The sequence below is a fragment of the Sphaerodactylus townsendi genome, linkage group LG02 (genome assembly GCF_021028975.2).
Source record: "Sphaerodactylus townsendi isolate TG3544 linkage group LG02, MPM_Stown_v2.3, whole genome shotgun sequence".
Lineage (NCBI taxonomy): Eukaryota > Metazoa > Chordata > Lepidosauria > Squamata > Sphaerodactylidae > Sphaerodactylus > Sphaerodactylus townsendi.
Window position 1 is genome coordinate 80,531,647 of NC_059426.1, and position 241,488 is coordinate 80,773,134.

Here is a 241,488-nt window from a genome sequence, read left to right on the forward strand (position 1 = left end):
GAGTCTTGGTCACAGGGTTGGCAGAGTTCACTTGCAAGGGTTTTTTTTAAAGCAAGGCTGGGTTGCTGTTTTTTTTTAAAGCAAGGATTTTGGCACATAGTAATTTCCTGGTGGCACTGGCTATTTCAAGTAGAATGGAAAAGAGCATGTGTTTGATCCATAGGAAATGAATGCACAGAAGTATGAATTTATTGTTAACAGAGGATCCCGAGATCTTTCCCCACACCAGCATTTTCATTGCAGCTTTATCAGGTTGCTTCAGTATTCTCAAGCTGCATCATTTTATCAATAAACAAACAAGATCTTCTTTGCTAGCACTTCTTATTATGATTGTGACTGCGTTATGGAATGCGCTTTCCAGTGTTGTGAGCACCTACAGGGTGGCTATGAGACCCCCTTTGCACTGCATCTGCTAATGTGTTATGACCTCTTGATCTCCTACCGAGGCTGTCACCTTCTCTTTTCCCCCCTTCTGCCCTTCATTTCCCTTTCCCTAAATACAGACCTTCAAAGACCAGAACCGACACCAGCTGTTAAAACATCTATTAGGAATTTATTACAACACATTGTTCCCAAATACAAAAGAAAGGAAAAGAAAGAGAGGGTAAAAAAGCACTGCTGTTTACAGCCTCCAGTAATAAATAAAGTAGAAGCAAGGACAGAGTGCTCCACTCTGTCCTGCCAGGCAACATCCAATGTCAGCACTCCTTTAGCAGGCAGAAGGAGGTGCATTTTGGTTATCATGACTCATGAGAGAGGGAACAGACCCACAGACCAGATGCAAAATGTCTTTCCCCCACCCACCCAACCCTGGACAGTACTCAGAATTCATTTTAGGAACATACAGGTGTTCATACACAGTCCCCTTCCTAATGGCGCTGCTTGCGAAGGAACTGCCCAGTCTCAGATCATCTTGTTGTGTGAGGTCTCTTGACAAAACAGGACATTCAGTTCTACTTCTGCCCCAAATAAATCTTTGTCCATGAGCATTTGCTAAATAGGAGAAGTGGATTAAAAATGTGGATTGGTGGACAAGGGACCATGAAGAATTCAATGCACGCCTCCTGAGAAGATGGGTTTTTCTACTCCTTCCAAAAGAATTCTGAGCAATAATAAATAAACACTGTGTCCTGCAACATAAAGACCTTCTTCCGCATTTCCTCTTCCCACCTTTTTTAAAAAATTGCAAACATACACATTCTATTTGATGGCTGTTCTGTAGTACCTCATCTTAAACTGATTCCTGTCCTGGTTGACAAGCTAGTACTGTGGCAGGAAGGTGATATATATGTCTTGCTAAGAAGCCTGTTTGGGCATCTTGATGGAACACTTACAGGTTGCAGGTGGGACCAAGTCAAATATGTTTTGTTCACTTAATTTATTCAGTAACACCAATGTTTGTTTCTAATGCTGGGAAGGGAAAGCATTTGCTTCCACAATCAGTAATACAGTAATGTTAGATGCCATTAATCAGATCATACCTCAAGATACCTATGGCAGCTTCTACTAACCCAGTTTCCATGAACAACATAGGATGCAAGATGGAAACTTGAAGAACCTACTCCTACAGCAGCATCATGTGATTCAACAGCATCATGTCTTAGTTCTTACAGGTGATCAAAAATGCTCCAGAACTAAGAGATTTATCTATAACCTGCAACAGGCTCTTAAAAAATACCTAAAGCTAATAGTTTTATAATTAGGGTTGCAATCCAATGCAAACTGACCTGGAAATAATTGTACAAAAATGAGTAAGACTGTCAGCTTACTTGTCAGCTTTGAATCTCTCTTTTGCTTACATACATTTTTGATAATTCACAACATGGAACAGAAAGAGAGGCACTTGCAATGCAAGTGAAAATCTGGTCCAATGGAGATTTTACATTTGCATTAACTATCAACTGAAATAAAACCTGCTTTATACTTCATGTGTGATAATCCGACTACTAAACAAGCAAGTTCCCCCAGACAGCAAGTAGCTGCAGATTTTAGACTAATTAAGAAATATGGATTGTGTACATTTCTTACCCTCCTTAGAAAGACAGCCTGCCATTTCTTGGGTTTCTTGTGGAATATTTTTTTTTGCATCAGAACTGGTTAACATTATAGACATGCTCTAGGAAAGAGAAACCTGGAATCTGCTGTTTCAGTATCTCCTAAAGTCATTCATAAGTATTTATAAACTGTACCCAACATATATCCATGGAGTTGAGAAGACTTCTGTGTGTGGTAGGACACTGAAGACTCTTCATCTCCCTGTCTGCCATAGTAATAGGCTTTCCCACTTCATCCTGACCAAGACACTTGAAGACCAAGCCTGCCACAGTACAGACCAGCCATCATAACCTATGATTGGAATCAGGAGAGGCAAACGGGCACATAGAGATGGGGAAAAGTCTGCACGCACTCACAACAATGAAACAAATATCAACATACACAGAAGCAAAATTACATAATAATAATAATAATATAATAAATACTTAAATCTATAATTCATACATTGCAAATACAACATTGATAGCTTATTATCATTAGCATTAAGGAGCAGGAGGAAGGCAGAAACGATCTTCTTTTAAGGGATTGGCATTCAACAGAGGAGAGGACAAGAGCACATGGCTACAGGGAGGAACACAGGGAAATGAAATAATAAATAAAACTAGAAATAACAGTAAAAAGAACACATTGGGGGGATCAGCTTAGATTAAAAAAAAACTTTCAACCTTATTTTGACAAGAAAAAAGGTGCTGCAAGCCAGAAATTCACCTCGCAAGACCTGGGTGGTGTTGTGTTAGAGGATTTTGTCACAGAAGTAAAATGTTGAAATGGCATACCACCCTCAAGTCATTAAAAAAGCAACAATCAGCATACAGACATGGAGGCTAGAAGCAGGAAAATAACACTTATCTGAAGGCATGTTTCAGGTGGGTAGACATGTTGGTCTGAAATAGAAGAGCCAGACTGGAGTACAGGAGTACTTAAAGACCAACAAGAGTTCCAGGGTATAAACTTTTGAGATTCCCACTTATGTCTGACAAAGGGAGCTTTGACTCTCAAAAATCTTTACCATAGAAATTGTGCTGGTCATTAAAGGTGCTACTGGAGTAGAATCTTGCTCAAACATGTCTCTAGAACTTCTACCCAGAGCAAACTGCTGCCTGTTGCTTTATTGTAAGATCGGCTCTGGACCTGGGTTTTGAGATCAGTGTTGTCAACTCCAGTTTGCTCCAACTCACAGACATGCAGCCTTATATAGAGCTTGTTCCTACATGGAGTTGTTTTAAAGCTATTGTAAGCAGTATCATTGGTATTCTACTCAAGACCAGGTTGAGGATTTGTTGTTGTTCCTTCCTTAAAGCACAAACTCCTCACTTGCATTCTGGCAGACTGGCCACACAGCAATTCATGAATCAAATCTTCTTAAATTATTCTGATTGTCCAAAGACATAACCTATTTGAAATCCTTTGAGTCTGTCCTGCTGCTGCAGCTATTCATACTGCTATTAAGAGAGAAAACAATTCTACTGTGGGCCAGAGGTTAGAACTTAGGAGTAAATGTGCTGGTTGAAAGAACTAGGGAGCTAAACTGTAACAAAAAAATTCCCAGGAAGAACGCAGTGTAATCTAAGCCTTAACTTGAATGTCACTGAAGACAATGTGGAGGTCTAAGTTCAGTTAGACAACGATACTGGGCTATTCTTATGTTTTTCACTTGAAACCAATGGGAGATTAATCCCTGCTATGTAGTTACCTAAAGGTAAGATAACTAAAACAGGATGAGGTAAAACTGTCCATTCCTTTTCAAGCACAGAGGCTAGAGAAAAGGCAAACTTGATCTTACACTGGCTCAAAGGAGCTACTTTCCCCAAATGGCAGAAAGTAGTCACTGCTTAAGCAACCATTGATCATCCCCATCTACACTGATATTCCCACTTGTATTTGCGTTTTTAAAGATAACAGTATTTAACATCTATCTTTAGAGAAATGTCTATATTCAAATATATTCTCTCCCCTAATGGTAGCTAAATATGTAATGCAGAAGAGGTTCGTAAGGTTGCCAACGTTTTAGTAGGGCCTATGTAGGAGTGCAAATCTGGGATTCAAAAGAGGATTTTAAAAGTTGTAAATTAAGAATATAGACATAGGCCGATGATGAAAACTGGGATAGTACAAATCAGGCTGGCATTGAAGTAATATCACAATAGCATCAGAGGCAGAGGTTTAGGATCAAGGCAATAGTGCTCAGTGTCACAGCCAAAGAGGTTGTGGCTGCTGAAATGAGGTAGGATTTCCCAGGTCATTTCTATAAGCATTTCCCAAGGGCAAAGCATTGCTCTACCAAGCACCTGTCCTGATAGTTTCACAGAAAAAGAGGCACAGAACAGATACAAACAGTAATTTTTAATGGACCAACATGGCCATTATGGACCTGTTTAAAGTTGAACATGGAATTTCCTAGGGTTATGCAAGCAAGCTGAGGTTTGGGTGTTTAACGTGGCAGGCCTCAGGCTTGACTGCAAGGGCAGTCATTGGGTTTCTGACCATGTCCAAATCCTACATACAGTAAAATTTGATGTATGAGGGACTCTTAGCAAAACTGTTGTGATGATTGACTGGAGTCACCCCATATACACTGCCCTGAGCTCCTTAGAGGAAGTGTGAGTTCCACCTGTAACAACTGCAATAATGTAAGTTATGAAGGGAGAAAATAAAGGTACTGTGACTACCAGCTGAAAATCTACTGAAGGGTGAATTGTGCTTTTTAAAAATAGAGTTGAATAGACAATTTTCTCATTTATATGGAGAACAATTAGAACTAGAGAAACATACTCAAGATAATGAGGTGCCCCTCAACACAACTGAACTATCCTTTCATAAAATTTAGGTGGCATTAGGGATGTAATTGGATTCTGATCTATTAGTCACTGTATGGGACCACTGTGCACTTCATACTTCAAATGCACTTCTCTGGGTCCAAAAGACATGCTCTTGTCTCTGAACACTAAGTGAGATCCAACAGAAAGCAATAAAAACTTGGATTCAAATCTCAACATAGGTGGCTAACTGGCCCCCCAGTCCTTTGCCACACCAATCCCAAAACATTATATAGGTCCAAGCGGATCACTTCTGAGCTTGCAGCGTCTAATTTGAACATATCTTGACAAAGCAACTATTACGAAAAGTCTAACAGGACTCTTGTTTCTCTCTAGTGTACAGACAGTAGTTACTAGTCAGAAAACAGACAATTTGAGGCAACAACATATTATTGCTGCTCCCTGTGGTTTGTGTTTGTTTTTGAACCTGAGATTTTAAAAATCTTGTGTAGGACTATTTTAAAACCAAGACTAAAATTAAACAGGAAAGAAAATGGGAAAACAAATGAATTGAATTTTTTTTTCTGTTTAAAAGTTACACACAAAACCCTGAGGTATTGGCTCAAAAACCAGCATACGATACGAAAGAAGAAAACGCAAAATCAGCAACACAAAGAGAAAAAAATGTGCTTCAGCTTTTTTGAGAGACAGCATATGGTGCCTGCATCCCAAATGTGGGGCAGGGTTGCAGAGTCTGGGTAATGTAGGCTTTGAACTAATGCCTCTGCTACTGCTCAGAAGGGATGAAAAAGTTCAGTGTGGCCAGCAGTGAAAACATAAATCATCCACTCCCACTTTTGTGTCCTGGTTGAGACGTTCCTTGGCAGTGAGTGAATTACCAACATTTGTGTGATTTGCTTATCTGAAGCTCTTGCTTTCGAACCATATCTTGTACCATTGATAGCCAGTTGAAACAAAATGATCCCCAAATGGAGATATTTGAAAAAATGTTTCATATGGTAGCCTTATGTGGGGCTGTAGTATTTGTTTACTATGCATCACGAATAGCTCAAGTCATGTGGCACTGCTCATGTTAGTGGCCATCAAGAATATGAGCAGCTGTGATATAGGCTTTCCATGTGATTGGGCCTATTTGCATAGGAGTACATAAAGGTCTCTGCTCTAAGGGAGGCTGCCAATTTCTAGTGACTTCTGTATTAGGGCCAAAATGCTTGATTTGCTCTTTTGTGCACAGTGGCATACCTAGGGGGGTACAGAGGGGGCCAATGCCCCAGGCACCATTTCTGAGTGCCACCTGGGGGGGGCATTTGGCCACCCTTCCCCATGAGAGCTGCTTTGCACAGTCTGCCAGTCCGCCACCTGCCTGCCGGATAAGTAGGCAAGAGGTTGAGGGCAACCTTCCCCTCCATCCCATTCTGGGAGTGCAATTTTGGGGGAGGGGGAGCAATTTCAGTACTTGCTCTGGGCACCATTTTCTGCAGGTACACCACTGTGCAACCAATGGAAAGCAATTCAAAGTCTTTCCTCAGTCAAGGTCAACCTTATTACAGTGTAGAATGAGGCAGCCCTGTAGGTGGCAGGATTCTATTTAAGAGTGATGAATGATCCATTTTAAAATGTATTATATTTTTCATTCTCAGGGGGAGTTCAGTTCTTTACTTCACATGCCAAAATATCTCAGGCCAATCCTGCTACGATTTCAGCCTACTGGTGCCCATCTTTAAAAACTGCTAGATGAATGTCTCCTTCATTTCACCCGTACATTAAGATATCTGCCATCTAAGCATTCCCCCATGCGGTAATCATGTGGAAATTACAGAACTAGATTTCCTTTGTGGATAAAAGCCTAGTCAAGTAATGTCAATTCTCAAAAAGAAGACAAGCAAGATATGTCTCCATGCTCCTCTTTGAAGAAACACATCTAAGGGCTGGGAAGATGGTTGCTGGGCAGGTGGTGGGATGAAATGGAGAATGAACTACTACTTGTCCTTCCTAGAACCTCCTATCTCAAAAGGCTGTTTCGCTCAGTCTTCTGCTAGTTCAGCTTTGCCTTTGGGCTTCTTTCTCACGGCTGATTGGGGAACCCCCTATGAAAGATCCATGGAGAACCAGAGCATTAATTCATGTTTTACCTCCATTCTTGCAGCAAGCAGACACTGCCCTTCAGCAGCCCCAAGGAACTTAAAGCAGCCCTAAGGAACTTAAAGAAGAACATAATTTAATGTTATTGTGGGACCTGAATAACACAATGCAATCAGTTGGCTGACGCCACCCTTTTCTGCAGATTTTGGGTACCCTCACAGCTCTCCCCCTTCCTCAAAGGCTGCTTGAGGATGGATTTAACACTGTACAAATAACAGCAGCATCTGAACGGCCGTGACAAAGCCACCATCACCACCACCAGCCTTCATAAGGGCAAGGAATAGCCGATATATTGTCACTATAATTCATCTAGGAGATAGCCTGAGCTACTTGAAAGGGACTGATCCCCTGGGAATCCAACTCCACCCCACCCACCCCGATCTTTATATGCTCAAGAGAGCAATTCAGAACACTTCATAAACACAACTCTACCAATGCAGCCTGCTGCCTCCTCCCCTCCCTTTTACAGCAAAGCAAATGCCTGCCCTTGCAAGCACAACCCTGCTGCCCCCGTCAACCTAGGAAAGGGGAACATTTTATGGCTTTGATTGCAGATGCAATAGAAATAGGAAGTAAGAAAGAAGAATTAAGAAGGATTCCTGGCTCAGTTTATGTTGAAGATTTTCTTGCTTTTCTTTTTAAATAAAAGAGCGCACACACACAAGCGTGCACACACACACACACACACAAGATTTCTCATCCCACTTTTTGGGGTGTCTGCATCACTGATGTAAGCTACAGAAGGAGCCGCAGGCCGAGGATATTGCTTTGAAACTTGTGTTTCAGATTTAAATACCACACACAGTAAAAAGAGAGCTGAAAGTACCTCCCCTACATTGTCTGAAAATCATTGCCAGAATGAACAGCTTCAAATAAATTAAAAGAAAAAGTTGAAATATCATTTGTTTCAATAAAAACTGTAGTAAAATCATTTAAACTTTTTTCTTTGTGTTCTCTCTCTCTCTTATATTATATATAATATATATTTATATATGTATAGGGCTGCTGTAAGGCAGCATTAAAGAACACTAGCCAGAGAAACACAAAGGAGCATGCTCAGTATGACAGTGATGGGCTGGGGAAAGGAGAGCTGTTAAAAAACAGCTCCTCCAGGTTTCTGCATCCCAGTCTAGGAGGTAACCACCAGTATAAAATGTCTGACCAAGATGGAATGGAAGGGGAACTCCCTTTCTGTAACGGGAGTAGTGTATGGGCAAAATATCAGTCATTTCCTATAGGTAAGATAGGAATGTATTAATAACAATGGGTAATGCCCTCTTACAAGAAAATAACCTGTTTCCCTTTAACTTCCCCACAATGCAAATTTGTAGCTCCAACAATAACCTACCACCAGACGAGTATAGATTGAGAGTATAGATTGGTGAAAGAGTTTAGCTCTGCCCGAGCTTCTCTTCCACCACATCTTTGAAATCAAACCTCAGCTTTTCCATTTTCCCTTGAGGGAAATAAAACAGTGCCTGCATGCAAAAGAATAATGGATTTAGAGAGTTAATACCGCCTCCCCCCACCCCCTCCAATCAGGTAATGTGGCTGTGGTTCATTTTGGTGGTGGAGGTAGGAGCAAAAGGGGGCACTAAGCATACGCCATTATGTTTCTTGACTTTGGATTCATTTAGCTTTGCCTTCGTTTTAGCATGTGTGCACTTTGGAAATGCATACAGGCATATAAATAATACTTCCACCCCATGCCTTGCTTCTCCCCAGTTAAATATCTTGCCAGTATTCCCACCCACCCCATCCCACTGACCGACACACACACACTTATTCTCAGAGCTCCCACGGCGAATGTCAGGACACCTCTATGATTTCCATGCTGCCTGAAAAGCTAGACTGTTTGCTGATTTTGCCCAGGTCTTCTCGAGACCTGCTCTCTGACAAGGTCTCTTCAAACTCCATCTGGCAGCTCCTTCTCTTGAACTGCTTCTCGGCTGCGCTGTCCTCGTGCCAGCTGTGCCGCACATCCCGCTGCTCCCCCCGCTGCTTGTCCCTCAGTCTGATCTCACAACTTGTCTGGATTGTGCTGCAGCTGAATGAGGAATAGGTGGAAGCACTGGCAAACAAATTCCCGCTCCCACTGCCCTTGCTGCCTGCTGCTGAGTCGGTGCTGAAGTACCAGGGATTCTCAGATGAAGGGGTGCTGGGGGATTCCAAGTGCATCCCCCAAGTTCCGGCAGAGGTTGGGGTGGTAACCGGCTGTGCCAGCGGCTGTCCCACACTGGGAAGGCTCAGTCGAAGCGTCTGCTTGAGACTGTCCTCCATGCTGGTGCTTTTATGCATAGCACACATTCCACTGAAATTAAGGCTCAGCCCGTGGGCAGGGGAGCCTGCCTGGTGCCGGAGCTTCCGCCTCTGTCGTACTTTGGCCTCTAGAAGGAAGTCAGGACTGCTAGGCCAGTCTGGACTATCTGGAACAGGAGAGAATTGACATGTACTATTAGGGCCTGACGGGCTGTCAAGCTTACAAAGCTTGGGGGTTTCTCCTGCCTCTGTTGGTTCTTGGGCATCTTGCCTTTGGCTAGGAGAGTAGGCTGACTTGATATCCAGGGAGAAGGACCGCTTTAGCCTATTGGTGTCTTGGATACGCTCAGAAGACAAGTGCAGCCCCTTGAGTCCTTGCTGTAGCATTGTAGGCGAGACAACCTTGGGAACTCCTGGTGGCCTCTCAGTGTCAACTGAGGAGAATTCCACGCTTGTGCTTTTTAATGCCTCCTCAGCCTTTTCTGAGGTAGAGAGGTGTTTGTTGCCTTCCTGTGCTTCATATTGGTCTTGCTGGAATTCCCCTTCTGTCTTCTCCCCTTGGGCCTTCAAAGCCTTGAGCAGCTTTAGACTTCTCTCATACTCTAGAAGTTGACCCAGGAAGTTGAAGTTGGGTGATATGGAAGGACGTCGGTCTTTGACAAACCTGCCCATACAAATGAAACAGCCATGGTTATTACTTGATTGATATTCAATGGGATTCTCCAGTTCTTTGAAACTCTAGTTCTAGGAGTATTCAGCTAGCTGAATATGGCAGAAGATGTTAGAAGAGACCTACAACTCAAAGCAGTGTTAGGAATTTAGTGGATTTGTCCTTTCCATGCTTTTAAAGGAACAGAGGTGTAAGGTGATGCTTTAAGGCTTTCTGCCTGTTTGTGTTGGTTCCTTATATGTACACAAGCACTTCTATAACATTAAGTTGTTTTGCATGCAACTGTATTTTTTTTGGCAAGTCACATCTGACTTATGATAAGAGACATTCAGAGGTGGTTTGCCATCGTCTGCCTTCACATCACTACCCTGGTATTCCTTGGAGGTCTCCCATCCAAATACTTGCCAAGATCAAGCCTGCTCTAGCCTCTGAGATCTGATGAGATCAGTCTGGGCTGTCCAGGTCAACGTTTGTTTGCCGCTAGCTGCAGAACAATCTTGTACCTGATGGCACATGGGTGTGACCAGCTAGCCTACAGGCAAGGAACCAAACTCCTTACAAAATTCAGGTGGCTACGAGGAATCTCAGAGCTATGCAAATCAGTGTCCTAGATTTACAGCAAGAATCTGGTTTCTTAAAGAGGCCAAAAAGTGACTGTACACTTATCCAACACCACCAAGCACTTCTTGCCTATTAGTGGAAGGCATGTGTAACCAACTGTGCCTATGGCTCTTTTTTAGTGAAGTGTCTTATGCACAGATATGTACTTTCTGGCAAAATGCGATGTTTGAAAAAACATTTCCAGGAGTTTCTTTTTAAAAAGTTGACCATACCAAAATCCCCAAGAGAGAGACCCCATTGGTTGGGCAAAACCCCATATTGGTATCTTCTTTCTCTAAAAAGCAACCTACCTGTAGGCATCATCTGAAGACATGCCCATCGTCTTCATGATGTAGGCAATGGCAATGGTGGCTGATCGGGAGATCCCTGCTAAGCAGTGCACTATCACCTGACAGCTGGACACCTTGGCTTTATCTGCAGCATGAGAAGACAGCTCTCATTATTCCAGACCAAAACCAAAATAGTTTTCTTTCAAAATGGAAAGCGACAGTTTCAACATGCCATACAAGAAATTTTAATAAGCTACTGGGAAAGGGCCATAGGTCAGTGGCACAAAATCTATTTTGCATGCAGAATTCCCAGCACCTCAGGGGTCATAGGCCATTTCCCCACTGAGAAATTGAAGCTGGATATAACCAGGTTTCAAAAGAAACAGCACCTTTTCATCGTGGTTTCTCCCTCCCCACTACAGCGTGTGTCTAGTGAAAACCTCAATGTCTATCGTGTTTTTGAGCAATGCAACACTGCCCACTCAGCGGCAATGTTCTTCCTCTTCCTGATTGGCTGTTGTGCTGTGTTGGGGTGGGAATTTTTAAAACTTTTTTTTTGCGCACCTATGTCACTACGTGCATGCGTAGATAGAATTTCCCCGCCTATGCGGAGAGCAGCTTTCTTCTGATTGGCTACTGTGTTGGAGCAGGAACGGTAGCTGTTTTTCGCACTAAGCTATGTTTATGTGCGACTTCGACTTTTTCGGCACTCTTTACCCATGCAGCTGCACTGACACGAAAGTCTAATTTTTGTTTACAGTTGGCACAGAAATCACATTCCACACAGCCACATTTCAACGTAGCCGCCACCTACACGAAACAAACAAAAAAAGGGCTGTGCACACTTCACGCACAACCCGCTGTGCTCTGATTGACTGGAAGGCTCTACGTCACTCCCTAAATAATAAATAAACCTAGATTCTGTCCCCTGATCCTCCCCATTGATCTGGCTTCGGCGCGTGTTTTTTTAAAAAGGTGCACTTCCATGCAGGTTCTTAAAAAACACGTGATAAGGGGGAGAAGGAGTGCCAGAACCGGGATGAATCTGTGTTCGGCAGTTAAGCAATGGGGAGTTCTTGCTGAAACCTTGATATTTCGTGTGAGTATCATGTGATTAATTGACCGTGGGGAATCGACCATATAGCAAGAAATCAAGGATCTTTGGAGTAAGCATGTGTGCGTGTGTCCTTGAAAAAGAAGAGCACACAGATAAATCAAAATATACTTTGTGAAATGCTGTTGTCCCAAATGGTAGTAGTTGTCCCTCTGTGGATAATGTCTTGAGAATTTAGCTGTCTGGAGACTTCAGTGTCAGAAAGGTTGTTTTGTACAAAGTAGGCTTCCCAAGGGCAGACTGGATGATACCCACACATCAGAGTTCAAAATGGTGTCAGTAAAAAAACAGAAGTGTGTGTGTGAACAATGTCACTATCATTTGGGAGCCTTTCACAGCAGAACCACAAAAAACTGGAGCCCATATGTTTTTAAAAAGCCCCGAGTGACTGGCAAGCAATCTTACCTATGAACTCAATGGACTTGTCTAGCCAGGGAAGGAGCTTTTCACAGTAATTGTCATTGACAGGAATGCGCATGAAGTGACTGTCACAAATGAAATCTGGCTTGGGACAAGAATTGCTGGCATTGAGGACATAGCTGATCCCATTCTGAGTCATCAGGTCCTGGGCAAGGAAAAGATAAGCAACACGAATTTGTCAGTCGGCTGCAGGATCCTTTCATTCATTTTTCAGGGGCCCCTGCCTTTGCTTCCCTGTTTTCTTTCTCCTTCCGTGACTCTACTGTTCACCCTGGTTATGCCATCTGTGAACAGGATGTGCTAGCTGGCTGTTTGGCACGCTTGTCTGAGGCTAGGAAAGTTAAACAGGATCCCCTGGCCATTGACACAAGGGCAAGAACATGACTTCCATCAGCAAGAAACCTCAGATTCACAACAAAGGAATAAGCATAAGACATGTGTTTTGAAGTACACATCGAGAGATGCAGCTTGACTGAGTCTTCTTAGTACCAGCCCATATTTCATCTCTCCACCACTTAACAATTATTGATTTATTTTATTTTTTATATTATTCAATTTATAGGCTGACCTATATAATGTATAGATTTTTATATTATTCGATTTATAGGCCAACCTATATAATTCCAAATATCTCAGCACCATGTCCTCAGAGGCATAGACAAAAAAAAAAGTTTGTATCCCCCGTAAAACCACATCCATACATTGAACAAAATGGAAAACAAGGCAAAAAGGAAGGGAAGGGAAAGGGAGGCCAGCTGGATAGACAGGTACCATTGCTGCCTCAACCACAGGCCGGGCAGAATAACTCAATCTTGCAGGCCCTGTGAAACTGTATTAAGGTCTTGCAGGGCCTGGGTCTCACTGAACACAGAATTCCACCAGGCTGGGGCCAAAGTTGAAAAAACTGGTTGAGGCCAGCTGGTTAGCTTTCAGGCCAGGGACCACCTGCAAGGTGTCACTATGGCCTCTCTTTGACTTTTCATGGCTTCATTATATTTCTGAGCGGCATCACTGTAATAAGTAACGATCCTAACCTCGGTCCACAGCAGCCACTCAAGCTCCCAAGTGGACATTCCTGGCATTTATTCCCCTGAATTCTTTCTACTCCCTGTATAAAATGTTTTCTTTTCTCCTTTTTTTGTTTCTGCTTTGGACACTTCCATCTTTCCCTTCCCAAACCAAGAATGCCCAGCTGGCTCCTTCCTTCCGACAATGAACGTCTGCTGTTAGTTTAACAACAACTATGATTTCTTTAAACAAAATTCTCCTTCCTGATGGGGTATCATAGCCCAGAGACTTTTTGAAAGGACAGTGATTGCACCCTCTCCTTGGACATTTGTAACATAAATCTTTGTCTATTTTGTGGGCTTTTCAAAAAGGTTCTTTGTTTGCAGATGTGGCCGGCAGTGCCTACACTCTCCCTCACCTCACTCATCATTAGTCAGAATTGAAGGCCAAGCTTAATACCTCATCCTCTGGCACTGAAGCTGGACATGGAAGAGCTGAGCTCAGTGTTATTCTTTAGCCTGGCTAGCAGTGGACCTTGACAAAAAACAGCTGGTGCCCGTAATAAAATCTCTTATGGTCAATTCTGCAGTCTTGATGATCCCACTGCTAACGTCTTTCCAAAGGAAATTCACAAAAGGATATCCCTGCTTTTCTATATAACAGTCCATGATGACATTATTGTCCCCAATTAGACAATGTATGAATTCATTCACATGTGACATGCATATTTTGTCAAGCCAAGTTAATAACTTTTAAAGAATGGGAGGAGAAGGAGAAGGCAATTTGGAAAAGAGAAGATTCTTTCTTTCTTTCACTAAACTGTACCTTATTTAAGACATCTTTCTGGGAGCCCAGATAGAGATGAGGCAGGATGCGCGTTGGGCCAATGTTGGCCACTGGCAAGCATGGCTGGGAGATGCTCATTGGCAGGATGGCAGTGGGTTTACCTTCGCAGAGTCCTGGGAAGCAAGATGAGAAGGTGGCAAACCCTCCTGGGGAAAGACAGAGAAAGATACAGAAACTGAGAAAAACTGCTTAGTAATGCTTCATCTGTTGCTTTTACAAGTCATATTTTACAGACAGGGAACAAAAACAGTGGCCTGTCCAAAGTCTCACAGTGAGTCTGCAGCAAAGGTGCAACTTAAACCTGGATCATCTGCAACAGGTAAACTGAAGGGATGGCCTAAGGGAATTTAGGTTGAGATATTTTAAATTTAAATAATACTTTAATAGTATTTATATGATTTTATGTATTAGTGTACTCAATGATGAAAACTGGCCTCAGCCTTTTAGGGAAGGGCAGTGAATAAATCCAATAATAAACAATAAATAAATGAACAAATAAAACAAAGCAAACATTTCTGTCCACGGGAACAATTCAATTAAAAAAAAAGTTATGGCTTGGTTGCACTGGACTTCTGGTGCCATGTAGCCTTCTTGGCCTCTAGAGGGCATATGCACCCTACTGCTTTGCATTCTGCCATAGAAGTGAACGAGCGTTATTTACTTTTATGGCAAAGTACAATTCATGTGAATGAGGTGTGGTGGTGGTAGCAAAACAAACTCCTGACACTGGACCTCTGCTGACAGGAGAACTCATATCTGCATATATGTGCCACCACGACGACTGGCGTTTCAGTAGCTCATAAAATATGCCAAACCTTTAAAGGCCTCTTGACTTTGTTCCCTTCCACCCAAAGCCTTCTCTTTCCTTCATGACAACGTTCCTGTATCTCTTGCTGCAGCAACGTCTTTTATGGACTGTCAACCAACTACTGAATTAGTTCATTAACTCACTTAAGTAAATAGGCAAGTATTCATGGGAGCATGCTATTGTGTGGGTATTTAAATGAAGGCAAACAAATATTTGGTCAGAGTGATACAAGTCAAGACATTTATACTTTGGGAAACAAATACATTGTCTGAATCCAGAGACATACGATGCTTACAGAAATGCTGTCATCAGCACTGAATACCTATTCAAGTACATATTCTCCAGTAACCAACCACAGTTTAAATCTGAGAGTAATGTATCAGCTTCATTCTTTCAACTCATATGATAATAGCAAACAGAGGCCAGATTTACCATTTGCTAGTTCTCTTGCTATTATGGCGCATACAGTGGAAGATTAGCTTCGTGTCACCAGCCAATTCCAATATGGTAAGAGCCTGTTCTGCCTAACATAAATCCCTCGGCTCTTTCCAGTAGGATAAATTATTTTTCACATTATTCTTTAATGTTACTTCATGAGTGAGCAGCATGGGTCTAGTCTGCAGATTTTTAAGCCATTGCAAGGCAGCTGAGTCTCTCAGTGACAGGTAACAGTAGATAAACACACAATACGGAATTTAAAAATTGAAATTGAAAGGGGTGGGGTAGGAAGCAAGAGTGTGAATGTAATTCTAGGAAGGCAGGAAATGAATTACCTGCACTGGAATCTGGCCAGGGCTCCAAGGACTAATTTTACTCCTCTTTTTATAAATAGCCCCCACAGGAGCTTTAGCTGACACATGTGAGCAAGCCTTGCCATTTGAGAAACAGCAGCCCCAACTGGTTCCAGTATGTTGTTATTTTGGGCTTGTATAGAAAGGGCTTGATTTCCTTTCAAACTTTCTACCCTTAGGATATAATTTGTCCACTGATAAACCCTGACAGGGCTGCTGTGAAACCCCAGTGCATTGCAGAAAATTGAGTAACACATTCTGGGGTGCACGCTGAGACTTGTGCACCCCATGAAAAGCCATGAGCCTTTTCAGAGCTTGGTAAAAGAAAGGGAACCTTCCTCCCAGCTGTACTTCTTTCCTGTTTGAATGAGAGCAGATTCAAAGCTGGAACCTGCCACCTGCAGTGTGAAGTGCTGCTATCCATTCTACTTCCTCAAGGTTCTGCCAGCTCATTCTTGTTTAAGTGTGAACCAGGCCTCCACTCTGCAGGAAAGCACTGGCCACTCCTCTTGGATTGTCCTGGATGAATGAAGACAGTGACCTAGAAAACATTTCCTTCAGCTACTCATTGCAAGTGAAGACTGGCAGAGGACAGATAATCTGGTTTACAGGCAAGCCCCTCTGTCCTACTGATTTACTCACTGAGGCACCCCGATAAACTTCCACAAATGTCAAGGTAAATGGGAACACAGCTTGAAAGCCTCTGGCCTGGGGAATCAATCCCAGGGTTCTTGAAATCACAGATCAGTTGCTGGCGGATCTTATCCCTGCCTCATCTATAGAATCTGGCAAAATCTTAGTAAACAGAGCTGCAGGCCTTTGTACTTGAAGCAGATCAACATCGGAGTCATGCAGTATTTCAGCAGCAGCAGCAGCTCCTCTCTCTCTCTCTCTCTCTCTCTCTCTCTCTCTCGCTCGCTCGCTCCCACGCAGGGACACAGAGCCCTTCTCTATTTCATGCCTGAGTGGCTGGGCAATTAAGTAACCCTGTGTACAATGATAATTAGCAAAGCAAGCCTCTGCATTGGGTAGGCGGTAGAAATATTTGGACAGAGATGGCAGGATTTCATGAATGACTTTCATGATCAGATGCCTCAGAACGTGATACGAGTGAGCAACATGCAAATCATGCTGATTCCAGGCTGGGGTCTAGCTTTGATCAAATTAAAATAATCAGGATGAATGAGAACAAATCTGAAATGTTAATATTTTTTAGGATGAATCTGCAAAATGTACTGATTCAATTTAGACTGAATTTATGTAACTGACGTGGAAACAGCATCTTTACAAGGGATAAAGATCTTGGGTGTCCTAATGTCAAATCCAGCCACCACCACCAAGGCCTGCATTTTGATCCAGTCTAAGTATAAAATAATTGCTTAAAAAAATTGTTTTTTGTTAGCACCTATATCTGAGAGAACTGCCCCTACATTAAAATTGTCCTGTGGGAAAAATTATATGCACTTAAGTTTGATGATTAATTACAGTTTGCCTTGCAATCTATCGAATAGTGTGCTTGGCTACTTGGATGGATTAATTAGACAAGAGCATTTTGAGTTAGCACAGAGTCTGTAAACTACAGTGAAAGAATTAGATGACAGTAAATAACCCAATCGTATCCTTCTGGCATGAAAAGCCAAGAGACTTGTCAGAGCTTGGGACTCCTCTTTATTGACTTGAGGAAAGCAAAATATAGTTTAGACACAATCAGAACAACCACACCATTTTAGGTCCACTGAAATCAATGGGCTGAGAAGGATGTAATTGCTTAAGGTTGCACTTGAGGTACAGAAAGATTTAATATCTTTTTTTGTAGTTAGAAAATTGTTTAGAGCCAGAACAAGGAGATACACTATCCCAAACAAGTCTATCCAAAAACCAATATTGTTTTGTAAAAATTTCATTTGAAAGTATCACTGAGCCAATGCATATGATGAGGTTCTGAAGGAGAACTAGCTGTAGGAAATAATTTTTTGAAAAATTGTAATTTTCATTATAAATACATTTCTAATCTTTATGACTACGAAGATATGCTTGACAGAGTGTGTACAATGGCTGCTGAAAGCTCAAGGTGAATAATGCTTTCATTGGTTGGAATGGGGCTTCAGCGCCCTGCATCATTCATTGCCTTTCTCAATACATGCAAAGCTAGAATTATAGATTCACTCACTTTTCATATTTTATACATCACAGAAACCACCTTTTCTTCAGTTTATATTGCCTGAATATAGTGGTGGGGGGTGGGGGGGGGGAAGGATCAATAGATTTCGACAGCTCTTTGTACACAGCCAGATGTTCTGCTTATCATGAACCTTGCCTGATATTTCTGACATACTGATCACTGAAGCCTAGCTCAACTGCAGGGATTAACCAGGTTATTGGAAGTATACACATGGATATGGGCTGTTGGCCAATATGGTATATTATACGGTAAGGGAAAACCTCTGATGTCTACAATCGACCAAATAACATCAGTATTACACCAATTCTCATGTTAATTCTGGCAGTATTTAATTATCACTAATCATTTGCTCTTTGAAAACACAAATGTACTAAGAATGTACTAAGAATGCCCACACCTACTTTTTTAATGCAGCAAAAGAAAGGAGACTTGAAAAGAGAAGAAATGGACCTACTACCTTTAGGAAACATGCAGCTGAGGTGAATTAGAAAAGTCAGAAATACCATCACAACATTATGCAAGTAGTGTTCATGACTGCACAACAGGAAGAGTAAAGGGCAACTTTGGATTTAATTTCTAGAGGTCTAACAAACAACAAGCAATGAAGCAGCATTGCCCCCTCGTCCTTGATAGCAATTGATTAGACATATGAAGGCAGATTTTGCAAATCTATCTTTTCTCAAGTAACCTCATTCAAACACACAGATATAATAGAACCATAAGAGGTGATGGGTACTAGGAACAGTTCAAAGGTCACATTTTACATGAAACTCTATTGCAAGCATACCTCAGTAGAAGGGTAAGCCTGGCAGAAATCTCACATAAGTATCTCTCTTCAGACAACTCCCAGGGAGGTTCAAGTCTCCCTCTATCAGGGTCTTCTGCCAGTGGGAAAATACATTTTTGCTTTGTTTGGCATACCCCATTAACCGCTATTGCCCATCCTCCCTGGTTCTGGTATATTAGTTTGTCTTTTTATTGAGCTATTTTGTATTTTTAAATGTTGTTTTTCATTGTTCAAATGCTTTAATATGTTTATGTGCCCCACCTTAAGGGCCATGGTGGAGTGGAATGGCAGCATAATTTTTGAAAAAAAATGAATAAATGATTTTTTAAAGGGTAATTTAGTCTAACCCTTTACAGAGGTTCATGATTGTTCTCTCTACAGAAATGGTCAAACTATGTTTAGTAAGACAGTATTATCCCTGGGGTTGAATAAACCCATTAAGAAATACTGAAACATATTACAAGGCCTCATCAATCTCGCATGCAAAGTGTTAAAGTGCCTTGCAATAGGGCTTTGAAGCTCTGTGGTTCATTCTGGCATGACATCACTCCTTCAACCAGGATATTAAATCAGAATGAATGAAACAAGGTTAGCACAGGTGCACATAAGCTCTGGTTACTCCGATCTGCCCCCTTCCTCCTTCTGCATCAACTTCACAAGGAAGCATAAATCACCGGGTTGAGTGAGCGTATGTCAGCAAGCAGTATTTCCCCTTTCTTCTTCTTTCGGACTTGGAAGAGGAAAAATAATCAAAAGTATAGGCATCTGGAAGTACTAGAAGAGTCCATCTTATACCCAGCTTGGCAACTGTCCTACCAATGAACTATGGCTGCACCCTTACTTAGATAAATAAATTAAATGCCTTTATGTTAATTATGTCTTGAATAAAAACTGCTAGTGAATAAGTGCTGCATGAGAGGATGGTGCCCGTTATGACATATACACGTATTCCCTAAAACCAAAAGAAGTACTCTCTTTTCTTTAAATGTTGTATTCCTATACAAATGCATGCAGATCGAATTGCTCACAATTTAACTTCTTAACAGGATGATAGCCCTAATCTGAACATATGAAATTATTTTATAGCAAATCAGGCCATTGGTTCATTCAGCTCAGTGTCTGCTTTGGTAGCAGCTCTTTTAGGTCTCAGGCAAGAGTCTTCTCAAGACCTGCCACCAAAGGACCAAATTTGATACAGCAGATCTGTATGCTGCATTTGCCACAGTTACTTAGAAAAGGGGGTACATGTTACTAAACAGTAAACAAAACCCAAGCAACCACCAGCAGAATTCCTCCTCCTCCTGTTGCTTTCTTTCCCAGATCCCATTTTTCTTATCTCCAGTAAACTTCAGTCTCAGAACTGGAATTTAGCTGAGGAGAAAGCTGCAGAGGTTGCTTGGCCCCTAAAAAAATGAACATGCACCCTGCAGAGGACAATCAGTGCCTTCCAACTTAAACTAGAAATGCATTTTGTAAACAATTCATTGTGAAATGGTCTGGGGAGAAACCTTGTAAACTTTTGTAAACCCTCAAATGGAATAAAGGTCTGTGTCTTTTCTAAACTCTTATGTTAAAAAGAAGCGCTTGATCACCTTGATGGAAACCCAAACCACACATTCACTATGGTCCTTTGGTTCAGAAAGAAATATGGATAGGAAAATGTCCTGCTTTAATAGTTTAAAGGTAAAGCGAGAAGGCTGCTATCAGTTGGAAAGACTTAGTTATAATGTTAGACAAAACTAATGACAGGCTCCCCTGGGGAACTGCAGAAGAAATGGGGAAACGTACTGGAGAGACTTCAAAAGATCTTGGTCATATTGAACAAGCACTGATTTCCCAGTGATGTGTATGTGAAAGGCTGCTATAGTTGTGAGATGAACTCTTACTAGGCTTAAAGATAACCCCCCATGAACCAGATGGAGCAAGCAAAAAACTGGCCCAAGGGAACTAGTGATGGGCCTAGGACCGTGGTGGCAAACCTTTGGCACTCCAGATGTTATGAACTACAATTCCCATCAGCCCCTTTCAGCATGGCCAATTGGCCATGTTGGAAGGGGCTGATGGGAATTGTAGTCCATAACATCTGGAGTGCCAAAGGTTCGCCACCACTGGCCTAGGACCTAGGTTATTGCTTACAGCCCATGAGAGAAATGGTTTCCTATTTACATGGCAGAATTTTTGAGCAGGTTTATTGGAATTAAGCAAAACTTTTACTTAACAAGGTCAGAGAAAACATGGGGTAACCTTAAAAAAAGTCAGGCTGTTAAGTATTGAGATGGCAGACTGGCCCTTGGGAAAGTAGAGAAACATCCAGGGAAAACTGGAGATGTGGAGAAGGAATGCATCCATGATCAGTGTTCACCCTGGGAGGGATATCTCAAAAAAATGTGTTCACTATCCTACAAGTTGAGGGAAAAGATGATGTTTCTGGGCATGTACATCTTCCAGGAGCAGCAGTGGCGTAGGAGGTTAAGAGCTTGTGTATCTAATCTGGAGGAACCGGGTTTGATTCCCAGCTCTGCCTCCTGAGCTGTGGAGGCTTATCTGGGGAATTCAGATTAGCCTGTACACTCCCACACACGCCAGCTGGGTGACCTTGGGCTAGTCACAGCTTTTCGGAGCTCTCTCAGCCCCACCTACCTCACAGATGTTTGTTGTGAGGGGGGAAGGGCAAGGAGATTTGAGTCTCCTACAGGAGAGAAAAGGGGGATATAAATCCAAACTCTTCTTCCTCTTCTTCCTGCTTTGGTTGCTCAGGAAGGGGTTGAATGTCGTAATGTGTCAAAGCTGATAAGGTCTCATGTGCAACCTCGTGCGGGGGATTACAATTATGGTAAAGCCATGAGGCTTAATATTCTTTGAACTAACACATGAATGGCCTGAACTCTGTTCTGAGGGAGAAAAACTCTGGCTTTGCAATAGTAATACCCCTATGAGAAGGTCATATAAAGATGGTTCTCTTCTAGGGAACCAGTACTGGTTCTACAGATCCCTTTTGAAGGAGGCAGCTACTGATTATCATAATTGGGGGGAGGGGAAGGGTTTGAAGGGAGAGAAATAGGGGCCAAATTGTGTGAGTGGGCCCTGGATCCAGGTTTTAGCCTTCTGAAACAATAGCTAGGATCCAATAGTTGGAAGTGAGACTTTCCCAAGAAAAGGATATGGGTTGAATTCCATTGAGTGAGAGTGATACAGTTGAGGTTGGCTGTTTGGTTGTGAAAAACCCTGCTTTGCAGGGAAGACAACTTTAAGGGACTGTGGTCTAACTCTATTGCTTTGAAAACTGAAATGCTTTCTTGGGGGAGGAGGTAACTGAATGTAAGGCACATAAGTGAAGCAGCAGATAGGCTGAAGTTCCTCCTCAGTGAAACAGCTATTCCCAGGTTGTGAACTGAACAGTCAACCATATGCTTGGGCAAAGTAATTTGCTGTTCTGAGAGCAAATTTGCTGTTGTGATTGAATGATCTTTGCCTATCTGTTTTTCCTCTGGGATAAAAGATAAGGGGAGATTTGCTTCCAAAGGGAAAATTGGGAAGGGTTCATGATTGCTTGATAGTTTGCAATTCTGAAGGCCAAGGCAAAAGACACAAAAACATTCCTGTAAACTTTCTTGGCAACTATATCTAGTTTGTGTCAACAGGACTCAAGTGGTTAGCACCTTTATACTTGCCGAGGATATCAAAGATGATGAAATTAGATAATGGATTGTTGAAGAGGAAAGGACAACTTCTTTTTAGACACGTTTTCAATTTTCTCCAAAGGTGGAAAGATTGATGCAGGTTTTAACCAGGTGCTATAGCAACATCCAGAAGACCTTCCATGGTCCTGTAGATCCTGTGTAGAGAACTCAGAAAACAGGATCCATTGCCAGAGGTGCACAGCAAGAAATTCCTATCTGTAAGGAATGCACCATAAACAGGAGCTGCTCGCCATACAGGTAGAAATCTTCTCTAGCAGAAATAACAGTATTAGTCCATGTGTCCTCTGAAGACCCTCTTGGAGCTGGAGAAATAAACAAGGACAGGATCTAGATCTGATTCTAGAAACAAGGATGCATATATCACCCTAGCTGCAAGGAGAGTGGAGTCATGACCAAGAGCCACAGAGGGTGCAGGCCACTTGCTTCCAGGCCAGCTAGGTCTTTAGCAGTCACCATAGTGTAGTTGCTGGGGAGCATTATGGTCCCAGAGGGTCATAAGTTAGATAAGGTAAATTACAGAGGTAAATTGGATATTGTCAGGGCTTCCAGCCAAAGGATGGTAGTCCCAGACGAGGAGATTGAGGTAAGCTATGAATAGCTGATGCCATCAAAGGAGCAGTGGATGCTTCAGAACTGTTAATCTCTCCTCACATAAAAATCACAGATTGTAGTTTGTTGGGAGAATTTAGCTCAAGAGGGAGGGTCTCAGGAACCAGCACAACATTTGCAGAACAGAGGTTGCAACAGAATGTTTTGATAATTCAACTCAGGGCCAAGATTCCTCAAGGTGCTCAGTGTTTTCTTTGATGAAGGTTCAGAGATACTATGAAATGATGCATTCTCTTTCCAGTACATGTAATCGGCACCAGGGCAGGGGATGATACAGTAGAGAGCTTTGGAATTTACTTCAGCACTAAGGCTAAATGAGGTTGCTGGAGAGATGGAATTTCTGACTGGGCTTGGTTGCCTTCAAATGATACACAGTGTCATGACAAGACTCTGGAATAAATAGGTGGCAAATGATGTAACCAGAGACGCTGTTCTCCTCCCCAAGGCAAAACAAATGTAAGGAGTAGTTGTCTGCCTGTGTGACCTTTCCCACCATAATTTGTACATTTTGAAGCTAGAATAGATAAAGGGAAAAACCTAAAATTTGTAAAGTTACTCAATGGAAAGATGGATGAAAATGACAGACCTCAGGAAGAAAGGACTTTGCTCCACTGGAAGCGGAGGGAACACTCAGGGAAGGGTGTTCCTCTTCCACCCTTTATTGCCTAAAATTTGCAGGAAAACAGTGTAGGGAGGACAGCCTCACACATAACTTCAAATAATGTTAGAACTCTCCATGGCAGGTTTGCACAGTGCCCACAATGATGAACATATGCTCTACCACTGAACTACTGTCCTACCATAGCCCCCTTCTCGTCCCCATAGTCCCTTAAAAAGTGATGTCTGGCTACCTTGGGGCATAGGAGCAATCAGTGTTGATCATATCTAGCCTGAAGAAAGGCAAAGAGAACACTTTTAGTTTTCCAGTGAATGTAAGAGTACATAAGAAGAGTCCTGTCAGGTCAGACCAGTGGCCCATCTAGTTCAGAATCCTGTCTCACACAGTGGCCAACCAGTTTCTCTGATGGGTCAACAACCGGATATAGAGGCAAGAGAAAGGAAAGTAAGCTTTTGCAATTATGGGTTGATTTGACATTTGATGTGCATGGAGCATACAGTTTACTAATAGTTTTCACAGTGCTATGGGTTGCTTTTTCATCAGCTTTGCATCACTGTTCATCTAAATCATTGCAGAGAGCAAAGTCCACTGAGAAGTGTCATATTCCTACACAGTGTTCCCAGTGAACTTCTTGACAAGTTGTACCTTTACCTTCACTGACAGGGTGACTTCACCAGCAAGTTGCTCCAATTGCTGGAAGTGTTCCATGATTCAGAAATTTTTCTAGCTAGGTTTCCCAATCTTACCCATTCTCTATCATTCCACAATACAGGCTGAGGGAATATACTTCCTACTTTGATTGTTTTTGTCCCTCTGCCTCTCCAAAATCTATTAAGAGTTTTACCACAGCTAAGACTGTTGAGAGGGGGGGGAGGGGGATGACATCAGAGCTAAAGCAGGATGGGACCTGCTGCCATTCTCCTAGCAACTCTATCTTCCCTTCCAAGATTTGTCTGTCAGCAGATCCATTGCCACCTTTGTTAGGGAACATGCAGCCAACGTACCAAGGCATGTAAAAATGCCAAGCAGGATTCACTGAGTGAAGCAGCATCAAGAATCTTATGTTATTCACAGTCTATATCCTCCATTTCCAACTAGCCTTTGCTTAGGAAATACATAGCGTTGTTATAAATATGACTTGGCAAAAGATGTTTGCATATAGTTAGGGACAGAATAAAGTATAGAGAGGCTATACACAGAAAAATAGGACTATTTGCCACAAGAATACGTAGGATTTAGACAGGAAACTGTTAGACTCTATTAAACTAGATAGAGCTTAGGAATCCTTCCACAGGAACAAGAGTTGGGGTGGGGGGAGATGGGTTGGAAGAAAGAGAGCAAATAAGGAATGGAACCAGAGCTTCTAGGCAAGGAAGAGTGGAAGAAGCACAAGAAGCACAGAAAAGAAGAAGTCTGGGCCTGGTGGACAGCCCAGGAAGAGCAGCAGGGGGAAACGGTCCATTGGTAGACTTACCCTGAAGGGGCCTTCTCCTGGACGGCGATGAGGGCATCCTGGATGGGTGATTTCCAACCTATACTCAGGGAGGCAGGACTTAATTGATGTCACTTCCTGTGTTGGGTTGGATCCTCCCCTTGATCCCCAGTCTCCGACTGACGTAGCAGTATAGCAGAACTTAGGATCTCAAAGGGTTTTAACAGGAAGAATGACAACAAGGTAAGGTAACACGTAGAACATAACACAGTATATATATACTCCTGGAGGCGATCTCGGGCATCCTGGATGGGACCTCCCCGAGCAGTGTCCCTTTACCGGGTGGGCAGTTAGTCTCCGAATATATGTTCCAAAACTCGGGTGCCAAAGGCTGTCTCATTGGCTGAAATGGTGTGTAATTTATAGTGTCTAATGAAAGATGTGACTGATGACCACGTGGCCGCTCTACAAATATCCTCTAGTGGGATGAGGCGTCTAAACGCTGTGTTAGCTGCGGCGGACCTCGTGGAATGTGCTGTGATACCCGGAGGGACCGGGAGATCGGAGGCTTTGTATGCCTCCGCGATGCAGGCCTTTAGCGTGTAACTCAGAGATGCTTTGGACATTTGAGCCCCTAAGTTAGGGGCCGTAACATTAATGAAAAGGGACTCAGTGTTCCTGATGGCTTCAGTACGAATAATGAAGGCTTTGAGTGCTCTTCTGACGTCAAGGTGATGGCAGAGTCTCTCCTTTGGGTGGGACGGTGAGGGACAGAATGCTGGAATGATGATTTCTTGCTTGAGGTGAAAGGCAGATGCTACTTTCGGGATGAAGGTAGGGTCGGGGCGCATGACTACTCTGTCCCTATGGAATACGCACAGTTGGGAGTTGACTGACAGGGCTTGTATCTCTGATATCCTCCTGGCAGTAGTGATGGCAATGAGGAATAGTAGCTTCATACGGAGCCACTTAAGGCTTATGTCCTGGATAGGTTCAAAAGGAGGTTTGGTAAGAGCAGATAAGACCGTGTTGAGCCTCCAAGTGGGGAATCTATGAATCACCGGAGGTTGTTTTTGGGAGACTCCTTTGAGGAACCTTAAAATGTCTGGGTGTCTGGTGACGGGTAGGCCTTGTATTTTTTGCCATACAGTGGAAAGGCCGGCTAGCTGTCTACGCAGGGTTGAACTCCTGAGGCCTTTGTCAAATCCATGCTGCAGGTACTGGAGGACCTGTGGAATTGAGGGGCGGAGTGGATCTGTTTGATTTCCCTGAGCCCAAGAGACAAAGTCCTTCCAGGAGGAATTGTAAATACGCGTGGTGGAGGCCCTTCTGGAAGCGATGATGGTGGCGATGACTTGGTTGGAATAGCCCTTCCGTGCTAGGGCTTGGCGTTCAAGCGCCAGGCGGTCAGACAGAACCACCCGGGATTGGGGTGGCGTACAGGGCCTTGTGATAACATGTCGCTGGGTGTGGGCAAATGAAGAGGAGGAGAAGTTGCCAGTTGTAGAATTGACGAAAACCATGGACGTCTGGGCCACCATGGTGCCACTAGGATGACCTCGGCTTCCTCCATCCAGATTTTCCTGAGGAGCTTTGGCAACACCGGGGTTGGAGGGAATGCGTAGAGCAGTTCCTTTGGCCATGGGCTGGTTAGCGCATCTGTTCCCTGCGCCTGCGGGTGGAAGTACCTGGTGAAGAAGCGAGGTAGTTGGGCGTTGTGGGCTGAGGCGAAAAGGTCCATGGTGGGTTGACCCAATGACTGGGCAATCTGCAGGAAGATTCGGGGGTGGAGTCTCCACTCTGCCTCGATTATTGACTGACGACTCAGCCAGTCTGCTTGGGTGTTGAGGTTTCCCTGTATGTGTTCTGCCATAAGGGACTGCAAGTGTATCTCTGCCCAAGAGAGGATGGCTGTCGCCTCCTGATGAAGACGCCGGGATCGAGAACCCCCCTGATTGTTGATGTGGGCCTTGGCAGAGATGTTGTCTGTTCTGACTAGGAGGTGGCAGTTCTGGAGTCGCGGTTGAAAGTGATGAAGCGCCAGGAGGATGGCCCTCATCTCTAAGACATTGATCGGAAGGTGGGTTTGGGATGCTGGCCACACACCCTGTGCAATGTCCTCTTGGAGAGAGGCTCCCCATCCATGGAGGCTGGCATCCGTGAACAGCTGTGGTCTGTGAGGGTAAAGATAGACTTTGCCCCGGGATAGGTTTGTGCGCTTGGACCACCACCACAGGCTGTCGCGTAGTTGCTTGTTGATCTGTAGGGATCTGTCTCTTTTCTGCATTATCTGGAACTGGTAGGGGCGAAGAAACAGCTGTAATGTTCGTGCGTGGAATCTGCCCCATTGCAACATGTCTATGACCGAGATAAACAATCCCATCAGCTTGGCCAGTTGAAGGAGAGAGGCCCTGTTGGCCGGAAGGAAGGTGTTTACCAACTTCTGAATTTTGCTTATCTTGGAGGGGGGGATGAAGAGACGATTGTGAAGGGTATCCACTATAGCCCCCAGGTGCTCCATCCGAGTTGATGGGTTCAAGGAACTCTTCTGTAGATTGACTAGGAACCCATGTTGGCGGAGGGTGAGCATAACTATCTGTAGGTCCTTGAGTGCCTGTTCTCGGGACCGGGACCGGACTAAGATGTCGTCTAAATAGGGGTGTATATGAATGCCCCGTTCCCGAAGGTCCATGATGGGTGCTAGAAGGACCTTCGAGAAAACCCGGGGGGCAGTAGCGAGTCCGAATGGGAGAGATCTGTACTGGAAGTGGTCTGGTCCCACTGCGAAACGAAGAAATCTTCTGTGTAGAGGGTTGATGGGAACGTGCAGGTAGGCCTCCGTGAGGTCCAGGGATGTTAGGTAGTCGCCTGGCCGGAGTGCCTCCACGATGGACCGGAGGGTCTCCATCTTGAACCTGCGCAGACGGATAAATCTGTTCACATAGTGGAGGTTTAGAATGGCACGCCAGTCGCCGTTCCTCTTGGGAACGGTGAAGAAGTGTGAATAGACACCGCATGAACGTTCGGAGATGGGTACAGGTTCGATTGCTTGAATTCGCAGCAGGTGCTGGATTGCCTCTTGTGTTCTCTTTAGTTTGTCTGGATTGCATTGAAGGGGGTAAGTTCGGAACCTGGGCCTTGGAAGGATGGAGAATTCTAGAAGATATCCGGAGGAGACGACCTCCTTGGTCCACTTGTCTACGTGGTCGCCTATCCACTGGTGGTGAAAATGTTGAAGGCGGCCTCCTACCGGGATCTGAAGATAGTCAGGTTCTGGAGGTTCGATCGTTCTGGAATTGTCTCGCCCCTCTGCCCTGTTGTCGGTTGTAGGGGTGAAAGGAACTATTGAAGGTGTTACGTCTGCGAAATGTTTGTTGTTGTTGTTGCTGTGGTTGCTGTTGCGAAAACCAACGTTTACCGTCCCTGGGTGGCCTGGCAAGGGTATGTTGCGTTCGGAAGGTGGTGTAAGGTCTGAAGGACGAAGAAGACTGATCAGACCTGACATATCTAGGCATGGACTTCTTGTTGCCCTTGGTTTCTACTAGGACGGCGTCAAGTTCTTTTCCGAAGAGGCGGGAACCGAAGTAATCGTATGTTGAGACCACCTGTTTGGAGTGGAGGTCGGCTGACCATGCTTTTAGCCAGGCTTGTCTTCTGACCACCGTGCTGAGCGCTAGGGCTCGTGAGGTTAGCATTAGGGCGTCAAAGGTGGAGTCTGCCCAGTAGGAGACAGCCTTAAGGATTCTTTCCGCACCCTCTCTTAGGCCCTGGGCTTCTGGAGGAAGCATGAGAAGAAGGCGACGTAACCACACGATGGTGGCTCTGGCCATGGTGGAAGATGGGGCGAGAGCTCTGATGGATAGGGCAAGCCTATCATGGATCCGTTTGAGGAAGACGTCAGCTCTGCGATCTGTGGCGTCCCTCAGGTTGCCTTCCCCATCCTTGGTGACGAGACCGCCATACTGGAGAGCCACGACTGGGGCGTCGACAAGGGGCGTTTTGATGATGTTGTGAATATGCTCGGGGAGCACGTAAAGGCTTTTGAGGAAGGAAGGGCAACTCTTACTAGCCTCTAAGTTGAGCCACTCTCTCTTTATTCTTCTTTCGAAGAATTCTGGCAGGGGGAATGCAGGAGGAGCCTCCTCGGACTGAGGGAGGATTCCCTTCTTCCCCTTGGGGATGCCCTTAACTGTCTTTTTGGAGGTGGAGGGGCCCTCGGGGTCCTCTGCGTCTGCGGGATCCTGCAACTCCAAGGCTGAGATAGCCTTGGCCATAAGGGGGGCAAGGTCCTCTTTTTTAAAGAGTCTAACGCACTGCTCACTGGGTTCCTCACGGGACTCTTCGGGTTCAGAAAAATGTTCAGATGAGTCTCCTATTTCCCCTTCACTGGTACCCTCCTCCTCAGGTAGATTAAGGGGATCCCTGTAGGCTGGAGTGGCAGGAGGGGTGGGGTGGGAGAGGGAGGAGGAACTAGAGTGGTGCCTAGGTCTGTGAGCCTTCTTGGGGTGAGAGTGCTTTTTCCCCTTTCGTTTGGCTTTTTTATTCTTATCATGCTGTCTGATCTCCTCCCTCATGGCTGTTCTAAAAAATCCCATTAGTGCCTCTGGGGAGGTATTGATCCAAGAAGAAGGATCAGCAAGGTTGGGGACTACTGAAGAACAGGAGGGCCCTCCCCTCCCCGTTTCCCCTGGATCTTGCCTGGAAGGAGAAGAGGCGGGAGAATCCTCGGAGACGCAGGTGTCGGTGCCTTGCTGGCTGGCGCGCGATCCGGCCACGCCCCCCTCCATTTTGCGACATTCTAAGGCGTCCGAGGCTGAGGCACAAAACGGCTCCGTTAACTCTCCTGGGGTGCCGGACCGAGCTTCGCCATCCACGTCCCTGAGTGGGACGCTGGTGCTCTGACTTTTCCTCTGGGCTGCGGGAGGCTCCCGGCGCGCTTTCTTGTCGGCCGGGGCTTTCGCGCCCTTTTTTCCTCCCTTGGTAGTCGCGGCTGCGGACTTGGAAGGAACTGCACGCGCCTCCTCCGAGGCTTCTGGCTGGCTGGGCTCTTGCAATCCCCGACGGGTTGCTGCCCTCATGCTCTCGGCTGCTGACTTGCCGAATGAGTCTGGGCAGGGGGGGGAGAAGGAGCGCGCATAGGTGCGCTGCTCGGCCATTGCCCTAGCCGCCTGCTGGCAATTAAGAGCTATGCTGGAATTAAGAGCTAGCCTGAGAGGGAGAGGGATGGAGACAAACAGGGTAGACAACTTACAGTAGACAAAGGAACAGGTAGGAAAGAAGAAAGAAGTAGTTTGGGCTGGAGCTCCAAACAAGCGCTGCACTCCCTGCTGTAGGCAGGAAGAAGACTGGGGATCAAGGGGAGGATCCAACCCAACACAGGAAGTGACATCAATTAAGTCCTGCCTCCCTGAGTATAGGTTGGAAATCACCCATCCAGGATGCCCGAGATCGCCTCCAGGAGAAGTGGAAGAGAGTGGCGAAGGAGAAGCGGAAAAGTTGATATGTGTGTGTGTGTGTGTGAGAGAGAGAGAGTGTGAGAGAGAGAGAGAGAGTGTGTGTGTGTGTGTGTGAGAGAGAGAGAGAGAGACAGAGAGAGAGAGAGAGAGAGAGAGAATTTTTAGCTACAGTAGTAGCCTTATACCCTGTTTTTTTAAATTTTAAGAAGTCAAATGTAGCTTTACACAGCAATCACCAGGGCAACAAACTCAGTTCTTGACATGATAGATGCTTCTGTTAATAGATGCTGGCTACTTTTTCTAGATTCATTTGAAGCCAGAAAACTATTTTTTTTAAAAAAATCATTTTTAATTGTCAAGCTGTAGCCCAGGAGTATTCTCTTGGCATGAGTGGAATTAAGACAAGGGAGTGATTCTGTGTGTGGCGCAGTGTGGGTAGAAAGAGGTCTCAGATTTCTTATAGCGATTCTCTTCATCAAGACATCTGACTGAGGCTTTGGAATAAGAGTAAATTCCTTGCTTTGTTCAGAACTCTGAGACTGGCCAAAACTATAGCATTCTCAACCACGTCCAAATGGTCTACCCAGCTTGTAGAGTTTCAAACACCATGCCAACATGAACATAAGTAGATCTGGGTGCTAATAAAAGAAAAATGATGCTATCTCTTCAACAATCTACAACAAGAAAATTACAAGTGATCATGACCTTGCAGGAGTTTCAAAAAGAGTTACAGAAAGTAATGCTCCTTGGTACAGGAGTCCATTTTTGGCAACCACCCCAATTTGCTGAGCAACCCCCTTTCTTAAGCGAAGAAATTAGGGTATGCAACTGCACAAATTATAGATAATTCTTCATGAATCCAAACAACCCACATTCTTAATGTGTTAGTCTAGTATTATGAATGTCTCTTTAGAGATCCTATTCAGTATCTTAACCACAGTACTGAAACCTCGACAGCCTTGAAGATATACCTATCACCATTTCTGTGAAGTGAAGATGCATATAAGATGGGCTTATTAAAGGTCTTTCATGAAATCTGTGACAGATAGGTCAATACCCTGTTTCTCCTAAAATAAGACATCCCCTGAGAATAAGACGTAGTAGAGGTTTTGCTGAAGTGCTAAATATAAAACATCCCCCCAAAATAAGACGTAGCAAAGTTTTTGTTTGGAAGCATGCCCGTCGAACAGAAACCAGAGCATGCAACTGTGGAGCGGAAAAATAAGACACCCCCAGAAAATAAGACATAGCGCATCTTTTTGAGCAAAAATTAATATAAGACACTGTCTTATTTTCGGAGAAACACGGTAGCTATGTAGCCAAGGAACATGTGGAAAAAATTCATATGCACATTCTGAGCTTTCTACAGTTTTTGCCAGTAGCCCCTCCCAACTGAGTCATTCAGGGTTTATCAGTTTCTCATCTGATGAGCATGAGCCAGATGGTAGCAGCTGCTTGGGAAAACTCTAAAGAAAGTCCCAAGAGCTTAGACAGATGCCTTCTGTGCAGCTCTTGAGGCAGAGGACAATAAGCTGGGCTTGCAAGTCCTATGCTTGTAGCTAAACACCAAGAAACACTTCTCTAATTAATTTGAGAACAGAATCGAGGAGAGGAGGGGACTTAAAGGGACAAAACTGTTAGGGCCCTTGCCATGTGATTTCTTGTCACCAGGTGGTATACCTATTGACTGAGAAAATTCACATGCCACCTCTTCAGACACTTTTGGAACATGTTGATTCGTGCTGTATCCTTTGTGTTTCTGTCCTCTTTGCAGGGAAGGCAAGAACCATCACAAACTTCTCACTCAAAGATTCCTCCCCACATATCACTCGGCCCCGACCCAAGATCCCTTGCTTGGACCGTCCACGACTTTGTATAAAAGAGTAACGGAACTATTTCTCAGTCAGGCAGAATGTAAATGCTCACACTATTTAGTCACTAGAGTCATAAATACAGCTAGGTACCATGCAAGACTGCCAACTCCTGAACCAGTCTCTGATGACTCTTTGAATGCAGTTGAATCCACAATGACAAACAGGTCTTGTAAGTTCCTTTCATGATATTTTCACCTTTTATATAGAAAAGCAGCCTTTAACTCTTTGTGATGATGGTCATGATTTAATTTTAGAGATTATAAACATGTCTGCATTAACTGCAGATTTCATTTTAAATGCAGCTATTTTTAAAAAGAGAATGTTAACAATAATTGTTTTTAATTAAATTTACGTTATGTTTTAAATTACTGATTTTTTTTTCATCCTGTTTTGCGGCACCTTATTCACTTCTTTTTTTAAAGCCCTAATTGCTCTTTTAAATGAGCAATTATTGGAGTCACTGACTGAGATCACCCAATTTCCATCTCTTTGGTGCCACTGCTTGTCCCAGTTAAATGTTTCTGCCTAGAGTTTATGGTACTGCTGGAAACCAGCCAAAACAATTGCAGGTTTTGTCTATTTCCCCTACCCAACCCCTTCCAAATGGCAGGTCTAACTTTATCAACCAGTGATTTTTAACTCTACTGGTTTTTCTGTTAATATCTTTATTGATTTTAACTGTATAGGTATATGAGTGTGTACAACTGTGAGACTCACTGAACAACGAACAATATCTGTTGAAAATCAGGGCTAAAAATGTTCAGCAATCATAACATCTAAGGTAACTCCACTGATGTTTTGGAATTCATTAGTAAAATTATGGCGGTTTTTATACTGTGCTTATACTGGTCTAATATTAACCCTGGGTACACAAACAACCGGCCTTCACAATCTTAATAGTGACAAAAATTGTTTATACTTATGTGAAATCCTGTCATGGATTTCTGACCCCATGTAGATTGGTGATGAATCTACAGATGGCATTGCAACCCTTTGGTTTCTTGTCATATCAGAACAATGGCAGGGAACAGACTAGTAGTAGTGGTGTGGGGATTAAGAGCGATGGACTCTAATCAGGAGAATGGGTTTGATTCCCCACTCTTCCACATGAACAGTGGACCCTCATCTGGTGAACCAGGTTAGTTTTCCCCATTCTGCCACAAGAAGCTTGCTGCGTGACCTTGGGCTAGTTACAGTTCTTTCAGAGCTCCTTCAGCCTCATTTACCTGACAAGATGTCTGTTGTGGGAAGGGGAAGGGAATTGTAAATTGCTTTGAGACTCCTTAAAGGGAGAGAAAACTGGGGTATAAAAACCAACTCTTCTTCTTCGAGATGCAGCATTAGTTTTCTCTGCAGGACATTACGTTTTCCACTTTTCTGCTTTATGAAGAGGCTAATTTCATCTACGTGCTACAACCAGGGCATACCTGCCTAAGGACATGGTGATACCAATGTCCCTGGACACACGCCTTTTGGTAATGTGAGGGGGCACCAGATGCCCCCCACGTGACAAAGCGCTGTGTGCCCCCCCACCATGGCACCCCGCTCCCCTCTCAGCCAGCTTCTGCCGTCCCCTGAGCCCCACCCCTTGCCTCCATGCTTTTAAAAGCATGTCCCTGGAGGCTGGCTCAGCTCCTGCTCTCCCTGGGCTCTGGGGAGGGCAGAAGCTGGACTGTAGGGAGCCTGGGGGCAGGGCCCAGGGCGGCGCCACACCACCAAGCCCCACCCCTGGATGGGGGGCACCTGGAGAAGGAATTCTTTCTGGGTGACATTCCCCCCCCCCCATACACCTCTGTCTGCAACTATACAGAACCATGAAGAACAAGCGAGAAATGTGATTGTTTGCTTTGGACTAGAGAACTAATAAATTCAGCTTACTTTTCCTTTGGATCAAAAATCCCTATTTAATATAATGAAAAGCCATTTTTTTAAATCTGTATTTATTCAGTTACTGGGCCTTTTACTTATATTCTATTGCAGTTGGTAGTGACACACCTTTCTTAATGTCTGTTTTAAAGTAATGGGATTTCCTCACACCCTGCAATCAGCTGCTGACCCACCAGACAAAGTCTGAGGGTCAAATACAAACTACCAAACAGCACTTGCCTCCGAGTAAGATTTCATCTGCAATGCACCTGACAGAAAACCAAGGCTGAGCTGACTTTCTTATGTGCTGATACATGATGATCCTTGTCAGCTTCCTAAACGATGACTGAGGTGGAAGGGGGAATATATAACTGGGTATAGACACAGAATATGTACAGAAACACACTTATCAATTTCTCTCCATTCTGAAACTGTTTCTTAGTTTATAGAAGCAAGTTTCTCTTACCAGTATGAAACACCTTCATGCCTTCCTGACTTCTTTGTAATAATTCCATTCAGTTTCTTCCTGATTTGCTGACAGCATCAGAAATATGCCTGAAGTCTGTAGAGAAATCTGATATGGAACTTCTTCAGGAGCAATACTATCAAGCAGCTTCTTTTAAATGGAAAGAAAACTAATTTTGTTGGAGGATGCCCACAGTGCTACACTCTTTCTCTCTGAAAGTTGACAGGAGATTTGTGAATTAATTTACCATCCTGAACCTTCTTTGTTCTAGAATGCTCCACAGAACTAGGTAAGCACTAGGACCCAAGCGGAGCATTCTAGAACAATGAAGATTCAGGAAATGGCAGATTAATTCACAAATCTCCTGCTGCTCTCTTAAGCTGCTCTATCCCCCTTTCAGCTATATACCCTCTCATGCAAAGAAAGATTGCTACGCAAGATAATTTAACTTAGATCACATACCCCTTCGCATCCTTTCTACACTCCCACAGTTGTACTCAAGCTTATGAAAAGGTGCACTTTCTGTCATTTTTTCCAGTATTCGAGAAGCAAGAATTCCAATCCATCTTCTGTAATTCTGAGGCGGAGTCCGCATGGGTTAATAAACAGCACCACTGGAATGGTAAAAACATTGAGGCAGTGCCATGCTTCCCCCACCCCACTGGGGCGGAAACAGCATTTCCCTGCCAGCGCCATGGGAATTTCCCCCCACCTTCTCCCCCTAAGGAGCCCCACAGGGACAGGGAGGTACACCCACACTGCCTTTGACCCCTGGGGGTTGGAGGGCAGCGTGGGTGTGCCTCCCTATCCCTACAGAGTTCCACAGGGAGAGAAGGTAAGTGTGGGGAAAGAAAATCTAGTTCTACCACTGCTGGTCTGTCAAATGAGAAAAAAAACTTCTTGATCTTAGAGGGAATCTTATTAACACCAGTTAAACTATAGTGATAGAAATCATCTAAAATTCACAAACAGATGAGTGAAGGCTACAATTTAAAAGTTATAGCCTTCAAATCTATGAATAAACTTTTGTTGTACATACAATGGAGATGAAACTGCATACTACATGTAGTTCTGTGATTATATTTCCCAACAATGATACAGAATAATGCTATATGGGCAGTGACGGAGGGAGCTGCCCAGGCGCCCCCTCCCACACCTGACACATGACAGCAATGGCGGCGCCTGGGACAAGCTTTCCCGGATGTCTCCATTGCTGCTATGCGTCTGTATATGGGCTATAAGCAGTGATGGGATTCAGCAGGTTCACACCACTTCGGCAGAATCAGTTGCCAAAACAGTGATTGTAAACAACCAGTTGTTCAATTATTTGAATCCCACCACTGGAACCGGTTGTTAAATTATTTGAATCCCACCACTGGCTATAAGTTAAAGGAGAAGACCAGTGTGAAGGCAGAGGGGCTACTAAATTCTCTCCCCGAGAAAACAGCCAAACTAATTTTGCCTTTGTTGGAAGAATTTGAACATTGAATGCTTGTAATACCTAAGCCTCAGTTTCTTGATAAATTGAAGCCCATACTCTGTATTTGTTGCAAAGGCAAATTTCTCACTTATTCCATGGGAACATGGGTGGTTGAGGTATTCAGTCAAAAGTACAACATTTGGCCTCTTTTATTAAGTCACCTTGTCCCCCAGAAATTTCAAAATCATAGTAACGGAGCCCTCTCCTCAATCTGGTGTCAATTCAGTACTTTTATCCTGTAAAAAATGAACAGGGGGGGAAAGCCATATAAGGCGATGTATGTTCAAAAACCAAAGCATTGTAAATTTCTGGGAAAATCCTAGGTTCTGTCAGCAAATTCCCTCTAGCTTCGATCTCCCAGTTTGACAGAAAGGGGAATTTTTTGCTGAAGAGAAGCCAGAACATTCCATTATTAGCTGAAACAATGATGAAACTGCAGCCCCTGAAAACTTGCTCAGTTCTGCCTTAGTAAATTCCTTGGCATTCTCAGCTGTACTTCCTTTTTGCTGTGGGAAGGGGGGGGGGGAGGTTTGTTGTCTGCCACCCAGTCCTTGAAGTGTGAGACAACAACAACCCAGATTTAGCACTTTTGTCTCTACACAAAGCAGCAGAGAGTTCTTGAACATGAGCTGTATGCTTTGGTTGCCATGCAAAAACCTGGCTTATATTTTACCTAAGAGAACTGTTGGTCTCTTAGTATATCAGCACAACATTACAAGCAGTGATGAAGGCTTTGGGGCTTGGTTGAACATTTTTTGCTGCAGAAAGAACATTTTCAAAGAGAAAAAAAATTATGAATGTGAAAAATGTAAAAGAATACACTGTCTTGCTATGTGTACTCAGACGAGAAGCCTTTGTACAGGTCAGGATGATTAAGGGACTCAGAAGCGGGGCTTGCATCAGACTTGGAACAGCAAAATATCTTTCTGGTGATGCTGAATTTTATTACTGAAGTCAATTGGGCAGAGACACTTGGCACCTTATTTCCCCCCTTCCAGGATTAGCGGGGGTGGGGGGTGGGGTGGGCAGGCAGAATCAAGCCTGCTTTCCTTTCTCAAGAAACAAATGGTGTTCTACTGTTCACATCAGCTTAATCAGCTCACCCGTTGCTGGACAATGACCAGTTCTACATAATATCCTTTTCATTTTATCAAAGGGACCAGAACATACAGCACGTTTCTGATGCAGTCTCATTGGCCCCTTATGCAAGGACAACGTATGCTGCTTTGCCAGAGCCAAAAACTGACCTTTTCGTGGCTCTTGAAAGTGTTCTGAAAAATTGGCACCTTCTCTTCGTCTCCTCTCTCTCTTCTGCGCCATCATTTTAATTGGCTTTAGAATCTTACTTCATCTAGTTCCTACTGGAGCTGTATTACTGCAGTGTAAAGGCAGTCAGGATGATACCTGATGAAAATGCCAGACTTTGCTGGCAAGAATGTTGAAGAGACAATCATTTCATAGAGGGCAGGAAAACAGTGAGAATCAATGGAATCAACACAACCCCTTGGTTCTATTTACTCTCACTATCTTCTCTCACTTCCTGACTGCTACGACATGATTGTCTTTGCAACAAAATTTGGCATCTTCATCAGATATCATCCTTTCACTTGAGACTTCAGGCAAATCAATTTCTGTTCCCCCTATCAGAACACTTTAAAAGCAACTCTAGCTTCTTATAATCATCATATATGGTGTCCCTCAGTCTCTTCAACATATTAGATGACTACTTCAATTATTTGCATTTTACACATCAGGAATTACTATATCCAACTTAACTCAGAACATACCTGAAATGGCAGTAGATGAACCTAGTTTCTCCCCAATCCAAGAATCAACACTCAAACCTCCACTGTAGGCAATCCTTCCCATGCTGGTTTCCAAAATATACTTGATTATGATACAGACGAAAGCCAGTGTGGTGTAGTGGTTAAGGTGTTGGGCTAGGATCTGGGAAACCCAAGTTCAAATCCCCACTGTGCCATGGAAACTTGCTGGGTCACCTTGGGTCAGTTCATACCCTCTTAGACTTGAACCTGGCAAGTATTTGGACCAGGGTCATGATGAAGGCTATACAGTTTTGAAGTACATGCCAGGACAGTATAGGAGCCAACATAGAGCACTTGTTAAAAGCAGTTGAACTCTAATCTGGAGAACCAGGTTTGATTCCCCATTCCTCCACATGAGTGGTGGACTCTTATCCGATGAACTGGATTTGTTTCCCCACTCCAACACATGAAGCCTGCTGGGTGGCCTTGGGCTAGTCACAGTTCTCTCAGAACTCTCTAATTATTCATTTATTACATTACATTTAAACCCCGTCTTTTTCTGGAAGACTCAAGGCAGTTTAGCCCACCTACCTCCACGTTCACTGTCAGTCACCTTTTATTTTTTGAGCCTTTCAAGATCCCTTAAAAAAAAAACTGAGCAAGAACAACCTTGAACAATCAGCCTGCCCAGGTTGCTGGTCCAGATTTTCCTGGGGAGAAACTGTCTCACCAAGACCAGCTTTATTGATTCAAAGGAAAGGAAAATGTGTCATTTCCATAAGTCACTTATTACTAATGACACCATCTCTGGGCTATGCAGCTCATGACACAAAAAAGCACCTTCTAAGTCTTGCAAGAAAATTCCCATTTTGCAAACAATGTGGGAAAGACAGGAAAGTTTTATGGTTCCACTGTTCGTTAAAGTAGGTCATTCTAGTTTTTAATTGCTTTTCTCATCTTTCAGCCTAGCCCTTGCAAGCCCCTGCAAGGATCAAACCACTTTTTCGAAACAGAAATCATTCTCCATGCAAAAGTGCCGTCATTTCAATATGGTGAGTGGCAAAGCAAACAGAAAGAGGCACAGCAACATTTTGTTTCCTATGGATTCAGTTGTTCCAATTCTAGCAGACTGGTTCCCCATTCTCCTTTCTTTCCATTGGCACACTGGCTTCATACAAATGACAGTGACTTCTAAAGAAGGCAGTGGAGAATATTTGATGCTTCCTCTTGTATGGAGACATTCCCAGGAAATTTCCATTTCTTCCTACCTTTCTGCCTTCGAGAAGTGAACATGTGGTAGGTTACATAAGAAAGGAAGCGTCTGCCTTTCTCTTCAGAGCGCTCTGGTTTTAATGCTTTCCAACTAGCAGTGAAATTAAGCAGCTCTCAGTTCCAGCCTACTAAAACCTGATCAAAGGGACAACACTCCTGGTTTCTGAATGGCAGCTGCAACAATGCACATGTTAAACTAGAGGGATCCAGACCCCTAAACTTCCATTTGCACACATATTCCCCTTGCAGCAGAGAGTAAAGGGGTCTCGAATCAGCACCATGTCATCTGATTGTTTTGGGGGAAGAAAGGGAAGAGGGATTTGTTTGTCAAATTCTGACCACCCTATCTTGAGCACATTGAGCAAGCCCACTGATTTTAACAAGATTTCATTCCCAGCAGGCATGCTTTGGATTGCAAATGATATGCTGTATTCCCAAACAGTGGGAAATGATGGATCTTCTGCCTTTACCAGCACTCAAATATTAAATGTGCATTTGTTCTCTATCCCAACAGATGCAACCAAGCAGTTGTCAGCCCTTTCTAGACACTCCCATTGAGGCAGAGGAACCTACTCCACCCAGAACCCACCGTCCACTTTTCAATTCACTTCTCAAGCACATCACCATACAAAAGAAACAAAATCCAAGGGACCAACCTCGTATGTCCCTGCTCTCCTTCATCCGTCTCACCCTGATTTTCAGCTTCATCTGCTCCTTGTGCATGTCTGGCCAAAACTGGTCCTCAGAGGGAGCGATCATAACATCCAAAGGCATCCAGGCAGCTGGGCTGTGTCTCCTAAAGCTACCTCCTACCCGCACAAAACAACAGCTGGCAGAGGTGGAGGGGGGAGCGTCCTCTTTCCAAAAAAAGGGGATGAGGGAGCCTGAACCCCCTCCCCCAATCCAGCTTCAGCAGAAAAATAAAAAAGAGAAGGGGACAGAGGTAATAGGACAGAAATACCCGTGTCCCCTCTTCAAAGGATTATTTTCCTCCTCTGGTTGTGTATGTGCAGCGCCAACTCCAGTGAGGCTGAATGAGCTCAGCACATGAGCAACAGCCGTGCTGATCCACCAAGAAGCAGTCATAGCTAACGGGTCAGGCATGCAACCGCATTCCTTACTCAGCACACAGACATGCAGTTTAACTCAAGGGCTGCGCTACTGGCATATGGTTTGCTCAACTGCTTAAAGAGACAACGTCCTATTTTTCTGCAGCCAATCTGATACGGCAAGCAGCCGGCGAGGACAACAGAATGACTGCAGAAATGGAAGAGAAGAAACTCAGGTGCATTTTGTTTTGACAACTTAATATAGCCATGTGGTAATCTGAAACTCTGAGAATAGTGTAAAGCCCAGACAATCAATTTCCTACACGTTCTTCATCACAGTATGCCAAGACATCAGTGCAAAGGAGAAAGATATGTGGTACCAGTGGAATAACTAGTATAGCTTTATCCAAGCTGGCATTTTTTTGCATAGTTTACTCATGATCTCTGAGAAAGAAGGGGGTGTCACATTCCTATATTCTAACAGTTCTCTAACAGTTTGAACTTCATTGGAAAAAAAACTGGAACATCATTAAAGATTAGGCTGCTGATCCTCTTTCCAGTCAACATTCTATCAATGTGGTATAGATTCTGGGAGACTCGAGTTCAAATCCCCAGTCTGCCATGGAAGCTTGCTGGGTAACAGTAGGTCAGTCGCACATTATCAGCCTAATCTATGGGCCTTTCCCCACTTACCTTAAGCCCCACACTACTTGAGGAGAGTAGCACGGGGTCCCCCAGCACTCCCCACGACAGGGGTGGCGACAGCGCAGCCGCCCCGAACGCTACCGCTGTCGCGCCCCCTCAGCGCGCGGCATCCCAGGCGCTCTTCTTAACGGCGCCTTTTGATGACCCCGCGCAGAGCGCAGGGTCGTGGGGACGCCCGGGCGTGCGCCTGGGATGCCACGCGCTGAGAGCATAGGGGGCATCGAGGAGAGTGGGGAAAGGCCCTATATCAAAGGGTTGTTGTAACCATTACATGGAAGAGGGGAGAATGCTGCAATCCACTTTGTAATCCATAGGGGAAGAAGGAGAAAGTGAGTTTCAACTGACTCATGGCAACCCCATCCATAAGGTGTTTAAAGCAAGAGACAAGTAGAGGTGTTTCACCATTGCCTTGTTCCACAAAGCAACCTCAGTCTCCCTTGGCAGTCTCCCACCAAGTATTGGCCATGACTGACCCTGCTTAGCTCCCAATCTCTGCTGAGCCTGGGTTAAGTTGGGCTAATTGGGCTGCTGGCTAGGGAGAAAAGTGAGGCATAAATGAATGAAGTAAATAAACAGATATGCCAGGAGCCTTTTTAAACAACCAATTTGAACTGAATCACATCTTCAACTAGAACCAGTTGAAGGCAACTTGCGAGTAAAAATCAGTAGTTCCAAATAGAACTGTGAACTTCTATGTATATCACGAGACATTTCCGTTTGTTCTGGACAGCCAATGTGATGCAGCTGAGGATGCTTATCCAGATGTTCATGCTCTCTGTTTGTGAAGTCTGCTTTTGTATGTAGATGTCTCTTGATAGATGAGAACATCATTCTTTAAGCCAGAACTAAACCTGGATATTCTGTAATCGCAGAGCCCAGTTAATTCACAATCCTCTCTCCATGCACCTGTAGTCAAGAATTTAGGTTTTATATTCCTTAGTAAAAAATAAACAGAGAGAAATAATTCTGTAATATGATTTTTTGGGCTGTGATGTTATAGATAGTGATTTATTGTTTTTTGTAATTGATTCTGTATTTTTACTATAAAATCACTTCAAATGTAGGAAAGATGGAATATAAATGTTTAAACAAACAAGAAAAAAACACAAAACGTAAGAAGTGATATGCTTTCACAGGGGTGTGTGGATCTGAATCAGGGTCTTAGGGATCCTAGACCAACCACTATGGTTTCCAAATTTACTAACTGCATGAAGGGGTAGTTTTGAACAATGAAACCATGTGGGAGGGAGAGATTCAATCCATTCATGCCATGACAATTATCCTGTCAATTTGCCTTTAAAAACTCTGGAATCAGGGCTCTCCCAACACTGTATCTAGCTTGGCTCTAAGAAGGAATATAATAGAGAGTTACAGTATTGTGCTATGCACAGTAGAAGTGAACTGAAATATTTCTCCTTTTTCATACTACAAAAATCTGAGGGTGACCCAAAAAATAGACTGGGAACAAATTCTGGATAGACTAAGGAACATGTTTTCACACAGCACAGAAATAATGAAATTTGCTGACACAGGATGTGTCATTGGCCACTGGGATAGGTGGCCTGACAGGAGGATTAGGTACATTCATGAAAGATATATGTCTGCAGCTATTTTCCATGTTAGTTAAATGAAATGTCCATGCCGGGGGGGGGGAGGGGGGGAGGACAACTGCCGCCATACCTCGGTATGTGCAGTTCCTCAAAGCCACTATGTTCCTTCCAGTCCTGTCCACATGTAGATCTGCATCACCCTTGTCTCCTGCTCCCTTGGCCACAAGCCACCAACACAGTTTCTAAAGCCAAAGTCCTTGGCTGCAAATTCTATACCCTGCTGTACTGCAGTGCATCACATCACACTCCTATAAGCTTTACGCTCTTTGACGCCTGTGCTATTAAGTTAGAGAACAGTGAGTGATGCTACCGCTGATGTGCGCAACATCAGTTAGTGCTGAATCAGTCCCTTGCATAGCTCAAGACCTCAGCTTTCTAGTCCTGAATGGGGTGTGCTGGGGACCCCAGAGATTTCAGGAAGTCCCTAGGCCTCTTGTAAAGACAACCCTGGTTCATAGTGCTAATCCTGCCTTTCTCCTCTCTCTAGCTATACTTTAACGCACCTCTGCACAGTGCTTTGATACTGTCTTGGGTCAATGGAAAACTGTAAGGACCAGATGACTGTATAGGATGCTTTGCGTCTTTAAATCACAAAGCTCTACAAGACCAAGAAATCCAAGGCTGTTTCACTGGAGTTCTGTGTTTTTTTTCTTAGCAGTGACATCACTCCAGATGAGGTCACCAGCATTAAATAAACCCTCCCACCTTCCCACTCAATGACTGGAGCCAGCGTTCTAATGAGACTTTGTTACTATATGGAGTTGATTATTGTCAGATGTGAACCAGAGTTTACAGAAGCACAATGAATACAGTGGAACAGTGTCTGTTTAAATGATACAGTGTACAGAAACCTCAATTCCTATAGCTCGCTCAATGTGACATGCCACTATGTTATAATGGATATTGGATACAAGAATATAGGTTTAAAGCACCATTATATTTTCTCTTCCAGGATTTCAAATAACTGCATGAAATGGGATACCGTAGTATTTTTACTAGACATAGTAAGTTTCAAACAAAGCAAGAATTTTCCAGAAAAAAAATATATAAATGCTTTCTGAAACCAAACCATTCCTGAAAAGCAACATCTGAAACTGTTTCATCTTGGCATTACACCTAAGTTTACATTAAAAGTATTCCTTCATTGTAAAAAATTTACAGCGTTGATGACAGTTTTGAACTTACAAGTCAATGAATCTGCCTGTTTCAAAAAGACACTGAGCTATTAAAAAACACGATCACAATAAAACCAGAGAGACAACAGTCAGACAAATGGCTGGTACTGTTGAAAAGGACTGGGTTTAGAGATTAATAACTAGAATGAACATAAATAACGTAAGCATAAAGAGGTAACTACACTGGATTGAACAAACGTCAGGTTCCCATTCCTTTCAATTGGAATACTGAATTTCTTTTACCCCCACTCCACCCCCACCCCCGAAGTCACCAGAGCTTCCTTCACTCTTCCTTCAGTACTTGAGCATCAGTTCTGAAACCATGTGGATATCTCAAGAAGAATAAAGGGGTTTGTCATGTTAGTTCTTATGTCATACAACCAGCAGGGCCTGTGTATCTACACAACTGCTACTGCTGACTGACAACATGGACTGGCAAGCATGGAACATATTACTGTTAAACTGCAAAGGAGCTTGTGATCTTTTACCCACAGCCACAGAAGAAAGCAATCCAAGGCATATGCCATACTGAACAGCTGGCTGACCAAATTTTCACCAATGCCAGTTTTACACTTTTCCTATGCCAGGATTATTTGGATCAGGCTTTATGAAAAAGGAGGCCAGCATTTCTCAAAAGAATAGAAACATCAACTGGGATCAGGTTCTTATGTTTTTCTCACTTCCCCCTCTTACCCGCCTCCTTCCTGTGGGAAACAAAATATGAAATGACATAGTGCTTTTGCAGTTTTAGTATCCAGAGGTCTGTTCTTCTTGAAATGCCGCCCCCCCCCCCCCAGCTTTTTTAGTTTCTTGTTCTTGGTCCAATTGTTACAAAAGCTGGTTTGACACAGTGGGGGAATAAAGTGGGTGGGATAACATTCCAAAGAATAATTATAGAATCAGGAAAACAAGTCTTCTGATGATAGTGTTACTAAACAGGGAGTTATAGAACACAGGCCTGGAATACAATTAGTTCAATTGCGTAATCTGGCTCCATTTTCTTGAATGAAGCACTTGGAAATATCTAAGGTTCTGGGTTGACAACTGCATTTCCTGGTGACCAGCCATTTTGAATGGGATTGAAGTACAAAGCCCTGCCAGCAAGCACACGGCTAGTATGAATGTGGTTTGTGTTCCTTAAAATGCAAGGAAAGTAAGGGCAGTAACTGTAGCAAGAAGACTGACATGCTTTCTTTTTTCCTTTCTGGTAACTCTCCCTATCTGGCTTACCTGAAGGGAAGCAAAGGATGGACTGAGATGTTTGGCTCACAGACTCTGTCTCACACCTTCTTTAGTAAGTGCAGATGAAAGGGAGGAGGGAAGAGGTTGGCAGCCAGGCACAACACTTCATGGAGGACCAGATGCAGAAGATGCTGACTTCTCAGCCAAAAATTCAACACCAGATACTGAGCATGGCAGGAAAACACAGCAGCTTTCCAGGACCCCACACTTTGGAGAGGCAAATGATTTCTAGTGTAACAAAATTTTGTGCCTTTTTCTTTTTCATCCTGTTTCTGGCTTCACTTCATTCTCTTTGCTTTAGTTTGACAAGATGCTATCTTGCTTCATATATGCACACATGGGTATATTCCTAGCTATTTCCTAGTGTGTAAATGTGTATCTAGTTATTTCCCAGGGCTTCCACAGAAGTATATCCCATATCCTCAGGTAAGAGGATTATTCCTGGAAACCTGAATTTGTCCTAGGGATGAATGGGTGAGAACTGCAGGTCGTATTCTTGTGTCTGAAATTCTTCATCTACCATAAACTGAATTAAGTGGGGGAAATTACTTGCCTATAGTTGTAGGTGCCATAACTTTCAGCCTATGGGTGAGAGTTCAGATACACCCATTTTATGAGAAAATACCCCATTAGTATTTTTCAGTTATGTTTGGTCTTCCAAATATTTCCGGGATTTTTCAAGAACCAAAAAAATGGTTTCCAAAAATCCCAGAAATATTTGAGTGTAAAGGGAAGATCAGGAACCACTGTTTTCAGGCTCCCAGGAAATGCCCCCCTTATTTTCCCTTTGTTTTTCCATCTTGGGAGAGCTCTATGGGCCTGCCAGACTGCTTCTGTCAATTTCAAGTTTCTTGGTCAATTTTGGGGGAGGGGTTCTTTGCAAGAGTTGCTTTGTGTTCCCTTGGTGGTTCTTACAGTTTTGCTCACTGCTTGGATTAATTGTTCTCTGGTACCATAGTGGTACTGGGCTCTGCTAGGTATTGTGTACATTACCATTATTCTGTTTATTCCTAGCTGGGATTTGTTCGACTGTGATTCTCTGGTTTGACATTAGCCCTGCTAAGCTTGAGTTGCCAGTGTGCTTCAAGGCTCTGTTTGGCATTCTTTATGTTGTCATTCATTCTGTTAGGTTTGCAAAATTGCCCTCCCCCACACACATCCAGTTTCCAGTGCAGAGATTCTCTGGTTTGACATTACTTTTGTTGAGCTTGCACTGTCAGAGGGCAATGCATTCTACTGGGTATCAGGACACTGTCATTGGTTCTGTGGGCTTGCAAAGTGCCCCCACTTGAGTTTCCACTGTAGAGATTATCTGGTTTGACACTGGTTCTGTTGGGCTTGCACTGCCACAGTGATTCCACTTTCTGCTTCTGTATGTTGAGTTTTCTTGAGTTTAACCTTGAGTTTTCACTTTGAATTACCACCTTGAATTTCTACTGCAAACATTCCTTAGGTTGATTCTAGTTCTGTTTGGTAGGGCACATTGTGGTTCAGCTGGGATTACTGGGTTTTGCAATGACTCTGTTGGGCTTGTTTATCCATGGTGGGGTAATGATCTGACCAGTGATTGCTGCTTGCAGACATGGCATTTGCCTGGAAGCAGCAGGGGGGGGGGTCCTCACCACAGACAATGAGGATGATTGGGCCAATGGAATTACACCTCTGGGTCCAATCTACTTGAAATTTGGGAGCTACTTAAAGAACAGGCATCAACAGCAATACTACAATTTTATTCCTGAGATGTAAGCAAAAGAGGCAAAAGTGGGATCAAAAGAGGAAACTGGTAGAATTTAGGGGTGATCACAATTTTTTTAATTGGGTAAATGTCAGGTTTGGGTTTTTTAAAAACTGGAAATTTTCAGTAAACTGAATAAAGTTGATAACCATTTGGTTTTACTGAATCACCACCCCTAGTGGAAATCACCACTATCTCACAAAAAGCTTGTGTCATTGGAATGCAGAACTTTTATCTTGCAAAATCAAGGATGGTTTTGTGTATGCTTAGCTAAACACCATGAACTTGTAGAATACTGCCAACAACCTCTCACAGCATCCTTTGGAACTTAAGCTGTTTCTTCTGCTTCTCTGACAGCATCTTCATCAATTACCCTCCTCACCCTTCTCCAAGATCATGTAGATCAGAGATGCACAAAATGGTACCCATAGACACCATAATGTGTCTCCTGGCACCAACTCACTTCTTCAAATCATTTCTTTCTGAAAGCAAAGCCTAGCTTATTCCCATCTCACTGCAGCAGAAAGTGCTCCAAAAGAGCCCAGGAAGTATTGCCGTTGTGTCTTCAGGGAGAACCCACACAGAAACAACTGTCTCCACCATAAGACAATGCCTGGCTTCAAACATCACATCTTGTGACTGGCCCCAATTCCTATGGCAGCCATTTTACAGCACAATCCTATGCAGAGCTACTCCAGTTTAGGCCCATTAAAATAAATCAGAGTAAGTCTCTTTAAGACTGCAGCGTGAGTGTGGTGCCTTCTAGCTGTTCTCCACATTCCAAAAGATCCCACAGCCTCAAGAGGACTGGGGACTCTGGAAACTGTAGAGCATCCAATTGACCTGAAAGAACAGCTTTGCATCCAAACATGTTAGGGTCACCTTTCCCATTATCATCTAATGCTAGGCCACACTGAATACAAGCAACAGACATTGACTTTGATGTTAGTGTCATGTAATTTACTAAGCTTTCCACTTTAGCTGGTACTTTGGGGATAAAATTACTCCTATCCAAATTACACATTCTCCAGCCCAAGCAGCTGTTCAAGAATCCAAAGCAAATGGTCTGCAGGAACAAGCCCTAAGGGTAGCTCCTTGCAGTGTGGATTCTGTACAACTGTTTCCCCATTTGATGGACAAGAGTTCACATAAGGCAAATGCTAGCATAGGAACTAGTGTGAGACCTCAAATCCCCAGAATCACCCTGCTTTCCCTTAGGCACAGACTGGTCTACTGTCACAAACCTGCATAAGGATTGTGTTAAGGGTTATAACATGCTGAATGGAGTGAACAGATGGCTTTAGTTATAACTAATTATGAAAAAAGCATTAGGAAATAACAAAAGGTCTTTGCAGCAGCTTCAGAGGTATAGGCAAGCTTTCAGCTTGCTCAGCAAAGTGTGCAGGCAGATCCCAACACAATTAGAAACCTGAAGCACATATTGGAAGATGGATGTCCCAAAGACATATTAAATTAAATCTGCTTGTTAAAAGCTCTAGTAATAGAACTCTCAGACTGGTTCTCTGTGAGTTAGCAAGTCTACAGAAATGCAGTCAACGTTCTTTTACACATACCTATATTCCTACACAACTCAGCTTTATCTGTCCTCAGTGAAAGGAGAATAGTACAATAGTCTTACATGATCCATTTTCCTGTGTAGTTTTGCTCCACAACAATCTTTTATTCCAAAGTTGTTTTTAAAAGTTATAGCCTACTTTTCAAAGTCCTTAATAACATAAAACAATTCTAAACAAAACAAACAGAACTTTTTAAATAAAAAATACAAGTTCAAATCAATTTGACCATGTTGAATAGACACCAACATTTCAAACAGCAACTTTCAATTACCTACAGTTTATTAAGAAAAAGGTTTATTAAGAAAAAGGTTTTCAAAAGGCTTCCCCAAAAGACTGCCTAAGTGAATCTAGTGGAATTCCAAAAGATGAATGTGAAAACTGCAGATCTGCTACCAGAGTAATTTCACCTTTTAAATTACTTCACGTTGGTGCCTGTCTACTTCATCCATGTTTAACAGTGGAAGTAGCTATATCTTGCAGTGGTTAAGAGTGACTCTAATCTGGAGGACCAAATTTGATACCCCACTAGTCACAGTTTCTCAGAACTTTCTCAGCCCCATTTAACTCAGAAGGTGTCTGTTGGGGGTGGAGAAGTAATTGTAAGCTGCTATGAGACTCCTTACAGTACAGAAAAGCAGGGTAAAAAACCCCAACTCTTTTTCTTCCTGAGTTCTATCTTGAGTAATATTGCTTCTAATAGGTTTAACATTTGATCTTCCAGTAGGCAAGAAGAAAATCTCCTCAGAAATCAAAGATAAGTAGTAGTCCATCAATATAAGATATAAAGATATAAATAATGTATATGCCAATATAAGATATAAAGATATAAATAATGTATATGCCAAAAGGAATGGGGTTATTACAATTTGTAGTCAATTTATAAAGAGAGGAAGTAAATCTAAATCTTGCTTAAAAGTTTATGTATGTATGTGGCTTCCATTTGCAAGAAAAATGAACCGCATTAATGTTTAGAGACACGATCCTATTAGTTATTGCTCACCACGTTTTCGGACTTAACCCTGACACTGAAAATAGATCTCTGGGTTTTGCTGGAGGGCGGGATCAGAACACAAATAAATTCTTCAATCTAGCCTAATCCATTACCAGTTTACACACTGCAACAGAAATGTGGAGTATGTGCCTTATGCTACCAGGTGGAGAGAATTTGTGAAGAGACGTGCTCTGAAGACATTAGCAGAAGCCATGTTTACACATTACAGTGAACTCACGTTCAGCTTACACGTATGGATGTACACCTGTTTGTAAGGATCAACATGTACATGTTAAAAATGAAACTAGGGGCTAGTACCTGGGAAATGTGGGGTTTAAAATTACACACTGAGCGGTACATACATTGAACATAACTTGAGAATTAATCAACATACTAGGCTTTCCATTTTCCCACTGGGGTGAGAGATTTTAGGCTCCTTTCTAACAGCAGGCGGGGGGGTGGGGGGTGTCAAAGTTGTCAAGTGACATAACACATGCCTAGGAATCACCAGAAGAGACATGTCGTCACTCCCAGGTTTTCCCCAAAAGTGATGTAACACAGATTCCTGAAGTCAACCCCAGGGGGATGCCGGCTGCTGACAATTCTACAACACACATATGAAAAAAATCAATGGTACATTGTCCATGGATAGTCCATGCATTCACTGTAACTTGTGAACAGAGCTACAGTGGCTGCATACATTGGAAGCATGAAGGCTTGTGTAGGAGTAGTCATGACAGAGCCAGCGTGTGTGAAGACCGTTATGGAGAGAGTGGCCCTATATTGTGACTTTCCTGGTTGGAAATTGTTTGTTTGTTTTCAGGAATCATTGCCATCTCTGGGGGGGAGGGGGAATCAATGTGGTTGAGGTTCTGAAACAGTCCACAAGACAACATTATGATACCATGTATTCTTGAACTGGAAAAGAGTCAGTTTGTTTTATTTTTTTGTTAGACTAGAAATACAGGACATGCATAAGAACGCTTCCATCAGTAAGCATTCTCTGCTTCAAGTTGAGAATTATTTCTCTTATTGTTTAATGGGAGTCTTGTGACATCTTAAAAGACTAGCCTTGGGCCCTGAGATACCTGGAACAAAGGCAGGTATGATGATGTTATCCATTCAGTCGTTCTCGATCCTTGGTGACCCAATATGCAAGCTCTTTCCACATTTTTCGATTAAGTACTGCTTCCTTCAGCTGGTTGATGTTCATGCCTGTATCAGCTTTTATGGTATCTAGCCATCGTATTCTTTGGTGTCCAGGTCTTCTCCTGCCACTGACAAGTCCGAGCATCATAGATTTTTCTAGTGAATTTGATCACATCACATGACCAAAGTATGTAAGTCTGAGCCTGGTTATTTTCCCTTCTAGTGATGTGTCTGGTTTTATGCAGCTCAAGACTTCTGCGTTTGTCACCCTAGCTGTCCATGGTATGCATAGTAGCTTTCGCCAACACCACAACTCGAACGCGTCTATTCTTCTTCTGTCGGCTTTCTTTGTAGTCCAGCTTTCACACCCATACATGGCTATGGGGAAGATGATGGCTTGGACTAGCCTGTGCTTGGTTTTGTTCCAAATTTTATCCATGCTCAGCATTGTGCTTCGTCCTAATGCTATTCTCTGCTTTATCTCAGGGGTTAACTCTCCATTACAGTCAATTTTTGAGCCCGGGAAGAGGAAGTCTTGGACGCACTCAATGACCTCATTGTTAATGCTAATTTGGGTCCATCTATGCTTGTTGTCGTCATGATATACAAACATTCTAAGTACATTTTTATTCCAGTATAAACTTTTGTGGAGTATAATCCACTCAGTCAGATTCTCTTGGATTATTTCCTTTACTGTTCTCTTTGTTAGACAGGTCTGTGTTAACTCAGAAACTCGCATTACCTGTGCAGCTTTACTCGATTACGCTTTGATACAAAGTATAATTTATTTTGTGATTACGAAGTCTGCCTCCATTGCATGAAAGCACCCTCTGCTTTCAATGGTTCATAATCTTGGCCCCACTATATTTAATGCCACCACATCCACCTTAGGCTCTCTTATGAACACCACTGCACCACTGGTCTAACTGCCATTTGGCAATGGATTGGTCCATAAGAAGAGACACACTGGCGGTTTGCTGAGAAATGGCTTTGTAAAACATTTCATTACCATTTGTAGCTACTGCTTCCTTTGCAGCAGCCTCCCCAAATGCTTGGTAACTGTGGTGTTAATGAGGTGCTAACAAACTGTTTGCCAGGAGGAAACCAAAGGAGCTATTTAAGCTACATTTGTGCCAATAAGTTAAAGGAGTTGAATACAGTCAAGTCTTGTTAACACTTTACAATATATATAATTGTTCATCTAAACCAGGGGTAGGGAACCTGCGGCTCTCCAGATGTTCAGGAACTACAATTCCCATCAGCCCCTACCAGCATGGCCAATTGGCCATGCTGACAGAGGCTGATGGGAATTGTAGTTCCTGAACATCTGGAGAGCCGCAGGTTCCCTACCCCTGATCTAAACGATAGACATAAGCAAGGGAATAGGCCTTATAAAAGCTTTTACTCCAAACCCAAGTTGAAACTGGGTTTTTGTGCAAGTATGGATGCAGAAATTCTTGCATTAGTTATAGAACGTGCTTCCAGAAACACAGCCTGGGGCAAGAGGTTCAGTTGTGCTTTCCTTTTGTCCAGGCTATCTGCTCAGGATTCCTCCACATGCTACCCTTCCCCCCAAATTATCTGCCCCATGCCTACCTCTGACATCAGGGTTGCCAGCTCTGTGTTCAGAAATTCCGGAAGATTTGGGGATGGAGCCTGGTAAGGGCTGTGTCTAGAGAAAGGAAGGTCCTTTCCTTATATGGGGCCTTAATGCCACAGAGTCCACCCTTCCAAGCAGTCATTTTATCCACAGTAACTGATTTCTGTAGTCCAAATTCAGCAACTTCTCCAGCACTGCCCCCCCCCCCCAAATACTGGCAACTCTGGCCACTGCAGACACGCCTACCCCAGGAGTCTGTTTGGAGCCTTGAGTGATAACACAAATGAAACACAGGAGTGTGCAGATCAAGTGATAAAATGAAAATGCTTCTACATTCATGTGAATGCAGAATGTAGATCTATGGTTGAAGTCCTTCATACTTTACGCTGGGAAATAGATGGAGAAACCAGGTTAAAAAACACACACATCAGAATAAGGTCAGTACCCCCACTCACCAAATAGGTCAATTAAACAATACAGGTGGAACCAAAACCAGAGTCTCAAGCTACTACATCCAATGACTTTTCCTGCTGAAGCAACAGTTCATCTAGTTTTTTGGAAGATCTAATTAAAATACCTCTGATTTAGTTTGGCTTAACTGAAGTACATTTTTAAAAAAGCTGTCCACCCCTGTTCCACTACAATAGCTCTGCATATTTAAAATACTTTTTTTAAAACAAAAATGCTTTTTTAACAAAAATGCTGAATGAGACTCACAATCTCACGTATCGCATGCCATAACAATCTGAAATAAAACATGAAAATAATACAGCTCACTAATAAAACAAGAGCACACAAAACTTAAGGGCATAAAGCAAGGGAGGAAAACTTCAACACAATGCATGGACAAATAACAAGAGTTTTCACTTGGTGCCTAAGAGTGAAATCAAAAGGAGGAGGGGGCGCAAATGGAGCCTTGGAAGAGGCACAGGATTGTGCCAATGTAGATGTCCACTCCACTGGTATAAGAGGCAAATAAGCCAGCAGAGGAGCTTTCATGCAAGCGGCAGGGGTGCTGTACAAGTGTGTGGTACCCAAACCTGGAAGCTGCTATGCAAGCTGGCACCCCTTCACCACAGGAGCCTACACTAGCATGGGTGGTACAATCTAGGGGAATTTCTGGGGATGCTGCCATTTCTCAGTGCAGTTTCAGCCTAGGAATGCCCCTTTTTTGCGGCTCAGATGTATGCCACCAAAAGGGGTGCATGAGTCATTCCCAGCAATGGGCTTCCCTGGGAGGGAAGAGCTTTTTCTCCTTCTCCAACACGCATGCTGTAAATTTCCTCTGTGGAGGAGATGGTGTGGTACCCTGGCTGTCCCCCCACCTCTGGATTGGGCTGTCTGCCTGCAAATCAGATGCCAGGTGAACTACTCTAGGGAGGTGCCAAACAACACATAGCAACACATAGAAGGCCTGTGTTGGGTTGCCCCACTTCTTATACTACATACAGAGCAGATTCTCAAATGATGATCTGAGAAACATGGCCCTTCAAGTGACCCAGGATCTTGAAGGATAAAAAACAGCATTTTGAATGGCGCCATGAAATGAATTTGATGCAGACCCATCTTTAAAAACCTGCACCAGAACAGTGGACCTTCCTCATTGTCACTGGGGAAGCCTAGCCCCTTTCCCCTCTGTTTGCTTCTTCGTATTTAGCCAGTGACATAACTTTTGCCTTTGATCTTCATGGCTACTTCATTTCCTTTATAGACAAAGGAGAATATCATCTATGGGCCCATTTTGAAAAGTCAGACAAGCTGGATCTTCTAATGCTACTGGTGCATCCATTTCCTTTTACATATACTTGTTAAAATTGAGACCGCTTTGCTCCATTTACCAGCCACCATTAAATAACCCTGTATAAACAGATGGAAAAATTAAATGGTGCGACACAAATGCTGGCTCCCAGCTTGTCTAATGAATACAGCTATTTCCCCACAGCAGTCCATGTGAGTGCAGCACTTCCTATATATTAGAAATATATACATTTTGCTTGCAGGAGACAAAAAAAATAAACAAACAGGTTGACTGAGTTTTGGGAAGCAGGAGTGGAGGAAAATCAGGTATACGAGATATGCCCATGAAACATACAGGCTCTCTGCAGCACTGCAGGGCTGCAAGTGGTCTGGGAGCACAGCCAGATCTGTCAGGGGCAATGTGTTTGCTGACGAGCTGGGAAGCAAGGGAAGAGGGAGAGAGCTGAAATTTATCATCAATTACTGTGCTGCATTCTTTCCAAATCATGAGTGAAAATGGATGCTCCAAATTTAGAAAGGAGGAGGCTGGAAAAATCTAAACATTCTTCTCAGAACTGGTAGAAGCTCAAGACGAGGGGAGGACAAGGAGCACATACATTTACAGCTGAGCCTTCGGACTTCAGAAAGAGAATGAGAAACCATCAAAACCAGGAAAGCAAAACATTCAGAGGCTGTGTGCCTCAGAAGAAGGCCCTGCAGTCTCAGGATATGGGACTTTCTCTAACCCATTCACTGCCCTGGTCATTAAAAACTGTTTGCTTGTCTGCCACTTATTTGATGCTCAAGACAGGCTGCATTTATGCTCTTTTTTGTTATCAAGCCTACTATTCTCCTTGTATACAACACTTAGAGCTAGCTATTTCCTTTCTGTAGTACACATGCACACAATGTATATTACAGTTCCACTGAGAACTCGCTTGTGTGAGCTTTAGGCTCAGAAAAATGTGGCTTTCCCACATTTCTGAGTAATGTCTGTGGAAGCAGGGAGGATGCTGCTTTTGGAAAGGCACACTAGTCAAATGTTTGTGTCTGAAAGAGCAGAAGTTCTAAGCCCCAGAACCATCTGCACTGTCCCTTTTCTTTAATTTATTCTTGTTATTTAAAGTTCGCACTGCACAATGTAAGTCAAATCATTGCAATCGATAGGACGAGACATCCAATAAGCAATGGGACCAGGACAGCAGAAATCTGATACAGGCATAGGTCTGAAAACAAAACGTGAGTTAAAACATGAAGTATTAAACAATGCAGAAAATGGTATCACATACAATGAGGTAAGAGCAAGAGAAGGCATACCATAATACATACTATCAGTTAATATAGGTCACAGTCCCATTTTCAGGCATTCAGGCATTTCTATTACAAAACAGCACTATTGCATTTCTGTTACAAAACAGCACTACTGCCTTTATAAAAATGCCCTCCTGAACAATTTTGTTCTGCGTATTTTGAGGAATGACAGAATGGGGCCTTCCTGACCCCATCAGGCAGGCCATTTCACAAAGTGGGGGCCATTATAGGGAACACATGTGTATCAGCAGTTGTTGATCCTGCAGCTTTGCAGGTGGAACCTGCAGAAGGCACTGCTCAGATAAGAACATGAGAGAACATAAGAAGAGTCCTGCTGGACCACACTTATGGAATGATTTTCCATTACCTTTCCCAGTCATCTACACTTTACCCTTAGCAAGCTAGGTACACATCTTTCCTACCTCAGAATTAACCTTGCTATAATATGATTAAGGTAGGAATTTTAAAATTATTTTAGCATTTTTCTTTACAGTAATTGTAGGGTTAATTTTTTTCATGCCTGTACTTTTTTGTATCTTGCGCAATAAAAAAATATTTTTAATCACAATAGACAATAAAACATTTCTGCAGGTGTTCTGTCTGGTTTGCTGGTAATAGTTCAGAGAGCTTCCTTGCTCTTTTGTATCATCAGAATTAAAGGCTGTAAATCACCTTTAATTGATAAATCCTGGAGAACTGTGCTGCTAAATAGTTTTGCACAGGCAAAGCCTTGTTTAGTTCAGATCCTTGAATCAAATGCAGGAGGGAATCTCTTGTTACAAGATGATGACTAAAACTGCACACTGTATCCCAAATGAGGCTGCACCACGGATCTATACAAAATATTGGCCATTTTATTTTTCAATCCCTTACTATTAATCCCTAATATGGAGTTTGCCTAAAATCGAACAGAGCATTCTGAAATTCAGTAGGATCTAGGAGTTGAGTCTCTGCAGGCAGACCATTTTAACCAGTCTTCCTCCCCTGCAAAATGTCAGAACTACAGATGCTCTGAATTATGGCAGGGTCCTACTACAGTAATACTGGCCTCTATGAGGAATTCACAAACACTATAGGACTATTTACTATGTTAGGAGCAAAGCAGATGTTATGCTTGGGGATGTCTGCACAGATCTTCCCAGTATATTTTAAAGTGGAATAACAGCTTGTGCTGTATACCCATTTGAATGGGAGGTGTTGTGTGGTAAGAACAGTGGATCAACTGCGCCCGCCCCCCCGATGGTTTTGCTCACCGAAAGCACCATTCCACACCCATGCCATTATGAGTCTCGAGGATGGCTGTTTTTTAATTTCCAAGACAACCTGCAGGGGGGGGGGGGAAGGCTCACTTCTATCCCCCTACACAGTGATCAAGATTTGAATAGGTGTCCCACACAGTCAGTGGCATAACGCCCATGGGAAGGGGGGGCGCAATGCTCCAAACAGAGTCGTGGCAGAGGTGTGGCCGGGCCGTGGAGGGGGTGTGGCGGAGGCGTTCTGGGACGGGGCAGGCAATGCTGCAGCAGGGGCTTAGGGTGCACGCGCGCCCTGGTCGCAGTTTCCCCTTGCTCTGCACACAGTTGTTATTAGCACTCCCAGCAACATGGTTAGGTTGGTTGTTAATTTCATTAGCAATCAGGTTAAATACTACTCACAGTTTCCAATTACATACACACTCACATTACAGATCACTCTCTGTGAATGATTAAGAATAAATGTATGTTTGGCTGATATACATTATTAGCAGAGTTCAGCAGATACCAATAAAGACCCAGATACTAGTGAGTTGCTTTGTACGAAGGTTTACTAGCTAAAAGGGAAAGGGAAATATGGAGAAAAACAAGAAATACTATAGTGTACTGTTGCTTATTTACAGTACTCTCAGTCCATGGTAAGGACAAGGAAAACAAGTTAACTTTATAACTTCAGGTATATGTGCTCACAAACACATAAGAATTGGCTAAAAAACTGCCCAATACTGAATCAATAGGTCAGCTCATTAGAATGTGACCTCAACATCATGTTTACATACAAACAGATAATTAACTCTTTCATGACTGGCTGTGATAGGGACTTGCAAATACCAACAATGTGGTATAGTAATTAAAGTGTTGCATTAGGACAGCGGTTCTCAACCTGTGGGTCGAGACCCCTTTGGGGGTCGAATGACCCTTTCACAGAGGTCGCCTAAGACAATTGGAAAACGGTCTTTATATATTTTATATATACCATTTTTATGGTTGGGGGTCACTACAACATGAGGAACTGTATTAAGGATCGTGGCATTAGGAAGGTTGAGAGCCACTGCATTAGGTTAAGGAAGACTAGGGTTCAAATCACTCACTGGGTAACAACTGGGCCACCCATTCTCTCTTAGCATAATCTACTGCACAAGGCTGTTGCAAAAAGAAAATAGGAGATGGAAGAGCCCTGAGTTTCTGGGAATAACACAGGGATAAAAATAGATAGATGCATGCAGTTAAAGATAATGTTCATTTGCTTTGTAATCAATGTTCCTTTTTCAACCTTTTTTCCACATGTCTAATTAAAAGCAGTGGACACTACCATAAGGAAAAACAGCCTTCTTGGCTCCAGAAGTACCCATTTTTGCTTCGGAGAAAGCAAAAAAGAGCACTGTGGCCACTGGGAGAAAGCAAAAAAGAGCACTGTGGCCAAGGAATTTTTATCTCAGTCTTAAATAACTGATTGTATGAATTATTTCAAGCCACTGTTTAGTAAGTGCTGTCTTGCTCAACTGGATGCCAAAGCACAGTCTTGTTCCTGGATTGCATTCTGACCCACTGTCCAAGCAGTGTGTCCTTGCTCTCCCAGACCAATGTGTGCCTTCTCTCCACAGACCAATGTGTCTTGCTCTCCCAGACCAATGTGTGCCTTCTCTCCACAGTGGAGCAAGTGTGGAGCACTGCACAGTGGGCAGGAAGCATTTGCACAGAAGCACTAAAGGCAGTTGCTATGTCAGCATTTGGTTCTGGTCTGCCAACCCTTCAACACTCCTACAACCCAACACAAATGGAAAATAGACTGATGAGGGCTTCTTTGCACCAGCCTGACAGCACCAGTGCTGGCCGCATGAACTCAAGAGGACTTCTGACAACCCGCTCGATAAGCCAATTACAATAAAAGCAAGGAGGTGTTGAAGGAGGGGCTGCAGATGTTGCTCTGGCATCGGCAGAGGTTATAGAACAGTCAGGCTCCTGCAGGAATAGCAATGCTGTGAGGAAGGGAGAGAGGGAGAGAAAATATATTGTAATGCAGGAAAAATGTTGGCTCTGTTCACTTTTTCAGAGCTCTATGTGACATAAGGAAATCCATCTAAATCAACAGGCTCTCTCTTCCTGCAAATGGCAAGCAGCAAGCAGGACAGTTTTATACATACTTCCAAAAAAAAGAGAGAGTATCTTTAGCTTCATAAGAAAGCAAGAAAAAACAGCAGATTTGAAAGTGCAGATGTACTTTATTGTCCCTCTTTCGTTTCATCTTCCTTCCTCACCAGAAAAAAACTTCAAACTGTTGGGACTTCAAGAGCTTGCTCTGTGTCAATCCTTGTGTGTCCCTCTGATGCTCTCTTTGCTATATGAAACCCCCCACAGGTGAGACCAGCACCAAGTTACTACATGAAGAAGCACATGACATGATAACTAGCATTATTACAGACAGTTAAGCAGGCCCATAAGGCAGGTAGGTGCATGTGTGTGCCCAAGGCATTGCAGGTAGAAATGAACTGAATCCAGACTGACAGGCAGGAGCCCAAGCCTCTTCAAGAGGCTTCCAGCAGTGACTCAACTCTTTACAACTAGGGGATTTTTACTCCAGTGGGCTGGCTGGGTTTCATACACCAAAAGATGTTATCAGCTATCAGCTGTGGGGAAATTCCAGCCAGGGTTTCTGATTGAAATGGGACGGCTTTGTAAACCTAGCATAAAGAATCAATGCATGATATGTCTGCAACTCAGGAGGTACAGGGAATACATCCCTACATGGAATATATCCCTAACACCAGTGGCTTAACTATGGACCCAGTTGCTTGAGCTCTTTGCCCACAGAAACACAATCACATTCAAGCACGTTCATCTGCCATATCTTAGCTAGAACATTTGTAAAATTAGATTTTGCTTGTTTTATCAGAATTCTCCACCTACTACCAGGGTAAAAAAACAGATAATGACTCCCCGAGCCCTTGGCTCAAGTCGTAAATATAGACATCTCCATGAATATCTTGTTGCATTCCTCCTTAAAATAAATGTGAGCAGAAACTGAGCCTTAATTACACCGTTCTGGTGTGCATCTTATATGGGAACAAACAGGGGGGAAAAACCATACAGACAGTCTGGTTTTTTTGAGATATGAATGTACTCTGCACTTGGGTCTGTAACTTTTGGAATGAAGCAGCTTCTTTCAGGTGGAATTTCTAGTGTAGGAAATTCTCATAAAAATAATGTATGAATTACAGCTCTCACAATCAAGAACGCTGCAATGTACACACTGTGGCCAAGAAGCCTAGAACTCCCCATAAATACTGACACAGTTAATTTTGCCATGGGAAACTTAGGAGGCAGAACTTCAGAGCGGGGGGGGGGGGGGGGCGGCAGTATAAGGCTGGCCAAAGCCTGCAGTTCAAGGTTGGGCTCAATCTGGCTGGACAAGCCCTAGGTGAAATTGGAAGGGGAGGTGCAGCTGAAGCTGGACAAGCCCTAGGTGAAATTGGAAGGGGAGGTGCAGCTTATTGCTGGGCAATGCTTGTCCTGGGCACCATCTTTAGCAGATACGCCCTGAGATTTCTGAAGACAGGATGGATTATCATATGTAGAGAATTACTTCCATTTATTTCTCCTGCTCTAGCCCAAAAATGCCTCTGAAAATGCAGGTTGTGAGAGAAACTGGTCAAAATTGCCCCCTTCCTTTTACAGAAATCCTCAAGGGGATTTACATCATAAGGCACACAACCAAGGGTTGCTAGGCGATATTTTGTATTGCTTCAGTGTGTTGTAAATTGCCTAGAGGACAATTTGGTTAAAGATAGGACATGAACCTTTACAAATAAATAGATAATTCAAAGTAATTTCTGAAATGAAATATCCACAATGCATTCTCCGGAGTTGCATGAACAAGAAAGGTACTCAGGTGAGTTTGCAGCTTTAAAATACAGAGTTCGTCACCAGCAAGCTGTTCAAATGCAAACAGCTATAATGACTTTCCAATAATAAGATTTTGGGATGAAGGAGATGAAGGGAAAGTCATCAAAGTTAGGGACCTTAGAGACTTCCAACAATCCTTCTGCTTTCTTCAGACCCAGAATGTAGCTACTCAAGGTACTCCTGAGGTCAGGAGTCGTGCCTAAAATGATGCTAAAAATCTGAAATTTCAACTCATATAAACACTTGAAAAGGGAAGCCCAAGGCCACGAAACACTAGTTGACAATTGTAAGTTTTAGTTTTTTCACTTTGATATCAAAATCCCCCAAATGCATCTTTCTTTTAGGATCACCAGCTGTCCCTGTGGGAATCCACATACCAGGTAAGACAGGGTTAGCAGCATTGCTTGCTACTGCATCGGTCCAGTAAATGAGGGCTGCAGCAAGGAGCGTCACTCTTGTAGTGGTTGAGCTTTGGAAGCATTTACTTAGGAAACTGACATCTTTATTAGGATTCCAGAAAGGATGTAAAGTACTTTAGCAAACATGTCAGTTATTTGATCTTTTGGGGAGAAGCAAGTTAATTTTACTTTTAATTATTGCATCTTGATTTTAATACCTTTATTACCATGTTTATTGTTTTATGTTATCCACTTTGACCTTAGAGGAAAATGTTTAGGTGCAGAGAAAATACTTTCCAAATGATAAAAATCCTTTCAGATGCATCTGAGTAGCCTCTGTGTAAGACCAGATTGCTTTTGTGCTGTACAATTTTTTTAAATAAACATATGCATGTGATTGAAAATGCTGGAAAGCAAGAGTATCACTTTTGCTAGGGAAAAGTAGTATGAAGCAACCTTCAAAAAGGGAAACAAGTCTGCAGGCAGTGCTATCAATGGGCTTAGCAAAATGTAACTCTATTTAGGACTGTGCTGTGATGGTCTTTCTAATCGTTATGGTTCTCACACTATATCAAGACATTACCTTAAGTATAACTTCAGCAAGTAGCACATAAGTGGCTTTCAGACCTCCCAAGAAGTAAACCTTTTAGTCCAAATTAATGGGCTGCAGCCTACATTAGACGAAAGAGGAAATTCTGTGCATGTGTGCATTACAAATCTGCTCTGCCTGCCTCTTTTCAAGTTTTCAGCAGTCTCCCCACTTTGATTTGAGTCATGCTTTCCACATAAAATTCAGCAGCCATGACCCAGTGTTCTACATTTCAGTTCCTTCCCCCCACCCAGCACATTAGTGGTCTGTGTTTGACATTAGTGAATTGGCGGGCTCAAGGGCATATAGCTCATGACGCCACAGCAAAAACACACATAAGAATTCTTGCCAAAACCTCAGGAAGGAAATTATCAGCAACTTCTGGGAACAGGCTCCCTCCCCTCCTTGAATGAAATGGTTCGTGTGTGTGTGTGTGTTCTGAGAAATCTGAGCTTGTGAGTTTGTGATAGTTTGAAAAATTTATATAGAGCCTGAAGGTCCACTTTTTCCACTGGAACAAATTCTACTGAATTTACAGGGATTGCATTGGTGGCAGGTTTGTTTACCACACTTCTACCACTTTCTTCTTTCAAGGGGTTCAGAGTTTTAGCATAAGCTCACTGTGAGGTAAAGATAAAGGCAATGAACCAAGGGAGGACTTGGCAAAAACTACCATAGGTCCCCAACAAAGTTTCCCAGATCGAACCTGAACTTCACAGGAAAATAAAGAATGTGACTTTTTGTTAACTTTAAAAACAATGGTAGCCTTTCCATCTTTGCATGCAGAAAAACTAATATTCAAAAACATACATTGTGTCTTCATAGGTTGATTCTCCATGGGCAAATTATCCCGTGATACTCACAGCAAAAATCCTAGTTTGGGCAAGGACTCCCCATGGCTTCAATGCCCAACTCGGTTCTATCTTTCCCCCTTATCCCGCATTTTTCAAAAACCGGCAGGGAAGTGCAACTTTTTGAAAAACATGGGCTGAAGCCGGCTAAGTGGGGAGACACAGGGGACAGAGTGGGTTTATTTTTCCCACCCTAGGGAGTGACGTGGAATGTTCCAGCCAATCAGAGCACAGTGGGCTATGCACAGAGCGCAAACAGCCTTTTTTTGTGGGCTGGTAATGGCTATGAAGAAAAGCTTCTGTGAAGAGGGGAAGAGCAAATGTACACACGTGTGTAGCTACGACTGGTTTAATATGTTAACCACCGGCAAATGAGGTTGCTTGCAGGATGCACCCAATCTCAGATTAGCCTTCTGTGTCAACGAATCTGTGCAAGTAGAGAGTTAGAATGATGAAACTGTGCATTTATGTAGCTGCACCCCAAAAACAAACAGAGGGCAGAGTATTGTTTCTGCTCCAACACAATAGGCAATCAGAAGAAAGCTGCTCAAACGCAGAGCTGGAGAAATTCTACTACGCATCTGCGTAGCTGCACACGAAAAAAATATTTTAAAAAAGATCCCACCCCAACAGCCAATCAGGATGAAGAACAAAAGACCCACTGAGCAGATCTTTGAGGTCCTCATTAGACTCATTAGGCTGCAGTAGGAAGGGAGAAACCCAGTGGTGGGGTTCAAATAATTTAACAACCGGTTCCTAAAGGACTCAGTGGTGGGATTACAACCAGTTCTCCAAACTAGACAAAAAATTAGCTATTGGTTCTACCGAACTGGTGCGAATAGGCTGAATCCCACCACTGGAGAAACCATGATAAAAAGGTGCTGTATCTTTTGGAACCGGGGTGTACCTGTCTTAATTTCTAAAAGTAACATCTTGGAAATGCTTTAGGAAGTGGAAAGAAGTCGAGAATAGATATGATTAAAAGCAGGCTTGCTTTATCCATGCCTTTTGAAAATGTACAGAGTAAGGTTTAAGGATGCAACACCACAAATAAAAGGTCTAAGCAGGAGACCCACAAGAACCTGAGGGGGCATCTCATTTCTCCTCCCCCACTATTTCCTGAAAGGCTCCATAGACTCTGCACTTTTCCTTCTTCCTATTTCCCTTACTCTTCCCCACCCACCAACCAACTCACCTTTGCCTGCCCTCTTCACCTTCCCCACCTTACCTCTCCTGGGCAGCCTCTCCCCCAAGTTGCACAGTGCCAGTCACCAAGCTGAGCCCAACTGCATGGTGCCAGTCACCATCCAGGCTGGACTCCAGGTGAACAGTGGGGAATCTGTGAGGAGCATTTCACTTTCCCCTGTATTCCCCTACTCACACTATTTTCTCCTGGCACCCTGCATCCCCTTGCATTTCTTTTCTTCCTTCACTCCATCAACCATCTGCCCCCCACTTCTACAGCTATATTATTTACTTCATTTATAATCCCACCTCTCTTCACAAATCTTTCTTCAAAACAGCTTACATCATTTTCCTCTCCTACATTTTATCCTCACAACAAGCCTGTGGGAAAGATTAGGCTGAGAGCACGCAAACACACCCAGTGAGCTTCCACAGCACAGCAGGGAGTCAACACTGGATCATCCAAACTGTGTCACACTACAGTGGCTACCATGGGATGGTTGCTGTTGAACAGTAGCAAGGAAATGGGCCCGGGTGAGCCAGGTAAGTTATGTGGAATCAAATTACTGGTAGTTGTAGCCAGGCCAAACACTGATTAATCCTCCCTCAAAGATAAAAATGGCCCTGGAAAGGCCCTAACCCTGCCTTTTACTGACAGAAACCAACACTTGGAAGATGGCAATACTGTTGGCAAAGACTAGTGGTGGTTGCCTAGTAATAGCCACAGATAACATTAATTCCATGCAGCTACAAGTATTGCATCTATCGGGTGGGTGGGGGGGGATAACCCCTATGTATTTCTTTTTTAGATTTTTCTGCAGAAATATCTATTCTGCTTGCCCAAGACTTCAATTTCTGGTCTTAATATCCATGTTGAGAATTAGAGATAATCTTAACAGTCTTGATGTGAATTGATCTGCATTTCTTAAGGCTCATCAGTAGGTACAAATTTTTTAGCTGTTAAAATGTCCTTCCTTCAGTCTCAGTTCATGCAATAAACTAGATTGCATGTTCAACAAGATTGCATGTTCAACTAGATTATTACCACACTAGCATTCTTACAGTAAAGTGTGTTCTTTCATCACAGTCGTATTTCAGGAAAATGAAGGGAACAAAAGAGGCAGAGGCATGAAAACAGAATATAATAGGGAGGAACAATGGACAAGTTGAGAAAGGCATAAATTCACAGTCAACTGTTTGGCTGCAAGCCTCCAGGTCAGAAGACTGCTCTTCACTTAACAGATATGAAATGATACTAAATATTTCCTGAACACCCCTGGAAAAAGCAGTCAAAATTCTATGAGTGAGGTTGAGCTTGTCTGCACTAATTGAACAGGGTGGCAGTTCAATTGTGAATTCCACAGTTGTGAAATTTATGCTGGTCCCCTTGTCCTTTATTCAAGCAAGGTTGGCACATGCTCCACTGACCATAAGGCCAGTCTGCATCATTTCTGCTGTGGGAGGGGAAGGAACTGCAATCACTTGCAAATTATTGAGCGGACAGTAATAGATGCAGTTAAATCACCAACTTCCTAGTCTTCCTTTTTATTTTGCATTCTGAAATGATCAAACCTGAAGCATTGCATGATAGCAGCAGCAAGTTTTAAGGTTATTTTGTACGTATGATCTTATGGTTATTTTATGCCTTTAAAGGATCTTACTGTTGTTGCTGTATAATCAACACTAGCACCAGGGACCTACTGTGTGAAGTAGTGTTGCTAAGTAACTGTCTCCACCCAGAAGGACTTCAGAATTCATAGATAAGACATTGACATTTGCATTCTCCTTTTTAGCAGACAGGATAAAAGATTAATTAACTTGTCAATAGCACACAGCAAGTTCAAGGCAAATCATTCTCCAGAGATCAAGTCTATTGTACAGTGACCTCAAGTTCTGCAGTACAGAGATTTTGGATATGTTTTGTTAAATTTTGGTTCACAAAGATACAGAAGATTTGTCTTGCATCAGCTGTCTGCACTCACATATCCAATGAAATACTATCTCTACCCGAATCTGTGCTTCTTAGTATTCACCTGTCTTCCAATTCAATAAAATATGCCCACAATGCTATTTGACACACAACAACCATGATGCCATAAGTGTCCTGTATTAAAATTTCTGGTTGCACACATTTGCCAGCCGTACAAAGAACGAAATTATTGCAGAACACCCCTGACGGGGATCATGTTATATAGGGTACTACAAGGGCTATTCTTTCAGCCACAATCTTTCCAAAAGCAGAGTTATGGTAAAGATACTCTCTATCAATTAAATAATGATCTTCATAGTATCTGCAGCAAATTTTGGTGATTTTTTAAAAAAAATTCCAATTGATTTTAATAAAACTGTACAGATTGGTCACAACAATTGTTAACAAAATGTCAATAATTCTGTAGAAGATGGAAAAATATACTGAAAAAAACATTTATTTATTTATTTTATTTATTTATTTTTTGGACTTCTAAACCGCCCCATCTTCTAAAACTTCTAAACCGCCCCATCTTCTAAAACTTCTAAACCGCCCCATCCCCGAAGGGCTCTGGGCGGTTATTATTTAATGGTTACCTCAAACATCCTAACACTAAAAAGAAAGGAAGGTGAACTAAGGCATAATTCACATGGAAGAGGTAAACTTGAATCTGGGCTATACCACTTCACATTGAAAGTGGGGCTCACATGATCAAATTCTTTCCCAGAGAAAGGTTTTTTCTTCTTCTGAGAATACTAGATGCCAAGAACTGTTTCATATTATCCTTATCACTAACATACCTGAAAGTGACTGTGGTGATAGACCATGGTGAGGGTCTACTTCACCTCACTTAAATATTCCTTCCAGTACCAAAATTTGATCCCCACCAACCCATCCCACTTTGTACATGAATGGGATGGGTAGATACTTGAACTAACAAATGTGCCTGCCTGTTACATTTTGTTTGGTTGTAAAGATAACTGTTTTCTGGCTGAGTACAACTGCTTCACATATAGCACTTTCCCTACGCAAGAATAATTTGGAGGAAAAAATATTAACCTATGTATCAAATCATGCTTGTTTATTTTAGAGTGAAGGGTCCTAGGCCCGTGGTGGCGAACTTTTGGCACTCCAGTTTGGAGTGCCAAAGGTTCGCCACTACGGGCCTAGGCCTTTGAGAGAGTGGCCACTGCACCTGTAAAGGGGAAGGCATAGAAGTACCTTAGAAGTATTGTAACTTTTAATCTGAGCATCCATGCAGTGTCAAACTGGATACTGAATGAACAATACACTTTCCTGCTATAAGATGCAACCGATTGTTTTGTATGTTAGCAAGCAATGTGAAATAATTGTGACATCATAGGATTGCTACTGAATTGATAACTCTTGTTTGTTTTTAAAAGACTGAACCAATTAGTGGATGTTGAATACTTCAACAGTTCTTGAATACAATGGCCAGAAGCATGCTGAGGATCAGCCCATTCTTAAGATAGAAATGGGCAATAGGCAGCAGAGGACTTTATTCCCATTATACACTTCTTTGACAGAACCCTGCAGTGTTCATTAAAAACACTGAAAAAAATCTGGAGGAACCGCTACTTTAATACATTGAGCAGTTCCTAAGGGTTCAGGAGCACAGTCCTAAACAGACTTACTCTGCTTCAAGGCCACTGACTTGAATGGTCTTAGTGGAACAACTACATAGGATTGCGCATGAGTTGCCACACATGCTAAGTGTGCAGCCTTAAGTCTTGTTTGAAAGAGAAGCAGAAGGCCAACTTTCCAATCCTGTGGGATAACAAACAAATACAACAAATACAAAACCTTTAATGGCATATAAAGAGTGGTAAAATACAGATTATGTTAAAACCAATTGACTAAAATTTACACAAAGGTTTCACTCTTGATCCAAGTGCCTTTGTTAAAAACCTGGCAACTGATTCAGTAGTGTGGGGATGATGGTCACTAAGCAGGTGTGAAACTATTTCCTTGTCTGATCTCACTGAAAATTTCTTCAAGATGGCCTCGAGAAAAAGCAACCGATAGACTGCCAAATCTTTGCAATGAAGGAGCACGTGTTCAGTTGTTTCGGGTAGGCCCGCTGCACAGGAACAAGTCCTGTTCTCCTGTGGGATGCCATGATATCTGCCTCTTGTTTGGGCAGTCGGTAACACATTTAGCCGAGCAAGCATAAAATATCTGCGGAGATGTGGATTGATTAAATTACTCATATATTTAGCCATAAAACCCGGCAATGGTGGTGAAATGCCATAAAATGTGGGAGAACAAGTTCTGCAGGCTCCAGCTGTGAGAAGCTGCCCTTCAATGTCAAGAGTACGTTGTTTCAAAACTCCGAAATCCTGTGGGATAAATGAGAGGGTTAACTTCCCTCCTCTTTGTCCACTTCCAGGATTTCATTCATTTATGTTTCTCCCTTGACTCTTGTAGCACTGTAGCTGCACTCGCTCTGCAGAAAGGCTATAATTAGAATATCATGCTTACTTAGTCACTTTACCACATGGGCTGTGATCAGGGATAAGAGTCCCTCAGGGACTCTTATTCATTGCAATTAAATCCCCCACCTTTTCCTCTTTCCGAATGAATTCATTGATTAATTTTTAAGAGTTCTGGAAATGATTCTACTCACTCATTTACCCAGCAAACATTAACCATGATGGAAATATGGGCTGAACCATGCTTGGGAAAGATTTTACTAATACCTGGATTTTCCCAAAGAAATTCCCTTGCTCCCTGCAGATCTCCCAATCTTCTTAATGTCCAGTTCTACAAAGATAATGCTGCTGGCAATTTGTTTCATAGAACTGGCTCCAAACAAGGGACTGGCACAGGATCCCTGGTAAAAATTATGCTATTTGAGGAAAATCCACAGGATGCAGGGAGTTCACTGTATTGTGACTGGGCACAGCCATTCAGCTTGTAATGTTGGGCTCACTTGCATAGATGGGGCTGTGTTGATTCTTGTGGGTGAGCAACACTACCCTCTACTGGTCAGAACAGACTAGGCTTCATATTGACTTTGGGGGACCTATCCCATTTTATTTTTTATAAAACTGATCTATATCACAAATCCTTCCCTTCCCACACACAAAAGACAGTAATACTATAAAGTGAGGGGTGAGAGGCTGTATAGCGACTTCTGCTTTATTCAGGGTAATTAATTTAGCCACTCCATGTCTTAAATGATGCAGGTGTTCCAATACTGTATCATGAAACATCTGATTACAGACATAACAAACTGGCTCAGAGCATTTCTGGTTTGTCTTAGAAGTTTGTAATATCTGAAACACTGTTGATTTAAAATGGATGAACACAGAAGCAAAGAGGATACCTGCCACAATGTGTTTAAGGAACTCCATTAATTTACTGAGATCCAGTTATGAATAGTCATTAGATACGGTAAGAACCAGTGGCCTTCTACCACCAGTCTTTAACTGGACATCATCCTCAGAAATGCTTCTTCCCATATCCTCATTCAGGAAGAGCTTTTCACTACACTTCGACCAGTTCCTACCTGTAAGGATGGAGACATTGTGGAAACAGCTGTCCAGTTTTCCAAGGAGAACGGAGAGGAAACTGTCGGCTGCCAGTCCATTTGCATCTCGTGTGCTCTGGTCATAGACTACCACATCTTGGTGCTCTTCTGCCTCGACCTGTGAGACAAGCACCACACCAAAGCCTTAGAATGGATATACATGCCTCAAAGTCTTAATTCATTATTTTCCAACCTCAACAGAGCAATGGAGCCAGAATGCAATGAAAGGATCAGAATGGGTATAAGAAAACTGATATGTTAGCGATTGTAGAAGATTTAGCAGAACTTACTGTTCTGGTTTCTGTAAAAGGAATTAGTGTGGAGAGTCAGTGCCCCATTGCCTAAATAAAGGGTTGCATGGTTAGGCCAGTTTTACATTTCAAGGACACAATGGAAATACATAGCTTACAAAGATACACAACTGGGAACCCCAAATGTGATATACAGTACAATGCCCACTTAGGTGGGGGAAGAGGTCTTATAGATACCACTACGGTACAAATAATATTCAATGATGAAACTACAAATTGATGTTGAGACTGAAAATATTCAGATCACATTCTTTCAACCATTCCAGAGGACCTTATGATAGCACCATGAAAATTGAGTAAGTGGATTCCTCAATGCATTTTTATGGAGAACTTAGACCTCCTTTTATATTAACCACTGAAATATTTTTATATAGCATAAGAGTTCACAATGCTTTAGATAATAACAAAAACATGTAACTACTTCAAGAATCATATGCTCTAAAAGTTGATACAAGGGAAATAACAGAGAGACGGGAAGGAGGAGAAAGACAGGATAAAAATCAAATGTTTGAGACCCATAAAAAGGCAGCGCCTATTCCAGGGCATCCAATGTATTCTTCAGAATGACTGGACCTAGGTTTAATATATAAGCACAGCCAATGCCTTTTGTTTTGAACTGCAAGAACCACACAGGTACTCCCACCCTCAGTATGCAGTAGTTATCCTTTGTTACCATTGCTTTCTTAGATTTTTTCAGAGGATCTGTACTATGCCTGTATATGCATGTATGAGAGTATACTGTATACCAGAAGGAGCAGAGAAGATTATGGGAGGAATTTTTCAGTTCCGTTTTCTCTCTATTCCAAAATTAGTGCAAATAAAGCCTTGGAAGCCTCATGCACCTCTGCAGGAAAGAAACCATGGGGCACACTAGGACTGCATGGGTCCATGAAGAGACAAAAGGGGTTTTCCTGTGACAAGGCCAGCATACCTAGGCAATGGCATGAATACAGAAGGAGAGTGCAAGGCATAGTCAGAGGCTGCCATGTCTAATGAAAGGTTAATGCATTAAAGGCTGATAAAATCCTCACAATGCCATGGCTCAGTGCATTTGCTGAATAGCCTGATAGGTGGCATACGCTGGCCTTCCGAGCTGGCGGCCTTCTGCCCTCTGGCGCAAAGCACATCTATCATTCTGCTGTCAGGGGAAGGCAGCTGTGGTGAAGCAAAGCCAGAGAGAGCAGCCAGTTGGGGATGGGGAAAGGACTAAATAGCTATTTCCATTATATTCCAGATAGCCTCTTAGTGTGTTGGAGTCAGCTTTGAAAGGCGTTTAAATCAAGTCAGTTTTTAGTACAGGCCATCTACTTTTAATGTGTCTGGTGTACTGTAGGAACAGGGAAACTAACTGAGAGCAGCATTCAGAGACTGCATGTCCTAGTAATGAGCTTAATACATATCTATACTACAAGTGTATCTGTCATAGCTTCTTCAAAAGCCTGAGAGTAGTAATTTGGGGAATACCAAGAACTTTGGTGGATTCTGCATGGGACAAAAACAGCGATGTGAAGACGGCGTGAAAATGGTTTAAAACTGTATCGAAGGGTTTACACCGTTTTCACACCACTGTTTTTGGCCCATGAGGAATCCACCTCTGTCAGAATGCTCTGTCAATTCACAGAGCTGCCATTCTCAGCTTTTTTGCAGTGAGAGAATGACTATAGAAACCATTTATGTCTGGTGCAGATATGCCCACCTGAGGACCTCACTTAGTTACACTGTCTGTGGGTCTGCCTCATGTCCTGCCAAGATGACATATGGTGGGAGTTCACTGTTGAAATTTAAAGTCTTGGGCATGTTGGCGTCAGCTCTGGATCAACACTGTGTTGGGGGGAAGTTTAAGCGTGATCTAAATTGGCTCCCATGAGGCACTTCTTTCCTTGCTGGGAAAACATATTTGAATTCGGTTTCAACGCGACAAGGTGAAACTCCCAGAGTATGTCTACTCGACTGGAACCAGGGCAGACCTGTAAACACTTGGGCCCTGAGTAATTGATTTTTTTGCAGTATCCAATCAACTACCTACTTCTCCACATACACAAACCTAATGGAGAAGATGGGTAAAATATATGTTCATAGAATGAGGATAAGCAAATGTTAATTCTAGGTACAGAAGTTTCCACAACTTCTTTCTTTGCATCAGAACCATACTGAGCCTCTCAGCCTAGCCCCATTGATGCTCAACATATCTGGCCTTTCAAATATGTCATCAACACCAATTCCATAAACACCAATTGTCACCAAATATTGTCAGCCAGGAGTCCTAGAAATCTGCATTGCTATATGCTTTTATTTCTTCCTATTAATAAATAGTGTGATCTTAATACTCTTGTACCATATATCAAATCAGTATCAGTATTTCAGATTTTCCCCCCCATACATAATCCTAAAGAGAGAGAATGCTCCAGCAGCCTAGGAATCCTGGAGGAAAATCTGACAGCTCATCTGAGGTTGATTGCATGTGCTCTCACAAAGTTTTCTTGGGGAAAGGGAAAACTGCACTTCCAAGAAAGACTTCTGGGAAGCTTGGCAAGAGGCATATACAATTCAGCAGAGCTTGTCTCCCAAAAGAGAGGTTCACAGTGGAGTTTGTACAGATTCATCTTACATTTTAATAGTGAAGTCGGACAAATTTATTGGATACTAAGATCTGGTGACTGGAGCTATAAATGGGCAAGGCAGATCTTTCTACAAATGTGAAAAGGGCCCCAGGTTTGCAGAAAAATATCAAATTTTTAAAAAAGGGGGGGGGGGTTAAAAGCCCAAAAAAATGATAAAAGGGGTGTCTGTAGCTTTAAGCAATGACTTTTCTCAGTGGCTGTTGCTTGACAACCAGATTTCAGGTTTCAGGTTTCTGTGAGTAAAAAGCAGGGGGAGAGGGCAGGATCCCTTCCAGGCCTATTTTGGCCATTGAGGAAGGATTCACAAGGACCAGGCCTTGTTAGGATTGCCAAATCCATGTTGGGAAATTCCTGGGAATTTTGAGGCACAGTCTGAGGGCAGGTGTTGGGGAGGTAAAAGGCCTCAAGTGGATATAATGCCATTCAGTCCACCCTCCAGGGCAGCCAGGGACCTGGAAGCTGGCAACCCTAGACCTTGCAGCAGCCTCTGAGTAACCTGATATCACTCAACTTGTATGACTCAGCTAGGCCAACTGCTTGCTACTGTTCAGCAGTAGACAACCTATGAAAGCCAGTGTGATATAGAGTGGTTAGAGCTTCACAGTAACGTCAGGGAGACCCGGGTTTAAATGCCTTGGAAGCTCACTAAGAGATGTTGTACTAGTCACGTACTTTCAGCTTAGTCTGCTTCATAGGGTTGATGATAGAATTAAAAAGAAGAGAGAAGAATACTGTAAGTTACTTTTTTTCCTCACTGCAGAGAAAGGCAGTGTATTCATGAAGTATATAAATAGGTGAAGATGGGAGGCAGAAAAAATGAGTGAGTAGGACAGAATGACTGAGAAGGACAGAAACCCAGGGAAATGGGAAAGGATATGGTGTTTGGCAGGAGGAAAGAAAGAGAGAATAGTGTAGGAAGGATGACACAGGGGAAAGTGAGGTGCCCCTACATATCCTATGACACCATACAACTGGGCCATAGTGTGTTCTAGTAGTGGATGGTGGTGGTGGTGGGAATAGGAAAGCTGATGGCAGAGGTAGGCAGGCTGCTGGATAGAAAGGAGAGAAGGAAGTGGGAAACAGGGAGAGGCTGTGGGGGCTTTCAAGAAAGGGAAAGAGGAAATAGTGGGGGTGGGGAACAAGATACTTCCCACAAGTTCCTGCAGGTTCTCAATTGTAACATTCTATAGGCTCCACTTGAATGCAAGGGTTAATCTAAGGCTGCATCCTCATGTCATTAGATAGCGCCCTATTATAATGCTACAGCTATGAACTGCAAATAGATTTTCCTGTGTGAACAAGATAAACCTGTTGTGAATTGCTGCTGTAGTGCAATGACAAATATCCAGTGGTAAGTGGGTGTAGTTCAAGTACATGCTTTCCTCTGGCTAGCATATTTATAAAAGTGCTTGCTTCTGTCTCACAACAGTGCTAGTAGAGTAGGGTTAAGACTGCACCTCTTTATCTAAGCATTGCCATGAAGATTTGGCATTTCCGTCTCCACAAAATGCTCACCCTACAGGAAAATTTTACACAAATGATCACAGAGTCACTAGAATATAGACAGGAAATCAAATGTTTACTATTAAATGTTCCAAGAAAACAGAATAAGTCAGCTATGAGTGTGTCTCCCCACACCTTGCACATTCTCTGCACATGTTATTTCCCACCACCTGTAGTGATATCCAAAATATACAAATATATGGCCAATTCCAAATAATTAGAATTCTAAATGTTCAGAAGATCTGAATCAAAAGTTCTGAATAACAGCCGTCAAGAAGCAGCTGCAGTCAGAACCAGGGGTGTACCTAGGCAAACTGGTGCCCGGGGACAAAACCTGAGTTTGGCGCCCCCCCCACCCCGGCCCGGCGTATCGGTGGCCACCCTCCCCCACCATGACCAAACAATGATTTTTTGTACCAGCTCACAAAACACCTCCCACTCCCAGCAAAACATACATGGCTCTCTCCCCACCAACTCTTTTCCTAATTTCCTAATCACAACAACCCTATGAGGTAGGTTGTTAGCCTGAGAAAGAACTCCAAGCCAGTGCAAGTGGGCATTAAGCATGTAAATCTCTCACAAATCACCCCCAGCAAAACATTTACCAAACAAATGTCAGCATTGTCTCTCACAAAACACCTCCAGTGGAATCCACCCCCAAACAGCATCACTTTCAATGGTGTTTAAACTAGAGAGCTCAGATTCTTCTTTTAAATCTACCTTAAAGGGAGAATCTGGGGTCCCCGGTTAAAACAAAATTGAAAGTGATGCTGTTTGGGGGCGGATTCTCCCCCACCCTGAAACAGCATCACTTTTGAGGGTTGGAGATTCAGATGAAACAAATAGCAGATTCGGCTGGAATCTGGGCAAATTTGGGAACATTCGGACAAAAATTGTCTGATTATGACCTGCCCAAATATGAACAAATGCGAATGCAAGGTATTTGGGCTTTTGGGGGGTATTTTTGGCCTGCAGGGAGCACATTTTAAAGCTAGCGGCACCATGATTTCAGGGCATCATCAAGAGACTGCCCTGATGATACCACCCAAGTTTGGCGATGTTTGGTTCAGGGGAAGCAAAGTTATGGACGCCCAAATGGAATGCCCCCATCCCCATTGTTTTCAATGGGAGCTAACCTGAGATGGGGGCTACCCATTTGAGGGACCATAACTTTGGTCCTCCTGAACCTAACTTCACCAAACTTGGGTGGCATCATGAGAATAGTTAACAGATGATACCCTGGAATTTTGGTGTCACTAGCTTTAAAAATACACCCCTTCCAGGCACCCCAAGAAATTTGCCCAAGATTCTATGTTTTGCAGCGACTTTGCTCCATTGTAGCTAATGGGGAATTTCTGAGGCAGGCTGCACATTTTTGAAGATAGAGGCACCAGACTTTCAAGGTGGCTCCAGGAAGCCCTCCTGGTAATAGCATCCAGGCTTAGAGACCTTTGCTTCTGAGGGTCCAATTTTATGGGCCCCTAAAAGGCTTATTTTGTTTCTCTGCTCCTGCACGTGAAGCCTGCTGGCTGAGTTCTCTCAGAACTTCTCAGCACCCACCCCCAAAAGCAAAGCTCACCAAGCTTGGATGCTATTACTCAAGGCCTCTTGGAGCCACCTTGAAAGTCTGGTGCCTCTATCTTCAAAAATGTGTGGTCACTGCTTACACACTCAGAAATTCCCCAGAATCTGCCAGGCTTTTCAGCAAGTTCTGTGGTGGGAAAAAATATTTTTCCCACCATAAACTTCAATGGGGCTTTCTGTTATGCCCAGATCTGTGGTAGAGGTTTCAACAGGAGGCACTGTGGTAGTGGTCTTTCTCTGGGCGGGGACACTTATTTCCTGCAGGGCTGCTGGTGTAAGTCTCCTGAAAGGAACCAGCCAACTTTGCTAAAGTTTGCCTGTGATGGCCGAATGCTGTGGGCATCAGAGTCACCTTCAACTAGGTGCCCACAGCATTTTCCTCTTCCACACACATTTTAGCAAATTTGGCTGGTTCCTTTCAGGAGACTCACACCAGCAGCTACAGGAAATGCCCCCACCCAGAGCAAGATCCCTACCATAGTGCCTCCTGTTGAAACCTCTACCACAGAGCCATCTGGGCATAACAGAAAGCCCCATTGAAGTCTATGGTGGGAAAAGTAATTTTTCCCACCACAGAACTTGCTGAAGAGCCTGGCAGATTCTGGGGAATGTCTGAGTGTGTAAGCGCTGGCTGCACATTTTTGAAGATAGAGGTGCCAGACTTTCAAGGTGGCTCCAAGAGGCCTTGAGTAATAGCATCCAAGCTTGGTGAGCTTTGCTTTCTGGAGTTGGGGGGGAGTTGAGAGAGTTCTGAGAGAACTCAGCCCACAGGCTTTCATGTGCAGGAGCGGGGAAACAAAATAAGCCTTTTAGAGGCCCATAAAATTGAACCCCCAGAAGCAAAGGTCTCCAAACCTGGATGCTATTACCAGGAGGTCCTCCTGGAGCCACACTGAAAGTCTGGTGCCTCTATCTTCAAAAATGTGCAGCCTGCCTACACACTCAGAAATTCCCCATTGGCTACAATGGAGCAAAGTCACTGCAAAAAAAAAGAATCTTGGGCAAATTTCTTGGGGTGCCTGGAAGGGGTGTATTTTTAAAGCTAGTGACACCAAAATTCCAGGGTATCATCTGTTAACTATTCTTATGATGCCACCCAAGTTTGGTGAAGTTAGGTTCAGGGGGACCAAAGTTATGGTCCCTCAAAGGGGTAGCCCCCATCTCAGGTTAGCTCCCATTGAAAACAATGGGGATGGGGGCATTCCATTTCAGGCGATCCATTAACTTGCTTCCCCTGAACCAAACATCGCCAAACTTGGGTGGTATCATCAGGGCAGTCTCTTGATGATGCCCTGAAATCATGGTGCTGCTAGCTTTAAAAATGCGCCCCCTGCAGGCTTGAACATGAAAAAACACTTTAAAACTTTAAAAACACACAAACGACCCTGAAATGTTGGCGCCCCCCCACCTGACCAAATGGGGGGCGCCCGGGGACAGAGGGTACCCCCTGTCCCTAGGCAGGAACGCCACTGGTCAGAACCAGAAGTAATCTGCCAATCTTATCTTGCAACTCCTGACAGCTACTTCACTTGTGCAAATGGCACAGATGTTGGTGAGATCTCTGTTGAAAATACACTCTCACACCATTTCATTTGAAATGTTGTCACACCTGGTATATCATCGCCATTCTGGATTGATGAGTTCTGTTAAGGAATAAGGTATAATTATTGAAAATGGGCACTGACACAGTTCATCCTGGGGAAGTACAAAGTCAAGTTCACCCATTATAGAATAAGAGACAATGTCTCAAATTACCACTTGAATCAGTGGCAGCAATAATAACAACAACAACAATAATAGCAACAACACCAACACTACATTTTAATGAAAAATGCCAGGAGGAATCTCATAAAACCGAAGCTGTTTTCTCATTTGTAGCATGATAATCCATCTATTGAAATAAATGTGGCATTAAGATATAGGGAAGGCATACAACACCTAAGCACCACAGCATATATTTACACACTTGAAGACTTAGAAGGCCACATTTTTGTATTATTGGAGAGGCCTCAGATCCATGAAAACCTAGAAAACAAACAAAAGCCTCCCTGCCACAAGTCTTCCTCTGGACCCAGAGGAGTATGCAACTCCAAATTGCAAATCCATAGAGAAAACAGATTCTATTCTAACTTGTTTTGAGTTCACTGGCCCTATTTAACCAAGGGTAGTTGCTTGGCAACTTTCAACACATCCCTTGCTGACAGACTCATGTCTGGTTGCCAGCAAGAAACATGAGGGATGCTACTGATGCTAAATTTAGCCCTCAATTATGATTGTCAAAACAAACCAATACAGGAGAAATAAATGCCAGCATGTCATGCCTTAATCAATATTTCTAGTGGAAATGGCTATTTGATTGTGTGTGTAGATTCTGAAACTCTAGAGCACTAAGAATTGAGGAGGAGAAAGATTAGGGAGAAGGATGACTTTGGAAGGGAAGGATGCAAGCTTACATTAATTGCCCTAAAATGTTCCTTAACAATCCCAAATGGCCATTCACATTTTGCTTCTTCCAGCATGGGAATTATCACTCATTCCAGAGTGACAGGATTAACAATCCTGCTAAGTAATGGATGTATAATGTAATATTAAAATGGTCATTTTTAATTTGTACCCAAGAGGACCAATAAGAAACTGAGCTTTGCTGTTGAAGGAATAAACTTGCATGAACAGTCTGATATTATGTTTCATAATGCTTTTTCTAACATGAGATTTAACAGTGCAATCTTATGCAGTAATTACAGTCTAATTCCATTTCAATGGATTTAGACTGGGGTAATTTAGGATTGTATTCTAAAACTACTGCTGGAAATTTTTTTAATAAGAAATATGAATATCAGTGGCCTCAGATGAAACTAGGCATTTCTCCTTGCCACGCTGCTAAATCTAAACATCCCTGAAGTTCCCCACAAAAGCTACTGTATATACCCTCAACACAATCCTTGCATTGATAGCCACAAAGGTGGTAGAACAGCCCCCCCCCCATTTCCACCCCATGCTCAGTATGCATCACTTCCACAGGTATAAGGACTTACTATCAGGCCTGGGTTGTTAGAAGGGAAGGAAACAACAGCTTTGGGAACAGAATTATCCCACAGTAGGATTTAGTGTTCCTTCCACACAGGGAGCTTTGTTTGGGCATTACTGCAGGGTTGCTGAGCAACAGCAGATGGATGCGACACGGTTTATATCTTATTAAAGTTATAAGGTTTCAAGCAACAGAAATGCCAGACAAGCACTGGCAGCTCACAAGCAGGTTGCATCGCATAAACACTGCATTGCCTGGACAGAATTCAGAAGGGGAATAGTAGGAAGGGGTGAAAACGTTTCATACACTTTTAAGCTAAACAGGATTGCCTTTCCTTTAATTATAAAACTGATGAAATACTGCTTGCCTCAATTCCTTAAATACAATCCACACCAAATAGGTTTCCCTATTCACCAAGGTCCCCATAGCAGACACCATGGCACTCATCAACCGGAAATTCCCAAAAGACATCACAGCCCTGTTTCAACATTGCCTCACTACTAGCTACTTCCAGTGGTTAAATGAATTCTATGAATAGAAAGATGGGGTAGCCATGGGTAGCCCTCTTAGCCCTGTAGTAGCAAATTTTTATATGCAATACTTTGAGGAGCAAGCCTTGGAAACAGCACCAAAAAAGCCCACCATATGGTTCCGTTATGTGGATGACACATTCACCATTTAGAGCCACGGAGAAGAAGAACTAAACAAGTTCCTGGACCATATCAACAAGATCCACCCAAACATCCAATTTACTATGGAAAAAGAAAATGAAGGAAAACTGCCATTTCTAGATGTCCTAGTCAGCCACAAACCAAAACCACATACAAGCACTGGGCCACACGAGTATGCAGAAAACCTACACACACTGATAGATATCTACACACCAAAACTCCAATCATCATCCAGGACAAAAGGAGCACCATAAAAGAACTTTTGGTAGATCGTGCCAAAGCAGAATCTGTAGAACCCCACCTCCTTCAAGATGAATTGAACCACCTAAAACCCGGGCTCTACAGGCTAGTGGTTACTCTTTCTACAGACATCAGAAGAGCTGCAAGACCAAGGAACAAGCCACATGAACAAAGAGATAAAAGAAAGGAGCCATCTAGAGGGAAAGTGTTCTTACCATACATCAAGGGAACCACTGACCCAGATAAGAAAACTGAGTGATGAAGAAGCACAACCTACAAACAATCCTACAGAGACCCACCACTGAAAATTGAACAAATGCTTTCACGTTCAGCAAAGGATAAAGAGGGATCCTCTCTAGCTACTGCAGGAATCTACACGCGATACCATGCGTAGCTGTTGACAAGTCTACATTAAAGGACCACCAAACGAAATGGCGGCTCAGGACCACGAACTGCAAAGAGTTAACGAAAGGCACTGCAGACTATTTCAGCCAGAAAAATCAGCAATAGCAGAACACATAATAAACCAACCTGGACACAGAATATTATTTGAAAACACAGAAATTCTGGACCACTCCGACAAACACTATGTCAGACTACACAGAGAAGCTATTGAAATCCACAAGCACATGGACAATTTCAACACAAAGGAAGAAACCATGAAAATGAACAGAATTTGGCTGCCAGTTTTGAAAAACACTAGAGTCAAGACAGTGACTAATCAGCTCCACACAGGCACAGGATGTCTACAGATAATCAAAGGGAACAAAGGCCAGACTACTTCTATTCAGATGCCTTACCTATTGACCTTGCTATCTCTTTTGTTACTCACATGCTTCACTTCATTGTTACTCACTTGCCAAGCCACTCCTATTCAGATGCCCTCGCCTACTGACCTTTACTCACAGGTATATATACTCCACTTGCTTTCCTTTCCAACTATCAGATCCTCTGAAGATGCCAGCCACAGATGCAGGCGAAATGTCAGGAGAGAATGCTGCTAGAACATGGCCATACAGCCCGGAAACCACACAGCACCCCAATCCACACCATTTTTTAAATGGCTCCCAGCAAATTGTTTGTTCTTACCTCCCTAACCTGCCTGTTCTCTGCAGTTCCCCCATTTTACCACCTAAATTTTTTTTGCCTTGGCTCTTTCTGCACAAACCTTTCAAAACATTTTCAAGCAGGACATAAAACGTTTCCTCCATGGAGTTCCCCAATGTTTCCCTCCGCCCTTTAGTTCAAAATCATTTTATTTCCAATGTGGAAACATTTAATCTGAATCCCCTTTTAAAACAATTCTTTGGTTTGAAATGTTTTCAAGACATCTTCCCTTGCTGTGCGAGCATATTTAAAATGTTTTAACTTTCCCACTGCCATTTTTCCATGCCTCTGTGCCATCCCCAAACTTCCTCCTTGGTGCCATTTTATTGCATCCCTGAGCTCACTCTGTTTCCTTTCACCTCTATTTTTGTCATTTCTGTAGGGGTTTTGTCTTTATTGGGGTTAAATCTTCAAATTGTCGAATATGCATAGCTACAGAGAAAGCAGCTAGGAAGCACTGAAACAATGAAGCATCAATTCAACAACAACAACGACCTTTGTTGCCATGAAACTTTAAAATTACAGTATTCAACATTTAGAGTCATGGATCCTCATAGCAAAATAGGAACTTGACCATTTCCACCATCATTTGGGGATACTGTACATCAAGGAGGTAGCACACCGTTGCCCTATTAGTAGACAGAGTGCCTTCCTTAAGCAATGGTCTTATAAGTGTTCCACTCAAGGCTGAATAAAACTTGCAGTGGAACAACACATGCTCGATAATTTCAGGTTGTCTCAATGGACAAAGACAAAGTATTTCACTGTGAGGAATGCGTAAGAACCTACCACGCTGGGTGCGGGGGCAGAACATTTAGGTGGGCCAACATAAAGACTTGGTAGAGCTTAGGAGAGGTAAGATTAGTAAAATAAGAAGGAAGTGACCCATAAGATTATATTATTTCAAAACTAAGAAGTGAGCAAATTCTGTGCATATAAGAGTACAGGATTTGCCTTTCAAAAAGCATCAATTGTACAAATAATCCAAAAAAGGAAGGTAAATAACCTCACAGTAGCCGTGACTCAAGGGGGTGAGTGTGAACAAACATTGTGGTGGTGGAGGGATCAAAAAAGTATTGCAAACGTTTTAGGTGATGTGCAGAAAGGGCCTGTTTCCAGCAGAACTTTATTGCACTTGTCCCTAATAGAGATGTGAAAGTCTGAATCAGGGGTATCTACTCTCCTGTTTTCCTATGGGAAATCTGAGATGGCAGCAATGAAATAATGCCCCCCCCCCCCCGAAAGAACAGAAACATTTTCTTTTACAGTGAATAAAATGCTTTTCAGGTTAGGTTTTAAAAAACTGTTATAGCTGATCTTTACTCCTTTTTATGAGTTATGTCAAACAATCTAAAGTATTAGGTAACTGCAATTCCTGTCTAATATAGGCAACTATCAAACCCCTCCATCTTCTGCAGCATGCAAAAGAAAATCTTCTACAGTTTTAAAAATTCACATCCAATCAAGAAAGATGTGAAAATATCAGAGAAGCTTCTTGGCAATTAAACCAAACAGTCAGAACTGAAAACAACTGACCCGTCAGAAAGCAATTTGATAGCAGTATTTTGAAGGATATGTTATTTATTGTTTGAGTGTCATAACGTGGGCATGGGCTTCTATATTAAACACTTGTTTCAACTGGCACAAACGGGATTTTGCCACTCCATCTCTAATGCGGCGCACATGTGTAACAGTTGATTCAAATTAGTATTTTTAAATTTCTTATATATTCTTGAACAATACAGTTTCATGTGAATGCCAAGTTACAGATGATGTACTTTATTTTCTTAAAGAGCAAAGATCATTTAGGTCTGATAAGACATGTGTGTCATATGCCATCAAGTCACTTCCAACTTATACCAACCCTATGAATTAATGATCTCCAAAATGTCCTATCGTTAACAGCCTTGCTCAGGTCTTTGTAAATTGAAGGCCTTGAGAACTCAGGGCTGTGGCTTCCTTTAATGAGTCAATCCATTTCATGTTTTCCTCCTTTTCCTGCTGCCTTCAGCTTAATAACTGATAAGATAATGCACTGCATTATTCAATATTACACAGATTTATTTCCCCTGGGGTGCTGTGTGTGTGTGTGTGTGTCTTTTTTCCCCATAGCCTCAAAATTTCCCAAAATGTATACATCTCTAATCCCTAGTTACATGGAAGGTTTCTGACGTTTTCTGCTGACTTCTGCGCCTTCTGAGTCTCATTTGCTCAATTCCTACATTAAAAATGAAAAAGCAGAGCCAAGAAACGATTCCCATTTCTCACCCATGATGCTCTATCACAGGTATATTCTTCCTTCTGCTCTTTTGGCCTAGTTAGCTATGCAACTGACACTTCTTAGAGCTCAGCAATAAAGCTATGTATACAGAATGGTTCCTGAGCAAGGTTCCTGAGACAAATGGGTGCTACGTTAATTTTGAAAAAATTTTACCTGACAAAAGCTATGAAACTGACTGATATGTAAACATTCAACAACTACAAAGAATCCTAATATGAAGATGTAATTATGAAGAAGCCAAAACCTGTTGATTGGTCTTTCCAGACAAATACTCTCTTGTCCCATGTCAAGGAAAAAAGTTCTTAGTACCTAATTGTTTAAAGAGGGAACATCTGCGGGCGCATTCTTTCATCAATGCATGGCATGCTTTTTTTTCTTTTCGTTTTTGGCCATCAAGTCACAACTGATTTATGGCAACCCTGTAAGGTTTTCAAGGCAGGAGACAGAAGTGGTTTGTCTTTGCTTGCATCAAGTCACAGTTGACTTGCCACTGCAAGTCAGCTGTCTTGCCTATAGAGTTTTCAAAGCGGCAGACTTCTGAGATGGTTTGCCATCACCTGCCTCTGTGTCATGCCCTTGGTATCCCTTGGAGATCTCCTGTCCAAATACTAGCCATGGTGAAGGTTGAGAGAGTATGACTGGCCCAAGATCACCCAGCAAGTTTCCATGGAAGAGATTTGAACCTGGATTTCCCAGATCCTTATCTGACACTTTAATCACTACACCATGCTGAGTCTTGCATGACAAGCTCACCTGCAAAAATATCCTTTTCTGCTTTGATGTTATGGTCACAGCTACTTTTTTTTGCCTATGCCTCAAGTCACCTAGATCAGAGTTTTCAAATCCTCCCCTCTCCCTGCACTAAATGGGGTACACAAACCACCAGAAAACAGCATGTTCTCAATTTTTATGAGTAGGGCCTTGTTCTACCAGCATAAAATTAAGCACATTTTGGGAGAATGATGAGGAGCAGCAGTGGCATAGTGGTTAAGAGCAGGTATACTCTAATCTGGAGGAACTGGGTTTGATTTCCCCCTCTGCCGCTTGAGCTGTGGAGGCTTATCTGGAGAATTCAGATTAGCCTGTACACTCCAACACATGCCATCTGGGTGACCTTGGGCTAGTCACAGTTCTTCTGAGCTCTCTCAGCCCCACCTACGGTGTTTGTTGTGAGGGGGGAAGGGAAAGGAGTTTGTAAGCCCCTTTGAGTTTCCTACAGGAGAGAAAGAGGGGATATAAATCCAATTCTTCTTCTTCAACGTTATATTGTTGAAGGCTTTCATGGCCAGAATCACTAAGCAGTGGTGGCGAACCTTTGGCACTCCAGATGATATGGACTACAATTCCCATCAGCCCCTGCCACCACGGCAAATTGGCCATGCTGGCAGGGGCTGATGGGAATTGTAGTCCATAACATCTGGAGTGCCAAAGGTTCGCCACCATGGCACTAGGGTGCTGTGTAGTTTCCAGGCTGTATGGCCGTGTTCTAGTAGCATTCTCTCCTGACGTTTCACCTGCATCTGTGGCTGGCATCTTCAGATCCTCTGAAGATGCCAGCCACAGATGCAGGCGAAACGTCAGGAGAGAATGCTACTAGAACACGGCCATACAGCCCAGAAACCACACAATACCCCATGATGTAGCTCCTGTTCAAATATCTTTTTTAGAACAAAAAGAGTAAAAAAAACCTGTTGCAATACACTCAGTAACTTGGATAGGTAAGAGAGTTTGTCCACGTGAATGAGCCTATAATATTAAAGGAAAACCTCATATCAAGTAATCAGGCTTCGTTGCAGTGATGAACTCTTGATTCCATCTCATCCATGACTCTAATCTTACTCGCATGAAATCAAATGTCATTAAAATCAATGACCTCAGTGTTTGTAACAAGTTAATACATCTCTACATTCAAACTGTTTGTGTGTGTGTGTGTGTTAAAAGAACTGACACCCTCTTACCAAGGTTGGGTGTAGATTAAAGCCAACAAATCTAATAACTTGTAATAGTCAGACTGTTAATGTCTGTAGGGTTGGCAGGCACAGAATACAGACAGCTACTGTTCACGTGTTGCAAGAAAGACCACGTGTTCTTATGGGGATCACAGAGACAAGGAAAAGTCATAACAAGTCAAAAAGCTCATCTTCATTCTCTTAGCTGACAAATTTGACAACCTGGCTTGCATCTTATTTTATGTATTCTCCTGTATTGCTTTAGAATGATAGAATACTACTTAAACATACTTTACTCAACATGGAAGAACTATTTGAGAAACTCTAGCTGCTGCTTTCTGTCCTCAGTTTCAAATTCTGTCAGCAGGAAACTAAAAAGGAGGGCAGGAGCCTGTCAGGAAGAATAATGGGGTAGGACAATTGTGCCTATGATGTCACCCTTCCTGCCATCTGCTACTCAGCAGCAGCTCTACTAACCCCTGTTCCCCCTCCCCATCAAAACAAAAAAAAAAACCAACCCACATAACATGAGGGTGATTTGCTGCCCTCCATATATCCATCCTCTTTGTAGAAGAAATTGAAGAATAAGCATCACTAGTGACAAGAAAAGCAGATACCCATATTTTAAATGTCACTGTCTTGTCTTCTTGTTTAATTCCCACAAGAATGGAGATGACCCACTGTTAAGGGTGGATTGTGTAGCTCAAGCTGAAGAAATCAAACTCTTGAAAAACCTTAGCTTTTATTGTTATTTTATTGATCCTTCTGGAAAATATTGTAATGCTTCTACTATTTTCCAAGTGGTAAGAAGTCCCAAGGGACAAGATTTTGCTAGATTGGCTCCCTGAAGAAAAAACTAGTGATATCCATGCACATTCCAGCTCTCTGGAAAGCTCACCTCCTCAAAATCTAATGCCATCAAGCGCTATCAAGGCCCACTGACGGAACCTTAGAAGAACCATTAAAGGGCATTAACTTTTTTTTCTTGTGTGGAACATAACTGATTCTAAGGTAATTACAACATGCTTACCAATGGAAGCCATAACAACAACTATTAACATTGCTCAATGTGAAGCAGAAATTGTGCATGGCAAGGAAATGGGGTAAGAAGTGCAGAAATATTACCTTGGAGTATTTACTGAAGGCATCGTCTATGAGGACCTGAAGGCAATAGTGTAGGAGGTTAAGAGCTCGTGTATCTAATCTGGAGGAACCGGATTTGATTCTCCGCTCTGCCGCTTGAGCTGTGGAGGCTTATCTGGGGAATTCATATTAGCCTGTGCACTCCCACACACGCCAGCTGGGTGACCTTGGGCTAGTCACAGCTTCTCGGAGCTCTCTCAGCCCCACCTACCTCACAGGGTGTTTGTTGTGAGGGGGGAAGGGCAAGGAGATTGTAAGCCCCTTTGAGTCTCCTGCAGGAGAGAAAGGGGGGATATAAATCCAAACTCTTCTTCAAACTCTTCTTCTTCAATATGAGACCCAGAGGTAAGATGCATCTGTTGCTTATTGTTACCTTTTCAAAACAGCTGATGTGTTATAATATACCAAACACTTGAAATGGATTGGGGAAACCTGGGTTCAACTGTCTAACTGATCAAGAAAGTTCACTGACTGGCTGAGATCAGAAACTATCACAGTTAAATCTTCTTCAAGGATTTATGGTGGAGATAAGATCATGGACAGTCAGTCCCATGTATGCTGCTCTGAGTTCCTTGGAGGAACATGACACAACAAAAAAAGTCCTGCTTCAGAAATCTCCATCTATGCTCTTCTTAAACCATTCTCTTCCCAAAGGAGCCAATTAACAGAACACCAAATCTCACAAGGCATTCCACTTCTGTCAAGATGATCCTAAGACAAAAGGTTTTACACTGTTTACTGTTCTAAGCCTGGCAATAACACATCTATCTGTGGCTAAAACATCATCGAGTTTTATTGTTTGCTCTCACCATACGCTTGGACATCAAGAGCTAGCGACTACTATATACATATAGTTTCAATCCTAAATGTGGATTTCTTTCATTGAAATAATTACAGCTTAAAACATAGCTTTCAGAAATGCAGATCATGGCTACCACTGAAGACAACTGTAAACATTTATTTCACTACAATGAAATAGAAATAAACAGAATCTTGACTTTAGTGTCAGATCAGAAAGCAATAATGCATAGTTTAAAGAATTCACTGTGACAAGAGGTAGCAATGGCTAGTGTCTGAAGGCAGAAAGATGGACTGCGAGTTAATTCTTAGCCTTTCATACTTTTTGCTCAAAGTCTGACGTTTTAGATTTTTGAAAAATTGTCACTTTTCCAGTATTAAAAAATCTCACCAGAATGATGCTGACATGGGTAAGTTACCATAATGAGCAAAAGGGGTGGTACACTAACACAAGGTAGTAAAGGACAAAGCTGTACCACAAGGCTACAACTTAATGTATGAAATGCTGGCAAAACAAAGCCTCCAACTGGAATGCAATAGCAACAGACTTTTTACTTATATTACAAACTTAAATGGAAATGCACACAAGTTTACAAGTATGTAACAAACCAGCCATCTATACAAGAAAAAGCTAGGTGGAAATTGAGATTCAATGCCGACCTTCAAGGCTCATTCTGTAAAAATGATAACAAAACTGCAAATAAATACAAAAGTCCACAAGGAAACCCCCAGTCCAAAATATAAAATTTTTAAACTTACAAACTGAATGGTACTAAAACAACACAACTTGTTACAATGGAATGGGATAATCTACAAAAAACAAACAGCATATACAAATACAATCAATTTATAAGTGGTCCATGCTACAGTCCCCTCCAGATTAGACTATTGTAACTCGCTCTACGCTGGCCTTCCCTTGCAGTTGATCCAGAAATTGAAATTGGTCCAACATACGGTGGCGTGGTTTCTCTCAGGTGGCTCTATGAGGGACCATATCTCCCCTGTGCTGCGCCATCTACATTGGCTGCCAATGGAGTACCGGATCTCCTTCAAGGTGCTGGTATTGACCTTTAAGGCTATTTGTGACATGGGACCTCCATATCTTAGGGACTGGCTTTCCCCATATGTCCCAACCCGGCCTCTGCGCTCTGCAGAGGCAAATCTGCTGGAGGTCCCCGACCCCTCAACGATACGACTGGCCTCTACCCGGGCCAGGGCACTTTCTGCCATGGCCCCTGCTCTGTGGAACATTCTACCTTCTACCATCATGGCCCTGCAGGACCTTGAACAGTTCTGCAGGACCTGCAAAACAGAATTGTTTTGCTGGCCCTTTGGCGAGACCGATCGTTCAGATGCCACCCTTATATACTGTTACAATCAAACACCGTTAAACATCATGAAACATCGTTATATCCAATGTCCCCCAAGGTGGTGGGGCAGGTATAACAAATTGAATAAATAATAATAACCAAAAGCCATAATGTAAACAAAAAAAAATTAAATATATATATATAAAGGATACCAAAAGGGACTGCGCTCTACTAGTTTGACTCCCGCTTCTCGCAAAGACCTTAAAGGAGCCAGAATATATAATTTAAAAGTCTGTTGTTGTTGCACTCCAATTGGAGGCTTTATTTTGTCAGCATTAAGCTGCAGCCTTGTGCAATGGCATGGGTAAGTCAGGCATCCTGGACTCTGCTTTACTGAGTAATGGAGCTCTCTGCAAAGAGATTTACTCAAGCAGAACTACGAAAACAAGCAAACCATGCACATTTATTAGATTTGCCTAAAAGCTCTTGTCGCTGCAGAATTCAGTTATGACCATCATATACAATACAAGCTGAGCTACATAAGATGGAACCAACTGCACTGAGCAGATTGAGAATCTAGCTACACAGTACTATTTCTTTACAAGAAAGAGGTCTTTTAAAACCCAGGAAAGAGAGAGAGAGAGAGAGAGAGAGAGAGAGAGAGAGAGAGAGAGAGAGAGAGAGAGACCCAAGGTATTTTATATATATTTGTTCAGATTTCACCAATTTCCAAAGCTTTATGAATGAAAAGATTGGTGGAGTCTTTCATGAAAACTAAAAATTTGCTGCCAAAAAGTCATTCCCAGTGAATTCAAGAGAGGAGGAAACTACCAGAGAGCCAATGAAAAGTTTCCAGGGTTGGTAAAGGTAACAAGAGTGTCAGCAAACAAAACACTGCTTCTTGTCCATTGTTGCCACATTATAAATGTGATTTCAGCTACATAAACTACTAGGCTTCTCCAGTGGTTATTTTGCAATCTAACCTGTGTGAAGTCAACATTCCACACACAAAAAAACGCCTCATTGTTCTTACATTCTGCAAGGTGGGTCCTATGCTGCTTTTTAACAAGTCTGTTTGCTTCCATCAATAGTGACAAAGAAAATTTTAGCACAGAAAACCCTTTAGTAAGTACTTGCTCTAGACCTCTCTAATTAATAAAGCTGGAACCTGAAGTATTCACTGCTAGAAGGAAACAAAATAACTCAGCATGGGGCACACGGTATGTGTGTACATGAGGAGGGGGGGGATTGTGCGATGGGAAAACCTACATGAAAGCTCCCTGTGGTTGTGTCCCCTTTCTTTCTGAAGAAAAGACACAAAATCACCTCCTGCAGAATTACAGGAGATTTATTAAATCATCACCTTGGGATTAATCTTGTGGGCTTCTCTCAGTTCCCAACTCCATAAATGCAAGGCTGGTTTCTCTGCTGCTCCTTATGACATCATAAGCCCAAGACAATGGACATTCTCCACTATAAAGTTCCAAAATTCTACATCAATTGTATTTAAATTTTGCCTCACAGAAAAGAGTAGTTCAGTAACCTGTACAAACATGCAAACAGCAACACGTTTATATTTCATATATGATTTGCAGAGGCAGAACATAGGGAGGGGCAGAGCACTGCAGGCTTCCACCCCCATCACTATAAATTCATTGTATAGCTTGATATTTCATTAGCCATTACCCATCACCTTAAAGTCTATCTTTGCAGCCATAAGAACTAAATATTTGCTTTTCTTTAAAACAAAAAGCTGATATTCTCAGAATGCTTATCTGTGCCTCTAATAAAGAATTCTGTGTTTGAATGGCACCTGCATAGCATTCAAATTGCATTTCATATGATCTTTGGAATGCTGTGGGGGTGGAGTTAACCCTAGGGCCTTTTTGTTCCCCAACACCTACTCAAGAGGTCTCTAATCTTTCCCTCTTTATGAAATACTAAGAGTTATTTTATTTCAAAAAGAACTCTCAGAATTGAACTAGCTGTAACCACTACAGCTGTGACCTCACATCAGAGGGCATGTCTTTCTAAAGATCTAAACAGATTATTCTGCTTTATTTTCTAGTGTGCTAAAAAAAAAACCCAAAACCATCCTCTCTAGCCCTTGCCTGAAACATCAATAAAGCAGATTAGAGGTAAGGAGTGTCTTTTCTCTCTCATTCATATACATACACACACACTTCAGCCAGGCAGGGGTGATGTCATTGCTAGCCAATTGCTATGAGCCGTGTGCACACATGCAAGGGGAGGGAGAGATGAGGACTCCACAGATGGCTCCAGCTGGGCCTAGCATTTGATTAATCGCCTGAATTACCCTCACTCTGCTACAAAATAAAAATGGGGGAGGGGAGGCGAGAACAAACAGTAAAAAGCAATCCAGCTGCTGAGATCTAGCCACAAATGGAGAGACTAAGGGAGAATCCATTGTTAAAAGATGGTTGCTGAGCCCAAGAGATTGTTCTGAGGCTTTTTCAATGAAGGAAAGGGCAGTAGGCAACATAAGAGAGAATCTGTGTCATGGGACTAAAATCTTGGTTTCTTGTTCTTCCACTGGCAAGGTTGGCTGCCCAGCAGGCAAAGGTTTATATACCTGTTTCCTAAAGAGAGCAGGGCAAACCTGAGTAGGGATGCCAGCTTTTTTTCTGGCCTACTTTGTGTGTGTTTAACAGTGTGTTATGCAACCATTTACCTAGTTAAGGGGTTTTTCTGGTGTGGAGATGTGAGTGGGAATGATTTCACCTGCTAGACAAAACAGCATTGCCAGTTTTTTAAAAATACTGGTTATCCCAATCTGTCACTCTAATATGCACTAACTTGCCTGGGGAGAACTTGCCATCCACAGCTCAGGTATTCTACCTGCTCAAACCCCTTCTCCAAGCTGCTTGCCTTCAGAAGAACTTGAACCCTGATACTGTTTTGATAATTATTGAAAGTTTGTATTTATATTTGGATGCTGGCTGCACTGATCGTTCCTTAAAAACAGAAAGACAGGATATAAATGAATAAAAGTTGTAAGAAAATTGTAGTGAACTCTATGGGATTTGTTCTCAATAGAAGAATTTACTTGGGAGTGCATTGATTCTAGAAGTGAGTTCCCCTGAAGGCTTTTTGGTCGACACATCACCATCCTTTTACCTTTCATATATCTTCTCCAGTGCTTGGGATATAAGTAAATGTAACCCCTATGCTAAGAATGGGATGACCCAGAAAGGGGTGGAGTCTGAAAAGAAGCAGAAGGCTGCAGAACTCATGAGGTTGGAGGAAGCAAGGCTACCAGTCTGGGACCTTGATTGATTTTTATAAGCCAATCCAATCCAAAAATCTTTATTAGGCATAAACCAGAAGTACCATACATTCCAAGTACAAAAACAGGATCATTGTCATATATCATGTAGAACATGGATTTAAAATGTAGCAACAAAAATGTAGCAACTGCTATTGAACATTAGGGCTGTTCAATAGCTTAGACATTTTTAGTTTGTCTGAGAGAAACATAAATTCTAGAGGTAGTAAAGCTCCCAGATTGGTTCTAATATCATTATACCTCGAACAGTAAAGCAGGATATGAGGGATTAAGTCCATAGCATTGGGACAGTACCGACAACAACGCTCACTTTGTGGGATGTTAAGGAAACGGCCTTGAAGATAGACAGAGGGGAATGAGTTGCACCTTGCTCTTGTCATGACCCATCTGCACTTATAATTAACAAGCTGTTCTAAATATACAGCAGGGCTTAATTTCGGGGGTGTGATCCCAAAGTATAGAGGGGAACAGGAGTTTTGTGCAGCACTCAGGAGAGATTAGTATTCCTGGTCGTCTGGAGTCTCCATGAGCCAACCACCAGCAGGAAGATTGGACTTGGCATTATCAGACTGTAATTAGAAGGTCTTGGAATGAAACTTGAACAGGACCTTGGAGTGTTAAGTTAAATGTTAATGTTTGATAATTGTCATATGTTAAAGAAAGTAAACCATTTTGTTTAAAATTTAGTTGTTGCAAACTCCTTCCAAGTTCTGCCCCACAGAACCCACAAGCTGAGGTTACATAAACACTACTAGTCTTGTACCATCCAAACTGCCTTTAATTTAGGCCCCACAGCAGTCCCATTAGCCAGTGAGAGCTATTTTAGCCATACCAGTTCCCCAAATCAAGGAATTTCAAACCATGCTGGTCCCCGTCTAGGCTACCTGGCTGACTCTGTGACATGCATGGGGATGCCCCTTTCCATAGGACAACTTCTATATTTCTAATTGTGAAATAAGAGTGCCAGATGAAGCCTCCAGCTGAGTGTTGTGATTCAGGAAACTGGGATTTGGGGTATTTTTCCATTTCTTACTTTAAAAGGTTCACTGTAGCTCAGGGTCTAATTAAACAAGACATTGAGAGCTTCCCAGCATTTTTTTTAAAAAGGTAAATTGCAGCTGGATTGAGCCTCAATTTAAAACAACATCATCGTGTGAAGAGGAGAAAGGTTTTAATTCTTGCACAGTTCTAGCAATCAAAACAGACTCTTTCCCCTGCCCCGGAGTGGTTGATCAGGAATGGAAGACTACTATTAGGCAAGAAGCACTCTCTTCACCAATCATTTTTCATTTTCAGAACTAAGATAAGTCCAGGGTGATGTTAAAACTAGGCAGGGCCACAGATGTTAAACCTCTCAGTTGTTCCCTACTCCACCATCTCATGCCCTCAAGTCAGATCAGAGCTCAGGGTGTTTTCTCTTTGTCATTTGAAAAACATTTCGAACATCTCTTCCAGTTATCCCAGAATCTTGTTCACCTATGTCCATACGTTGACTTAAAAATAATGTTGAGCTGTATGGGCTATGCTATAGGTAAATATATCACTGTTTGTTTGAGCTACCAGATCCCTATTGGTCTCATTCACAAAAATAGCATGGGGGGGGGGGGGGGGTGGGGGTGTAGAAAAAAGCCATTTTAAGGAACTGCAGCACAGAAACACAAGACAAAATGCTGTAACAGAGTCTGTGAAAATGTAGAGAGACTCTGGAAAGAAAGATAAATAATCCAGATAAATAATCTAGATAATAGAACTGACTTGGACTTTATGTTCAAGAAATGGAAAGGTGCATTAGGAATAAATTAAATGTTTCGTGTTTTAGAACAGTGGCAACCAGACTTTCCATGAGGTCACACCATACCATATTTCTATCCAACATGGTAAGTGAAAAGAATAGACTGGTACTTCATCAATAACGCAGGCTCACTCCTCCCTCTCCTCTCCATTATTTTCATCTACATAAATCCTACTTCAAAGGATTATCCTGTTAACCCACAGCTCTTGAGGACAGATTATACATCAGGCTTGAGTTCACTGACACACAGAACTAAGGAAGACATCCTACTTGTATACAGGCATACAAAATGCACGTGCACATCCTATGCAACTAGAATTGCACCCAGCATTCCAAAAGTTGGCAGGCCATAGATTTTTGTCATGGCATAATCCTTTCTCTAATAATTTCTGAATATGCATTTTTACAGGTTTAGTATATGAAACTGAAACTATCAGTGAAATTCGTCTGATGATCAAGATCTTTTCCCTCAGCCTTTAGAACCACTGTGGCTGATTTTTCATGGTTAAAATGCCCAGTGGTAGATCCAGGAGTCTACCTGCTGCAGCGCTTTTTGTTTCACTTTTGACTCTTCACTGCTCTCCGGTTCTTCCTGGGATTCGAAGCAGGGCTGGCGTGTTATGCCCCAACTGTTTCTGCATGAGCCAGGTACTTCGCCATTTGCACCGCGAGCTCTTCCGCAATGTTTTACATGCATGTGCAGACAACCTCCATTTCCTGTGTTCTGATTGGCTGAATCTCCCCCCATTCCCTTCACTATTTTAGTTTTAAATGATTCTGAACACAAATAGGTGCTGAGAATCGGAGCCCTCGGGCCCCTCCGTCTAAAATCCTTGCCTGTGCGAGGGAATCGCTGTACCCCACCCCCTCTGTCTAAAATCCTTGCGTGTGCGGGAGAATCGCCGCCCTCCTGTTCGTGGCGCCTGCATGCGCCGCTTTTCTGTCTAAAAACCAAGGTTTCTCCCTCCGTGTTTTTTTCCACTGCAAGGGGGGGGGGGGTGCTGATTCTCAGTGCCTGTTCATTGGTGGAGCAGACCAGAGCAGCGAGGTGGGAAAAATGGCCCCAGTTCTGCTTACAAGGAGTTTTTCACAGTAGCAGAAGCCACTGGAGCAACAATGGGGCATTTCAAAAGAATCTCACCGTTGGTGGTTCTTGAAATTCGTGGAGCTAATGATGCAGGGTGGCGCCTGGGCAACAACGTGGCAGACACGCTGCAGCACCAGGAGCTGTGAAGAACTCCCGGCTGCACTGGACTATTCTCCATGCTAACAACAGGGCATTTTTACTGTGAAAAATCAGACTTTGACTCACATGTGCGGCCTAAAGTCTATGCACTTAACTTTAAATTTCACTGGCCATTACGTTCCACAGTCACCTACTATGAGGAAAGCTAAAATATAACTTTTACGTGTGGCAATGCTTTTCCATTCTGTTGTTCTCTACAAACACAGTTAATGAATATTTATGAATAAATTAATCAGCCCCACTAAAGACCTTTAAGGAACCTGCCAGTTATTTCTCCCTATAGCGGAAACTGACCAGTGACGTAGAAAGTTGTAACACTGTTTAGAACCGTATGTACCTGGAATAACTTTTAGTCCAACAGATCTTTAATTTTGGGAATCCTATATGTTAAAAAAAAGTATTACACTGGCCACCTTCCATTTCTGGAAAGGATATAGATTATAGTCATATATACTGTAGTAGAGTTGAGTCAAAAGGAATAGAAATGTTCCATTAACATTTTCAGCAGTGGTGCAAAATGCCTCTCCCTTCCTTTTTTTGTTGTTTGGGAAAAAGCGAAATGCCAATAGAGGAACTTTAATTTTGGGGCCCACAAAACAACTACCTTCAGTTCCAAAATGAGACAGGTGAACATTCCATTCAGTTAATAGTATGTTTATGTTACCTATGCCTATTCCCCTGATCTATGTTTTTAATCATATACAACTAATTTCAGCACCTGCCATGAACTGTGATCCTTCATAAAATAACATGGGCTGCCCTTCAAGATTGTTGGCAGCAACACCGAGTCATTACAGAAGGGCCAAGTTTAGGTACCTTTGTATTGGAGGCCGGTTGGATGAGCTCTGTGATGGATACCTTGTCTTGCTGAAGCCTCCTCTTGACCAGCTTGGAACAGCAGATGTTGACAGAGCTGAGGACATGCCAGGAGTTGTACTCCACAAAGGAGCGGCTATCAATGACCAACGTGCTTTCAGCCCCACTCCTCAGAAGACCGGCAAGCTTCTTCGGATCCATCACTTTGCGTGGAAGTCTGTCCCCGGCCATAGCAGATATGTCCCTTCTGCAGCAAATGGGAGAAGGGAGGGGAATGCCCAGGGCAGGGGGAGCCAGTTCAGATCTCCCAGGGGCAAAAGGACTGGGAAAGGGGAGGCAGCTCAAAAACAGCCAAATCTTGCCACGCTGCTAAGACCCTGTATGACAAGTCATTGTGCCACACCTGTTGAGAAGTACAGAAAGGGAGGGAGGGAGAGAGAGAAAGGAGAGGAAAGTAGTGAGATGCTGCAAGTACATGAAATTGGCACTGAGTTATTCTGCCTGGCAAAAAGTCCTTACAATGCTAAAGAAAGTACCAAGGCACAGTAACAATTCACTTCTAAACAGAGTTACACACCCTCCTAAACCTGATTAACATCCTTAGGAGGGCACAACTCTGGTCAGGTTTGCACTGCAAACCATTTCTTGGAACAGTCATCCAGAAAGAGAGAAAGTGAGACAAAGAGAGACAAAAGGGACCATGAAACTAGAGTCTATGCCACTTTCCCAAGCAGAACAGCATATGTGGTTCTGTCATAATTTACCCTCCTTATAAACATCCTACAATGTAGGCTAGGCTGAGAGAGAGTTAATGGCCCAAGGTCACCCAATGAGCATCATGGCTGACTGGGCATTTGAACCTGGTCCTAGTCTCACAATCTAACTACTGTACCACACTGGTTCTCGGTGCATCATCTGCAGTATAAAGAACCCAAAAGCTTGCTGAACCTTAAGTTCTAGGTCCTACTCTCAGTTTGCATGAAACAATGATCAACAGACTGGTATGATGCTCAAGATGAACTGAGCAAGTGATCTTAAATAATGCTATAAATATCCTATTGGGGCTTCTCAGCAGACTAGTCTGTTTGGGAAAAATTCCTTAAAACAGGAAAGGCCATAAAGCATCCACACTGCACTTGAAGTAGCCTTTCCCCACAGAAAAGTGGGAGAGATAAAAAAAGGCAGATTAAATTTTACGAGGGAAAAAACTCTCACTGGTATCTTCATTTTGCCATGTAATGTTGGATTTCTTTTAATTTTAAAAAGAAAAAACCTATTAACGTCAATGTGACATTTCACAGAAAAGTAACAAATATATAAACTCATCTCTTAATTTAAACCTGGCAAATTATAACTAACCTCTTGAACATTCACTGCCTTGCCTAAACTACCAACAAAATTACATTTTCATGTGGTTTCCCCTATACTATTGGTAGAGGTTCGTTTGAAGGGAAAACAGGCTACGTGACAATAAACAGACATTAAAAAGGCAAATTAGACCAGCCATGATTTTCATTTCTTGGAAACAGTATACAACACGAACCCTCCTGCATACCTGGATTAACATAAACTTGTGCTTTTTAAAAAAATTTCATTTCTCCTAAAGATTGACTCTATGTAAAGTTCACTGCCACTATTTGGAACATTAGTTGGACTAATAAAAGTACAATCTCATCAACTCTGTCGGATGAACATTGCTGAAAACAACCTGACTTAGGAATAGCTTGCTGACCTAAAATACTGTGTTAAAATATCTGTAGCCAGATCTTGATGACCCTAGAGAAAAACCATCAATCCCACACAAAGATGAACACCTTATATTACATTTAAAAGTGAAAAGGAACTACGAAGACTATACTAGAAGCTACAGTGTGAAGAGCAACTACTTCTAACTAAATCTTTGGCAAGTCCTCACTTCCTCAGAGTGCATTTCTAGGTACATTTAGATAAAGATGCCAATTACAACCATTCTTTGGCAGCTGGATCACAAACATCTCATCACCATCAGAAGCAGCTCAATGCAGCTTCTCTTATGCGCCAGATTATTATATTGTCATTGAACTTAAGGACAGCATTTTATAAATGAAACAGCCCTACTTAAGAATGGTTTGAGGGAGGAGAAGCAGGCTCTTGCTACCATTAATGACATGTATTTCTGTCTCACTGAGGATTGCCTTCTGCACCTGTACTATAAAATTCAAGGTAATCAGAAAAGGGTGCAAAATAATTGGATTTTTCCCTCTGCTAAATTCTTTTCTAACCCATGTTTCCATTTCTCCTAGTTTTGGTCAGGAGAAATATTAATAGAAACAGACTGGGAGCCACCTTTTTTTAAAAAAAGTTCCCAACAGAGACAAATGGATAAAAATGAAATCTTGGACTGAGACAGAGGAGTTCTGATGAAACAGAGAAGGCCAGTTTATCAATAATACATCAAGATAACAGAAGTCCAGTCCATCCATTCTCAAGATATGAATAATACACCGTGTCCTGGATTTTCAAAACACAATTTGAGGGGATTTGGAGATTTTTTTTTAAAGAACTGATGTCCTAATTATCCAAAGAAAATGTTTTGAGGAGCCTTCAGTGTGTTAAAGTATAATGAAATTAATATTTGTGGGGAAAGACAGCCTGCATCCTAAATGTGTCTTCATTAGAAAATCATTTGCTTAGCAAATGTCTTTGCAGACTTGAGTATTTAAATGGAAAACTTCAAATAGAGTGGTTGCTTTTTGAATAGACAGCTTCAAGAACCCTGCCACAAGGAAAAGCAGAAACCTTTGGCAAACTCTCCCAAAACACTTGAGCAAGTAACCAAAGTTAACTAAAAATAAACTGATCTCTGTAGTTGGGAGACAATTTAATTTTGCGGGATCCCTAGTTCTCACACAGAGGCCAGAATCCTTAGTATTAAGCCAAACAAATATCTTGAGTTTATGGCTTGTCAGCAAACTACGTCATACTGCTGTATGCCTGTAAACTGTCTGGTATTTAACAATCATGCATAGTGGAACAACTGTGTCTAGCCCATTGCAAATTATATTGCTCACAAAGAAGCACCACTTAATACAAACTACTTCCTCAAGAGTCCAGGAATAGTTCCCTACATACACACATTCCTGAAGCGACTGTGTGTGCTATCTTAAGTGGGAACCAGTTCTGAATCTAGAACTGGATCCATAGATCACTGGACATTGCACCTCCTAGTTTTTCCTACCCAGGAGGGAAATAATTATAGCACATTATCCAATGATTTGCGCATCCACATGTCATTAGAAATTACACAGTTGGATTGATAAATGTAATATTTGGTAGGCATACAATAATATTAAGGGCTAGAGCCTCTTATTACCTTTCCAGAAAGATAGTAGGCCACTAACTCTTAAAAGGATAGAAAAAGATTGGCATGAGCCTCAAATCAGGGTTTCAGAACAAAGCTATGTTTCTTTTTCATCAGTTGATCAAAGTCTTAATCTTCCTGAGTGCTCCTGAAGAACATTACCATAATCCTTTAATCCCGCCTCTTTCTCTTGAATGACTGTAATGAGGAAATGGACACAGAGTCGACCTGAATGAAAATAATCAAGCAGGGGGCACAACGCCACAGTTTTGGGACAAGGCAATCAGCATAGTCAAGTATTAGGGCAACATGCCACTCTATGGAAGAATGAGGGTGGAGAAGAAGATAACAAAGAGTCATGAGAGCCATGCTACTTGGGGCCCTTCAAAATTGTGCAAATTATTAATGAGGTGACTTGGAGGTGAATGAAGTTGCCTGAGATTCATAGAAATGTGTATTCTGTGTTTTATTCCAGCCTCCTAAAGGAGGTGCCTCTGGCTACCCTGTGGCACCCTCAAGCGGAAGCATCCCCTCCCCTCCTTATTGGTCACCAGGAACACCATGAAATTTCCCACATCCTGGACTCCTGTATGCAATGTGCACCAAAAGGGGGGCCACTTGCAATATTTTGGTTGCTCAGAAATACTCCCTTGCCAGGGAAAATGAATGTGTTAATGCCTCTGATGCCCCCCCCCCCATTTGATGCATGAATTCCATTGTAACTATTCTCACATCCGTAGGGTTGACCTTAAGGGGAGTAGAATGTCATTATGTTCCCAGTTCTGGCCCAATCCTGCCATGTCTCCCAGGAAGGATGTGAGATCCCCTCTCTGCCTTCCCTGAGTCTGATTTCTGTTTATTGCTTTAGTTTTGTTTTCCAGACGAGGCCTAATCTACTCATTAGACACCTGTTAGCTTTTGCACTTCAACGTGCTGGGGAGTGTGGGTTATTTTGACCTAGTGAAGCTTCCTGTCAGATTGAAGCTTAAGGCTGCCTACCATGCTAGAGTGAGGTTTGCAACCCAGGTCTTCCAGAACCTAGCCCAATACTCTAATTCATAAACCACATTGGAGGAACAATTAGATTTAGTTGATTGCCTAAGCCTTGTCAGCCCACATCCTACCCCCAGCACAATGTTACACAGCAGAAATGCTAACCGAAATGTTATGCTTTTTATATCAACTGAGTCTTTAGTTCACCACAGCTCACCTAAACATTCTATAAAACTCCAGACAGGGTACTTATAATTCATGATAAGGTCTGCAGTGAAATCACCGCGTCCTGACAATGCTATATAAACTAGGGGTGGGCAATTTGAAGCTCGGCAGGAGTGGGCAGGAAGAGGCAGCTGAAATTTTCTTCTTGTTCATGCTTTTCCTCTCAAAAAATTTTAAAAACGATTTTTCTCCGAACAGAAATTTTGCCCAGAGTCCCTTTGAGAGAAAAACAGGTTGTTAAAAAACCAGTCTTGATGGGAAAGGGAAGACAGAGGAGAGTTCATCCCTCCTCCTTGACCAGGCTGAAAACCATTATTGAAGACATCTTCTTTAAATGAAGGGACACTTGCTTCCTGTGGAAATGGTAAAATGTCAGGTCTTGACATCATCAAAAGCAAGGACCCATATGTGGGAGCTTTAGGTCCACACTTAATAGGTCCTTCAAATAATCCGCTCATAGAGAAGCTGAATGTCATCCAAGGAAGATGTATTGCTGAATGAACCACTGATATACACAGGGAAAGCTGTTTCCCCCCCCCCCCCGGTCTTTTTTTTTTTTTTTTTGCTTCAGTGACTGGAATCAATAACCTGGTAGAAAATGAATTGACGTGCTTTGGTTGTGTGCAACACTGATAAAAGGTTTGTACGGAAGGATATTGAACCTGCTCTTGATATCACTGCGCAAAGAGATCGATGGAGAGGGGAGCAACATGCTCAGCTTGTAGGATCCATATGCTATTCAGATGGTGACTTCTGTTTGGGGGTATTTTCAAGAGAGAGGATAATAAAACTACATAGGCCCATTACCTATGGAGCTTACCTTAGGTTGCTCTCTGTGCACTGATCTTGCAGAGGGCTCTCCTCGCATTTCTCTATTTACACGCAGGGAGGCAGCCCGCAGCCTGCAGCACAGATGCTTGCACTAGTCTCCAGTTCAGCGGTCCTCTTAGCTCTGCCCATGAACAGTCTTAAAGGCACAGAGATCTCAGCTGATATTCTGTCTCCCTCCCTTCTCCTACATGCGCACACACTCTTTTTCTCTCTCTCTGAAATAAAGTTTTGAATGCCCTCCCAATCATCGGGGAGGGTGAAAGCAGACCGAGGGAGGTGAGATGGAGCCCCACAGAGAGGGCTTATGCAAGGGACAGCACAAGCAGGGCATCTGTTTGGCTCCATCCCACCTCCCCTGCTCTGTTTCCAACCTCCCCAATAATCAGGAGGTCTTTTAAAACTTTATTGCAGACAGCGGCAAGAGCGAGTGGGAGGAGCTGGTGGTGGTTGGAGAGAAGATGTCCAGAGCAAAGCTGGGGTCACTGGAAAATCTCCCCACTCTGGCAGTGAAGCAAACATTAAAATCATGCTAGAAGTGGTCTTGCTTGCGGTGGAAAGAATGGAAAGTGAAAGTGGGGCTTCAGGAAATAGATCGGTACAAGAAATCTTGCTGCAATGGACATTCACCCTCATCATGCCACAAACATCTTGTGCATAATTGGCCACAGTGTTCCTACCTGGTAGGCCTGGAATAACCCAAATCAGCCAATCTAAGGATGCAATCCTAAAAACACTTCCCTGGGGTTAGCTCCTTTGAATAAAATGGAACTTACTTCTGAGTGAAACTCGTTAGGATGGCGAACAAGTTTTTAAGAGCAGATCTAGTCAATTTATGCAGACTTGGTGAGAAGCACCCATACTTTTCTAGCATTTACAGTCAGTAGAACTGCCCTCCATTCAGTGTTATTCATCAGCTGCTGCTAACTTTGAACTAGATCCTTGCTTAATAGTTACGGTTTTGAGAAGAGCCACTCTGAAGAATGGTAAACCAACCGCACAAACTCCCTCCCATCTGCCAGAAGACTGCAGACACGTTCTGTTGCCAACAATATCATATCTCTTCCCTTCATATTTCAGATGGTAGCGGCAGGGTGGGGAGGGTGGGATTTGTACCAAGGACTTCCAATTATTGCTCCCTGGTCTGGTGAATTCTCTGTAGCCACTGCTTGTAGGTTAGCCTGCCATTATTTAATGAGGTAAATGTAGCACTTGCATTCTGGTACAGCAATTAAGGGGTAAAATACAACAGAATGTAGAAGCCTTTAAAATAAACTATGTGTAGAGCAGAGGTTGACAAAAAAAGAAATTCTCAGTTCAGCCATCAGGAGTGGCAGTTTATTATCTGCAGAAAGGATTATCAAAGGAAGTAACTGTCAGCTTAGAACCTGAAAGGCTGGCAGGATAGTTTAAGCTGTACAGCTATCTATACCCTTATTAAGATGTAAATTCTGGTACTGTCGCTAAAGCCTTCCCATCCCTCCTTCCTTCAAGCGCTTAAGTGTTTAGCAAGCTGCACTCTTACCACCCACTCTGTGTCACGTAAGGAATCCCTACATCACAGCAGTATTTCTAAATTATTCATATTTTGCAGTGGTGGCAGTCAAGGACAGGAGTCTTATTAACAAGTTAGCGCCTCCTTGCGTTTCCACAGCAACTGCACCGATGCCAGGCAACGGCTTCACCTCAGTGCCCATGCAGATGTTAACCAGGTCGCACTCTGGTGAGGCACAGCCTAATTCTCAGATCTCTCTAGACAGCATCCCTGCTACTTACGTGTCGTCCCACAGCAGGACCATCTGCTTAGAACAGGGAGTGATATCCCAATTATAGATGGATGCCTTGTTAGAGCAACCACACTTTAGGGCACAGCGATGAGACTTGTCTTCCCCAAGGCCCTGAACATCTTTATATCAGGATCTGATTCATGCTATCAAATGTTATCCCCCCCGCTCCTTTTCGCTTTAACAAATCTCTTATTTCCTGTGTTAATTTGAAGAAAAAAATGTTTAAAATGAGTACCATGAGAAAAACTGCATAACACATCATGCATAATTTATGTTTTCACTCTGTGTGGCTCACTACTATACACTTGCCACAAAATTTAGGTTCTCTAATGCAGTACTTTTATGACACAATTTTGGAAAAGCTGATAAAACATGCAGCCAGCGCTCCCACCATGGCTGTCATTGAGTATGCTACAAACAGATACATACATGTGGAAACATCCCACTTCAGGCCTGCAAATGTATGCAGCTTCCTCACTTACTGAAAAACGGTGTAATCTTATGCAGAATTTCTGCAGTCTAAACCCATTCGATTCTGAGAGCCTTGAACAAGAGTAACTCTGCTTGGATTTTTCTGAAAGGCACCTAATCTACGAAAATGAATGCAAAACCATTTGTATCACTATCACATATTTATTCCACCTTCACTCACCCCATTTTATCCTCACAACAACTCTATGATATAGGCTAGATCTGAGAGAATACCTTGACCAAGATAACCCAACATGTTGCACAGCAAAGTGGAATTTCAGCCCAACTCTCTACAGTACCTGATATCAGCATCATCACAGCACACTGGCTCTCAGGAGCAGCACTTTTCCTAGCTGCTGTTTGACCCATCTTGCAGATAACCCTGTTCTGAAATATCAATTGTTTTCATTGCTCCTCCTCTTGTAATATACTTAAAATGCTAATTTGTTGATAAAAATATAAGTTTCCTGCATGTAAAACCAAGCATATCGGTGTAGAATCCTTCTCTGTGACATACAGCTTTCTGTGTGCAGGGAAAGGGAGCAGGGTATCTTGAACAGTTTTCAGTAATACAAGCCCCTATATACACTACGGTTCAGAAAAAATGTTTACTTTCTCATGTGTCATTAGGCCATAAAATCTCATGTCAAAGAAGGTAACCTCAAATTGGTTCAGCTTGGTATGTGACAAAGCACCATCTGCAAGTTCAACCAGCTTTCTTCACATTGCTGTGACTTCCCACAAACACAATTTTCTCCTGAGGTTATTATTTAAATCACAGGACAACAGAACCCCTGTGATGAGGGAACGTTGTATACTTATTTTCTCATACAACTCTGTTTTATTCTTAGTGACAACAAGCTCACTGCTGCACTTCCATGAACTCCAATAACTGAAGGGTACTCAGGGCCGAACTATCCAACTCATGGATGTTGATGCCATTTTAAAGTAATGTATCGATTTTTTTTCTTTTTTATTCTATTGAGTTGCTGGGTTTTGAATTTTTTCCTTAGTAATTCTTTTTCTATTTTTTTTTCACTAGAAGGGCCTCCAAGGGGGAGGGGGGTTGAAGCACTCAGACCCCTTTCCTGCATTTCAGGTGCCCAAACAGTGATGGAGGTGGGGAGTTACAGCCATTCAGGCACTTGAAGAGGGGGAGCTTTTCAGTCCACTGTGCTGTGAGCCCTCGTGGCATTTTTAAATCTCTTTAAAATGGCAGAAGGTCCACAAGTCAGGCCCATGAATGCCATCACATCAAGTATGGTCTTGAGTTATTAGGCCTATGGCATTAAAATCTTCTACAGTCCACAGCCAAACACTCCAGGAGTCTTCATTGAAAAGATGTAGTACATGTGATATTTTTGTTTGGTGGATGTCAATTCTCCTTTTGAACATTTCCACAACCCTCAATTTGCAAGGCCTGAACAAGGAAATTAATAGTAGGATGTTCTGGAGGTTTGCCAAGGGTCAGAAGCAGCTTGACAGCACTTAACACACACATAACCTACAAGCATTGAAACCACAAGACATAGTATAACATAGTATATGTGACATTTTTTGTTTGGTGGATGTCAAGTCACCTTATGAACATTTTCATGGCTCTAAACATGCAAGATCTGAGCAAGGCTATTAACTATAGGATGTTTTGGAAGACTTGATTCTTAAAGTTGCCAAAAGCCAGAAGCAACCTGATAGCACATAACACACACACAACCCACAAGCACTGAAACCACAAGGACTTGCCTGGACCACCTCATTTTCCCTCCCCACTATTTCCCTTTTTCCTTTCCTGAAAGCTTCTACAGCCTTTCCTGCTTCTTCTCTCCTTACTAACCTGCAAATTTACCTTTATCTGCCCCCCGCCCATCCTCAGCTTTACCTCCTCACCTCCCTTGGCAGCCTTTCTCCAAGAAACCTCTGGCAAAGTTGCGTAGTACCAACCACCAGGCCTGGTCAGCCAAGCCAAACCCAGTTCCATACTTGAGAACCTGCAAGGATTCATAGAGAGATACCTTACTGTCCTCCATGTCCCCTTACCACACTATTTTTCCCCTCCTCCTGGCAACCCCATATCCACTCACCTTTCCCTGATTCCTTTTCTCCTTCCTGCCCAATGCCCACCAGCCAACCTCCCTTTTTTGATTGCCCGTCTCCAGCTATATTTATTATTTATTTACTTCATTTGGGGGGATGGGGTAGGATATAAAGCCAACAAAAGAAAGAAACAAACAAATAATACTTCCCCTTTCTCCACAATCAGCACTCAAAGCAGCTCACATCATTGTCCTCCCACATCATTGGTTGCTGTTCTAGATCTGCTATCAACATTGCACAGTTTTTGCTGATGTAAAGGAGGAGACAACCAGTGGCACACTCATCTTGTATTCACATGAACTGGAGGTCTAAATTCATCCTATGTAAGGGTTGCCCTTGTCTTCATTTAGAACCGAACTAACTTAATTCAAGAGCTGTTTATTTTTTCACACAATAGCTTAAAACAAGCCATTTGAGGAGAGGAGATCCAAATGATGCACAGCTTTTTTCCCTTTTCCCCTTTCACTGCTGATATAATTTAGCACAGCCCCTGAAATCAGTTTTTCATTTGCTGAAAAATAACAAACTGATAAATTAAAAACTTCGTTGTTTGGCTGTTTTTGATCTATTCCAGAGATGTTATACAAGGCAAAGTGTACTGGCTGAGTTGCCTGAGACTAGTGAACTTGCACCTGACTCTGCCTTTAATGACATCAATCGGAACTGTAGCTTTCAGAGTCAAGGAAAGGTTTTATATTTGTTACTGCACTAGATTACCAATAGTGGAAGCCTTCTCTTTTTAACCAGCAGTTTGGAAACCTGAAGAACTATATTAGTAACACATTTGTTGGATTCTTTTTGTTTTCATGTGGTATGTTGCTGAGCAAGAGTTAGCAACATTAGCACCATTACGACCTATACAAACTGAAAGCTTAGTATAAAAACTTGTTCAACCCAAAATAACCAAATTCAAAAGAAAGGTGACAGCCAAGACAGAGGAAGATTCAAATAACTTCACAGAAGCTATCAATTATATATATCAGTAGTTCAAAACTCATGGTTTCACTAAACCAATTTCTCATACACCGAGAGAAAGCAACTGTCATATCCATCACGTCAAATTTCACAGTGTAAGTTCCTCAGGGCAGGGATGTATCATCACATCACATATTCTATAAAACATTAACAGCACCAGATAAATCAGGGATCCCTAAATCTTGTTAACATGAGGCAGCTACGGAATTTTGAGAACAGGTAGCAAGTACCATAATAAAATGGCTGCCATGGATGTAGGATTAATTCCCAAATGTTAGAAAATTCCACAGACTGTTAAGAAATTAAAATTTAAGCATCCTCCTGTGATGGAGGCAGCTGTTTTCAAATGTATACTTTCTGCAGATCCAGAGGTGATGCTTCCTGAGTTCTTGAGAAGTATCTCCAGCAAGAGGGAGCAAATAGGCTTTTTGTTTTGTTGAAGAAGTGGGAACCAAAAAACACCCAGGAGAACACCCCCTCACCTACTAATACCATGTAGGACATAAGTACTACTACAAATGCATCACACATGCATCAAACAATTTTTAAAATCTGGGTCAGGGCATAGTATTAGGCTTAGATATAAAGATTTGCTCATGATTGCCCAGTGGGTTTCGTGGCTGGGTGGGCATGAGAAGCAAGATTCTTCTAAACCTAGTCCAAAGCTCAATCTGCTACACCAGACTGGTGCTCTATGACTTTGTTTCTCTGGATTGATGAGATGAAGAATCAGACAAGATTAAAGATGCAGAGAGCTGTTGTCCGTGTGGTTTTATAACAAAACAATATAAGAAAAGTGATGTCTTTGATTACACTAGTAATGGCAAACTTGAGCCCTTCGGGGATAGGCGGCCTATAAGTCTAATAAAATAAAATAAATAAATAAAATAAGGCAGAAAGACCAGATATACTTGCACTGTTGATTAATTTAGCTGCTTCATATCTGCATCTCTTCCTTTTTAAAACCTGGGCATCATCACCATTGGGGGTACTTAGTTTTGCTCAGGAGGCTTAATTCAGTGTATTTTCTACTGGGTTTCTCCAGTTAGTTTGATGGGGAGTATTTTATTCTGGGTATTTTATTCCATCAGAAGTCCATTAAAACCACTGTAAGAGACCACTTTATTTCTTCAGGAACACTGCCAGAGGATACTTATTCTTCAGAAGCTTTTGCCTTTTTTGATGTGCCTTTATCAGTAGTACTTTTTTTTCATAATTATGCTAATAAATGAACTACATCAGGAAAAACCATTGTAAACAGTCATATCCATACTGGCACCGTTCTTTTCCAGATTAAAATAAATAATGTCAGCATAAGTGCAGTTGACAATGGACAGTTGTGACTTTATGAGGTCATCCCCAAACTTCAGTGGTGACTAAACTCAAGGGATAGATCCAGACTAAATTTCTGAGGTCACAAGGACTTTCACAGATGGAATGTGATTTTCCTGCTTCTCCCTTCATACAGCAGCCTGAAATGCCTACTGAAATCTTGAAAGGGGATCTGCCTCCCAAATCAGGATTTCTGGGGGGCGTTTCAGGTCCGCATGGTGGGGAGAGGTGGGGAAATCCTGCTACATGGGTAGAAGTCCATGTGCCCATGAAAACATTAGTCTGGATCAAGCTCAAATTCCTATTAAAAGTATCCTATACTTTCAATATTACTGTTATATATTTGACCAGTTCTCTGGACTCTGAATTTCAAAGCACACTTTAACACAACTGTTCAGAAATAAGAACTAATACAAAGCAAATCCACCATATTTTTGTCTCCTTAACAGACAAATTAATTTAACATCTGCTTGCATTGCAAAATTATGCCATGAGCAACACAACACCATAAAGATGTTTAAATTAGATCTCCTTTTTCTGCTGAAGTACTGTGATATTAATGAGAAGTCTCAGAAAAGCCCAGTGATATGCTGACCTTACTGCCTATTAGGTTGCTTGTTTACTTCACTTCTTCATACACTCTCCATAGATATTTGATGAAATCAGGACTCTGTTCCTACTCTGAATCAGGTGAAATAGAAGAGGGGAAATGTAAGCTTTGAAGAACTGGTTTCTATTTAACACAGACAAATGCAAAACATTTTCAAGCAGCAGAAACTCAGCTTCCATTAATAATACTAGTGGCTGCAGCAATATGTGAAGATTTTGTATTTCTACTGTTTCAACAGTAAAACAAACAAAAATGCAGGTGTCTTGCAAATAAGTATCTACTTTCTAGTAAATTAGAAAAAGCCATGTGTATACATTTTTCTCACTGCTGTGTTTTCCTTGCTGATACTCCATACATTCACAAATGGGCTCTAGCCTTTCTAAATAGCAACAAATACATTACTACAAGACTCTTTGTCTTCTCTGCTTTGACACACAAACATAGCTGATGTTCTTCTTGAATCTGTTAAACCTGTGCAGATTTTGGTATGAGAAAACAAAAACCCAGGCCACAGAGGTATATACTGGTTCATTTTGTACCCATTGTACCCATTGTACCAATGTACCCAACTGATACATCAGTACTTACAACTGTGTATTACTCCAACTTGTGGTAGATCATGAAAGGGTTTTCGCTGCCGCTTTCTTTGTCTTTAATGTTTTTTTGTTTTGAAAAAACAAATTTATATGAAACAAATAGGGCACAGTTCAGTTTAAGGTAAGCAGTGTGATTTCGGAACCGACAGTTAAATCCCATCCATTTAACCTTTCTAGGATTTTAAAGTGCTTAATTTTAGCAAAACAGCACTGCATATTGTAAAAAAAGGTCCACACTTTATCAATTACCGTATATACCGACGTATAAGACGACTGGGAGTATAAGACGACCCCCCCACTTTTCCAGTTAAAATTTCCAGAGTTTGGGATATATTTGCCATATAAGAGTACCCGGCGTATAAGACGACCCCAGACTTTACAGATGATTTCCCAGGGTTCAAAAGTAGTCTTATACGCCAGTATATACAGTAGGCTTAAAGTTGAGCCCTAAGTCATAGAATATAGAGATCTACTGATACAGGGGACAATATTCCACTGATTCCATGATATCCATTAGTAACCCACTGCATATTTATACTGATCTCTTAATCATAATTTTTTGAATTTTTATTTCATAATGAAGGTGTCCTAAAAAGTAAATGTGAGGAGAAAGGCAATCTATATTTGTCTCTTTTCATGGTCCACTGAAGATGATGATCCATCACCATACCTTCAGACAGCTTTCACACATTTCTGCATTTTTGAGGCTCATCCTCCATAAAGGCAAGCTGATCTTTAAAAAGCACAGCCTCAGAGGCGTAGCTGGCCCATACTGGGCCAGTGCGCGCTCTGTGTTTTCCGCCCCACCTCCCCCCACACACACCTTAGTTCAGCCTGAAAGTGCAGTCTGGAAAAAGCCACTTGAGGCTGAAAACGGCCTGGTGGGAACTATACTTCCCAGGAGACCTTGGGGCTCGCAAGGACTCCTGGGAAATATAGTTTCCACCAGGCTATTTTCAGCCTCAAGTGAACAGGCCGCTTTTTCCAGCCTCCACTTTCAGGATGAACTAAGGTAAGTGTGTGGGGAGCCGGGGGGGGGGGGTTTCCATCCCCAGGCGCGTGCCTGGTGCAATGCGCACCCCCCTGTCCCCTTGTATCTCCGCCTCTGCACAGCCTCTTGGGGAGGCCTGAAACAAGCATGAATGAGGTGGTGGAGTGGCTCGGCATGCATGAAGATCAAATCCTTATTAGCTTTCATGACTCTTGGCTAGTTATTCTCTCTATGCTCAACATGCCTCCCAGAGCTATTGTGAGCATAAAGTAGAGAAGAAGGAGACTATACCAGACTGACCTCCTTAGAGGAAGGCAAAATATAATGAATAAATAACCTGGCTTACAAGGTTAACAGCCCAATCTGGGGTGGGGGGGGGTCATTGTGCATGGTGGATTTGCCCTCCCTGGGGCAGTTACTCCAGCTGATGGGCAAACATGCTAGTGGGTAGATGCCGTGGCCCTCTGAGATTTTTTTTAATTTGGAGGGTTTTCTGGTGGGGGAAGTTGGTTTTTCTGCTTCCCTGCACTGCACTGCTGGAAAGCCCTCTGGAGGCAATGGCAGCAGCATCGCATCAGCCACCTGGGGCTCTGTATTGGGCTACCAGAGTCCTGTGCTTTAAAGAACAATGGGATACAAAATGACAGAAATAAGCCCCTTATTTACTCATGCTTGCATAAATACCATCAGTGATGGATGTACAAAAGCAGAAAACCAACCATTTACTTGGCCATAGGAGAAAGGTTTCAATGGCTTTTCTTTGACAGCCATCTTCAGACTACTAGCATACCCAGCGAAATCCTACATGATCTACTTAACAATACCAAATATTTATTGAACACATTTTGACAGCTGAGAGTATGTATCACGCACATTATCTTTATAACTCTCATGTAAGGCTGGCTAGTATCATCACCAAAGTGATCACCCTACAAAGAAATAAGGGTGATGTTCATCCCATATTATTCTACAACGAACCCTGGGGATAGATTAGGGTAAGAGATGGTGACTGGTCAAAGATCACCCAACAAAATTCATGGGAGATTAGAGATCTCCTTGTTCCACTCTTAATGCTCCATAATGCACCACAGATAGAAAGTCCTTAGAATTAAGTCCATGGTTTTGAATAAATTCATGGTTGGTGAAGGAGGCAATAGCCACTACCCAGTAAACATTAAGACAGCATTCCAGGATAAACAGTCTATGAACTGTTGCCAGTAAAGCATGATCTTCAGAGTAGGAGTTTTGATTCAACACAGCCAGCTGTGTGGGTTTAAAAAATCCTGCTAACTATACACACACAAGTAGATTCATTGAACAAACAAACAGTGTTTCCCTCAAATCCCCATGAAGAAACATACCATCCACACACAATCTTTTCAATACAGGCCTTATAAAACTTCCTTCCTCTATCCATTCCAACTATGCAAGTATCAAATAGATTTCCAACATTGACATTTGACCAATCCTGTCTTACTCAGACCTCAAGTCCTCTGGACATGGACTTTGTTATATTAAGTATTCTGAGATGCATTTCTTCTGGACAGCACTTACCACAATGACAAGAGCTGCAAGTGTAGCACCAATAAGGAAATGGCAGGAATTGTACATATGGGCATGGGGAGATGATGGTACATCAACAGCTCTGTACACAAGCTACAGTGAACATATATTTATTTAAAATATTTCTGTGCTGCCTTTCTACACAACTCAGGGTCCCTAAGGCTGCAAACAATAAAAAATGTCAAACACTAAAAAAGCATTTAAAATACACACACACAAAATTAAAGACACAAAAATACCTAAGCAAGAAGGAAAACTAATAAGAGTAGATGAAGGAATAACAAACAAAATAAGAAAACTTCACCTGCTGGTGGAAGACTGTGGCAACAGATTAATTTGCTGGGGGAGGGAGTTCCAATATGAGGCTAGACAGGTGCCACAACTACCTATCTAATCACATATGTCAAGGATTCTGAAGATGACCAGAGTAGGCAGGTAGGTTCATGCAGGAGTAGGCAGTCTTTCAGTATACTGTCCCCAGCGATATAGGGCTTTAAAGGCCACCACCCTGAATTACACCTATAAGCAAATTGAGAGCCAGTGTAAATTGGACAATACTGCGGTAATACGGTACCTCTAACTCACTCCAGTCAGCATTCTGCCTGAAGCATTCTGTACCAACTGTAGCTTCCACACAGTCTTCAAGGGTAACCCCACAAAGAATGCACTGCAGTAGTCTAATCTAGATATTAATAGGGAACTCACTGTAGTAGCAACATCTGTCCTGTCCAGGAATGGCTGATGCTGGTGAAAGGCAATCCTGACCACCAGCGTCACCTGATTATCCAACAGGCGGCTTGAATGCAACAGCACCTGACATGTTATGAACCTGCTTCTTTAAGGGGAGCACAACTCCATCCACAGCAAGAGAGGTCTACTTTCCTGGGTCAGACCTTACCTAACCAGTAGTACCTCCACTTTGTTGGGATTAAGTTTCAGTTTGTTAATTGTCACATGTCTCAAAACTGCCTCCTCAACCCCTGTTAACTGCTCCCACAGCCTCCCTGGAATTTGCTGGAACTACAAGGTAAAGCTGAGGGCCATCCACATATTGCAGACAACTCAGCCCAACTCCCCAGATGACCTCTCCCAGCAACTTCATGTGGAGGTTAAAAGGCATGGGGGTGCAAGATGGAACCTTGAGAGACCCTGTAGTGCAGATGGCAAAGTGCTGAGCAGCAGTTCTTCATCATCGTACTCTGAAGCTTTCAAGATAAAACCAAAATCACCACAAAACAGTGCTTCCTAATCCCAAGACCAAATTGCACTCCAGAATGATACTTATCAATGGTATCAAAAGCCACTGGGAGGTTCGGGAGAATTAACAGGGTTACGCTCCTCCATCTGCTGGTGCATGTCACCCACCAGTGTATCCAAGGATGTTTCGATTCCATAATCCTGTTTCAATTCCAGATCAGAACAGAGCAATCTTCTTCATTTGGGAATCCCTGAAGTTGCCCATCCACCACATGTTCAATCATCTTGCTCAAGAATGGCACATCCACCTACTCTTGAAGGCCCCATTCTAGTAGGAATTATGAGTTATGCAAGTCTATGCTGTTTGAATATAATGGTGGTTGACAAATATATTTTTTTCTTGGCTACCAACACAGCCATACAGTAGGCTTTAAAAAGAGAGTTGTAGCCCATGCCTTGTCAGATACATATCCATTTGCAAAAATGAGCCAGTACACATTCACCTTGAAAACAATACTGAAGATCAGTCCTTGGAAAAACGCTGGATATATTACATGGGATTTATGTGTATTCATTATAATGTGTACACATATCTACCCCTTGGTCAAGTGCCAATTACTACTCACCCTGACTTAATATTAATTTTGCAAGAACCTAATACTGATAGCTACTCAACATGGGATTGCCATTTTCTCCATATGGTTTTCAGGAATTGATATTGTGCAACCAAAGACTTATAAAACACCCAGGAAGTATCTTTACTGTTGGCACATGTTCTGTTCATGCGCATTTCTCAAACCCACTGGCTTGTTCTTCCCCACAACATATGGGAAGGGACAACGGGGATGGGGTAAATGAAGCTACAGCTATATCCTTCTTTGCAGATGTCAGGCTGTTAAGGAATGATCTGAAGTTAACATTGAAATTTGGCAACCCTGAATTAGATCCAAAGATTCCACCATGCATCAGTGGAGAATTTGCTTACAGTGCTTACAGTGGAGAACGCAAGATGATTTCCATTGGCTCAAGAAACCTTGTTCTGCAGAAAAGGTATGTTCAACTGATGGAAGGCTCCTGACATCAGAGGGCCCCATTAAGAAGCATAAAGCCTTTGGATTTAAGTGCAGCCTTTTAGAGACTGGAGAAAAGATGTGAATGAAATGAAGAGTTGACCTAGATAGATTTTGCCCTTTGCAATTTGATGACAGGAATAAAACAGAAGTCCTGGTAAAAATCAACTTTGTGTACATTATTACATCCAAGTATTTAAGGCATTTGTAACAGGTACCCTGTAACAGAACAGTTAACATAATGTCTGCCTCTCAACTAATTGACATCTGCTGCATTTAAGAACTAGACTCAATTATTATTCACATCCAAAAGGCATCAACTAACCAATGAAAGTCTACATCGCTGTCTTTGGAATCAATGACCTTGCAAAACACAGGCTCTTCCACTTCCGAAAAATTATATTTCTATTCCTGATGCTGGAAGTACTCGCTGTGTTACCCAAATGTGAAATGCTATGGTAAAATGTGCAGCCATCTCATAGGATGGTTATAGGATAAAGTGCAGAATGGAGATGATCATGTAATGCTACACTGAGCTCCTTGGAGAAGGGATGGGTTACCAATTAACCTGAACAAAGAAGAATATCTCTTCAGTTTGAGGGGAAAAAACCCATACACTGACTATCCTACATTTTCCATTATCACACATACCCACAAATGAAACACTCACTTCATGTGTGAAGTGTCCTGCATAAAAATACCCAAATGTTTACGTCTCAGGTAATATCTAAGCATGATGCAATTACCAGAATGTTGGATTTGGACAGGAAAAATATGGGTTCTGCTCAGTCTTCCTAGCTCTCAAATGATCCCACCTCACAGGATTGTTATGATACTCTGGAGCTCCCTGGAAAAGGGTGCAACACAAACCTTAAAAAAATCTATTTCTTGTGAACCATCTTGTATAGTTTTGCAGATAAATGTTACCAATTACCTCTTGCATTTCGTGGTTTTTAGACACCCTGTTCATTATTTCCTCTCCCTCTGCATGCAAGGGCTTACACCGGCTGACTTAGAATTTGCCCTGTGCAGCCGATGAAGCAGGCTCTATGAAAGCTTCTGCTTCAATAAATCTATTGGCCTTTAAATTGATGTGACTCATTTCAGTTTTGGTTGCAGCAAATGGGCCAATCTGCTGCTAGATTTGTAATAACTTTACTTTTTTACTGGGCTTTTATTTGGGGCTTCCCTGCTCATGCAGTTTTTGCACTTCAGTCAGAGAAGGGCACATAGATTCTTGCAAAATTAATATTAAGTCAAACAGTTGCAAAATCACGAGATCTGCCAGAAGACTATTACTGGGAGCAGCAGGGCACTTCTATTAGACAAAAGCTTCAGTCTTTTGACAGCTGTAAAACTAAGACTGTAGAGGTAGGTTGAAACAAACCCTCTTACTTTGACTCCTATGTGAGGAACCCAAGGAAAACCCATTGGACTTTAATCATGGTAAGAGAATGCTTTTACTTTGGGCCTGGATCAGGACCCGTGGAATTCAATGGTGCCCCAATAATCCATGCATCACTGCAGTGGATAGGCTCTCCTACTAACAGGCTGAAAAATACCTGCAAGTATTGTCATACGGTAGCACACCTTGATATTACTCACAAATGCTTTTGTCTCCCAGGACCTCCAACATAATCCAACCAGATAATTGTCTCTGCTGCAAATTCTGCTATATAAAATACATAAAAGAAAACCTGGGTGTACAACCCGCCTTCTTTCTACCTGAGTTTTGCTACTGATATCAATAGGAGCTGACCCTGGACTGCATCCTGCTACTGCATTGGGATTTTTTTGAAGCCACCGAATGCTGAATCACAGCACCAATGGGTGCCGGCTGGGGCTCTTATTCAAATGCACAGCGGTTAAAAGGTTTGCAGTATGTTTTAATTAGCTAAGGGTCAAGCGCAATATTCCTATTATTACACAAGAATCCATAGGCGCTGTAGATCATGCCAGTCGCCAAAGGCATCGGACAACAAACCAAACTCTTCAATCATCATAGAAACAATGTTGACAGCTCGTCCTCCTCGCAAGGAGACCGCTCACATCCCCTTATCCAAGCGTGTCTTGACCACTCCCCATTCTTGATCTTCCTTTTAAAAGCCTCCCCGCAAAACGGCATCCCTGCAACAACTGACAACACAAACAACTCACAGCTGCGCACGAACGTAGATCTACCCTCCACTTCGCATGATCTGGTCATTGGGTTGCCTCAAAGTACAATGTGTTTTTTTTAATCCTCCTGACATTTAAATACACGTCATAAACATGCGATACGCCGACTGCAGCTCTCCCTTCACTGCACCGCAGCTATCTGCTGCGGATCTGGGTGCACGCGAGAGTTGTTTCCAGTTTATTTTGGGTGGGGGAAGGGTCTCTTTCAAATATTCTGTAGTAATTACCCTACCCTGAAAATAGCCTCTTCCCACCCCACCCTCGGCCCCGCTAACATCCCTGTCTAAATAAATTACGGTGCACCAAATTTATGAACAGTCACAGATCAGGAAGGGGCAATTAGACCACATATGATCCCATACGTATGCGGTATCCTGCATGTGTTCTGATCTGGAAGGCTCAACAAGCACGGCAAAATCGTACGCACGATGCCATTTCCCTGTCAGGTTTCAGTCCAATACACCACGCACTCTGCTGCAGCGCTCTGCAGGGAGGGTCGTTAACTATGATTAGGAATCCCCATGCCTCATACCTCCCCTCTTGCGCCGTTTTTCAACACTTACCTCCTGGTACTTCCTCTGCAATCCAGGATCAAAGCCCCTAAAATGTTCCGGCTGACTGCAAATTTCTGCACATTCGTTAGGTTGATTAACCGCAACTGCGAGAGGCTCGGATGGAAACAGCTTGGAAACCGCTGGGGCAAATGCTGATGATGCAAGTTCTAGCCCTCTGCAAACACGCACATGCGGCCGCTCTGCAATGGACTCATCATGCCAGCCCAGTACCTAGGGAGCAGGCATGATGCCCCTCAGCCCCTGCACACAGCGGAGGGGAGGGGGGGCGTGATTTGAGGCTGGTGTTAGTACAGATAAGCATGAATCGGCTGAAGGGATCCAGGAAGACAGAAGGTTGCACTTTAGAACTAAAAATGAACTGCGGATGAGGTCATGCCTTGAAAAAAAGCACCTGACGTCACCCCCAGCCAATCAGAGAGGAAGGCTCGGGGCAGGATGACGTCAGCCTCTGATCCTGGGGCTTTGGGTGCAGATTAAAGGCAGGCGAGCAGGCAGAGTTGCAGTTTAAAAGGGGCAGTGGCCTAAATATTCCGTCTCTATCTTATTCTCTTCCTCAGGTTTTAAAAAGGGAAATGATCCGCCTCGCTGGAGAAAGCTGGTGCAGAGACGCAGCAATGAAAAATAAGCCACTCATTCTAAGCCCCAATGTGGCATTTATTGTTGCGGGAGAGGAGAGAAAGGGAACACAGGCTCTTTTCGATTGCCCGCAGATAAACCCTAGGCTGTTCTGGAAGAGGATCCGAGATATCTTTAACCCCAGTGCAGAAAGGAAGGCGCGGCAGGGGAGCTTTATTGATTGAATGCTAGATGAAGCCGGAGCAAGATTTTGAAATCAGATCTCACTCGCAATGAAGTGCTTGATGATTCCCAGTAAACATCATATCTGAAACTGAGTTTTGCTTTCTGTGTGGGCTGGGCTTGATAATGAGATTCTGGTTCTGGGGGGCAGGAATAGTAAGAGCCAACTAAAATGACAACACGGGAGTCATTCTGACTCAATTTAGATCTGTGTGCTATGAGTTGCATGTAGTGTAATCCAGATCATTTCCAGGCTGTGGTCCAACGTGTGAGTATCCATAAACTCTGTCACACTTTAATGGCTGTTTAATTACTTCCTTATACCCCCACCCCCAATGTCAGCAGCCAATCCGTCCTTTGTCACAGTTTTGCCACCCTTTCTTGACTCATGGCACTGTGGGTGATTCAGTCACAGGAACTGCAGTCAATGGAAAATTTATCCAAGAACCACATTAGTAATCCTTTATAATTCCGTTAATCCAAAAAGCATAAGGAATGTGAGATAAGGGGGGTAGGGAGAAAGATTTCCTTCTCAAATTCCTACCTTATGCAGACAAAGTTTAACATATACCTGACTTTTCTTGTGCTACAGTTCTAATGTTATTAGACATTTTAAAATGTTATCTGTGTCATTCCCCTTTTTGTTTATATTTTTTAACATTTCCAGTTCCTTCTTGCCACTGGTCCATATATGTTTTATTGTCCTCTCAATAGTTTGTCCACACCACAGTTCTGGGCAAAGAGCATTTTAATTAATGTGTCAGTGTTGCTATGGAGGGCATGATTGCTAGAGTTCTCACACTGAGAACGGGAAACCCTTGGCATACCCTTTCAGATTTTTAAATTACTTCATTTCCAAAGACTCCAGTATATAATTTTGAAACAATATGAATGCATTTATCAGTTAACAATGTGGTTTTACTAGGATGGCTTTAACTTGGGCAGGTTTAAAAACACAGTTCTTTGCAGTTGTTTCAGAAGAAGCCTTTGATGTGCAGATGTTCTTCCTAAATGATGCTGGGATATAAAGACTTGGATAAATCAACAGCTTAACACATGATAAGGGACATTAGCATTGCAGATGTTCTCCTTGAACATTTAATATAGCTCACTCTGTCTTTCAGCCCAGTTATTTTGCTGTTAGGAGGAAAATGAGGGAATAATTTGTGGGCTTTTTCCTGCTGAAATAGAAGCCTGACATATTCTCATCTCTTCATCTCATACTGGTTTTCTAATCTTCAAACCCCATTGCCCTTTCTGTCCCTAAATCTCCTAGTCCTCACAGCACTGTGTACATCAGATGCCTCAGCTCCTCTGGCCAAAGACCTCACCAGTTTTGCTGTATAATCAGCTTTTCAGTGATACAAGACTCTTGAAGCTGATACTAACTTAAGAAGAGCACTGCTGGATCAGACCAGTGGTCTATCTAGTCCAGCACGCTGTCTCACACAGTAGCCACTAGCCAACCAGTCCTCTTGAGAGCTAACAACAGGGCATAGAGGCCAAGATTGCCTCCTGGCCGTGGGATTCAGAAGCAGACTGCCTCTGACAGTCGTGTAACTGCCACAGAGCGGTGGGGACATTACCCCCTGGGCGCGTGTCATTGGGGTCACATGGGGCGCCCTGCACCCCTCCCCCCTCGACCTGCCTTGCCAGGTCCGCCAGAAGCTGCTGTCATGCCATCCTTCCCAGGCCCAGTGGAGGCTGCTGCTGTGTGCCCCTGCCCCGCCCTACCAGCCAGCTCCCGCAGCCCAGAGCATCCTGGCAGCAGCCCAGTCAAGCTACTTTTTCAGCTGGCTGCACTTTGCAGCTGGGTGAACTAAAGTAACTGGGGTGGGGGGGATGCCATTTTGCCCCAGGCACCATTCTCCCCCTATGCCTTTGGCCTCTCAATGTGGAGGTTCCAACTGTCACCATGGCTAATAGCCACTAACAGACCTATGAATCTAATTCTCTTTTAAAGCTGTCTATGCCTGTGGCCATCACTATATCCTCTGGCAGCGAATTCCATAATTTAATCACTCTCGGTGAAAAGAAGTATTTCCTTTTGCCCAACATGAAGCTACTGTCCATCAACTTCATTGGATGCTCTAATTCTAGTATTTTGAGAGAGGGAGAAAAAATTCTTTGTTACTCTCATTACCTTTTTTTTTTATTCTTTTTACCTTTACTTTGTTTATTGTCTGGTCCCGCCTTAGTCTAAATTGAAATGACCCAGACTCTGTAGCATTTCCTCATAGGGAAAGTACTCCAACCCCCTAATCATCTTGGTTGCCCACTGCCACTTACAGACAGGTGCCCATTCTGCAGCATATCAGAATCATGCCACTGAAGCACAAGTCTTTGTGGTTTGACACAATGATCAGCTTTTAGGAGCAACATACGTGAAGAACTGCCTACTACACCCTTATGAACCTACTTGACCATGGCGGTCATCTTCAGCAGCCTCCTAGTTCTGAATGATTGTCACTCATGGGCATAGTATCTACACATGTCATGTGTATACTCCCTCCCTGTTACTAGTGATGTGGTTTTCCAAACACTGATAATCATGGAGGAAGCATAAGTATGGATTCTATGCATATGTGCCAAGCTCAAAAGCTGGTGATCACAAAGATATGTGGGCAGGGACAGCATGCTAACACCCACTCTTCCTCTTCACCTGTTCAGTTAACATGCAGAGGGATCATATGTGCAGGGCTATGCATACTTCAATTTTCCTTTTGATTTTTTTCCTGCCAGCTTTCATATTAAGAATATAAGAATCACCGAGCAGTGTCAAACTGAAGGCCCATGTATCCACTCCAACATTCTGTCATTGGCAGTGGCATGTCAGAAATCTTCTTTTAGTAGCTAAGAAGTTCCTGAGAACATGAAGACCACATACTCAGACAAAAGAGAAAATTGAGTTGATTGTCGTATGTAACTTAATTTATGTTTTTCTTCAAAAGACACAAAGAAATTGACAAAGTGTATTTGGACCAGGCATAGATGCCATTATGGCTCTCACAATACAAAATGTTTTTTAAAGCCTTTGATCTGTAACACCCACATCCCTTTAATCAGACATGAACATCAAAAGCATAGCTGGGAGATCCACAGTGTTGGGTGGGGGTGGGCACAGGTTTTTTGTTTGGAGATCTGAAGTTTTAAGAAATAAGAGACAGACATTGATAATGGACTTTATGTAACATCAGAAATCCGCTGTAGCTGTTGAAAATTAGAAAAGATTGAGCATTTAAGCAAACAGAAAACATGGAGTACCTAATCCCACATAGACATCAGTGAAAATAAGATGCAGTTGTGGCCGTCATTTCAGTGGAACCCAGCATGTTTTGGATTATAGCTACGTATTCTAGAAAATAAAGAACAATTCACAAGGTGATTATGGTTTGCCTTTCTCAGTCTCTAGCACATGATAAGCAATGTTTACAGCAAACATGGCATATGAATGTTTTAACATGAGAACAATCCACCATTTTGGACCCTCCTTAACAAGTGAATGATATGTTCTCCGGTGCTGGACATGTGGAGAAACCACATGTAAGCCTTGGTCGTAGCACTTTGCTTTCTCTGCTCCTCAGATCCTCCTGTGGGAGATTGTGGCAGGTCTGACAGTGGTTCAGGTCTATACTGGGGCTTCCTGGTTTGAGGGTCTTGCTGGATCAGAGAGCAGTGCTGATGTGGATGAAAGTTCCCTTCAGGGAGTCACTCAGGAATCTGCTTTTCAGGGAGTGTACACCAGGGCTGTGGCTGGGTCCTCTTCTTCTGAGAAGGATTTATCCTCCCATGCTAACCTGCGGCAGTCCATGACAGGGCAAGAGTTTAAGGCTTGGGGAAGTGGAAGTGATTTGGGGCCCTATCCTAGACTTCTGCTCATGATCCCAGAATCATTATGGTTGCTCAAACACACAGACATGTTTGGAAAGTTTTTGTTGTAATTACCTCCTTCTCTTTTTTTTCCTAGAGTGTCTGCATAGATCAGCTTCTTCCTGGACTTTGGTGACACAAAACGGTATCAAATGCCATTATGCTTCTGACTGGTAGACACATCCATATGCCTTCCAGAAAAACGTGTGGCTTAGTTATTCACTTTTGGTTCTTATGTTTGGTTTCTAGCTATGGCTCTGTGGATCTAAATCACACATTTTCCTGGCCCAAAGTTACCTTGGCATGTTTTCATGCTCTCCCATTTGCTATATCAGCCATGTTAGCAAGATGGCAGCAAATATTTTTGGGATATCAGATATTGTGGGCAAAAACCACAGGATGATCTTTTGTGCCCTGTTTGCCAGTGCACAGAGGCAACTGTATGGCTGCTGTGGGAAAGAGAACGCTGGGCAAAGCTGGCCTCATTCTGATCCAGTGAGGCTATTAAAATTTTTGCTGTATCAATATGGCATGGATTCCCCATTTTCATGGGAAGGAAGCTTTCACAGGCACAGAAGGTATGTTAATGGGGGGGGGGGGGAGGCAGCATATAGTTTTAAAATTATTGTGAATTTCTTTGTAGATTAGCTTTGTTGTGTTAGATTAGGGATTTGGAGCTCATCATCCATCTATTTAATTAGGGGAGAATATCCTTTACTGCAATTTTACTGCAATACAAGAACCTGCTAAAGGCAGGCCAGTGACTCATGGCCATGGCCATCAGCTGGAGGGGGGGGGATCATGGAGTCTTTTCCAAGTTCAGTTCAGTCAGTGAAGTGCTTTCAGTTCTGCCCAAAGTAGCTCTGTGCTCTGGAAGGCTATAAATAACATGCCAGCGTTGTCACATTTGAAAAGATCAAAAGGAAAAGACAAGCAGAATCAGTGAGATTCTGGCCTTCTCCACACAGGCATCCTACAGAGAAAGAGAGCCACAGTGACATGTGATATGATTACGCAGAAGTGCAGGCTGTCTATGAATGATGATGCAACCATGTAGGCAGAAGAGGATGGTGTGCACGTTGTGGCTGTGTGATTCACATGCAGTCATTTGCTCGCACTGTTCAGAGACAGCAGTGTTAGATGGCACTGGATCATGCAGAGGGGGTTCTTATATTTTTGTGGCTATATGTAATGACCTGTATTACAGTTCAGTCACTCAACTGGAGTTTGCCAAAAACAGATGATTTACAGCTCAACCCACAGCCTGAAGAGGCCAGGGACAGTGTGGCTGCTGCCCATCCCACTGCTCCCCCCCATGCCAGAAAACCTTCCATAGGGCTAAATGGACTTATGCCACCCAAAAATCCAAGCCCCATGCCATGACATAACTGCCTTCATAGTTGGGGTGTTGGCACCAGAGGCATACTGCCCACAGGGATGGGGTGTGTGTCAAATGTTCCTAGGCGCAATGGCGGGGGGGGGGCAAAATTGCCCCCACTCCCCTCCTCTGCTGCGCCAACCCAGCTCGGAAGACCTGGGTCAGCATGGGGGAGATGCCTAAAGACAGAGTCATCCTGCTGCCAGGAGCCAGCCTGCTGCTGCGGCACCCGTCCAAGCTGCCTCCTTCCCTCCCCAGACCCTTGGGGGTGAGGCTCAGGACAGGGACAGCTCAGATGGGCACTGCAGTGGCAGGCCAGCTCCTGGGCTGCCCCCCGTGGTGCCCTGCCCCCTGCCTCCCTGCAGGCTGGCTTCTGCCCTTCCCAGGGCCTGGGGATGGCAGGAGGCGGCCTGCAGAGAGGCGGGGGAGCAGCTTGAATGGGTGCTGTGGCAGCAGGCTGGCCCAGGAGCCGGCCTGCTGCTGAGGTGCCCATCCGAGCTGCCCCTGCCCTCATGTCCCGCCTCCTAGTGCAGGGAGGTGCGCGGGTGGGGGGAGCCCAGAACAGGTGTTGTCCCCGGGTACCATTTTCCACTGATACGCCTCTGGTTGGCACCCCGGGAATGCCCATCCCCCCAGTGCTAGCATCCATTTGGACACCAGCGCAGTACCACAGCAGCCCTGAGTTCAGTGGTTCGCTGATGCCGAGCTAAGAGGCAACTGGCTCCCAGAGCCTTTGCTTCATCCAACAGTGGGAGTACCCCTTGCATCCACGGAGGGGGCAAACACATTGGTGTAGCCCTGCACCAGCTCCACAACTCAATTCAGCCCCCTGTCTATGGAACTGTGAGGTTTGTGGCACAGAGTAAATTAGTGGGAAGCCTGAAAAAAGGTTCTCTCTTAAAAAAAATACTTTTACAAAATTTCAAAGGTGTCATCCATTTCCATTATTATTATTATTATTATTATTATTATTATTATTATTATTATTATTATTATTATTATTATTATTATTATTATTATAAAAAGGACATAAATGACTTATTAGAAGCATAAGAAAATCTAATACATTTTAAATGTATTAGATTATACAACATTAATATCACAAAATACATTGCTCAAGTTTTATCCATTACCATAATAGTAGTATAAAAGGATTTTGTTTGATACTGTTGAAAATTTACAGCAAATGGTTCTGTTCTATGAGGTTGGTCTAAAGTGGTAGGCTGTGGCAAGTAGTGTTTTTTAGTGTTCACAGTGGCTCAGTGGGTCTTAAGAGCGGGGAAGAGCTCTGGTCAACAGCTTGTCACAGCTTGGAAGGGCTCAGCCTCTGCCACCTAAAGGAAGGATGCAAACTATGTATCTGAGGAAAGAACGCACAGTTTAGATACTAGTGGAAACAGGAAAAGAAGCAGGCAAAGCAGTGAGGTAGTTTAGTCACTTTGGGGAACTGATGTGGGGAAAATTAATCTGCTGCCTTATCAAACTGCTTTTGGGAATCCCTCTCCCCCCCCCCCCACCCCAATGCTCTGCTTGCAAATTTCAAATGAAGCAGGTGTTACAAAAATTACTTTAGTCTGCACATTTCTCTTCTGTAAAAGGAACCAAGCCTTGTAAATGTTACCCATGATCTTATCACTGCTTCGGGAAGTGGGGTGTACTAAACAATAGTATAGTTGGAATTCAATAAGGTTTTTATAAACTGTTTTCAGACATTTGCAAAATTATTTCCTTGCGAGCATTCTTGTAAGCTTGTTTGTCTTGGTACGATCTCAACATTTAATGAACCAGTTGCACAGTTTAGATATTCTTTTAGGCTACCAAATCAATTTATGAACAATTGGGAAGTTTTGGAGGCAGACCCAAAAATCTACAGCAGACTCAGCTGCTCCAATTGCAAAGATTGCACAGTGTGAGGGAGCCCTCTATCTGCCACATCAATAACGTTGTGTAATAAACATTTGCTACCTGACAAAGGTTTCACAGAAATTCCAGTCTGTGAGAGGCTAACAGAAATGAACTCAATATCATTGCAGGAAGCTAAGGGTGGAAACTACAAACCACACTGTTTTAAATCTGCATGCTTGCTCAGCATTAAGCAAAGTATACTAGCATAACCAGTTCTTAAGATCATGATATGAAACATCTGCACCCCATTCATATCTTTCTATTTATTTTCTATTTTATTTATTTTCTATTTTTTGTATTTCAATTTTCTGATTGGTATAGTCAAATCTGTCAAATCTCAGAAGCTTAACCAGTTTGGTGCTTAGATGGGAGACCGTTAAGGACAATTTTGCAGAGAAAGACAATAAGAAACCATCTCTGGTTCTCACTTTCAAGCCCCTCCTTCAAGTCACCATGAGTTGGTTGCAATTTGATGGCACTTAAATAGGTACCTACTTTTGTAACACCCTGATGAACAGCTCTGGTGATCTCAAAACACTATTTTGTGTCATTTTGGATAGTCCTAATAAAAAGTATTACCCTGCTTGTTTTCTTGTTTTTCTTTTTCTTTTTTGGACCATCATGCCTGCAAAAAAACTGCATCTACACTTTAAAATGTTAGTTTATTTTCTCTACCTTTATCTTGCAGTCCAACAGGCTTCTACTCTTTCTACTCTGTCAAGCTTATAGTTAACAAGTTTGATGGAGTAGGAGTAGAAACCTGTTGGACTGCAAGATAAAGGTAGAGAAAATAAACTAACATTTTAAAGTGTAGATGACCTTACATAGTATTTGAAGTTATGAGATAATGAGTTACTCCAGAATGTGGCCATTGTCAAGTGGGAAAATGTTAGGAGATGATTTCAAAACCAAAATTTCAAAATTGAAATAGGGGAAATTGTATTGATTGAAGAGGTTCCTTGCCTATGGCATGCTTACTTTAGAAGTACAACATTTTTATGGACTCAAATATGGGCATAGGCAGATGGTTAGCCTCCCTGGAAACCCCCTCTACAGCTGTTACTCTGTGAGGGTGAGTGGAAGTGAAAGTGGGGATTATTTTAACGTGATTTTCATTAATATTTTGTTATATTTTATTCATATTTTAATTGTGGATTTTATTGTTTTTTTAACCTTTATAAGCCACCTAGAGATGCTAGTATGAGGCAGAGTATAAATATCATAAATAAAATTAAATAAATAATTGTTCTTTATCTGTGTAACAATGATGGATAGAATAATGCTTTTTAGTCTATATTAAGAATGAAATAGTTGTGCTTTAATAAAAAGTTTGAAATGGAAGCAGAGACTCTGTAATACTATTTACATGTGCAATGTATGCAGAATGAACCTACAGCATCACTGAGGTGTATCTCAGGAGTTAAACAATCTGGCATAAGAAAGCTAACTAAATCCCTAGGGTTTCCTCAATGCAGGCCTAAACTTGAATTTGGCCTGACCAGAGTCATCCAGAATACTATGTTCCCAGACACAAGTTGTGCAGTGAAAAAGTGCATAAACCCCAAATACCTAAAAAAAAAAAATTCACTACAGCAGCAATTTGGTATACACTCATACATTAATTATTCTGCCTAAAAGAGAGTAAAAAAAACCCCTAACATTTTTAACAAAAGGATTTAACAAACGCATGACATCTTTGAGTCATTTTAAGGATGCCTTTTTACCCATGAACTTTAGTGGAGTTGGAAGGATGTTAACTCGTTAATGATCTCACTAACCTCATTCTGCAGGCACTAATTTCACTTGCAGGGCTGCATTCCACACTGCAGATACAATAGAAATTGTGGGAGGGTGGGGCAAAGCAACACATTTCCTTAAGGTCTTAGTGTGGCGACTGCTCAGGAAGTGTGATAGTGTTCAAAATATTAGCACTATCATTAAGAAGAGATTGTGTGACAAGTTTAAAAATTCTTTTCATATTTCTTCTTCAGGTGTTTGTGGGGGAAAAGCTCCAAATATCAGCAAACTGAGAAAGAGAGTAATTGTGTGAGGAGTGACTATGGAAGTGAAGCAGACAGGAAACAAGACCTTATGAGAACCAGCAGGTCACGGCCACCAACAAAGAGGCAGAACTTTTAAAGAAAACCATGACAATTCATTTCTTCTTTTTTAACGTTTCCATTTTTTTCTGAATTGGACTGTGGGTGGTGGGTGGGTTTTTTTTACCAAAAAAAAGTGGTACACTACATGGAATGGCAGCAACCATATTTGTATATTCAGTTGTCTTAACCTGTTCCTAGGGATAGAAATTAAACAGATAATCTTTCATCATGTCGAAGTTCCACTCAGCGAAGTATCCCCACTCAAAAAAAATGTGTCTGGAATGAAACTTGAGCTCTTCTCAGATGTTTCCCTTTGAGAAGGAATTTGAGATTTCACAATTTTATTTCTACATTATGGTGAATCCTCCACCTGTTCAGAAACCTTTCATACTATTGGATAAAATATAATAAATTCCACTAATGAGAATGACTTTATGTTTGCAGTACAAATATTTTTAGTCAGACAAGATTATATTACATGATTTTGTAAATAGTAGCCATCCTAGCGTATTGGGCCTAAGATACTGGGTACCTGAGACTCCAAGTGCAATTGAATTTAAATTTTAAATAAAGTAACCATGAAGTATTTCGAATGTATTGAGTTTCTGGTTTTGTTTGAAATTGATTTATGATATCCTCTTCCCCCAGTGTTGTTGTGTCTCAGACTTTGGTCCTGAAACACAAGCTTAGGATCTCATTATCAGAGTGGCAGGTAAAAATCTCAGCTTTCAGATCTCATTAGCAGGGCAGCATGTTGGAGTCTAAGGGTCATTCCAAGGTGGTGGCAGGATGACATCTTTGAGCCACCTGCTAGCCCATCTCAGTGATGTACCGGTATAAAATGGCTCCTGGGGGCAAGGGCTTGTTTTTGCCCCCCCTCGGCCTCCGATACAGGTGGGGAGTGCAAAAACAAGGCCTTACCTGTGGCAGGCTCCCGGCCTTGCACCGGCTGCTGCCCCCCCACCTACCTCTATCGAAGGCCACGCCAGTCAGCCAGAGAGGCTTGCCCTCGCTCACATGTCGATGTCCTGGTTGTCGGCCAGTGTGGAGGCAGCTTCGCACATCCCCACACCCAGAGTCATGGCTGGGTGCCAGGCAGCAGTGGCTAGCCCACGTCAGCTGGTGGCCGCAATACTCCTGCCACCAACTCGGCTTCTCCTGGGTCCTTGGCAGGCGTCCCCTCAGACATGGATGGGACTGGGCCAGGGCAGCAGGAGGTGGAGTGCGCTCGGTGGGGCTTGCTGATGCGCCCTCCAAAAGGGGCTGGCCTTTTTTTCCCTCTGGCCAGTGGGCTGAGGGTTGCCTGGCAGGCCCGCAGAAGGCTTTGGTCTGTTGGGGGGCAATTTTGTGCCCCTCATGTGACCAGATAGGTGGCACCCGGGGACATGGGTGACCCCATGTCCTTCTGTCAGGTATGCCCCTGGCTCATCCTCTTGATAGCTTTGGTTGAAGACTTCATGCCTGCTTGTGATGCCTACTGTGCATATGAGTTGGAGGCAGGAAGTAATAACCTGACACTATGTCAACTATGTTTTGTGTGTAGTGCATAGTTTGTGTCTGCATTTTTTTCATTTTAATTTTTCCTGGTAAATACCCCCATCTCTCCAAAACCACAACTGTGACTACATGTCCACATATGCCATGTGGTAGAATACAAAGTAGAGAATAGAAGTACTGTTATTTGTACTGCTATTCAATGTAACATCCCCCCATGATGTCATTCAACCCAAGTTATGACATCGTTGGCCTCCAACCAATTAGTCTCAGGGTTTGGGTTGATGAGAACTGGTGATTGAGAATATGCATTAATTAATATAGCAAAGCTGCACAATCATGTTATCACATGAAGTAAATACACTCCATGCAAGTATATTGTAAAAGGTAAATTTTGATTTGGTGAGGCAGATTCAATTCACATCTAAGTTGCGGTTGAAAGGAGAGCAAAAGAAGCCTAATCTAAAGAATCCTATTCTCTATTACAAGTGGCCATCTAATCCATCATCATGTGAGTGTGAGGTTTGGATCTACATTCTTTTGAGCCATCTCTGCTGGTCAAAAGTACAAAAGGACACCCCACCCCCTCCATATATTATACACATATTTTTCTTTACCTATACATATATAATCAACAGCTCTTTTAAATTATACAATAAATTATGTTCACCTCTATGAACTGTTAATAAGTATGCTTTTACATTATTTAATCTATGTATAATGTTTGAATATTCTCTCAACCCTCTGAACACATAAAAATCTAACCCAAGAAGAAAATTCTTCAGCCTAGCCTTTTCTGACCACACATAATTTTGATATGGGAAACACTAAACACACATGGTGTAATGCAGGTGGATTCCAATCTGGAGAACCAAGTTCGATTCCCCACTCCTCCACTTGAGTCGCAGAGGCTTATTTAGTGAACCAGATGTGTTTCCGCAGTCCTACATTCCTGCTGGGTAACTTTGGCCTAGTCACAGTTCTTTGGAACGCTCTCAGTCCCACCTAACTCACAAGGTGTCTGTTGTGGGAAGAGGAAGGGAAAGGAGCTTGTAAGCCACCTTGAGTCTCCTTACAGGAGAGAAAGGTGGGGTATAAATCCAAACTACTCCTCCCCCTCCTTCTTCTCACATTCCCTTACAGCCTGATAAAGTACTACACAGCCCAAAAAAAGCTTTATCTGTTAATTATGCCACTAGAAGCAAAAATGACTAAACTGCAGCTACTGTACATTAGTCACTGGAAAAGACTCAATGGAAAACACAAAAATGCTAAGAAATGTATAAGACAGCAAGAGGAGGGAAAGGCCCACCATGAGAAGGATAGACTCAGTAATGGAAGTCATAGCCCTTGGTTTGCATGACCAGAACAAGGCTGTTTTGGAGGTCATTGATTCATAAGTCAGAAATGTCTTGACACAAAACACACACTCCATTCTTGCCCCTCCCCTTTCCCAAGGTATGAAATCAGGCTCTTTGGGGAAGGCTAAGCATATCAGGTGAGGGGGAAGGTCTATTTGTGACCTTTGGCAAAGCCAAGGGTAACACAGCTTCCAGTTTTAAAGTGTGGGGTGGGGGCCAGTGAAGAGTCTGTCCTCCTTCCCTCCACCCCATTCAACCCCTATACAACTGTCTCTGCTTCCAGACCACTTGCTAAGTCAGGGTTTCAGAAAATTCCACTTCTTGATCCATAGCTGCTTGGCGAAGAGGTTCCAGGCTAGGGTCATGCTGAACCTCCTTCAGAAACCCCTCTGGTTCACCCAAGCATTCTGCTATCTGCTCCTCTGAGCCAACACTATCCTCACTGCCCTCTACCCATCTGACCTTCACTGAGGCACAACAGATTCTCCTCAAAACACTCAGCTTCCTGCTGCACTTGGGGGGAACTGGCCCCTTTACTTGCTACCTCTGTCTCCCCAGTCTGCACATCACTGGAGTGAGACAAATCCTCTTCCTCACCAGGAAGATCCACAGCCTCCTGCTGCATTTGGGTGGAACTGCACCCTCCCCCCTCTTGTGATACCCCTCCCTCAGGGTCTGAGAGAGGTTGACCCTCCCCTTCCTGGGGTACCTGGGCTCCCCCTTCTCCTGCAGTAACCAGGCCCACTACCTCCCCTCTGGCAGGTGGAGTACTGGTCTCCTCAGAGACCCCTTCTTCTCACCACCCTCACTCAGAGTCTGGCTGCTGATTACCACATTTACTGAATACTGGCCTCCCAGAAGATCCCAGTCAATCAACACAGGGTAGGGCTGGTCCTTCATAACCCCCATTTTTGTGAGGCCTACCAACCAGGCATCCATGCCACAGGTGCAGTCAGGGGCCTCCCACCAATCCCCTGCATTTTCAATGATGTGTTGGGCAGAATGTCAGACTCTGACACCAGATCAGCCCATACTAGGGTAACAGAGGAACCTGAGTCAGCATATCCCAGAACCAACCGGTCCTTCAGCCGCTCTGGCTCTACACAGTCATCCCAGGCCTCTGCAGACCCCATGGTGGCAAAGAGGCACTCATGGTTTACTACAGCCACCTGCTCCTCTTTTACCATTTGGCTGGTTGGTGCTTTTGAAGGCAGTTTGGAGGTGTTTATTTGTAACTGTGGACAGGCCGCCCGCAGGTGACAGTCAAAGAATTCCTAACCTGAGGCCAGTTTTAATTAGTCTAATTAGGGGCTTTCTTAACCGCTGCTGGAGCAGAAGCCCCTTCCCGTTTTGGCTGTGAATCCGACTTCCCACCCCTCTGGAACCTTTTCCCTTCCCAACTCCAGTCCAACCCCTCCCTGTTCAGAACCAACTTATCTGCAATGTCTTAAGCCTCAGTAGCATCTTTGGGCTTTTTGTCCTTTGCCAGACATTTCAGCTCCTTGGGGAGTTTGGAATAGAATTGATTTAGCATCACTAATTGGAATAATGCTTCAAAGTCCCCTGCTTTGGCTTCTTCCACCATCTCCTCCCCAACTCACTCATTTTCATCACATATTCTGAGTAAGTTTGGCATTGCTGGGGGGATAAAATTTGAAAATTCAAAAGTGGTCAACCTCCAGTTTGAACTTAGTAAGCACGGTAGCTTTGAATTCTTTAAAAGTTACTCCCTCTCTGCCCTAGGCATGCTCTGATAGATGGCAGCTAGCTCCTCAGTTAGAATGCTACAGATGTATGACATGTACTGGGCCTCTGCAAACCCCCTCTGCAGCTGCCTTTTCAAAATTTGCAAGATATATGGAGGGGTCCTTCCCCTTCCTGTATGGCACAAATCCTGAGGGGGGTAACTTTTATTTTCCTGCTGTGTTCTGCCTGCAGGTGTAACATCTCGAGGTCATGTCTCTGCTGCTCCTCCTGCATCTTCTCCTTCCTCTCCTGTAGCCTTTCCTCCCTCTCAAGCTCTCTCCTGTGGACTTCTCTGTCCTCTGTTGCTCCTCCTTATGTTGCTCCTCTTGCATTCTCAGTCTCTGAAGCTCTATCTCCTTCTCCGCCTGCAGCTGCAACTTTTCCAACTCCAATTCCCTGAGCTGGACCTTGTCCTTTGGGCTGGGGCTCCTTGGGGTGGTGAGAGCTGAAGGTGTCCCTGCTACCATCCCCTTGCTTAGCAGGAGAGCCTTCATCTCATCTACAGACCTGTTCTCACATTGTATATGCTGCTTCTGGCATTCATCCTGTAGCTGCTGCTTTGACAGTTTTAGTATTCTGTCAGCTCCATCCGAGCTAATCTGTTCTGACCCTACTCCAGTTGATCCGGAAAACCCCCCAAAACTTCCGTTGTTCACTTTGTGTGTGTGTGTGCCCAATTCCAAAATTCCAGCCTAATCCAGTGCTCTGTCCTTATCCCATCGCTGCCACCAAGGAGCCATTTCCTCACATCTTTCTGCCTGGGATTATTGAGCTGCCACTTGGAATCCCTACCAAAAGTGATTAACTAAAACTGTATCATAAGTAAGCAGAAGTATTTGCAAGCCTCGAACTGGAGTGTGTCCAAGTCATGCAAATTACAATATACCATTTGCTAATTAAAAATTAGTTGCTGCACTTTGTTTTCTCTTTCTGCTATATTAGTGTTAGGTCCTTCAGAGATTAAAAAGTGGATTGTTCCCGTTGTATACCCAGGAGTTTCAGTGGCGGCAGCAGCTACAGAGGAGAGGTGGACCTTTTTCTTCATCTAATCAATACACTGAAAACAACAATTTGGCTTCTGCCGCAAACACAGCCTTTACTGCAGAGCAGAAGCAGAAGGCAACCCCCCCCCCCCCCCCCCGGCCATATACAGATGAAATCACAAACCAAAGCCTACATTTTGCTGCTTCCAACGAGGCTCCAAAATGCTAACCTCCTGTCAAATGAAAAAAAGCAATCAGACAAGAAAGGTTCTCAGATCACTGGAGCAGCAACTGAAATAGAAATATGCAAGTCACTGGGAAGAGCAGGATATAATGGCAACAACATAAGCTGTGTTACAGTGGATTTTTTCACATAACTAGAGCATTGTTTTTTGAGGAACTGCTGCAGCCCAGTGTGGGAAGATCTCTCAGTTTTGCACAACCAAAAGCAGATCCATATATCTTATATTCTAATAGCCAGAATCGCCAAATCTGAGGATATTTAAATCCAGTGATTGGAGCTGTGATTGGAGCTGGACAGACCTTTCTACAATCCTGAAAAAAAACCTCAGGATTTCAGAAGAATGTGGAATGTAGAAAGAAAATACATTGGGTTTTTTAAAAAAAATTCTGCAGATTTATGGGTGGAGTCTAGGGAGGAAAGGGTTAAGGGAGGGGCTTTCAGCCAGATACTTTAGGGTCTTTCTTCCAAAGCAGCCATTTTCTCCAGTGGGACAGGTCTCTGTCATCTGGAGATCAGTTGTAATTCTGGAAAGTCTCCAGGTGTAAGGTTGACAACCTCCAGGTGGGGGCTAGAGATCTCCCAGAATTACAACTAATCTCCAAACTACATAAATCTCCTATTTATATATTATTTATTACTAAGGTGACCAGATGGTCACCTTTGTGAACCGGGATGGGGGGTAGGTGGCTGCACGGGTGTGTGCATGCGTGTGCAGCCACAGGAGCGCACTGCCTTCTGGGCCTTGCCATTTCTCACCCTATGACAGGGCGGGAAACGGCAAGCCCCAGAAGGCCGTGCCCCTGCGGCCACGCACGCGGGAGGCTGCCGCACTGCCTTGTGCCCCAGAAGGCAATGCGGCAGCCTCCCAAAAATTGGGACAATTTAAATAACCCACAGGACCCAGGACAAATTGTTTGAAGGCGGGACTGTCCCGCCAAAAGCGGGACGTCTGGTCAGCCTGTTTATTACAACATTTATTTCACTTCTCCTGGAGAAAATGGCTGCTTTGGAAGGTAGACTGCATGACATTATACTCTACCAAAATCCCTCCTAAACCTCACTCTCCCAGGCACCATCCTCAAATCCTCAAGTATTTCCAGACCTTGTTTGGCAAACCTCTACAGGACCCACCTTGAGTTTGGCAACCCTAGACCAAGCAGCAATCACTGGGTGACTTGATATGACCCAATTTGAACAGTACAACTAGGCCTCACATTCTGGCTCAATAGAAGACACCTTATGAAAGTCTGTGTGGTATAGCGGTTGGACCTTCAGCGTAGGGTCTGGGAGACCCAAGTTTGAATCCCCATCTTCCTGGGCAAGATCAGTGGGTGATTTTAGGTTAGTTACATACTTTCAGCCTAACCTACATCACAGTGTTGTTGTAAGGTTTAAAAGGAGGAAAAGAAAACAATGTAAGCGGTTTTGGTCCACACTGTGAAGAAAGGTGTGGCATAAATTAGTTAATTAATATAGCTGAAGGTGGGAGGCAGATAAAAGGTCGGTTTGTGAATGGCTGAGTAGGACAGAATAAATCAGGGAAAGGAGATGGCTGTTGCTGGGAGGAGGGAAAGAAAGAATAGTGTGGGGAAGGGGATACAGTAGAAAGGGATGTGCCCCTGATCCACAAACCCTTGAGGATTCTCCTACTTGTAAGTGGGCCTGGTCCAGGGCTATAGTTTTCCTAGGTGAAGGCTACTGAGAGAAGGAAAACTGGAGCCAGAGGGACACATAAATGTAAATTGGCTGTTGGGTGGGTAGGAGAGCAGGAAGCAGGTAAAGGGGAGAGGTTATGGGGGCTTTCAGGAAAGGGAAAGAGAAAATGGTAAGGGAGGGGGGAATGAGATGACTACCACAAGTCATTGCAGGTTCAGCAGCAGTGATGGGGGAGAAGGAGCAAAACCCTTCTGCTGTATGGCTGTGATCTAAAGTGGACTGTGTAAGTGCAGCTTATGCAACTTATTTTATCCAGTGGCGTGGGTGGGAGGGAATGAGGAAAGGATCTTTGGGCTGGCAAAATGCCTTGAGCCACCCCTGCCTGCCACTCATGTCACTGCCAGTAGAATCCAAGAACTGAAGAGGAAACTGAAATGGCTGAGACACAGGCCTGGAATGTGCACGCCTCTTCTCCATCAATTTGTGTAACTGCCTGCAGGACCTGTGCAAGTGTACTGACCTCCAGACCCACCTTGCCACCACGAGAATGAAAGGAGAGCTCCAGTGGCAGAGGAAGTGGAGCTCCAGTGGCAGAAGAAGTTGCCCATAATGGGATAAAACCTGACTCAGCAAAACTTTCCCTCAGTCAGGTGCTGCAATGAGGCTGTGGTAGCAACCAGACAGGCAGGAAATCTCAAAGATTTGTCAAGGCAACCTAGCACTGAATGATCATCAGGCAGCTGAATGCTTGTTTCACCAGCTAACCACAAACAATGTTTTTGTGTTATCTCTGAATAAAGCCTGCATATATTGCCTTGGCCCTGACATGAATAGCCCAGCCTAGCCCAATCTTGTCAGCTTTCAGAAATTAAGCAAGGTCAGCCCTATTTAACTTTTGGATGGGAGATCACCAAGGAAGTCCAGGGTTGCTCTGCAAAGGCAAGCAATGGAAAATTATCTCTTGGACAGCCCCATCAATGGGCCAGGCACCCAGCCATGGCCATGCCAGCCAGCTGCCCTCAAGGAGGCTTCCCAGCAGCACAGGGAGGCTAAACTGCAAAAAACATTTCCATTGCTGCGAGGCCCCCATTGGGCTTAAAAGACTTATGCCACCTTTCAGTGATGTAAGGACGAAGCCCCAGCCACCAATGTGATGGGAACAAAGGCTGGGAGGGAGCTGACTAATGTTGGCTCCTCCCCTGGCCACATCCTTGGACCGCCCCTGCTATGCTGGAGGGGGCAAAGGGATGTTGGCACTGCATCCGGTGCCACGTCCCACTGCTGGGGAAGACTATGGCAGCCACCTGCCAGCAGATTCACCCCTCTGCCAGAGCAAGTGCCCCTGGGGAGGGCAAATCTACCAGCATGGCCCTGTGCTTCTCCCTACAGTAGTTCCTTCCTCCCCCCCCCCCACCGGATGGGGCTGTTGGTCTCTCGCCTTGAAAATTCTACAGGGTCACCATACGTCAGATGCAACTTTACACAAACACACACATATTGCCATGAATTGTATAATATAAAAACCAGGCAGAATAGAAAGGCAGTAACTAAATAGAGTGGGATATCTATAGTTAGGTATATTTTAGCATCAGTAGCTTTGGAGTTATGAGTATACACTCTGTTAGTCTGATGGGATTTAACTATGACTTTTGTCTTTCTCCTCTCTAATTGTATCTGCAATATGTGTGGGTGGGTGGATCTAATAAATATACATAGAGGTTCATATTTGAGTATGTATATGCATTAGCAAGAGTACTTAGGGATAGATAATGTTGTATAATTTATTTTTCCCTCTCAGCTGTTAACCTTGTATTTTGCATTCCTGGAATTTGAAATCCTGATCTTGTGGAGCTATTATCTACACCATGCCCTGCCCTTCATTACACCCCTGTGTATGCTGGTTGCGTATCAATTCCTCTATCCTGCTGATGCATCAGAGCTTATAGTGCTACTGTCTATCTGTTATGTATTTGATTTCTTTTAGCTTGTTCAAATATGACTGGCAATTACTTTAAGTCATGTACAAAGCAAGGGGGAGGAGGTTTTTAAATAAAAAATAGTAACAATCATTTAATTCATAGAGGTAACACCAGCAACGTTAATAATACCTTATTTTGAAAGCTTTTGAACAAAAGCATTCAGAAAGAGGAAGCAGCTTGCAATACTACTTTCATGTATTTAATAGTACGATCAATAGATTCCCTTCTAAAGACAGGAACTAAGCAGGTAGCTTGGCTAAATCCTGTTTGGAATTTTGTTTTGCTGGTTTTCAATCTTTATCCAATCACCTATGTTGACTGAAGAGACTTTGTGATTCAATAACTTGCAAACAGTATTGGTGAACAACTGTAATGCTGGTCCAATTGGATCTATTTTTGTAACCTAATCAAAAATAGACCAGTTGGAATGATCTCAAGGTGTCTCCCTTGAAAAGCAAAGCATGGAACTTCATGAGGGAGACCTCAGTGTTCAAGAATCAGAGGTCACAGCTACGCACTTTGGGAAAAGTGGATATTTGCCAAAAGTGGCAGACCTATGGGGAAACTGCAGTGACTCAATAGCAAATATACGAAGCACAGTTCAAGCCATTGGTTCAGCCCACACATAATAGCACCCTTTAGCTAGTTGTTGTGTTAGATATGATTCATACATGGCACATTAATTAGCATGATTGCTGTTTCTCCATGGCTACATGACATACCCTTCCAGTTATATATGAAATGAAGCAATCAAATGGGAGGTTCAGATCACTTCTATGTGATTTCACCATTTCATATGTTACCCAACACACATAAGGTTGGCCTTGAGTAAGCAACAGCTATGCCACTTGGATCCAGGGCATGGGGGTGGTGGTTATGGCACATCATGCGCAGGCCCAGCCAGACCAGAAGTGTGTGTGTGTGTGTGGGGGGGGATTTTCCGCCCCGCATGTCACTCAAGGGAGTTTGCCCAGGGCGTTTGTCCCTGGATGTCCCCATTGTATCTATGCCACTGCTTGGACATCATATGCAATGGAATAAACAAGGGGAGGGGATCACAGTCTTCCCAATTCCAGTTCATTAGGAAACGACTGTAGAAAATTTCCTGCCACTTGCCAAGCATCTTCAATGGCTTTCATTAGGACAAGAAAATGAATCAGATGTGAATCTAATAGTCTCTTGGAAGGTGGGAAAAAAAGATTGAAAAGTTGGGATCAGGAGGCGGACTCAAAAGAGATATGGAACGTTGACTTTTCCCAAATGTCTAAATGGCTTGGACTACACATCAGAACAGTTGAGCAGCTGGACTGATTTTTGCATTTCATTTTATGTAACTGGTTAAGGGTAATTTGTTGGGGACTTTACATTGCAATATATGTAGATAGGTGAATTCTGTTGCACATTTCTCTAGAAGTATACCCCTGACCTGTTAGCATACTAAGTACAGATTGGAATTTTTATATTAGGCAAGCTGAGAGAAACCAGTTTGGGTCTTGAGATGCTAAGATGAAAGGTGAGCATATAAATGTAACAAACAACTAATTACTTACCCCTGCAGTATAATTATACACAATCATGTTTAAATTGACCACTGAAGCAATTTAAAAGCAAGAGACTTCTTAACAAATAAGAACCAACAACATAAATTAGCTAGCCAAGCCCTGCTTTCTCTTGTGGCTGATTAGGCTTATAATGCAAAAACCAACAGTCTTCACTAAGACAGTATTTGATGGTTAGAGGTATTTTTTTTATTGGAAGTTGAGAGAGATACAGGATCTATGCAAATTTTCCATAATTCGTCTACATTCTTAGTATTTCCACGAGGTTCCAAAGATCAATAACATTTCTCTGTGTTTCACCCTGAAAGGTTCAGGGTTTGCTAGGAGAGCCTATGTAAACTTTCTAGAATCCAAATTTCCTGATTTTAAAGATTTTTGCAAGCCAGTATGGGCATCATTCAAACCAGTATGAAATTAGGCAAAACCTACACGGCAAATATGTTCTGTTTGGGGACATAGAGTGGAAGAGACAGAATTTGAAAGCAGTCTGAATGCGACTGATATGTTCTGCAAAGGCCATGCCTATCTCTTAGCAGCAAGCAGTTTTTTCCCCCTATACCCTTTCTTGAGCTCTGAATTTGTATATGGAGAGATCCAAAGTAAGTTTGCAGTTCAGCTTGCCCACGAGGGCCCTCCTGCATTCCCCTCAGTCCAACACTCAAGCTGGTCAGCTCATCTTCTTCAGATCAGTGATGGTCCTGTATTTTCCCCCCACTTCTTCCCATCCTCCTCCTTTGTTGCAATTCACCATCTCCTTTAAATAATCTGCGCCATTTCCTTCTCACCATCAAACCCTAGTTCTTTGTCACGAAAATAAATACTTTGTGTACAAAATGTAAAAGTAAAATTCTGCTACAGAAGTTCTCATACAAGTCAGGCCTTGGGGGAGTGTGGGAAAAGTCCTTGTTTCTTTGATTTATTTGGGAACATTTTTTTGCCTTTGAGAGGAAGTCATTTGGGAGGGCCAATTTCTTTGTGTCCATTCTATAGGAAACTCAATGACAGCTTCCAGCATGGAGGAAAGTTTGGCAGCGATTGCTGGCCACGTCTAATAGTCGGTGAGCGGATATCGCAGGAAGATGAAGACAAGGATAATGCAGAAGGTGGCTAGTGCTGAGCTGGTGATGTTAAAAAGACGAGCAGTCTTGGCGTCTTCGACAGCACCATTCAGGTCATTGAGGAGTTTCTTGTCCCGAACCTGGGATCAAACAAATAAAAACAAAAATGTATGGAGACATGATAAACACACAGTTAACTAGTAAGGATAATTTCAAAACCTTAAAACACTGCAAAACACTCTCCTGCCACCCTTACAGAAACAAAAAAATGTTGAAGGTTGTAGATTTAGAAATTAGCCTTGGTGCAGCTACATGGCATGTATTCCTACATAAACTGCTGCAGAATTATTTCCTCTGGGTGGAAAGTACAACACGGGAACCCAACCAATCCCTTTTGATTTAAAAGACCAAAACAGCACCACTGTCCTCTTCTCAGCCATGGACATGGAACTGCAGTTGACGTGATGAAATGGAAATGGGTGAATAAACAGCATTGCCTGGTAGACCAGGCAGATGCAATTTGCTCTTTTGACCATGTCTAAGAGCAACAGGCACTTGCCCTAGGGATACTCAATTCCTGCAAAATCAGCATATACAGGACACAGAAAATGGAATGGGGGCATTAGAAGATGGGTATTGATTGGGCATCAAATGGGGAAGATATGATCAGTATGAAGCCAAGGAACTGCAGCTCCTTGATACCTGTCATATCTCATATCTACCTGTCTGGTGCCAGAATTATAAGCAAGAACCACGTAGCCCTGAAAGCAGGAAAACAGAAGCCAAGACTTTCAGCATTCTGAAACAGCCATCACATTTAGCACTCTTAGCTGTTTGCTACATGGCTGCACCAAGGCTAATTTCTAAAGCTTTTTCTGAATAAAGAATATGATGGTGCAACAGCACGCAGTTCAGAGACTGAAGTCAAGAGCAATCATGTCACTCTGGGCAATGATCTTTTTGGATCTGGGTCATGGTCATTTACACCATGTTTGTTAATGATCTTACCTGTGAATGTGTACGAGTGTGTGTGTGTGTGTTCCACCTCAGGCAATAAAACGGCAGCAGCCCACTAGCTGCCAAAATCTGGCACAGGTCTCCACTGCGGTAAGAAGCCACTTAGGGAACTCACTGTGCATTAATATTAATGGGATTAGGCTAATGGAAACCTTTTGTGGCAGCACCTATGCAATGTAATCTATAGACACTGCAGCTGAATGCATTTTTCCCTTATATACAACCCTGCACATTATTGGCATCATTAAGGTTTGAATAATCAAGCAGCTTATTCTGCAGCAGACATTTTGACATCAATGTATTCTGGAATAATATGACTGCAGGTTTATGACCTCTATCAAGAGATGCCAACTTACTATCACCAAGCAATAATTTATCAGTAAACAAACTGTAAAGTTACTACGTTTTTATCCTTTTCTTCTTTTAAGAGGCTCAAAGTGGCATACATAGTTCTCCTTTCTATAGATGTCTGGATCTAGTTTGACATAACTATAGCCCCACTGGATAATACAGTGTGCTAATGCAGTTGTGCTGTACTGGTGAGTCCAAGTATAGACTTAATTTAGACTGCTGAAATGAGGCATTACAGCCTCTCAGACTAGTCGTGTTTCTCTCATACATACACCACACATGCTATATGTTTCTGGACCTGCAAACAGACTATGTTATCGCTTGCATATGTATATAAGATGCTGACATGATGATATGTTTAATATAGACATGCTGATGCTATGACTGCTACGGGGAGAATTCCAAGGGCAATTTCTATATTATTCCACTAGCACTCTGTAAAAGAAAAGACAGCTGTTGAGTGTGCATTAACTGCATACATGATGTGTGGCTACTGATGCATTAATCATCTGTCAAAGGGCTAACCATCATCATTTAATGGAGATTGGGAGGCAGGATGCTATAAACCAGCCCAGAAAAACCTGTGCCACACAAAACTGAACAGAGATCACTGTATTTTGACAGGTGTTTGATCCCCATACCCCATTCTTGCAATTTCTGGTTTACTGAGTCCCAGGTGACTTACCCTGTGTGGTTAGTAGGCTGCATTTGGCTCGGGCTTCCCAAGCTGCATAGCCCTGCTATAACTATTGTACCTAACACTATAATGGAGCACTAATACAGCTTCCCTAGCTATCCAATTGCCTATGTCAAACTCTATACCAGATTATGTCTTATCTGAAACAAATCCATACTGGATCAACAACATCAAGGTACACAAAAATAATATGTTCAAGCAAGTCACCACATACTTGGATGGTCTCATTCTCATTTTAGGTATTAAAGAATTGTCACACCTGTCATGATCTGCCTAGTTCTTGTTTGATCCTGCCATGTCTCCCGGCCAGGACATAGAATCCTCTTCCCCCCCTCCCTCCCTCCCTCCTTCCTGTCTGCTGCTGCTTCAGTTTCATTTCCTAGGCAAAGTCTAATTTGCTTGTTAAACACTTGCAAGCTGCTGTCCTCCACAGCCCTGGGGTGTGTGCGTTGTTTTGACCTAATTGAAGGTCCACTGTCTCTTGATTGTGGGACTGGAGGAGGTCCAAGCCCCCTTGGGAACTGGCGTTCAGGGGTGGTGGTGTTTGATGTGGTGTGGCATGACATGACATGACAATATAATGGAAGGTGTTTTGGTGCTTAACCATTAGTTTGGGCAATAGAAGTCCAAATGCTTTTCCCGGATGCTGTTTTATAATTACAGAAATCATCTGAATACTAAGTCTTGTTACTGAAGAGTCTCATTATTGAACAGATATATTGACCTTGACATCACCCTTACTAAAATCTGAAAAAATGTAGAAGAAGGCAAACAAGATAATTTAAGGGTTCTGTCCTGGGCCCAGTGCTATTCAATATTTTTATCAGCAACTTGGATGATCGAATAAAGGACATGCTAATCAAATCTGCAGATGACACCAAATTAGGAGGGGTAGCTAATATCCCAGAGGACAGAGTCAGAATTCAAAATGACCTGGAAAGATTAGAGAGCTGGGCCAAAACAAACAAAATGAATTTCAACAAATGTAAGATACTACATTTAAGCAATAAAAATGAAATGCAGAAATATAGGATGGGTGATACCTGGCTTGACAACACTACATGTGAAAGGGATCTGGGAGTCTTAGTAGACCACAAACTAAACATGAGTCAGCAGTGATGCAGATGCCAAGAAAGCCAATGTGATTTGGGGCTGTATCCATAGGAGTGTTGTGTCAAGATCGAGGGATTTAATTGTACCTCTCTATTCTGCATTGGTTAGACCTCACCTGGAATATTGTGTACTATTCTGGGCACCGCAATTCAAGAAGGATATTGACAAGTAGGAACAGGTCCCAAGGAGGGCAAAATGGTAAAAGGTCTGGAATCCATGCCCCACGAGGAGAGACTTAGGGAGCTGGGTATCTTTAGTTTGGTGAAAAGAAGGTTAAGAGGTGACATGATAGTCATATTTCGATATTTGAAGGGATGTCATGTTGGTGAGGGAGCAAGCTTGTTTTCTGCTGCTCCAGAGACTAGGACCAGGAGTAATGGGTTCAAGGTGAAGGAAAAGAGATTCCACCTAAACTTCCTGACAGTAAGGGCTGTTTGACAGTGGAATGCACTACCTCCTTCTTTTGAGGTTTTTAAAGAGAGCTTCGGTGGCCATCTGTCAGGAATGCTTTGATTGTGTGTTCCTGCATTGGAGGAAGTTGGGCTTGATGGCCCTTGGGGTCTATGATTTTAAGGCAGTGGTGGTGAACCTATGGCACTCCAGATGTTCATGGACTACAATTCCCATCAGCCCCTGCCAGCATGGCCAATTGGCCATGCTGGCAGGGGCTGATGGGAATTGTAGTCCATGAACATCTGGAGTGCCATAGGTTCGCCACCATGGTTCTAAGGAGTTTGGGAGAAAGGGAATACAGAGAACAAAAGAACTAAGGAATATTTAGAAAACCTGGCTGATACAACCAGCATTCATATTTAGAAGAATATTTAGCAGAATCTGCCTGATCAAAACCATGGTCCATCTAATCAGGCAAAGTGTTTCACACAGCAGCCAAGCAGTTGCCCTGGAGGGTTGAACAAATAGGGCATGAATGCCAAGGTATCTCCCCCTTCCCCCCCCCCCCCACACACACAGTGTTGCATCAGAGGTTTGCTGCCTCTTTAGATGGAGGCTTCCTTCAGTCACTATTCACGATTCATGAAGGATAATAGCCACCAGTGGCTGCTAGCCATGGTGACCAAAGAGAACCTCCATGTCCAGAGGCAACAAATCTCTGAACACCAGTGCCAGAAAGTACCATCAAGAAAAGGCCTTGCCCTCTGTGCCTGGCTTCTTGGCACTGCAGGATATCTGTTTGGCCATTGCGGAAAAAAATGCTGAACTGGATGGATCATTGGCCTGATCCAGCAGGGCTAATGTTCTGATGTATATCAACACAACCAATTTGCCCTTGTTACTCTCTGTCTATGATTCAGATCCAATTGAGAAAGGATTTTTTGTATCTCAGGCAAAACAACCCATTCCCTCTGTTCAGGCAGGCAGCTGTCCCCTGCTGCATTTCATGGTTTCCTCCTTTCCCCTTCCTACACCTTTCAATACGAATTGTTCCCTGGCTGCAAAAGACTGGTGTGGCTGCTCATACACCCATTTCTAAGGGTAACCAGGTGAAAGATTGTGTAGAAGAAGAAATTTTACCAGGTGCAACGTTTCCTGGCATGACAAATTTCATCTGTCTAAATAGTCAGGGCAGCAGCACTCTCACACTGAAGAGATTTGGAACTCATAGAGATTGAAGCAGCTTTAACTTGCGTCTCGGATTGACCTTTACTGGGGACAAAGGAATTTGTATTCCAGTGGCTTGCTACTCTAGCACTTCAGAAACTGTAGTCCACTTGCAATGCAACATAGTAAGCACCAGATGGCAGTGGTAAACCACCTATAGAAAACCGGTTGAGAAAGTGCTTAAGGCTTTTTATTGATAAAGCACCTCCAGAAATATTCACGTACATCACTGAACAAATGATCTGTTTTATAAATCTCACGATATTTACCACCTTAGGTGATTGCCATTGCTCAAAGAGCACACAGCAAAAATTAATGCCATAAGTCCAAAGCTTCAATTTCTGATTCTGGCTGACCAATTTCCAAAGCCTGGAGCTTATTTCAGGTCTAACAGCAACATCCCAAGCATTCTAAATAAGTGGCTTTAAAAAAAACAAAAAAGTTGCTCCCCTTATTGCCTTTATAAATATACTGTGTGTGACAGATGCAACTTTCTGCCTGCACTCTGGCACAGTTTCTATTGAAGAAAATTGTTCATGTTGACTGCACTGTACAAGGCTCAGAACCAAAATATGTCACATGCAAGTATATACATTAAAATCCCAATGGATTCTTCTATCAGGGAAATGCAGCATTGGAAGGAAGTATTTAACTCTATCTAGTGCCTTTTTTGCATGGCCAAAATGCCCCGGGGTAGATCCAGGATCTCACGTGCAGCGCTTTCCCCCGTTTCTGATTCTCCATGGCTCCCCGGTTATTCCCAGGAGTCAAGGCAGGGCCGGTGCATTATGCCCCAGTTGTTTCTGTGCGAACCCAGGACTTTCCCATTTGCGTCGCAAGCTCCTCTGCAAGCTTTCCACAAGCTTTTCTGCGCATGCGTGGACAATCTGTTTCCCGCGTTCTGATTGGCTGATTCTCCCCCCATTCCCCCACTCACTTTCACTAGTTTAGTTTTAAATTACTCTGAACCCAAAACTCCTTAGAGACATGGCTTTCATTGAAGGGCGAGGGTGGGGAAAACTGTGGATTTTAGACGGGGAGAGGGGAGAGAGAGGGTGCCTATTCTCTCAAACGCACACGAATTTTAGCCAGAGGAATGGTGTGAAGGGCACCGATCCTCTCAAACGCACACAGATTTTACACATGTGTGTGTGTGTGTGTGTGTGTGTGTGCAGGGCGCCACCTGTTGATTAGTGGAACGGGCCAGAGCAGTGAGGTGGGAAAAATGGTGTTCTGCTGCTGTGGTGTTTTCACGGCAGCAGAAGCACACAGAGGCAAGCAGACTCACACAGGGGCATTTCAAAAGAACCTCCAATTTGGTGGGTTTTGAAAGCTGAGAGGAAAAGGGGAAATGGCGGTGCAATGCAGGGGCAGACCCAGTGCAGCTTTGAGGACCATGAAGAATTACAGGCTGCGCTGGGATATTCCCCGTGCTAACATCAGTATGATTTTGCCGTGAAAAAACGGCCTAGGTCTGCTGCGTTTGAACTGAAACTTTCCATGATGGAAGAAGCAAGGGGAGAATTTGCTGTGGAGATAGACCATATGGGGAAAGATCTCCTCTGGTCTGCCATTTCTGTGCTACTAACTGCCCCCAAACAACTGCTCTTTAAATTAGACATCATTGCAGGTATGCAGTTCAGATCCCTTTCACTTTCACCTGCAGCGTAGTGTCCCCAAGTCCCTGAACTGGGATTTATCAGGCTCTGAAGCAGGTTTTTAAAATCTTGGGTAATTTGCAATTGCAAATTCTCTTTTAGAACAATGGATCTTTGGAATATTTTGAGAATATGGGTATTCTACTTTCATGTTCTAGCCTGCCAAAATTAAATGGGAATAGCATTTACAGGAGGGTAGGGGAGACAGAAAGAAGGGAAAGATGGGATTTTTTCCACTACTTTTCAAATTTGACAGAAAATGTGAAAACATTTTCATTCAATAAGGATAGTCACTCACCATTTTCAAATGTTTCTAACATATATCACTGGTAAAATCTCAAGTGTTTGTAAAAACCTTTGTGTGGGATTGTACAGAGAAAGTCATATGCATTGAAATTCAATATGTTGTAGGACCAGTATACTAACTGATGGAGAAATTTGAATTTGTCAAATGCCAGCTCTGCCATTTGGAACTGACATATTTTCTTACATTTTTTTCATCCTTAATATGGCCTTCCTTTTATCCTGAAAACACTTCTGTGAGGTAAACTAGCCCAAGAGGACACAGCAGGTTTTGTGACTCAGTGGGGATTTGAGCCACATAGAGATAAAGAGAACTATTATAATAACCAGCGTAAAGAAACAAGAAAACAACAAAAGAAGAAGAACAAGGGATCTGTTCCACAAGAACCAAGAAATCAAAGGGAAATTTGAAGCATGGTTAGGCATCAACATGGAAATACATTAACTGAATAGGACAAAATAATGAAAAGATGGGAACGCACTGAAGAACTATACAGAAGAGATGAAAGGATGACAGATTCCTTCCAAGAAGACTCTTTTGAAGAAAAATCTACAGTTTTTAGAAAGTGAAGTGAAAGCAGCATTGAGAGCAACTGGGAGAAACAAATCACCCAGAGCAGATGGGATATGAAGAATTATTTCAAGCCACAGAAATACAGTCCATCAAAATCTTGACAAGAATATGCCACAGTCTGGAAATGCTCAAATTACATCCCAATTGTGGGGAAAAAAAGAGATGTAAAAGACTGCAGCAATGATAGGACCAATGGATTGACTTCTCAAGTGTGTACAGTGATGCTCAAAATCTTATAACAATGACTGTTGCCATGTATGGAATGAGAAATACCAGATGTTCAGGCTGGATTCAGAAAAGAAGGAGGCACTAGAGATCATATTACAAAGTTACACTGGCTACTGGAGCATACAAGAGAATTTCAGAAGAAAACTAGCTTGTGTTTCATAGATTACAGCACAGGTTTTGACTGTGGGTTATGAAAAGCCATGTCTGGTTTAAAGGAAATGAGTGTGAAATGGAACAGGGGAAAAACAGGAAGTTTGGGGTTGCTCCATACTGGCAAACTAATTAGGAGAACACTTAGCTCATCCTGGGTGGGTACATCACAACTATGCACCCTTAATTTGGCCCTAGACTTTCTTGTGTCTCTAATCTTGGCAATATCTCCCTGTATCAATAGCAGGACCAAACCTTCCCCTTCCTTTGGAAATGGAAATTTGTTCCACAAATCAAATATCCATGCTGTATAATAGCTATTTTGTAATTTCCCCTATCTACTTGGAGACATTTTGTGGCTACCAACCACTCTTTCTTAAAATCCCAAAAGGGCCTGAATGCACAACAAAGCTGAGAACCTCTGACATAGTAGGGTTACATCACCTTTAAATAATTTCCAACTGAACATCTGAATTGCAGAAAAAAGTGTTGTGTTGAAGTAATTCAAAAGGTCTGCCTGTTATGTTTCATCTGTGATGACTGTCATCAGTGTTTAGTGCTGCTGTCATTGAATTATTTTGCTTATGTAGGGAAGCTACTTGTGGATGAATGAGTTCTTGCTACCTGCTTCTTCACACATTACATTTTTAGATGTACACCTATGATTTTTCAACCATGAAAATGTAATGTGTGAAAGAGACAAGTAGATGCCTAGAAACACATATGTCATACAGGTATGTTCATCAGACAGCTTGATTTGGTTGCAAATCCTTTGTGAGTGTACATTTGGTGGACACCTCAGATTTGCTGCTCCACAGTATGTGAAATGACCCTTTCTCCTTGTTGTCTATTAAATGTCCTTAATCTCCCCTTCCTTCTTTCCCTGTTTTCTCTTCCTAACACTTCCCTTCTTTCTATACCTCACTGCCATCACAGCTGCTATCTAAGGGGGACTTTAGTACATCACTCAGCATCAGCACTCACAGCTGTTCTGATGCCAAGAAGTGGTGCCCCGAAGCTATTTCAAAACTGTTGCTGGCTGATTTTTGGAGAGGCAGGCAGACCAACCAAGTTCTTGGAAGCTCCAAGGACAAAACACTTTTTTTGGGGGGGGCACCCCAATCTATTAATGTCTTGCAGGACACAACTGATTAGACCATCTTTGTAAAAGTGGATACAGTATCTATTTCCCAGGAACCCTAGCATATACTTGGTTCCCCCTTTTCCTCTTGATTTTTCCATCCCCTTTCTCATACTGCTCCCTTTTTCTATTCTTCTAAAGATTAACATGGATTATCTGGCACACTGAATGTTTTAATGCTTTGTGAATCACTGCAGAGAATCAGCAGGGATTACAGAGAAAGCAGACACTGTTTAATCAAGCCGACAATACCTTGGGTACTTTAACATATCCTTCTGGCAACCCACATTAAATAAATATAGGTTGGCTCTTGTCATAGAAACTGCTGTAGAGAGATCTTTCATTCATCCTTCCCTCAAGCTCACTGGCAATATAGGTAAAGCAGCAGCTGCTGCTGCATTTCTCTGACACAGGACCAAAGCACTGCATTACTGGTGTCACACTGTTACTGTCTTGGGTGACTGCTGTTTTGCCACCCATGGATTCATGAGAGCAGATCTTTGCATCGTTCCTGGCAGCATCACACAGTGGGTGTCTTGGATTGGTCTGATACAAAGACAAACAGGCTTGCAGTGGCTTTAATAATTATGCACAAAAAGACATGTCAGCTTGTCATGTAGGAATGAGAAGATTCACCTCGTGGAATTCTCTCTTCTGCGCAACACTTAAGCTGCAGGAGTCCTAACCCCTCATTTTCACACAGTTGCTTGTGTGGGTAGAATGACAATAGCACAAAATACGTTTTGAGAGAATGAGTTTTTAGTCTCTTAGAAGGTACGATGAAGCACTTATTTTAGTTTGAAAGAACAGACCACTTGTTCGCTTATCATTCTGGAGACTGTGTCAGTGATAGTTTTGTGCTTGAATAGATTCACAGCAGCTATCTTGCATTATACAGAACTCCTGCTTAGTGGCTTCCCTCAAGATACAACTATTTTTCCTCCCTGCTCTCATTTAGCCTGGTACTGCTGTTCCTATCTTTGCTGCTGTTGCATAAGGATCAATAAAGGGGATCATGGTATTTCAACCAGGAAGGTTTTGTTTTCCTGGCACAGGGTAGACATCTTGTCCCCAAAGCTGAGCATACGTAATGTTTCTGCAGCGCTTACTTGTGGAGTAGTTGTTATCTACCCAAAATGCAGCATTAGATCCCCTCTCGGCAGATTCTCAATGTCTACTAACATACTTCTGTTCATGGCCTCCATCTACCTGAAATAGTCCTGTCTACCTAGAGATAAATGGAACAGTTATGCTGGGGACAGTAATCCAGTGTATTCAAAATTGTGAACAATTCTCATTTTCTTTTAGGAAGGGGAAAACTTAATGAGCATGTAGGGATTCTCCATGGCACCTGTCAGGGGCACCTGCTGTCTCATAGAATAAATCAGGAGGCACTCCACATGTGACTCTCCACACATTCTTTCTAAAAATCTATCCTACTTTGTCTTACTTTAATTAAGTTGGTTTGCAGCAACAAAATGTCATTCCATTATTACCATTAAAGCAACAGTCAGAACTAATCAATGTAGTAAAAAAAAACTAGTCCAGTCAACACAGGAGCAATCAAAAGAGAATCCTCCTGAACAAAAACTCTTGTGCAACGTCCTAGCGGTCAGCAGCAACAACTGCTTGTGGAGAACATGTTTGAGAACATTGCTGCCAAAAAGATAGTTCTTATGTTCTTATTGGAACATACTTTAAGCAGGTCCTTTAGGAAGCTCTTAAGAGAAGAAGGCGCTCATAAGGTTTGAAATATAAATTTGGCCAAAATCTTGAAAGGCTTTCAAGTCAAAACTAGGCAGTTATCTTGTAACATTTTGGAGAACTGCCTCTCAGTTTCCCATTCAGAGTTCAATTTGTTTGTTATAATTGCCCCTTGTTTGTCAGTCAGCTCATCGATGGTCAGAATTTTTTTGCTAGGGTTATACAAGGGATCTTGTTCAGTACAGCTGAGATTGTATAGCAAGTGCTGCTACTTCCTGATGACCTCAGGGTGGGCATGACAATGGAACCATCTTTGTAAAACTCCACTATCTTCACACAACTTGTCTCTTTAGGGTAAGGGTATTGCCACAAGAAGCTTCCACAGTATGGCGACCTATTAGAGTTTCAAGTAGCACCTCCGAACCACATGTCCTGAAAATGTCTCTGAGATATACTGATATTTTCACCACATTGGCCCACAGGAAGGAAGCTCTTAAAATTTCCTCCAAGATCAACAACATAATGTGCCAATCAGACTGAACCTGGACAAATTTACACAGGAGGCCCAGCTTTCTAGACATTTCTGTACAATTCCACAATGTACTTATAAGCTCCACCTTGTACCAGAACCCCTCTGACCACTGTATGTATTTACATGCTTTCAACTATTACTCAGGAGACACCGCAAGAGCCACTTGCTACACTCAGTCCTTAGTATACAATCACATTTATTTCGGTTCCTTCAATGGGGCCTATTGCACAAGTGTGATTTTTTGGTTGGTTTTGACACTGAATTACTATGACTCGTTTTCTGCAAGTGTTTTGCCCCTTAAAGAAGCAGCTTTGATTTTTCCTCAGATTTTCTCCAGCTTTTTAATGAGCACTTTTATCACAAGCTTTTTTTTCCTCAAGCCAAATCTGAGTTGCCTTAACTCAGTGTGCGGAAATGCTCTGTTCTAGGTTTTTTCACCATTCATTGAGGTCCACCCACACCCACATCTAATCTCTCCAATTGATTCCATTTCCCCCTATTACTGTCCCCATCCCCTCCACCTTGGACTTTCTGTTCCTTTAAAAATAATTTTAAAAGTGAAAGGTTAGTGATCAAATGCTGAGGAATCGGCTTGAATGATCAATGTCACTGCTGTGAAACTGACTAGAAAGCCATACAATTGTGAAAAATGACCAGCACAGACATTTTTTCAGAATCACTCCTGTGATCTGGCCAGGTTTATGGTCTGGCAAGTTTAGTTTTAAGATAATAAAATATCGCTAGATCTTTGGAGCATTGAACTAATAGTCTTAGTAGATTCCCTGAATTCCCAGCTTCCTTAAAAAAAAAAGTAAGTCTCTAGTGTCTATCCTAGAAGAGACATAAGGGAAAAGGCACATCACCATGACAGAAGGAGCTAGAAACTTGTTGTTGTTTTAAAAAAAGAAAGCTGAGAATTCAGAGAACCGGCTAAAACTGTTGCTTCAGTACCCCAGCAATGTAGTAATATTTTATTGTTGATTTTTTAAAAGGGAAAATAAAATCACTTTCTTGGTGTTAGAGGCAATAATTCATACTATTTAAAATGGCACCAGTCAATGTCCTCTCAGGAGCCATTTTCTTTAGGATTGTGTTCCCTGACTCCTCCACATGTGCATTTGTCTTCCCATCAGCATTGTTACTAAACTTGTCCTTTAAAAACAATAAAAAAATGGTGTGAGAGGAAAGCAGCTTGTGCTGGCCACTCTGTAGGAGGCTGTGTCTGTTAATTGCTACTACTTATTGAAAGAGTTTTGCTTCACATATTATTCAAAATGACTATGGTTAATGCACAGTCAGGGGCTATTTTGATAAGCATTCTCTTCTCCAACCCTTCCACATATGTGCTGATTATCCAGTCAGTAAACAGAGAAGTGCCAGTGATAACAGTTTTGGTGAAGGAGGAAATGCCTCTAGCATTTCTGTGCAGTAGAACTACATTCCATATGAAAAATATTTAAAGGGGCGGGGGTTGGTGCTTTGACCCCACTAGTGATCCTAGTGACAACACCTAGCACCTTTGCTGAATATTCTAGTCTATTTGGCCATGTGCAGAAGAAATATGTCAACTCCAGAGCAGAAGGGGTTCAGAGGAAAGGGCATGCATGTGGAATGCATGTGGAATGATTTTCTCAAGCTGATTCAAATGCTTGCAGACTGACTGCTGAGAAAAGCAGGGATAAGTTTGGCATGTGGAATAGCCCAGGGACTCACACTTGCAGCATCTGTAACAGGTAGCATTCAAACTACAATACCCACCCAATGAAGAAGCCTAGCACAAGACATACCCCCAAAGACTGAACACCACACGTTACCACCTATAGCACTCAGCTCAAACTAGTCCAACACACCACGAATCATCTACATCCAGGGGCACAACAAGGCTAACTGTAGCCCTGGGCAAAACCTGAGTTGGATGCCCCCCCATGATACCCCCCCAGGTTTGGTGCAGTTTGGTTCAGGGGGGCCAAAGTTATAGATCCTCAAAACTGTAGCCCACATCTCCTATTAGCTCCCATTGGAAACAATGGGGGATGGGGGCACCCCCTTTGGGAGTCCATAACTTTGGACTCCCTGAACCAAGCCTCACCAAACTTGGGGGGTAGCATAAGGACAGTCTGGTGCTGCTAGCCTAAAAGCTGCACCCCTGCAGGCCAAAAATGGAAAACCACTAAAATACCCAAAAACGAACCCTGCATTTTGATGCCCCCCACAAGGTGGTGCCCTGGGCAGCTGCCCACCTTGCCCAATGGGCATTACGCCCCTGTCTACATCCTAACCTGGATAATGACATTCATCTCTCACAGAAGTTGAGTTGTAAGCTTTTCGTTTACAGCAAGTTTCATTAGTCCACCGAAGAATTAGACCCTGCAAACAAGCCCAGCTTCATCCCTATATTCACTTAGGCAGAACAGTTAAAGGAACTATTAATTTCCTCTATACCATCAGGGGCTCTTTCTTCTGTTCATTCTCAAACCTATGAGAACATCAGCTATGCTCTCCTGATGTCTGCATATGACAAACTTGTCAGCATCTATACAGAAGAGCATAAGTACATAAATGTGATTTCTTTTCAGGAAGTGTGACACTGTGCTTTGGGCTCGGTAGCAATTATGACTTCTTTGCACACTACATATGTTAAATTAGCTTAGCAATTCTAACAAGATTGCATTATTACTGCTACTGTTGCTATGAATAGTCACTATGTTTATTTTGTATACATTTGGGCTTTGTCTTATTTCCATTAGTATTTCTTTTGCCTCCCTTGAACAAGATGAACTAGATCCTAGTCTACAAAAAGTACTACAAGGCCGATTTATCACAGTCAAAATGCCCCTTGGTAGATCCGGGGAGCATGCCTGCCACGGCACTTCTTGCCCCGCTGTTGATTCTTCACTGCTCCCCAGTTCTTCATGGGATTCGGGGCAGGGCCGGCACGTTATGCCCCAAATGTTTCTTCATGAGCCCAGTGCTTCTCCATTTGCACCGTGAGCTTTTTTGCAATGTCTTCTATGCATTCGCAGACAATCTCTGGCCCCTTCCGCACACGCAAAATAATGCGTTTTCAAACCACTTTCACAACTGTTTGCAAGTGGATTTTGCCATTCCGCACAGCTTCAAAGAGCATTGAAAGCAGTTTGAAAGTGCATTATTCTGCATGTGCGGAATGAGCCTCCGTTTCCCACATTCTGATTGGCTGAATCTCCCACCATTCCCTCCCCAATTCACTTTCACTATTTTAGTTTTAAATGACTCTGAACACAAAACAGGCACTGAGAATCAGCACCCTCAGCTCCCCACTGTCTAAAATCCTTGTGTGTGTGACAGAATCACTGTCTTCCACCCCCCCTCCATCTAAAATCTAAATCTAAAATCATTGCGTGTGCAAGAGAATCGCCACCCTTCCGTTCACGGTGTCTGCACACACCACTTTTCTGCTCAAGGTTTCTCCCACGGCAGCGGAAGCCTCCGGTGCAACAAAGGGGTATTTCAAAAGAAACTCAACCTTTGCAGTTCAAGACATTCGTGGAGCAAAGCCAATGCTGCGGGGCTGCACCAGGGCAAAAACGTGGCAGCCACGCAGCAGCACCAGGCACCATGAAGAACTCCCAATTGCACCAGGGCATTCCCCACGGCAACAGAAGAACAATTTCATTGTGAAAAATCAGCCCAAGATTTCTTTTGATTTTCCTTGCAGGAAAAGTGCTGCTAAATAACAACAAAGGTTAGACTCCTTAGCTAGGGCTGATGGAACATCATTTCCAGTTAAGCTAAGCAGGATACTGGTAATATGATATGGGACCCCCCCCCCATCTCTTGTATTCCTGCCACTGTGGGCCATTCTTATAGAGCCTAAAGTGAATCCAAACAACAAAAGCCCCCTCCACAGGGTGCTGCAAGCAGTTCTCTGTGTGTATCTCTCTCTGTGATAAGAAACCAGTACATCTGCTATACGTTGAATTTGTTTCCATGTCTTCTCACCATGAAGCAAGAAACTGTATACATGCAAACAAACATATTCTTGGTTCTCTAAACTGGAACCTCTTGCTGGTGCCAATGTATGTGTAAGGTCTCAGGCTCTGCCATGCTGTGCAATGCTCAGTTTATGAGGAAGTTTTTGTTTTGAGCTGAGCACTCTTCTAATGTCCAGTACCTTTCAAATGGTGTTGCACAAAGTGAGTTGAGAGAGATTTTTAAATCACTCTCTTTTAAAACTTGAAATGACTTCAAATAACCAAAATTACGTATTTGGGACAGTTACCAAGTTTTATTTAAAAATCCAATATATTTATCCTAATAATGTATTAATAAGACAAGGAGGATAAGATGGGGAGCTGAGGCAGAGTCCTGAGGCCAAACGTTTCCCAAGAGCTTCTAGCCAGCCAGATGGTGTGAAAAATCTAGACCCAGAATTTCTAAAAAGGCCCTGTTCATTAAATAAACCAGAGCAAAGCCTCTGGGAAATCCAGCTTCCAGAATATTGCCTTTGGTGTGATTTTCAAAAGAGATCAGCAAATAGAAGAAAACTATCAAATTTTGTTTGATGAAATTTACATCTTGTTTAAAATGCAAAGACACATCTGAACAAGACCCTTTCATGTCCAGCTCAGTGTTTTAGTGCCAGACAGGAATTTCTCAGAATGAAGAACCAGAACCAGATGGAATAAAATGGAATAGAATGTCCTGTTTTTCCTTACCCAGACAGATCCAAGGTTTGCACAAAATATTCTTGCTATACTCTTCAACTGCTGGGCTAAAATGCATGGGACCAAAAATGTTTAAAACAACAGAACACGCTCGGGAGATAAGATCAAGGGTCACGTTCATCTAGTTCAACATTTTTGCCTCCAAGGGTGGCACCAATGAAAACAACTTGGTGAGGGCAGGATAGAGAGAACCACTCTCTACTGTTTGTCACCAACATCTGTTCACCAGAGACATATTAATTCTGAATGCAGAGGATGTATTTTTAGCACAGTTTTTTGAAACCTGGTTAAAATCGCGTGAAACAGTAGTCTTCACCATCTATTGTTGCAATGAATTCTATAGGCTAGTTCCACATTGTGTAACTTTCTGCCCCTGAAATGGCAAAAACAAATCATTATCTTCTCTTCTGATAAACTTCAGTTATTTATTAAAATTCAGCAAGGAAACACCAGATGGTACAAGCAGCCACCTTAGGTTACTTACATTTTTCCATTCTGTTGTACTTGCTAGTCATCTGTACAAACACCTATCAATGAAACTGCACCTGGAGGAAACTTACCTCCTCCATGCAATTTACCCACAAATCTTGTGCTAATGCTCATTTTCATCTCCTACTCTTTAATACCTATCTCCAGAAACTGGCCAGTCTTCCCAGATTCTTTCTTGGCTTCCTCTTATAATTCATCACCTTCCAACTCCTTGTCTCTGTTTTCAAGGCCCATGATGACTTCAACACTTAAATCTTTGCCAAATAGCTGACGATGGACACTCAGCCTTTTCTGCTTCCTTCTTTCCAGCTCTTTCTGGCTTCTTAGTGTGCGTCTGTACAGAATTTTTCTTTGATCCTGGTTTGGTACTTAGAACAATGCTAGTTGGGGGGGGGGGCAGATTTTGCCCAGGATTTTATTCATCTTCATGCCACATAGACTCAACCATCAACAGAGACCCAAAGATTCCTTAATCCTGCTATGCAACTTATCAGGGGATTAGCATGGCTGCCCTGCAATTTATGAAGCCAAGGTTTTCACATTCAAGTTTTCATCTACACTTCCCATGTTGACCATGAATATTTCTTATTATGTACTCAAAATCTTCCTCCATCTGTTTGTTGGCACACATTTAGTTTAGTTCAATTTGTATCACAGTGTCATGGACCAGCTGAGTCCAGAAAGTATTGAGTTCTTGTGTGATGAAGAGTCTGCAGAAAGCCCTGGCTCCTGTTCACAGCCAATAGTAAAAGTGTTATGGGGAGAATCAGCCCCTGTGAGGTCAGACATGAACCCACAGCCAGAAACCAGAGCAGCGACTGCACAACCCTCCAGCTCTGAGTGAGCTGTGGAAAGCCAGATGCAAACCTGCTCACCTCCCTCATCCCCAGAGCTTCAGGAACAGAGGAGGATGAGGAGAACATGCGGGGGCCCTACAGCCAGAAGATTATGTGCCTGGCAGCCCGGCGCAGGGCCTGCAGGGCCAGCAAGGATTATTTGCAGGAGCAGGTCTGAGGCAGCCAGCTGGTGTTTGATGTTATATAGGCCCTCTGAGAAGCCTTGCTTTTATAAGCAGCTGAAAAGGACATAGCTGCATGGAAGTAACACAGCTGAATAGTTGTTGACCTTGTGGTGGTAGCTTTAAATTATCTGCTCTGTCTTGACCTTGGTCTGAATCTTTGGACTTGTGTATTTGCTTGACCCTTGGCCTTGTTGCTGTGAGTGCTGGAACTTTTGTGCCTGACTTCTAGAATACAACGTTGACTGTGGAAACTGGGCTCTGTATGTGTCTGTGTATGAGTAGGTACTGGGAAACCCTGACACATGGATAGCCTCATCTGGGGGGAGGTTTAATCTCCCTCTGATGCTGGTGCACTCCTCTGCTGGCACGGGTGACCATCCCACTGGCGCAAGGGTCAAATGTGCTGATGGGGGTTACTTATTCTGGCAGCTGAGTTTTGTACTGTTCTGTGATGCCGGACTTGAAAGCCACTGCCCTTGTCTAGACCTGCCAGCACAAAAAGCTGTGCCAGCATGGCTGGGGGTATTCTGGGGCAGGCCAGGGGCATAGTTGATATTGGCTGGCTTCCTCCCAGCCTTTGTCTGGCAGAATGCTGATGCTGGGGGTTTGAGCTTATGCCACTCTTTTGGGTGAATTGTCAGTGCAAACACCTCTGCATTTCTGACAGTGATGACAGGAACATGGAGAATCTTTGCCTTGTGGATGTAGCTGTGGCTAATCCCAGAGGTCAAAAGATCATCATTGGTTCTGTGTTGGCAATGACTATCACCACATAAGAGGTAGCACACAATGTCTATAATCTGCCTGGATCCTCTGGCAAGTAAGAATCTGCCTCCCAGTTCTTATGCAGCACAGGCTATTCTTGGAAGTTTTCTCAGCTTGAGTGCTTGCTTCCCCATAAAATTCCTCCCCACACTTAAGCCAACCTCCTATTTCAGGCCTGCCAAGCCCCACAAAAGCTGAAACAACCACTTAATCCAATTGCAGTGGTTTGTGAATGATGAACCCTCCCTATCATTGGCAATGTACAAGCAGAGCCATTCTCATAATAACTAACAGGAGCCTCATTCTTGATTCATCTGCCTATACTTGCCTTGCTACCTCCTGGAAATCTTGATGCTCTTCAGAGTTCTGCATGTCCTTGTGCTTCAAAGGGAATAGTCCTGAGAACCTGGCAGCTGTTTATCTTCACTGAGAATCTGCTGCTTGTCAGCTAACCACCCGCAGGTCCAAGAGATGCAGTCTTCTTTGTTTCACTGGGAGGAAGCTGCAAAGACTTCTTTTTATTAGTACTATATTTTAAAGCAAGAATTCATCAGGGAGTATTTCACTGAACTCAATGGGACCTACTCCTAAGCAAGCATGTTTAGATTTGTGCCACATGTTGCTCAAGTCAGTCCTTTCCTCCTCAAAAGTGCAGAAAAGATTACGTAGGACATGGTCACTCCTTGTCTGAGGCATACGAAAACTAACTAACGGAGGGGTGTTTTAAAATAAATTGTTTCCCCAGGCAGCTTCTATGAGGTAAGTTGTGTCCAGAAGTTTGCCTTATAGATAATGGGTGGAATTTTCTCTATGTAATTATACTTTTTAAAAATTAATGGTGATGGTTTGTAGAAAATCTTAGGTTCACATGCTAAGGTGCTGCTCTTGATCAGCTTTCTACTGGCTATTCCATTTCCTGAGCTATCCAAAATGGCACCCATAGGGTCAATGTTCCACATTGATTAGACCCCTGAGCTTTATGCAATATTGTAAAGGTTCATTCTGAATGCATAGTTCTATTTATAAGGAGGAATGTTCATCATGCTCTATCCAAGCATACCCCAGGTGCAATTTAGTCTCTGTGCCATCACCGCACAAGTATTTTTGTCACAGGTGAGTAGTGTTGTATCTTGTCCAAATAAATCAGTGCTCCCATCCTGGAGCTTTATGGGAGAAAGTATGGGGATTATTTAAAACATTATTTGGATTCTTAATGTAACATGTTCATTAAAAAGGTGTGAGTAGAGAAAGAAGAGTTCTGTTCATATAACAAATATTTTTTTTTATCACTAGCATTTCTTACACAAACCATAGCAGCATTCTCTGGATGATATAAAAATATTTTCCAGCAACAAACGCTGCAATCTGAATGATGGCAAAATGCAATACCTCCACTGTGGAAGTGTAGCCTTTTGTGAAAATGTGAGACACCAATGTGTGTTTGCCTGCTGAGTACAAAATGGACTGGATGGGAAACTCTCATATACAGTACAGTTGGACTTTGAAATCTCAGCCAATAATGGATTCCTCCACTGCTGGACTCTATGTAAACAGAGTGCTTGCTTACATATTAATCACTTATCCAAGATCACAGCTCCTCAATTCGGTTTCATCCTTTCACTGTTTGTAAAATCCAAATATTAATCACAGGCTAAAGTCAGAATGGTACTGGAAAAGCCAGGGATCATTCCTGAGGTAAAGACTACCACCCTAATGTCAGAGGAGGAGGGCAAATTTTGCCCACACCCAAAGTGTTTTCAAGAGTGAAGCTCTGTAAACCTTTTGTATAGATAACATGGACAGGTGAGAACTATGAAACTGAGTCTCAGTATAAAACTTTCCCAATCTAACAGCATCCTTTTCATGCTGCATTTCAAATATGTATACACTGCTTACAGCACAGGAGACATAGTACACTGTGTGACAAGTTTGCATGCCCAAGAATCAGACTGGTGAATAAGAGGAAAAGCACAGGAAAGAAATAGGTAGATGGATTTTCTTCTGACAACACAACTTGTGAAGTGATAACTCACAGATTCCGTCTGAAGAACTGGTGATGTCTTGAGGGCCAGAATACAATATACAACTTACACTGAAAGTGGCTTGCAACAAAAAGCTGTATGTTTGAATGAATAAATAATAATGAAAGAAGATTCTCTAGTGTATTTTGTTATCAACTCAATAATGTACTGTAGTGCTGCACAATCAAGTATATATATTGTATATGAGGTATATAAAAAGTATATATATTGTATATGAAGTATATAAAATTGTGTATGAAGCTACACTTATCAGCTAAACTCCCATTGAGCTAACTGGAATCTGGATAAAACCACTCTTGTAAATACTTCCAAAGCCAGTGGTACCAACAAACAAAAACAATGAGAGAAAACAAATACCATGAAAATAACAAGGACCATTGTGTCACTCATTTTAAAAATCTCCTTACAATAAGCTTGTTTATGTATAGAAACCTTAATGGGAATTAGAAGGTCTGAAAATCTTTAAGGCTATTCTGAGGCAAAACACTTAACTCATTGGCACCTGTAAAATAACATGAAATAAATGCAAACCATAATGTAATATAAACAGATACAAATGAAATTAGATAAAATCAAGATGATTACCAACTCAGTCTATGCTGAAGCGCTGGGTGCTGCAAACGTCCTTAGCAAGCTAAGAATATTAAAGCTTGTAAAGGGAGGCTAGGTACACAAGGTCACAATGTCCCAGGTGTGACTAATTGGAGATATACACAGGAGACCAAACTCTGGTTCAAGCCTCTGGCTCTAAGGTATCGAGGCGAAAGATGAAGACATTTTCCATTATCTGAAACTGCTGTTGACCATTCATGTAAGTACTGCCCACGTTAATTGTCATCAGAATGCTGAAGTGCTCTGGAGGATGTTCTTTCAAGATGCAGCGTTCCACCATAGGGGCTTCTCTTTTGTGGTTCTGAATGCCCTTTATAAGCTTTAAAGCTCTTAGCTTGCCAGGGACATTTGCAGCACCGGAAGCTTCAGCATAGACCACTGTCCGGGTTGGTAGTAGCCTTGATTTTATATAATTTCATTTGTATCTGTTTATATCGTTTTCATTTATTTCATGCTACAGGTTCCAGTGAGTTAAATCTGTTTTTCCTTGGAACAGCCTTAAAGATTTTCAGACCTTCAAATTACCATTAAGGTTTCTATACATAAATGAACACTATTGTTAGGGGATTTTTTAATGAGTTGCACAACAGCCCTTGTATTTTTACTGTATTTTCATGGTAATTGTTTTCTCCCATTGTTTTTGTTTGTACGTACTACTGACCTTTGGAAGTATTTATGAGACTGGTTTTATCCGGATTTCAGTTAGCTCACTGGGCAGTTGATGAGTGTACCTTCATATACAATTTTCTGTTTACGTATATATTCTTGATTGTGCAGGACTACAGTGCATTATTAAGTTGATAACAAAATACACTAAAGGATTTTCTTTTATTCATTCAAAGATAGACAGCTTTTTTTCTGTGAGCGGCTTTTAGTATAAGTTGTATGTGGTTTTCTGTTTTACGCTGATCCTCACTAATACTGTCATGGTTGAGGGCCAGAATGACATCAACAATATTTCCAATTATAAAGCCATGAGACCTATGTACACACATTAACTGTTACCACTAAATGCAGCACTCCTGGTTCTGTTCTTTACAGATGACTCTAATCAATCAGTCCTAGACTTGTCTCTTCAGTTTACAGGGCATCAACACAGAATACTAGAATCCAAAGGCTGGTTTAGATATGCAATGACAGCATAAAAGGCACCTATGTTTGTTCCCTGGATAAAGGCCGGATCATCCTTTCAGCAATTTTCTGAATATCAGACTGTGTAATCCAAACCATTGCACAACCCATTACGATATCCACCACAATGCAATCAAAATTGCCGCATAGAGAAAAGTGCATACAATGCAAATAGCTCCATATGACTCATACAATTAATGCATACCACACATTGCAGGTGAAAACAACCTCCTCCTGGGTGAACCTTGAATTGATATCCAAATTACCCTGGGCAAAACTAGTTTCTGATCCATACAATGGCAATTATGTAGATCTTCAGTAGGGGCATAACACATTCACTGAGAGCTAAAATAAACAATTAGCAGCATCATGTAATGGAACTGTTGCTGGACTGGACTGCTTTGGACTGCAGTTGAGGGACTGAAAGAAAGAGATAAACAGTATCTTGGGTTGGGAAACATTGCTGAGGACAGAGCTACTGGCCAGTTTGTTGCTGAGGCTCATTCCGCACACGCAGAATAATGCACTTTCAAGCTGCTTTCAGGGCTCTTTGAAGCTGTGCGGAATGGCAAAAACAGTTGTGAAAGCAGCTTGAAAGTGCATTATTTTGCGTGTGCGGAATGAGCCTGAGTGAAAAAAGTCTGCTTGCCTGGGGTTGATTGCTGGCCCTGCCTTTTACTGTGGCTGTTGAGAGGCAGGTGCTGTGAGCCTTTGAATTGCAAGGCTGAACAATTGCAAGTTCAGGTCATAGTAAGGAGAGAGCATTCCTGGATATGCTAAATGACTGTGGCTTAGAGCAGATGGTTGTGGAACCAACCAGGGGAGAAGTGATCCTAGATCTAATTCTATGCGGGACCCAGGACCTGGTATGGGAAATCAGTGTTGTTGAGCCAATAGGGAACAGTGACCACAATGCTGTCAGATTCAGTATCTCTGCATGCGAGCAAGTGACAACTACTAATGTAGTTTTATTCGCCTTCTGAAGGGGAAATTTCTCAAAGATGAGGAGGATAGTATGCAGGAAGCTGAAAGGGAAAATCAAGAGAATCAAAACTGCCCAAGATGCTTGTAGGTTATTTAAAAACACAGAAATAAAAGCTCAGTTGGAATGTGTTCTGTAGATTAGGAAAGGCAGCACCCAGTCCAAAAGTAAACCACCATGGATAACAAGGGAGGTTAAGAAAACTATCAGAAAAAAGATGTTTTTTAGAAAATGGCAGTCCAGCTTGACTGATGAAGAATACGAGAAGGAACACAAATGGTGGCAAAAGAGAAGCAAATTAGCTGTAAGGGAGGCAAAAAAGGATTATGAGGAACACATGGCTGTGAACATCAAGACCAGCAACAAACAGTTCTTCAAGTACAGAAAAAGTAGGAAGCCAGCTAGGGAAGCAGTGGACCCGTTGGATGACAAAGGAACAAAAGGAGTGCAAAAGGATGACAGGGAGATTGCAGAGAAGCTGAATGAATTCTTTGCATCTGTTTTCACCCAAGAGGAGGTGAGGACAATTCCTGCACCTGAACCAAGCTTCTTAGGAGGCAAATCTGAGGAACTAGCAAAGATAGTGGTAGACAAGGAAGAAGTTTGGCAGCCATTGATAAACTAAATGCTACCAAATCCCCTGGCCCAGATTTCATTCACTCAAGAGTTCTTAAAGTGCTCAAGCATGAAATTGCTGAGCTTCTCACTTTAATATGCAACTTATCCCTGAAATCTGTCTCCATCCCTGAAGACTGGAAGATGGCCAATGTCACACCAATCTTTTTAAAAGGATCTAGGGGGGACCCAGGAAATTACAGGCCAGTCAGTTTGACATCTGTTCCTGGTAAATTAGTAGAATCTATAATTAAAGTTAAAATTATAAAACATGTAGAAAAGCAAGATCTGCTGAGGAAGAGTCAGCATGGCTTTTGCAGAGGCAAGTCCTACCTTACAAACTTACTAGAGTTCTTTGAGGGTGTAAACAGGCATGTGGATAAGGGGAAACCAGTGGACACTGTCTACTTGGATTTCCAAAAGGCTTTTGACAAAGTTCCTCACCAGAGACTACTGAGAAAACTCAGCAATGAAGGAATAAGAGGGGAAGTCCTCCTATGGATTAAAAACTGGTTGAGAAACAGGAAGCAAAGGGTAGATGTAAATGGGAAGTTCTCACAATGGAGAGATGTAGGGAGTGGTGTCCCCCAAGGATCCGTTTTGGGACCAGTGCTCTTAAACCTATTTATAAATGACCTGGAAGCAGGGGTGGGTAGCATGGTGGCCAAGTTTGTGGATGATACCCAATTATGTAGGGTGGTGAGAACCACAAAGGAAGGGGGGAGTAGCTGCAGTATGCCACCTCCTAAGAACCATGTTGAAAGGTTCCCAAGTTGCACATAAGTAGTTATAGCTGCTGGTACTGAGTAGTTTCCAAGTTGAAAGGGCACAAGAAGCTGACTAAAGCCAGCTCCACCTCAGGAGCACCCCCTTCAGTGCTGGAGTAGGCTCCTATGATCACTGGAGCTGCAGCTGCAATGGTGCTCGAGTGTCATGCTGCCATGCAACTCTGTAGTGCATGCAATTCTGTAGTGTTAGCATAAGTGTCTTTGCGCCAGTGTAAGTGGCATTTGCACTGGCACCAGCAGTCTCTCCCCCCCCACCTCAGAATTTCACTGTAAGTAACTAATATGCCAGGGATAAACTTTTACTGAAGCCTTCTCCCCAACATTAGGTTTATTTTGTTTTATATTAAACCTCTTGTTATGGACTGGCAAAAGGCAGAGCTGCATAGCTCACCTATGCCCTGAAAGAGCTTTTTAATATCCAAGGAGGAAGTCTAAGATGATAATCCTGTCCCTGAATTGCTCAACTGGCTGGTCAGGGGCTTCTTAAGCTTGAATTCATAGACTGATGCAGTATTATCTCCCAGTATTATCAAACTTACCCACAGTGTAGTCCATCTGATCACCATGGAGTTGTTTTATACTGAAACAGGCCTCTGTTCTATCATGTTTAATATTGTCAGTCTAGCAGCACTCTCCATGGTCTCAGGCAGAAATCTTTCACATCACCTGTTTATTTTAACTAGAGATGCCAAAGATTGAGCCTGGGAACTTCTGAACACAAAGCAGATACTCTACCACTGAAGCACAGCCCCCCTAGAAATATTGTTTCGAATACTGAGCTATTTCATAGTGTTTAACTTCTATATTTTTACGTTTTTAAATTATTTCATGTTCAGACCAAATTCTCAGAGATTCTATACAGCTTTCAGCATGTTGGCTGCCTCTGAGCTACAATATCAGTACTTGTTTTAACACAGAACAGTGTTTTTAAAGAGACAGCCTCAACTATTGCTTGTACAACTATTGTTGGTCTGTGCACTGCCTGGAGTAAACTATTTCTGAATGACGACAACCATGCTGTTTTCAAAAAACAGGCACTGATTCATGCATATACTTACATTGCAATTTTAAGCATCTATAATCAGAAATAATTATCACTGAGTTATATAGGACTGAATCCCTTTTAAGTGGATTTGGGACTGCAACTTTAACTTCTCATTATTTGATTCCTCGTCTTCTGATGACTCCCAGCCAAACTGTGTCCACAGAAAAGTTTGTATTGAAATTGACATCAAAAGGTATGAAAAGCTCCCCCTGTAGTGATCAGTTTTTGTAGTAGATTCACACAAGCAAGTCAACATTTGAATGCATAGTACAAAGATGAATATATAAACGTGAACCAATCTGAGGATGGTCTATAATAATTTGGGAGATGTATATTGTCTTTTCAATTCTGGAGGTTGACCCAAGAATTAAGAAAAAAAGTTATTTAAAAAATAGATAATCTTCTACTGGTATGGAAACAGACAAGCTTTGGGGGAAGCAGCTGAGTCTGTGATGGAAATTCTTTATTGCCACTTGGTTACAGCTTTAGGATGCTTCTGGACCCACAGCTGAGTATGGAATTGTACACTACATTAGAGGGCAAGCATGTTTTTTACATCTACCTTTAAAGAAGACTGAAAGTCTTTATGTTGGATGCAGTCTGGGTAGTGATTCATGCATTTCCACTGTCACTAGATAATCTGCAATATACTTGAGGCTGCTCTTTACAATGTCATGAAAGCATTAATTAATGAAAGCATGATGCAATGCAGCAGGCCCCTGAGGAAGGTGGGCTGGCAGGAGCACATATGCTCTAGCAGAGGTGTAGCTAGGGAAAATGGAGCCTGGGACAAAATCTGAGTTTTGGGGGGGGGGCCCCCATATGGGCAGCCACCCTCTCCCACCACGACCAAACAATGCTTTTTGCACCAAAGACATCTCAAAGTCACCATCACATTGTAGAACATGCCCCAACAAACAAATCTGAACACACCCAGGGCTCCCTAGTTTAAATAACATTGAAAGTGATGCTATTTTTCGAAGGGAGGGTGGAATCCACCCCGAAACAGCATCACTTTTAATGTTGTTTAAACTAGAGAGCCCAGATTCTCCTTTTAAATATACTTTAAAGGGAGACTCTGGGCCCCCTAGTTTAAACAACATTAAAAGTGATGCTGTTGGAGGGGGTGGGGAATAGACCCCGAAACAGCATCACTTTCAATGTTGTTTAGACTAGAGAGCTTAGATTCTCCTAGAGAGCCCAGATTCTATTTTTAAATCCATCTGAAAGGGAGAATCTGGGCTCCCTAGTTTAAACAACATTGAAAGTGATGTTGTTTCTGGTTAGATTCCCCCGCCCCAAATAGCATCACTTTCAATGTTGGTTGTTGGGGGTTTTCCTGCTGGCCGACAACGGAAAAACACAAATAATACCAAAAAATTTAGAAATGAGCCCCAATTTTTCTGCGCCCCAATGGTGGGCGCCCGGGACATTTGTCCCTGGATGTCCCGATGGTAGCTATGCCTCTGGGGTCTTGACTTCCTTTATTGCATTAATCTACCACATAGCAGGTCTTCTGTTTTTCCTATTGTCTTCAGTGTTTACTAGCATTATGGTCTTTTCCATGGAATCATTTTCAATCTCAATACAGGCATTAATTTTCTGCCCCTAAATATTTCTCCTCTGCGCTAATCAAGCCGATTACAATACACATCATACATTAGCATCCGTTAGAAGCATTCTTTTGAACATCCCTCAGAGATCTCTATGTCCTAGGGTTATCATCTCCAGGTTGCGAAATACTTGGGAGATTCTGGGAGCCTGAAGAGGGCACAGTTTGGGAAGCAGAAGGACTTCAATGGAGCATAATGCCATATAGTCCACCTTCAAAAGTGGACATTCGCCTGGAGATCAGTTGTAATACTAGAAAATTTCCACCCACCACCTGGAGCTGGTAACTCTAATTCTACCCATGTCTGCCAAAGGGAGCTTTGACTCTTGAAAGCATATACCCTGAAACTTCTGTTGGTCTCTAAGATGCTCCTGGATTCGAACCTAAACTATTCTTCACAACATTGTTCTCAGGAGCAAATGGAAGAATAGAGAACTGTATAAGCCGCTCTGAGCTCCTTGGAGAAAGGGCAAGATGAAAATGTACTAAAGAAACAATATCATGCCCATTGCAAATATCCGTCTCTTGTACAAATGAAAAATTAACTGAAACATGATTACATTCTTTTTAAAATCATAAAAAAGTCTTCAGAATATAATTCCAAACAGCTCTGTTGCTTGACAATGTTTGCTCCACTAAGTAGTAAGTGAAGAAAAATTCACAGGACTGGATACAAACAGAATCGTAAGATTAATGTATGTGTCTAAGGAGTTTGGGGGTGTGTTTCCTGAACAGCAGCCCTCCATAGAATTGCTAACTCCACGCTGGGAAATTCCTGGAGATTTGGAGGCAGAGCCTGACCGGGGTGGGCGGGGCGGGGGGAGTTGGGAGGGGGGGGGGGAACTCAGCAGAACTGTGATGCTTCAGAGTCCACTCTCCAAAGTTGCCCTTTTCTTCAGGGGAACTGATTTCTGTAATCTGGAGATCAGTTGCAATCCCAGGAGAACTTCAGGCCACACCTGGAGGTTGACAACCTTAGTTGATTTCATCTGAAACTGAAGGGGACATTACAAGTAGTTGGTGTATAGTAACAGGGAGAAAAAGCAGCAGGGGGACTAGTTGTGTTAAAATAGCTGTTAGGATCCCAGGTCCATTTTTATTTTATCATTACTTCTAAATAGTCTTAATACTATTATTACATGGAGTTATTTTCATAATCTTGTTCCAGTAAGTTTTAGTACCCCTACAGATCTGTCATATATACATATAATTCTATTTCAAATTATCACTTCTACACAAATCTGAGTTATCTGATATATTTTACTATGCTTCATAGGTATAAAATGCCATTGATACAAAGACATTCTCTTTTATTTTAATGTACCCAGAATACCTTATATTGTATTTCCTGTATATCTATTTTCAATTTTATCTCATTTCTTGTACACCTGTTTTCAATTTATAATAATGTACCATATTTCTTGGTAGGGAAAGCTTGACTTCATTTTATTTTGGTAATTTATTGGTAATTTCTCAAACACTGTGGGGTCCATCTTTCTGTTTCTCTGTGTACTAAGAAATAATAATATATTGAATGTGAAGAGAGGTAGTGGTAACATGATAGTATTTCCCCTCCAGTTCTCTTACAGCTCTTCCAAAACTATGATATGATTATTCTCAGCACAATTCATTTACTGAACATGACAACTGTTTTTATACAGAAAATTTACCTTACTACAGCAGTAAGCTGAAATCTTGGTGGTATAGAGCATGTTCCAGAGATGGCTGGATTAGATTTTAAATTCATTTAATGCTTGTTTATATATATATTAATACATCATTCTTCACGACTCAAGAGTCCCAAATGTCACATCACCTTCAAAGAATACAATAGTTTATCCAACACACATCTCACTAAGGTTAAGTTGGCTGTTCCATCTTGCAAAGTGCCCCTCCCCCACAGTGATTCTTGGAATAGTGGTGAAGTGGGCCAGAAACAGGTTCTGGAACAAACTTTTGAAAGATCTAGGTACTTCCCTGGGGGAAGATCCAGGGGCTCAGCTAGGGGTGCCATCCTTCCATGTGGGGCCTGGAGCAAATGTCTACTTTGGAAGGTGGGTTCTAGGGCATTATACCCTGATGAGGTTTCTCTGATCCCCAAACCAAGCCCTCCCCAGGTTTCACATCCAAAACTCCAGGAATTTCCCAATCCAGAATTGGCAATTGTAGTTTCAGGTGATGCCTGGTCCAGTATCACCAGATTGGACCCAGAAACCTTGGACTCTTGGCTGAGGGGTCTGCTCCTTAAGCCTCAGCTTAAGATAGCCAGATCCTTGGGCAGTTGCCCCTCTTCCCTGTAGGATGAGACTCCAGACCATCAGTCCCCCAGGTTCTCCCACATACCCATTGGGAGCAATGGAGATAGCAGGTCTGTGAAGAAGCATCATCACAATGGAAAAAATGCTGCCACCAATGAGCTAATCACTGCTTTATTGTATGTAGTTCTTTACAAGGTTGGATCTCAAACAGGCTTAGCTGCATGAAGCTTTCACATGCCTGAGCCACAAAATCTTTCAGTACAGAAATTAAGCAGTCTCCACCTCCCTTCTTTTATACTATAATTTGGATTTATGTAATAATAGTCCTTCTCTACAAAATTCTACTCTTTTTTTAAAAAAAATCCTCTTTCTAGAACCACTTCACCAACTGCCTTCTTTCTTTACAATTTGGGTTGCCAGCTCCGGGTTAGGAAATACTGGGAGATTATGGAGGTGGATCCTGAGGAGGATGAGGTTTGGAGAGGGAATTCAAGGAAGTATTATGCCAGAGTCCACCTTCCAAAGTGACTGTTTTCTCTGGGTGAATTGATATCTGTCATCTGGAGATCAGTTGCAATAGCAGGATATCTCCAGCCATCCCCTGGTGTTGGCAAGCCTATTTAAACTTCTTTTCAGTGCCAACTCAGCAGGCAGGTTGTACTGCCTAACCCTACCCAGAGCTACATTTGTGGCAGAGTACCATTCAAGGTTTATCTCTGGAAACTATTTACAGTATCAGCATGGAACCCGAGAACACCCCCCCCCCCATGCCCAGCCCTTCCCCACCCCGCTGCCTCAGCTTCTCTCTTGTGACAATTCTTCTCAAAATAAAATGGACAGTAGGACCCTTTATTACCTATAGTTCATAGTCAAGATGAGCAGAAACAAGATGGTGAACGCTTTCTATGATCACTTCTATGAAAGCAGTGGAGATAATCTTCCTGGGGTTTTTTGTTTTTGGACAATGGGAGATTTTCGAAATTGCAATGGTAGGGAGATGGAAACATTAATGTTTCTCTCTATTACACTTTCTCTTACCATTTGTCCTGGGGCACGCACTGATTCATAACATTCCCATTTTATTCAAAATCAGGATTTTAAAAACTCACAAAATAATAGGTAAAGATAGTCCCAGATTTAAAAACCTACCCAATGGAGCCAGGATCAAACAGTGGGAATTTCTCTACAAACTTGAAAGTAACTCCAGGTTTGTAGAAAAATCTGAAATCCTTTTTTGAATAAATTAGAGTAACCCCCCCCCACCCCAGCCAAATAATAGAAACAACATCTGTAGCTTTATGAAATGAATGTGCACTGAGCTGTTGCAAAATTACATTGTGAGATCTCTATGGGAATTGACTGGCAACCACAGTGATACTATTCCAAAACTTGGTTTCTGTAAATCAATGGCAGGGGGAGCAGGCTAAAACAGCCCTGGAAAGCCCCCTGCACCTCCCCTGTCACTTCCTCTAATAGAGGGAAGACATGCCAGGGCAGGTCTGTGGTAGCCACCAAACAACCTGGTACCACACAATGTGTGCAGTTCAGCCAGACTCAACAGTTGCCATTATGTGATTGAACTAGGCAACTCACTGCCTCTGGTGACAGAAGAAGCTACCAAGTAACTCACAGAGGAACAACTCAACTAGGCAACTAACTGCCCTACAATTTGGCCAGGCCTGGCAGTGGCCACCAAACAACCTGCTGTCATGAAACAAACTGATCTTGGTAACAACCAGCAGATAACTCACCTGAGCAACTCGCTACTGTACAGTTTGCACAAGTTTGGCTAGGAAGGTGTCACTAGGTAACTCATTATGACATTATTCACTCAGACTAGGCAGTTATAACCACACAAGTTGCCCAAGTGATTCACCACTGTGCAAATTGTACTACAGCCTTCACCAGCTCATCTGAGGTAGGTGCACTAATAGGTGATACAACAAACTACTCAGTACCAGCGGCTATAACTACTTATGTGCAAAACACCATTCATATATTTCCTTTACCAATGTTTATATATGAATGATTCAAAAATTCCAACCTATATAAATGTCAACGGTAAACAATCACAGTCTTTTGTTCAACAAATAAACACCTTTGCCAAGTTATACCATCAAGCAAGAACATCTACATCAGAATTCCAAACTAAAGTATTAAATTACACTGAGGTTTTGTGTGTTCTTATTTGTATATATAATCAATATCAACCAAATACTTGTAAATACATTCATTCACAATCAAATGATAAATCAACTCATAAGACAGCATAAATGTAGCAGGCCCCTTTCTCATCCCACTCCTTGTGCTAACAATATTAGAACAGATGCAGGCAAAACATCAGGAGAGAATGCTGCAACACGGCCATACAGCCCAGAAACCACACAGCACCCCAATATTAGAACCCTTGTTATATAGCAACATCTCCAATGCATACCCTTGTGCTCACTTCAGCTACCTATTGTTTGTCTGCTTCTGTCCTTTTCTCATTTTCCTTGTAAGCTGTTTGAGACAATGGCTTGATGATGTGTCAGACTGGAGGTCTACCCACAACAACTGAAAGTGCTCTGATGTCACGTATTTGCATAGGTGTTTATATTAGATAAACTATAGATACCTCTTAATCCAACACCATCTACTGACTGAGAATGCCATCTTGTTCCTACTAGGTAGGCCTAGGGTTGCCATAGGAGATGCGGGGGGGATCAGGTACATGGGGGTTTGACCATCAATGACTAGGTTGATGTCAGTTGCAGGAAAACCACAGAACTGACATCATACCTTTCTAGATAAAACCATCACATTTCAGGAATTCCTAGAGAAACAGGCTGTTACTTCCTAGTTTCCCCCAGAAGTAACATCACACTGAAGACCCAAAGGCCATATTTTATTTTTCTCCTGCTGCTGCCCTGTTCAGGGAATATCACGATCTGAAACTACATTACAGGTTAGTCAGGTAGGCTAAAGCATGTTGAATGCAAACCAAAGTCTGCATAATCAGCTCTTAATGACCTTTTCAGGCACAGAAAGGAACAGCAATGTACAATACTAGTCCCCACAAATGATGGCCAGTATTATACTTGTGAATTGGCCAGGCATGAGACAACTGCTAGGAGTCTGGCCAGCTGCCCTTGCCTGCTCAGCAAAGCAGTACTCTCTGCCTGTTAGACTCCAGACTTTACTGCCTACCTGCAGCGGACTATAGGCACTCTGAACTGGAGAATATTCTCACTGCTCTAGGCCTAAATTTGTGCATTGCTGCCCATAACTCCAGGCTGACCCTGATGTTTTCTTCATGCCTGGGTATAGATCTATGTATGAAGCCTGAGACTCAGGACAGGACTGAAAATTGGGGAGACTTGCCCAAAGGTATATTGTGGAACACAGAGGCTATGAATATGTAACAAACAAATTCCCAAGAAACAACACCTACTATGGAGATGTGCCTGAAATGTCTCTAGTTAATGAATTGTGCATGGTTTGAGTTTCCACAGAACTTGACATGTGTTGATAAGGGCTATCAGAGAATAAGGAAAGGGGGAATGAGAGGATGTATAGCAGTCATGGAAAGCTTGCCCCTGGACACAAAAATCTCAGGCCGTTTTTTCTGCTTAGGCACAAAATGGTTAACATAGATTTGCTGCTATTTCAAATGTTTATTACTTGGAGAGCTAAAAATGTGACTTTTTAAAAAAGGTGTACTAGAAATTAACTGAAAGCCAGCCTGTGCAGTGCATCATGCATTGTGCATATATAACACAGAACTATCTTTCTTTCCCACTTTGCAAGAAACTTGTGAGGAAGGCAGCAGCAGTACAAAAGCAGCAGGGTCAAAATTAAATGTAGCAAAGAGCCTGATGATCCAAATGACCTTCCTATAAATGCTCTTGGTCACATTACGTTAGTTATAGGCCCAGAAGCTGGATCTGAGTCCAGCAGCACCTCAGATACCAACAAGATTTTTATAGATAAGAGTCAAAGGTCTGTTTGTTAGATATAAGACAATCAAGATAGCTCTTAAAGTGGCTTCAAACCATGCTTCAAAGGATAGCAGTGATAAAATGGGTGGCTTGTTCTGCCCTTACATAGCTACCAGCACATTATGTGCTAAACACATCAAATGTTCTAAAACTTTTTTAGGAAAACAAAGTGAACAGCTAAGCAACAATGTTTCACACGCAATGAAACCAAGGAAGTGAAGACTGCAAATAACAGGCAAGACACGAAGCACCAAAAAGAACTTGGGTCACAGGAACCCCTTAGCATTTGGAAACTGCTTGTAATACCAGAGACTGAGCTAGCTTGGAAACAGCCCGTTGCATTCTTATAGAATTCATCGTTACTGGCATTACCGTAGATGCAATTAATTTATCTATTTCTGTGTTGAATCCCCTTTGAATTGTGCATGTTAGTCTTGCTATAAAGACTGTCTTTGAAAGCATGTCTGTAAGTTTTCCTGCCTTCTAGGCCCTTGTATTCCTGATACATTCAAGGCTTCTGTACAGCCCAGGGTCTTTTTCCTTATATCCAGCGAGCTAATCCCCCACTTCTAATAAAAGGAAAAATGACAAGAGCAGGAGGGGAAAGTAGCCATCCTTTCTTCTTTGATAGATGATCACAATTTGCTTGTTGGCTGCACTGAGCAATGAGATCCTGGAGCCCAGCTGGCTCATATTCTCCCTGCAGTTATGAGGAATAATTACAGCAGGTCTGGTGTGCAAGCCGAGTGGCGTTACCTTAAAAAAAGGTTATACAAGCTGTAGAAGCTATCCAGTGAGTACCTCCTCTTGCTAAAATCATCACCACTCCATCCTGATGATCTCCATTTCTCTGATGAACAAGCATGCCAAAGAATTTCTACAGCCTTTTAACAGGCTGCAGCTTCTCTAACTCAACTGCCTGAGCATATAGTTAGTCCCTTGCATGCAGTTGATTTATCATTTTTGTCAAAATATCCAAAATCAATCCACCTTCTTTATTCCTATTAACACCAGCCCCACCCCCCAGATCTTCCATACTCTAGCCAGCAGCCTTGCTCTCCTAGAAAGTCTCCACGGCTGACCTTGTGATTTATGATGCCCAAGGGAGAGCAAAGCATGAGTTGCTTTCCTCTTTGCCTGGGTATCTGAACAGCATCAGAACAGCAGCTGTTTCTTTCATTCCTTCTTCCTGCTCTTTCTCTTACTTGCCAAGAGGAAGGTACTGGTCTGTGCAGAGAACAGCAGGAGCTGCAAGAGATCCAGAGAGAGATCCTCAAAAAGGCAGGTTTAGAAGCTGACAGAGGATCCACTTGGACTTAAGATTCCTTCCCAAGACATTATGTGGTCTTCTGATTGGCAGTTGATTTCCTTGACTTCCTTTTTTTTCCTCATGGGAACCGCTCAGATGCCAGAAAGAAAAGGTTTCTTACTGTGGTTCAGATTTCAACACAAGTTTGCGAAATAATTCCTGCTGATTCTAATTTGATTTGTACAATGCATGCCACAGAATTCTTGAAATGAATTTTCAAAGCATCTTTTCCCAGAGCAAAAACATTATTTCACCTAGAAGAAGTAAGTGAAGTTCCATTGCAGGCAACAGCACTGTTAATGCTGCTACAATAGCATGACTCCAGCTGTTGCACAATACCAAATTTTAATTAAAAAAAATCTAGTGCACCAGTTTCAGGACTTCTCCATGAAGAAGCTGAACCACATCCCTACTTCTGATGAGTCTTAAGAGATCTGGCTCATCATCTAAAACTTAGCCGTGCCTCAACATTCTTGCCCTTACAGCATGAAAACAGTTTTGTTTCCAAGAACACTGTAGAGCTGAATTAAAGTTTGTAGAGTGCTGAAAACAGATGTTTCATGAAATATGAGCACTGTGGACAGAGGAAATGGCAATCACTTAGCCTCCATTCTTTATCTATAAGAAGTGAATAGCACCTCATTGCTGTGGACATAAATGCAATACCATTTGTAAAGGACGTCACAAATGATAAAAGAAGGACTTATGACAGTGATTATGATGATGGTGACAGCGATGCTCATTCTTCTGGGCAGCAGCCTGCAAGATTTCCCAACCTACCAGCCTCTTCCTACTCCCCCCAAACAAACAGGTTAAACATGTAATCATTATAAAATTAATCTGCCCATTATCTTGGTAATGAAATCAGAAACAGCTAATCACAAATCTCCAATAACAACAAAACCCAAATCAGATCTATAATGATTGCTGCTTTTCATCTTATTCATTAATATTTATATATTATTTACAGCTCTCCACTTGTCATGAGAATACCTACAGGTTAGCCCCCCATCCCCATTTTCATGGTGTTTTTGGACCATATTTAAGAAATGAGCCTATACATGTGATTCATTAAATAACATTTGCATTTTAATACAAACACAAGCTACATACACGGAATAAAGAACAGTCCTTATTTTAGACCTTGTATAAATCAGCATCACTCCAATGAATTCAGCTGGGGAGACACAGATTTGAGCAGGCTCAAATATTCACGGCCGAGATCAATACTTACTTTCAGAGAATACGCCAAGGCTATGAAACCCAGACAGCAGAAATTGAGGTATACAAAGTTGAAGATGGACCAGAGATAGTAATCGTTCACCTCAGTGGTGTCTGGGTAGATTTCAATCACCGTGGTGGGATTAGTCATCGTCTTCTTCTCTACAGAGTGTTTGCATTGGATAGGTGGCCGTAGGCTATCCCCTTTGCAGCTCTTGGTCTCCATGAGGCAAACAGCAGAAGAGGGAGACAGGACAGGTGATCCTTGTTGCACAGGAGGTGTCTTGGAGATGCAAGCAAAGCACCCCTGCTGGGGTGCGTATGGGGGTCTTCGAGTCCAAAAGGCCCCGTCAAAGGGACACGGAGGACCCAAGGGGGGTTCCTGTGGTCTCTCCGTGGTGGCAGCCCCCAGTTTACCCAACTATATCCCAGCAAAGTATGATCGCCTGAAAAGATGGGGAGGAAGTAGGCAGGGAAGGAGAAAGATGAGGGAGAGAAAAACAGAATGGGGATGCAAGATTTGGAAGGAAGACAAAGGAAAGGGCAGTAAGAAAATGAAGAATGGGAAGGGGGGCAGATTTTCAGGCAGGAAGGGAAGAAAGAGAATACTGTTTTCACAAACGTACCACAAAGGAGTATTCTCCGGCACACTGAGCAGTCGTTAATGTATGCAGCAGTGTAACAGTTCCTGGTCTCCCTGCAGCTGGGTGTCCCAGCTCCCTCCTGCAGTATGCTCGACTTCCCCTCCCTGGCCACAGAACAACCCCGGAGTTCATTAACACAGTGGAGGAAGCAAAGAGCTTGCACACGTCCCCCGCATACTCTTCCTCTGCCCCATCCCCACTGTCTTGTCTCTATCCCTGCCAAAGTCCTTTGCGGTATTGTCTGACAATAACAACGCACGCAGTCTCACTATCTCTCTCTCTCTCTCTCTCTCTCTCTCTCTCTCTCTTGCACACAAACGCTTCCCTCGTATTATCATCTTTTTTTTTAAGGGAACATTAACAATTAAAAAGAGCAACACTTCCAAAGAAGAGAGCGGCGCCTGGGCTTGGCGAGAGTTTCCCAAGCGTTCCGGCGTGACCCTCCCCACCTCCCGGGGCGACCCTGCTCATCCCCTCGGTCCATCGGTTCATCAGATCCCTCCGGATCTCCGTCCCGCGCCGGGATCGAAGCTGCTAGGCGGGCGCTGGGTGGGTCGGTGGTTAAAGCGAGACTGTTCCTGGAACAGGCTGCACGGCTGCGACAGATCAGCCCTGCCTCGTCTCGCTGGATTTTGCTGAGTCCCCATCTTTACAGGATCCCTGATACAATTGACTTTCCCTTCCCCCTTTCACCTGTCAGCGGTTTCCCCGTTTGGACAATGTCGCGGTCAGGGGTGGCTGTGAGAAGAGCGGGAGGAGGAGGGGGGGTTGAGCTGCCGGGAGGGGGGGATAAGACTGTAAGAAGCTCCCTCGCTCTCCCCGCCCATCCCATCCGCTTTGCAATGAGGAGAAAGCGCCTGCCTGTAGCCCCGCGTCTGGCCGTCCATCCATCCATCTCCTTCTGGTGAAGAAAAAGCAGGAGGAGGAGAGGATACTTACACGAGGAGGGAGCTGGGGAGTTGCTGCATCTCCAGCTCACACAGCGCTGCCTTCGGCTCTTCTTCTTGAACAACTGGAGTTGGTGGAAGGGAGGGGGGAGAGGGAGAAGGAGAGGTCAACGGACACCCCCACCCCGGCCATCCCAGTCAGATCAAGGCTCGGCGGCGCGCTCCCGAGAGCCTGGCCGGCTCCATTGCACCTCTCCCTTCGGGTTGCCATTTGCGCCCCTCCTCCCCTCCCCGGCGGCTGCCCTTCTGGCCTCCAGAGCGCGCGCGCGCACACACACATGACGACCTTCGGCTTGCGAAGCCCCTCGCGCCCTTCGGCTTGCTCCCACCTTGACCTGCTGGAAACGCGGGGCGCCCCCTACGCCAGGGCGCAGACATCCTCCAGGCTAGGCTGGGAACCCAGTGAAAAAGAGTTTTTGAGCAACACCCAGGGAGGCCACTTCTGGGTCAGGCGACTTGGGGAGGAAAAAGTCACCGGCGCAGGCCAAGTCTGGAAAGGCTCACAGAAACATCACTCCCCTCGCCCCTCCAAGCCCTATCATAAAGCTGCATGGCCAACGGTAGCAGCCACCCCCCCCTCCCCTCAGCTGAGGGTGAAGGGAAAGTGTGGAGGATAATATTCCAGTGTTGACGCTCAGCAGAGCGCCCAGGGGCGAGGAGCGCTCTGTGCTCCAGTCATGGGGAATGGATAGAAATAGGATAAATATTGAATTCAGCCAGTGCAGACGCACAGAGGGAGACAGATCTGCAAGCATCCGAAATTTGCCCTGGCTGGAAAATTCAGAAAGGGGAGGGGCAGAATGTGAGGCTTGGGAATGGGAGTTCTTGATTCTAGAATATTAGGAGAGGGAGACAATGTTCTAAAAGACTGAACCAAAACAGTACTTTGGACAAGGCTGTTTTCAAAGGTTCAGGCCCAATGAGTTAGAAGAAGGCACTCTACACTGCCCCCTGTCCCACCAATTTTTGAATAAGCAGTAACATTTATTTTACCACCTTTCTAGGCTGAAAAATCTCATAACACAAACCTAACAATAAAAAATAAGTAAAGCACTATAAAATCACCATTAAATTAGAAAAATATCCAAAAGACTGTAGAAAAACTGAAGCCCTTCATTCAATATAAATCTTACTATTCTATACTAAATGGCCAACAAAAAAGTGCAACTTACTTGCTCCTGGTAAGTAGAAAACAAGGGGAACAAGGGAATAAATGGAGGGAGTAATGTCAGTGGTCAGTGGTGCAATTCAGCAGGTTCGCACCACTTTGACAGAACCAGTTGTTCTGTCAGTTGTTAAATTTTTTGAATCCCACCACCGGAACCGGTTGTTAAATTATTTGAATCCCACCACTGAGTAATGTCCATAATTTTGTGCTGCCTACTGATTTACATCTGCCTAAGATGAAAACTTGAGCAAGGCCTTGCTGACAGGCCTTAAATGGTGGGAAGATTTGTACAATTGACATTTTTTCAAGTACCTTAGGCCCAAACCAATTGTGGTTTTAAAGTATACAGGCATCCCATGTAACTCACTAATTAAAGTTTTAATACGTTTCCTCCTGCCCATACACAATGGTAGCAAGCAAGGCAGCAATTTGAAACAATATTTCTGAACAATCTTTAAGGGCAGACCCATTTAGAGCACATTACATTATTCACCAAGATTTTTGTTCAGGTAGCATGGGCAGTTGGTGGATCAGCCAATTGAATGGGCCAATGGAGCTGGCTTGGGCTGGTGCATTTGCCTGTTTCACCTGTGCATTTGGCAAATGTGCCAGCAGGATGAGCAAACTGGGAGGCGAGTGGGCGCCACAGACTTTGGTAGTGCCAGACCCTGAAGGAAGCTGTGTTGGCATTCAGGAGGATGCTGGCCCAGCTTGGGGCATTTTGAGGAGTATTCCCGGGGGTGGAGCTGACATTAGTCAGCTTCTATCTGGATTTTGCTGCAGGTACAGGAACAATGCACCTGGGACCTTGGAGCTACCTCACCAAAAAGGGTGGTATAAATCCATTTAGCCCCATGGAGGGCTTTCTGACAGCAGACTTTTTTTCCATTTTCCCTTCTACCTCGCACTACTAGAAAGCCTCTTGGAGGTGGTGGTGCGGCACACCACCTCAAAAGAGCTTTGGGCTCATTCCGCACATGCAGAATAATGCACTTTCAAACTGCTTTCTGTGCTCTTTGAAGCTGTGCGGAATGGCAAAATCCACTTGCAAACAGTTGTGAAAGTGGTTTGAAAACGTATTATTTTGCGTGTGCGGAAGGGGCCTCAGATTGGGCTGTCCCTTGCCTCCTATCTGTCTCCAGAGGCGGAGATACCAGGAGGGGGGTTGTGCATTGCACCGGGTGCACGCCTGGGAGGGGACACTTTTCCAACTTCCACTTTCAGGCTGAATTAAGGTGGGAGGGTGGGGCGGAAAATGTAGAGTGCACTCCAAGCGCAGTATGGCCCAGCTACGCCTCTGCCTGTCTCCAACTGAGGATCAATCAGAGTACCCAGAGCAGTTTCCATTAAAAAAATCAGGCCTGTTTGAACAGTCAGTGTCCTTACCTGACCAGTGACGTAGGTATAGATTTTTTTATTGGGTGGGTTCAGGGGAGCATGCTCTCACATGCCCCTGGAGGTATGGCCACACCTCCCCAAGCCCTACCCCCGGCTTCAGTGCTTATAAACGCAGCTCTCCAAGGCCAGGGACAGCAGACTCCCCTGCCCCGCCCCACCCCACCACCTGGGCTCCCAGCCGGCAGTCCCTTGTGCCCTCCCCTACAGGCAGAGGCATAGCTAAGGAAAATGGAGCCCCCGTCGGTGACCACTGTGATGCTGGAATCCATCCCCAAACAGCATCACTTTCAATGGTGTTTAAACTAGGGAGTCCAGATTCTCCTTTTAAATCCACTTTGAAGGGAGAATCTGGGGTCCCCAGTTAAAACAACATTGAAAGTGATGCTGTTTTGGAGTGGATTATCCCCCACCCTGAAACATCATCACTTTCAATGTTTAAACTGGGAACTTCAGATTCTCCCTTTAAATTCCTGCCAAAGGGGGTGGATTTAAAAGGAGAATCTGGGGAAAATTGGGGGTTGCCTGCTGTCAGGGGTGCAATTGTTAAGCTAGAAGCACCAAGCTTTCAGGATATCTTTAGGAGACTCTCCTGATGATGCCACCCAGGTTTGGTGAAGTTTGGTTCATTGGGTCCAAAGTTATGGTCCCTCAAAAGTATAGCTCCCATCTTTTATTAGCTCCCATTGGAAACAATGGGGGATGGGGCACTCCCTTTGGGAGTCCATAACGTTGTACCCCCTTGGGGGTGGGGGGGGGGGGGGGTGGGGGGGGGGGGGGGTGGGGGGGGGGGGGGGTGGGGGGGGGGGGGGGTGGGGGGGGGGGGGGGTGGGGGGGGGGGGGGGTGGGGGGGGGGGGGGGTGGGGGGGGGGGGGGGTGGGGGGGGGGGGGGGTGGGGGGGGGGGGGGGTGGGGGGGGGGGGGGGTGGGGGGGGGGGGGGGTGGGGGGGGGGGGGGGGGGGGGGGGGGGGGGGGGGGGGGGGGGGGGGGGGGGGGGGGGGGGGGGTGGGGGGTTGGGGGGGGGGTGGGGGGGGGGGGGGGTGGGGGTGCGGGGCGTTGGGGGGCGGGGGGGGAGGGGGGGGCGGGGGGGCGGGGGGGGGGGGGGGTGGGGGGGGGGGGGGGTGGGGGGGGGGGGGGGTGGGGGGGGGGGTCCTCCAACCCCTGGAGGTCGGAGGGCAGCGTGGGCGGGCCCAGGAGGCCAGCAGGGCTGCATCACGGGCAACGCAGGTGAGTGGGAGAGGGACGGGGAAGAGGCGGCTCTGTGCGGAGCCGCCTCTCCTGCGCCAGCCTCTCGTGCGAACGGCCCCCACCCCACCACTGGCAGAATTCCTGCCGGTGGGGAAGCGCCCTTTGGCCCATGCGGAAAGGGCTTTAATGACTTGAACAGGCTCAATTTCTCACCATTCTCTGCTCTCTTCCCTGCCTTGGCTACTTCCAATATTCCGGGTTTCCTAGAATATGCTGTTCTTGTTAAGGCTTTTCTTCTCTTTTTGGTCAATTTACAACATGTTTTTCTCCATGAAACGACCACATATATGGAAATCCCTGTCTTCTGGTGACTTGCTTGCTTTCATTATTGGCACACTTCGCTATTAGATACATTTAAAACAGGTATTTCAGGAGTTAAAAACCCTTCACATGACTTTAGCAAAGCACTCTAGTCAAGCAGGATCTACAAACAGATCTAGGAGTTTCCCAGGCTGCTTGGTCATGGTCTGGTAGTTTTTGCTCCTAACATTTTGCCCACATCTATGGCTGGCATCTTCAGTGGCATGTCACCGATAAGTGTTCCCTGGAGAGAAACACATTACATGCCTCTGAAAATACCAACCATAGATGCGGGTGAAATGTTGGGTGCAAAAACTACCAAAACATGGCCTCATAGCCCAGAATACCCACAACAGCCAGTTAGTTCTGGCCTTGAAAGCCTTCTGCAATACAGATCGAGATCTTTAATACCATTGGAAGTTCATTACTCTAGTTTCTACCTCCTTGAGGAAACTTTCTCAAACAAGTCAAATCTTTAGCGCTATCAGAGTTTTTATCTTCAAATTTCTTTTGGAAGGCTAGGTTATGATATTGGTTGGTCAGTGGGGTTGTACTTTGGGAAGTTTTATAGTTGCTTATTTAAATACATTTAACCACCTTGAGTTAACTTCCCATTTTATTATTTTTTATGGACAACAAGCACAATTGATAAGAATGTTGAAAATCATAAGTCGTATTTATACCCTGAAAACCCATGTTCAAATTCCTTTCAGCATAGGGAGGTCATGTAGGTAGGTTCCTCTGAGAGGTAATGTGTATGTTGATTTTGCAAGAATAAAACAAGCGAATACTACTACTCCAAGTTCCTTTGAGGATGAGAAAAATACAAGGGAAGATGTACAGAATCCTGTTCTCTTTAAACATTTATAAAACAGTAGCAGCAGTGGGAAAGCTACACATGACTGAGCTGCTAATGGAAAAGGAAATACATCATGGATGATCCTGATTCCCCTATCTTTTATCTCTTTGAAGTGCTCTACTCTCAGCAGTTGTGTATGCTTGTTTTCTGGCTCCTGGGAATATTTGTGTATCTCCTCATCCTTGTATAGGCTTTTAAACTTCACTCTACTGCCCATTCCAAGAAAAAACTAATGATAAAGGAAGCACCCGCAGACACAAAACCCTTCCAAAGTTTTGAAAATAAAGTTTCTCGAAAGTATAATTTCTTTATCAGGCAGTAAAACTCTGCCTGATCTGAGATAATTTCAACAGTTCATAAGCAGCTAATGAAGAAGTGTGTAACTTTCGGGGAAAAAGTTCGGGTTCAGAATAAAATTTATTGTAATCTCTCTTAATGTTTCCTTTCCACTACTTAAGAAAAGTACAGCTACCATAATTAACATTTGGAGCAAGGCTGCTGTACTTTTAAAGCATTACAGAATAGAGATTTTCTTGAATGTCATTCTATGAATAATCAGAGAGACTTATTTCAGTGGGTTTTCCTTTCTTAGCTTTCCTTTCTAACCTTTTCAAAAACACAATCCACTTACAAAAGAAAAAGGAAAAATTTAGATCTTTCAGCTTATCATGAGACTCTCTCGTGCCACTGTCTGTACTCTTATCATCTGCTTTGTAATAAAAACGAGTAACTCCAAAATCATGCAAAAAGATGACATCACAAAATCAAGTTGGGGTAGAATTTTTTCATTTTTGTTTTTTATGACAAATTGAGAGTATAGCTCAGACATCATGTTATAGAACTGGAGAGTCACAATGGCATTTCACAGGTTTAGGAACAGTAAGTAGAACAACAGATAAGATGGTGGCAAACTACACATCCAGTGGCTCCATTCACATCATCCCCAACTTCATCTTCCCATAGAAGAGGCCTTGCAGAGAGAGAGGGGCTAGACTGGTCTTAACAGTTGCAATCAACAGGCTACAATGACTAGTATTACCAGCCAAAAATCTGTCTGTCAAACAAAGGTTGCATTCGGTCCCAGAATAAACTCTTCTCCTCATATGAATGGTCTCCATTAAAAATACATTATTTTAGACATTTTATTGATAGCTACTCTTTTTAAGAGCTTTGAACAATTTGAAATAAGGGTGAACATTTGCATTTGATATCTTGCAGTAAGATGCTTGAAACAACTTTGAGCTACTAATTCAGGGTTGAAGAGCAATAGGCACTAAGCAGATAGTTTAGAGAAGTCCATTTATCGCCAAGGGCAATTCAGAACACACAATATTTAATAAATGCCCATGTGAATATGATATACATATTTATAATGCGTCTTGATTTGAATATTAAAGACTTATTAGCAAACTCAAATAACCCTACCAACCACCCTCCCATCTTCTATATGGCCTTCTAGGGAGACATCTTACTGATTAAACTAGTATTCAAAGTACTCAACCCAGTATGGAAAAAAAGGTCTCCCATATCCATAAACAATCACTCAAGTTCTCGAAAGGTCTTCCAATCCCTCAAATTTACAAGCTTTTCTGTTGTACTGCTCAGCATATGCCAGATTCTCATCCAGTTCAAGAGAGCATCTTCAGTGAAACACTCTTGGCTTTCCATTACAAGCAGTCTTTTGTTCATTTTACTCTCCTGTTTCGTGATTTCTCTTATTCATGCTGCCTTGCAAACTTAGAAATGAATCCAAAGAATAACGGAACCTGCTGAATGAACCTCACAGGTACTAAAAGTCTTCTTATACATCAAGGTAACATTAACAAATTCCAAATAATTTAGCTTTAACTAATATCCTAGCAGTTCTCCCTCCCTGCCCTAAATGGCTATCTCTTGTGTTTTGCTTGCCAAGTCAAAAGCAGAGACCAACACAGAGACCGTCCCTGCAAACAGATGCTGTACAGCTTCTGTTAAGATGGCAAGAGTTTGCTTGTGTAAAGCAGCTAAGGTGGTTTGGTTCCTCAACCAAATTTGTCAGAGCAGAGTACATTTTTTAGAGTGTCATCTACAAGAACTTTTCTTTGCACAATAAAATTGGGAGGACACATATAGGAGGAAAGACTTTTTAAGTAATGACAAAAAGAGGTCTTATTAAGAGAAACATTGGAATTTTGATGTTTCTCTACAACTACTTTGATCCACCAGATCTCACAAGTATCACTGCTTGAAATAATTTTAGGTGGAAAAAACCACAGTCACTTTTTTGTATTTTTGAAGAAAAATGGGAAGTACAAAGGTTTTGCACAGATCTAAAGGAGAAGACAGCTGCACTAGAAAATAGTATCGCACAAATGGCCATAGTCAAGCCAAAATACAAATTATTGCTGGAGAACCCAGTCACATCCTATAGAAGGGTCTTCCCTACTATTATTACTTCCTGAGGATTCTCTGTAGGGTACAGTCTGCCACTGTCCCTTCCCCCGACAATGGTGGACAGTTTTGTAAAATTTGCAAATCAGGAACATTTTGCTATATTTCACACCTTCATGAAACAATTAATATGGACAAAATGTTTCCTCGTCTTTAAAATTGCACATTTGGGACAATTAAACAATGGCAAATATGCCGGCAATCTAGCACTTTGCTGGAATAACCTCTGAAACTTATTCAAAGAATATTTTCTTTTCTTTTTTAAACAAAAAGACAGTAAATTAGGAAAAAAATTAGAAAATCTTACAAAAGGACAGGAAGACAATGGCAAACTGTATTGGGATAGGAGGTATTTGTAAGCCTTCATTCTCAGACATATAGAGGGGCAGCTTTTCAGTAGATTGATGCTAGAAGAGGAACCATCAATTGTTAAGCTCCTTAGAATAACAGTGATTTTACTACAACTTCTCTATAGTCTGTTATGCAGGAGAGAGAAACTGATTGTTAAAAGGTCAGTAGCAGTCTTTTGCCATATAATTTTAAAATGTAGATTTTGAAATGTGTCCTTTTTCTTTATTTTTCTACTTAATATGAATAATTCATGATACAGAACTCCAGTGAGTTTATGGGGGGGGGGGGGATGCCTGTGTGTGTCTTCTGTAGAGAATGTGGGAGGCAGAATTCAGTAGCTTTTATACTTTTCCAGTACACTTTGAAAAGCCAACTGAGTCATTATCGCGGTCAAACACAGTATAATATTGGCCAATGAATACATCTCCAAGGATCCAAAGAGGGCCACCAGGTGGTGGGACATCCAAGCCTGAAAATCCACTCAGGCAAAGAGTCTCCCCTTGAACAGTAACCTACAGAGAAAAAAAGGAGTTTGTGTTGAAATTAAAAAACAAACAAACATTAAAAAATAATTTTAAAAAATAAGAAGCGACCACTGGGAACACTTCAGATTGCGAAAGTAAGGCCTTTTTTTGTTATACTTTAGAGTGACCACTAAAAAAGTTTCTATTTATAACAGAACAAGAGACAAAACAAGTTTAAATGAATCAGCAGGAGTCACTACTTTTTTGAATCCCTATTCTTGAAGCCATCAGTGGTTTGCACAGCTGCTGTTGCAGCAGGGTTGTTAACTCAGGTAAAGCTAAATTTACAAACCAACACCGAATAAGCTTATTCCAGTTAAAAGCTTGTTCCAGTTTAAAAACAAAATTAAACCAACACCCATACAATGGAGACATTATGAATTAAGAAAAAGTTCACAGGAATGACTTACCTTTAGGGCATATTGATCTGCAGTTAGGGCATATGACTTGCCACCTAGGACAAATTGCACAGTGGGAAGGGTAGCCAGCTTTTCACAAGGAAGCATATACTGTGAAAAGGAAGGAAAAGAAAACATGGATGCTAATAACCCCTCTACAAAATGTGGCAGTTTGCCACAATGAATGGTGTTTGCATACATCAATTTTGCAACAACTGTATTGGCTACCTCTCTCTCTCTATATATATATATGGAGTGTTGTGTGGTTTCTGGGCTATATATATCTCTTTATTTCTTTGTGAGAAACATTTTCAGGGGTGGCATCCAGAACTTCAGACTTCAGAACAGTCTTTCAGAAGATGTGCATTTTAAGAGCACTTTCCTGGAGTCCAAAATCCAGATCTTAAATTCACGAATAACTTTTTTTAAAAAGTCAAATTGAAATTTGTGATTAGCACTAAGGATTAGAAATGTTTAGAAATTTCAAAGAAGAAACTGAACTTCTGAGCCCCTTTTGGTTCAAGTCTTCAATAATAGAGGCTCAGCTAGATTGTACACCACAGGTTAGGAAAGGTGGTATAAAGTGTGGCTGTTCCAAGCCTGCTTTTTCCTCTGTTTTTATCACTCTGGCATGCTGCTTCAGCCCCATCCCCTTTCTCTTTTACCCACACAGACTTCTTTGTGCATTTTGCCAGGCACATCTTGAAGCCTTGAAAATAAATAGGGTACAGTAGCATCACTAGCTATTCTTCCCAGGCTGATGGCAGATATGAAGGGGCTAACCTCCCCAGCCTTCTTCCACTTACAAGTGTCTTTGGCCGCGGAACAGGTGGGTCAGTGCCAACAGTTTGGACCTCAAACTGAATTGCTTTGGTAAGTAAGCAACAAACTTCTTAATAGCCAATCAGACTGGGTGTTCTAACTTACAGAGCTGCTGCCCTAGACAGCCACTGATGCTGAGGAGCAAGCAGTGTCAAGCCCCAGCAACTCTGCCAGTGCCTCAGAAGACACTTGCCTCAGACAAGTTCTTTAATGTCTCCTTGCTAATCATCTCCACTCCCACTGCTGGCAATTTGCAGGAGACAACAGATGAGCCAGTACCCATACCTGGTGTGGCTGAACTAAGCTGCCCTGCATGTTAGGCTTGTAACACAGTGAGAATCAATCAATGGGGCCTTTGCAACTTCCCAGTCTGGCTCTGTAGCCAGTGAAATCATTGCCTCACCAACTTTCTGGATAAGCAGATCCTGCTAGGTTTGATATTGTTTACTTCATGTACTACACCTGTATCAAAAGGAATGCAACAGTTTTCCTGTGCTCTAAGCCAGAAAGCCTTTGGTTCAAATACTGCCTCAGCCTTGCAAGCAGAGGAACTGAGGTCACATTGTCAATTTACTATTATTATTGTTGTTATTTTACGTCAAAGGAGGCAACATTTGGATTTTTGCCTTAGGTGCTACAACCTCTTAGGCTATCTGGGTTATGGAGTACTATCCTACTTTACATGGCTGTGGGGGGGGGGGGGGGTTACAATGAATGAGAAGCTCTTTATTCTAAAAGCACTCTATAAATACTAAGCATTATTACTAAACATTTATTTTACACTGAATTAGTACCATGTTCAATTACTCACTCTGCCCTCGATCCAAAAATAATCTTACTTCTTTTTTTAATACACTTTAATCAGTTTTCAGGGTATATTCAACAGAATAGAATTGGAAAAATACTAAAGAATAGATAAGAGTAAAACAAAGAAACTATCTACCAAGGATTATATTGAATACATGATGCATAATGGATCCCAAGATGACATTCTTATATAATTATGAAGTTTTAAAATCTCTGCTACTTATTCACCAATTCCAAAACATTCTTTCTAGTTAGATTATTATATCTTTACCATTATGAATTTTTTAATCCTCAGATTATTTTGTTGTTTACATTATTGATTCAGCTTTATATAGAATGTCCCCATTTCTCATCGAATTCATGTTTTGAGTGTCAATTTACAAGTTTGGTTGGTTTGGCCACAATAACCAATTCTCTGATTTTGTCTTCCCAACATTCTACTGTAAGATCTTTATCAGATTTCCAACCAGTTGCAATTGTTATTCTTGCTGCAGTTAGTAAATGCCACCACAATTCATTCAGTTTCTTGGGAAGATTTTCCAGTAATATACCCAACAATATCGTTTTTGCAATAAGAGGAAATTTAAATTTAATTATCCTTTGCATTATCTTGTGTATTCCTATCCAAAACTTCTTGATTTTTTTACAAGTCCACCACACATGAAAGAAAGTTATGACCTCTTTATGACATTTCCAGCAAAGACCATTATTTTTTTAGTCACCTTCTTAATCACTGTGGGAGTTATATACCATCTAAAAACATTTTGTACCAATTATCTCTTAACATCTGATTTGCGGCAAGTTTAATATTTTTGGTCCATAATAATTCCCATTTTTGAAAAGTAACCTCTTCCTTAAAAATTTGTATCCATTTTACTATGCATGTTTTTACTTGCTCCGTTTCTGTTTCCCTTTTCAACAGAATCCTGCAAATTCCACCCATCAGGTGTTATTCCTGTGATGTAATCTCTTTTTCAAAGTCTGTTAATTTACATAATGTTCCTCTCTGAAATGTTAGTTTTCTTCTGAGTCTGAATGAAATCTGGAGATATGTTAGCCATTGTATTTTTCTACCCTCTTCTGTTATCGTTTGCTGTGATTTGATTTCCCCTTGCTTATTAATAATTTCTTTATAAAGTTTATTATCATTTTTATTCAGAAATTCAGTGTCATAATGTGCTTCTATTGGAGACTTTAAAGGTGAAGTCGGGGGACTAAGTTGTAAACGTGTTTTTTTTCCATATTTTCAAATCATCCCTTTCTTATTACATGAAATTCTTCTTTTGGTCTGTTTTATTTTGCTATAAAAAGCTGTGTATGCCTGATGTTAGGCCTACAGTTTCTAATTTTACAAGTTTGTGAAATGTGTTCAGTATCCAGTCAGCAATCCATGTAAGCCCCGCTGCATAATAATATAATGTAATATCTGGTATCACTAGATCTTTTTTTTCCCCCATCTTGTAGAACTTTGAATCTTATTCTTGGTCTTTTATAGGATAAATTTGTTGATATGAGCTTGCAATGTTTTTAGATATGGGCAACATTTGAAATAAGACATTCAATTTAGGCAAAATGTTCATTTTAATACTTGCTATTTTTCCTAGCCAGGATAGCTTAAGTTTAAGACCATCTTTGAAAGTCTTCTTGAATTTTCTTCCTAGTTTCCTGTAGTTATCTTGAAATAAATTATTAGTTTGACCATTCATATTAATCCCTAAATACTTAACTTTGTTAGTGGAAACATCACAGCCAGTTATTTCTCCAATAACTTTTTATTTCCTGTTTGGTTATGAATCTTGTAATTATTTTTTGTTTTTGTTCTTTAGGGTTTATTTTGAATCCAACAAACTGTCTATATTGTTTTATTTGCTCTATCAGATGTTTTATTGAAAGATTAAGATTAGTTATTGTCAGTACGATATCATCTGCATAACTTTTCATTTTGTATTTTTTACCGTCTACTTTGAGACCTGTAATTTTTGGATCATGCCTAATCTTTGTTGCCAGAAATTCCAGAGCTAGTATGAATAATAATGGCAATAAAGGGCATCCTTGCCTTGTCCCCTTTTCAATTTGGATTTCTTGTGTCAAGGTGCCATTAATTAAAATTCTTGATTTTTGTCTGGTATATATTCTTTGTATCAGTTCTAAGAATCTGGGACTGCAGTTTATATATTTCACGAAATATTGTAAAAAGCTTTCTCTGCATCCAAGAAAATAAATGTGGTTTTCTTTTTAAAAAGGTTTGAGAGTTCAAAAGCATCAATTGCATATCATAGATTATCTTTCATAAATCTTTTAGGAATAAAGTCTGTCTGGTCTTCATGGATCATCTCTTGGATGCACTTTTTCAGTCTATACGATTGCGGTAGTTCTGGGTAGTTCTTTATATATTAAGGTTATATGTGCCTTAGTTTCTTCAGTTTCTTTCCTTAGCTGATGTATTAAAAATTGGCCCGGTTTATTATTTATTCAAATGTCTTTTGTTTCAAGAGCTTTAGTTTTTCTGCATCTCTTCTGTTTCTAGTAAGTCAAGTTGTTGTCTCAGTGTTTTATTTCTGAGTGTTTTTTATTTATTGTTTTTGTGCTCTTCTAATATTTTCATTCTATTTGGAAAATTTTGTTTCTTTTCCATCTTGTTTTTTTTTTGTTTAGCAGCTATTGCATTTAATTTTCCTCTTATATATGCTTTGCTTATTCCCCAGATTACTGTATTAGACATTCTGTCAGTCTTGTTTAGCTTGAAAAATTTATCTAAGTTTTCTTTGCATTTTTTAACTACTGTATATACAAGCAAGGAAACGCCAGACAGAACATTCACTTGCTTTTGGGGTTTCCTTGCTTACAAGCAAGGAAACCCAAAAAGCAGAGGACTGCTTTTTGCAGAGCAGGCGGGGACAGGGAAGAGCCAGGGCCACCCAGGACGCTGGGTGCAAGCCCAGGCTCCTGCCCACCGCTGCCTGTCCTTCCCCTAAGTCACTCACCTTTTCCTTTCCCCGGCCGGGTCTGAAGGCTTGGCTCCAGGGAAGCTGCCACTCGGGCAGGGTGTCTCTATCATTCTCTTAAAAGAGCAATGCTCCAAAGATTGCTGAAGCAATCTTTGGAGCATTACCCTTTTAGAGACACTCTGCCCAAGTGGCAGTTTCCCTGGAGCCAAGCCTTCAGAGCCGGCAGGGGAAAGGAAAAGACGAGTGGGTAAGTGAGGGCAATGACGGGCGGCGGTGGCGGCGATGGGTGGCTCGTGTATAAGCCGAGGAAGGCTTTTTCAGCAAAAAAAACTGTGCTGAAAAAGTCGGCTTATACGCGAGTACATACAGTACATCCTTTTGCAGTAGGAGATTATCTTAAAAATAATCTTACTTCTGACTATAGTTAGCAGATCCAAAAATGTGCATGTTAAAAACATCTGGAAAGTAAGAATCATCACGAGCAGCATTTCACTAAGTACTGAAGTGACACTAGGCAAGATTCAGATTTATATAAAAAATTCTTGGGAAGAGCTTTCTTAAAATGCCAGTCTCAGCAGAGTTATACCTTTCTAAATCCATTGAATTGAGTTATACCTTTCTAAATCCATTGAGTTATACCTTTCTAAATCCATTGAAATCAATGGCGTTAGAAGGGTGTTACTCCGCTTTAGGAGATCACACAGTTAGAGTACTGAACGAATAACCCTAGGCTGACTTGGTGATGTAGAAGGAAGAGCAATACCTAGCAGACACTATGCACTGAGTGCCATAGCACAGCAGCACTATGCTACCACTGTCAGACAGAAAGGATTCTTGAGAATGATTGTGCTTTAGGTGGGGCAAAACAGTCAGCCGCTTCCAAACATTTAAAAAGGTTAAAAGTCTAGGAGAAACTATGGCCAGAGCACCAGTTATTTTTTCAGTCATTTGGTACCATCCACTCCAAGTTAAACTAATCTATTAATAGAAACAATTTTTCACGTGGCAGCTTTTCAGTATTAGATTGTGCTTATCTGGCTTTTCCAGACATGACTACATTACGTTTACACTTCTGAAGTGAGGTCATTGCAAATACCTAGCATGTTTGCATTTATTCAAGTACATTTTTCCCTGTTTGTTTTTTGTAATCAGCAGATAATCCATGTAACCCTGTTTCTATACCCAATGCTCTTGATTTTTTTAACAGTAGTCCAGCCATCTCCAGTGAAAAAGCCAACAACAAATGGCCTCATTTAATATCTGCATTAAAGGCAGGTTTCTTATATGTAGGTCCTATCAAGCAATTTCTCAGGCTCTTCCCTACTTAAATCAAACACCTCAGATGCTAGTTCCAGATCCTATTCATGTTAACTCTCTTCATAAGAACGCAATAAAAGAAGAGCCCTTCTGGGTCAAACCAACAGTCCACCTTGTTGAGCATTTTATTTCTTACAGTGCTCATTGAGGTGTTTCCAGAAAGCTCACCAAAAAATCCTGAAGGTAACAGCCCTTCCCCACTGTTTACTCCTCAGAAAATGATATTCAGAGGTGCACTGTGTCTTAACTTAGAGGCTTAATGGAGCTGTCACGGCTAACAGAAGCTAATAGATCTGTCCTGCATTGGTTAGTCTATTCCCCTCTTCAAGGCGTCCAAGCCACATCTCATGGCAGCAAACTGGATGTTAACTATCAAGAAGGATATACCAGTCGTATGGATTTTCGGTTTGTTGTCAGGGCATCGCTTGCTGCTTCATCCCCCTCCAGCATTATTTCTTCTTCCTTTTAAAAACTTTTTTGAAAGTTCTTTTTCCCCTTCACTTTAATCGCCTCGATTGACCTTGGATGGGGCACTTCAAAAGGTTTATTTATCAGCTATCATTGATAATGTATTATGATTGGCTAAGGTCCAGGCATTTATGTTAACTATGCATGATATAAATAAAATTTCACCTGCTCTGAATGTACTGCCAATCAATTTTATTGTGTCACGCAGCCCAATCTGGAGGTGGGCGGGGTAGAATCATTCCCTGGAGGTGGCATGGGCCTATGCTGACGGAAATGTCCTCTCTGAGGCACTTACCCTGGTGGAGAGCCAAATCAATTGGGTGCCCAGCCACTGGGGCACCCTGTGATATCTGGCCTCAAGGCTCTTCCAGTTCTACACCTCTTTTGAGATGGAGAGACGGGAATTACATACAGTATCCCAAATAAAGTTGCAGTAGAGCTATATAAGGGAATTCAGATGCTACTACTCTTACTTTCAATTTCTTTCTTACCTCTTAACATAGAATCTGCACTAATGCATATCTAGTTAATCATTTTCACTTATTTTCCCATTGCAACCCAAGTTCTCGTCATAACATGCTAGCTTCAAATCAACATTACATTTCCACTAGTAGATTGACTAGACAATTTGCTAAAGAAATGTTATCATCAAGTACATCCAGAAAAAGATGGGGACCTAGTTTTGTTCATTAAAAAAAAAGATACTTCGAGGTCTACAGTTTGCCAGGTGGCACAGAAATACGTGGCAGGCACTGCCTCTTGTTATTGGAGCACTGTGATGCATGGAATGAAACCTGCTAAGCTTTTCACTGTCCTTCAGGTACTAAAGGCACATGTCAGGCAAGAATTACCAACTCTTTATTATGGACAGCTCTCATTCAAGCGAAGTACTGTAACATAAGTCATTTGATATAACCATTTTGAATTGCCTTTTGGGTAGTCTGAAGCAACTCAAACCAAAGCTACTAAACTCACCTGAATCCAAGCCAATACATAAATAGAAGTTTAATAGCCATTTAGTCATTTACCACGATTAGAACAAATACTGCACCCGGGACTCTGCCTGCAATTACCTGTCCTTTAATTACTGGCTTGGCACCAATAGCTTTGTTTAGCTCCACAATTTCCTTAGCTGGCCCAGTAATGAGGGAGGTTCCAGTGTCTACAATAGCTTCACAGCCATCTTTGCATACAGTCAGGCCATTGTCAACATCAACTCTGTAAAAGAAAGACCATTCTATTAACAAATGCATTCAAAACTATCCGTTTTGGTACAGCTGAAATACAAGGCAGCTATTTAATCTATTTTTTTTAAAAAAACACACAGGAAAATATCGTTTTAATTTAAAAAGAACTGATGTAGGAATCTTAGTGGGTCCTGCAAAGAAAAAGGGTTTGGAGGGACATCTGTATGTGGAACACAACATAGAAAGAAGAGCTCTCTGATGTCAGGGAATACTTCCCCCTTCTTTCTCTTCTGCAGATTTGCTTTTATTGCCCAAATACTAGAAGTGAAAGAGGTCTAATCCTTAGAGACCGTGGAAAAACCAGGGGGACGGCTTCTACAGATAGGCAATCCTCAATTCACTTGGGTCCATTGGGTACAGGGCACAGAAGACCAGTAATGGCACATTTTGGTGAAAATCAATGTCCAATGCAGAAAGAATTATTCTGTAACTCCAGGTATAACTATACCACCATGTCACAGATGCAGGCTGTGACGAATGGACTTATACTGCATTCAGATTACAGGGTGGAACCGCCCCTGAAAGAGTTAAGCCCTGGCCAGCCCTGATTGGCCAGAGAAAAAAATGCAGATGCTATAAATACTGTCAGCCAGAGTGCTGAAGGGTTCTTTATTTTAAGTCTTTGGACTTTTTGGTTCTGACTGAGCGTATGTGCCTTCGGGTACTTTTGGTGACAGAGTGAGGAGAATCCGACCAGATCTCTCACTGCTGTGGTAGGAATCAAACATCTAAAACCCTGAGTCTTGGAGGAGTGTGTCCGCCCTTAGGTGTTTTGTTTTATTTTTGAAACAGTCTAAAAGTCTGTCCTCCAGTACAGGGAACATCAGTCTTGGGAGGCCCAGCTCCTGTGGCAGAGAAGCCAGATTTTGGGAGTGTGGGAGAGGGAGGCTGTTATGCCTGAATCCCACTGGGCGTAGGCTGAGTGTTTGATTGTTGTGGGGAGGTACAGCAGACTGAAGTTTTTATTTTATGAGGGAGTGTGAAACCTCCAGTAACATCTTAAGAAACATCTTTTCCTAAAGTGAACAATCTGAAGTAAGCGACACCTGCGAGTGTCCATTTAGTAACTGAAGTAAAGTGCCTGAAACCATTAAGCTTTTAAGAAACAAACCTACTCTGAAACCGTTAAGCTTAAGCAAACTCTCTCCGCAACCGGTACGCTTATTTCCTCTCCAGTTTATCTGAGAAGCCTCTTTGTTAACGCCAGCAAATAAAAGTTTTCAGTTTTTGTTCAGCTTTTAAAACCGTTCCAGTCATTATTATTTTTTTGTCTGTGTGTCTGTGTTCCCCAGTCAGGGTGGTGACCGTTGAAAAATCAGTTTTGTAGGGCTATATAAGAAAAGAAAAATATTTTTTTGGTGGCAGCGCAAAAGCAGAATATATAAGCGCTTTACGTTACACAGGCCCAAGGCTGCATTCACATTTTTATAATAGTTTTCTTGCTTATTTTCTTGTGCGCAAGAGGAGGCAACTCATTTCAGCCTATGTTGAAAGTCTGAATGTATTCTACCACATCTGAGAAGGGTTGGGGGGTCAGCCTGGCATATTCCGATCTTTTTCTCGCCTTGCACAAGCAGTTAAAGTCTCCCTATGGACTCTTTTTCTGATAGTAATTCCTTAAGCTGCAAATGTTTCTGACAAATGCTGTAGATTGTTTAGATATAGTATCCATACGAACTACATACACTTGCATATTTCTGAAACATAAGAAAATAACTCACTTATCCATGTGGACCTGCCAGTAAGCTTTGCGAGTGACATTCACATAGTTGAAGTCTCCAGTATAATATTGGGGATCTGTTCCTCCTAGAAGCAGTTCTCCTCCAGTTTCTCCTTTGGGGTCCCTTGAAAAAAAAAAAGCATACAAGCACAGGAACAAAAATCAATACAAATAAGAAGACAGAGGGAGCTCCGTATCCTCTAAAAATATGATTTAAGAACATAAGAACATAAGAAAGAGCCTGCTGGATCAGACCAGAGTCCATCTAGTCCAGCACTCTGCTACTCGCAGTGGCCCACCAGGTGCCTTTGGGAGCTCACATGCAGGAGGTGAAAGCAATGGCCTTCTGCTACTGCTGTTCCTGAGCCCCTGGTCTGCTAAGGCATTTGCAACCTCAGATCAAGAAGGATCAAGATTGGTAGCCAGAGATTGACTTCTCCATAAATCTGTCTAAGCCCCTTTTAAAGCTATTCAGGTTAGTGGCCATCACCACCTCCTGTGGAAGCATATTCCAAACACCAATCACACGTTACGTAAATAAGTGTTTCCTTTTATTAGTCCTAATTCTTCCCCCCAGCATTTTCAATGTGTGCCCCCTGGTTGTAGTATTGTGAGAAAGAGAGAAAAATTTCTCTCTGTCAACATTTTCTACCCCATGCATAATTTTATAGACTTCAATCATATCCCCCCTCAGACGTCTCCTCTCCAAACTAAAGAGTCCCAAACGCTGCAGCCTCTCCTCATAAGGAAGGTGCTCCAGTGCCTCAATCATCCTCAGTGCCCTTCTTTCCACTTTTTCTATCTCTTCAATATCCTTTTTGGGATGTGGCGACCAGAACTGAACACAGTACTCCAAGTGCAGTCGCACCACTGCTTTATATAAGGGCATGACAATCTTTGCAGTTTTATTATCAATTCCTTTCCTAATTATCCTCAGCATAGAGTTTGCCTTTTTCACAGCTGCCATGCATTGAGTTGACATCCCCATGGAACTATCAACTAAGATGCCCAAATCCCTTTCCTGGTCTGTGACTGATAGCACTGACCCCTGTAGCGTGTATGTGAAGTTTGGATTTTTTGCGTTTATGTGAATTTTGGAATTTTTTTTGTGCATCACTTTACATTTTGCTACATTGAATTGCATTTGCCATTTCTTAGCCCACTCACCTAATTTATCAAGGTCCGCTTGGAGCTCTTCGCAATCCTTTGCGGTTCTCACCACCCTACATAATTTGGTATCATCTGCAAACTTGGCCACCACACTACCTACCCCTACTTCCAGGTCATTTATGAATAGGTTAAAGAACACTGGTCCCAAAACGGATCCTTGGGGGACACCACTCCCTACATCTCTCCATTGTGAGAATTTCCCATTTACACCCACTCTTTGCTTCCTGTTTCTCAACCAGTTTTTAATCCATAGGAGGACTTCCCCTCTTATTCCTTGATTGCTGAATTTTCTCAATAATCTCTGGTGAGGAACTTTGTCAAAAGCCTTCTGGAAATCCAAGTAGACAATGTCTGGTTCCCCCTTATCCACATGCCTGTTTACACCCTCAAAGAACTCTAGTAAGTTTGTAAGACAGGATTTGCCTCTGCAAAAGCCATGATGACTCTTTCTCAGCAGGTCTTGCTTTTCTACATGTTTTATAATTTTATCTTTAATGATAAATTCTACTAATTTACCAGGAACAGATGTCAAACTGACTGGCCTGTAATTTCCCGGGTTCCCCCCTAGATCCTTTCTTAAAGATTGGTGTGACATTGGTCATCTTCCAGTCTTCAGGGATGGAGCTTGATTTCAGGAATAAGTTGCATATTAAAGTGAGAAGATCAGCAATTTCATGCTTGAGCTCCTTAAGAACTCTTGGGAGAATGCAATCTGGGCCAGGAGATTTGGTAGCATTTAGTTTATCAATGGCTGCCAGAACTTCTTCCTTGTCTACCACTATCTTTGCTAGTTCCTCGGATTCGCCTCCTAAGAAGCATGGTTCAGGTGCAGGAATGTTCCTCACCTCCTCTTGGGTGAAGACAGATGCAAAGAATTCATTCAGCTTCTCTGCAATCTCCCTGCCATCTTTTAGCACACCCTTTGTTCCTTTGTCATCTAACGGGCCTACCGCTTCCCTTGCTGGCTTCCTGCTTTTGATGTACTTGAAGAACTGTTTGTTGCTGGTCTTGATGTTTGCAGCCATGCATTCCTCATAATCCTTTTTGCCTCCCTTAAAGCTAACTTGCTTTTCTTTTGCCACCATTTGTGTTCCCTCTCATATTCTTCATCAGCCAAACTGGACTTCCATTTTCTAAAAGACATTTTCTTTTTTCTGATAATTTCCTCAACCTCTCTTGTTAACCATGGTGGCTTTCTTTTGGACTGGGTGCTGCCTTTTCTAACCTGTGGAACACATTCCAGCTGAGCTTTTATTACTGTGTTTTTAAATAACCTCCAAGCATCCTGGACAGTTTTGACTCTCTTGATTTTCCCTTTCAGCTTCCCTTGCACTATCCCCCTCATCTTTGAGAAATTTCCCTTCTGAAGGCGAATGTAACTACATTAGTAGTTGCCACTTGTTCGCATGCTGAGATACTGAATCTGACAGCATTGTGGTCGCTGTTCCCTATCGGCTCAACAACACTGACTTCCTGCACCAGGTCCTGGGTCCCACATAGAATTAGATCTAGGATCACCTCTCCCCTGGTTGGTTCCACAACCATCTGCTCTAAGCCACAGTCATTTAGCATATCCAGGAATGCTCTCTCCTTACTATGACCTGAACATGCATTTTTCCAGTTTATATGGGGATAGTTAAAATCACCCATTACCACTACATTTTTGTTTTTGTGGGCCTCTCTAATTTCTTTTTCCATCTCAGAATCCTCTTGTGCACTTTGGTCAGGGGGACGATAATATATTCCTAATATTAAACTGTCCTTCACACCTGGTATTGATATCCACAGTGATTCTGTAGGGGAACCAGCTCCCCTTGCATTGTCTATTTTATGTGATACTATGCTCTCTTTGATGTAAAGGGCAACTCCACCCCCAATGCGCCCTGTTCTATCCTTCCTATAGAGCCTGTAGCCTGGTATAACAGCATCCCACTGGTTCTCCTCATTCCACCATGTCTCTGTAATGCCCACTATATCAAAGTCCTCCTTCAAAACTCAGTACTCCAGCTCCCCCATTTTAGGTCGAAGGCTTCTACTATTGGTATAGAGACACCTGTATACCCTGTCTCTGTCCTTAACCTGGGATTTATGTGCTTTACCCTCAAGTCTTTTGTAGACACTATCCCTTGTCACGTGCACATTGCTATGTTCCTTGCTTGTATGTGGTTGATTTAGAGATAAACCTCTCTCTCTGTCTGCATCCCCACAGATACTGTATTCCAAACCAAAGTCACCTCAGCTCCTGTTGGCTTTCCCCCAGGGATCAGTTTAAAAACTGTTCTGCCACCTTTTTAATGTTGAGCACCAGCAGACTGGTTCCTCTTTGGTTAAGATGAAGCTCATCCCTTTTGTACAGGCCTGCCTTGTCCCAAAAGGTTCCCCAGTTCCTGACAAATCTGAAACCCTCTGCCTTAAACCACCTTCTCATCCACGCACTGAGACCCTGTATCTCCCCTTGCCTAGCTCGCCCTGCGCGTGGAACAGGTAGCATTTCTGAGAATGCCACCTTGGGGGTCCTGGACTTCAACCTGTTACCTAGCAGCCTAAATTTAGCTTCCAGAACCTCCTGGCTACATTTCCCAATGTCGTTGGTGCCAATGTGGACCACAACTGCCGACTCCACCCCAGCACTGTCTAAAAGCCTATCTAGACTATCTATATTTCCAAGAGGACTTCCAAAGAATGCCACAGTTCATTTTGTGGATGTTATTAGGAGAATGGACCATACTTACTAGGAAGGGTCCTTCTCCTTGGGGATAGGATGCCATCTTCTTGGGTGGTTTAATACCCCTATCTCCGGGAGGCAGGAACCTGAATTTTCAACTTCCTGTCTTGTCCTTGCCCTCAATTTGAGCCAGTATACAACTGACACAGCCGCTAACCTTGGAACCTCAACAAAAAATACTTAGGAAAAAACACACAAAACAACCACAAACCTCATAGAAATAATATAGTCTACCTAACTTGTTAACTATCAATTGACAGATAACGGTCAATAAGAGGAGAAGAGCACTTCTGGATCATATGTCTACAGGAGGGCCAAGATGGCCTCCTATACCCCAGGAGAAGGACCCTTCCCAGTAAGTATCCAATGGTCCGTTCTCCTAGAGATGGAGGCCATCTTGATGGGACCTCCTACAGCAGTGTCCTCCAACAGGGAGGGTTAGACATGATCATCCAGAATGTGCTCCTGTCATAGGTGAAAGGAGGAACTAGCCTTGGGCTTGAATGTTGGGTCTGTATGCAGGATCACCCTGTCAGGGTGAAATATACAGAAATTTGAGTTGACGGAAAGGGCTTGCAATTCAGATACCTGTCTGGTTGAGGTGATGGCCACCAGGAATAGCTTTCATCCTTAGCCACTTGAGGTGTATGGACTGCACGGGTTCGAACGGAGACTTGGTCAATGCAGAAAAAGTGGAATGAAGCCTCCATGAGGGGAATCTATGCAATGCTGGTGGTTGTGTTTGGCGCATCCCATTTAGAAATCTAATGACATCCGGATGCCGCAATGTCGGTACCGTGTGAAAATCCAGCCAGACTGTAGAAAGGGCTGCCACTGTCTTCTTAACGTTGAGCTTCGCAGACCTAGCTTGATCCCTTGCTGTAGAAAGTCCAGAACTGAAGCTAGCTTGAGTCTAGTCGGGTCCAGTTGATGTTTGGTTGCCCACTGCACGAATGCTTTCCAGGAGGCTTTATAGATTCTCACCGTGGCCTGATGTCTGGAAGACAGTAGAGTGTCTGTCACAGTGTCTGAATAGTCCTTCTTAAGTTTTTCCTGCTCAACAGCCACGTGGTCAATCAAAACCAGTCTGGATTTGGATGATTTACAGGCCCCTGAGAGAGTAGGTCCGGTCAGCTCAGTAGTTGAAAGGACGGTTCTATTGCCAGCTCTTGGATGACCGAGTACCAAGGACACCTTGGCCACGCTGGGGCTACTAGGATGGCCATGGCCTGTTCCGACATGATTTTCCTCAGAAGTTTTGGAAGAACAGGCACTGGAGGAAAAGCGTATAGCAACATCGTGGGCCACGGGACCATCAGGGTAGGCGGTTGCCTCCAAGAATCTCTTGACTCAACTGTTCTCTTTGGTGGCAAAAGATCTATTGTCGGCTTTCTGAATTTTTGACACATCATCTGGAACATCTGACCGTTTAGGGACCATTCAGCATCTCTCACCTTCCTGTGGCTCAGCCAGTCCGCCATCACATTCAGATTGCCCTGGACGTGTTCTGCAAGGAGAGACAGCATGTTGACCTCTGCCCAGGTGAGTATTTTGCACACCTCCTGATGGAGTTGGGATGACCTCGATCCGCCTTGGTGATTTATATATGTCTTGGCCAAGATGTTGTCTGTTCGAATCAAGATGTGACGCTGACTGATGGTCCGTTGGAAACTCTGCAGGGCTAGGCAGGTAGCTCTGACCTCCAGAATGTTGATAGGGAGCTGAGCTTCTTGTTGCGTCCATTTGCCTTGAACATATTGACCGTCCAGGGTGGCTCCCCACCCCTGAAGACTCACATCTGTGAAGATCTGTGGCCTGTCCAGAAAGAGAAATACCTTCCCTGTATTTAGGTGAGCCCTGACCATCCACCAACTGAGATCTGATTTCAGAGTGTAGGGGATCTTCAACATTCAATCTCTCTTCTCCGTGATGTCATCCTGATACGGCCGGAGGAACTGTTGAAGGGGCTTGGCGTGCAGCCTGCCCCACTGTAATAGATCAATTGTCAAAAGGCTGGTCAGCTGTAGAAGACAGAATCTGGAGCTGTGTATCACAGAGGCTACTGTTCTCTGAATTTTGGTAATCTTTTTGTTGGGAATGAAGAACGCGCTCTCTGACGCCGATATCAGTGCTCCCAGGTGCTCCATTTTTGTCCTGGGCATTAAGGAACTTTTCCCCCCAGTTGATTACAAACCCAAGCCTTTCCAGTACCTCTGTGACTAGACCGAGGTCCCTGAGTGCCTCTTCCTGTGATCTTGATTGGATGAGGATGTCGTTGAGGTAAGGATAGTGATGCACACCCCATTTACGTAGGAATACAATGGGTACTAGGAACACCTTGGAGAACACTCGGGGTGCCGTGGCTAGGCCGAAGGGCAGTGCTCCGTATTGGAAGTGACTTTGTTGGAATGCAAATCGCAGGAACTGGTGGTGTGCTGGGTGGATAGTTATGTGTAGATAGGCCTCGCTGAGGTCTAAAGAAGCCAGCTGGTCTCCATGTCTCAGTGCTTCTGCTATCGTTCTGAGTGTCTCCATCCTGAACTGCCACACCTTGATGTGCTTGTTGATATAACACAAGTTCAGGATTGCACGCCAATCCCCATTCTTCTTTGGAACGGTAAAAAAGTGAGAGCAAACTCCCAAATTTTTGTCATTCTCTGGGACTCTCTCTATAGCTTGGATTTCCAGTAGATGTTGGATTGCAATCATCGTTCTGCGTGCTTTGACTGAGAGAGGATTCAGCAAGGACGGGATGAACCAGAGTCTTGGGATGCGGGAGAACTCTATGGTGTAGATCTGAGAAGCAACATCTCGATCCAGCGATCTACATGACTTCCCTGCCAGGCCGACTGGAACAGAAACAGGTGGCTGCCTGTTGGGATGCTGGTGTAGTCATGCTCTGGTGGGTTTGTCAGAGGTGGAGAACTTGCCGCCCCTTCCAAAGGCCTGAAAGGATCCCCTGCCACGAAAGGAGTGGTTGGGTTGCCAAACCAGCTTCCTGCTGCCCCATGCCGAATGCTTCCCATCTCTGGCAAACCTGGGTAAGGTCCTCTGTGTACGGAAGAAAGTTCTGGAAGACCTTTGCGATCATACAGCTTGAACGAACTTGGGCAGTCTTCCACTTGTCCTTGCCTTCCACCAGGATCTGTTCCAGTTCCTGTCCAAATAACAGGTCCCCCTGGAACGCGTAGCCTGCCATGACAATCTTGGAGTGTTGGTCCATTTGCCACGCATGGAGCCACGTGTTTTGTCTAGCAACCGCAGAAGCAGCCATAGACCATGCAGCAAAGGACATGGCATTGAAGGTCGAGTTGACTAAGAAGGAGTTCATCTGAAGGACACACTGCAATCCCTCACGCATGCCCATCTCCTCTGGAGGGACCATATCCAGAAGACTCTTAAGCCATACGATGGAAGCTCTAGCCAGTATTGAGGATGCTACCAATGCCTTAATGTTTGCTGCCATCCACTCATAGGAACGCCTGAGTGTTGCATCAGCCCGTTTGTCCAGCGGGTCTCTAGGTGACCCATCTCCCTCCTTAGAGACTAAGCCTCCTAACTTCAGGCCTACAATTGGAGTGTCCATAAGAGGAACGCGTAGCATCCTGTTGAAGAATTCTGGAACAACATACAACTTTTTGGCTAGGGCAGGCAGCCCTTTACTGGAGGCTGGACTCATCCAATCCTTCCTTTTATTCTCAAAAAGTTCAGGGACTGGGAAGCAGACAGGCCTTTCTTCCTCTACTGGAAAATAGATCCTGTTTCCCTTGGGTCTGCCCTTGATAGGTTGGCTGGAGGCTGCATTAAGGCCAGGAGGATCCAGTGCATCCTCTGGATCTTTCAAATCCAAGGCTGCAATTGCCTTGGTGACCGGGAAGGCCAGGTCATCCACCTTGAAAAACCTATTTGATTGTTCATTGGGATCAGGGAGTAATTCTTCTGCCTCTGAAAAGTGTCCCTTCACTTCCCCCTCCTCCTCCTCCTCCTCCTCCTCACTATATAGATCCTCCCCTGAGAAGGTAGCATCTCTATGAGACTGCCTGGAAGACCTGGGAGGAAGATCCTCAGGGGATCTGGGATGAGGGGAGACTACCTGGTCTCCTGCCTAACTCTGGAAGTGGACTTTTCTACTGCTGCACTGACCATTTTAGACAGCAGCTGCACAAACCCTGGGATGAAAACCCCTGCCATCCCAGGGCACTTCCCTCCACCATCTGGCCCCCTGTTTCTTCAGCTTCAGGGGAAGAACAAAGGCCGCCCCCCTGGGAACTGGAATGCTCTTGCCTGCGACTAGAAGATTCCAGTAGTTCCCGCAGTTGGAGCTTGACTGCCTCTTCTGCTCTAAAGCCCTCCATCCCCAGAGCAGTCAAGAAGCTCAGCTCCAAGTCCCCTGCGCTCCATCTCTCGTTTTCCCCCTCAGCGTGGTGCTCAGGAGCGCCGGAGCAGCATTTCTCCGGCACCCGCTGCCTTTTGGAGGGAGGGAGAGGCGCTGCTTTGTCCCGTCCAAAGCTAGCCCCGCGGCTGCTTGAGGGGAGATGGTCTCTGGTACTGTTTTGGTAAAGGTCTCCTGCTGGGGAGCTGACATGTCCTTGAGCATAAAAAAGGTGCCAAAAACCTTCCCTGCTCAAAACCTGACAAATGAAGACGGATAAGAGAAATAGGGCAAGGCTACCTGGGTACACACAGACAAAGGAAACACAAGCAAGAACACCTAAAACACACAAAGACAGGGCCCTAATACTCAAAACTCCAAGTTGCGACTGGAGGTCCTTGCTCTCCTGATAGAGGAAGGAAAAATACTGGCTCAAAATGGAGGGCAAGGACAGGAAGTTGAAAATTCAGGTTCTTGCCTCCTGGAGATAGGGGTATGAAACCACCCACCAAGATGGCCTCCGCCTGCAGGAGAAACACAACAGAAATACAACAAACATCCTGTCTCCCACATCTTTGTAAAGATTCTGTCTACAGTCAGACTTGCAGTCCATCACAACAGCCTTCATACAATCTTGGTTTCAATTTTTACTTAAAAATGTGGTAGGGAAGGTTTATAAATAGGCTCATGATTTCTATTTAAACACACGCAAGTTGTTTCTTTTTAAAAAATCCCTGTGTTTAAAAGTTTTTTCTTTTAAAACAATCCCTGTGTTCTTTTTAAAAAATCGCTGTGTTCAGAGCAGTAATGTGTGTAAGACATCCATATGTTGATCTCTTATGTTCCTGTTTCTCTTGCAGTGCTTCATCACAAATATGATTCCTCCAAGATTATTCACAGAATTATGGTAATGATAGGCCAAAATAGACCCAAAATTACAGATTACATAGGACATGGCATAAGCCCACAGAACTCAAAGGAATATTTTTATATAGAGGGGCCTCTGTGTATTTTCTTAAGAGGGGATTTTAACAGTTTAGATTAGGGCTGCAATCCTCAGACAGAGCAAATAAGCCCATCTGAACTCAGTGGGACTGAATGCAAATAGCTATATCTTAACATGGGCTACATGCCTGATATTTATCACCTAAAACATGTTCTTCTGAAGAACTCAAGAGTGCCCATACATGGCTTCCAAGGTGGTTAACCATCAAGGTTGCTTACGGGCCACACTTGTTCAAGTTCACTGGTATTCTTTACAGGTCTTATAGACTCACAATTTTTACCCCAACATAGTACTTATTCTCTGGCGCCCTATGCTCTTATATGTACACATTTACACCTTTCAATCAAAGAAGAATGAAGTGCTTCATTTTGCAGAAGGGCCTTCATATTTGACTTGTATGCCACTTATATGAACTGGCCACAAGGATGAAAAGAATTCAGGTAACAACATATATTTATGTCAAATCCAGCATTACCTGTTGAGATAAAAAGAGAATATGTTCTTTTCCAGCATTTTTTGATCCATCACACTGTCAAAGAAAGGTTTTGCCTTCTTCACTGAGATCTTGGGGAAAGCCATGCCCAGGATGCCATCAAACTTAGCAGCAATGAACGTGATCCCAGGTTGGCGGGTAGCTTCACCAAATAGTTGATTCTTAACTTTCAAGTCGCCCAACTGAAAAAAAGCAGTGATAAGGACACATTAAGAAACATAATTTAACAAATAGGTGGGATACTTTAATCCAAGTGCCAGAATCTCTACACTATTGTGATGCTAGCCAGACAAGATGGACAAACAGAGGTGTATTGAAACTCATGGACATACCACATGTATTCAATCCAAAGAAAACAAAAGCTGGGAAATGGCCCAAACGTACTTCAGTTGGTTTCTCAGAAGCTACCTCACCACCTTAGCAGGATTAATGTCAACAGCATTTTCTGCACTCAAATCATGTTATAGTAATTCTGAAGGTTGCTTTAGGTTAGGGGTGGGTGTCTGTGTAATAGCTACAGCTGTTCCTTCTAGTCTCTTGTCTGTCATTTTCCTAGTGATCCCTCCTTTTTGACCAGTGTTTTAATTACTGTTTTAATGTTTTTGTACATATCTTAGTTGTTTTTAACTGTGTTCATGATGTGTGTACTTTTGTTGGGGGGAAGGACTGATTTTAATGGTTTTAAAATGTACTTTGGTCACATTATGAAAAGATAAAAATCACAGGAAAAGCCTTAATTCACACCTGTCTTTTAAAAGAATGAAAGAGTATTTAACAGCTAGGACTACAAATAATATTTTTTTCTTAAAAACATCAAGGCTTAAATGGCTCAGAGAAGTGCTGACATCATACTAACCGTTACAGTATCTTGGCTGAGATATCCTGAAAGGCTCCCAGTACCATAATGGATGGCAAAGTCAGTTCCATTTTTTACGTATGTGCTGGATTTGGAGGAATCATATTTGTGATGCAGCACTGCAAGAGAAGCAGGAACACAGGAGATCAACACATGGATGTCTTACACACATTACTGCTCACACTGAATACAGGGATTTTTTAAAAAAAGAAACAACTTGCATGTATTTAAATATAGACCATGAGCTTATTTATAAACCTTCCCTATCACTTTTTAAAATTAAGAATTGAAGCCAAGATTGTATGAATGCTTTTGTGACGGACTGTGAGTCTGGCTGTAGACTGAATGCTTACATTTCAGAGTGGGGAAATAAACTCCCTAGGAACAGGGAAGCACCCTGATGGAATACCCTAACCTGCACTCTGATTGGTGTAGCAACTGGATGACTCAGAGAGGGACGAGGATATCTCTCTGACAGAAAATGTTTAAGATGCTTTTGGATTTTGATTCCTATGAGTGAACATTTACTGCCCTAACTGTGTGTCAAAACATATCTACTCTGAGGGTGTAGTTCAGTTAGAGTGTAGATCAGACTGATAATAAGATGTCAGAATGAGCTGAGAAAGCAAATAATATGCAGACGAAGAAAACTGGTTGTTTTATTTATGGATCAAAATTGAGCTGGAAGACAAGAGACTTTCCGCAAGTGACCATAAATATGAACAGGGATAGAAACAGATCTTCTAGTACAGAAAATAATTGCTGAACAGGATTATCCACATTAGGTGGATTCCATCTGGTGTATTTGGGGTTTGCTTTAAGTTTCACTTCAGGAGTGAGATTTATGTTTGAGTTGGGTAGCTAATAAAGTCAAGGCTGTGTGTGTGTACTGTGAAAGGGAACCAGCTGGTTAGGACCCAAGGGCTGTGATAATCCATTATCCAGTAACATCAGTAACAACAAACTGCACCATCTGAAGAAAAAGCTCTAAAAAAATTCTTAGCAATTGAAAATGAAACTTATAAAGCCTAATTAGGATCTGTGCCAGTGCCTGAAAGCTGAAAACTAAACTGAAGTTGTATATATTTATATATTTATCTTCTGCCTATTTTCCATCCAGCTAAGTTTTCTCCTATTCCATACCATCTTTTAAATAAATAGACTGGGATGGGTCTGAAGTATCCCATTACCATAACTAGGTATGCACATTAAAGAAGTCTGACTGCCATCTACTGGCAACTGTTATTTTTCCAGTCTTTTGAATCAATGAAACTTCAAGTATGGCAAAATGGCTACCAGCAGAAAATTCTTCACATGGATGCATTAATACAAATTACTTTCTAAGGGTGTTCTACCACATGGGGAATTAGATGGATTTGGCAAGAATATTTTGAAATAGTAGTCCCTGGTTGGTTCTTTGCTCGAGACAGAGTAAACTGGGAGGTAGATACATGTGATATTTTAAGGAAGCTTAATTTAACAGGAGTTTCATTCCCCATGATATACATATCTTACCTCTGTCCATTTCCTATTTCTGAAATACGTTTTTGAAATAAAGTGCTGAAATCTGCAAAAGCAGGTGAATGAATGTATATTCAGAGGCAGGACCTTCTCTTTCAAACTGTTTTGAAGGTGCAATCCTATGCAGAGTTACCCTAGTTTAAGACCACTGATTTTAATTGGCTCAGACCAGAGTAACTCTGCATTAGAAAGCATTTTAAATATGAAAAACCTAACTGTCTGCATCCTACAGCAATTGATTCTTGGAAACATATAAAGGGAATACTGAATGGATAAAGGAAAAGCATAACAACTAGGGGATGGGGTGGTTTAAAAATCTGAAAAATAATAAATAAATAAATAAATAAATAAACTACAAATACAATGAAGATAGACTACCACTCCCTCCCTTAAACTTTTAAATGTGGACCTTCCCCATGCAAAGAATAAAGTAGTTTAAAGTAATATTTGTCAGCACCCGGTAGGCTGATTCCACCCAGGGCAAATAGTGTAGGACACTATATAACTGTTTTTTTTGGGGGGGGGACACTTCGTAAAGGTCCTGCCCCCAAAACGAGCCTGCCCCGTTTTATTTTCCCCAACCCGGGTTCTTAGAAAATTGCTAAAATAGTGATCCTTTTGAAAAATTGCAGGCTGGAGCTGCTCCCATGCAAATGGCCAAGCAGGAGATGCTTTATTTCCCTCCCTTCCAACACATCGTCCATGGTCAGGGAGAATCTGCCTGCCATTGCCCAGTCATTGCAGGAGGCCCCTTTCCCTTTTTTAAAAAAAATTGTGGGTAGTATCTGCGTAGCTGCGCAGGTACAGCTGATCATATCATGGGATAATCAGCATGGCTGTGGGGATTCCTTTCTGCATGCCTGCGCAGCTATGCATGTGTTGCAGGAAATTTTTTAAAAAGAAAGAAGTGTCTCCGTGTGAACTCATGAAAACAACCTGGACTGTTTTCATCGGCTCTAATTGCTTCCTGCATGAAACACGTGTGAACAGGAAAACAGGAAAATGGGTTCCTTTATCACGACTACAGATATGTAAGCATAGGACAGCAGTTAGCATTAACCAAGTTCTGTTAATTTTAAAAAGTTTACTTTTTTAATGAGTCATGGCCAGTATATGAATACCATTTCCCCACATACATACACATTCCAAATGTCCTCACAATACTTTCCAGTAGGTTCTGTGTCTCAGCAATGAGTCATGGCCAGTACAATTGTATCATTTTGGAGAATATGCAACTTGGAGGATGAGATAAAGGTGTTTATCTCTCCTAAGCAACATACAGTTGCATCAAATATCCTGGTTCTTAAAAATAACATGTGTAGGGAAAAAGCAAACTTGGGAAAAAAGCACTAAAAATACTGAAAAATAATCATTAGTTTCTTAAAATAAAATCCACAATGAATGAAATGATAAATTTTGAGTTTTAAAGTTAGCTGTAAGAATTTAGTAGTTAAGATAAGATGTGGTTATCACAGAATTATAGAGTTGGAAGAGACCACAAGGGCCATCCAGTCCAACCCGCTGCCATGCAGGAACACACAATCAAAGCACTCCTGACAGATGGCCATCCAGCCTCTGTTTAAAAACCTCCAAAGGAGGAGATTCCTCCACTTGCCAAGGCAGCATAGTTCACTGTCAAACAGCCCTTACCAATCAGGGCTAATGTTTAGGTGGAACAACCATTGGTACTTACCTATGAAATGTCCTTCTCTTCTGAGTGGAAGGAAGAAACCTTGTGGGCATTTCCCACCATCCAATCAAGGAGGCAGGAAATGATTTTTTTCTCCCCTGGGAAGAAGTGGGAACTCTGAAAGCAGTAGCCTATTAACAACTAAAACTATATAACACAACCTTAAATTTGGGAAAGGAGGAAATGGATGAGCAAGTGCTTCTCAATGGTAACTAGAACAATAACATTAGGAAACAAGATGCAAAAAAGAGAGATAGACATGAAACCGAATGTATTAGCAAGACAATGACAGAAGGAAAAGGACTCTTCACAGGTAAGTATGAATGGTTGTTCTCCCCTGAGCCAGAAAACATTTTGTGGTATCTCTGGGGGCAGTGTCCCTTTAAGAGGGTCTCTTGAGGAGACAGAACATGTTGTAGGACTTTGCACCTGAAGGCTACATCTGCAAAGCTGTACACATTTATTTTATAGTGTCTAATGAACACTGAAATGGAAGACCAGGTGGAAGACTTCCACACCTCCTCCACCGATGCATTTTTGCAAAATGCAGTATTAGCAGCCGCACCCTTACTAAGCAGGCAGTGGTGCCCTGAGGTGGTTACAACTTCTGAGCCTAGTATGCCTTGATAATGCATGATTTCAAGCATCGGCTGATGGTGCAGCTTGAGACTGCTTTACCTAAGTTGGGTGGAGAGACAGAGTACTTGCTCTCTGTGGAGCCTGTTCACCTTTGGTCTGAACATCAGATCAGGTCTCAGGATGACTTTGTCCTTGTGGAACATACACAGCTCCAGATGAACAGACAGCTCCGAGACATGTCAAGCAAATGTAGTACTCACCAGGAACGTGGTCTTCCATTTTGAGTTATTTTAGGGAAATCTGGCTAATCGGTTCAAATGAAGGTTTGGCAAGTGTGTTTAAGACTGTGTTCAGTCTCCAGGCAGGAAAGTGATGCTTCTGAGGTTTATCCCTAGTCCTGGCACCCTTCAAAAACCCAATGATGTTCGGATGTCTGTTAGTTTGCCATTTTCCCAACCGAGGAATTACCGTGGATAGGGCGGCAACTTGCTGCCTTGGGGTAGAGACATGGAGCCCTGAATCCAGCCCATCTTGCAGAAAGAAAGCTCAGGAGAGAAGTCACCTCTGGAGTTATGGGGTTGATCTTGTTGCTCCTGGTCCAGCAGACAAAGGCTTTCCAGGTGATATCGTAAATGCAGTTGGTGGAGCTCCTTCTGGAGGACAGCATGGCTTGCATGACACTGTTCGAGAGACCGTCAGCTAGAATGGAGTTCCTTTCAACTACCAGGTGGCTAGTCTCAACTTTCCTGGATCCAGGTAATAGATGGGCCCTTGGTGTAGCCATGTCCCAAGCGTTCAGAATCTCCAGTGGAGGTAGAACTGACAGCAGTTGACGTGTCATGTACCAAGGCCTTCTCACCATTTGGGGGCCATGACTATCACTTCTGCTTATAAGATGGCTACTTTCCACAGGAAGGACTGACAAGGAAGGAAAGACTGCCTACCAAGATCACAGGTCTTTGGTTGGATGTCCTCCACTTAGGCTCCCCAACCTTGGAAGCTGGCCTCTGTGAAGACTTGGACTTGATGTGGTATCAAGTAGCACTTGCCCTGAAGGAGATTTGAGGACTTTGTCCATCAGCTTAGGTGGCATTTACCTGTTGAAGAACCTGAATTGGGACTGAGCACTTCTGGATGATGTTGTGTTGGTGGGGGGCTAACAGCTTCTGGAGGCTTCTGATATGGAATCTCCCCCACTGAATGGCATCCATGGTAGAAGTCAGAAGTCCCAGGAGAGAGGACAAGGCCATGAGGTTGGAGAATCTGCTGTGGAAGGTGTTCAACACCAGTTCCCTAATTTTTGTCATCTTCTTTTGGGGTATAAAGAATGTGTTGACTGAGGTGTTGACGATAACCCCCCAGATTTTTAAGCCTCTCAGTAAGTACAAGCGAGCTCCTGGAGAAGTTCACTAAGAATCTTGTAAATAAGTTAAAACTTATTATATGAGTCACTCTCTGCCTGGGTAAGTCGGGTACCAGATAAGAATGTCATCTAAATATGGATGGAGATGGACATTGGACTGCCAAAGGAGTACCACCAGGTTCTCTAGAAGCTTTGAAAAGACTTGAGGGGCTAAAGAGAGGCCAGATGGAAGGGCTCTGAACTGGTAGTGAGCAGAGGCTATGCAGAAACAAATATATTTCCTGTGTCCAAGAAAGCTGGGGATGAGGAGGTACGCTTCCCTGAGGTTGATGAAGGTGAGAAATTAAATATGGCTACCATGTTACCCCTTAGCCTTTTCTTCTCCAGATTAAGCATACTCATCTCCCTAAATCTCTCCTCATAGGGCATGGATTCCAGACGTTTTACCATTTTGGTGACCCTCCTCGGGACACACTCCAGCTTGTCAATATCCTTCTTGAATTGTTGTGTCCAGAACTGGACACAGTATTCCAAGGAAGGTCTGACCAACACAGAATATAGTTGTACTATGACACTTTACTGCTATTGAATTGCCCATAATTGCATTGGCTTTCTTAGCTTACAACTTCATAGAGAGGGATTTTTCTTGTAAACTTCACATCTGTACATTATATGTTACATACATGTTCCATCAGATGTGCATGCCAATCAGAGCCATCCCACCATGTGGATGTGAAGGGTCTTTGGATGGGATACATGCATAGAAAATTCCTCTCACATACCAAATGGGCACCTATTATAGTCTCAGCTGTGCATCTATGGAGACTGTAGAGCTGAGCTCCTCAGCTCATTCCGTGTAGAAAAAGTATGCAGAGGCCCTTTCATAAACTTTCTGGAGCAGCTTTCCTGTGGAATTATTCTATGCAGCTTCAGTGCACAAGTAACCCAGCCACATGGCCAGGGCCAATCAGAGACACAGGAAAGCAGCAGCCTGCCACACAGGCTTGTGAAGAATATCTTTTGCAGAAATGGGGAAGTGCAAACAACCTCCTGAATGACTTCTCAAGTTTTGCACCCAAATATATGAAGGAACCATTAAGATCTTTCTAGATACTTACAGCAAGCAATGTCCAACAAGTGACAGTGCACTGAGGGCACCCAGAGGTTGGATGATCCAGTGTCAAAGACTACAGTAAATGTCTGTGGTGGTGTCCCAATGCCAATCTCTCCATAATACTGAGCCTGAAGAGTGAGACATAAAGACAAAGGTGAGATCTCTGCCAGTGAAAATTCCAGACAAATTTATATATGATCAAAATGTATACCATGTTTGTGGAATTACTCGACAGACTGCAATGCTGTTACCACAAGTGAACTTCAAACATAACATTTTGTCTGTGAGGTGGATTCCGCATGGGCTAAAAACAGCAGTGTGAAAAATTTAAACCATTTTACACCGTTTTCACACCATGGTTTTTGGCCCATGTGGAATCTGCCTGAGAAATTGACTTTAGAGAAGACATAAGTCAGTGAATACTTTAGTGCAAAAAGCAAATTCCCACATCATCTCACTGTGTGCGTGTGTGTGCGCGCATGCGTGTGTGCGTGCATGTGTGAAGGGCTGTCAAGTTGTAGCCAACTTATCGGAATCCCAAAGGTTTTCAAGGGAAGAGACTAACAGAAGTGGTTTGCCATTGCCTTCCTTTGCAAGGTTTTCCTTGATGGTTTCCCACACAAGTACGGACCCTGTTTAGCTTGCAAGATCTGACAAGATCGGGCTATACTGTATCATTTCACAACCCTAATCTGAAGAACTATTTGAAGTTTCTGAAGAAGTGAGCTGTGACTCATGAAAGCTCATACCATGCCAGAAATTTTGTTAGTCTTCAAGGTGTTACTGGATTCTTTGCTAACTTCACATCCCTATCCCACTTAGAAGAAGTAAACCAAAATATACTATAAGAATTGCCTACAGAATGATCTGGTAATTCCTAGTGCAAGCCAAAAAGAATGTAATTTAAAAAAAGTGAAATCAATGCCAGAACATTATTCAACACATTTTGGCTCCCTGAATTCCCACTTCTTAGCCTGGTCTTGGAACAGTTGAGGAGACAGGCAAGCAGAATTCTTCCAGACGTTAACAGTCTCTGTGGTTCTTTATTGTGACTATGCTCCTCCAAGACAGCAGAAATCATTCCTTAAGAATCAGACATTCTCCTCTCTCACAAACACACACATAAATTCCATATGCAAGTTATTTGGATGGTGAGAGTTCTAGTGGAAATCACTATAAATTAGCAATGCACTGCTATAATAAATGACATGTATGGAGAGGGAAGGCTTGTATTTTGTGCAAACCTTGTGGAGGATGCAGTGAATCTTGTCATGTCCTCTGTCTCACTGACCTTCACCACACAAAACTTTTACCCTAAATTTTTTTTACAACATGTAGCACTTTATAACATGTAGTACTTCATCATTTATCCCCTGGGGAAATGTAACCATGCGTCCGTGCAGGCAGTGATTGGAGCCCACGTAAACAATCCGGGTTATTGTTGCACCTTCGCACAGAGACACATCTTTTTGAAAATTTAGTTCTCACTGATGCATACCTATGCACACATGCACAAATGAACTCCCACAACCATGCTGATGTTTCAAGATACGATTATCTGCACCTGCAGATCGAAATTTTAAAAAAGAAAAATGGAGGAAAAAATAGCACCTCCTGCCTGGTTGTTTGCTTGCAAGTGGCTACGACCCAGAATTTTTTAAAAGACTCGCTAATAGAGCGATTCTCAAAAACCTGGTTTGGGGAAAATAACACGGGGCAGACTCATTTTAGGGATGAGAGCTGTGCGAAGTTCCCCCCACCCCCAATGGGTTGTTTTCATTCTAAACCTGTGTTCATTGGCCCGTGTGGAGCAGGCCTTAGTCTGACTCTGGGGAAAGGGCAGGTTGGTGTGGGTGGAGCACTGTGTGTGAGAGAGGATACAACCTAGTTGCTAGTCATTAAAAGTCTGAGCCTGGGATAACTAGAAAAGTCTAACTACGCTCTGAAGTCATAACCAGTTCAAACTTTTGTGCCTTAGCCAGGTTTCTACCTGGAGACTTGTGCTGCTGATTTGTTCCTTTAAGACACAGGTGTCAAACTTACGGCCCTCCAGATGTTATGGACTACTGGCAGGGGATGATGGGAACTGTAGTCCATAACATCTGGAGGGCCGCGAGTTTGACACCTATGCTTTAAGACCAACCTATGAATAAACACATATTCTAAGTTGTTTATATACTGATCCAGCCTCAGGGATATCAGTAATCTCCCTGTGCACCACAAACCTTACCTCACAGCACCAAACTCAAAGCCTATGCACTCGCTGCCTGTAGATCACCTGAAAACTGAGGAGTTTATAGTTCAAAATGGACCCAGATCCTAAAAATGTTAGGAGGCTGTGTGAATCCTCTCAGAAAGAAAAAAAAATCTTGTCAGTCCCCACAATTAGCTCTTCACATTACATTTCACAAATCTTAAGGTACACAAGTATGTTCCTTGCCCTTAATGAAGTTTACAATTAACCTACACTTAAGGAATCCACAGGTTCTGTCCATCAGGCAAAACAACTGTCTATCAGTCTTGATATGAAGTGACAGGTGGCACTGGAAGGAAAAAATGTCTCTTTGTCACATTTTTCTCATCCTTCCTCAGCTCAGGCATATGATTCTCCTCCGTTTTATCTTCACAACAAGCTAGAAAGATGGCCAGTGGTGGCACTTTGGCACTCCAGATGTTATGGACTACAATTCCCATCAGCCCCTGCCAGCACGGCCAATTGGCCATGCTGGCAGGGGCTGATGGGAATTGTAGTCCATAACATCTGGAGTGCCAAAGGTTTGCCACCACAGGGCTAGGCTGAGAGAATGGCAGGCCCAAAGTCATCTGGTAAGCTTCCATAGCAGAGTGGGGGACCTAGGTATACTAAGTTCTAGTCCAACACTTTAACCACTACATCATATTGACTCTCAGTGTACCAAGAGGAAGAGGTATTACATTTTCCAGGCAGTACACTTCTGCATTTCCTTTCTCATGTATCTGGAAAGCATGCCGCACTTGGTATGCGTGATCATTATTTTGTGTGAAAAACACATTTTCCAGCTTCAGGATACACAATATGTTCCTTTACAAATCTGGATTTCAGGTATCATCATGCACCATGGCTGGAAAAGAAGTGTGTTTCAGAAAAATGGTGATGACACATATCACACAGTGCGTTTGCCTGTTTCAGAAAAATGGCGATTGCACATATCACATAGTGTGTTTTCCCATTATTCAGGATACAAGTGCCAGAAATGCAACAGCTGAACAGGGCTGTAGACAACATGTTAAGCAGGGGGGAAAACAAGAGAAACTAATAGCCAAGTGATGAACATTATAATAGTTTTTGCATTTGGGTACCATGTTTCCCGAAAAATAAGACAGGGTCTTATATTAATTTTAGCTCTAAAACATGCATTACAGCTTATTTTCGGGGGATGTCTTATTTTTTGTACCCTAGGGGCATAGCACCCAGGGGGCGGGGGCATTCCATGGCATGGGAGGGATACAGAGCCCAGGGCAAAATGGCAACCAGGCCTATCTGCCACACCACCCACGAGATCATGCCCCCCTGCCAGGCCAGATCATGAGTACCTCAGATGCCCAGTCTACACACAGGCTTGTTAGCTCTGTGCATTAAAAATGAATTTAATTTTTTTAACAGCATACCCATGCTCTTAAAAAAATTAAATTCATTTTTATTTTTATATCCTGCCCATCCCAGAAGGGCTCAGGGTGGCAACAACATATTAAACCTACATTACAGTTAAAATCATAATTTTAAAAATGCTCGCCAGAACTTAAAAGATAGCCCAAAGGCAGGACCATGCCTGCTAAAAGACAATCTTTTTTAATGCACAGAGCCGGCAGGCCTGTGTGTAGCCTGGGTGTCTGAGGCACTCGTGCCTGGCCTGGCAGGGGTGTGTGGCCTTGCAGTGGGGTCATTTTGTGACACCCCCCCCCCCATGCGACCTACAACGGTGGTGCCAGGGACCCTATAACCAGAGCTTATTTTTAGAGTAGGGCTTATATTTCAAGCATCCTCCAACAATACTGAAAAATCATGCTAGGGCTTATGTTCAGGGTAAGTCTTATTTTCGGGGAAACACAGTCGTTCATCTTAGCAAACCACTTCAAGACACATAACCTTTTCCCAATTTAGTTTTGGTAGGGTATTGTGTGAAAACCACATCATGATTACAAAGGAAAATGAAATGAAGCCAAGAATATGGAGTTCTTACAAAACCTAGAGACACAGAATCAGATTATGTTTTTTAAAGTGGTATTAATTTTCAAAAGCTGACTCAGGTGTCCTGATCTTGTAGGCTGAAAGGGAGGGGGTGTTAGAGGAGTGGCAGCAACCTGGCTAGAAGGTTTAGGCTTCAGGCTAATTTGGGAGTTTCTCTGTGAACTTGCACACATACATAAGAAGGCCACCCGAGCTTCAGGGAAAGTGTAAAACCAAGCCAGTTTTTCAGGTTTAATCCTGACTGGTTTAGAAGTTGGTAGGAAGGCTTACTCTTATGAAAAACATACTAACATTCACTGAACAGCCATTCTGAAAATGGCCTTGATACCTAGGTAAATTATATCAGTAGTTTCTGATCCTTCCAGTTCCAAGAGGAGTATTTAGCATTAGTTGGACTAAGCATAGCAAGATATGAGAAGTATTAATAATGCACGTTTGTACTGTTGTGGAGGTGGACTAGGTGTGGCTGCCAGTCTGCTTCAGGCAGAATCTACTGGAGAGAATTCAGCAGGCAGCAGTTGTTCTTAAAACTCAAGTACTTCAGACGTGTGATATAATTATTTTCTCCTTTGCTTCATCCTTTTCTAAAGCAGTGAACACGCATGTTTTAATCTGCATAAGATCAATAGTGATTAATTTCTGAACAGTTGTCATGAGCAGCAATAACATTAAGGAATTTCCCCTCTTATTTGTGTATTTCTAATGTGAGAAACCCAACTGATAGCCCTGACAGTCACACAGGTAGTGCAGCAGTGTATACTGGCAACTCAGGCAAGAATGCCAAAATAGAATCATCATGGTACCTCAGCATAACTATAGGTATGACCTGCCCTGGGGACAAAGATCTGCACTTTTGAAAGTCTATTACAATCCCTAAAGGAGCAGTTAATGAACCTTCACATTAACCTATGCAAATAATCCCCTTCCCGACAACATTAATTAGAAAAATGAGAGGTTTTTCTGAATTGTGTTTCTAGAACCGTCTTTCTCAAGTAGTATATTTTGAGAAGAGCTGAAGAGCCACCATGTCAGATGCACCCATCCTTAACAGAAAGGAAGGCCAGTAGTGGTCCTTCCTCTCTTCCACTGCATAATGACATCAGTCAAGGGAAGGGAGAAGAGACACACTAGGATTCCCAGTCTGCACAAGGCTGACATGCATTAAAAAATTCCAGAATAATCACTATTGACCTGAAATCCTAACTTCATAATCTTGAATGAAAAAGCAAAGATGATAGTGCACTGCCATGAGGTTAATATTAACCAGACTATTCTAAGGTTAAAAGCCTACCTGAGGTTTTGGAAATGAACATCAGAAATGTTTGAGAAGATGTGTAGAACAGCACCGAAACTGAACTTAATTAAATTATACACAAATGTGATATTAAGAAATTAGGGATTTGTAGCTGTTACCACCATTTCAAAGAAGACAAAAAATCCAAACTTCACATACACGCTACAGGGGTCAGTGCTATCAGTCACAGACCAGGAAAGGGATTTAGGCGTCTTAGTTGATAGTTCCATGGGAATGTCAACTCAATGCATGGCAGCTGTGAAAAAGGCAAACTCTATGCTGGGGATCATTAGGAAAGGAATTGATAATAAAACTGCAAAGATTGTCATGCCCTTATATAAAGCAGTGAGATGGAGCCGCGCGGAGTACTGTGTCCAGTTCTGGTAAGCCCGCATCTCAAAAAGGATATTGAGGAGATAGAAAAGTGCAGAGAAGGGCAACAAGGATGATTGAGGGACTGGAGCACCTTCCTATGAGGAGAGGCTGCAGCGTTTGGGACTTTCTTTAGTTTGAGAGGAGGCTGAGGGGGGGATATGATTGAAGTCTACAAAATTATGCATGGGGTAGAAAATGTTGACAGAGAGAAATTTTTCTCTCTTTCTCACAATACTAGAACCAGGGGGCATTCATTGAAAATGCTGGGGGGAAGAATTAGGACTAATAAAAGGAAACACTTCTTCACGCAACGTGTGATTGGTGTTTGGAATATGCTGCCACAGGAGGTGGTGATGGCCACTAAGCTGGATAGCTTTAAAAGGGGCTTGGACAGATTTATGGAGGAGAAGTCGATTTATGGCTACCAATCTTGATCCTCTTTGATCTGAGATTGCAAATGCCTTAACAGACCAGGTGATCGGGAGCAACAGCCGCAGAAGGCCATTGCGTTCACATCCTACATGTGAGCTCCCAAAGGCACCTGGTGGGCCACTGCGAGTAGCAGAATGCTGGACTAGATGGACTTTGGTCTGATCCAGCTGGCTTGTTCTTATGTTCTTATGTTCTTAAGACAGTATCTTAGGTCATTTTACTAGTGATACTCTTGCACACCTCAGAAAAGTGATTTTGTATCCCCTCAGACATGAGAATATGTGGAAGGGCTTGTGCACACATTCTACAGTAATCTAAAATGCTGGAGAGAGGGGAAGGAGAATCAAACTTCACTGCATAATGAAAAACTGGGGGAGGACCTATAAGAACACAAACTGTTAAGAAATAATATCCAATTGTACGTCCACCCACAGAAAATGTTTTTATCATCACCTGTTGAAAAGGACTTCTGTCAATACTCAGTAAGTCTTTTGCTAGAGTGACTGGGCATCAACAGGCTGCTATCTTCTTAAAAGTTATGAGTTCTTAAAAGTTATGAAGTCAGGGAACCCAGTTGTAATTGGTTGGAAATCTAGACCTAGGACAGACCACACAATAGCTGTTGCCTTCATGGAGCAAGAAAAAAATGTTAGACAACTCTGCATCATTAAGGACAAAGGTAATGTAGAATAGTGCAAGACTGGATACTCCTCAGAGAAAGACAGAATCTAGTTTCCATAGGATGTCTTTGTTTTCTAAAGAAGAACAATGTTAGGATAAAGTGAGAGTCAAACTACCATGGGAGATTGAAGGGTATTTATAGAAGACGTGTTTCATAACCACAGTCAGAGGTATTTGAACAGATGCATTAAAATGCTTTTAAGGGAGACAAAAACTGAATGAAGATAGTTGTATAAACGAAAATGACATACCCATCATACTGGCCTTTTATGCACATGTGTTCTCCTTTACCTTCAGTGTACATTCCCGTCGAGTTTTTTTAATGCTCCCCCCCTGCTCTTTGGCACTGACCCTGCTCCCCCCGCCCACCCGCTTTTTGGCACTGACCCTGCTTTCAGTTCTGCAATTCACCCCATTTTGAAACTACTCACAAAATGCAACACTTTCCCCTTGTCAGGGAAAGCAAAGGAGATCCCAATGCATACAGATTTCCTTGGTTTGTTTTGCTCCACTTCCCCCTGCCCACACCACAATCATTTCTCCCACTCTCCCATGTCACCTCTACTTCAGGATTCTTGGAAGTTTTGGGAGGCACCCCCCCCCCCCCGGGTAGCTTTTTTTTAATGTTCATGGCAGCAGCCTATCAATAGAGTGGTGAACCCAGTAAAATTGACAAGGCTCAGTTAACAGAGAAAGTACATCCAAGTCACCCAAGTGCCTGAAGTTTTTTTCTTGGATTTATTCACTATTTACACACTGCTGCTTTGCCTTGATCTGCACCCATTTCAGGAAAAGCCAGATTTCCCTTCGAACAGTTGTGAAGGAGGAAAAGGAGTCTGTTGGAATGCAAGGGAAGGGCAGATGTGTTGCCACTGCTGACAGCCACCCCCACCCCCCACACACAATAACACAACAGCATTCGCTTTCAGAACATTCCTGCAAAGTAATGTGATTATGTGACACAGTAAAATGAAAAGCTTATGTTTTTAACAGCTGCGATCTGCAATCTATTGACAACCCAGAAGCACCGTCCCCTAATAATGTCGGGGGGGAACCTTCCAAAATGGAGATTGCATGGCAACAAAGAAGGCAGGTGGGCAAAATGGAAAATCAGACAGGGATTCTTCGGGGGAGGGGAACCATGACAATATAAAGCCAGTCAATTTTCTGCCTGGTCTTAATATAGTTCTCCTTTCTCTGTAAGACAGTATGTTTATTAATAATTACCTTATTAACAGGTCTTCTTTACCTGCCAAAAGATGTACTTCTGCAATACTACAAATGGATCACATAATGCTAGAAATATATACTGCAGTGTCTCTCCATGTTTGCCCACCCCTAACAAAGGCAAAATTCTACTGATTGATTGTGTAGTGGTATGGTGAAGTGGTTAAGAGTGGCAGACTCTAATCTGGAGATCTGGGTATGACCCCCCCCCCCCTCCACATAAAGCCTGCTGGATGACCTTGGGCTAGTCATAGTTCCCTCAGAACTCTCTCAACTCCACAAGATGTCGGTTGTGGGATGGGGAAAAGAATAGCATTTTTAAGCTACTTAGAGACTTCTTATGGTAGAGAAAAGTAGGGTATAAAAACTGACTCTTCTCCAAAAAAATGCTAGTGTGGCATAGTAATTAGGTGATGAAATATGATGTGGAAGACAAAGTTCAAAATCCCCTTTGTCATGATCCTCCCCGGGTCATCTTGCACAAGTCAGTTTCTCAGCCTCATTATCTCACTGAGGAAAAAATTAGAAAGGGAGAAAATGTACTAGATTTTGACGTCCATTTGGGAATTACCTGCTGTATTTTGAACTTTATACTACAGAAATAAGACAATCAATGATCTGTGATGGTTTTTGTGAGGGGCTTAAAAGTTCATTATAAGAACAGTTTGTAAAGCAACCATTCAAACTAACTACAAATATGGAAAGGAAATGTACGAGAAGTTCTCTTCAAAAACTAAGAAATTCTGGGGCTGAACTGCATTGTGCAACCTTCACATTTCAACATCAAAGATTCTTGATTAAACACTTGTTGAGCTCCTTTGGGATTGGCAAGCAAGAAGGTGACAAATCACAAAAGGAGAAAATTGGATGGCTGACAGCAGCCTGGGGCAAGAGAAAAGAGAAGCCAAGGTACTTGTTTTCCCAAGAGAAAGATGTGGAAATTCAGAGCACAGTCAAATACAGGTGGACACCACAAAGAACAAATAGTCACACAGTACTGATGCTCCATCAGCTCCACTGGTTGGTCCCTCTTCGTGTCCCTTAAAGCTCTTCTGAATACAAGTGTTGCCTTTAGGTGCCCATTTTGAGTGTGGATTTTTAGAAATGGTACGCAGCAAGTCCATCAGTTGAGGTGTAGTACTTCTGAATAATATTTTTTTTAAGTACTGAGAGCACCAGCAGGTACATAAAACATGCCCAACTGCAGGCCTCAGTCAAATAAGTAGTCTTCAGAAGAGCTCTAGCTCTAGCATCCTAATCCATAATCAAAACATAATGAAATTTCCCCACTGGATTCTTAGCTCAGCCAATGTAGAATACTTTTTTAAAGCTAAAATTCATCATTCACCCCTCTCATAAAAACTTAAGGAAGACTGCAAAATATTTAAACATACAATAAAAACAATCTGGAAAATTGTCACAGACATTAAAACTAGCAATGATCTTCTGAAACCCCAGTTTGCTCCCTCCACATCCTCTCCTACAATGCTTACTTCTTAAGACCTTGCATTCTGAAACCATGGATTGTGCTCTTGTGCCCAATGCTGGGCCACTGCGAGTAGCAGAGTGCTGGACTAGATGGACTCTGCTCTGATCCAGGAGGCTTGTTTTATGTTCTTAATGATGAGCCACCCACATAGGATACCTGTGTCTACTTGCTCATTAACCAGGTAGTCGTGGTTGTGTTTTCCTTCAGAGTTCAAAAACCTTGAGAAAACCTGTCCTAGGCACTTACGATTATTTTCACACTTCCCTTTGAAATCATTAGACAATTTTCATTTGAAGAAGAGCTGGATTTATATCCCCCCTTTCTCTCCTATAGGAGACTCAAAAGGGCTTACAAACTCCTTTCCCTTACAACAAACACCCTGCAAGGTAGGTGGGGCTGAGAGAGTTCAGAAGAACTGTGACTAGTCCAAGGTCACTCAGCTGGCGTGTGTTGGAGTGTATAGGCTAATCTGAATTCCCCAGATAAACCTCCACAGCTCAGGTGGCAGAGTGGGGAATCAAACCCGGTTCCTTCAGATTAGAGGAAATACTTGCTCTTAACCATTACACCACTGCTACACATTTGGGCCCCTCAGTCTAAAGGTATAACACAAGCAATTGCCACTTCATAATTACGAGGGTCACAAAGGTGACATTAAAAGTGTTCTTCAGAATATAAGATTAAGATTTTTTTTTAATTTTTAAAATTTATTTTATTGGTCTTGTATGACACCTTTACCCCGGTGGACTTGGGGTGGCTCACAACAACTTACATTATTTAAACACTTTAAATATATTTAAAAAAATTAAAACACTGTCATTTCAAAATTAGTAAGAGTTGTGCCCTTCCACAATAAAAAATTTGGATGACAGGAAGCAAAGGATAAAGGAAGAAAAGATAACAACAAGGGAGTAAGGCGCTAATTAAGTCAACAGGTGGAGGAAATTGTGCAAGAGCACAGACACCTAACCCTCTGGTAGTTTTTCAGCAATTAGGAAACTCGGCTTCATATTTTCTCAGTAGACATGACATGAGACTTGCAAATTTGTGTTTTAAAGAAGAACCAGCAGATAAGAATACAAACAGCCTGTTTCTGACCTTATTTCCTCAAAATAAATCCCCTTAACTGTATTGGAATTTTTTGGTCACAAGCATACTGCAGATAGTAATTCTCAGACCTCAGGTTTTTAGATTCAGTCCAACCTGTAGAAACAGGAAGCACAGAGACCTCATTATGATGAAAGAGCAATGATGATTGGGAGGTGCTTGCCCTTGCTAAACATAAAATAATTACAACTATGACACAATATTGTTAATAGCTTGTAAATTCTCTTCCAAACCTTCAAGGAGAGGCTGCATTGTTTAGTGGTTAAAATGTCAAATTAGGAAGAGGGAAAGCTCAACTAAATCTACCTAGCAGGGGTTTAATAAGAACAGCATGAAGGATGGGAGATTTATACCCCGAGCTCCTTGGAGAAAATACTAGATGTTTCTCCTTGGATAAAGTGTAAAATATTATACACATCATACAATGGGACTCTGATAACTTGTAACCATCAAGGATCAAATGTTTACCTAGCATTCTCCTACAGAACTACCCAACAAACTACTAGCCCTAATATTCATAGCAACCAGAATAGAATCTATGCTTCATCCATAAACACACCATTGAAAACTGAACAAAAAAGCTATTGTTTTACTACACTTCATACTTGCAATGATGTAATTAAAGAGTAATACAGGATAACATCCGTACAATCACTTCTGAGCCCATGATCAAGCTTTCCTTCAGCATGATAGCTGAGGAACAATCCACCTTTTGAACAACCGGCTCTGTCTACCAAACCACGTGTCATAAAATAATGAGATAAATACCAAAACCAGTATTTCCATCCATCCATCCATCCATCCATCCATCCATCCATCCATCCATCCATCCATCCATCCATCCATCCATCCATCCATCCATCCATCCATCCATCCATCCATCCATCCATCCATCCATCCATCCATCCATCCATCCATCCATCCATCCATCCATCCATCCATCCATCCATCCATCCATCCATCCATCCATCCATCCATCCATCCATCCATCCATCCATCCATCCATCCATCCATCCATCCATCTTTTGAATTTATTGGCAGCCCTCCCCCGAAGGGCTCAGAATTTACAGAAGTACTTCTGCATCCCGGATGATTACAAAGAACTTTTTACCAAGCCAAATCACACTTTCAGCGGGAGAAGGGATTTCATTCAGGTTTTTGAGAATTTAATTTTTTACTGATCTTCAACGCTTCCACATGAGACAGAAGTACATGTAAACAGTCAAAAACCTCTCTCAGTGAATCACAGAATGCCCTAAATATTGGTGTTGCACATTCTGAACTCAAGAGTTGGAAATCAAAAGTTCTGAAAAGTTCTAGAAGACCACTTTCATATCAATTTTCTTCCAGTAAAAGTGCATGCCTGAATGTGTTTATGCTTGTATATTTGCTTAGATAGAATCATAACGTTGGAAGAGACCCCAAGGACCATAAAGATGCTCAACAATTCACCACCTTCAGTTCCCGTTATTACACATTCTGAACTCAAGAGTTGGAAATCAAAAGTTCTGAAAAGTTCTAGAAGACCACTTTCATATCAATTTTCTTCCAGTAAAAGTGCATGCCTGAATGTGTTTATGCTTGTATATTTGCTTAGATAGAATCATAACGTTGGAAGAGACCCCAAGGACCATAAAGATGCTCAACAATTCACCACCTTCAGTTCCCGTTATTACTCAGTGTATTTATCTGCAAGGTTGTGAATAGCCCTGTTCTGGACTAACATGGCTTGTGAAATGTCTATGTTTTTGAAGAGAACTAATCCCATTCCTAACCTATCCTAGAAGGATTTAGTGCTACCTGATCAACATGGCCTGCTCTTAACCTAATTATGAAAATCTGCAAATGCAGATTCTAGGATGGTCTTGACATCATGCTCGGTCTCAAACATGTCATCTATTTGCCCCCTTTTAAACTTTTTCCCTTTGAACATTCAGATGGAGAAATGTTGTGCAACGCAAATGCTTTTGTACTGCAACTGAGCTTTAGCTGGACCCAGTAAAAGCTATTCCATTGCTTATTTCAACTATATTCCTCTGCTCAACTACTGTCTGTGCACTGCAGCATCACTAAAACAAGGGGTAAAAGAGGGTGACTGCAGTTTACAGCATTTTTCCAAGGAATGATCAGAGAGAAAAATAATTTGCAGAGGCTGTGGGGCTTCCATTTTCCAAGAAAAGATAGTGCTGCTTTCCCCCCGCTTCTGATGGCAAAGTAATTTCAACAGCTGTGACATCCTAGAGAAAATGAGCTTTCTGTGTCAAGACTCCATTGAAGAAGAAAACTGGATCATCAATCATTGTGAATGTTTGTTAAGTGGATTAAATTTCATAGATTATAAAGCAGTGGTTCTCAACCTGGGGGTCAGGACCCCTTTGGGGGTCAAACAACCCTTTCACAACCCTTTCACAACCCTAAGACTCTCTGCATCAGTGTTCTCAATCTGTAAAATTGATAAATGTTAGGGTTGGGGGTCACCACAACATGAGGAACTGTATTAAAGGGTCACGGCATTAGGAAGGTTGAGAACCACTGTTATAAAGGAAGAGGCTGGATTTATCTCCTGTAAGGAGACTCAAAGCGGCCTACAAACTCCTTTCCCTGTCTCTCCCCTTAGCGGACACCTTGTGAGGCTGGGGAAGTTCTGTGACTAGCCTAAGTTCACCCAGTTGGAATGTAGGAGTGATGAAACAAGTATAGTTCACCAGGTAGGTTTCCACTGCTCATGTGGAAGAGTGGGGCATCAAACCTGATTTTTCAGATTAGAGTCCACCTGTTCTTAACCACTATACCACATGGGCTCTCCAGAATCTCCTTTCTTGATTAGATGCTGTTTGTCATTTTACATGATCAGAAAGTAACAAAAAGTCCCCCTGAAAAGTCAGGTTCACTGCTTAGGAGTAATACTGGTGTCTGTGGTGGTTTGAAGCATTTTTTCCTCAGCGTTAGTGTTTGTTCCTGATTCAGTCAGACCTAGCCACAGTGATCCATGCCTTAATTACATCTAGACTAGACTACAGAAATGTGCTCTACTTGGGGCTACTCTTGAAGAGTATTTGGAGGCTGTTGCTAGTACAGCACACTGCTTCAAGACTGCTGCTCAGGGCCTGATATTGAGAGCATATTACCTTGATATTACAGCAATTACACTGGCTACTGATCCACTCCTGAGTCCAATTCAAGATGTTAGCTTTGATCTTAAAATCCTTACATGGCTTGGGACTGGGCTATCTGAAGGAAATCTTCTCCCATTTATTCCTGCCTCAGTACAAAGAACACAGGGAGAGCCCATCCTGGCTGTCCCATCAATGAAAAAACTCATTTAGTGGGTACATGAGAGAGGGGCCTTTTCAGTGGCAGCCCCAAGGAGGTGCATCAGGTATTCTCATTTTGAATCTTTAGAAACAGTTGAAGATGGTCATATTTAGGACTCAAGTGAGCTCCATTTACAAGTAGTCCTGAATTGTGATTTAAAATTTTTGTTTTTATGGTTTTCATATATTGATTTTATGAAATTTATCTATGTGATAACCTGCCTTGAGCTCCGTAAGGAAGAAAGGTGACGAATAAATGTTTCAAATAAATAATTAGACATGTATGTATCTTACTACTCTGCTCAACAAAGTCTTAGGCCTTCTTCTGGGCTAAGGAAATCGTCCTCTGATATAAGTGAAGAAAAAGCCAATAAAACTGGAAGACGGCTCCTCAGAATGGAAGAAGGCCCCCAGACTTTGCTGAAGCAGTGGTGAGATATATGTCAGGGAGAGAGAGGAGGGGCTTTTCTAGATAGAGTCAAGCAAACTAGTAGTTGGGCCAAAGTAAGAACTCCAGATTAGGAGCTTGCAGCTTCATGGATAGTCCAGCTCATTATAGTTAAGGAGATAAATGTAAAATTCTGCATTTAAGTAGAAAAATGAATTGCTAATTATACAATGAGACAGACTTGTTTTGGCAGAAATATTTGCAAAAATTATCTAGGAATCTTAGAGCATTCACTGATCTTGAGTCAGCACTGTGATGCAATAGCTAAAAAGGCAAATATGATTTTGGGCTGTATCAATAGAAATAAAGTATTCACATCATGTGAAGTGATGGTATTTAGTCTGGTCTGGTTAGGCCACAATTTAGTCTGGTCTGGTTAGACCTCACTGGAGAATTGTGTTCCATTTTGGGTAACACAGTTTGAGAAGGATGTAGACAAGCTGGCACGTGTCCAGAGGAGGGCAGCCAAAATAATGAGGGGTTTGGAGTCCAAGCCAATGAGGAAAGGCTGAAGGAGTTTTGTATGTTTAACTTGGAGAGGAGATGACTGAGAGGTGATATGATAACCATTGTCAAGTACATGAAGGGCCGTCATATAGAGGAATTATTCCAGATTATTGGACCAGAACCAATGAGTTGAAATTAAATCCAAAGAGTTGTCAGCTAAACTTTAAGAACTTCCTGATATTTAGAGCAGTTCCTTGGGGGAACAAGCTTCTCAAGAGGTGGTGAACTCTTTTTCTTTGGAGGCTTTTAAGCATAGGCTAGATGGTCATCTGACAGCAATGCTGATTCTGTGAGCTTAGGCAGTTAATGAGAGCCAGGGGCAGGAAGAGTTGTGTCGGTGCTTGGCTCTCAAGACTCTTTCTTACATGCACAGAGCAATGCTGATCAATACTTTTGGATCAAAAAGCAAGTTTTCTTCAGGCCAGATCAGAAGCGCAGGGGCAAAATGTAACCTGGGGCAAAATGGTGCCTGAGCCCCGCCTCCACCCCCACTTATCTTAGTTGGTCTGTGGGTGGGAACTACACTTCCCAGGAGACCTTGAGAGCCTCACTCTTGCAGAGGCCTTTCTGGGGGTAGGGGTGGGAAGGAGGCTCGCAAGGTCTCCTGGGAAGTGTAGTTCCCACCCACAGACCAACGCGCAGCCCCACCAGCCAGGCCCTGGGACCTGACTGCTTTTTCAGCTGGCTGAACTAAGGCAAGTGGGGGGGGGTGCCTAGTGGGGCGGGGTGACCTCAATGGTGCGTGTCCGGAGCGTGGCACCCCTCACCCTGTTGCCAGATTGGTCAGTAATCTTGGAGGGTTTTGGGGGGAGGGGGCATCTTCTAGACATGGCAAAGGTTCACTGGGACCTTGGGGGGCGGGGCGGGGCGGAAAAAGTTATGAATTCCCGGCATATTCAGGGGTTGAACCAGATGACCCTGGAAGTCCCTTCCAAATTTATGATTCTATAATATGCTAGGTCCAGCAGGAATTACTGCTTATAGTGACTAAAGGGAACCTCCACGTTCAAACGCAATTAGCCTCTGAATGTTAGTGCCATGAGGAAACATCAGAGAAAGGCCTCAGCCTATATGTCTGTTACTGGATTGCCAGAGGAACTGGCTGGCCACTGTGTGAAACAGGATGCTGGACTTGATGGACTTCCAGTCTGATCCAGCAGGGTCCTTCCTATGTTCTTAAGCTCATTATATTCAGAAACAATTTGTTTACAGCATCTGCTCCTTCTCCAGTGTAAGCATCATTTACTAGGATGGGAATGATTTCAGAACACTGGACTCGTTGTTAGTGCCTTACCTACTCTAAGCGTCACTAATTTCTTAATACTCCTCCTACACATCACCATCCGTAGCTACCATTGCATAAAGCAATCACCATAATCAACATTAGTTTATCTCAAATCTCATATACACATGGATTCCTCAGGAAACAGGCCACATCCCAAGAAGTGAAGCACTTCACTGGGTGTGGATGGAATAGCAGTGAAATAAAACTCCCCACATACTAAGCCTGCCAAAGAACAAAGCTGAGAACAGGCCACTTCATCACTGAAATACCAAGCGAAGGATAACTGTAGATTATAGGGCGCGTTGTTTGAAAGCTCTGTGTACAAATACACAGAGACTCTTTTCCTACTGACCTGGTTTCCTGTAGGAACACGGAATAAACAGGGCTCTGCCATAATGTAAAATTTACACAGCCATTAAAGGAGGAAAGATCAGGTGTTATACTTACATCCATGTAGTTCTTCAAAGCTTCTGGGGTAGGAGTTTCTGCACCGGGACCCCCATATTTGTACTTTAGCACCTCCCCCAGCTCAGTCAGGTCTTGGATATTGTTCCCATATTCAGCATGGATGCTGCGCATGGAAGGGAACTTCTTCAATGGGATTCTGATTTTAAAAGATACACAACGCATTAGCTAGAGCAAGCAGCCCTTTTGACATAAGAACATAAGAACATAAGAACAAGCCAGCTGGATCAGACCAGAGTCCATCTAGTCCAGCTCTCTGCTACTCGCAGTGGCCCACCAGGTGCCTTTGGGAGTTCACATGTAGGATGTGAAAGCAATGGCCTTCTGTGGCTGTTGCTCCCGAGCACCTGGACTGTTAAGGCATTTGCAATCTCAGATCAAAGAGGATCAAGATTGGTAGCCATAAATCGACTTCTCCTCCATAAATCTGTCCAAGCCCCTTTTAAAGCTATCCAGGTTAGTGGCCATCACCACCTCCTGTGGCAGCATATTCCAAACACCAATCACACGTTGCGTGAAGAAGTGTTTCCTTTTATTAGTTCTAATTCTTCCCCCCAGCATTTTCAATGAATGCCCCCTGGTTCTAGTATTGTGACATCTTCCCCAACCCACCCCCACACTTGGTCCTGAACTAGAACTAGGCAGCGCTGATAATGAAACTGTTCTTTAAATTGAGGTTCTTTAAATTGAGGTTAGCAAAAATCAAGATAAGGGATAAACACAAGAACAGTTTCATTATCAGCGCTGTCGAGTGAGACACTTCAGTCTGCAGCAAAAGCAGCAAGTTTTCCTTCTGAAGGGGAGACACATAACAGGTTCTGTGGGTATCACAGTCTTCACTGGTGTTTACTGGTTTGGCTGCTCTGCCAGTAATGGATCCTTTTTTAATTTACTCCTGCAAGGAATCTGGCACCATATAATGAGAACCACCCTCATGGTTCAAGTTTTAGAAGTTTCTTTTTTTTATTATTAAGTTATGCTTGCTGCAAGGCAAACAAGCTGGAAATTTACTACGTAACATTTAATTACAATGTTCTTAAGTTACACCTTTAATTTGTAAATATCAAATTTTTAAGTTGAACTTGCATATAAAACAAACACACTAAAAGCATTCTGAGGCCAACAGAGGGTAACCATAAAAGAACAACCCAAATATCCAAGATATACAACTATTATCGGTCTACAGAGCACAAACCCTCCTACCAATTCCCATTCTATCCTTAAGTCCCTTTTCTCCAGTTCACAATCAAATCCAGTATTACCAGTACATCAGTAGTAACATTCAGAAGACTTTGGGACCCTAATGTTCACCCTCAAAAACAAGGTGGTGACAACGCTACCAGTCAAGTTCATGGTTAAGAAGGGTTCTGAACTCACCAACATTTGCTGCAGAGAACTGCTCCTAGGGCAGTGAAATACTTTTCTTAGGTCTGTGGTGGCGAACCTTTGGCACTCCAGATGTTATAGACTACAATTCCCATCAGCCCCTGCCAGCATGCCCAATTGGCCATGCTGGCAGGGGCTGATGGTAATTGTAGTCCATAACATCTGGAGTGCCAAAGGTTCGCCCCACTGTTTAGGTTGTCAGGTTTTTGAACAGAAGCACTCCTCAAAACCCACCACAGGAAGTTACAGGGATCTCAGAAAAACTGCAAGTTTCACAATTTGGTTAGGAGATGTTCACACTACAGTCAAGAACTAGCAATACAATTCTAACGAAAGGCCAAGTTCAAAAGACATTAATAAGTGCAGGGAATCAAGTCTAAAATAGCTGACAAACTGGTCTTGTTAGTTTTCATACACTGAGATGCTAGTAATCCAGTAATACTTCCAACTAAGGTTTCCTTAGTCAACAGTGCCCATGGAAACTGGGAGCCCATAAACTTTGGCTGGCTCTGGAAGTCAGTTTTTCTATTTTGCCACTTCTCCAATATGACTGCCCACACATTTTCCAAAAAGGTCTACTTTCTTCCAGATTCTAAAATAACATGTGCTGGGGGGGGGGGGGGGGGGCCAGAAAGGGGATGAATGCACGTTCGGCGCTGGTGAAGTGGGGAGTTCTGCAGAAAACCAGGATATTTGGAGTGACAAGCACGCATCTAATTGGGAGTGAGGAATCGACCTAGGCTGAGTTTTCTGCAATGCTCGAAATCTTGCGGGTGGAAAGGCCATCTAATTTCTTGTTGATTGGTAGAAAGAAATATATGATTTATACTGGTGACCAGATTTGTGAAATCCAATATAGAACCAACGATGGAATATTGGCTCTAAGTGTGCCTCCTTTCAAATAAATTTAGTAGAACCATTACCATTTTTGAGGGAAAAAAGGTCCTCTGGATATGGCTAATTTTCTTGTAGGGAGCTTTTTATTTTTTTAAATAACTGTGGTTGTACTTCCTATATTTAGATACGAAAAACAAGACGTCTGAATTATACAGCACTGCCACGCATGTAGGAGGCATTTTCTGTCAGAACATCAACAAATAAACTTGTTTGCTCACTATGAAAGTGTGATGACTTTTTTTAAAAAATGTAGTGTCATCTATTCCGATAGGTGGTGTCACAAGTGCAGAGGTGTGTATGAGAGCATATGCATAAATGTGCATGCATATGCAAAAGAGTGAAATATTACCAGTGAGTTTGACGGGAAGATTGTTATCTTTTTAAAAAAGACCTTGGGTTGTGTGTGTGTAAACACTCATACATCTTTTGCAATTTTTAGCAGATGTGAATAAACATATTTCTTCGCCATCCTAAACTACACAGGTGTTTACTTAAAAATGGACAGGGAGAAAATCAGATTTCTCAATGCTATTTTTACATGCCAAAGTACATTTCTTAATAGGCTCTTGAGATTCCTTTGGTCCTGTTCTGTGGCAATAACCTGTTGCCTCACCTCAGTCCTATACGCTGCTTGCAAGACAACCCAAAGCTGCATTTTTTCTTTACCCCTCCCTCCGCTGACCTGAAGGCCTCAGAAATTAAACCTGACATTCTACAATGTACAATTCTACAATATGGCAGGCACATCAAGGACCCCATCTAACCAACAAAACTGGGACCCAACCTACTATAAACAGAAAGAAATTCAATATCTACAAATCAGCAACTATCACTATATTCCTGTTTCTAAATTAAAGAAACTGAGGACATTATCTTCACTTGTCAGAATTTGACTGCCATCCTAGAGCACTCAAGACGAAGCTTGAAGTCAACAACATTTAAAATGCTTAGGCAAGGGATGTCAGACTCATCTCAGAGATGCAGAATTGCAAGAGAAAGCAAGGTCAGCGCAGAGCACCCACCAAGAGAAAAACTAGCTCTGTTTTGGGGGACCCCTCCTCGAACGTCCCTGCAATCTAATCCTTAAAGCTCAACTCTTAACAGAAAGGATCTTTGTTCTTGCACAAATCGACCCAATCGGATAGCTTATAAGCGAATAGCAAGCTCTCCCCAAATCCTCCATGACCTCATAGTCATGCTTATTAGCAATGGCGAAAACAACCTTATCGCTGGACCAGGCGGACTGAACTGACACGCGCCTCGCAATGCCGGCTCCGTCCAGCCACGCCCTCCCGGGCGGCTGCAGGAATCCCAAAGGGGGTCATGGTTGCTTTTTGAAAGCGCTGCAACAAGGCCACTCGCTGAAGCACCTAGCCGGTTGCTTTTGGACTGCAATGTTCTCCCACAGTCCCTGCATACAGGCTTCTTCAAACAGATCTTGGACAGCCCCGAACCGACCCCTCTTTCAGCCTCCGACGCTCACCTGATCAACGACGAGCAAATGGCCACGAGAGAGGCTAGCAGGAGCAAAGTACGGAGCCCCATGACTGCCGCGGCTGTGCTAGATCGCAGAGGATCGGTTACGTTGTGAGGCTGCGACGGTCCTGCTGCCTCTGCAAATCTCGATTCGCTTGCACCCTCTAATATTAAGGGGATGACTGAGCAATCCAGTCGTGTGACTGCTTGGTCAGCTGACCGTCTAAAAATTGCAACTCTGTGCCATGTGATCAGACAAGAGTGGGAGGGAATCTAGTTAACTCTTGAAATACTGGTCGAGCGCTCATCTGTGGGGGAAAGTCTCTATGCTATGCTTCACGTGTCTTCCAAGAAAGTTGGCTGCATGCGAGAGAAGAGCGTCGTTGTTTTACGACAAGCGCTAAATATTCAGGTTACCTCATTCAGGCAGTCATGTATTTGTTCTGAAATGAAACGAAGTTATTTGAAAGTAGCAAACGTTGAGTTCTGATTTTGCCGTTTCCGACACTTTCCCTTTATTCTGAACAATATCATCTATACATATATTTATATCTGAACAAGTTGTTGCCATTTCAGCAAATGGTTGCCAGGAAAGATGCCGTTCCTTGTGACAATTACAAAAAAGAACCACGGGATGTGATTGTGTGAACAAATTCTTCATGGACAGAAACGATCACATCTGGAAGAAAAAAACCTCTAGTAAGACTGTCGGCAAGCCTGATTCTTAGTCATTCTGAATTTCACAAGAATATGGTTTTCAGGAGAAGAGCGTTACTAACCTTAGTAATACACTACATAGACAGGAAACATGGGAGGCCACCAATCACTTCCCCATCTTCAAACAACAGTGTTGATTTCAAAAGAAATAGATCCACTCCAGTTGGAACATTATGGAAAATTATAAGCTAAACCTTTAAATTAAATAGGACTGCAGTATCACAGTACAGATGTCAAAGTTCTGTAGAACAAAGTTCTGAAGAACAAATATCTTATTACCAACAAAGTGCCACACTGTTAGAAAACTCTACAACGAAGGCTATTTTAGTACCAATGAATTTAATTCTGCAGCCCCATAGCATGTCTTGCAAGAGGAGCATGCAGAATGGTACAGAGCAATGATCCAACTTATTTAATTCTCAATATGGCTAAAATTGTGGATACTTAAACCCAGATATTGAGAGTGTAGACAGACAAGACACATCTTGCTGCAAAGCTGAGAAAACCACCAGGTTTGCAAAAAACCCTGAAACCTTAAAATCAAGCGGGGGAGGGGGATACCCTCCAAAATAATAGAAGCAACACCTGTAGCTTTAAGAAATGAATGCTGTCAGTAGTTATTGCTAGACAACCACAAAGGTATTGCCAGTCTTAAAGTTTTAGTTTGAACCAGTAAAAAGCAATGTAAGAGGTCCTTGTGATAGCGGTGTCAGAAATAAAGAAATCCATTTCTGATTGTTGTTCCAAATAACATGAAACTTTATATTATTTTTCTGTAGTTTAGGCAGAAATAATTTCTGTATTAGATAGAAAATAGGATTTGTTCTGAGTTTGTATGAACTCCCCTCTCTGCAAGGCAGAAATGCTGGTAACAGCCCAGCCCTGCCCCACCTTGGTATGTCCCTTTTCATTCACAAAACTGAGACCAGACTTGTAACAAAAAGGAAACCCTGGAAGACGGACATCAGCCTGCCTTAATCTCAACACCCAGCAGATAAGGAGTGCTGCACCCTTAGGTTTCGTTTCCTGATCTCATCAACCAGTAAATCCTTTGTGTTTTTCCCGCCTTGGATTTGACTGCGCCTACATCAGCGCCTCGCTTTGGATCCACTGCGAAATTCCAGAAGGGACTGCCCTCTAGAATGTGATTGGTTCTTCTTTTTGTTAATGAATGGTGGTGGGTTGTACCGCGGTCTCCCGGTTTTCCTGACGGGAGAAAGTGTTTAAAAGGCCTTGTAAAGCTGCTATGCAGCGCAGTTGCTGTGGAATGAGGGTGCTGACACTTAGGTCAGCATCGCAATAAAGAATCTTTATTTGTTCACTATATTCGCTGTGTTGGGTCCCAATTTCTGTTCCTCCGCGCTACCGAGAGCTGAAATCACACTGAAAGCATTAAAGTTTCCCAGGTAGCATGGTAACACTTTCCTGGGCTGTTTTGGCCATTGAATGATTCATCCTGACTGCTTGCTGCAATTAAGCAGGAGCCACTCCACAATAGCCTATGTGATGTAGACAGAAGGGTAGATAAAGATGTCTTGGCTAGTGGGTAAGAAGCAAGCAGGAGAAGGAAGGATGCTATGGGTGCTTTCAGGGAAGAGAAAGGAAAAATAGTGTGGGAGGGAAAAATAAGTTGTCCTCCCTGGAAATCCCTCTGAGTCTCTTGCTTGTTGGACCCTTTGAATGGGACATCTTCATGAAACCATGGAAAATTCATTTGTTGAAATTTGGTTAATCATGCCACTGTATGTACCAGCAGGTTTTGATTGTTTATGTTAACTATTTCATCACTTTCTGTCTTAGCTTACTTCTTGGTTGGATAGAGAAAAGAGATTCATGATCTCAAAAGAATCAGTTCTGAATTTCATTAATTTTCACTGATGTATGATGGAATTCTAAACCATATTTTAATGGAATTTGACCTTTAAGCTGATGCTTCAGCATTAGATTAATCAGAGTAGCTCCTAAAATAAGTCCTTAGCCAATGTGAGAGTATATGATGTGGCTGGAAGAAAGGAGAGATAACTGAGATACTTCCGCCCCACCCTGATTCCTAAGGGTGTGTTGACACCTGTTTTCGCAACCAGCAGTAACTTCATCTCTAAAGTACTCCTTTACTCTTTGCTCTGCCACTTCAGTGGGACTGCAATACTAGGAATATGCAATCAGATATTAAGTAAAACTCAAATTGGACACATCCCATTATTTAATACTGTCATTATAACAAATCCAAATTGAACAATTAACAGAAATATTAGAATTCATCAGTTATTCTGTCACCTGGCTGTCTGACAACTCAAGAAGGTAAGAGAGTATTGTGTTTCATAAAATACATGACTTACATCCTGGCATTGGATGACCCAGACTAACCTGATCTCATCAGATCTTGGAAGCTAAACATGGTTGGCTCTGTTTAGTAATTGGATGGCAAACCACTATGGAAATCCAGGGTTACTATGCAGAGGCAGGCAATGGCAAATCATCTCTGAATGTCTCGTGTCTTAAAAACACTCTGGGTCACCATAAATCAACAGTGACTTAATGGCACCAGAGTGACTTGTGGATTATAACATCCAAGAAAATTGTAATGATAGGTCTTGTCTTTTCAAAGTCCTGATTATATCAATCATATTTCTGGGTCTCTGGCTTTGAGGGGAGGACTTTGGTTTGATTCTATATGTCATCATCAGTGTTGTTGTCATCACCATCAATATATCAAATTCTCAACTTGACCAGATCTACTTAAATCTGGAGACTGGAGCTGGGAATAGACAACATGGATCTTTATACAAGCCTGAAAAATACCCCAGGTTTGCAGAGAAACCTGAAATCTAAAATACATTTGGGTGTTTAAAAAACCCATAAGATAAATGCATATAGCTTTAAGAAATGGATGCCTTCAGTTGTTGTTGCTTGGCAACCCCAGAAGTTTGGGCATTCCAGGCTTGATTTCTGTCAGTAAAAGGAGGGAAGTGAGGCCATTTCCAGACCTGTTTTGGCGTTTGAGGGAAGACTCAGTGGGACCAAGCCAACCAACAACTGCCACTTGCTACCACCCAATTTGCATGACTTATCTGGACCTGGCTGTTTGCTACACACCAGGAAAGCCAGTGTGGTATAATGGTTAGAGTTTCATGTTAGGACCTCAAATCAAGTCTGAGATTTGTGCGAAGTTAGGGAGGGGGTGCCAGGCTCAGCCAGCTGAAGGCCTGGAAGGCAGAACTCAGCTAATTGGTTAGGTAGGCTCTCTCTCTCTCTCTCTCCTGAGTGGGGACAGGGCCGAGGGGGGTTGGTTGGTGGCTGGGAGAGGGACACTTATGGAGAGTTTTTCACTGCCAGACAGTTGTTGGGAGGATAATATGGAGGAGAGAAGTATGATGTGAGCTCCTTTGGGTCCCTGTGGGAGATAAAAGCAGGATATAAAGGAAGCAAATAAATAATAAATATGGCAGAAAATGGAATACACATAAAACAGTACTTTGGATGGCATGTGGAGTTGTGTTGCATGTCATCCTCAGAAACACTCTCCAGTACATAAAACCTTATTCCTCACAACATTCAAAAGCTGCAGTCCTAGGCATCCATATATGGGTGCAGCTATAAGTGCTTTGATATTTTGTTAATTATAGTTAATACTCCACAGAATGGGAAAATTGCTTTTCCAATTAAAACTGGTTTCAGCCAGATGATCAACTGCCACAAAAACGTCAAAAAACCAGGCCAAATTCCATTCTCTTCCATGCCTGTAGCTGTCTAAGGATTGAGGCTTAAGTTACAACAGGTCTACTTGATTTAAAAAGAACCCAGTTTTTCCAGCAAGGGATGCGTTGTGATTGGTCTTCTGGAAAAATGTAAGAGATGAAAAAAAGCATCTTCTTGAAAGGAAACTTAATATTTATTCATTTAAAAGGTTTGCTCCTCTTGTCCAAGACATAATTAAAACTAGTAAAACCAGCAATAATTAATAACAATAAGCAGCAATTAAAATCTAATTAATTAAGGTGGAAAAACAAGGTAAAAAGATAGATAGGATGAGGACCAACATACCCACACAAAGCTATGTGTATGTAAAGTGCTGTCAAGTCACAGCTGATTTATGGCAACTTTGTAGGGTTTTCAAGCCAAGACACTAATGGAGGTGATTTGCAATTGCTTCTTCTACAAAATGACCCTGGAATTCCTTGGTAGTACCCCATCTAAATATTATACAAGTTCTGTTAGGTAGGCACTAGGACCCAACCAGAGCATTGCAAAACAAAGATGGTCCAGCATGTGGCGGACGAAGTTACAATTCTACTTTGATCTTTACATGGAAAACAGTATAACAAGGGTCAATCTTGCTTAGCAGCCAAGATCTGACACAACTGGGTTAGCCTAGACCATCTAGGTCAGGGCAAACCTTACCTAAACAAAATGTTTTACCCCAGTATCTACGGCTTTGTTGTCTAAGTGGGAGGGCCTATGGCTCAGGGGTATAGCATCTGTATTTCATGTAGAAGGTCCCAGGTTCTATCGTTAGCATCTCCAGTTAAAAGGAACAGATATTAAGTGACACCTGAGTCCCTTTGGTGCCACTGTGAGTCTGGATAGGCAATGAGTGGACAGTCTGAATAGACAAATCAACTCTGATTAACTGATGGTCAGATTCACTATGAAGCAACTTCATCTGTGCTTGGGTGCCAAAGAACAGCTATGGAAAGGGAGGTAACACTGGTAGAAAAGGCCAGGAACCACCCACCTAATCTCTGATTGCAGGGCACACAGAGTATGCATCAAGAGAGGATTTTAGGTGGGGGCATTGTATTGTTGGATCCTGTTGAGATAATTCAGTTCCTGGATTTTTCTGCCTAAACATATGGCCTCATGTTGGAGCAAATTTTCAAGATCTTGCACAACAAAATGAGCAATCAATATGCAATTTTTTCTTATAGAATGAACTTCTTAAAAAGGTACTTTCATGCATAATAGCTTCTTCTGCTGTTTGTGTGAAGGACACAATTATGAAATATACCTGATCAGGAGAGTATCTTTGGGAAATAAGTTTCAATGGAATATTGCATATTTTACAACTTCAATATTTAAGTAATATAGTACTTATTTTGTCACTTTGTACTAATTATTGGTATTTACCAGATAATATGCTCCAGCATTAACTGCAAAAACTGAAATGTACCATAACCGGCCACTTGAAGGAAAGCTCTCTTGCTTTGTTGCCAGATAAAACCACTGGTCCAATATGAGATCTGAAAGCATAAAAATTAAAAAATGATGATAGATTGATAAGACCCTGAAAAATGTTTTAGATTTTCTGTAATCTAAACATACAGTGACTGTTTGTACATAGCTGTGAAATCAAATGCCAGATTTCTATTTCATAATACCAGGATTCATGTATGGGGTGATGCTTACTGGCACATACTGCTCATGACCTGATAATTGGTGATTAGGCCTTGTTAATTATCCAAAGGATGACACACCACACGTGGTTAAGAAAGATTCTGTTAACACTGGAGCTATAATTTAGGTAATAGAAGTTCCAAAACTAAGACACATCACCAAGGATATTCCAAAAGGTGCTAAGAGTTTCTGGGAAGCCCAAAATAGAACTCCTTATTTAAACAACAACAACAACAACAACAACAACAACAACAACAACAACAACAACAACAACAACAGAATTTAGAAGTTAGATATTTGGCATGTTCTTGAAATAAGTGGGCTTCTTAAACAATATTAAGGTTTGGATTCTATTTAGTGCAAACAGAGAAATTCTTTGGGGAGTATATTCAGTTTGTTATCTCATGCTTGCACACATGGAAATTACCACACTACTATCACTGTTAGACATGCATACCACTGTACTTAATATTCTCTTCCTCCCAGGAAAGAAGTGGACCCTGTATAAAAACCCTTTAAGCTTCTCAGCGGAGAACTCCCCCAATAACCAAATCATCAGCTACTGAAGGTGGACACATGAAGCTGCCTTATACTAAAATCAACCATTTGTTTATCAAGGTCAGTATTATCTATCTGGACCGTTAGCGGCTCTCATTCATATGGGCTCATTTTCAGGCAACCGATAATTGGAGCCGGTATTTTGTGGAGAAGGAAATACAGCTTTATAGGGAAATGTAAAGATTACTAGTGGGCCAATGTGGGAGAAAAGTGACTTGAAATGTAGCCATAAGTTGCTCTGGAAGCACTTCTATGCTCCACATTGCCTTATTGGTGCTGTAGATTGTGACACTGGTTGATTTCGGGCGTGAGAGGTCTATTTTAAAAACAACATGAAGGGTCAAACTAGTTGATATGCCGGGAGAGCTGCATTAAAATGCAACAGACACAGTATGTTATGGGGAAGGGCGGTTTATAAATAAATAAATATTATAATAAACAAATAAATAAATATGTTCAGTTTTGATTGGGCCCAGACTGTAAGGAAGATACTTATTTTCTCTTATTGGGTTTTGACTACTGAAACCAACTCCTCTGTTGTATTACTATCCCCAAAGGGCAGGCAACTTTATATTTGAGATGTAATAACAACACAGAGAGGCTAATTTTATTCAGCAAACCCACAGTGAAAAAGTTAACTCTCTCGCATGATGTGGCCCTGATCTGAATCAGCCATCCACACTGGCAAAGAATTCTGTAAGCATTTTTAAAATGCTGGGTGGATCCATTCATATCCATCCCAGCATCTGGTCTTTAAGTGAATAACTCCATGGTCCATAATCTTTAAAATTTTCAAAACAATTATGCATACTTATCTCTTAACAATTAAGGCATACTGAATAAGCCTTCTGGCTTATCCTTAAGAATCAGATCCAGAACTACCTTATCCAGCAAAATTTGAAAGGATCCCAGTAGATACTAGATTGCCCACCAGAAACTGGAGAGTAATCCACCAGTAGATTCTTTGCCTTCCATATTCTTACTCTACACAGACACAGCTACGCTTCTGGCGTGGTTCCCACATTCTCTGCATAATGTGAAAAATGTGTCATCTATGGAAATCGTTTGAAAAGCTCTCAGGATGTGGCTTTTGCAAAACCTATCTCCCACATTCCCTTTCTAGCTACTGACTACTCCCATTCTTTTTATCAGAATAATCAGTGAGTCAATAAAATCTACTTCTCCCTTATCTGATGTAGTTCACAGGCCAATATACATACTATAGGCAGTTCCATGCAAGGAAGCCATCTATTGTTACAAGCATTTTCTTTACAGTCATCTCAAAAACAGTCTCCTTCCCCACAGTTCCTGTACCATTCATTCACCAACCTTTCATTGGCATAGTTTCAAAAAAGGTAGGATATATACAAAATTAGGTTAATAAAAAAGAACGGAATTGCATAGCTTGCAACAAACATTCTGCTACTGTTCTCTGGGGCTGGCAGTCTTGTAAAAGAAAGCGAACTTTCCCACTGTCAGTTAATGAGGTGACATTCTTAAGGTGTGCATTGAGATAGGAATTCCTCAGAAGATCATATAGTTCACAATGTAGCAGAATATGACTGGTGGTTTCGGTCTGCCTCTGGGAACATGGGCATAGTCTTTCATGGGGTGGTATGGACATAAATGACCAGGACCTGCTAATGCTAACAGAGCAGGAGGTCTATGGGGCTATCAAGAAGAGACTTTTTGACAGAGAGTTTCAACAGATGCTAGAGGAAGCTAATAAAACCTGTTCCCCGATCTCTCTGGGAATACCTGTGGATAGATTAATTGTAGCCCAGTACCTTTATCTCCTGGTTGAGGCCCGGTGGCGTAGAGCAATCACCTTAGCTAGGTGTAATGCCCTGCCTTCTTCCTTTAGCCTTGGACGCCACCTTGGAATCCTGCATAAAGAAAGGAAATGCCCGTGTGGCATGGGTTCTGTGGAAACAGTATCTCATATGCTGTTGAATTGTCCTTTTTATGAGATAGGTAGGAAGAAGCACATAATCCCCTTCCTGCATGGAAGTGAAGGCATTACAGATAAACAGAAGGTTATATATCTTTTAAACAGCCACAACTACGAGCTGTTGGAAGCGGTGGCTAAATTTTTAAATGGTGTTATTTTAACTCGTCAGAAATTGTAAAGTTGTAAAGGCTGTTATTATCTTGCGAAGTTAATCTTAAACAATTTATATGCCATTAAAGGTATTCGAAATCGAATCGACATAAATGACCATTTAAGTTTGATGTTGAAAGGTTGTTAAACCATGCTTGCATAAACTTCCTTCATAGTTGTGGTGCGGTAAGTTGGTAAAAGTATGCGAAAAGACACCAACATGTAGGGGTAAGCCCATAGCCTAGGGGCGAACAAGTTGTGAAGGTTGAGGAGAATAGAGTCCGCTTCTCGATGTCTCGTAATCTATGCTTGAGAATTAGAAAGGCATGATGTTCAGCAGAATTGTGGAGAGAATCCAAGGAAATACCAATGGTCTGGATCTTGTCTACAATTTGTCTGTCCCACTTTGAACGAAAAGTATCAGAAAACATTTGCCAGGTAAAACTATCAGGCTTGGCTTTGAAACGAAGACGCAACCAGTATTTGAAAGTGGATTGTCATATCTTTGTCTCCACGAGGCTAGAACTTGTTTCCACACACAACGTGTGATAGGCAACACAGTTAGGCACTCCGAGAATGCGTCGAAAAAACAATATATATATTCAAGGTACTTGGATGCCATGCCCATCCAGATTGGAGCTCCATAAATAAGGTGACCAGATGGTCACCTTTGTGATCCGGGACGGGGAGGAGGCCGGAGGAGCGCACGGGCTTCTGGGGTTCGCCGTTTGCCGCCCTGTGACAGGGCGGCAAACGGCGAGCCCCAGAAGCCGGTGCACGCGGCCGCAGGAGCGCACGGGCTTCTGGGGCTCGCCGTTTGCCGCCCTGTCACAGGGCGGCAAACGGCGAGCCCCAGAAGCCTGTGCGCTCCTGCGGCCGCGTGCGCAGCCGCAGGAGCGCACAGGCTTCTGGGGCTTGCCGTTTGCCGCCCTGTGACAGAGCGGCAAACGGCAAGCCCCAGAAGCCCGTGCGCTCCTGCGGCCGGGCGCACGGGAGGCTGCCGCACTGCCTTGCGCCCCCAAGGCAGTGCAGCAGCCTCCCCACAATCGGGACAATTTGTAGAACCCGCGGGACGCGGGACAAATTGTCCAAAGGCGGGACGGTCCCGCCAAAACGAGACGGCTGGTCAGCCTATCCATAAAGGGCTTGTGGAAGTAGTTTGTGTTTGAAAACTTTGATAGCAGAGGGAACATATTGACCTCCCTTCGAGAAGAAGAAACAATTTAGTGCTGTTATATTACCGTATATACTCGCGTATAAGTCGACCCGCATATAAGTCGAGGCACCTAATTTTACCACAAAAAACTGGGAAAACTTATTGACTCGCGTATAAGTCAAGGGTGGGAAATGCAGCAGCTGCTGGTAAATTTCAAAAATAAAAATAGATGCCAATAAAATTACATCAATTGAGGCATCAGTAGGTTAAATGTTTTTGAATATTTATTTCAAAGAAAAACAGTAAACTGGCTCTGTAAGTGGAAAAGAGGGTCAACAAGAACAATATGGTATCAACAATAACTTTAAAAGTACAAAAACCTTAGCTCCACCAGCAACCAAGCTAAAACACAAGAGTTAAAATCCTCCAAAACTGGGTTCCTCATCATCATCTGTATGTCCAAATGTAACCCAACTTAGATTTTAAGAGGGATATTATCAGAAATGGAAAATCTACTATTAGTTTCCATTGTAAACAATGGGGGATGGGGCATCCCCTTTGGGGGTCAATAACTTTGGATCCCCTGACCCAAACTTCACCAAACCTGGCTGGTATCATAAAGAGACTCTCCTGATGAGACCAGCCAGGTTTGGTGAAGTTTGGTTCAGAGGGTCCAAAGTTATGGATCCTCAAAAGGGTAGCCCCATCTACTAATAGCTCCCATTGAAAACAATGGGGAATGGGGGCACCTCCTTTGGGGGTCCATAACTTTGGACCCCCTGAACCAAACTTTACCAAACTTGGCTGGTATCATCAGGAGTGTCTTCTGAGGGTACCCTGAAATTTTGGTGCCACTAGCATAAAAACTGCGCCCCCTGCTGGCCGGCAAAGTAAAAACACACAAAAAATTTAATGACCCGCATATAAGTCGAGGGGAGCTTTTTCAGCATTAAAAATGTGCTGAAAAATTCGACTTATACATGAGTATATACGGTACTCTTGGCCATATTTATAGTGTGCTTCAGCTGATAGGACCAACTCAGATTTTGTTGGAAATAGATTCCCAGATAGCAGAACCGAGTTGTGATGTATTTGGATGATGTGCTGGTCTATACTGAGACTCTGGAGCAACATGTACAGTTAGTGCGGTCAGTGATGATCAAGCTGTGGGACAATACTCTGTATGTGAAGCTCTCCAAGTGTGAGTTCCACAAACAGAAACGAGATTTCCTCGGCTACAAGATCTCGGCAGCTGGAATTGAGATGGAC

The 241,488-nt window shown here is 42.7% G+C and overlaps 3 protein-coding genes across 6 annotated transcripts; all 3 read right to left on the minus strand.

The window, feature by feature from the left end:
* Positions 1 to 533: 533 nt before the first annotated feature.
* Positions 534 to 115,712, minus strand: DUSP8 (dual specificity phosphatase 8). 2 transcript variants are annotated; one of them, XM_048483635.1, is made up of 7 exons: positions 115,393 to 115,712; positions 94,580 to 94,982; positions 68,852 to 68,990; positions 14,161 to 14,327; positions 12,313 to 12,472; positions 10,815 to 10,938; positions 534 to 9,897 (listed from the first exon to the last, which is right to left on the minus strand). In XM_048483635.1, exons 2-7 carry the CDS (start codon positions 94,808 to 94,810, stop codon positions 8,784 to 8,786), a joined length of 1,935 nt encoding a protein of 644 aa, XP_048339592.1. In that variant the 5' UTR covers positions 94,811 to 94,982; positions 115,393 to 115,712; the 3' UTR covers positions 534 to 8,783. The 2 variants fall into 2 exon arrangements, with proteins under 2 accessions (XP_048339592.1, XP_048339593.1); XM_048483636.1 differs by lacking the exons at positions 68,852 to 68,990; positions 94,580 to 94,982; positions 115,393 to 115,712 and adding an exon at positions 39,947 to 40,309.
* Positions 115,713 to 136,645: 20,933 nt separating this feature from the next.
* On the minus strand, positions 136,646 to 175,248 carry IFITM10 (interferon induced transmembrane protein 10). 3 transcript variants are annotated; one of them, XM_048486753.1, is made up of 3 exons: positions 174,785 to 175,248; positions 173,215 to 173,647; positions 136,646 to 137,677 (listed from the first exon to the last, which is right to left on the minus strand). In XM_048486753.1, the coding sequence occupies exons 2-3, from the start codon at positions 173,425 to 173,427 to the stop codon at positions 137,528 to 137,530; spliced, it is 363 nt and encodes a 120-aa protein (XP_048342710.1). In that variant the 5' UTR covers positions 173,428 to 173,647; positions 174,785 to 175,248; the 3' UTR covers positions 136,646 to 137,527. The 3 variants fall into 3 exon arrangements, with proteins under 3 accessions (XP_048342710.1, XP_048342711.1, XP_048342712.1); XM_048486754.1 differs by lacking the exon at positions 174,785 to 175,248 and adding an exon at positions 174,539 to 174,740; XM_048486755.1 differs by lacking the exon at positions 174,785 to 175,248 and adding an exon at positions 173,828 to 174,509.
* Positions 175,249 to 180,530: 5,282 nt separating this feature from the next.
* Positions 180,531 to 230,505, minus strand: CTSD (cathepsin D). Its single transcript, XM_048484433.1, has 9 exons — positions 230,301 to 230,505; positions 226,517 to 226,673; positions 209,687 to 209,810; positions 203,416 to 203,534; positions 202,542 to 202,741; positions 192,795 to 192,917; positions 190,900 to 191,044; positions 183,477 to 183,575; positions 180,531 to 183,054 (listed from the first exon to the last, which is right to left on the minus strand). The coding sequence occupies exons 1-9, from the start codon at positions 230,360 to 230,362 to the stop codon at positions 182,884 to 182,886; spliced, it is 1,200 nt and encodes a 399-aa protein (XP_048340390.1). The 5' UTR covers positions 230,363 to 230,505; the 3' UTR covers positions 180,531 to 182,883.
* Positions 230,506 to 241,488: the final 10,983 nt, after the last annotated feature.

Coding starts and splice junctions, on each gene's coding strand:
- IFITM10 (XM_048486753.1), bottom strand. CDS start 173,427: ATGGAGACCAAGAGCTGCAAAGGGGATAGCCTACGGCCACCTATCCAA. Junction 137,678..173,214: donor CCTTGGCGTATTCTCTGAAA/GTAAGTATTGAT, acceptor GTTTGATCCCAG/GTTCGGGACAAGAAACTCCT.
- DUSP8 (XM_048483635.1), bottom strand. CDS start 94,810: ATGGCCGGGGACAGACTTCCACGCAAAGTGATGGATCCGAAGAAGCTT. Junction 12,473..14,160: donor AGAAAGATGTCTTAAATAAG/GTACAGTTTAGT, acceptor TTCCTTGCCCAG/GACCTGATGACTCAGAATGG. Junction 9,898..10,814: donor TCTTCAGATGATGCCTACAG/GTAGGTTGCTTT, acceptor TTGTATGGGCAG/GTTTGTCAAAGACCGACGTC.
- CTSD (XM_048484433.1), bottom strand. CDS start 230,362: ATGGGGCTCCGTACTTTGCTCCTGCTAGCCTCTCTCGTGGCCATTTGC. Junction 226,674..230,300: donor ATTTGCTCGTCGTTGATCAG/GTGAGCGTCGGA, acceptor TTTTAAAATCAG/AATCCCATTGAAGAAGTTCC. Junction 191,045..192,794: donor TGGCAGGTCCACATGGATAA/GTGAGTTATTTT, acceptor TTTCTTTTACAG/AGTTGATGTTGACAATGGCC.